General features: G+C 33.4%; 6 protein-coding genes, 1 long non-coding RNA gene, 116 other non-coding genes and 1 pseudogene across 131 annotated transcripts in view; 4 read left to right on the top strand and 120 right to left on the bottom strand.

Annotated features, from left to right (window-relative positions):
• Positions 1-1,337, top strand: part of LOC148628182 (uncharacterized) — a 7,699-nt gene extending 6,362 nt beyond the window's left edge. Inside the window, exon 4 of the mRNA XM_088584301.1 lies at positions 255-1,337. Within this exon, the coding sequence (XP_088440427.1) occupies positions 255-347 (93 nt within the window). The 3' untranslated portion in view covers positions 348-1,337. The remainder of the gene's footprint in view (positions 1-254) is intronic.
• Positions 1,338-10,959: 9,622 nt separating this feature from the next.
• Positions 10,960-41,970, bottom strand: LOC148628181 (uncharacterized). 2 transcript variants are annotated; one of them, XM_088584288.1, is made up of 7 exons: positions 41,806-41,970; positions 29,008-29,118; positions 26,435-26,547; positions 25,014-25,148; positions 23,674-23,796; positions 22,087-22,141; positions 10,960-17,869 (listed from the first exon to the last, which is right to left on the bottom strand). In XM_088584288.1, the coding sequence occupies exons 3-7, from the start codon at positions 26,537-26,539 to the stop codon at positions 15,753-15,755; spliced, it is 2,535 nt and encodes an 844-aa protein (XP_088440414.1). In that variant the 5' UTR covers positions 26,540-26,547; positions 29,008-29,118; positions 41,806-41,970; the 3' UTR covers positions 10,960-15,752. The 2 variants fall into 2 exon arrangements, with proteins under 2 accessions (XP_088440414.1, XP_088440405.1); XM_088584279.1 differs by lacking the exon at positions 29,008-29,118.
• A 4,686-nt stretch (positions 41,971-46,656) lies between these two features.
• LOC148628180 (uncharacterized) lies at positions 46,657-67,551 on the top strand. 4 transcript variants are annotated; one of them, XM_088584236.1, is made up of 6 exons: positions 46,657-46,788; positions 52,299-52,426; positions 53,194-53,343; positions 54,900-55,022; positions 57,451-57,487; positions 58,766-67,551. In XM_088584236.1, the coding sequence occupies exons 2-6, from the start codon at positions 52,343-52,345 to the stop codon at positions 60,838-60,840; spliced, it is 2,469 nt and encodes an 822-aa protein (XP_088440362.1). In that variant the 5' UTR covers positions 46,657-46,788; positions 52,299-52,342; the 3' UTR covers positions 60,841-67,551. The 4 variants fall into 4 exon arrangements, with proteins under 4 accessions (XP_088440362.1, XP_088440392.1, XP_088440372.1 ...); XM_088584266.1 differs by lacking the exon at positions 46,657-46,788 and adding an exon at positions 46,801-46,907; XM_088584246.1 differs by lacking the exon at positions 46,657-46,788 and adding an exon at positions 46,834-46,968.
• A 34,920-nt stretch (positions 67,552-102,471) lies between these two features.
• Trnap-agg (transfer RNA proline (anticodon AGG)) lies at positions 102,472-102,543 on the bottom strand. The gene has a single exon. It is a non-coding gene; the product is annotated as a tRNA-Pro (tRNA).
• Positions 102,544-102,872: 329 nt separating this feature from the next.
• Positions 102,873-102,945, bottom strand: Trnav-cac (transfer RNA valine (anticodon CAC)). Its single transcript has one exon. It is a non-coding gene; the product is annotated as a tRNA-Val (tRNA).
• A 70-nt stretch (positions 102,946-103,015) lies between these two features.
• On the bottom strand, positions 103,016-103,087 carry Trnap-ugg (transfer RNA proline (anticodon UGG)). Its single transcript has one exon. It is a non-coding gene; the product is annotated as a tRNA-Pro (tRNA).
• Positions 103,088-103,637: 550 nt separating this feature from the next.
• Trnap-ugg (transfer RNA proline (anticodon UGG)) lies at positions 103,638-103,709 on the bottom strand. Its single transcript has one exon. It is a non-coding gene; the product is annotated as a tRNA-Pro (tRNA).
• Positions 103,710-110,496: 6,787 nt separating this feature from the next.
• On the bottom strand, positions 110,497-110,569 carry Trnav-cac (transfer RNA valine (anticodon CAC)). Its single transcript has one exon. It is a non-coding gene; the product is annotated as a tRNA-Val (tRNA).
• A 70-nt stretch (positions 110,570-110,639) lies between these two features.
• On the bottom strand, positions 110,640-110,711 carry Trnap-ugg (transfer RNA proline (anticodon UGG)). The gene has a single exon. It is a non-coding gene; the product is annotated as a tRNA-Pro (tRNA).
• A 550-nt stretch (positions 110,712-111,261) lies between these two features.
• Positions 111,262-111,333, bottom strand: Trnap-ugg (transfer RNA proline (anticodon UGG)). The gene has a single exon. It is a non-coding gene; the product is annotated as a tRNA-Pro (tRNA).
• A 522-nt stretch (positions 111,334-111,855) lies between these two features.
• On the bottom strand, positions 111,856-111,927 carry Trnap-agg (transfer RNA proline (anticodon AGG)). Its single transcript has one exon. It is a non-coding gene; the product is annotated as a tRNA-Pro (tRNA).
• A 90-nt stretch (positions 111,928-112,017) lies between these two features.
• LOC148628171 (uncharacterized) lies at positions 112,018-123,424 on the bottom strand (annotated as a pseudogene). The gene is made up of 3 exons (XR_015922371.1): positions 122,436-123,424; positions 120,840-121,901; positions 112,018-116,158 (listed from the first exon to the last, which is right to left on the bottom strand). The product of XR_015922371.1 is annotated as an uncharacterized LOC148628171 (transcript).
• Positions 123,425-123,754: 330 nt separating this feature from the next.
• On the bottom strand, positions 123,755-123,827 carry Trnav-cac (transfer RNA valine (anticodon CAC)). Its single transcript has one exon. It is a non-coding gene; the product is annotated as a tRNA-Val (tRNA).
• Positions 123,828-126,102: 2,275 nt separating this feature from the next.
• Trnap-ugg (transfer RNA proline (anticodon UGG)) lies at positions 126,103-126,174 on the bottom strand. The gene has a single exon. It is a non-coding gene; the product is annotated as a tRNA-Pro (tRNA).
• A 522-nt stretch (positions 126,175-126,696) lies between these two features.
• Trnap-agg (transfer RNA proline (anticodon AGG)) lies at positions 126,697-126,768 on the bottom strand. The gene has a single exon. It is a non-coding gene; the product is annotated as a tRNA-Pro (tRNA).
• Positions 126,769-127,099: 331 nt separating this feature from the next.
• Trnav-cac (transfer RNA valine (anticodon CAC)) lies at positions 127,100-127,172 on the bottom strand. Its single transcript has one exon. It is a non-coding gene; the product is annotated as a tRNA-Val (tRNA).
• Positions 127,173-129,496: 2,324 nt separating this feature from the next.
• On the bottom strand, positions 129,497-129,568 carry Trnap-ugg (transfer RNA proline (anticodon UGG)). The gene has a single exon. It is a non-coding gene; the product is annotated as a tRNA-Pro (tRNA).
• Positions 129,569-130,090: 522 nt separating this feature from the next.
• Positions 130,091-130,162, bottom strand: Trnap-agg (transfer RNA proline (anticodon AGG)). The gene has a single exon. It is a non-coding gene; the product is annotated as a tRNA-Pro (tRNA).
• Positions 130,163-130,493: 331 nt separating this feature from the next.
• Positions 130,494-130,566, bottom strand: Trnav-cac (transfer RNA valine (anticodon CAC)). The gene has a single exon. It is a non-coding gene; the product is annotated as a tRNA-Val (tRNA).
• Positions 130,567-132,890: 2,324 nt separating this feature from the next.
• Trnap-ugg (transfer RNA proline (anticodon UGG)) lies at positions 132,891-132,962 on the bottom strand. Its single transcript has one exon. It is a non-coding gene; the product is annotated as a tRNA-Pro (tRNA).
• Positions 132,963-141,320: 8,358 nt separating this feature from the next.
• On the bottom strand, positions 141,321-141,392 carry Trnap-ugg (transfer RNA proline (anticodon UGG)). The gene has a single exon. It is a non-coding gene; the product is annotated as a tRNA-Pro (tRNA).
• A 550-nt stretch (positions 141,393-141,942) lies between these two features.
• On the bottom strand, positions 141,943-142,014 carry Trnap-ugg (transfer RNA proline (anticodon UGG)). The gene has a single exon. It is a non-coding gene; the product is annotated as a tRNA-Pro (tRNA).
• Positions 142,015-142,536: 522 nt separating this feature from the next.
• On the bottom strand, positions 142,537-142,608 carry Trnap-agg (transfer RNA proline (anticodon AGG)). The gene has a single exon. It is a non-coding gene; the product is annotated as a tRNA-Pro (tRNA).
• A 330-nt stretch (positions 142,609-142,938) lies between these two features.
• Positions 142,939-143,011, bottom strand: Trnav-cac (transfer RNA valine (anticodon CAC)). The gene has a single exon. It is a non-coding gene; the product is annotated as a tRNA-Val (tRNA).
• A 70-nt stretch (positions 143,012-143,081) lies between these two features.
• Trnap-ugg (transfer RNA proline (anticodon UGG)) lies at positions 143,082-143,153 on the bottom strand. Its single transcript has one exon. It is a non-coding gene; the product is annotated as a tRNA-Pro (tRNA).
• A 550-nt stretch (positions 143,154-143,703) lies between these two features.
• Positions 143,704-143,775, bottom strand: Trnap-ugg (transfer RNA proline (anticodon UGG)). The gene has a single exon. It is a non-coding gene; the product is annotated as a tRNA-Pro (tRNA).
• Positions 143,776-144,324: 549 nt separating this feature from the next.
• Trnap-ugg (transfer RNA proline (anticodon UGG)) lies at positions 144,325-144,396 on the bottom strand. The gene has a single exon. It is a non-coding gene; the product is annotated as a tRNA-Pro (tRNA).
• Positions 144,397-144,918: 522 nt separating this feature from the next.
• On the bottom strand, positions 144,919-144,990 carry Trnap-agg (transfer RNA proline (anticodon AGG)). The gene has a single exon. It is a non-coding gene; the product is annotated as a tRNA-Pro (tRNA).
• A 329-nt stretch (positions 144,991-145,319) lies between these two features.
• On the bottom strand, positions 145,320-145,392 carry Trnav-cac (transfer RNA valine (anticodon CAC)). Its single transcript has one exon. It is a non-coding gene; the product is annotated as a tRNA-Val (tRNA).
• A 70-nt stretch (positions 145,393-145,462) lies between these two features.
• On the bottom strand, positions 145,463-145,534 carry Trnap-ugg (transfer RNA proline (anticodon UGG)). The gene has a single exon. It is a non-coding gene; the product is annotated as a tRNA-Pro (tRNA).
• Positions 145,535-146,084: 550 nt separating this feature from the next.
• Positions 146,085-146,156, bottom strand: Trnap-ugg (transfer RNA proline (anticodon UGG)). The gene has a single exon. It is a non-coding gene; the product is annotated as a tRNA-Pro (tRNA).
• A 521-nt stretch (positions 146,157-146,677) lies between these two features.
• Positions 146,678-146,749, bottom strand: Trnap-agg (transfer RNA proline (anticodon AGG)). The gene has a single exon. It is a non-coding gene; the product is annotated as a tRNA-Pro (tRNA).
• A 329-nt stretch (positions 146,750-147,078) lies between these two features.
• On the bottom strand, positions 147,079-147,151 carry Trnav-cac (transfer RNA valine (anticodon CAC)). The gene has a single exon. It is a non-coding gene; the product is annotated as a tRNA-Val (tRNA).
• Positions 147,152-147,221: 70 nt separating this feature from the next.
• Trnap-ugg (transfer RNA proline (anticodon UGG)) lies at positions 147,222-147,293 on the bottom strand. Its single transcript has one exon. It is a non-coding gene; the product is annotated as a tRNA-Pro (tRNA).
• Positions 147,294-147,815: 522 nt separating this feature from the next.
• Trnap-agg (transfer RNA proline (anticodon AGG)) lies at positions 147,816-147,887 on the bottom strand. The gene has a single exon. It is a non-coding gene; the product is annotated as a tRNA-Pro (tRNA).
• A 329-nt stretch (positions 147,888-148,216) lies between these two features.
• Positions 148,217-148,289, bottom strand: Trnav-cac (transfer RNA valine (anticodon CAC)). The gene has a single exon. It is a non-coding gene; the product is annotated as a tRNA-Val (tRNA).
• Positions 148,290-148,359: 70 nt separating this feature from the next.
• On the bottom strand, positions 148,360-148,431 carry Trnap-ugg (transfer RNA proline (anticodon UGG)). Its single transcript has one exon. It is a non-coding gene; the product is annotated as a tRNA-Pro (tRNA).
• Positions 148,432-148,953: 522 nt separating this feature from the next.
• Positions 148,954-149,025, bottom strand: Trnap-agg (transfer RNA proline (anticodon AGG)). Its single transcript has one exon. It is a non-coding gene; the product is annotated as a tRNA-Pro (tRNA).
• A 329-nt stretch (positions 149,026-149,354) lies between these two features.
• On the bottom strand, positions 149,355-149,427 carry Trnav-cac (transfer RNA valine (anticodon CAC)). Its single transcript has one exon. It is a non-coding gene; the product is annotated as a tRNA-Val (tRNA).
• Positions 149,428-150,078: 651 nt separating this feature from the next.
• Trnap-agg (transfer RNA proline (anticodon AGG)) lies at positions 150,079-150,150 on the bottom strand. Its single transcript has one exon. It is a non-coding gene; the product is annotated as a tRNA-Pro (tRNA).
• A 329-nt stretch (positions 150,151-150,479) lies between these two features.
• Positions 150,480-150,552, bottom strand: Trnav-cac (transfer RNA valine (anticodon CAC)). The gene has a single exon. It is a non-coding gene; the product is annotated as a tRNA-Val (tRNA).
• A 70-nt stretch (positions 150,553-150,622) lies between these two features.
• Positions 150,623-150,694, bottom strand: Trnap-ugg (transfer RNA proline (anticodon UGG)). Its single transcript has one exon. It is a non-coding gene; the product is annotated as a tRNA-Pro (tRNA).
• A 552-nt stretch (positions 150,695-151,246) lies between these two features.
• Trnap-ugg (transfer RNA proline (anticodon UGG)) lies at positions 151,247-151,318 on the bottom strand. Its single transcript has one exon. It is a non-coding gene; the product is annotated as a tRNA-Pro (tRNA).
• Positions 151,319-151,840: 522 nt separating this feature from the next.
• Trnap-agg (transfer RNA proline (anticodon AGG)) lies at positions 151,841-151,912 on the bottom strand. The gene has a single exon. It is a non-coding gene; the product is annotated as a tRNA-Pro (tRNA).
• Positions 151,913-152,241: 329 nt separating this feature from the next.
• Trnav-cac (transfer RNA valine (anticodon CAC)) lies at positions 152,242-152,314 on the bottom strand. The gene has a single exon. It is a non-coding gene; the product is annotated as a tRNA-Val (tRNA).
• A 651-nt stretch (positions 152,315-152,965) lies between these two features.
• Positions 152,966-153,037, bottom strand: Trnap-agg (transfer RNA proline (anticodon AGG)). Its single transcript has one exon. It is a non-coding gene; the product is annotated as a tRNA-Pro (tRNA).
• A 329-nt stretch (positions 153,038-153,366) lies between these two features.
• Positions 153,367-153,439, bottom strand: Trnav-cac (transfer RNA valine (anticodon CAC)). Its single transcript has one exon. It is a non-coding gene; the product is annotated as a tRNA-Val (tRNA).
• A 70-nt stretch (positions 153,440-153,509) lies between these two features.
• On the bottom strand, positions 153,510-153,581 carry Trnap-ugg (transfer RNA proline (anticodon UGG)). Its single transcript has one exon. It is a non-coding gene; the product is annotated as a tRNA-Pro (tRNA).
• Positions 153,582-154,103: 522 nt separating this feature from the next.
• Positions 154,104-154,175, bottom strand: Trnap-agg (transfer RNA proline (anticodon AGG)). Its single transcript has one exon. It is a non-coding gene; the product is annotated as a tRNA-Pro (tRNA).
• A 329-nt stretch (positions 154,176-154,504) lies between these two features.
• Trnav-cac (transfer RNA valine (anticodon CAC)) lies at positions 154,505-154,577 on the bottom strand. The gene has a single exon. It is a non-coding gene; the product is annotated as a tRNA-Val (tRNA).
• A 651-nt stretch (positions 154,578-155,228) lies between these two features.
• On the bottom strand, positions 155,229-155,300 carry Trnap-agg (transfer RNA proline (anticodon AGG)). Its single transcript has one exon. It is a non-coding gene; the product is annotated as a tRNA-Pro (tRNA).
• A 329-nt stretch (positions 155,301-155,629) lies between these two features.
• On the bottom strand, positions 155,630-155,702 carry Trnav-cac (transfer RNA valine (anticodon CAC)). Its single transcript has one exon. It is a non-coding gene; the product is annotated as a tRNA-Val (tRNA).
• Positions 155,703-155,772: 70 nt separating this feature from the next.
• Trnap-ugg (transfer RNA proline (anticodon UGG)) lies at positions 155,773-155,844 on the bottom strand. Its single transcript has one exon. It is a non-coding gene; the product is annotated as a tRNA-Pro (tRNA).
• A 552-nt stretch (positions 155,845-156,396) lies between these two features.
• Trnap-ugg (transfer RNA proline (anticodon UGG)) lies at positions 156,397-156,468 on the bottom strand. The gene has a single exon. It is a non-coding gene; the product is annotated as a tRNA-Pro (tRNA).
• Positions 156,469-156,990: 522 nt separating this feature from the next.
• Trnap-agg (transfer RNA proline (anticodon AGG)) lies at positions 156,991-157,062 on the bottom strand. The gene has a single exon. It is a non-coding gene; the product is annotated as a tRNA-Pro (tRNA).
• Positions 157,063-157,391: 329 nt separating this feature from the next.
• On the bottom strand, positions 157,392-157,464 carry Trnav-cac (transfer RNA valine (anticodon CAC)). Its single transcript has one exon. It is a non-coding gene; the product is annotated as a tRNA-Val (tRNA).
• Positions 157,465-158,115: 651 nt separating this feature from the next.
• Trnap-agg (transfer RNA proline (anticodon AGG)) lies at positions 158,116-158,187 on the bottom strand. Its single transcript has one exon. It is a non-coding gene; the product is annotated as a tRNA-Pro (tRNA).
• Positions 158,188-158,516: 329 nt separating this feature from the next.
• Trnav-cac (transfer RNA valine (anticodon CAC)) lies at positions 158,517-158,589 on the bottom strand. Its single transcript has one exon. It is a non-coding gene; the product is annotated as a tRNA-Val (tRNA).
• A 70-nt stretch (positions 158,590-158,659) lies between these two features.
• Trnap-ugg (transfer RNA proline (anticodon UGG)) lies at positions 158,660-158,731 on the bottom strand. Its single transcript has one exon. It is a non-coding gene; the product is annotated as a tRNA-Pro (tRNA).
• A 522-nt stretch (positions 158,732-159,253) lies between these two features.
• On the bottom strand, positions 159,254-159,325 carry Trnap-agg (transfer RNA proline (anticodon AGG)). Its single transcript has one exon. It is a non-coding gene; the product is annotated as a tRNA-Pro (tRNA).
• A 329-nt stretch (positions 159,326-159,654) lies between these two features.
• Positions 159,655-159,727, bottom strand: Trnav-cac (transfer RNA valine (anticodon CAC)). The gene has a single exon. It is a non-coding gene; the product is annotated as a tRNA-Val (tRNA).
• Positions 159,728-160,378: 651 nt separating this feature from the next.
• Trnap-agg (transfer RNA proline (anticodon AGG)) lies at positions 160,379-160,450 on the bottom strand. Its single transcript has one exon. It is a non-coding gene; the product is annotated as a tRNA-Pro (tRNA).
• A 329-nt stretch (positions 160,451-160,779) lies between these two features.
• Positions 160,780-160,852, bottom strand: Trnav-cac (transfer RNA valine (anticodon CAC)). The gene has a single exon. It is a non-coding gene; the product is annotated as a tRNA-Val (tRNA).
• Positions 160,853-161,503: 651 nt separating this feature from the next.
• Trnap-agg (transfer RNA proline (anticodon AGG)) lies at positions 161,504-161,575 on the bottom strand. Its single transcript has one exon. It is a non-coding gene; the product is annotated as a tRNA-Pro (tRNA).
• Positions 161,576-161,904: 329 nt separating this feature from the next.
• On the bottom strand, positions 161,905-161,977 carry Trnav-cac (transfer RNA valine (anticodon CAC)). Its single transcript has one exon. It is a non-coding gene; the product is annotated as a tRNA-Val (tRNA).
• Positions 161,978-162,047: 70 nt separating this feature from the next.
• Positions 162,048-162,119, bottom strand: Trnap-ugg (transfer RNA proline (anticodon UGG)). The gene has a single exon. It is a non-coding gene; the product is annotated as a tRNA-Pro (tRNA).
• Positions 162,120-162,671: 552 nt separating this feature from the next.
• Positions 162,672-162,743, bottom strand: Trnap-ugg (transfer RNA proline (anticodon UGG)). The gene has a single exon. It is a non-coding gene; the product is annotated as a tRNA-Pro (tRNA).
• A 522-nt stretch (positions 162,744-163,265) lies between these two features.
• Trnap-agg (transfer RNA proline (anticodon AGG)) lies at positions 163,266-163,337 on the bottom strand. The gene has a single exon. It is a non-coding gene; the product is annotated as a tRNA-Pro (tRNA).
• Positions 163,338-163,666: 329 nt separating this feature from the next.
• Trnav-cac (transfer RNA valine (anticodon CAC)) lies at positions 163,667-163,739 on the bottom strand. Its single transcript has one exon. It is a non-coding gene; the product is annotated as a tRNA-Val (tRNA).
• A 651-nt stretch (positions 163,740-164,390) lies between these two features.
• On the bottom strand, positions 164,391-164,462 carry Trnap-agg (transfer RNA proline (anticodon AGG)). Its single transcript has one exon. It is a non-coding gene; the product is annotated as a tRNA-Pro (tRNA).
• A 329-nt stretch (positions 164,463-164,791) lies between these two features.
• Positions 164,792-164,864, bottom strand: Trnav-cac (transfer RNA valine (anticodon CAC)). Its single transcript has one exon. It is a non-coding gene; the product is annotated as a tRNA-Val (tRNA).
• A 70-nt stretch (positions 164,865-164,934) lies between these two features.
• On the bottom strand, positions 164,935-165,006 carry Trnap-ugg (transfer RNA proline (anticodon UGG)). The gene has a single exon. It is a non-coding gene; the product is annotated as a tRNA-Pro (tRNA).
• Positions 165,007-165,558: 552 nt separating this feature from the next.
• Positions 165,559-165,630, bottom strand: Trnap-ugg (transfer RNA proline (anticodon UGG)). Its single transcript has one exon. It is a non-coding gene; the product is annotated as a tRNA-Pro (tRNA).
• A 522-nt stretch (positions 165,631-166,152) lies between these two features.
• On the bottom strand, positions 166,153-166,224 carry Trnap-agg (transfer RNA proline (anticodon AGG)). The gene has a single exon. It is a non-coding gene; the product is annotated as a tRNA-Pro (tRNA).
• A 329-nt stretch (positions 166,225-166,553) lies between these two features.
• Positions 166,554-166,626, bottom strand: Trnav-cac (transfer RNA valine (anticodon CAC)). Its single transcript has one exon. It is a non-coding gene; the product is annotated as a tRNA-Val (tRNA).
• Positions 166,627-168,937: 2,311 nt separating this feature from the next.
• Trnap-ugg (transfer RNA proline (anticodon UGG)) lies at positions 168,938-169,009 on the bottom strand. The gene has a single exon. It is a non-coding gene; the product is annotated as a tRNA-Pro (tRNA).
• A 2,524-nt stretch (positions 169,010-171,533) lies between these two features.
• Trnav-cac (transfer RNA valine (anticodon CAC)) lies at positions 171,534-171,606 on the bottom strand. The gene has a single exon. It is a non-coding gene; the product is annotated as a tRNA-Val (tRNA).
• Positions 171,607-171,676: 70 nt separating this feature from the next.
• Positions 171,677-171,748, bottom strand: Trnap-ugg (transfer RNA proline (anticodon UGG)). The gene has a single exon. It is a non-coding gene; the product is annotated as a tRNA-Pro (tRNA).
• A 7,052-nt stretch (positions 171,749-178,800) lies between these two features.
• Trnap-ugg (transfer RNA proline (anticodon UGG)) lies at positions 178,801-178,872 on the bottom strand. Its single transcript has one exon. It is a non-coding gene; the product is annotated as a tRNA-Pro (tRNA).
• A 522-nt stretch (positions 178,873-179,394) lies between these two features.
• Positions 179,395-179,466, bottom strand: Trnap-agg (transfer RNA proline (anticodon AGG)). Its single transcript has one exon. It is a non-coding gene; the product is annotated as a tRNA-Pro (tRNA).
• A 329-nt stretch (positions 179,467-179,795) lies between these two features.
• Positions 179,796-179,868, bottom strand: Trnav-cac (transfer RNA valine (anticodon CAC)). The gene has a single exon. It is a non-coding gene; the product is annotated as a tRNA-Val (tRNA).
• A 70-nt stretch (positions 179,869-179,938) lies between these two features.
• On the bottom strand, positions 179,939-180,010 carry Trnap-ugg (transfer RNA proline (anticodon UGG)). The gene has a single exon. It is a non-coding gene; the product is annotated as a tRNA-Pro (tRNA).
• A 550-nt stretch (positions 180,011-180,560) lies between these two features.
• Trnap-ugg (transfer RNA proline (anticodon UGG)) lies at positions 180,561-180,632 on the bottom strand. The gene has a single exon. It is a non-coding gene; the product is annotated as a tRNA-Pro (tRNA).
• A 522-nt stretch (positions 180,633-181,154) lies between these two features.
• Positions 181,155-181,226, bottom strand: Trnap-agg (transfer RNA proline (anticodon AGG)). The gene has a single exon. It is a non-coding gene; the product is annotated as a tRNA-Pro (tRNA).
• Positions 181,227-181,555: 329 nt separating this feature from the next.
• On the bottom strand, positions 181,556-181,628 carry Trnav-cac (transfer RNA valine (anticodon CAC)). The gene has a single exon. It is a non-coding gene; the product is annotated as a tRNA-Val (tRNA).
• A 6,744-nt stretch (positions 181,629-188,372) lies between these two features.
• Positions 188,373-188,444, bottom strand: Trnap-ugg (transfer RNA proline (anticodon UGG)). The gene has a single exon. It is a non-coding gene; the product is annotated as a tRNA-Pro (tRNA).
• Positions 188,445-188,966: 522 nt separating this feature from the next.
• Positions 188,967-189,038, bottom strand: Trnap-agg (transfer RNA proline (anticodon AGG)). Its single transcript has one exon. It is a non-coding gene; the product is annotated as a tRNA-Pro (tRNA).
• A 329-nt stretch (positions 189,039-189,367) lies between these two features.
• On the bottom strand, positions 189,368-189,440 carry Trnav-cac (transfer RNA valine (anticodon CAC)). Its single transcript has one exon. It is a non-coding gene; the product is annotated as a tRNA-Val (tRNA).
• Positions 189,441-189,510: 70 nt separating this feature from the next.
• Positions 189,511-189,582, bottom strand: Trnap-ugg (transfer RNA proline (anticodon UGG)). Its single transcript has one exon. It is a non-coding gene; the product is annotated as a tRNA-Pro (tRNA).
• A 550-nt stretch (positions 189,583-190,132) lies between these two features.
• Positions 190,133-190,204, bottom strand: Trnap-ugg (transfer RNA proline (anticodon UGG)). Its single transcript has one exon. It is a non-coding gene; the product is annotated as a tRNA-Pro (tRNA).
• Positions 190,205-190,726: 522 nt separating this feature from the next.
• Trnap-agg (transfer RNA proline (anticodon AGG)) lies at positions 190,727-190,798 on the bottom strand. The gene has a single exon. It is a non-coding gene; the product is annotated as a tRNA-Pro (tRNA).
• Positions 190,799-191,127: 329 nt separating this feature from the next.
• Trnav-cac (transfer RNA valine (anticodon CAC)) lies at positions 191,128-191,200 on the bottom strand. Its single transcript has one exon. It is a non-coding gene; the product is annotated as a tRNA-Val (tRNA).
• A 2,311-nt stretch (positions 191,201-193,511) lies between these two features.
• Trnap-ugg (transfer RNA proline (anticodon UGG)) lies at positions 193,512-193,583 on the bottom strand. The gene has a single exon. It is a non-coding gene; the product is annotated as a tRNA-Pro (tRNA).
• Positions 193,584-194,105: 522 nt separating this feature from the next.
• Positions 194,106-194,177, bottom strand: Trnap-agg (transfer RNA proline (anticodon AGG)). The gene has a single exon. It is a non-coding gene; the product is annotated as a tRNA-Pro (tRNA).
• A 329-nt stretch (positions 194,178-194,506) lies between these two features.
• Trnav-cac (transfer RNA valine (anticodon CAC)) lies at positions 194,507-194,579 on the bottom strand. The gene has a single exon. It is a non-coding gene; the product is annotated as a tRNA-Val (tRNA).
• Positions 194,580-194,649: 70 nt separating this feature from the next.
• On the bottom strand, positions 194,650-194,721 carry Trnap-ugg (transfer RNA proline (anticodon UGG)). Its single transcript has one exon. It is a non-coding gene; the product is annotated as a tRNA-Pro (tRNA).
• A 550-nt stretch (positions 194,722-195,271) lies between these two features.
• Trnap-ugg (transfer RNA proline (anticodon UGG)) lies at positions 195,272-195,343 on the bottom strand. The gene has a single exon. It is a non-coding gene; the product is annotated as a tRNA-Pro (tRNA).
• Positions 195,344-198,105: 2,762 nt separating this feature from the next.
• Trnap-ugg (transfer RNA proline (anticodon UGG)) lies at positions 198,106-198,177 on the bottom strand. Its single transcript has one exon. It is a non-coding gene; the product is annotated as a tRNA-Pro (tRNA).
• Positions 198,178-198,726: 549 nt separating this feature from the next.
• Positions 198,727-198,798, bottom strand: Trnap-ugg (transfer RNA proline (anticodon UGG)). Its single transcript has one exon. It is a non-coding gene; the product is annotated as a tRNA-Pro (tRNA).
• Positions 198,799-199,320: 522 nt separating this feature from the next.
• On the bottom strand, positions 199,321-199,392 carry Trnap-agg (transfer RNA proline (anticodon AGG)). Its single transcript has one exon. It is a non-coding gene; the product is annotated as a tRNA-Pro (tRNA).
• A 332-nt stretch (positions 199,393-199,724) lies between these two features.
• On the bottom strand, positions 199,725-199,797 carry Trnav-cac (transfer RNA valine (anticodon CAC)). The gene has a single exon. It is a non-coding gene; the product is annotated as a tRNA-Val (tRNA).
• A 70-nt stretch (positions 199,798-199,867) lies between these two features.
• On the bottom strand, positions 199,868-199,939 carry Trnap-ugg (transfer RNA proline (anticodon UGG)). The gene has a single exon. It is a non-coding gene; the product is annotated as a tRNA-Pro (tRNA).
• A 549-nt stretch (positions 199,940-200,488) lies between these two features.
• On the bottom strand, positions 200,489-200,560 carry Trnap-ugg (transfer RNA proline (anticodon UGG)). Its single transcript has one exon. It is a non-coding gene; the product is annotated as a tRNA-Pro (tRNA).
• A 522-nt stretch (positions 200,561-201,082) lies between these two features.
• Positions 201,083-201,154, bottom strand: Trnap-agg (transfer RNA proline (anticodon AGG)). The gene has a single exon. It is a non-coding gene; the product is annotated as a tRNA-Pro (tRNA).
• A 330-nt stretch (positions 201,155-201,484) lies between these two features.
• On the bottom strand, positions 201,485-201,557 carry Trnav-cac (transfer RNA valine (anticodon CAC)). The gene has a single exon. It is a non-coding gene; the product is annotated as a tRNA-Val (tRNA).
• Positions 201,558-201,627: 70 nt separating this feature from the next.
• On the bottom strand, positions 201,628-201,699 carry Trnap-ugg (transfer RNA proline (anticodon UGG)). Its single transcript has one exon. It is a non-coding gene; the product is annotated as a tRNA-Pro (tRNA).
• A 549-nt stretch (positions 201,700-202,248) lies between these two features.
• Positions 202,249-202,320, bottom strand: Trnap-ugg (transfer RNA proline (anticodon UGG)). Its single transcript has one exon. It is a non-coding gene; the product is annotated as a tRNA-Pro (tRNA).
• Positions 202,321-202,842: 522 nt separating this feature from the next.
• Positions 202,843-202,914, bottom strand: Trnap-agg (transfer RNA proline (anticodon AGG)). Its single transcript has one exon. It is a non-coding gene; the product is annotated as a tRNA-Pro (tRNA).
• A 329-nt stretch (positions 202,915-203,243) lies between these two features.
• Positions 203,244-203,316, bottom strand: Trnav-cac (transfer RNA valine (anticodon CAC)). The gene has a single exon. It is a non-coding gene; the product is annotated as a tRNA-Val (tRNA).
• A 70-nt stretch (positions 203,317-203,386) lies between these two features.
• Trnap-ugg (transfer RNA proline (anticodon UGG)) lies at positions 203,387-203,458 on the bottom strand. The gene has a single exon. It is a non-coding gene; the product is annotated as a tRNA-Pro (tRNA).
• Positions 203,459-204,007: 549 nt separating this feature from the next.
• Positions 204,008-204,079, bottom strand: Trnap-ugg (transfer RNA proline (anticodon UGG)). Its single transcript has one exon. It is a non-coding gene; the product is annotated as a tRNA-Pro (tRNA).
• Positions 204,080-204,601: 522 nt separating this feature from the next.
• Trnap-agg (transfer RNA proline (anticodon AGG)) lies at positions 204,602-204,673 on the bottom strand. Its single transcript has one exon. It is a non-coding gene; the product is annotated as a tRNA-Pro (tRNA).
• A 329-nt stretch (positions 204,674-205,002) lies between these two features.
• Positions 205,003-205,075, bottom strand: Trnav-cac (transfer RNA valine (anticodon CAC)). The gene has a single exon. It is a non-coding gene; the product is annotated as a tRNA-Val (tRNA).
• A 70-nt stretch (positions 205,076-205,145) lies between these two features.
• On the bottom strand, positions 205,146-205,217 carry Trnap-ugg (transfer RNA proline (anticodon UGG)). Its single transcript has one exon. It is a non-coding gene; the product is annotated as a tRNA-Pro (tRNA).
• Positions 205,218-205,766: 549 nt separating this feature from the next.
• On the bottom strand, positions 205,767-205,838 carry Trnap-ugg (transfer RNA proline (anticodon UGG)). The gene has a single exon. It is a non-coding gene; the product is annotated as a tRNA-Pro (tRNA).
• Positions 205,839-206,360: 522 nt separating this feature from the next.
• Trnap-agg (transfer RNA proline (anticodon AGG)) lies at positions 206,361-206,432 on the bottom strand. The gene has a single exon. It is a non-coding gene; the product is annotated as a tRNA-Pro (tRNA).
• Positions 206,433-206,761: 329 nt separating this feature from the next.
• Trnav-cac (transfer RNA valine (anticodon CAC)) lies at positions 206,762-206,834 on the bottom strand. Its single transcript has one exon. It is a non-coding gene; the product is annotated as a tRNA-Val (tRNA).
• Positions 206,835-206,904: 70 nt separating this feature from the next.
• Positions 206,905-206,976, bottom strand: Trnap-ugg (transfer RNA proline (anticodon UGG)). The gene has a single exon. It is a non-coding gene; the product is annotated as a tRNA-Pro (tRNA).
• Positions 206,977-207,525: 549 nt separating this feature from the next.
• Trnap-ugg (transfer RNA proline (anticodon UGG)) lies at positions 207,526-207,597 on the bottom strand. Its single transcript has one exon. It is a non-coding gene; the product is annotated as a tRNA-Pro (tRNA).
• A 522-nt stretch (positions 207,598-208,119) lies between these two features.
• On the bottom strand, positions 208,120-208,191 carry Trnap-agg (transfer RNA proline (anticodon AGG)). The gene has a single exon. It is a non-coding gene; the product is annotated as a tRNA-Pro (tRNA).
• An 11,625-nt stretch (positions 208,192-219,816) lies between these two features.
• On the bottom strand, positions 219,817-260,334 carry LOC148628062 (E3 ubiquitin-protein ligase RNF123-like). 2 transcript variants are annotated; one of them, XM_088584189.1, is made up of 37 exons: positions 260,210-260,334; positions 258,579-258,671; positions 258,003-258,081; positions 257,311-257,393; positions 255,662-255,768; positions 255,177-255,231; positions 254,567-254,652; positions 252,943-253,029; positions 251,995-252,062; positions 250,263-250,388; positions 249,485-249,599; positions 248,803-248,919; positions 248,460-248,576; positions 247,280-247,372; positions 246,365-246,438; positions 245,813-245,906; positions 245,248-245,329; positions 242,558-242,619; positions 241,064-241,135; positions 240,117-240,246; positions 239,388-239,588; positions 238,642-238,745; positions 237,501-237,587; positions 236,825-236,932; positions 235,941-236,118; positions 233,948-234,022; positions 233,135-233,222; positions 230,780-230,870; positions 230,008-230,098; positions 229,502-229,641; positions 227,341-227,529; positions 225,643-225,718; positions 223,835-223,919; positions 223,440-223,537; positions 223,099-223,187; positions 221,110-221,195; positions 219,817-220,473 (listed from the first exon to the last, which is right to left on the bottom strand). In XM_088584189.1, exons 2-37 carry the CDS (start codon positions 258,646-258,648, stop codon positions 220,359-220,361), a joined length of 3,618 nt encoding a protein of 1,205 aa, XP_088440315.1. In that variant the 5' UTR covers positions 258,649-258,671; positions 260,210-260,334; the 3' UTR covers positions 219,817-220,358. The 2 variants fall into 2 exon arrangements, with proteins under 2 accessions (XP_088440315.1, XP_088440325.1); XM_088584199.1 differs by lacking the exons at positions 229,502-229,641; positions 230,008-230,098 and having other exon boundaries at positions 220,221-220,473; positions 260,210-260,332.
• A 182-nt stretch (positions 260,335-260,516) lies between these two features.
• Positions 260,517-271,632, top strand: LOC148628061 (rab GDP dissociation inhibitor alpha-like). Its single transcript, XM_088584213.1, has 11 exons — positions 260,517-260,636; positions 261,630-261,737; positions 262,384-262,480; positions 263,646-263,780; positions 264,843-265,041; positions 265,542-265,673; positions 266,160-266,328; positions 267,585-267,687; positions 267,935-268,079; positions 268,903-268,957; positions 269,831-271,632. The coding sequence occupies exons 1-11, from the start codon at positions 260,592-260,594 to the stop codon at positions 269,969-269,971; spliced, it is 1,329 nt and encodes a 442-aa protein (XP_088440339.1). The 5' UTR covers positions 260,517-260,591; the 3' UTR covers positions 269,972-271,632.
• A 2,366-nt stretch (positions 271,633-273,998) lies between these two features.
• On the top strand, positions 273,999-281,361 carry LOC148628060 (uncharacterized). Of its 3 annotated transcripts, none has more exons than XM_088584172.1 (10): positions 273,999-274,156; positions 274,489-274,617; positions 274,927-274,964; positions 275,961-276,097; positions 276,884-276,960; positions 277,630-277,720; positions 278,533-278,653; positions 279,053-279,120; positions 280,100-280,229; positions 281,081-281,361. In XM_088584172.1, exons 1-10 carry the CDS (start codon positions 274,036-274,038, stop codon positions 281,114-281,116), a joined length of 948 nt encoding a protein of 315 aa, XP_088440298.1. In that variant the 5' UTR covers positions 273,999-274,035; the 3' UTR covers positions 281,117-281,361. The 3 variants fall into 3 exon arrangements, with proteins under 3 accessions (XP_088440298.1, XP_088440293.1, XP_088440303.1); XM_088584167.1 differs by having other exon boundaries at positions 281,062-281,361; XM_088584177.1 differs by lacking the exons at positions 278,533-278,653; positions 279,053-279,120 and having other exon boundaries at positions 281,062-281,361.
• Positions 281,362-282,667: 1,306 nt separating this feature from the next.
• Positions 282,668-286,207, bottom strand: part of LOC148628059 (uncharacterized) — a 4,713-nt gene continuing 1,173 nt past the window's right edge. The window contains exons 2-3 of the long non-coding RNA XR_015922340.1: positions 285,599-285,670; positions 282,668-283,964 (exon numbers count right to left, since the gene is read on the bottom strand). This is a non-coding gene — a long non-coding RNA (uncharacterized LOC148628059). The remainder of the gene's footprint in view (positions 283,965-285,598; positions 285,671-286,207) is intronic.

The raw sequence follows: 286,207 nt of genomic DNA, 5'->3' as shown, positions 1-286,207 counted from the left end.
TAAATAATGCAGACAATTCAAAGGGAGATGCAACATGAAAAAAATTCAATACAAGTGAATTTCAAACAGACAGAAACCTAAGGTTTTAAGGAAAAAAATCTTAACATCAGCATTTCGGATCGACAATTGACATTAATGACATCACCGTGCAAATTTAAGTTATGCAAAATAACCAAAATTGCCAGAAAATAATAAACCAATCAAAACATTTATAGAAATAACAAAATAATAGTGCATTCGATGTCTATTTACAGATTAGTGGTATGCTGGCCACCTACTTTGTTGTACTGTTACAGTTTCGGCAATCAACAGAAGCACACAATATGTCAAATTCTACTATTTACTGACCTAGAGGTTGCATCATCTGCGATATTTTAACGAAAAACTGCTTCAAAGTAAACTTAAGGAGGTAGACCTACGGTAGGGACACAACTCTTGCAAATCATAGGAACGTTTGTAATCAGCATCTTACATCAATATGATATAAGCATCAGTGTAACTTGGACTGATTTCGTTCTGTTTCAAATGAAAGCTTGATGGGCTTTGGTGAAATTGAATATGATACAAGCATATCACTGATTTCAGGAGTTATGTCCCTTACCCTAGGTCTACCTCATTAAACGTACAGCGGTTGCATCATGTTGACGTTTATTTGAAGTAGTAATAACAATATTTGTGACTTCAAAATCAGTCTGAGAAATAGTATCAATTTGTGAACTTCATTAATATTTTTCAGGCATCTGATTGGACGAATATTAAGCAGATATTGAAGAAATTCTCAAGTGCCCAGTTCTATTCTTAAAAAGTTTTGCCCAAGCATTTTCTGATGTTTTTTTTACATTCTTTCTGAACTTATAATACAGCTAAGCTATTCATTAGAGATCGTTGTGATTCATATTCACATTAAAAATAAAAATTAACTCATTTAAATATTATTTTTAGAAATTGTAAAAAAAACCTGAAAATAATTCAAAATAAAAGCAACAAAAATAAGAAAGAGAAAAAAAAAACTTTATATCGTATAACCAGTGATTTGTTTGTAAACTAGGCCAGTAAGCTAGTTCCAGCTATGACGAAATTGATCGACTTTTCAAATATTGGTAAAATACAAATACGCAAGTCATTACTTAAATCTGAAAGCGAATCGTTACATTGAAAGTAAACATCCGTGAGAACTATTCATCAAATAATCGTCCAAAGTGATGTGATCTTTTTTTCTACACCAGCAATATAGTAGCTTTTGTTAGACAAAACACTTGGTACCAATATGAAATGTGGTATTTTATCATTTGGAGTCTTTGTAGTTGTGGATAATAAAAGAATCTCAAAAGTTTGAATTGTGATTTTTTTATCCCAGTGTTTACTTTATTGTAGGACTGTTATATCGACAATTAGTTGTGTTTTTTTGGGACACACCCAAATGTTGCTTGATAAAGATCAGCTTCGTACATATGAACGCAAGAAAAAGGAAAAAAAATAATGTATTGAACACAAATATATCCACTAGTATAAAAAATGTTCTGAAATTGATAAAATTCGATGTATAGTGAACAAAAACATAGCAATAAAGAAATAGAATGTGCAGTTCATAATTAAAAAGTAAAATCAAAGTTTACAGAAATACTATTCTACGTTGTCCAAAAAGAACAGTTTTTGTGAAAAACGCATGCTTTTGATTGATTGTTTGTTTCTCCTGTGTAAGCATATATGGTATTAGATAGCCAATAACTGTCACGACATATAATATTAGCAAAGAAACAAGTAATTGTACATACATTTATTTTAGTATGTTTTTGTCATTATTCAGGTAAACTCATGTCAGTTGTTCATTGCAATATTTTGTTAGAAGAAAACATTGGTTTTTTTTTCGGAGTGACCACTTTATTAAAGCTTTAATTTAACTTTTTTTTAAATTTCTAAATCAGTTTCTGTTTATTTAACCATTATATGCAATTTTTTCTTCGTTGTTAACGGTTATTTTCATATTTTCATATCTTATCACGTCTTATACTGTCCGGTATTTCTATGCTTCAATTTCTTTCTCTTGAGTTTTATCTCTTTTTTCTATTCCCCATACTCAGTTAAAATTCCGACTCGAAAAGATTATACATCGTTGTTTCTCCAAAAAAGATAAAGAGGTACACCTAGATACAAATATATAGTTCTTGGTAGAGATTCTTAGTTATTTGTAAAAAATAACTCCAAGTCATCTTCCAATTATACAGAAGAAGATGTTTTCAAAATGCTGGAATTTTTTTATCGACTTTATCGACAACATATATATATATATTTGTCCATTGTGGTGGAGACGTTTTTTAAAAAAAGGTCGGGATTCCAATGGGAACAAATTGTGCTCCTCTACTTACTGACCTAATCCTTCAATCTTATGAGGCTGACTTTATAGCTGATCTGATCCGAAAGAGAGAACATCGTTTAGCTAGATCCTTTCATCTCAGTTTCCGTTATATAGATGACGTGTTATCGTTAAACAATCCTAGATTCGGGGATTTGATACATCGCATCTACCCCAAAGAACTTGAGATAAAGGGTACTACAGAAACTGTGAAGTCAACCTCATGTCTTGACCTACACTTAGAGATCGATGGTAAGGGAAAACTATTAACCAAATTTTACGACAAACGTCATGACTTTTCATTCAGAATTGTCAACTTTCCTTTCATCTGTGGCAACATCCCTTCACCGACTGCGTACGGAGTTTTTATACCACTACTCATACGTTATGGCAGAGCTTGCGGTAACTACGCAGACTTTTTGTATCGCGCAATATTGAAGTCATCACTACAGAAGTTTTATGGTCGTCTTCATTAACTCATGCATCGTTACGGTGTATCCATCTGCGCCATGAAAACTGATTTGTTCAACGTGTCATAGTTTTCCTTCCCTCTTTCGTCTACCCGGACTTGATTTTTTATGAGCAACTCGGTGGGTGTTTCTAGATAAGCAGAGGACGTTTATCCTACCGGTGCACCTGGTCCATGCTCCCAGTTTTTAGTGGTGTCCGAGTGGCTCATTTACTTGTGTTTCTTTGTATATATCATTTTAGTTACTTTATGTTCTTTGTTGTGTTTGTCTGTTTCCCATGTCTGGTCTTTGTCCCTGGATTACATTCTTTTGATTTCTGCTGTAGTCCTGCATGGTTCCCTTGATTACTCTTTCATTAGCAAAGCTGTACATAGTACAGTGAAACGACATTTATCATTTGTAGTGGTTCGGTTTAAACAGGGTTTTCGGTTATACCAAGATCAAAATATATTTAAATTGATACAAATGGACTTAAAAAGGTTCTGGTAAAGACTGCTTTTCAGGTCATTTAGTATTAGTATCAGTATCAGTCTGTATTTCGTCTTCGCTTTTTTTTTTGAATATATTTTTGGTTGCCTTTATTGTCAATAATAGGACAATTCAGATACATCTAAATCCAAGAACACACCTAAACGTACGTAAAAACTGGAAACAGAACCGATCTACAAATACAACGGTCTTGTTTGGTAATTCGAATCCGCAGTTTGTATGAAGAAGCTATTAACTTTAAGTCAAAGTCATTTGATAGATGTTTTTATTTCGTGTGAACAGATTCAATAAGAAATTAAGATTTTTTCCTATTGTTATTAAAAGTCCATCATTTATGTGCAACTCATTCGTGTTTAAAGTGATCATTTTTTAAAAGGTTCTTCTTCAGTATGAATCATGCTGACGATGTAGCAATACAGTCTCTCCGAATTAACCACGTGTTTTAATGCGCGTAATAAAATAGAAATAACTTGACAAATGTTCCGGACATTTATATGAAAAAAGTATCAATCTACGCTCGTCTTCCGAGTACTTTTCTATGACTACCGCCGACTTGTTTTAATTTTCGTCGTGATCGTGAGTACCAAAAATTGTGAAATGTTATATTGCGCGTTCAATTTGATTAGTTTGTATACAATGTTACTAAATTTTAATTAAAAAAAACATTCAAATAAACGGGTATGTGAATTTTTATGTAACTTTTTGTGATGTTCCTAATTATTCATGAGTCAAATGGATGCACAATCAATTCAAATGCAAAGTTAAAGATAATAAATGAACAACAACTTTCTTTTAATTGAGGAAAAAAACAGGCTGTTGATAGAACATGAAGTAATGATCGAATGAGATATATTGAAAATGTACCTGGAATATAACTCGAATAATTCAAGCCCTTTCCGTCTCCGATTCTCTCCACCCAATGGAGCAATCGTAGATCGGCGGGGAAAAGAGTAGTATTTATTTCCCTGCATTATGTCGACCAATAGTGTACTCTATTCAGATGAAAGGTAGTCGAACTTTGAAAGAACAGATTGGTGTACTGACAAAGTTTGTAATGATGATTTTTCTCTCTCAGATTCTTAAAGGATTAAAGTTTTAAAAAAATTAAGTTGAATTTTTTATCCTTTAAAATGCATAGTGTATGAAATTTTAAAAAGGCTGCATATTAAAATGAGTGCGGAACCAAAAAAATGCAAAACTTCCGGTACCTTCAAACTTTTGGTGGTGATTGAAAAAAAAAAGATGGTCAACCTCTATTCACATGGGGATTTTTTAATCTCTAGATGAAAGTGTTACAACAAAAAATGGTTTTCGAGTCCTAGTTTTAATAAAAACTACTGAAAAACTTGAAAAGGTTAGTATTGTCGGCTATAGGAAAATAAATACTACCGTTATCCCTTTACGACTGATATAATTCGGGTTACCTCGAATAAGATTCTATTGCATCGTGCATGTCAACGGAAAAACACATTTTTAGCTCACCTGGCCAAAGGTCATGTGAGCTATTGCCATTGCTTGGCGTCCGTCGTCGTCGTCGTTAACAATTATCTAAAACTCTTCTCCTCTGAAACTACCTGACAGTAGTTTTTCAGATATATCTCCTAAACCATTAGGTTTAGCTGAATTGAATTCTGACAGAGTAAAAGTGTTCAGCATGATGAGATCTATCTCTGGTCAAATTTTGGTTTTAATCCGTTAAGCCATGTTGGAGTTATTGCCCTTTTTCAACGATTTTTGCTATTTTTAATGTTATTTCTTTCCAAAATCTTCTTCTCTGACACTACTTGACCAATTGAAACCAAACTTAATATGAATGTTCCTTGGGGTATACTGCATAGAACTGATGTGGGGACTTTTGATTCGTCAAAAAACATGGCCTCCATTACTAAAAATAGAACATAAGGGTCGCACAGTAGTTTTTCACATATATCTCCTAAACCATTAGGTTTATCCAAATTCTTGTTTACCCCGGACTTGACTTTTTATGAGCAACTCGGCGGGTGTTTCTAGAAAAGCAGAGGACGCTTATCCTACTGGTGCACCTGGTCCATGCTCCCAGTTTTTAGTGGAGTCCGAGTTGCTCATTTACTTTTGTTACTTTGTATGTATGATTGTAGTTGCTTTGTGTTCTTTGTTGTGTGTGGTCTTTGTCCCTGGATTACATTCTTTTGATTACCGCTATAACCTTGGTTCCCTTGAAAGGGGAAAAATGACTTTTTTTGATAGTTTTCAGTCAATATCTTGAAAACTATGATAGATTAAAAGAAACTTTCAATTGTTGAAAAGATCTTGTGATAGTCGTACCAAAGACTTCTTTATTCAAAATTGTTGGACAACTTCTTGTTTAATTTATTTAAGGCAAAATTCAAGAAGGTGAGCGATTTAGGCTCCTGAGAGCCTGTTGTTTTAATTGGCAGCCCTTTTGGAATGCGTTGGCAGAAAATTTTATATTTCAAGTGTACGATACACGAAAATATTGTAAAATTCTTCTTAAACTAAACATTGAATTACCGTTTTAATATAGAAAAAAAAAACACTACTTTTTTAAATTAGTAATTAAGATAACATTTTTTCTGTTACATTTACAACTACGACATAAATTTTGAAAAGTAATTGTCCCAGTAAGTTCATTAAAATTGAAAACAAAACCCATTTTTTGCCATAGAAAAATGAAGCAACTTTTCATATGATAAAGTGCACCTCAAACTTTACTGCGGTTATGAAAGAGTAATCAAGGGAACCAAGGTTATAGCGGTAATCAAAAGAATGTAATCCAGGGACTAAGACCATACAACAGACATACACAACAAAGAACATAAAGTAACTAAAATCATACATACAAAGTAACAAAAGTAAATGAGCAACTTGGACTCCACTAAAAACTGGGAGCATGGACCAGGTGCACCGGTAGGGTAAGCGTCCTCTGCTTTTCTAGAAACACCGGTCGAGTTGCTCATAAAAAGTCAAGTCCGAGGTAGACAAACGAGGGAACGAACTATGACCCGTTGAATAAATCAGTTTTCATGGTGCTGATGGATACACCATAATGATCCACGAGTTCATGATGACGACCATAAAACTTCTGTATTGATGACTTCAATCTTGTAGCAACATAACCCTGTTCCAGAGGCCTATTTGATAGAGTTCTAGCGCGATACAAAAAGTCTGCGTAGTTTCGGCAAGCTCTGGCATAACGTATGAGTTGTGATATGAACACTCCATACGCAGGAGCCGAAGGGATGTTGCCACAGATGAAAGGAAAGTTGACAATTCTGAATGAAAAGTCATGACGTTTGTCGTAAAGTTTGGTTAATAGTTTTCCTTTACCATCGATTTCTAAGTGTAGGTCAAGATATGAGGCTGACTTCACAGTGTCTATAGTATCCTTTATCTCAAATTCTTTTGGGTAGATGCGATGTATCAAATCCCCAAAATTAGGATTGTTTAAAGATAATACGTCATCGATATAGCGGAAACTGAGATTGAAGGATCTAGCCAAAGGATATTCTTTCTTTCTGATCAGATCGGCTATAAAGTCAGCCTCATAAGCGTGAAGGAATAGGTCAGCAAGTAAAGGAGCACAATTTGTTCCCATTGGAATGCCGACCGTCTGTTGAAAAACACGTCCACCACATTGGACAAATATGCTGTCGATTGAAAATTCCAGCATTTTGTAAACATCTTCCTCTGTATATTTGAAAGATGATTTGGAATTATTTCCTACAAAGTATGAGGAACCTCTACCAAGAACTATATATTTTTATCTAGGTGTACCATCATTTTTTGGAAAAACAGCGATGTATAATGTTTTAAGTCGGGATTTTAACTGAGTATGGGGAATAGAAGTATACAGTGTTGAAAAATCATAGGTTTTAATGCTATTATATTCAAATAATAGTCTTGAACTGATTGTATCCAAAACATCTTTCGAATTTTTCGGGATCCACATTGAATTAATACCACTACGGGAGTAACAAGTGTTGTGGTAGGATTGTAGACCCTCTTTGACAGTTGTGAGTATAGAAGTTAAAAGTAAATCTGAAAAATAGACATTATCTTTAATGTTATGCCGAATTGAAATCTTATTCAGCCTAAACGGTCCATCGTATTCAACAATTTTGCTGCGTAAGATAAAAAGAATATTATTCTGTGCTATGTGTTCATTAGCATTGACTTCTTTCAATGAACTAAACAAAGAATTATTTTCCTTTCGCGGAAAATTTGCCTGTTATATTTTTTTGTAGAAAAAAAAGATTTGCTTCGTATTTTTCAAAACAGTGTTGAAAGTGTTCATAAAATACAACATGATATCATTTTTAAAAGATGAATAGCTTTCATCACTTTCTGAGAATTTCGTTAGAAGTGTGGCCATATATTACCAGCTGTAACATCATTTTTAAATGAATTGCACTTTGGTATAGGGGGTGAGCTAACTAAAGGATGATGCCAGCTTGCAGCGAATAAAGCAATTCAGTTAAATTATCTCCTTCGAGAACCACTCATCAATAATAATCATATTTGTATTCGTATTTACAGATGTTTATATTCGTTTAAAGTTCCATCAAAAGCCGTTGAATAGTTTAGGAGTCAACGTGCTTCCTAGAGACACGAGTAGACAAAGTGATTCAGATATATCTCAAAACTTTGCTGGTGGAGAATGCACCTTATTTGCTCCCTAACCCAGTTGGTTGTAGAATTAAAAAAAACTTAAATTTCTCAGCACAGTGTATATATACAATAATTATCTATTTTCAGAGCAAGTCTAAACTAATCTAACAAAATGAAATGCACTTGAAAATCACATAAACATTAAAACATGTAACTTAGTCAGATCTAAAATTAGACTAGTCTAGTTTCTACTGAAATATAAACAATACAACACAAAGGTTTAAGTCTTAACCCCCAAAAGTAATGTCAAACTAACCATTGTGGTACAGAATATTGTGGAATAAAAACATAGACTGGGAAAATGGACACAACAAAGAAAATGAAATGAAACCAAAAACAAAACAAAACAAAAAACCCTGGACTCAAAGAAAACCTGGGAACATGGTAGGGTAAGCGACCTCTGCTTTAGGATCGTCATAAAGATCACCTTAGTTATATTATGAAAGTTATTGCACCAAAAACAAGTGTCTACGAACGAAAACTGGGGGGGGGGATAATGCCTGCAATCAATCATTACTTCTCGCAACTATAAATCTTATCCTAACTGTAGAGAAAAGACCTGCATCTGGTCCCTTGTACCTAAGCAGTTCAAGTAACTTTATGCGAAATCCCAACTCGGCTTTTATTTGTTAGAACACTTTTATAATGACCTATAAGCACTGCTGCTAAACTACAAAAAAAAATATTGATGGACAGAATTAACAGGCGGTTTAGTTAACAGGCTTTATACACCATGCAAGTCTCGTTGATTAAGGGATGTAACTCAAAATATATGATTTATGGTCCCAGTTTCAATGTTATTACAGGCAATCTGAATGTCGTGAAAGACCATAATTGAAGATATTTCTTCAAAAAGGGCCCAAGTATCGTTCTCAGGCCACTATCAATAGGAATAAATGTCGTAACATCATCCAGGACTCACTCCATTCGTATTATATAGAATGAATAAGACGTGGTATAGGACAGTAAGCATTAGATTCTTTCTTCAAAACATTTAAGAAAATAGTTGACATCCGAATAAAACATTTCAAGGAACATTTTATTCCTAAAAACAACATCAAAACCATATTTACCGAATAAAACACAAATTGAACGAACTCGACAAGGAATTTGTTTTTGTTTATCATGATAAAGCTGCAAATAATATTATAGTCATTTGTCGTAAATTTTATATTGAAATTCTATATTGAATTCACTAACATTCCAACTAAATTTTCAGAAAGTGAAATTGTGAACAAACACAAACTCGTCGCTACCTCTTTATATTAAAGCTGAGTCTATTAGCATGAGCGTTCCTACTATGTACTGACTTCCAAAACTTCACATATCGCCTTAACAATATATATTCATTTCCTTTTCAAGTCATTGCTCTATAACTAGACTTTCTATTTTACTTACTAGTGTGCTCAGTACCATAAAATTCTTATCTTAATTTTTTTTTAAAAAAGCTTATGAAAATAGTGGAATTAACTCGCTTGAAGTGCTTTGATGAATTAGTTGTCTTTATGGGATCTTTCGAATCTGTTCATAGTTTTGATCTTTTAACATTAAACTACACTTTCTGTTAATTGGACTTCATTTGACATGTTTACAGAACCCGAATTCCTGTTGAACAGTATTTTCGTACGTTTTGGCGAAACAATTTATCGTGAAGTAATTGGAATTCCCATGGGGACCAATTGTGCACTACATTTTCCACAATTTATGGCTAGAATAAATAAAGACCCTTCCAAACAATATTAGGTAGAAAAATTGTATGACGCTTTATTTGGACCATGTTTTGGCTCTTAACAACGATGACTTCAATATTTATACTAAAGATATATATCCTGTACCACTGTATAAAGCAAATTTTGGTTATTAAGAATTCCGTTTCTTGCTTGATCTTAATATTTATATCGATAATGGTAAACTTAGTACTAAAATTTACGATAAAAGGGGTAATTTTTCATTCCATATTGTCAACTATCCGTTTTTAGATGGTGACGTTCCCTTGTCACCATCATATGGTGTTAACACATCATATTTGGTTCGATTTGCCCGTTTTTGTAACAATGTTTCGGATTTTAATGAAAAGATTTTGTTTTAAATAACAGAAAAATTAGAACATCAAAATTTTCGATTTCACAAGCTCGTTAAAACATCCACAATTTTTTATCAACCTATACAAGAACTCACTCTCAAATACAGTTGTACTTGTTCATGATTATACTTTCGGGTATCTCTCACCCTTTTTACGGTCATATTCTACTCGAAGCACGGAAAGCTCGATACTCAACAAATAAGTTACCTAAACCTTTGAATAGGCTCACTCTTAACGGATATAGTTAGTATATTGTTGTCTAATCGTTAAGGATAGCATTTTTTTGGGTATTAACATTCATTCGCTCATGGGGTCTTTACAAAGATATTAAATCATTACATTGAAAAGCAATTTTTTGGCATGACGATTGGGACATAATTTTTGTATGTTTAACTGGTCTGAAGCTGGCATTTCAGTAAATTGCTAGAAGTCCTTAGTTTGTACATTTGTGCAATTTATATTCGGCTTCATTTCCGGTGTACCAAGGCACAGACCTTTTTGAACGGACTTTTTATTGTGTTTAATTGTGTAATATTTATTCCATAGTGGCCAGATTTTAAAGGAGTTGTGATCACGCAGAAGTAATTTAACCCTGCCGCATTTTTTGTGCTGTCCCAAGTCAGGAATTTCTGGCCTCTGTATGTCTTGTTTCTTTTTCACCTACAGTAATTTTTTATGTTACTTGAGTATAGAGGGGCAACTCTGTCGCTGGACCTGTGTACAATGATCGTTTTGGAGCCAGCTGCAGCCTGCTCTGTGGTATGAATATTTCCCCCATTGTTTATTGAAGACCAATGGGTGGCCTTGAGCCGATTTTTTCATTCTGGTGGAATGTCTCTTTCACACACACACACACAATGTAATACATATCTAAAATACAAGAAGCTATAAATGGCTACATTTTAGAAACTAAAATTTAATAGCTCAGAATACAAGGTTTTATCATTTTTATTGGTTATCATAAAACAATATACTGCATTGCAATACATGTCATTTGTAAGCTGTCTATTGCTCTTTGATCATTACTTTGTGAAAAAATAAAATGCAGCGGAACAAGACTTAAAGACTAACATTAAAACATTGTTCGTTTCCTTTTATGATTTAAATTCTAAATAGGAAGGAAGTATCTTTGTCAGAGTCTATTAAATTCAGGAGTGAAAAAATAAAAAAAATTCAAAATACTGGTGGGCAGTAAACATTTTGACAAGGTGAAAAAGATACTAAAAAATATTTTTTTCAATGTTAATACTTTGATAGCAAAAATTTAACACCACAGTAATTGAGATAATTATTTTGAGAATGAAGTAGTTTAGCTAACATTCAGAATTTTCAAAAATGGCATATTCTTTAACATTCCTTACTTTTTTTTACTTCAATAAGATCCTTTCACAATGAATTATACAAGTGGCATATAAGACTACTCTAACCCATATCATTTCCGGTAAGTACAAATATAGGAAAGATGGGAGACAAACAATATTTTAACTTTTGGCCACGGTTTAAAAAAAAAAATAACATGGCATTAACATAGCACCAATCCAGTTGATCAACTAACAGATCCTTAAGAAGTCTATTCTGATTTAATACCATCAACATCACAGAAATCAAATTATGACAAAACATAACAAAGATACCAGTATAAGGGAATGATATTATGACTATCTTTGTAATAAAAAACATTTCTACAGCAAAAAATGGCTGATAAACTTTTTTTTTGAAGACCATTGATTAAAAAAACTAAAATGAAACTTCAATCTCCTACTAAATATATTTTTCTATTGAAATTTCAGGTAGCTTTGTCATTTCAAACTTTGTGCATTTAATAACAAGTTGTTCTTGAACAAATAAGACAAAACAGAAAGACTAGGGCTTTTCCCGTTTTCAGGAGATACATGCATAACCTAAAAAAAAAAAAAAAAAACTTTGAACATGCAATAGCAATGACAGGTTCCATTTCCTATACCTAATAAAAATTAAATACAAAACAAGACATATTCTTAAATCATTTGAAGTATATTAATCTTTCACCTTAAGAAGATAATTAGCCAAGTTCTTTATTCTCTTCACTACGACATTTCGGAAGACAAAATGCAGTTTCAAAGGAAACATTTGCTAAAAGATAGGAATTCACTAAAAGGTTAAGAACTGACTCCTTCACCGTACTAAGACAAAGAGTTGAAAATGTAATTGAAACATTTATAACATTGCAAATAACTTCAAAAATCTTGACGCTGTTTCACAAATAGGACAAAATCACTTTTAACAGATAGCAGAGCGTTTCTGAGAAGTGTTGGTTTTGACAGTCAGACCATTAACTTGACAGTCTCCAACTAACTCACATTCCAAAAATAGTATCAGTACATCACTTTCAGTCGTATCTATAATACATGTATACCAAATATATGCAGCCACATAAAAAAGAATTATAAAGATTTTTAATAAGACTAACATTAGGAATGTTTACAACTTAAATTTCACTTTTAAAAGTAGTTTTTTTTTTTAAATAATAATTTTTTTTTCTTCAAATTTTCTGACTTGGCCTTCTCCATCAAAATTTAATTTTAAATAACTGCTTTTATTCTTGTTTCATTGTGCTGACCTATCTGAATATATTCATTTAGAAACTGAAGGGGTAAAAAGGCCTTTCATTAAGAGGCAGTACCAGGTACTTTTACCCTTCTAAACTGCTGAAAGGTACCTCCAGAAATTTAAAATTTCATACATTTTTTATTAAACAAAATGATGAAAAGTACCTCCTACAAAACCAAAGGTACCTGCATTGCAAAAAAAATAATGAAAACCCTGGGTGAAATCACTTATTATGGTACATGTATCTCATTTTTAAATTTCCAATGAAATTACAGACATTGTACCATTCCAAGGCTGTTTTTGCTCGTAAGTCATGCAGTTTAATTACAATAGTGAATACTGCTAACATTAAAAACTACATAAAAAAACACAATAGTTGAGTTTTCAACTAGAAAATTAAAAATTTGAACACATAATGGAATATCAACTACCAATGTATGTACATGCATCAATTATCAAATGAAAAATATATTCACAGGTACAGATTGTCTTTGGAGATTAATATAAACAGATACATATAAACTGAAGACGTCTATCTCATTCGAGTAAAAATTAATACCATTATGACCCATTTAAAAAAACTGTACATAGTACGAAAGATTTATAGAATGAAAGCATTAATCTTAACCATTAGTTGTTTGTTAATGTACATTAGCATCCACCATTTCTGACTTAAACTGTGAAAAAGGCTACCACTTCTTTCATACAATCCTCTAAAAACATATAAAGCCTTTAATATCTGCAATTGTTTTTTTGTTTTAGTGTAACCTCTGGTGGCCTGTAGTTTATATACATCTACATAAAATTAGAAGAACGCTAGCTTTGCTTTACAGTTTTACCTAAAACTAAAAAGGCAAAAGGAAAGCCCAAATCAAAGTGATCAAAAGTTGAGGTGGGTAAAATTTGCAATATCTGTTGTATTATGACTAATAACTATAACAGAAAACATACATAAAAGTCCTAAATTGTCAAAACCAACTTATTATTTAACGCACAAGTAGAAAATCCATTTCATAATAAACTCATCTGGAAAGAGGTTTGAGTAGTGCTTTAAGTGAAGTAAGATTCATTACTTAAAATGATTTTAAAGCTAAAGGTAATGTGTACATATATATGCTTCCTTACAATAAAGAACACTTTAGTATACCCTGAACTAAACATAATCAACAGACATGTTTACTATATACAAGGCAAAAATCAACACAAGACAATTAAAAAAAAAACTCCTTAAGCAAAAACTTATCACAGACAGTAACTGTACACATTTAACAGTTTAAGGATTTAACATGGCCATAAGATATGACCAGAAACAAGAAAAAAGAACTGATAAAAAAAGACAAGGAAAAGAAGCAAGATAGTGAAATGGTTGACAAAATTTTCTAAAAAATATAAAATACTGGCTTTTTGATTACCTGAAATATCAGGCTTAAAACTGATTTAGAAAAGTTTCATAGGTCATTTTATATCTTTCACAACACATAACATAGAAGTTATCTAGATGAGGCCAAACTTAAAATTACTTAAGTTTGCTGTAGCCCAACGTACCTGTCAAAAATCTTCCAACTAGTCAGTTTTTATTGGTGGAATATTGTTTAGTTATCTTTTATTTCTCTCGTTTTTTTTCTTCAGATTTCTGTTTTTTTTTAATTGTTAAATTTTCTGTCACCCCAAGAGATGTTTTGATCTTATTGATGCATGTAGGTGTTACAATATAAAAACAAAATTATTAGTAATGGCAGTTTCATTGTAGTATCCTCACCTTTACATTTATCTTTCGAAAATTAAGACTTTCAAACGGAATGATTTGGTAGAAAAAATTTACCTACATGTACACTTTGTATCTTCCACCTCAACTTTTTCATTTTGGCACTTGGACTACAGCAAACAGAAAAATATTCAAGTCTGGCCAGACCAAACAAAAATATCAAATATAACTAATCTACTGCATCTATACCCAACAAAAAAACATAAATTGAAATAAACAGCAAGTGGATATAACTCAAATCATGTCTATTTAATAGAGATTTAAGTTGACAGTCAACATTTTAATGTACAATGTATCTACATTTGTACAGTATGTACATCACAGCACTATAAACATTATTCCTGGAGAAAATATCAACCTCGGAAAAAAAAAATACAACCTACTCTGGAATTCATGAACATACATGTAGACCCCAAAAAAGAATAGGTCAATTTCCTGCGACCTTTTCTACTCTTTTTTTGTGCCTTCTTCTTTCTGGCAATTTTGGCCCAAGCACATTTTAAATCTAGATAGTTTTCTCATTAAGTCGAGGTAAACTATTTTAGGAAAATAAAATTATTTCCCTACCTATCCTATTTTTTGTTCTTACTTGAAGCAGGAAACGAGACTATTATTTGTTTGCCTTATTTAATCATACATTCTAACCAATCTTTCATACACTAACATAAAAATACAAGAATCTGTCTATAAAAAACAAAAAAGAGAACTGGGTAGATTGAACAATTGATATCTGATAGCATAATGTAGAAAATACTGGTGATAATTGCACACTGCAGGTTTCAATAACAGCTAAGAATTTGAAAAAAAAAAAAAAAAAATCAGCTTGTGCAGTTGTACATACAGTTCTTGAGAAGTGTTGGTTTTGCTACTGAGCTAATAAAAATGCCTAGACTGAACTAAAAATTACAAGCGAATAAGTGTTTTTTTTTTTGGTTTTTTGTTTTTTTGTTTTTTTTTAAAACAAATCAATATACAGACAAAATATTCAAATTAATCCATATTTCACAGTTTCTGGTGTTAGTGATAAAGTAACTAGTTAAGGTACAATATACAGTGTAGGTCTACAGTATTCCATGCAAAATGAAATTAATAATTTCAACAGTAACTGAGCAAAATATCATTGATCATAATCATAAATCACTTTGCGCAAGTTAAAAAAAAACATTACCATTCTCTCTTCAAGATCAATGCTGTGCATCTTTTTAACAAGAAAATAAACAAAACAGAAAACTATGACTGTATATAGTAAATACAATCTACACCAAACTAGTGTTTTCAGACACAAAATGAATATTGTAACTGCACCAAATTATAGCCATAATGTGTTTCACTTAATCATCTTGTTTCAAGTTTACGAAGTTTTGCAGGGCTGCCACTACAAGTCGCAGAGGGGGATCGTATCCTTTTAGACCTTCGGAGAAGACTCAGATTTGGTTCAGATGCAGGTGATACTAACAGTGATTTACCTGAATTTAGAGATTGCACCTTTGTTGGCTTTTCCATTACTTTGTCATTGACCTGATCACAGTGATTATTTATACGTTCCCCAAGAGCAGTAGTGTGCATCTTTTTTTTGAAATACATTTCGAAATCAGGATAGGATTTCCTAGGAGAGGACATTCTAAGTTTATATGGAGATGACCTATTATTTGCTAAAGTATTTTCCAAATCAGTACAATGTCCATCACTGCCAGAGTCTGAACACTGAGATCCTGGGGATTTTTTCTGCTCTGATGGTGGAGGTGATGGGATGGAAGCTAAAATGTCTCCATTTTTTATACTAGGAGAAGAAGAACAATTGCAATTAAACTTCCTTTGTGGAGATACCATATTTGGAGAGAGGAAAGATTGAGATTTCAAGTTCTGTGTGTCACACCCATCTCCACTGTTGAATAATGGGCTACTGTCAATTTTAACAGTCACTGGTTTGTCAACTGGTACAGATGGAGAGACAGACTGGGGTGAACACATGAACTCTTTTTTCCTCCGACACTCTGTACAACATCCTGATATATATGATTCGTCATCTGATGTAGATAGAGATAAGATAGAAATATTGTCATCATTTCTTCTTACAGAGAAATCTTCTATTTTTGAAGGTGACACCTTGTCACTCATCCTTTCATTTAAAATTTTCGATAACCTCCTCTCCACTACAGCTTGAGCGAGAGCGGTTTCACATTTCAGCCATGGAGTTTCTCCTTCATTACCTTTGGCTTTAAATTGTTTATATTTACTTGAACTCCATTTTGGTTTTAATCTATCTCCCTCTTTTAACTTTTGAGAACTACCTGCAAGATCATCTAATTCAGATAGAAGACACTTGTAAACAGTCAATTTCTGTTTAGAGACCTCTGCATTGTCATCCTCTGAGACAAAGTTTGTGAGAGACAAGTGATTTGCCTTGTTCAAGCTGTTCAACGACCTTTTCTTTAAGCCCAACAATTTATCACATTCCTTTGAATGTAAGATTGGTACTTTTGGGAACAGACTGTTATTGTTTTCATCAAAGAAGATTTCCTCGGTAACTTTTTTCACATCTGCTTTTGGCAACCACTTTTTGAGGTCTCCTTTGGTAAGTTTATCCATTACAACTCGACAATCAGGAAGAGAATATTCTTTCTTTTTCTTAGTCTTCAGAGGTTTCTTTTGGGGAATTCTGAGCAATGGTTTCCTTTTCTGTTTTTTATTGAACTTGTACAAATGAGAATACAGAAGATCAAAACCTTTCCTTGGCCTGTAGAATACTGGATACTGATTTGATCTATTCCTTAGCTTGTCATAGTACTCATTTTTATCAGGTGTCCTGCAAAATGATTCAGAATCTCTAATGATCACCAAGTTAGTTTCATCCTTCATGTACTTAGCTATGCGTTGACCAAGTAGAGAAGACACATCAATGTTCAACAGAGACTTGTTTACATGTGAAGGCCTCTCTTCATCATTGCTCCCAGCACTGGCAATACTTTCCTTATCATTTAAACTGTCATCATGAGAGTAACTTAGCCTCTTTCTTGATGAGGAGAAACTGTCATCTTTGCTAAGCTGAGATATAAGTGATTTGGGTGTTCTTGGTGTAGGAGGGGAGATTGGAGTCTCTGGCTGCTCAAAATCTAGATTACAATCTATGTCCATACTACTACACCTATTTTTGGCTATAATTTTGGCTACTTTCTGTTTCTGAACCAAATTAAGATTTCTGATAAATCTGTCTTTTGTCAAACGGACAATAGTTTCCACAGAAGGCATCTTTACAGGACTCATCTGAGGAGGTAAATTGCCTTCCTTGGGACTTAATTCCCTGGGTGGAGATGATATAGCATGTAAATCAGGTGGTCTGTCTTCACAAATTATTTGATGAGCTCTCATTTCTAATTTATTAGCAAACTCCTTTTCACAGAAGAAACACACAAATATCTCTGAATATCTCCTTTGAGTTTTTTTTTTCACATCTGCAAGGAAACAAATGGAGTAATAATTAGATACAATGGATTATCAAGTCAGTCAGGGTTTGACACTAACAGTAGTCTGGTAGTCCTGTGCCTACCTAATTTTAGAAAGGACTACCATAACATTTTAATTGGCCACCTACATTAGTTTTTTAAAAATTAATTACCGTATTTTGGTGTGTATAATACGGGGTTGCTCTGGCTTCAAAAATTCTGTCACAAAAAAAAAAACAACAAAAAATAAAAAAAAAAACCAACCATTCCCTTTTTTTGTCGCCAATTTTCAGAAATTAGAGCCAAAGGACTTTATATAACTATTCTAATATAGTCCCTGATTTTAAAACATGTTCACCAGTGTCCTTTATGGTCCAATTTATCTTACAATATAATTTGATTTTTTTCATTCGAGAAATATACCATAGAATGGGGATTCCCAAAACCTAATTAAATCCTTAAATCTAATTAAGGAAATACTATTCAGATATCAAGATAATTAAACAGGGACACAGTTAATGGTCCATGGTACAAACTGTACTAATTTTTATCACGAAAAAGAGTTTTTTAAAAATAAAAATAAAAAAAATCATATTGTAAGATAAATTGGACCATAAAGGGCACAGGTGAACATGTTTTAAAATCAGGGACTATATGAGAATAGTAATATAAAGTCATTGATAGAAATAAAATACCTGTTTCTGCAGGGTTTATTCCTCTAATGCCAACATCGTTTGATATACTGACAATTTACCAGTAAAACTTTGTTGGTATAGGAATAGGTGTTAGTGGTTATGCACAAAAGTGCATGCTTATCAAAACATCCATACTAATTAACAGATAGTTATTCCAGTTGTTAAAATTTATTTTCTTTTTGACTGTTTCTACTTAAGCATTTCTTCACAAAATCAGACATGTACATGTATAGCACAATAGACTTTTGAATTAGTTTTGTAGTCCAATAACTTGGATGTTTCAATCTATCATTCTACTTTATGTAGGAATACTAGTACTAAGCAATAGTAGTAGTTACTAAGTATGGTGTGTTTGTTCAATTTAATAAAATATTAGTAATTGCTATACAATAAATATATTCGTATTAATTAGTTGAAATGTTAGAATGATAAAGAATGAAATAAATCATCGTCTTCAATATTAAAGTTCAGAGGTTGAAATAATGTTTATTGATGTTAAATTTCTGAATTTCTTTAATATTTTGGTATATAATTTATACATTTCTTTAAATAAAAGTAAAAAAAAAAATGTTACAATTTTATTATATTTTTTTAACAAATTTTTAATAATTCAATTTTATCATAATCTTACAAATTTTTAAAAATCTGTTTTTTTTTTTCCAATAAAAAAGGAATAAAATGTTCCATTTACCAACCTCACTAATTAATCTCAACAGTTAAATACTTATAAACATTTTAATTGTTATAAAAACTCCTATTGTTATAACATAAACATCTATTGAAATGTTTTTGTTGGCATTTAAGGAATAGGTAAATATAAAATGTTGGCATTCGAGGAAGACACCCATTCTATTTGTTTACCAATTTTCCCACCAAAAAAAGTCACATGGCATTAGTGTAAACAAATGTCATCCATTTTCTTTTATTAATTCTTTCATTTCGAAGTGTTTAGACATACTGATGGGATAATCATTGTTAATTGGATTAATTTATTCTGTTATTAGGTAAGTCTGTTTCTGAATGTATCACATAGTTAAACAGGGCTATGAAACTTGTATGTTGTCACCTGCACATGGCCATAATTGTGTTTACCTTTGACCAAAAGCATTTGATAAGGAGGGTTTGACAAAAAAGAACTTCGTTCCTTTTTGGTTTTAAGTTGTTTCATTTTAATCTCTAACCGAAGAACTCAGTCAGAGTATGTCCTACTAGCAGCTGGGCTGCTGTGTTGAAGCTCTGGTCTACTCCCAGACCCCACGTGTGTCCGATACGTGTGCCCAAAGGTCATTTATGGCATCCTACAAGGTAATAAGCTAAACAAATAGCAGTAAACACACTATGGTCTGTTGATCACTGCATGACCGCACAAGTGTCTAAAGCCAATCATAATTATGACATTGCCGACAAAATTCTTAATCAGTTACCCCACCAGGATACAAATTAATTTTAAGGAAGGTGTCAATCAGATACAAATATCTATGTACTGAACCAATCAAAACTTGATTGCAGTCAAAGGTAACTCAACCCTGACCAAAAGCATGTGGCTATTTATAAATGCAAGGAGGCTTGGTAAGGTTGAATGTTGCACAATCACAGGATGTTTTCAAGGTTTAGAAACTGATTTACCTTGTGAAAGAAGGAATTTTAATTCTTATACATTATTTATTCAATCAGATACTTCAACTTTATTCTTTAAAAATAAAAAGGAAATGGCCAGCCTTTGCTTACATTGCCATGTTGTTGTGTATTATCCACATGAATTTGGTGGGAAATTCAGTTACCAAATAGATAGTAAAATTCCCCAAGTCTAAAAATAGAACCACAGGTGTGATAAAAGTTCTGTCATGAATAAACTTCATTTTAACATAATAGTATTTAAAAAAACAAAAACAAAACAACTAGTGTCAACCTTAAATAACAAGAATAAGATTTATGTTTTTGACTTCCTGAACTTTTTTTGTATTTTAAGACCAGAGTAGTATAGTACATGTACCAGTAAGACAATATAAATGTGATGAAAATTGAAAATACTACAAAAAGAGTTTAACAAAGAATGCTCTTAATCCAGTGAATATCTCATTCATAAAAGACCTCCAAAAAAGAATAGAAAATTGTAATTTTCAATGTGTCTGCCGTCAGTAAAAAAATTGCAGGTAAAACATCAATGAAGAACCCTGGGTGTGTATGAATAAGGGGTAATATTTATGGAGATTACTTATATTTGTGTAAAACATAAAAAATAAAAATAAACTAGAAGACCTGTTTATCACAGGAGCCCCTGCCTCATTTGCTAGTAGTGATTTTTTTAATTTCATTCACAAATCAAATGTGTCTGTAAGACACTAATAATGCCCCCGCTAGCTAGATTTGCCAAATTAGGAACATGTTTATTTTTGTATGAAGACGTGGCTAGCAGATTCAGAAATCCTTCCAAGGCTTGTATTACTCATGGAATCAATTTGGGGATCAGATATTCCCAAATATATGCATATCTACATATTGTATCCTGGCCACATAGTGTCATGAAATTCTGTTTGGTAGCGTCAGACTAGTTGTGATGAGAAAAAGGGGATTGATGGACATATTAATGGACACTTAAAAATGTTAATACCCCCATAATAAATCCCTAACTTTGTTGCTTGGGATATATTACTGACAAAAATAAAAAAAGTCTAACTATCACCCTGTTCCGTAATATTTCATGAAAATCAAGATCCTTTGACCCTGCACACCTTCTATTGTGTAGAAATATCCTGTAAAATATTTTAGATGTAGTTCAAAAACTGTACGAGGAGATTGCCGTACAAGCTATATATCCCTATTCCTGAGTAAAATGACTAAGTGTAACTATCACCAATTTCTATAATATTTCACAAAAATCAAAATCCTTTGGCCCTGCACACCTTCATCATGTGTAGAAATATCCTGTAAAATATTTTAGATGTACAAGAAAGCCGGACAAGCCATGATCCATATATTTCTGAGTAAAATGACGAAGTGTAACTATCACCAATTTCCGTAATATTTCACAAGCTATGATCATGCATAATCCGGATGGAGGGACGGACAGGGGTAAATAAATATGCCCCCCAACAGATTGTTGAGGGGGGCATAAAAAACTGTATGAAAGTTATAATTTCTGCAATGGTAAAATATTAACCTATGAATAATTTATTTAAAATCAACAGCAAAGTACATTTTGAATATACAGATCAATTTTAAAATAACACATAAAATATGAAGTGGCACTTTAAGACAAGGGACCTATTAATATTGTGTCACGCACGCTGAATACAGCACTGTCCAAAAATCCTGGGGAGAACACTGTTCCAGTTTGTTTGTTTACACTATGCAATGTCTTTTCTCATACCAAAATCTTTTATTTTGCGGCCAGTTCTTATATATTAATGCATAATATGCACCCCAAAGGTATCAAAACATGAATCTAACTTTTATATTGACAATAAAAATTCATCAGGAATTAAATTAATAAAAGCAATATGTAAATTAGTCTATAGGGGGATCTCATACCTGCTAATACTGTATTCTGCTGTAAACAAGCCAGCAATGTTGGGGACACTGATGTCTGAAGAAGAGGAAAGCATTTTTTTTTACAAAAAGAAAAGATTCATCCAAGCAAAAGCAGTTAAAAACACAATCAACAAAGTAAAACAATTTTGAAAGAATGAAATATTATTAAGTAAATTATTAAGTAGCATTCCACATAAGAATCATGCAAAATGTGATTCATGGTTGGGAAGCGTACATATTTTTATTTTGGATATTTCATTTAAAATGTCATAGTAAACAGAAAGTAACATGTGACTTTTTATATTACCCTTGTTCATAGGAGATAAAAATTATTTAGAATGTACTATAGAGTTCCAAATTAAGGGAGACAACTCTAAATGACACTAAAATATATAGAAACTCTTGGATTATCTCCTAAGAGCAGACAGATTGGAATAAATACTTCTACATTTCATCATATAGACCTAAAAAGCAACTTAATAACAAAAATAAAAATATGTAGCCTTTTTTAAGGTGTATCACATTTTACAAAATTTGCATGATTCTTACAAAGACTGCTACTTAACAATTTAGAATGTCATGTACAACTACATTGTATACCCTTATAGAGTGTAAACATTTGTTGTTGTTGTTGCTGTATGTGAGGTAATACTTTTGCAATTGTCAGATTAATATTACATCTCGCACTACATCATAAATAAATCGATTATTTGTGACTGAAATCATAATTAAAATCAGGGGTCAAGATTAACTCTGTGAGGCCAGTAGCCACCTGGGCTTCTTAACTATAAAATCAATTAGCCCAGAAAAAAAGTTGATAGCCAAGACTTTTTCAGACAAAATGTAAAAATACTTATTTGTGGGTATGAACCAGAAATAAATTTCCACATTTTATGAAATACCGGATGCAGAAATTAATAAGCAATTCTAAATAAGAAACCAACTTCAGTTATGAAAGATTTCCGCATCATTAAAACTTGTTACCAATAAAATTTATTTAGGGATGCTGTTTCCGATCGACTGATTGATTGATTGTTGGGGTTTAACCTCCGAGCAAAATGGTAATATGTTAAAACTCTGACAGCAACTTTTGTTTACAAGAACTTTTTTGTAAATCACCGGCTGGGTTACTAAAATGGAAAAAATGGTCACCCAGGCACATTTCTGGTCGCCACTGGCAAGTGGCGACCGTTAATCTTTTCCCCTGATAATGGTCTTTTTCATAATAATGTCAATTTTTAAATACTCTATTTTAAAACCTAGCAATTGAGAGGTCTGTAATACTTGAAGATAAATGTAAGACCTGGTGTTTGATTTTGAAATTCATTGTACAATTTTGGCAAAAAACCTGCATTTTACTGTGAAATGACCATTACAAAATACAATTATCTTAATTCAAAATATGGAATTATAAAAGTTGGTCAACTATTTTAAACTGATTCTTGTTGCCATCAAACTGAAGTCACATTGAATCATGAGTGCACTGATAAATTTTCTCATTAATTGAAAGAAATAACTAAGGAACAATCATATTTTCAGACAGTTTATGAGTGGATGCCATTCGCTTGTACAAGTCAATTAACTTACAGGCAATGTAGAATTGTAACATGTTTTTATCTTGTCCTTAGGGCTTTCCTGCAAAAGTTTCTCTTGACCAAGATGTCTATAACAACACCTGACAACATTTCTCAATGTATCTTCCCAGGATGCCTACAAAAAAGAACACAAATATATGTATTAATGATAGATTTTTGCTTAAATTAAAATAGTCAGAAATCATTCATACAATTTTAACTAATTGAATAATTAAACCATGGATCCGGAAAGGGTAAAAAATGCCGGTCATTGAACGACAAATTTTGCAAATGACCGACAACAATTTTCCAATATCTGAGATAAAAAATTGTCAACCCTCATAAATTAGTCTGCATAGTTTTATTAGTGTATAAACATCCTGTCTACAAGTCTCATAATTGTTTATTGGAAATTAATTGACAGGTGTGTGTCAATTTTAGCCGCATGGAGCCACCAGTAACTGTGATTTACCTGTAAATGATTAGCTGATTGCATAATTGAATTAACAGTACACATGCAGCCCCATTGCCTATATGAATTAATTGAAGTAACTTGAAGAATCTTCATACATTAGTTGATTAATTAAGAAAAAAGATTGACAAGTCCACCATTTTCCCGCTGATCTTTCAGAGGTAACGAAAACACATGGAACTGAAACTATGAATCAGTCGTAGTTTGTAATTAATAATTCATCGATTGAATCTTTTTAACACAGAAGTCAACAGACCATTTAAATCAATATACAAAATGTGTTCGCATTTTCTTTTATAAATAATCAACATTTTTTTCATCACTTGGATGTTTTTGGCTGCTTGCCTATGTGATGAAAAAATGTCCGAGAGATATAATGTTTTGTTTACATGTTAGAGCGTCCACATGTGGTCAAAACCAAACTCGTTCACTTGCTCTGATATTTTGTAAGACAGAGTATGTGATGAAATAACACACTTTCCAATATTTATCTTAATATAACTACATACAAACATTTTTTTAAAGTTTATTTTTGATCTGAGCGTGTAAAAGACTGACAAAAACGTCTGCTGAAGTTTGATAAAATGTCCGGCATGGGCTGTCAAAATTTCCGGACCCTTGAGTTAAACATAATTTAAGTCCTTTTAAGACAAGTTAGAAATTTATTACATAAAAAGTTCTCAGACATAAAATTTAAACAGAAGACAGGGTTTATTTTCTCAAACATCAACCACACATTTTGATTTGCCTGCAATTAACTTGAAAAAAAAAAATTGTTGGAATTCAAGGAAAATTACCATTTTAGATATTGGCTATCAAAAAATATGCAAAAGACAGCTATCATTACTTCCTGCAATACCTAGATTTTGAATTTTACTAACCTGTTGATATTTAACATGGGTCTGTGTATCGGACCAGGGTAAGTCATCAGGCCACCAGTCTGGTTTGGCAGTTTTATCCTCCATTTTGCTTTTGACCATTGCCAACAGCTTAGGAATAAAATCTCTTAACTGTCCCTAAGGATTGAAGATGTTCTAATTTCAGAGATAACATTGAGTAAATTACATTATGGTGATACATATAGCACTGCGTGATCAACAAGGCATACATGTGTTACAAATGAAATTGGCTCATGAGATTTTTCATTAAAATTTAAAGAATTAACACTTACATGTAGATAATTGAGAAGAAACTGTCATATACAGGTATACAATAAATGAAAATACATTTGTACAAAATTGATATTATAACTGTTAAGTAATCCTTAATTAACATTACATAACACATTGTTAAATGATATTCATTGTATAAACACAAGTATTGTATGTTAATCAATCAATGGACTAATCTACAAAAAAATGTAAGTAAAATTACCTTTGATCACATTACAATTGAATTTTGAAATAATGAAATAGAACTAATTTTGCTCATAAACCACCAAAAAATATGAGTTGATGTGCTATAATTGGTCACTTCATCATTAGCATAAGTCACTGAATATCATTTATTCAGGTGAATCTTGAAGTTATGTTACTCTATATATAGTCATTATTGTGTCATAAGTTATTATGTCATTTTTATTTTTGAAACATAAAGGAAAGGAGATGGGATAATAGAGGGTCTTATTAGCCAAAAATTAAACACAGTGTTGAATGATTTAATTGTGTATTTGGAGACTTGAAATCCGTACAAATGAGAAGACATTAAGACTTTTGATATTTCATGCATTGAAAGGACAGAAACACTGCCTGATATTTACCAATATTCATATATTGTCAAATTTTGTACTTTTTGCTCACTTTCTGGTCATATTTTTGGCAAGGAAATGGTATTCACACCCACGAAACAACTTCACATTAAGTGAATACATTCATTATTACCATGTTCATCATATGTAAAAATATTATGTAGTTTCTTGGGTGTGGACATAAATTTTCTGGGAGTAGATATATCCAAATACAAAAAAAACCAGAATGATCAATTCTCAGCAACTTCTGCTAAATGGTGTAAAATTGTGGCACCATTATGACATCATTACAATGAATTAATGCCACAAAATATTATTTTCCCTTATATTTATATATTTTGCTATGTTATGAACAACTTATATGTTATTACAACAAAGTTGATATTTTCAAGCAATATTCATAGCTTAATGACCCGACACCTTTCTGCTTCTACACTGTACATGTTGATATTTTTGTTTGGTCAGTTTAAATTACATTAGTACTTGCAATTAATTCACATTTTTGAAATTACTTCCAAGTTTACAATAACATTGAGGGTCAATATCTGGTTTTACCTCCGACATAGAATTTATGGACAAAATAGGAAGCTGCATTTTATCATCTGTATCTTGGAGAACTGATGTCTGTGCAATTGCTTTTCCATATTTAGTTTTGGTCATTTCAGTTTCTACAAGAAAAATAGCAAAATTTATGTGCTGGTTTTACTGAGTGTCTGGGCTGCCTGGAAAAAGAAGCATTCACACGTAACAGTCACTAACTGATAAAATCTTGAGTAATTTTAGGATACCAAATTTCTCTCTATTACATGTATGTTCACAAGATGTAGTTTCTGTGACATACATTTTGCACATGTGTTTTCAGATATAAAAATGGGAGACACTTACATGTACATGTCATAGATGCGACTGAGTAAAAATGACTACTGGTCTTAAGACTTTTTAACCCTTTAATAAAGTTTTAAATGGTTGAGGTTAAAATTTGTTCAGTTTAACAAAAACAACTCATACAATATTTAACTTGACAGACAGACAATACCCAAATGACAGTATTTCATTAGCTTTGCAATAATGTAAAAATAAATACGGCTCAATTGGAGAATATAATACCTTTTACAAAAAAAAAAAAAAAAAAAAAAAAAAAAAAACCACTTCATACATGAAAGTGCAATTTTCAGGTCAATAAACATGCAGAAAAATTCGAATTATCTTATTTAACTCCAATACTTAAAAACCCTTTGGTAAATTAATTCAAAACTTTTGTACTTGCCACACAAATCGGAATACTGAATTTTCACTAAATCATGAAAGATAACTTCACCTCACAAGTTTTGCTTGCCCTGGGTGATGGGAATCATTGAATATTTTCTATAATGAGAATAGATATGGTGGATATGTCTTCTTTAATTTGTTCTGCATAAAATATTTACTGTTGTGTAAGGACAACATCACAAAAATCGCATTTAACTTTCCCTTTCGTATTTGAAGACTTTTCAAATCTCCTTCAACCAGAGTTAAACGGATTCACTTTAATGGATATCCGAATTAGATTCCTTGTCTCATTTTTGAGTTCACCATTTTCTGTTTGCATTCTATGACTGTCTAATCAGCAAACTTTACAGCTATTTTTTTTTTTGGCAAACACAACTAGGAATTTAAAAAGCCGTTTTGGGAAAATAATTACACTACACTCAACGACTTTTGTTTCTCTAACACTCAAGTCAGAGATTTAAATCTGTGTTAGTTCGTAACATAGTGTCAGTTGGATTTTTTCAGTGAAATGCGAGTGTTACACCCCCCATCTGGGACACTGTATATTCTCGTAGTTAATTGTGTACAGAGAATCACTGACCTGGAGGTGAAATTCACCCAACATGGTGAAGTTAAATTCACTGATCTCCACTGAAAATATGGACATTAGTACCCGACCTCCCAGGTGACAAACCTGCAAAATCCATTGGGGATTCTGGGGGACTTGTGAAAAAAAAATCTTAATCCAATCACTGAAATCTATACTAGTAACACGAGTCATTAATTGATTTGTCCACCTTTAATCCAAGCTATCAGAACAATAAAACAGTGGTTGAGACAATAAGCATGTGGTATTAACGACTGACAGATATACATGTAACATGAAAATCATAAAAAAAGACATTTATTGTTGATACATACTTCTTAGCTGTCCTGTATTGTTTGTTTGTTTGTTTGTTGAGGTTTAATGCCCGAGCAGCAATATTTCAGCTATATTCAGGCGATGAACATGAAATGATGATGAAATGAAAAATGGGATGGGACACATGGATAATGGGGTCGACAATTTTGATTGCCACTGAAAATAGGGAGAGGTAGGTAGGGTCGGGCAATTTAGCCTCCTGTGGCGGAGCCCTGTGGTTCCTACTCCGGGAGAATACTAGAATACAGTAGGGTTTTTTAACATGCGAGGAACGTGGCATCTTTTCCAACACGGTGCACCACTATGGTTTGCGGTCAGGTTTTCCGTATTATAGCCTGACAACCCCAGCATGTAACATGCAAAGGGTACCCCATTCCACCACCTTGGGCACACAACCCAGTTGCTCTGTGGGCAGAGCGCCCTAGCCCCTGGCTAGAGTTCTGAGCACTATTTAGTTGCCTTTTACGTCAAGCTTAGCGCTGCTGCAGGCCTATTCTTTTGACACCCGGACCTGCACAGGTATTGAATTATAAATAATTGCAGTCCATCTGATGACCAGACACAAATCAGAGACATTGTAAACAATGTGTTCATTTAAAATTTCTAGAAATAGTCAACATATATGTGCGAGGTTTGTCAAGGGATTATTTTTATATCGATACGGGAGTAAACATCGGTTGGCATCAATGAAAGTTCAAAATCGTTGAACAAAACTTATAATTAAAATAAAGACATATGCAGGTTATATTGGGAACATACTTTAAATTAGAAATGTCTCTGAGTTAACTTGAAGCATTTGAAGCGGTCGAAAATGACTAGCTGAGGTCGCTGTCTCGTCAACATTTGGACAACAAATTGTAACCTATAATTATTACTGACTATGTTTACAATCCTGATTGAGGACTTCTACATTACAATTCTTATACAGGTGACTTGGGACCTGTAATTAGTTTCTTACATTTCTAGAAAAGCAGGGTTTCACTCATTCCATTTGTTCTGTGGTCAACAGGACTACTTCAAAGGTAAAACAGGTAGTCAGCAGATTGTAATGGCCATTCTGGTCTTGAATCTTATGGAAAAAAAAGGCAAAATTTAGATAGCCCATAGAACTACCATGAAAATTTTTCAGGTAGTCCTCTCAAAAATTAGGGTGGCACAGGACTACCAGACCACTGTTAGTGTAGTTCCCTGAAAAGCCGTTTAATTATTAAAACCATCAGAGACTAAAAAAACCACCAACTGTTGTCACTTGAATCAAATTACAACAATCAATACTTTCTAAGTGTTTTATTTATAATTATTAAGTAGCTGTCTTTGTAAGAATCATGCAAAACCTGAAAAATGTGATATACCCCAAATAAGGCTACATATTTTTATTTTTGTAATTAAGTTGTTTCATGGGTCAATACAATGAAATGTGTAATTATTCATTGAAATCTGCCCGCTCTTAGGATATAATCCACATTGAAAATCCAGTAGATTCTATTGTATTTGAGCGCCATTTACAGTGTTATCTCCCTTAATTTTGAAATCTACAGTGCATTCTACACAATTTTTATCTCCTAAGAGCACGGGTTATATGAAAAACCACGTGTTAATTTCTGCTTACTATGACATTTCAAACAAAACATCAAAAATAAAAATATGTAGGCTTTTTACCCATGAATCACATTTTGCATGATCCTTAGCTGGAGTGCTACTTAATATTAATTTTCAAAAGCGCAATATTATAATATCAAAAAAGACTGCATTATTACTTGATAAAATACAAAGTAATATTTCTTCGTGATATCTCCCACTAATTGGACGTAGCTGTAAATGGGTGATAAAAAAAATGAAGCCTTTTAATATTTGGTGAATAATTTTTCCAACAATAAATGAAGGAGCATCGTTGTTGGTCTAAAAAAAAAAACAAGCAGGTTAACATCAATAAACATGCAGAATTTCGTAAAGATATCTGTGACAGTTTAAAATTTATCCATAAATAATGTGTCAAAATAGTCAGGAGTGTGACGCTTTTAGTGTGACGAAATTTATCAAGGCCTTTTTTTGTTTCAGGAATTAAAGCATTTATGATATTTCTACTGCCTTTATTTGGCTTACTGCATGAATTTAGATTATTTTTCTTTCAGACCTATCTATTCCCACTATTATATGAATTCCATAGCAGTTCTTCCAGCCATTTGAAAAAAGGATAACGAATAAAAAATACATGAAAATTTACTGATGTTTGAAATGAAAGTTCCATGAAAAAAATGGTGACTTTAAAAGATAATTAATATGGTTACATTATGATGGTTAAATGTCAAAGGAATGTCTTCCTAATAAATTAGAGTTATACCTACCATATAAATTGAAGATATCTTGGCTCTTATAAGAAGCTCCAAAATGTCAGCAATGTGACAAAGGTTTTATTTTTGTCAGAAAAATTACATTTATATGTTAATTTATTTTTTCATTGTATTTTTCGGGCAAACCTGTCCAAAATTAAGAAGAAAATGTGATAGCGCCTTGATAGAACCAATATCATAGCTGTAAAATCCAAATAATATATGTCAGGAGTGTGACACTTTTTTTCCTTTCCCTTTTTGACCTTAAAATGATTGCATACCATTGATTAAGGGCATAAAGTAAACAGTGTCTTGTTTCTATAGACACACAAAAAAAAAATGTAATTGTAATAGTTGTTCAGAGTACTTAGCCTATTATATTAATTGACACATTTTTACCTTATTACATAAAATGCTTTGAATAAAGATTTATTTTGAAACAATTAATGATGTACAAGCATGAAATAATTCATAGACATTATTTTGTATTTTTTTCTATCACAGAATAAATTATTTAATGATTAAACACTTATATTTTAGTTTTGTTCCAATAATAAGATCAAATGTCACACTCCTGACATTAACAAGCCAGTTTTTTGCAGTGACTGTATGAGAAGATTGGTTGTTAAATTCCCAGCATTCAGACAGTCAAAAAAGGCTAAAACAAAATGTTGAAGCTAAATCTTCAATAAATAGGACCTCCAAGGAACGCAGTAAAGACTATTCAATTTTGTTTGTTTGTTTGTTTTTTTTTCAGAAAAATACCATGTGACATCCAGGATAAGTCTTAATCTTTATTATTTTTTTTCTTCAGAAAGATGAACTTAAACATGTATGCATGAGAGAATGTATACAGTGCAACAAATATTAACTTTGTAGACCTTTATTATCACATATACATGGATCTAGAAACGGTCAAAAATGCTGGTCATTGACCGACAACCATTTTCCAATATTGGACATAAAAAATTGTCAACCCTTATAAATTACAGTATGTATGTATGGTTTTATTAGTGTATAAACATCCTGTCTACCAGTCTCCTAATTGTTTATTGGAAATTAATTGTAAGGGGTGTGTCAATTTTAGCCGATGTGGAGTCACCCGTGACTATGATTTACCTGTAACTGATTAGTTGATTGCATAATTAAAATTACGGTACATGTGCAGCCCCACTGCGGATACGAATTAATTGAATTAACTTGGAGAATTTTCATACATTTATTAGTTGATTAATTAAGAAAAAAGATCGACAAGTCCATCATTTTCCCGCCAATCTTTCAGAGGTAATGAAAGCACATGGAACTACAAATCAGTCATAGTTTGTAATTATTAATTCGTCGATTGAATTGTTTTAACACAGAAGTCAACAGACCATTTAAGTCAACATACAAAATGTGTTCGCGAGTTTCTTTTATAAATAATCCACATTTTTTCATCACTCGGAAGGTTTAGGCTGTTTGACTGTGATGAAAAAGTCAGAGATATACGATGGTTTGTTTACATGTTAGGACGTTCCATGTGTAGTCGAAACCAAACTCATTCACTTGCTCAGATATTTTGTAAAGGACAGAGTATGAGATTAAATAACACACTTTCCAATATTTACCGGAAAATAACTTCATACAAATGTTTTTTTTAAGTTTATTTTCGATCTGAGCATGTAAAAGACTGACAAAAATGTTTGCTGAAGTTTGATAAAATGTCCGCATGGGCTGTCAAAATTTCTGGACCCTTGCACATGTACACTGAATACTATACTACTTCATCACATTACAGCTTCATGGCATTTTATTCGGTCAGTTTTGTTTTAAGGGATACTGAACTGTGCAACTCAGGATGTTTTGGTACTTCACATTTTCCAACATACCAAAAATGTTTAAAGGTAAATTAAGTTTGAAACTTAATGACAGAAGACCCCAAGGTGTTATCAAAATAAGCAAACAAAATTATCCATATTAGAGCTAATTTCAATTTTAAAATTATCATTTTTATTTTAATTTTATTATTTTCAAACACTAAGAAAGTAATTGCTTTCATTCAATACCAATTCTGTCATCTTTACTGATAGTGATAATGCATGTTCGTATAATATAGATTAGAATGTATCAGCCATGAATAATCATAGTCAAATTTAATGGTTTAAATATCTATTTAAATAATAAGAGAACATGAAATTGCTTTTCAATGTCCCTGATTTTAACTACAATGCTTCCTAGACTTATATCAAGAATTTCTCTTTTTTTCAAGTAATACATTTTTTTTTCAATTTTCTTCCTTTCAGGTTTTGGAATTTGATGAGGAAGTTCACTTACGACATTTGAAAAGGGATCCTTTTGGCAATAACATTTATTTATAGCCTAAAGATCCAGATTGTAGCTGGCAGCCAGTTACAGACATTATTTCCTCATTGTCCTCTCCTGAAAATGATTCCAGGGAGGGAAATTGTTATTAAGATTAGAGCAGATAACATTAAACACAGTGTTGATAAACTATGAATTAAGTCTCAGGGATCACTGACTTTTGCCCTATTGTACAGAAGTTTAATTGCTTATTATATTATTTGATAAAGATATGAATGTGACAAATTTTCCATCACTTTTTTCACTTCCTCAACATCACTTTTATTTTGATAGAATGTTTTGTTCAGATAATGGTAATTTCACGTAGGTTTAGTTTGAAAATATCATTCCAAAACGATATTATCATGCATTTATATAAAAGTAAATCTCTGATACATATTACAAATCAAACAGAAATTACATGTAGGTGGAAATATTGAAGGTCTATTTATGACAGAGATGCACTCAAGTAGATATTGAAGCTACAATTTTGTCATAAGAGAAATTTTCATATGGTCAAATTAAGGTTTTGAAAGGGTCTGTCAGGAGTGTGACAGATCTTAATCAAGTCTTTAATGAATGAAAACTAAACATTTGATTATGTTTGTTGATATCATAAAACTTCAGATATTGAAATATTGTATTGTTCTTAGATTATGTTATTGTTTACATCTATATATACATATAAATGTTGACTTGAGCAAATTGTTTATCATTTGCATACTAATTTGTTTTTAAAAGTAATCATATAAATTTACCAATGCAATGAAATTAAGAAAAAAAAAGTTTTGATTGCACACATAAATCACCAATCATCAAGAATTTCTTCAGTAACTTATATTTCAATTTAACTATAGTCGGCGTCACATAAATAACATACTGTTAAAATTTGAATAAAAATATTTTCTACGACTTTATTGACACCTACCGTCGTTTAAATTGTCTTAAATGACTTGCTCATTCGTTTAGCCAAACGGCTTCTCCCTAAACATTGAATCGTTAAATTCCGGTCAGATTTTAATTCTAGGTGGCAATATTTACATTGTAAAAAGTCGGCCATGTTTACAGTGATCGGGTTGCTAGGAGATGTTGTTTACGTTTAAATGGTCTGTCCAAAAACCGAAGAACCCAGAATGCAATTCGGCGTTATTTCGGATATCTCGGATTTATTTTACGCGAACAACGTATAATACCGAGAAGTTGATCAAGCAGACGATTGTCACCGGAGTTCGACGGGAACTTACGCACTTCGTTTGTAAACAAATCGTCCCGTAAAAACCAACATGGCGGATATTAGTATGGGATTTTCCCGTAAGGATTTGTTACGCATGATTTAAGCTAATAAGCGACTTGTTTTTGAGAAGCTGTTTGGCTAAACGAATGAGCAAGTCATTTAAGACAATTTAAATGACGGTTGGTGTCAATAAAGTCGTAGAAAATATTTTTATTCAAATTTTAACAGTATGTTATTTATGTGACGCCGAGTATAAATCTAACCTACAGATGTCAGGAGTGTGACACTTTTCTTTAAAATCTATTTTGTTGCATTCATATACTATTTTGGTTCAATAGAATTGAACTTAACTTTTATAGGTGTGTCTGAAGTTGTATCAATCAATTATTATATATTACCAACTTACAAGAATTTGATGCTTTGTTCTAACAAAATAGTAAAAAAGAATAATTTCTCTAAATTACTCTAAAGGCTAATTTTGGATGCATATTTTCAAAAAGGCATGTTAAACTCTTATTTAAACAGGATAATCTTATATAGATTAAACATATAAAACTGATCAATTTCAACGTTTGCTTTTTTGTTTAATTTGTCAGGAGTGTTGACAAAATTTACTAAAAACATGTATACTTTCAGTGCTCATATTTAGAAAATAGGAAAAAAAAATATCAACTTAATTTTTTTTTAAGTTATAAAACCATAACCAGGCTGTAAAAAAAAGAGAATTTTGACTTATTTATAAAAATATTTTCATCTTATGAACAAAACTTTTTGATCTCCTCTCAAGTAAATATATGACAAAAAAAAAACAATGTTTTAGTTGTTTTTAGGAAAAAAATGCAACACATCTTGCTGAATTTAGGTGTCAAAATGTTACATGTTCATTACGTAACAAATTAAGAAAGATAAAGAGAAATGTTAATTAATTATGTTTCAATGATGAAGCAATATTTGTATTATGTTTGATGTTATTAAAAATTGAAATTATTCAAAACAACTTTGCATTTTACTTTTGCCCTTAAAAAATTAAGAATTATAACCTATGACAAATATCTTGGAGCAAAAAATACTCCAATAAAATATATTTTAAATCTGACCCATCTCATCACACTTTTGCTTCATTTTTTTAAATCACCCAAATAAAAAAATAACACTTCAACAAATGATAAACATGTACAAAATACAAAAAAAAGAAATATACATGTACATATTGCCGAATTTTTCATGACATGACTAAATTTTCATTTTAACCCATTCATACAGAATGATCTTTTTAGCACCCTCGTCCCAAGGACGAAATTATCAGTGTTCTAGGATTTTTCAGAAATTGAGGTTTCCTCGTGAAAAATCCACATAAATCAACTTTCCCACAGTCAATGACTGCTTTCCTAACAAAACAAATCCTTACAGCATATGAAGTTTTCATCTTGCCACGAAAAGTGTAACTACAGTAAGTACCTAACTTTCCCTGACAAACATTTCACTTGCCCCGGGTAACTAGAAATAGGAATCTTAGAACACTAAATTATCCTTAAGGATACATGAATTTCTATTTTTATACATCGTTTTTTGACATACAAATACGTACATTAAAATAATTCAAAATGTCCAAAATAAATGACTGACATATGAGGATTATCATGCCGATTTAATCATAAACTGTTTTTTGTTATAAATGAAGCCTATCAGATTGTTTTTTTAACTAAATAAATGAGGAATTTCATTTGAACTTTTCACAAAATAGCGGTCGATATCTGTTTGACCATTAAACAATTTGTTTCATTAAATTGCCAAATGTAAATTGGCAAAACAATGGCAAATTATATGTATTTAATGGTTGGAAATCCAGTCGTCTGATTTTTCTTCACTAAATGGGCTTTCCTTTGTGAAGACGACGAAATACATTCGTACAATCTTCGAGACAGGTGCCCGTTTTGTCCGCTTTCCATCTGGAAGTATTCGGTATAGTTTCATTGTATAAAATAGTTCCATTCGACACAAACGAATATAATAACAATACAGAGAATGAGAACTGTATGCGCAGTTGTTGAAGAAGAAATATTACTATAGATGAGACAATGATTCCATTTAAAGGTAGACTGCAATTTCCACAATATATGCCTCACAAATGGGGAGTAAAAGCCTGGGTTTTAGCAGAGTCAACAACTTCCTATGTGCAATATATTGACATTTATCCAGGTAGAAATGGATATCCACAAGAAAACCTTGGGTCAAACGTAATAAAAAGGTGCCTTCAGAATTCTAATTTGACGAACAGGGGTTATCATGTTTATACTGATAATTTTTTCAATAGCCCTGAACTTTTCTCAGATTTGTATGAAAATTTCCGAACATCAGCTTGTGGCACAGTGAGATACAATAGAAGAGGTCTACCTAAAGACATTATGTGCAAAAAACCAGTTGGCATCAATGAACGGGGTGACATGAAATTTCGGCAAAAGGGATGTCTTGTTGCCTCTGTATGGTAAGACAAGAAGAATGTCTACGTGTTGTCCACTATACATGACCATGGAACATCAGAGGTTCAAAGAGTTGTCAACCAGGATGGAAATTTCTCCAGAGAACCATTTCTATGTCCCAAGTCTGTCAAAGACTATTCAATTTACATGGGAGAAGTAGACACGGCAGATCAATATATCCAGTACTACTGCTTTAAATACAAGACCAACTAATGGAGTAAACATGTCTTCTTTATGCTGATTGAAATTGCCAAACTTGATGCTTTTAAGATATTTCAGTTGAACACAAACTCTTGCATGACATTTCTGGATTTTTCTGTGATGATTTCTAAGAGTTTGGTGAATGGATTTACTTCCACCACCAAGAGGGGAAGACCAACCTTGACACCAGTGAAAAGCTGTCTCACTCCGCGCCACATTTGAAAAGAAGTCAAAATGCCATCTCTGCTAGAGAAGACATATGAATGATGAGGCCATCCCAATGAAACAAACTAAATTTGGATGTGCTCACTGTGGAAAACACTTGTGTCTGCCAGAGTGTTTCACTAAATTTCACACTAAAACAGATTGCTATAATTAAGAGATTGAAAGTTCAATTCACATTGTTACTTACATTAATTAATCAGTTACTAAGACTTTATTATTTCTTAACTTAATTAGGAATAATCTTTGTAAATCAAAACAAATTCTTAATAAAACCACTCTGGAAGCACAGTGTTCACAACGTCAGTCTCTTAGCTGCTATGGATAGAAATAGCCCTACTGAGAATTACAATGTGGTAAGTTCAAAGGCAGATTTAAAAATTCAAAATAGACAATTCAGCGCGTTTTTTTAGTTACAGAGTGCACTTGTGGTGATCTAATCCAATTTGTCACTTAATTTAATTAAGTCATCTCTCTTTGATTGATAACCTTGAATCTTCAATATAAACAAATATGGTGGCAAACAAGTCGCGAAATAAATTTGTTTAAAATGGTGGTTCCTTGGAGAAAACACCACCAGATAAGTGAACCACTTGATTTTAAAAGTTTGTAGATAATTAACCATCCTTTTCTTGGCATGCTTTGTAATAATAATGGATAAAATTTAAAGTTTAATCACGGATGCCGAATACCAACTTAAACTTTAAATAATATCACTGATACTTGTTCTTTTTTCTCTGTTAACATTAATTGCATTAAGTGTAAAATGGTTTTATTTGTGGCGTGCAATGATTAACTCCGCACTGAAAGTTCATGAAAAATATTAATTCAGGGTTGAAAGTTGTAACTGTAGTGCTCCGTATTGCCTGAGTACCAGAAACTGAATACATCATATCATACAATGAATTCCTCATTATGCCTCATTGAATTTTACGACTTTTACAATATACAAACAGTCGGTGTTGGCTAGGTGGAAGCTGGGTGTTTAACACTCAATATGTCAGTGTAACACCAAGTTTCACTCAGATCAACCTTAAGCGTTAAAGAACCATTCCACATATGCAGTGTTCTTCCCAGGCCCTAAAAGTGCTGCATTTTACAGCACCATGGAGTTTGAGCGCTGCACTATTGACCTCAGTCCTGTGCCTTCTTGCCACAAGCACTGTGCTATAAATTTTAATATGAGGAAGGATCAAAAATCAATAATGACACGAAATGTGTGTGCCCTGAGGTCATCCTGCAAGTTACAGTGCTTTCATTAAGAGCCGGTACCCGGTACTTTTACCCGGCTACAGTAGCGTCTGGTACTGGCAGAATAGAATAAAGACAAAAAAATCATAAGGAACATCTAGTAAATAGATATCTAAGATCGTTCCGTCTGTAGGCTATGTCTCCAAAATCTCTAGTGCTTATTATTGTTTTTATGAGTGTCTTCGTTGAGGTCCACATCTGAATCTAATCAGTAAAGCGCTTTAACCTACAATGATTTAACGTACAGTGTCCATTTATAGCAAAAATGTGGTGACTTCACAATGTCACCAAGGGGTATTCACAATCACCGATTATTTTGTGCTGAACAAAAAAGCTGAACACAGGTGAAGATTCTATGAAAACGTATCAAAAAAATGCTGTTCGTATTTGGAATTACTCCATACCCACCATTTTCCTCGATATTTGTTGTGATTTGTGCAGACAAGTTCAGGAATTTTTAGTGTTGACAACAAGTCAACACGTGAAACAAACTTTTACAGAATATGATTTGTGGGACGACCATTTAATTCAGCGGGGAGGGGGAGTTTTGGTAAAAATATTCTGGCAACCCCAAGTTTGAAAAGAACACGTCTGGCCTTTGTTCACAAGAATATTAAAAAAATATTGGATCCAAGATTCAACACTGCTATAGATAATAATAGAAAATAAATACATTGCAGTGTCCTAGCCAGGGCAAAATGGAGAGGCGCCGCCCCCCGTCCCTTTCATGCCTGCGCCCCTCTGCCCATATTGAGTATCCCCTTAGTGCCCATTTACAATTAACTGAACACTCAAGTTTATAAATTATCGGCACCCCAAGCCAATTATGAAGTGTCACCTTCATTACCTACATCCTGTCCTAATTAACCCTCAGGTAATTATCCATCAATGTTTGACAAGTAGAAAATGGGTCCTGATTGGACCTATCACCATTTTATGGGCAGCCAATCATTGGTTAATGATTAATTTCTACTTCACAATTAATTTGACATTTCAAGTTAACAAGTCCAAACTTTGTAGAACCATGGTCATAAACAATTGCAAGTTGCACATGTTTGTTTATTCAAAATGTCAGTTACCTCCCTTATAATTTCAATATTTTAAAAACATTATTATATCTTCAACAGTACAAGACATTTTCCAAAAGTTCTGATTGGAGTAGTTATAGGAAATAATAATTCACTTAATTAAAATAAATTTGAAATTTATATCAAATATTTGCTATATTTCATGCAACATTTCACCTTATAGTGTGTCATAGATACAATCACCAGCACTTAATCAGCTGAAACATATTGATAAAATGCTGCACATCTCTTTGAACAATTATCAAGATTGTCTACATGTCATTCTCTAAAAATGAGGATTGTGTATGATCATAACTATTTAATGGAGGGTAACTTTGAGCTTTAATAATTCAATTCAGGGTAATATTTTTCTACAAATACATATTTTCACAAGGCATTAGGTCAATTGAGAAAGGTTATATAATACAATAAGGGTGCCATGCATATATTAATGCAGTAAACCATATTCAGTTTGCAAAATATGATGCAACATTGTCCATTCACACAATGTTCCACCTTCATTTTCAAAAGTTGGTACGTATGTAATAAGAATACAAACATACAAGAAAAGAAAAATATGAAGGAAGACATTTCTGACTTAATGCAAACATACATCTTAAAAAAAAAACTAAGAACAACGTGCCTTTTTGGTTGGAAAAAAAAAAAAAAACATGCTACGCATTAAAGTACCCTCCTCCCTGCGCCCCTCAAATTCTAGCTAGAACACTGCATTGTAATGTTTAAAAAATTGCCTGTCTGTCTAAAAGTCAACCAGACTAAAACTGCCAGCCTTGTTCTTTTTCGGAAGCAAAGAATTTCTGATCTGACTACGATTTTTAGACCAACATTTCACAATAAGACACACGTAATTGCTCAACATGTCACAGTAATAATTAGGCAATAAACAACAACAAAGTTTTATTATGAAAATTATTTGATCAGCATTAGGAGCCACCACATGTTATGGAATTTCATTTAATAAATGTTTAGTTTTGTTTCTATGCTTTTATTTGCATGTATTAGTGTTCAAATTTTGTATCAAGTAAATAAAAGTCTAAGAACAAAATGACATTTATCAAAATTTCATATAAAATGGCATAGTATTAAACAGTCAACAAAGTTTATCAGCATTAGTCTGGAAATAGATCTGGTGGGAATCACGGGGAGCTCCAGGATTTCAGGGTTTTTAGACTAAATCATTTATGATTCAGCATATACAAATGTATTCATATATTTTAAACAAAAACTGAAGCAAAAATTGCTGACATAATCCCATATTTCAAGTCAAAATTTAAATCTCAAAATGGCTAACAACCACGGTGTTCTATGATTCCTATTTCCCGTTACCCTGGGCAAGTGAAATTTGGGTCAGGGAAAGTTAGGTACTTAGTTACACTTTCCTGTGGCAAGTTGAAAACTTCATATGCTGTAAGGATTTGTTCTGTTAGAAAAGCAGTCATCGACTGTGGGGAAGTTGATTTTATATGGATTTTTCCCAAGGAAACCTCAATTTCTGAAAAGTTCTAGAACACTGATCCAGGAACAAAACGATAATTGTACATGTACACAAAAATTAAGTTCTTCTGACAGATTACAGTAAAGTCAATAGCTTCGAGTTTAATGCTGCTTGAGAGAGGTTATTCCCAAAAATATGAATATACATATAAATATATGTACAACATAACAAATTACAGTCAATGATAACATCTTGGTAATATTAACATTTCAGAACTACGACAAAGTGTTACTTCATTAGAGTGAGAGTTGAGAGAATCCCCTTCATTTATAAAAACACCTCTCTTGTTGCTCTATGAAAAAAAAACCCTGCCTGCCTGGTCATATATTTTCTCCCATGTTAGGGGAATTCTTGGCCTTACCATTTGTTGGACCTGAAACAAACCTTCATAATGCTACCTTTGTAACTAATAATAGGTTTTGAATGACCCATTAGAGTTTAATAAAAAAGTTTTTTTTTGTTTTTAAATAATTTCCTAACTGTTAAAAAAACCTCAAATACATGTATCTGATTGTTTACTAAGTACATACAAGAGAACAACTCATATTAAAATTGTCATTGTTATTCCCATCATTTAAGTTAAATAAGAGATCATTCCTGTAGCTTAACAGTGTATGTTAGTCTTCTGTGTAAGTTTTATTTTTATTAATATTGTTACTTTATCAGTGTGAATCATTGTCACTACTAATTTTATTATTAGTCATTCATAAAAAATGTTGAACTCAGTCACATAATATTATCCACATTTCCTAAGTTTAAACAAAAACCTTGGTACCAGTCAGTTATTAAGCTAATAATTTTAGTCAATAAATGCGTTAATCACGCCACTACGTCATTTAATATGACAAACCGTCATTTCGATCATCGAACAGTTGACGGCTGCAAAAATCAATGACAAGCGCTATCACCGCTGCTTGATGAAACTTTCATCACATCATCGTACACAGATAAATATTTGTAATCAATTTGACCGTACCTCAAAAAGAATATCGTATCATTTTTTTATTCGATCTTTCTTCGTCACTTGACGTCGGGAGTCAGCAACCGAACCGATGGCCAACGACCTCGCACGTAACCGACATATCAGTTTACCTGCGTATTATAAACAAACTTACCACACTACAGAATCTTGCAATTATTGGTCAATAAAGCAAAATAGCAATCATCACACTAAAAAAAATGCTGTTTTACGGTTGACATGGCTTCAAGGCTTCGCCTTGCAATACAAAAATGGCGTCTATCTGTTTCCAGTTTCTGGCGGACATCCGGGGAGTTTGCTGATTTTCCGAGCCAAATCGATTATCTCCCTTTGACCGATAAACGAACAAAAAAATGGAAAGAACAAATACAAGCGCACACTAATTCCATTTATTTACTAATATATGTATGCGTTTTTTTCATTTCGATTTAAAATGGAATAGTTCTTTTTAACAAGAATATTTTAAACATTAAGAACTGAAAAAAAAATGTAAATCATTTCTCATGCTCAAGAATGTTAACTACATTCAATTGGACAGGTATTTTTTCGCCACGGGAAAAGAGATTATATGAAACTATTTAACTTTAATGATCTTTAATACAAAAAATAACTCTGCCACATTCTGTAACTAACAACATATTAAAAATAATATGTGAATTTTCACCCAAAGAATAAACATCAGTTTGCATGATTTTAAGTGGACAGCTACAGTGTATTTAAAAAAGCTTTCGTATAACTGACCTAGACTTTTAAAATGGAACGCACATACATGTTCTAGGACTCTTAAAAAAATATACTTACTTAATGTTGTAATGGAGTTAGCTAGGTTTCTACGTGTCAAGCTGCTGACGAATGCATTGCGTGTCAGAGTTATAACAGTTATCATTTTCCTTTCCAACTATTAGTATATCGATTATTTTTTTTTCAGTTCCAAATACCAAGGATTTTAATCAGATTGCTAGGATTTCTAACGCTTTTCTTGCATATATAACTTGTTATTTGAGGACATTACTTTAGAGTTAAAGTTTTTAGCTTAAGAGAAAGCTCTTTTAGTCTAGTTGATTTTTGTGTTGTGGTCTGACTTCAAGAGTTGCGACGCATCATACATGGACATTCCTCTTAAATATTTATTGAAAGTTCTAAAATCTTAACAAAGAAAAAGGTTTGATGTTTAAGATGAAGACAATTTTTAAGGTTTTATCAAGATGAAAATTCGACCAAGTTGACAGATTTCATATATGACTTTTCACCATCGTTATTTTATGCTAGATATTTTTACAGGCTTTTTTAAATAATATATAATCTGAAAAAAATATGAACAGAAACTTCTCTTCAAAAATATTATACACCTCCCTATCTCAAATTACTTACCGACGACACAGTACATGTATTTTACAAGCAACACAATGAAATACTCACACACCGATTTAGCCTTAGAGTATTTTAACAAAGGTGGAAAAATAGAAAACAATGTAAAACTGAATTTTTCAGGTTATTCTGAAATTCAATTTAACGATAAGTGAGTGTATTTTATGGGAGGATTAGAGAAAATAGAATTGTTCATTAATCTCGGCCCGGATCACTTATCAATGACCAAATCAAGATTTTAAAGATTCAATGTTTTATTAACCATGCACAAAAATGTACACATATAAACATTGTGTTGGATGGTAGTGTCAATTAAGTCTCTTATCATTATTTTTGTAATTTTTTTATTAAGTTTAAAAGTTACAAACAAAATTTTATTTCTTTTAAGAAAGATAAAAAATTCAGGTGCACTCAGGCTGGTCACTGTTAGGGGACAACATACCTTTCTTATATTTTAGCAAATTAGTTACACATTTCTATCATAAATTGGCATATACATACTTTCACATTGATTTTATTACATCATTTTGACCTATATATTAAGAAATCACAGAACTCCCCTTGTTTTTGTATTACATGAATACCATATCAAATATCATGAACAATTCATACCATGTACAATGTAATTAAGGACAATAAAAGCAATCGGACTACAATTGCATATTATCATGATCTATATTATGTTTTTTTGTACCTTCAACCAATAGAAAAATGTATTAAGATAATCTTATTCATTATTGTTACGATTATGTCTTATCACTTCCATTTTAATACACTTGCGTGACTTGTCGGTGTTTAAATCATTGAGTATTTTCATGTCATATGTAACTTTTCTTTGAAATTGGTTTGTTTGTTTGTTGGGGTTTAACGTCCGAGCAGCAATATTTCAGCTATATTCAGACGATGAACATGAAATTGATGATAAAATGAACATGAAATGGTGATGAAATGAAAAAGGGATGGGACACAAGGACAATGGGGTCAACAAATTTTGATTGCCACTGGAAATAGGGAGAGGTAGGTAGGGTCGGGCAATTTAGCCTCCTGTGGCGGAGCCCTATGGTTCCTACTCCGGGAGAATACCACAGTAGGGTTCTTTAACGTGCGAGGAACGTGGCATCTTTCCCAACACGGTGCACCACTATGGTTTGCGGTCAGGTTTTCCGTATTATAGCCTGACAACCCCAGCATGTAACACGCCAGGGGTACCCCATTCAACCACCTGGGGCACAAATCTCAGTTGCTCTGTGGGCAGAGCGCCCTAGCCCCCGGCTAGGGTTCTGAGCACTATTTAGTCGCCTTTTACGACAAGCTTAGCGCTGCTACAGGCCTATTCTTTTAACACCCGGGCCTGCACGGGGCTCTTTGAAATAGGAAGCGCTATCACTAGAACTTGACAATAATATGGTACATGTATGAACTGTTTAACATATGTACATTTCTTTTTTTTTATAATTTCATTACGGCACGTTTGTTAGATTACCCCCCCCCCAACGGAGATTTGCAGAATGCATATATTGAACATTTACGATATTATCTCATACACACATCTGATTAATTTTACCTCTTAATATACATGCATAAGGCCAAATAAAATTATACCTCTGTTTCATGTTACCTTGACCCCCACTGACTTATATTCAAGACAAACAACAAAAAATTTCAGCAACCGAACCGACATTTTACAGATGGTAGTCAAGTTTAGGTTTCCACAAAGTCCGGGTAGTTAATAAGATGCTTTTTTTAAAGTTGTTTTCTGTATGAAATTTGGGAGAAAAAGTAAAATAAAATAAAATAAAATTCCGACCTACCAACCCTTTTTTTCTGACATGTAACAGGAAACAGAGGTATACATTTAATTTTATTCGGCCTAATCGATTTCGAGGTTCGGGAGGAGGTCGATGTCGTAAAGGATTTCCCCTTACATGTACCTATCACAAGTAAAAAACATTCCGGGAAAATGCTAATGTAAGTACACCGTATATTTTTTTTTAACTTTATTGTATTTTAATTAGGTGGTCATTTTTAATAAAATTTCATTCTATTTTTTTTTGGCAATAAATAAATGTATAAACATACAAATTAAAAATATATACATGTAAAACATTAAATATCAAACAGAAAAATAAACAGAAATTTAATCAGTATATGAAAAAAATAAACAGAAAAAGATTAACGTATTATAAAAAAAGAAAGAAAAAGAAAAAAAATGACAATTTTTAAAAACGAAAATGAAACAAAAAAGCAAATAAGTTATTTTTACATGTCCCTTAATAAATAATTTAATAAATTTACCATATAAATAGACAAGGAAAAAGTAGGGATTGAGTCCATACAGAATGCAACAAGATTTTTGTCAATTGTGTTAACAAACATGTGTACAGACTTATTCTAAGCATAAATTATGGCAAGCCAAAATGGACAAAAATAAGTGTTTTCTAATATTAAAAAATGATTTTTTAATAGTACAAATTCATTTTTTAATATAACAAATTTGATTTCTAATATTACAAAACCCCCTTTTAATATTAAAAAAAATCCTTTTTTTGATATTAAACTCAATTGAATTTCTAATATTAGAAAAATGATTTTTTAATATTAGAAATTGATTTTATAATATTAGAAATTGATTTTCTAATATTAAAAAATGGATTAGTCGTATTCAATTACGATTTTTTAATATTAGAAAATCATTTTGTAATATTAAAAAATGTGACTGACATTGCAATATTGCAAAGTGATTTTCTAATATTACAAATTCATTTTCTAATATTTAATATTACAAATTCATTTTCTAATATTACAAATTCAATTTGTAATATTACAAAATGTCTGATATTTTATAATATTACTAAATCAGGAATTTGTAATATTAGAAAATGAATTAGTAATGTTAGAAAATAAGTGTTTTCTAATATTAAAAAATGATTTTTTTAATATTACACATTCATTTGCTAATATTACAAATAAGATTTCTAATATCACAAAACACTTTTTTTAATATTAAAAATTCAATTGAATTTCTAACATTGAAAAATGATTTTTTTAATATAAGAAATTGATTTTCTAATATTAGTAAGTGGATCTGTAGTATTCAATTACGATCTTTTAATATTAGAAAATCAATTTGTAATTTTGAAAAATGTGACTGCTTTTGCAGTATTGCAAAGCGACTTTTTAATATCATAAATTCATTTTCTAATATTACAAAATATTGATTTTTGTCAATTTTGGCTTGTCATAATAAATACATGATTTAGTAATACTTATTTTTCATTTTTTCCCGTCCCATCACACTAGAAAGGAGATATTTTTTGAAAATCGTAATACCAATTATGTAATCAATAAAGGATTTTTTAATGAAGCCAGAATTCATACAAACAAAAGAAACACATCACCAACAAAAAATACCCCGAATCAAACGGGCCAGCCATAGGTCTTGCCTTTTAAAATTCTGTCAACAATGGTTATTAATTATTCCTCTATCTAGATTTTTGATGCTGGTCTGCCAAAGAAAATCACGAATAAAAATTTTTTTTGACATTTTAATATGTCACGAAGAGCTCGATTATGTCGTATTTTCGACTAGATTGTGACGTCATCAAAATATGACAATTTTGCGAGCACCGACTCTATGTCCGCCATATTTGTTGTTGTAGACATACAAACATGGCTATTCAGTCGTATAGTATTCACTCAATTTGAAATTTGTCGATTCCGTTGTTGAGAATTGAAAATTGAATTTGAAAAGGTAAGGAAAGGTCGTTAGTTACAATGCAAAACATTAATTTCCCGCTGACGATGTTGGAAGGGAAGTGGTCGCGCGGCCATTGATCTCGCTTTTGTTTGGATTCATTTACTCGATTAGTGGTAAACACTTCACATATGATGTGAAAAACAAAACACTTTATCCATATTTACTTTGTTGTTGGTACGATATTTATATAATTAGTGTCCACTTCTTGTTAGATTGAGTTTGAAGCGACGTTTCACGTTACGCCAAATTAAAGGTGACATAACACACGTCAACATTGACGTTTTATTTAAATATATATCTACGCGGTTTGAAGCACTTAATGTTTCTATTTATTTAAAAGTGATTACTCATAATGAAAAAAAGAAGCATTTCAATATATTATTGTTTGTCTCAGAAAATATTGGAAGTTTCAGTAATAGGGAGTGTCCTATTTTTTAACTTCTTTTTAAGAGCATACAAATGTAGATATTTAATATATACTGCAAAGTCAGAGATTTGGAAATGGTAAGCAATCCCAAAATCATACTGCCAGACATTTTTTTGTCAAATTTTAATGCACAAATTTGACAAAAAAGAATCGCTTCTATTTTCCTTTTCTCTATTTTGAATATCCAGGCACATAAAATTATAGGCCAAGTGGATGTAGCATGGCGGTGCTTCATATGTGCCTTTAGTTTATATTAACTTACAGGAAACTCCAAAAGCTGATTGAAATCTGTTGCAGCTATCTTCTTTATTTACAAAAAATCTTCTTTAAACAATCTTTGGAGTAGGTAATCTATGCCATTTTGAAAATTAATTTACGATTAATTATCATAATCATTGTCACATATGGACTTAGTAGTTCTGAATGGCTTCCAGTCTATTTTAATTCCCTCATTTAACCAACCAGATTTAAGTAGGATGTCACACAGGACACAGAAAATGAGATGTAGAACTGATTCTATTTCGAGACTGTTCCAAACTTGGCTTTATGAAAGAATCAAAGAAAATTAAATGAAAACATGTTATTGACCCAAGAACACAAACTGAAAGCTTTTAAAGCACACACAACATTTTTTAAATGCCTACAAATCAACAAACCTTTCTGAAGCAAATGAAAAATATTCCGAAAGCTAACAAAGTTGGTGCTTCATAACGATGAAGTCAAACTCAGACTGGCAAGGAAAAAAATAAGGAAATCTCGCACTCCAGGTTACTTGAACTCATTTGAATGGTTCCTTATGGTTTGAGGTACTGGGGTTATAGATAATGTACCCTTTGTATTTAACTTGTGGACTTCGGTAAATAAATTTAGGATAGGGAGGAACATTCTTCAGCGTGATGATTTGGACCTATGCCGAAATTGGCAGGAAAATCTGTAGACAGATGAATAAGTTATGGGTCCTGAAATGGATTTTTTTCCTTAATTTTACATTTCCAACTTTGAAAATCTGCTCTGAGACTACTAGTAGGATGGAATGTAACTCAACATGGCATGAATGTTTGTTAGGATAACCTTAACAATCTGTGTGGAGATTTTTTGTGGTCAAAAACATGGCCACAAATGAGTTCAGCCAAATCTGAACAGGGTAAAATTTACCTACATGGTGAGGCAGACCTATTGAGTGATTCAGGCTTTCTAGAGTCTTTAGTTTAATGCATGGATCCAGAAACGGTATAAAATGCCCGTCATTGACCGATGACCATTTTCCAATATCGGACATAAAAAAGTGTCAACCCTTATGAATTACAGTTTGCATGGATTTATTAGCATATAAACATCCTGTCCACCAGTTTCCTAATTGTTTATTTGAAATTAATTGACAAGTGTGTGTCAATTTTAGCCAATGTGCAGCCACCTGTGACTGTGATTTACCTGCAACTGATTAATTGATTGCATAATTGAATTAACGGTACACGTTCAGCCCCATTGCGTAAACGAATTAATTGAAGTAACTCGGAGAATCTTCATACATTTATTCGTTGATTAATTAAGAAAAAAGATTGACAAGTCCACCATTTTCCCAGCGATCTTTCAGAGGTAATGAAGGCACATGAAACTGAAACTTTAAATCAGTCGTAGTTGTTTATTATTAATTTATCGATTGAATTCTTTTAACACAGAAGTCAACAGACCATTTAAATCATATACAAAATGTGTTAACGATTTTGTTTTACAAGTAATAAACATTTTTTCATCATTCGGAAGTTTTCGGCTGTTTGCCTGTGTGATGAAAAAGTCAGAGTAATATGATGTTATGTTTACGTTAGAATGTCCATGTGTGGTCGAAACTGAATTCGTTCACTCACACTGATATTTTTTAAAACACAGAGTATGGGATGGAATAACACACTTTCCAATATTTATCTTAAAATAACTATATAGTAAAGTTTTTTTAAGTTAATTTTCGATCTGAGCATGTAAAATACTGACAAAAACGTCTGCTGAAATTTGATGAAATATCCGGCATGGGCTGTCAAAATATCTGGACCCGTGGTTGTATGTATAAAAAAAGGTTGAAAGCATATTGTGCTGAATGCTGTATACATACATTTGTTTATGTATCATTTTTATTAAATATACTTTCTTGCAAAAATACATTTGATACAGTGATTAAATACTAGTGATTTAATCTTTAGGAAATAGACAGTCCATTTTACACAATGTAAAAATAAATTTATTAAAAGTCCAAGTAAATTTAAGATCTGATTATCCACAAGTAAAATTTTGTTGCCAATTACAATTGTACATTACATAACTGTGTATGATTATTTTGTTTAATGGGTTGTTAAAAGATACTCATGAAAGGTTATATACATGTAATTATAATAAATTAGAATATATCTATAGTACAAGACAGCCTCAGTTCCATGATCATGATAATTCCTGTAATCTCAATTTATGTGGTGGTATTTTTATACGTCAAGAAAATTATAGCAGATGTAATTATTTTTTGCTGTTATTGTTGATAATTTTTTCATCTCTGTATGAAAACTTAAGTTGTAGTAAACAATATGTCACAAAATTTTGATATATTGTTACTTGCTCTGAAAAAAGGAGTGAAATAGGTGTTGATTTAAATATTTCATTCAATTTTAATAATTCTTTTTTTTATTTGGTTCTTAAATTCTGTTTTAAGAAAATTTACCAGATTTTGAATAGCCTTTATCATTTTCAGTTTATGAAAGGCCAAAGTAGCTTATAAATCAATTGAGAACTTTTCTCTTTCTGGTCTGATTATGAAAAAAAAATCTATTAGATTTTTCTTGGAAATCTCAGCCATCAATTTTTAGCTCACCTGGCCATAGGCCAAGTCAGCTGTTGCCATCACTGGGTGTCCATCGTCACCGTCTGTCATTGTCATTAAAAAACATGGCCACTGTTACTATAAATAGAACATAGGAGTCAGACAGCAGATTTTTGCATATATCTTCAATACTGTTACATTTAGCTAAATTCTGACAGAGGCAAAAGTATTCAGCATGATGAGTTCTATCTATGGTCAAATTTTGGTGTAAATCTGTTGACCCATGTTGGAGTTATTGCCCTTTTTTGGACGTTTTTTGCTAGTTTTGATGTTATTACTTTCAAAAATCATCTTCTCAGAAACTACTGTACAGAATTCAATGAAAGTTGGTATTTCTGCTTTTTAGGGTATCCTTAACAAAATGATGGTTTAGATTTTTGATTGGTTAAAAAACATTGCCGCCTTTACTAAAATAGAACATAGGAGTCATATAGTAGTTTTTTGCATATATCTCCAAAACCGTTAGGTTTGGCAAATATCTTTCAATTGCAGAAATATCCTTATTATAAGGCCTACCAAAGTCTGTAGGGATCAAAGTTGTCAGACAACTTTGTGTAAGAGTTATTGCCCTTGAGAGATGAAAAATGACATTTTTTTTTACAGTTTTCAACCTATATCTTGAAAAACTATGATAGATAGAATGAAACTTTCAATTACTGAAATGATTCTTATTATTAGGCCTACAAAAGTCTTCAGGGATCAAAGTTGTCAGATGACTCCATGTAAAAATTATTGCCCTTGAAAGGCAAAAAATTACGCTTTTGCAGTTTTCAGTCAATATCTTGAAAACTGTAATAGATTGAATGAAACTTCTGATTGATGAAATGATCCTCATGATAAGTCCTACCAAAGTTTTCATGGGATCAAAATTGTCGGACAACTTCTTATTAAGAGTTATTGCCCTTGAAAGGCAAAAATTTACACAGGTGAGTGATTCAGGCTCCTGAGAGTCTCTTGTTTACATGCCTGTCAATTTTGACAGGACATATCATGGTATTGATAAAAGAAAGCTCCCTTTAATTTTACATTAATTTTAAACTTTTAGTTCTTGAGTTATACGTGAAAGATTTTTTTGCATTTAGAAAAGAAGATGGGGGAAGGGTTTATGTTTTCGTGCTTTAATTAAACAAAACCCAACTTTTTTAGCAAGACAGCAAATGCCATGAAACTTAAAGATACTCTTTGTATCCATGGTCATATGCTACCTTTTGTTTTCTATAAAATTTTGATTTTACTTTTTCAATTTTTGGTACTTTTTCATAGAAAGACAGGGTGGTTTTTCCCATTTCGTGCTATAACTGAAAAAAGGCTTCCAGGACACCCAAAAGTCTGCAATAAAGTGTCATTCGAATGGGTTAAAGGTCCATGACCTAGGTTAATGCATACGTTATGCAGACTTTGTATCGCACTAGAACTCTTAACAAATAGGCTTCTGGAACAGGGTTATATAGCTACAAGATTGAAGTCATCACTACAGAAGTTTTATGGTTGTCATCATGATCTCGTGGATGGTTATGGTGTATCCATCTGCACCGTGAAAACTGATTTATTCAACGGGTCATGATTGATTGATTGTTGGAGTTTATCGTGAGAGCAGTTTTCCTTTCCTCGTTTGTCTACACTGGACTTGACTTTTTATGAGCAACTTGGTGGGTGTTTCTAAAAAAACAGAGGACGCTTACCCTACTGGTACAACTGGTTCATGCTCCCAGTTTTTTGTGGAGTCCGAGTTGCTCATTTGCTTTTGTTACTTTGTATGTATGATTTTAGTTACTTTATGTTCTTTGTTGTGTATGTCTATTTACCATGTCTGGTCTTTGTCCCAGGATTACATTCTTTTGATTACCGCTATAACCTTGGTTCCCTTGATTAGTCTTTGCTAAAGGTCCTGGTTTAGAAACTGAGAAACCCAAACCTTGGACCACCACTAATTGGAACCCCTGATCATGAATGTTTTGTCTTTATCAGACATGATTTTCTTATGTTTTTTAGCGGATTTCCGTTATTTCGAATCTGGATTTTACCATTACTATTCTTTTCTATTGTATATTTACTTTCAATTTTGCCAATTTATGCTTTGTTTGTTGACCGCATAAAATCATTTCTGCTTTATACATATATGCAGTCATTATTATAATTCCAAAATGTTTCTTGCCAAATTTTTGTAATTATATTGTTTTTAGTTTTAAAGAAGCATATTATCAATTTATTCAGATCATCATTGTTCAAGAGTAGGATGGAGATCACATGTCCTAAAAATGATAGTTGAAGCGGAATCAACACACATGAACACAGACATGGGGTCAGAGTTACCTCCCTTGTCTGTTGACACCATGTCCCAGGTGAGTTTGATTTGGTTTTAAATCTCATGCTTTCTAAGTTAGATCAAGTGAGGTAATCTATTTTTTTTTTAAATTGGTACGTATGCATCAACATTGTATATAGACAGGCAAAAAGATATCATTCTTCATACAACCAAATCAACAGGCAGATTGATATTTCAAGAATTTATAAGAATAAGTAAATTTGTACCCAATTTACAATGGTTGATATGCCATCCCCCATGTGCATGTGTGTTATATTTGAACTTGGTTACTTGTCATACCTCTACAAACACAGTTTTAGTGTTTGTAGGAATCACTCTATATGTCTGCGTGTCTGTTCACATATATCTTTTCAGCACAATACCTGTCAATCTGCTGAAAGGATTTTAACAAATTCAATTAAAAAATTGGGCATTGTAATGTATGTGAATGTGTATGTCGGAAGAAACTCCTAACTGGGGGGTTTTTCACGTGAAAACCTTGTAACCATAATTTTTTTGAAACCACTCCACAGATTTTTTTGAAAATTTATGGGATGGTGAATATCATGCAGGTGTGCATTAAAAATGATTTATGTCTAGTCAATGGAATGGAAGATTATCACGTTTAAGGGTTTATTAACATGATGTAAATCCACTTAAAATGGGTATTCTCTTCATGAGTTTGTTCACAGTATTTAAAGTGTAAATAAAAAAAAGTTGTATGGTACATGTATATATATTCATGTATACAATAGTGAATTCTTTTTTGTGTACATGAATGAATTTTATGTCTTCTATATTTAGGTACAGCTTAAAGAATTTATTCCTCAGCTGGTGTGTATGGTAACAGGAAGAAAAAGTCCTCACTTTGGAAAAAAACAGTTCAAACCTGAGTGGTGGCCTGAAAGTGTTGCATGGAGAAGTCCTGAGTCAGATAATTCTTTGAGATTACCGGTACAATAACAGCATTAGGGCTTTCGCAGTGAAACAGTGAATTATTTCCCTCTCTAATACTTTTTATATGACCCTGAAGAAATTGTGGTTGTTTAATGTTGTGGTGCATTCAACATCATCCATTTTATGGTCTCTAGACACTTGGTTGTTGTGAAATAAATTGAATGTTAGTTCTTTCATCTTTATAAAATTTTATATCAAGGTTCCGAACTACAGCAGAAAGGTTGATAATGATTTGTGGGATTATTGCCCAAAAGGTTTCGGAATAAGAGACCAAAAACTAGCATTTCATAGAATTTTACTAAATAATTCCAGTAAAAGTATATAGATATATGATATTGCTTCACAATTTTCTTTGCCACAAAGGTCAGGCTGGGATTGGTTTCGGGAATTAAACTTGAACATTTTAGAAGTAAAAGGTGAGAAGCAACTATTTTTCTGATGTCCAGACAATGACATACAACCAAAGGAAGACTGGAATTGATTTTGGGGTTTTGACTTTTATTTAGTGGTCAAATTGGACAAGAAAAGAGTATTTTCCCATGTCAGAACAGTAAAAATGAATGTATCTAGTTTGAATTTTAACTACAAGGTGCAATACAACAAAAGAAAAATTGTGATTGATTGTGGGGATTGTGACTTCAGCCAAGTAAGAATAAGTAGCCATAAATTAGCCAGAAACATTTTTTTTCTAATTTCTGGATAATAGCTTAAGTTAAAGGGAATGGATCACTTCGAAATTGTACAGCAAGATGCCAAACCCACAAACTGCCCAAAAGAAGGCTATGATTGATTTTGGATGTTTTGAATGGAACCATTTAAGAATAAGGGGCCAAAATGAAGCACTTGGATTGTATACAAATGTCTTTACTTGCCCCTACTGTTCAGGGTTTGTAGTTGTATCAAGTTGCTCCCAGTAAAGCGTTTTTATATCTTTTCAGAAAACATTTTTGCACTATTTTTTTAGTTGAACATTTTGTTTAAAAAACTTGAAATCTTAAATGATAGCAACCTTAACATCATCACATTCCCAATACAAACAAAGGTTGGGATTTTGTAGGAATCACAATTGCCTTCACTAAACCTAAACTGTTCAATAATAGAATTCAATATAATTTAATATGGTTGTTTGGCACTATATAAAGATGTCCATGATGATGAAAGACATGTAAGGTATTGCAAGGGGAGTTAATCTGACTGAAAGATTTTCATGATTACAGTTCGAGTGGGAGCAGGAGCAAACTTTAGTGTGCATACCATTACTCACTGTGTTTCTTGGTGATAACAAAATTTTTCAGGTTGGATGTAGCAACCATGACAAATTTGGAAAGGCTAGAAACAAATGTCAAATGGAAGTTCTGTTTTCCTGGTGGAGATGATCTACTACAGTATATATCTTTCCTAAAGTCATGAAATATAAAAAAAACAAAAATATTTATTAGCAAGAATCTATGTTGTTGAGCACTTAAATGATTATTGACAAAAATGTCTAATTATGATATTAAACATTTTGATTTCACAAAGTCAAGGTACAAGCTGGTAACTTCACATTCCAGATAAAAGAACAGTTGTTAAGAGATATAGTGAAGAGTTGTTACAAACACTTAGGACAAGAGAGCTTGCTGACCTCTGACACTGCTCCAGAGATAGCAATTCCAGGTGTTCCTGTTGCAGTACATGTAAGTATTTTGGGGCAGTCAAAAGCTGGGATATGGGTTTAAGTGGTTTAAAATAATTTGTTAATAACTTTTACTTAATTTGTTAATTAGCTCACCTGGCCCTCGATTTCAATTGATAAAATGGTCTTTATGAGAAGGTTTACAAAAGTCTCCAATGGCTTGAAGTTCCATAATGTTCATTTTTTTTTATGCAATATTTAGACAACTCCCAGAAATCTATAATAGACAGTGTTCTCCCCAAGCCCTTAAAGTGCTGCGCTATCGAGTTTTGTACTGTGCTATTTTGCTACCAGCGCTGTGCTATAAACTTTAATTTGAGGATTAAAAATCAATTACAACAGGAAACGTGTGTGCCCTGAGGTCATTTACAGCATCCTACAAGGTAATTAGCAGTGAACACGCTATGGTCAGTTGATCACCGTGTGACCACACAGGTATCTGAAGCCAATAAAAGTTATTACATTGGCCGACATCACCCCACTTGGCCACAAATTAATTCTAATGAAGGTGTAAATCAGATATTAAGTAGCTGTCTTTGTTTTCATATGACGTAACAAATGAATTATAGTCCAATATAGGAAAATCTATTCAGTTGAAGAATAGGTAACAATAACAGCAAAACTTAAAATCAGAAAAATAAAATTACTAAAGGCTTTTGCCCCAAGTCTCATAAAAATTGTGCCCCCGTGCAGATCCGGGTGTCAAAAGAGTAGGCCTGCAGCAGCGCTAAGCATGTCGTAAAAGGCGACTAAATAGTGCTCAGAAACCTAGCTGGGTGCTAGGCGCTCTGCCCACAGATCAACTTGGATGTGTGCCCAGGTGGTGGAATGGGGTACCCCTGGTGTGTTACATGCTGGGGTTGTCAGGCTATAATATGGAAAACTGACTGCAAACCATAGTGGTGCACCGTGTTGGGAAAGATGCCACGTTCCTCACATGTTAAAGAACACTGCTGTGGTATTCCATAGAAGTAGGAACCTTGGCCCTCCGCCACAGGAGGCTAAATTGCCCGACCCTACACATCCCTCCCTGTTCTAGGGGCAATCTAAATTTGTCAGCCCTGTTGCCCTTGTGTCCCATCCCTTATTTATTTCATCATTTCATGTTCATTTTATAATCCACTTCATGTTCATCGCTGAAATATTGCTCTTGGGCATTAAACCCCAATGAACAAACACACAAACAAACATAAAAATGTGGGGAAATGTTTTTTAAGGAGGAAGAAAGGAATATAATTATTGTCGGAGGAATGCAAGGGGTGAATCAAACTTCAGGGGTTTTACATCATGTACATGTTGTGCTTCTTCACCAGTCTTTCATATACAAAGATTTGGAGTGACTTAATGGATTTCTGTCACTGGATAATTTTTTTTTTTAACTGAGTCTGATAAATAATAATTAATGCTACTGGTTTATGACTCACTGATTGTTAAATAGTAAACAACAGACCTATTAATCCAAGTTAATGTCATTTTATATTAATTTTGTACATTATACTTTCCACATTAACAATAAAATAAATATAGAATATGTTCACGTTATTAGTGTCTCCATCGCAATCTTTGAGATGATCTAAATTTAAACATCATGTGATGTCGTCATCTCAAAACTGAAAATTTAAATTAAGTTGAGGATATTTTGATGCAAAATCATATGTGGCAAAGCAACAAGTAAAAAGTCCTTTGCAAGTTGGAGATAATTTGTAGGAAAATGAACTTTATATCAAGATTGATGAGGTATTTTCTTGAATTGAAAATTATGTTCGTCAGAAATCATCTGAGAAAAATTAAAATATTTATTGATCAAAATTACTAGGTATATAATAGGAAAAGTAACACATATGATAAAATGCAACAAATGCACCATCATTTAACCTTTATGAAAAATAGTAAATACAAAGATCACCAAAAGGTCTTCATCAAGTGTAAACACAGCTTTAAGTTAGCTCTGAAAGGCCCCGACAACAAAACATAAAATCTACTGTAACAGAACAGCGACACTTCTTCAAAATACACCAAGAAGTCAAATGACGACAGTTGTACACATTAATGACCAACATTTTCTACACTGTTTACAGGTACATGTCTGTGGTGGTGTTAAATTAGATTTATAAGGCCTTAACTATTCCTCTTTTATGTGAGGTAAAAAAAATTAACTGAAACAACAAATGAGCACACCTTAAAATTCACTCAGAAATACATCCAATACCTCAATATACATTGTACACCATATAGACAAAAGTCACTCCAAGCTAGTTCAGAACATATTAAAGAATGACAACACCATCAAAATTAACAGCATTAGAATTAATGGGTCATTACAATTCCAGTAATGATCTACTTTAGTAGGACATAAACATAAAATTTATTAGTGTACACTCTGGTGTTTGTACCAGTTTAATTATAAATGTACCATTGTTATTTTTTAGGGAAAAGTCATGGAATCTAGTCAAGAAGCAAAAGGAGGTGAGAACTTAAATGAAAGAAGATTGCACTGTTGACATCAGCAACATGCCAGCAGTAAAAGTAAAGTGTGATAGCTTTAATTTGATCAGGCATAAGATCATAAAACGATTTTCGTTCGTCACAACACATCGTGAGAGGACATGGAAATGCCGAGCATCCATCTGTCCGTATGTCTGCATTTTCTGCCCTTTTTTTTTAAATGCTTTTACCTAATAAGCTTGGTTTTGGTATTTGGCCATATTATGAAGAGTTACAGATTAACTTTGACTTTGGTTATGGTTGAATGTTTTTTACGGTAGTTATGGCCCCTGGAAATTTCAGTGAATTTACAGTTTTCCACACTTTTTTTTGTAATGCTTTTACCAATTGATTTTAAATTTCGTATGTATCTTACTATGAAACGTTACAGATTAAATTTGACTTGGGTTACTGTTGAATGATTTTTACGGAAGTTATGGCCCTAGGACTTAGAAAATGTAATGAATTTAGTTTACTGCTTTTTTTTGTAATGCTTTTACCAATTGATTTTATATTTTATGATGTCTTACTATGAGAAGTTACAGATTAAATTTGACTTTGGTTATGGTTGATTGATTTATGGAAGTTATGGCCCTTGGACTTAGAAAATTTCAGTGAATTTAAAGTTTTTCACACTGTTTTTTTTGTGGGGAACATTGGAATGCTGTTCTTTTATTTAATCTGAGAATACTCTTAGTTTTGTGACAGGACTGGCTACATGTATTAAAGTTGGTAGAAGGTTTAAATTTCTATTTAATTGGTTTGGCTTAAGGATGAATTTTTGAGCCAAAAAGGTTTGCCACTGGCTTGTCACCAAGGAGCCCAGGATTTCATCCTCAGTGGTGAAATGTATAATTTTGTTTAATCATTATGCTCTCCCATCACATTTCTATATTAACTCAAATCAGAATTGTCAGATTTTATGACATCACTAATGTCAGTCTCGGGTAGTTTTTTGGTGTCAGAGCCAGACTTATTCAAACAGTTGTAGTGAAACATGCTTCCACCTATACCCTGTAATATGCGAGAAAATACACACAAAACTACACATGTGATTAATGTGCAAAAATATATGATCAATTATTTATAGAAGTGCACTTTAAAGCAACCCTGCTTCTATAGGTTTTCCTGCATCACCCATCAGTGGAAGAAAGCATTGTGGTCATTCTACTATGTCCATTAGTCCATCATGCTGATAGGTATGACTGATTAAATGATTAAATTATATGTAATGTTTCAGTGTTTTCCTTACTGTTTCAGCTTGTAGTCAGGAGAGTGTGGATGATCCAATATGGATTTGTTTTCTATGTGCCAAACAGTTTCCTAACCAGGATGATTTAATGACTCACCAAGATTTATGTGAACAAGAAGAGGAGGAGTCTGAAATTTCTCCTCCTCCTCCTCCTCCTCTTCCTCAACCTATAGTGCTGGCCTCTCATGTACTTCTTCCCCGGCCTCCATCACACATCACCATTCAGCCTCGTAAAGTGACGACTCCACCTCGACCAGTAACATTATTGTACCGCCGTAGAAAAAAATTTAAACAGGAACCATATCTTCCTCCTCCTAAGGAAGACTTTATAAAAGCCTTGTGCTTGTCAGATAAACCAAAGGAGCCACTTCGTAGTGCATCACCTGTAACTGATATTGACAGTGATTGTGAAATTATTGATGTGACGTACGATGAAAGTGCTGCCAAAACACCAAGGACTCCTAAGTCACTAATGTCACAATTAAGTAGGGATGTAGAACATGCTGGTCGTAGAAGACATTTTAGTTTCTCACAAACAATTGATCTTCCAGAAGAATATAGCACAGAAGATTCTGACAGTGAAGCTGAATATGGTGCTAGGAGAAAAACAAGTACACCTTTCGGAACATTACTAGTTGGCATTGATTTAACTTCACCTCTGGGACAAAGGGTGAAAAAACATTGGAAAATCAACACAAATTATTCCATAGTTTCTGGAGATAAAATTGAAGGTTTCTGTTCAGGTCCAATGAACAATGACTTTGTTGAGAAGTTAAGGCATCGTGGTGAATCTTCTTACCCAACTGTATTCAATAAGAAAAATAGAAAGCATATGGCTAAGCATAAGCATCAGTATAAGTTTACTTCAGGTCAGAGAAAGGAATTCATGCTACGATTAAAAACGGGGCTTACAAAGAAAAGTCGAAAACTTTTGAAAGAAATGGTAAAATGCAATGTGAAACTTGAAAGGTTAAAACCTGGAGTTATAAAGAAATGGATGAAGTCTAAACCACCTCCACCATACCCTTATGCCTACATTCGTAGAATGTTTGAACAGGAACATCCTATTATTAAGAAAATAGTTCCAAAGTTTTCAGCTGGACCCAAGTATTTTAAACTTAGACAAATAAGTGATGGCCTTCGAAACTTAAACAGACCTCACAACTTACTTCCAAATCAACGTATGGTCACACAAGTAGTTCATAATTCTGATGGTACTAAAGGAATGAGGATAGTGCCATCAAATGTACCATCTTCATCTGCCAGGCAGCAAGTCGGCAATACTGGTACAAACAGAAGAAAACAGGCATTTGATAAAACATCAGTTCGACAAAGTGATATTGAAATTATAGAACTTTCATCTTCTGATGACTCTGATGAAGAAATTGGCAAGAGCACGAAGCAACACAAACCTACTGGATCTCAAGGACAAACAATGACTCATTTCAAAAACATGAGTAGAGTTCAACAAGCACAACAAGGTTTGAGGGTACCAATGCCAAACCAGCAAAGATTTTCAGTGCCCGGGCAAATGCAGAGGTTTCCTGGCAATGTTTTGCCAAAAGTTAATTTTCAGTCAAGGCCAGACATTAGAACAAGAACAGCTAGTCCAAATAATACTAGGACCAGAATATTTCAAGGTGTAAAGGGCATTTTGAGTCCATCATCCTTACAGAATACTATACAACATTCCTCCCCTCCTGCTGGCAGCACATGTAGGGAAGACTCAAAACCTGTATCAGGTTTGGTTAATAGAGCAATATTTAAAGATTCTATGCCACAAATTTTGAGAAACTCACAGAGCAGTCCTCAAAAGATGAAACCTGTGCTACAAACATCTACTTTTCCTGGATTTATTCCTATTCAAACAACAGTAGCAGTTCATACACCTTCAGCAACTGTTCCTCCTCACTCTCAAACAAATGGATCTGTAATTTTAAACACTGCTGTGCAGAAAAGTGTTCCTCCTAGACCCTCCATCATCACTAAGTCTATGTCTGGGTCACCAAAACCTGTGGTATCACAAAACAAACCCAGAGATGCCGTTTTTGAATCAGAAGTTATTGTGATTGATGATGATTAGTTCTGTGTATTTTGTTAGACCAAAAAATAATATGTCAATTTCCTTTGACCCTACCTACCATATTTTTTCGTGCTTACCTTAAACATTTTATGGACATTTTTGCTTACCGGGTAAGCACTGTTAACGTCTAGATTATTTCTCCATTAATCATTGTAAAATGTTTTTAAAATATAAAATAATTTCCCGACCAGTACCCACCTACCCTTTTTATTTTTTTTTATTTAAGGAAACAAGACTAGTATTTTTTTTTGGCGTATTTCATTTTCATTTATTTTAAATTGAAGGTGTATTACATTTTCTGGTTACTTTAATTTTGTGATTTAAGTTTACAATGACCAAGTATCCTTAAGATCAATTCGATAAGGACATGCTCTTTTTACACCATTTTTGGGTTATGTTTGTCCATTTTTAAACTATACATTGTACATGTAACAAAATAAATAAATAGCTTTAACATGTTAAAAAAAAACACTTCCATGAACCTAAATTTTAATTTGTCCACTCTTCACTGTGGAGTCACCATTTTTCTCTTTTGTGTCTCAGCTTATTAAAAACCGAGGTAAATTTGATTCATTTCCAATACTTTTAATTTGATTTTCTGTAAACTGAAATACTATTAAACTTCAAAAATCATTACATTAATTTTGTTATGTAAGCAGAGTAAGTGAACTACAAGCATATTTTGAAGTGGTGACACCACTGTGTTGGGTGGAGATACTGTGACTCCACTCACATTATTTCCCCTATATAGATAACATCAGGGTATAGACTTGGTCTTTCCTTGATTGAATCAGTGTCTGGTAGAAAGTTTAAAATTCATTGTCAATTATCCAGTTGAATACTAGTGCCATAGACATTTATCAGATAACAATCATTTGACCAACTCTGTTTCCTGAAGTTAACTACATGTATATTTTGCTGAAATTTTTCCATTTGTATGGAGTCCAAATTGTAAATCAGGTAAAACAGGTAAAACAGGTAAAGCCAACATGCAATTTTTCAAATTTGTGGCTTTATTGTCCTTTATCAAACAAATTTGTGACAATAAAATGTCACAAATTTGTTTGATAAAGGACAATAAAGCCACAAATTTGAAAAATTGCATGTTGGCTTTACCCAATCATTGTTTACCTGTAATTTCAATGTATTTAGAACTTCTAGCAAATGTGGTGCAGGGATAACCCAATTTGATAAGCAAACAGATAAATAATTCCAATTTGTGTATTTCTGAAGGGCAAACAAGCATTTATGTTTGTTGCATATTGATTAAATAGAAGATGAAATTACTGATCAATTGGCAAAATGATGTAAGCATATCTGAAGTTTATGTATATTTAATGGGAAAGTTCATTGTATGAATCATTTGAATTTTCATAGTAGCAATCTCATCTGATGTCTACAACTTGCAAGCAGTTTCAAGTCTGTTCAGAAGTAGAATTTACAAATATGACAGACAACTCTTGTCACCAAGAAACAAATATCATCTTTACAACAATTATTACTGTCAAGTCATTTATTTTATTTATTTTCTTCAAAAATGGCTTGCAGGGAAATTTTGTGTTCAAATAAGTCAGTTTACGGGATACATGTGTAAGTCAGCTTTAAGTAGATTTAATAAATAAGTATGACTAAAACCATTTGATGTAAATTCAGAATTATTGTGTTCACAGGTACATGTATAAGTACATTTTATCATTAACAGTTATTTATCAATAGTTTTGTGACAAGAAAAATCAACTTGAGCATTGTTAAAATGTACATAATGTTAGTTTTAAATAATTGCTATTGTAAAACAATAAGGTCATATTGATGTCTGAATTTATAATTTTTTTTTGTTGGGTTTCATTTCAAAATCAATACATGCTTCTTGTAGAGCTTAATTTCCTGCATTAATTTAATATCAACAGCTCATCTTTTTTAAATATAGACTGTCAATTTGTGTTGTTGGGTTTGAATATTGCTCTACATAAAAATGCAATGATATGAATGTGTAAAGTTTAATAGTGGCATATTATATTGCATTGGTTTGTTAGTATTTATGTGTAAGATTGTAATATCTTATTTATTTTTTGATTCCTTGGTTCAAGGGTATATCTAAATTACTTAATTGTTGTGCATATATCTTAAATGAATTTAAATTTGAGAGAATACATGAACTCGGTTATTTTATGTACAGTCAAACCTTGTGAAGGGGGTAGACCTAGGGTAAGTGACATAACTCTTGAAATCAGTGATACGTTTATCATTTTCAGTTTCACAAAAGCCTATGAAGCTTTCCTTTGAAACAGAATGAAATCAGTCCAAGTCACTTAGATGCTTACATGAGATTGATGTAAAATGCTGAATACAAACGTTCCAATGATTGCAAGAGTAAGTGTCCCTTACCCTAGTTCTGAAGTCGAAGGGACCTGGCAAAAATGTTTATCATTTGAGTCATCCAAGGTCAAGTATTATCAGGAAATATATTGATCTTGTTTCCTTTCTGCTTTTTATATGACTTGCGCACATTATATTGCTTGTACATGTACATGTACTTTACTTAATTAGGGCTACTTGGAGATGTCCTGCAATTGTATCAGGAGATAATTTTTTTTGTGTCATATTTCAGTTTTGTTATAAATGCTGTGAAACATCAAATATTTTAGGGAAAATTCTTTTTTGTCTTTTTTCCTAAATTGAAAACATTTTTTGGTACATACATGTAACATGTTGCTTTGAATAACTCAATATCGGGAGCATCATCAAATCCTGGACACTACATTACAAAGATAAAATTTTAGATTCACTAGTGAAACAAATGTAGTCTTATAAATACACCAGTTACTATCATCTGTTTTGTGTGTAAAAAAAACTTCATCAGTTTTTAGCTCACCTGGCCATAGGCCAGCTGAGCTATTGCCATTACTTGATGTCCATTTTAAACAATTTTTCAAAACTCTTCTTATCTGAAACTACAAGGCCAAACTGAACCAAACTTGGTATGAATGTTCCTTACGGTATTCTGCATAGAACTTATGGGGGATTTTTGATCCCTTGAAAAACATGGCCACCGAATAGAACATAGGGGTCAGACAGAAGTTTTTCAGGTACATCTTCAGATACCATTAGTTTTAGCCAAATTCTGATAAGGTAAAAGTGTTTAGCATGATGAGATTTATTGCTGTTTTATCTTCTTCTTTGAAATCATTTGACCAATCAGAACTTGGTATGAATGTTCCGTAGTGTGTTCTGCATAGAACTGATGTGAGGATTCCAGGTCCGTCAAAAACATGGCCACTGTTACTAAATTAGGACATAAGGTCAGACAGAAGTTTTTCTCATATCTCCAAATCATTAGTTTTTGCCAGTTCTGACCTTGGTTAAAGTGTTCAGCATGATGAGATCTATCTATGGTCAAATTTTTGTTTTAATCTGTTCAGCCATGTTAGAGTTATTGCCCTTGCTGAAGTTTTGTCCCTATTTTTAATGTTATTTCTTTCAAAAGTATTCTGGTTTGAAACTATTAGACCAATCAGACCCAATCTTGGTATGAATGTTCCTTAGTTTGTTCTGCATAGAACTGATTTGGGGAGTTTTTATCTGTCAAAAAACATGGCCGCTGTTACTAAAATAGAACATAGGGTCTGACAAAAGTTTTTCACATATGTCTCGTAATGTGTTAAGCCATGTTGAAGTTATTGCCCTTTTTCAATGTTTTCTTTTTAGACGGATGTTTTTCACATATATCTCCAAAATCGATAGTAGGTTTAGCTGAATTCTTTCAGTTCTCAAAATGATCCTCCTCAGAAAGCCTACAAAAGTCTGCATTGAGTCAAAATTGTCAGATGACTCCATGTTAGAGTTATTGACCGTGAAAGGTGAACAATGTTGTTTGTTTTTTTTAGTTTTCAGTAAATATCTTGAAAACTGTGATAGAGAGAATCTTTCTATTGCTGAAATGATCCATATGACACATGCAAGTCCTACCAAAGTCTTCTTTTAGTCAAAATTGTTGGACAACTTCTTGTGAAGAGTTATTGCCCTTGAAAGGCAAAACTTTTAGCAGGTGAGAGATTCAGGCCCACTTTTTTTATATTATTAAGTATCTAATGTCATTGTTAATGTGAATTCAAAACTATGGTTATTCAAATTTGTTTCTTTTTATTACACAAGCTATTTTGTTTAACAAATACACAGATCAAGTCATAAAGGCGTTGGTGAGTAATTACATTTGCCTCTTTAAAACAAACTTCAATCATGGTTTTACTAAAGCAATCAGATTTCCCACTAATTACTTCAAATTTAGGAATCTTAGTTACTTAACCTTGAAGTCATATTCAGTTGTAAAACTGTATTCGAGTAAGGGGAGTTTTGCCAGGACTGTCAATTAGTTCGGGTTATCCAATATTTCAACTGTATTGAGTTTGACATATCAAGGTTTGACTGTAAATTGATGATTTATTTATAAGTGTTGCATAAGAGCAGTGATTAACTTTCAAAAGCATGCAAAATGTGACATTTATTCTCAATATTTATGAACCTTTAAAACATGCCAATAAGGTGTTTTTCTTGAAAGAGAAATTCATACTCCTCATTGATGTTAAAGGTTCTTCACTTTTAAGATTAGCTTAGCTCTAAAACCTGCAATTTTTTAACCATGAAGTGAACCGTGCTTATTCAGTACTTGTCAATTTCATTTTGTTAAAAATTGAAAAAAAAACAGTTGTTGAATTTCTTGCATTTTGAAGCTTATCACAGAAAAAGTGAACATTTTGTTGCAAAGAACAGTATTATGATAAGTCCATCATTATGTAAATGTATGTTTTTTCCTTAATTATTATTTTATATAATTGGGCATTAGGTGTGTTGTTTTACTAACTTGCTAAAAAATCAACAAAAAGATTTTTTTTTATTTTCCATGCATCAACTTTGATCATTTTTTCTATGTTATACATTTAATAATTAAGGTACATTTTGTGGTTTCTGAGACAAAAAATGTCAATGTTTTGTCCACATGCCGTCCATTAAAATAGATGAATTACTCTATTTAATAGGCCTTGTAAATATTCTTTTAATTTTATATTAATCTTATAGAAATTGTTCCCTTCATATACATTATAGACCTAATATCATGATGTTCTTAACATTTGTGATAGTCAAGTCATGATAGATCATAGAACATACAATGAATGCTGTTTCTATTTCCAGTAAATAATGCTTTAACTAATAAATGCGTCCATAAAGTATATGTGGGTTGTTCAACCTGACAATATTTTCCCACACACTCCTTAAGCTCCTATGTTGCCCGAATCTATTCACTTACAGTAAGTCTTTTGATGCTGCTGTATTAAGTGCTGGAATCTGTAAGCATTAGGCAAAATTGAAAAAAACATTGAATCATGCTCAGAAAACATGCACAAATTTTACAATTGGGCACATTTGGTCTATTTATTCAACGGGTCATAGTTTTCCTTCCCTCGTTTGTCTACCCCGGACTTGACTTTTTATGAGCAACTCGGCGGGTGTTTCTAGAAAAGCAGAGGACGCTTACCCTACCGGTGCACATGGTCCATGCTCCCAGTTTTTAGTGGAGTCCAAGTTGCTCATTTACTTTTGTTACTTTGTATGTATGATTTTAGTTACTGTATGTTCTTTGTTGTGTATGTCTGTTTTCCATGTCTGGTCTTTGCCCCTAGATTGCATTCTTTTGATTACCGCTATAACCTTGGTTCCCTTGATTACTCTTGAAGACAAATCGACAGTTTGGTTTACAGAGAATAACACTTAATATGACTCCAAAAATGATGTAGTCATACATGTAAAATGGTGTAGTGATATGGTCATTCATAGACTCATCATTATTACTCTTTAAATATAGTTTTTTTATTAAGATCTTCCTATATATAATGGTTCTGATGATAATTTACTCCTTGAAACTCCTGTACAGCATATCGAAAATTGAAATATATATTATTGTTATTTTTGTATATACAATGGATCTTAATGAAACTTTTAACACAAGGTTCCATCCCCCTCCCCCCTCCCCAATAAAAAAGTAAAGTTTGTGGCCGCAACTAAAAATGAATGTACTTTTGGTCTAATACTGAAGTTAACTCAAGTGTTTGGCTCTGTTAGTCTTTCATTCTAAATTGTACAACTTTTATTTATTTCCAAGGTTAAATAGTCATGACCTTTGAACTTAGTCAATCTTTGTAAGTTTTAGGCTAAGACCTTTTAGAATAGGAGATCCAGAATTATGTCTCTTCAGATAGTATGATATAGATTCGATCCTCTATTTTTTGTGTCAATAGAAGACATTATGTGTTGCTAGATGTAACACTTTTAGAATCTTGATTTTTTTTTGTAATTTTGCTGTTTCTCATACAAGAAAAGTGAATTTTTATTTATTGTACATTTGTAAATTTCTGCCATTAATTTAAATCATGTAGTGTTTCGTACTCTCCTAATGAACACAGCCATTGTTAATTTTCGTACTTTAACAGATGTTTATATGTAATTTTGTGCTATGAATTTGAACCATGCAGAGGTTCCTACTGTAAATTACTGTACATGTACATATGTTTATGTAAGAATGAGAGCTTACTCATTGTTCGGATTTTTGTGAGATTTTCCGTTTGAATGATGAACATTAATTGATTATGAGTCACATGATTAAAGGTATGCCTTTATTGTAGAAGGCTTAAAGAAATAAATGCATACATGAGAACTCTTTATGATTTTGTTGGTTTAGCTGAAAAGGAATTATTTAAATTTTTGCAGCCTAGTTGTTTTAAAGATGCCCTTGCCACAAAAAAGACCCGATAGTCATCAGTCTGTCTATCTTGTTTGTCCTTCCATCCATGTGTACTAAGTGTGTCTAGGCTGTAGTTATTTGGTCCTGGTATAGAATTTTGACATTCGGCATGAAGGTAGATCAGCTGATCAGAAGAACGAACGCCATAGTTTTCGACCTTTGACCTTGAAGGTCGACCTAAAGGTCAAATTAATGATTTTGCATGACAGGTTTATGTCCGAGATTTATTTTGGGAGTTATGACTTTAACTGTTTAGAATTTAAGGAACATAAAACGGCGGGGAAAATCATGTTTGCGATACCCGGACAGCAGCTTAATTATAAATTAATAAACGTCAATGATATTGTACCACAAGGTGGCATACTGCGAAAGGACAGTTGATACTGATTTTTGGGTTGTTATTTGAACCTTGCAGGAATTAGGTGTCCGAATGGGCCCACAACCAACAAGCATTTTCATGATAACCTGAAAATACTATAATGTAAGTGAATGGATCTATGAAATTATATCTTCAGGTACCAAAAACACATTGTAGGCTGGGAAAAATTTGGGGGGTTATAACGGGAGTAACTCATTATGAATAAAGGACCAAAAGGGGGTCACCTTGATTATAGTTAAGTCTTCTTATGTCAAATGTTTAATTTGAATTAAAATTCAGAGCTGCATCAAACTTGAATGGTGTGTACATGTAGACTTGCCGAAACTGTTCAGGGTTCGACAACTGCAGTCGTATCATGCTGCGCTCTGGGAGGGATTTATTTGTGTAGGCCTTTGATAATGGGCATAAAAATGATGAAGATGCTGTTTTGCATGCCATGATGTGACTTTTGACCTTGAGATTTGACTGCAAGGTCGAATTAACGATTTCATGCATGGCCGATGCTCAGCATTTGTATTACAGCGGAGTCCGGTGTTTTTATTTCACTGATATATAGGTTGGGTATTGAAGGATCTCCTGGTAGTGCATCTGATGCATAGTGATAGCTTATTTGAAACCCAAAACGTACACATATAGTTTATTGGTTTCTTTGCATTAGATATGTATAGTTTTATACGACCGAAAGTGGTATGGCGTTGTCGTCTTAGCCGTCCGTAGACTCTTGGTATTCGTGCGGTAACTTGAGTATAGGTTGTTCTTTATAAGATTTTACAACACTATTCCAAACTACAATAGTATATATATATAATTTTTACTACATGATGTCATACCACAAAAAGAAGACGGGTTGTTTTTTGGGGCAGTGACTAAGTAAGAATATGAGGCCGCAAAGGGATCAGAAACAAGTATTTTTTTCTGATTTCTGGCGTGAAAGGAAATGGATTGCTTTTAAATAACCACAAGGTAGTTTGGAATATAATAACATTATATAAAAGTGACCACTTCGGTTCTTCGTCAAATTTTATCCTGTGTCAAATTGATACCTTTATTTCACTGTATTTACACACACTTTGAAATTAATCTTAAAAGCAAAAAATAATAATATTAGCCTAAATGCCTAAATAATGGATTTTTTTGCTATTGCCATCACTTGGCGTCCGTCGTCGTCTGTCATTGTTGTCGTGGCTTTAACAATGTTTCAAAACTTTTATTTTCTGACTCAATTAGAACCAAACTTCGTATGGTTGTTCCTTAGGGTTTTATGCCTAGAACTGGTGTGATGATTTTTTTTTCAAACATGACCACCATTACTAAAATAGAACTTAAGGGTCGGGACAGCATTTATTTTCACACATATTGCCTAACCTGTTAGGCTAATCCGAATTCTGACTGGGTAAACCGGTTCAGCAAAATGAGATCATTTATGTTGAAAATTAGCAAACGCATGTTGGTGCTATTTTCCCTTTGGACGTATTTCTGCTATTTTTAAAATTATTCTTAAAAAAGTTATCCTCTGACACTACTGGACAAATTAAAGCAAAACTTGGTATGGATGTTCCTTTGGGTATTCTGCCTTGAAACGATGTGGAGATTTTTTATCCATAGACAAACATGACCGTCGTTACTGAAATATCTAACATAGGGGTCCGACAGCAGTTTTTTTGCATATATCTCCTAAATCGTTAGGTTTAGCTACATTCTGACCTGGTTAAAGTGTTCAGCATGATGAGATCTATCTCTGGTTAAATTTTTGTTTTAATATGTTAAGCCATGTTGGAGTTATTGGCCTTTCTCGTCGTTTTTTCCCTTTTTTAATGTTATTTCTTTCAAAAACTTTCTCCTCTGAAACTACTAGACCAATCAGAACCAAACTTGGTATGCATGTTTCTTTGTGTATTCTGCATAGAATTATAATTGAGGATTTTTGATTCTTTCGGGTCCAAATGTGCAAAAAACAAAGATAGGTTACATATTTTTATTTTTGAAATGTTTCAGTGGAGAGGTCCTGCTAGACATCCATGCGTACATTTATAAAATATCTCTTTTCTAGTCTTGGCAAAACGGGTCCGAACATAGCCTATTTTCGTATATTTCAAAATGTCAAAAATTAAGAATTTTGGTTGCTATGGTAACCAGATCTAAACTTATCAGATTGCTTTATACTTTATTTTAAATTGTCTTCCTTAAGACACACTTCTTTAATATAATTATGTAGTTTGACAAATTTCCACCATTAAATAAATAAAATTACATTTAAATTACGACATTTTTGTGATTATTAGACCCTAATTTGGTGGTTGCTAAGGAGTGGTTGTTGCTATGGTAACGGTGAAAATGTTTTTCATTTTTTTCATTATATTTCTTGTTTTTTTTTTCTCAATATATCCAACTGATTTAAAGTCAATTTGGATAAAATATCCGACATCAATAAATCACTGACATTGAAAATTGCATGTTTCTTAGGCGGACTGGTACTTAATACTCCCATATATTTAGTGTGCACCACGTGATTGACATTATTTGTTCAGTTACCGAAAACAGGGGCGTTTACTACCGTTACGCAAGTACACGGACGCGTCCACATCGAATTCGTCCGCCCTCGCTTCAAAAAAGAAAAAAAAAAGGAGAGCGGAAGAAAGTCTTTCTCGTCTCACCGGCAAAACTGGTCTCAGTTTCAGAGTACAGAGTAGTCTGTTGTCTAACTGTTTGTTTCCCCTGTATATCTTGCCCTTAATTTTCGCCTGCAACGGAACATTCAGCATTTCTTTGCCCGTAAAATGTTGAGTCCGACCTGCCCACCACAGAAACTCATGAAGTTTCAAGCCTGGTTTCACAAATTATGGAAGAGCCTGAAATTTCACAGTCTCTTGCTCAATCAGTCAGTTCCAAGTAAGCCGAAACTAGTTCATACCCTCTGATATTGGTGCCCTGTCAATAGAAGATTTGAGATGATATTAAACTGGAGCTATTAACATGAAAGTGGAATGACCCCAAAATCAAGTTTTCAAAAAGGTATTATTCTATAGTCCCCTCTTTCCAGTGCATATTAAACGACTGTCGATCAAAGAAACGAAACAAAGAAATATCAAGGACCAATCCGTAACTCTTACATTATACATTATATTATTTAAATTAATATATACACATGTAGCCTACAGGCACGGACCACAGATTTTCGGGGGTGGGCTTGGAAAATTCAAGATGTGCATCTACTTCTTTGAAAGCGTTTCGTTAATTTTTACAGATCTTACAGACATTTTAGGCATTTTTAGGGAATGAAATTCGACTTTTTTCTTTAACCTGGCCATTAGTTTTCTAATGAAAATAATTTTGTCAGATTTTGTTTTCTAAATCCAAGCTCCAAAGCACCTAGCTACCCCACATCCGAAAACCTAGTGGTCCGTGCCAAATTAACTTCTCAAGTTTGGATCTATGAACAGGAGGTATTTCTGGGTTACATCCCAATTTTTTAACCCGTTTTTGCGCCTGTCCCAGGTCAGTAGTATCTGGTCTAGAGGCTCATTTATACTTTGTTGATTTTCTCCCTCCATTGTTTAAAAAAATCAGCAAGAAATTGTTGTTCTTTATAAAATGTTACCAACATAACTGTACTTAAACTGTTGATTTTTCCGTCGGCGATGTCGCGCGATAGTCGCTGTGGAAATAAAAATGAACCTTCAGATTGTCTTGTTCCTTTGTCCCTTTTAATAGTTTTAAAATGTTGTGTCAAGGTCAGGCAGCTGGCTGCAGCCTGTCCTGTGGTGTCAGTGAGTCCGCATTAATCATTGAAGACCCATAGACAGCCTTAGCCTGTTGATTTTTTTCTCTGATTGGATGGTTGTCTCTTTGACGTATTCACTATTTCCTCTCTTATTATTTTCAAAACAAAAATATATTTTACAATTGTATAATGGCACATTTCTGTTTTTTTTTGGGTTTTTTTTTTGTGAAATGTAACTTGTTAAAGATACGTCCCTAAGGTCCACGTCGTATCCTAGAAATACCCCCTTTATCTGTAATCTACCGCCGTACGAAATGGAGGAAAGTAGTCATGTTTTGTTCGTCTGTCCGTCCGTGGGTCCGAAACTTTCAAACACAACTCCTCCAATTTTTATTAATGCTCGAACTTCTATGGAATTTTGCACAGCACGAGCTCAAACGTAACATACTTCAAGCTGTGTATATTGAATTCCCTCAATATATATGTTAATAATTATGTAATTTCATATTGGCCCTGTTATAGGTTTGAGGTCTGTCATATTGTTCGAGGCGGTCGTATTGGCTGTCAAGGCCAATATGATTGACCATTACCATTTTGTTCAAAATGAAGGGCTATCAAATTGCATTGATTTGCCATCAAAATGTACATATATGTTTTGGCACCATTTTGTTCAAAATGAGGGTCTATCAAATTGCATTTTTAAAGATGTCATTTAAGTTTGTGATATGTGGTTTTGTTCTTATTTTACAGTTTGTTCATTTACAGGCTAAAGAAGGTAGGTACATTTATAAATTATTATACCCCTACTTAACGAGTTACCATGTCCGCGTTTCCCTAAATATTTTCGACACTAAAAATCATGACTCCAAATGGACAGATTGATTTCAGTGGTTCTTTATTCAGGTGGTCATATACATTATAAGCGATTTTGGTGTCTGTCCGATGTCAACTTCCAGTTTCGTTGGACTTTCCCATTTTTCACTATAAAATTATCGTCACAAAAAATCACAGCTCCTACTGGGCGAGTAGATTTAAAATATTGTTTTGCTTTACATAAATGAGACATGTGTTGTTCGCGAGTTTGTTGCCAGATATCAACTTCCTGCTCTAGTGGGATTATATCTCGTACGACAACGCGTGCAACTTCGTCTTTTATTATATTTCTAAGCATTCATAAATCATTTAAAACTGATACAGACTGACGTATAAATATACAAATTCATTAAATCTTTTTTTTCAATAAATTGTAGTTTTAAAAGGTAAAAAGAAGGAAATCGAATACCAAGGTCAGCGTTGATGATATAATGGTAAGATTATTTATGCAAATGGGTTCCAGCAAACTGGTTGTTTTCAGTTGGAACGAATTCCCATTTTTTTTTAATACTTTTACTGTAGTAAAATGTGTCATTAACGAATTTTACCAAAATGTAAAATGAAGTTCATATGTGATAAAAACCCACATGATAATATTTAAAAGACAACTGCAAAGTTTATCATTTATCAAAATTATCATTCTCAAATTTCTTAAATTGAATGGTCTAAACAATAATCGGAACATACCTGCTAAACTAAAGTGACATCATCTAATCACGGAATGAGATTTTTTAAAAGAAAACAATACGAACTACTTTTGTTTTAAAAAATATATAAACCTTATAACAGAAATCGTAATGACATTTTTACAGTAGTAATATAATGATATTAATAATGGTACATCACTAGAGTATATATATTTTGTTATGCTAATGTTATTTATTTTTTCTCACATTTATTATGCATATTTTGTAGGAACTTGTCATAAGAATAACCTTAAAATGACACTGAAAGAACTGCTTAAAGACACACAATCAATCCTAAAGGCCTGTATATTCGTATTTGTGTACATTGATTGTAGTGTACAAGTATTAATTTGAAGCGCTTAGATATTAGAATGAAGTATTATTGAAAACACAGCTTCTCATTATTGACCAACAAGACAGTATGTGTTTTGATTTTACATCGGTTATTCGCCAATCACTATGTTAATACCGACAATCTAAAGGAACGATCTTATCTTTTCCTTCAATTCCTGCACGAAAACGAGATCAATTGAATTTTTATTAATTTTCAAATAAATAATCGGATCGATAAAACTTTTTGATTTTGGAAAAAAAAATCTTGAAAAATGCCTTTCTGATGCTCCCAAATGAATAAGAAAAGTGTTAAAATTAATGTTAGATTGTTCGTTGTACTTTTTATTTCATATTAAAATATCGTTCCTTTTTTTTTGTTTCCACCCGTAATCTCATTGCCTGAAGAAGAATTTTTCAATCAAGTGTGGGTAATTTTCTGGAAAATATTTAAGACAGTCAACTTACTCTCAAGAAGGATTGAATATGTACTTAATATGATAAAATTGGTTTGATATTTATGCTGCCCGATATATGTATATTGATGATATTAATCTTATTTTCTTCTCATTTTTTCTCTCTCATGTTTTTGTTTGAAAAGTTTGATGCATTGTCTATTCATTGAAAAATACAATTATACTCTATGCATTGAAAAATACAATTATATCCGTTTCATATATTGGAGTATACAGAGATATTGTAGAAACAAACAAGAAACTTAAGAGAGAGATTGGATGTATAGTTTCTGGTAGTAAATTTAGTTTTGTAATTTTCTTTTTAAAAGTTCGGATATCTCAATTATGATCTTCATTCAATATTTTTTTTATATTTTAAATATTTTGTATGTTGTTAATTAACTCGAGAATGAAAAGGAAAGGGACCCATTGGACTATTGCTGACGATTTATGATAAGCGTGAGCATGCTGTGAGATTTTGTTTCTAAATATCAAATACAGATGGTTTTTTAAAATTTCAATTCATGTTTAAATAAAGTCGTAAAAATCTACCCGCGACACAAGGGAAAATAAACAAGTAAAAGTAGTTTAAAATAAATGAAAACATCTAAGTTTTGACTGAATCCTTTTCGTATTACGAAAAGGCGGCAGACTTTAAAACGTTTTCATAGATGCAAGATCTACAACTTATTTAACAATTTAATTTTGATCAAATAGAGGGTAGAAGCCGAAAAGAAGTTACAAGAATAATACAACTGCTGAACAGAGACATGGCAAGTACGTTTATTATTCTATTATTTTGAAACAAGATATATTTTGTTTGTGCATGTTACAGAATTCGAATGGATTAGTATGACTATGAACACTACAGTTCGATTGAAATTGATCACTTGTAAATTATTGAGATTCTGCGTTGTAATCTTATTTAAACATGTAAAGACGTTTCCTGACTCTCTTCATCTTAAAAAAATGGGCCCATCAAAATATCCTTATTAACCATGTGCATTTGTTTCCCTTAAGATGCTTGTCGAAGAGCACGCAAAACGGGTGTAAAAGACTGCTCAAAACTGAACAAAAAGAAATCTGGCGTTTATACCCTGAAATCAGACTGGGGAAAGATTTTCTATCATATTGTAATATGGATGTAGACGGTGGTGGATGGACAGTAAGTATAGACCTACTTGCTACTCATCCCCTTCTTTCTACCAACTTTGAATGCTTCAGGAACTTTTTGTTGATAATTCCTGTATGATTAAACCGCCCAACAGTACCGTTACATCATATTTCACTCATAGCAAGCAACCCTTTTTTAAAGAAGCATGTCTAAAAATGAAATAAATTAATAAAATATCAGAACGGGACGTGTAGCAAGTTTTTTTGGTCTGGAAAACAAGAGATTTAATTGCTTTAATCACTCCATTAGTTTATTCGTACTTCCATTGTATTCAATAGAGGTCATTCACAAAAAAAAAACAAAAAAAAAAAAAACGGATCAACTAACTTTCAGCGTAGACGAATTTGGAGATTTATATGGCGAATTCTGGTGAGGTCAGAAGAGTAGCACGTCAATTAGAACTTGTAATTGATTTATCCAAAAGTGTTTTTCTCGTGTCACAGAACTCTTTCTTATCAATCGTTATGTATTTAGTGATTAAATTTTTAATACCGCCAATGCTTACTATTGTTTGTTTACTAGTATCTTACTCGAATATTATGATTCCGAACGATAGCAATTCAACCATATTTGTTTCAAAGCGGCATATTGTTGTCAAATATTAATCGATTAATTTCTTCACTTTCTGCTAACAAATGTGTGACTACCCGTGAATTTGACAATAATAAAAAAAATTGTTAGCAACGACAACCTACAGAAATATCCTTAGATAAGTTGTGTGGTAGATTAGGTTTGAAATCAAATCACTAATAACTGACGATTGCATTGGTTACATCAGTCATGTCGTCATTCACCAGAGTGTCACCGATGGTGTATGAGCTATCTTGAAATCTATATGCATTTAGTCATATAAAAGAATTAGATGATCCATATTATAATTTGAATTGCTTATGTATATCTTTTTTTATTAGAAAAAAAAAATAAGTGAACGACAAATAAAGGAAAACTGCTGTTCTTACATTATTTAGCAATAGTCAATTTAAACGTGGACAGAGGTCGAGAAAGTAGTTGCTGATTTTGAATCATTTCAGAATTTATATAGCCCTGACAGATATATCCTGTTTTTAACAATTAACTTTTTTTGTTATAATAGCAGATTCATTGATTGGACATAGTTCTGCAAATTTTTCTACAAACGACCAAGATAATGACACTTACTCATCAGGTAGCTGCTCAGTTTTACTTGGAGGTGCAGCATGGTGGTACACTGGCTGTTTCTCATCAAGCCTAAATGGTATCTACGGAAAAGGAGGATAGAAAAAGGATGTAGTATGTAACAGCATAAAGAAAGATTAGACATCCACGAAATCCTCCCGAATGATGATTCGTCCTAACTAATAGGTCACATTAAACGAGTGTCAAATAAACTTGACTGCAAAAACTGGTTGCGTTATGTTTTTGATATATTTTGTAAGCTCAAATTAACAGAATGTATAGAAATGTATCTAAAATGAAAAAAAGTTGATACTAAAAATAATAACAAATTAAAATTTTAAAGTGTATCTGATATATACAAACACTAATATGTTGCATTACAAATCTGCCAAACAATCTAATTTGTTTATTACTTTTGAATATTCTTAACATTTCGTCTCCACCCCCCACCCCCCCCCAAAAAAAACAAACCAAAAAACAAAAACAAAAACAACAACAAAACAATAAAACACAAACACAAACATAAAAACAAAACCAAAAAAAAAGCAAAAACAAAACATAACACCGACCAAAATCACCAATAAAAAATAAAAAGAACCGTTACCAAAGACCTGTTATATCTACGTAAATACAGAAGTTGAGGTTGAAATTAGGTTTAAAATAGTTGTATATCTAAATCACTCACATTCATCAATTCGCAAAGGGTTTAAACCAAACTTGCTTTAAAGAACATTTTGACAAACATCGTGTACTATCTGACTATTTCTAAGGGTAATATTTTAACCAAAACTATCGGTTTATCATCATATGAATATCATGATTTTCGGAGGACTCCAAAGAGAGATTTCCCACATAAGTGTTAGTTATGCAAAGTTAAAAAAGGTTCATATAAAAGACCAAAAAAAACTTGAAACTCAAAATTATCAGAATAAAATTCCTTTTTTTGAAAAAAGTTCATTTATTTAAAATTATTGTCAACTTTTTTGTATAAGGGCATGCTAAACGGACTACTTTGTACCTTGGTGTAGGACTTTTTTTTGCGTACATTCCAAATCGATGATGCAATTGGTGGTCTGTAACCTAAAGAGATGTTTTCTTACTTTCAAAAATTAAAACATTCATTCTGTTCAACCGTTATATATTTTGAACATATTTACAACTTTCAGACAGTTTAAATGAGTATTTTTTTGAAAAAAATGTGGTTTTTATAGAAGGGTATCAGAGTTGCGGGGCAATAAAAACTGCAAACACTTAATACTCACGTAACATTAAATTCCTTACAAAACAACACTACTTACACCCAAACAATGCTATGATATCAAAACTATCTCAAATTTTATCAATTTTTATAAAAATAAAAGCCAAGGCGCCTCCTCCCTTTTAACCATCTATACCAATACCCATAAATTTTCTATATTGTTATTGAAAGACTTGTTTTGGGTGACTTTCTGGTTACATTCCTGTTTTCGCACTAAAATATTCCCAAGAAAGTGCTTCATAAGTAAGAATTTTTAGAAATTTGAATTCTTATACTTCACATGGGAGCTGGACAAACATTCTTATCCGCATACATAAAATATAATTTTTTTTTCAAATATCCCCTCCTTGTACTTGCAATATTCTTTCATAACTTGCTTAAACTAATAGATAAACAGATATTACTACAAACAATTAAAAAGAACCATTAGATATTCAAAAACTACTTTCTAATTGAAAAAGTTAATTTCTTAACCCATCAGGCCTTAAAATTGGTCAAAATCACATATTTGACTGATTATCAAAGAAAATTGTAAAAGTAATCAAGGGAACCAAGATTATAGCGGTAATCAAAAGAAGGCAATCCAGTGACAAAGATCAGACAAGGAAAACAGACATACACAACAAAGAACATAAAGTAACTAAAATCATACATACAAAGTAACAAAAGTAAATGAGCAACTCGGACTCCACTAAAAACTTGGAGAATGGACCAAGTGCACCAGTAGGGTAAGCGTCCTCTGCTTTTCTAGAAACATCCGCCGAGTTGCTCATAAAAAGTCAAGTCCGGGTAGACAAACGAGGAAAGGAAAACTATGACCCGTTGAATGAATCAATTTTCATGGTGCAGATAGAAACACCATAACGATTCACGAGTTCATGATGACGACCATGAAACTTCTGTAGTGATGACTTCAATCTTGTAGCAACATAACCCTGTTCCAGTAGCCTATTTGTTAGAGTTCTAAAGTTTGGTAAAGTTTGGTCAATAGTTTTTCTTTACCATCGATTTTTAAGTGTAGGTCAAGATATGAGGGTGACCTTACAGTGTCTGTAGTATCCTTTATCTCAAGTTCTTTTGGGTAGATGCGATGTATCAAATCCCCGAAATTGGGATTGTTTAAACATAATACGACATCTATATAGCGGAAACTGAGATTAAAGGATCTAGCAAAACGATATTCTTTCTTTCGGATCAAATCAGCTATAAAGTCAGCCTCATAAGAGTGAAGGAATAGGTCAGCAAGTAAAGGAGTACAATTTGTTCCCATTGGAATGCCGACCGTTTGTTGAAAAACACGTCCACCATAATGGACAAATATGTTGTCGATTAAAAATTCTATCATTTTGTAAACATCATCCTCTGTATATTTGGAAGATGATTTGGAATTATTTCTTACAAAGTATGAGGACTCTCTACCAAGAACTATATATTGGTATCTAGGTGTACCATCTCTTTTGGAAAAACAACGATATATAATGTTTTTAAGTCGGGATTTTAACTGAGTATAGGGAATAAAAGTGTACAGCGTTGAAAAGTCATGAGTTTTAATGCTATTATATTCAGATAACGGTCTTGACCTGATTGTCTCCAAAAGATCTTTCGAATTTTTCAGGATCCACACTGAATTAATACCACTACGGGAGTAACAAGTGTTGTGGTAGGACTGCAGACCCTCTTTGACAGTTGTGAGTATAGAAGTTAAAAGTTTTGAAAGAGGTTTGGTGGTACATTTTGCAGATCCGGCTATGAAACGTTGTTTGTATGGATTTTTGTTGAGTTTAGGAATCCAGTACATAGACGGTAAATCACAATCATCGTCCTTGGTAGAGAGACCAAAAGAGGATAGCACAGATTTACAGTTTTTCAGAATCTTTTCTTTGGAGAGTGTGGTAGCACAATAGGTCACTGCTTTTATTTTCTACGTCTACCTCTGATAATAAACATTTGATGTAAAACGTTTTGCAGACAAAACCAATGTTGTTTTGGGTTTTGTCTGCTGGCACGACAACATATTTGTCATGTATAGTAGACAATGTTTTGCTACATCGGGGTCTTTTGAAACTGATGTAGTTTTCGCTCTCATTGGCCTACTTAAAACTTTCATTCGTTTCAAAATTAAAGACCTCAAGGCCTTTAACCACTCTGACAGGGAATCAATTACTTTTGAGAGAAAGAATATTTTGCCATGCATTTCAGTTAAGTCTACAAACCACTAATTCAGATTCCCATTACTCTCTATGTTAATTTGCTCATTTTCAGGGGATCCTCAAAAGTTTACCTTAAGTTTAAACTAACCAAAACCATACATCACCTGAAACATACACATGTACTGCTATGTCACTCAAAATTTCACAAGGGGTTTACTACCTTGCAGTGCAGCAATGACACTCGGAACTCATCTACCCTAAAAATAGCCTGCGGAATCCTGACAATTCTTTATACAGACCATCTCTATTTACACTTCCTTCAAATTAGTTTATTTAAGTTTGAGACAGCATACTTTGGGTTCAAAATTATCAAAATAAAATTCCCTTTTTGACAAAAGTTCATTCATTTAAAAATACTGTCAACTTTTTTATAATGGCATGATAAAGGGACTATTTTGTACCTTGGTTTAGGACTTTGTTTTTGCGTACGTTCCGTATCGATGATGCAATTGGTGGTCTGTAACCTTTTTTTGTATATTTATTAATAATACATATATTTTAAACCCATCATATATGTGTTCGCTTCCCCACTCTTTCTTATGTCCTTACTTCCAGTATGAAGTTGTACATTTCATCACTATCTAATTGTTCATATGAACAAAACGTTCCTGCAGTTATAAAGAAAATGAAGGCATTTCTGATTATTTAAATACTTCTCTGTCTAAGAATCAGGCATAATGTTTGAAAGGTGTGGCACATGAACACACGAAAACGCAACGTTTAATCAAGGGAACCAATGTTATAACGGTGATCAAAAGATTAATACAGGGACAAAGACCAGACATGGAAAACAGACATACTCAACAAAGAACATAAAGTAACTAAAATCACACATACAAAGTAAGAAAAGCAAATGCGCAACTCGGACTAAAAACTTGGAGCATGGGCCAGGTGCACCGGTAGGGTAAGCGTCCTCTGCTTTTCTAGAAACACGTTGCTCATAAAAAGTCAAGTCCGGGGTAGACGAAAGAGGAAAGAAAAACTATGACACTTGAACAATCAAATCAGTTTCCATGGCGCAGATGGATACACCATAACGATCCACGAGTTCATGATGATGACCATAAAACTTTTGTAGTGATGACTTCTATCTTGTAGGAACATAAACTTGTTCCAGAAATCTATTTGTTAGAATTCTAGCGCGATACAAAAAGTCTGCGTAGTATCGGCAAGCTCTGGCATAACGTATGAGTTGTGATATGAACACTCCATACGCAGGTGTTGAAGGGATGTTGCCACAAATGAAGAGAAAGTTGACAATTCTGAATGAAAAGTCAGCACGTTTGTGATGAAAATTCGTATATTTTTGGCGGTGTCTTGTTTACTTATCTTCAGGTTTACATTTTATTGTATTATATTTTGTTCGCTACATGGTATATGCAAATTATCATTGTTGTTTTCACGCTTATGCCATGTACTATTATTATTAAGTAACTGAATTTTCCCAATATTGACGCATTGGTATTTTTCATGATAATCAGGCTACTCTTTATTTCACAAAAATGACCGGATTTTTATTGAAAATTTTGTCGGTTTTATTCAAAAATCTAACAATAATGCACATGTTGCATGTTGTTTGTGTGAAAAGTCAAGATGAAGAAAAACGATCATTTCTTCCACTACCGTTTGTCAACAAAGGTACTGATGCAATTAATTTGGCTAACATCCTCCATCACAAAAAAGTTACCGACAAAATTTCACCATATTTCAAAGACAAATCCATACCAATTATTTCATATTCCTCATACTTTGTAGAAAATAATTCTAAATTATCTTCCAAAAATACAGAAGAGGATGTTCACAAAATGCTGGAATTTATAATCGACAACATATTTATCGATTGTGGTGGACGCATTTTTCAACAAACGGTCGGCATTCCAATGGGAACAAATTGTGCTCCTCTACTTGCTGACTCATCCCTTCACTCTTATGAGGCTGACTTTATAGCTTATCTGATCCGAAAGAAAGAATATCATTTTGCTAGATCCTTTAATCTCAGTTTCCGCTATATAGATGACGTATTATCTTTAAACAATCCCAATTTCGGGGATTTGATACATCGCATCTACCCAAAAGAACTTGAGATAAAGGATACTAAAGACATTTTGAGGTCAGTCTCATATCTTGACCTACACTTAGAAATCGATGGTAAAGAAAAACTATTGACCAAACTTTACCAAACTTTAGAACTCTAACAAATAGGCTACTGGAACAGGGTTATGTTGCTACAAGATTGAAGTCATCACTACAGAAGTTTCATGGTCGTCATCATGAACTCGTGAATCGTTATGGTGTTTCTATCTGCACCATGAAAATTGATTCATTCAACGGGTCATAGTTTTCCTTTCCTCGTTTGTCTACCCGGACTTGACTTTTTATGAGCAACTCGGCGGGTGTTTCTAGAAAAGCAGAGGACGCTTACCCTACCAGTGCACCTGGTCCATGTCCCAGTTTTTAGTGGAGTCTGAGTTGCTCATTTGCTTTTCTTACTTTGCATGTGTGATTTTAGTTACTTTATGTTCTTTGTTGTGCATGTCTGTTTTCAATATGTGTTTTTTCCCTGGATTACATTCTTTTGATTACCATTATAACCTTGGTTCCCTTGGTTACTTTTACATCACTTCATGAACTAATTACTTTTTTTCCATTTACATCGCTATGGAGTGATTCCCACGACAGGATGATTTGAAAAATATATCAATACCTAAACAATGAACTCTGAATCATCGTTTTGCTACGTATTCGTCAAAAAAATATCGACTATCAATATTAGCAAACCGAATAACTATTGAACTATTGATATTATAGTTGTGTCCAGAAGGTACTTCTTTCAAATCACTGACAGTCAACGTTCAACTACCTCATTTATGATTCATTGACCTCTTGTACACCTTGGCTCGTGTCTGAGGATAAAAATCTATTTGTTGTTGTTGTACATGTATGTTTGAGAGGCTTCTTTTATCTTACTTTAAATTTAAGAAAATAAAACAAATTTCAATATTGTTTAAAAGTTTTGACTGTATACATCGTTGATTATCAAATATTTCGACTAAGGCAAAAAAGGTAATAAAGTTAAAGGACTATTTTGTTTTATGAATTTTGCACGTAAAAGAAAAAAAAGCTAATCGATAAAAATCTGGATTTTATTCTGTAGAGTACATCTTCTTCTATGTGGTATGAAATTTAATACCCTTATCTCGCTTAAACAACGCGTCGGTACCATGTCTAATCTAGTTTAAAGAAATTGGAGTTAAAAGATAATAATTTATTTTCAGTTGTTATAAGCCCTTCGATACGTTATTTTCCAACCGCGATTCAAATAATTCTATAACGATAAAGGAATAAATCAGAATTTTTACTGGAATCGATCAGAAGTTGAAGGGATTGGTGTTAATGTTTAACCAAGTTATATATAACCAACTTTGGGACAGTTGACGCTAATTACAATCCTGAATTAACTTTGAATTGCTCACTTCCCGAAAAAAGTGTGCTCTTTTCTTAATTCCCTCCGGCTAAAAATATGATTCTTGTTTTGTTGTGAATATTTAAATATAACAGTTTGGATTGTTTTCCAATTCTTATAGTGATAAGTGAACATTAAATTTAAATTATTAGTAATGTATAATCCCAAGTATTTTTTGTGCCTGATTCTGAGAGTTATATAAAAAAAGAAAGGTTAATATTCAATGGAGTTGTCTAACATCAATTCATACTAAGCATTTTTTATACTTTTTTCCGAAACTGGTATTTTGTTAGATTGATGAGTTTTCTGACCTTGTTAATTAAGAAAAAAAGGTGAATGTAGAAACGAACATTGACATTAACCTTGAAGGAGTCGCGACCGTTCTCAAATACTGTAAGGAATCATACACTTCAAGCTCCAATTTGTATTAGTACATTCCATTTGTTTTGCTATAACTTTCGCATATGATGTCTTGTTTATGTGGAACCATCCAAAAAATATCAGCCAATGACCTTGCAACATGTCGAAAATACATTGATATAAGCGCGAGAACTTGTACTTGTACATCTCCCAAAAGCTCTGTTGTTCGTAATACCAGTTATCTGATTCAAACTCCGTCATATTTAATGGCAGTTGCTTATTTACAGGTACAGTTTAATTATTACAGCTTGAATAATCGTATGTTTATTTTCAGTTAATTTGTTTTTTGCAAATCCTTGTTTGTTTCGTTTTCGCAGTATGTTTTTGTAAAATGTTTAGTACATTAAATTGAAGTTTAATATATAAGAATTTGTAGCAAAGTTTTGAATTGACATAAACAGCTAAACAAATAAAAACTGTTTGATTTTTTTGTAAATTAATATTGAAACTAAAGTACAATACATGAATTAATCGATGTAATTCATTAATCGTCTTTCTTATTGGAAAATACAGAACATCCCTCAACTTATATATATGTTTACCATAGAAAAAAAATAATAAAATGTGCAAGCTTGATTTCAAATTAGATGTTCAAATTACATTTCCTGAATATATTAATTCATGGGGCTTCAAAGTAACTAATAAAACTGGTAAATGACCTAAAAAAACTTCGGAGACTTTCCCTTTAATTTCATAACGCGTTGTTAATATTATATGATTTTCTGTTCTCTTCGCGAATAATTTTAAGCCGGGACCTTTTTGCTAAATAAAAAAAAATATCAAAAGAGACTCTCTGAAAAGGCATTAAAACCAAAATGATGTGACAATCGGCTATATATGGGATAAATAACTGTTTCATTTTAGTTCGCAAGTTGTGACCTCGAATACCTGAAACAAACTCTTTAAGATAGAAGAACCAATCAACATGGTACTAATCTGAAATATATATTTAAAAATCCAACCATGTGACAATACTATGTTACTGATAGATGTGTTCTCTAGTAGAAATGATCACTATGCTATCTCTTTATCAATGGATATGCTTCAACATTTTTCATTAGAACGTTAGAAAACTAAGCCTTTCTATAGAACTATTCGCCCCTAAAATGTTCGTTTGAAATGTATTTTAATGACATAGTTTCTTTTGACCTTAAACAAAAGTTAAATAATACCCTTATTCTATTATTCTGATAGTATTCATAGTCCAATTATACATCGAAATAGTGGGTATTCAACCACTATCTGATTTTAAAAAAAATTGTTTGGATGTAAAAAAAAACCCTGACAATTTAATCATCAACATTTCGTTTAAAATATTTACCATGAAATCTTGTCATATCTTTTCCAATAAATTCTCTTGTGAATATATGGCTCAAGTTTAAGGCCAAGGAATTGCAAAAGTTTTTTTTAATACATCCCTGACATCAATTGCTATCACGGGAAAAATTTGTCAACAGTTTTTAACTGTGATGTGTGTACAATGTAAATTAATTATTCTAGATCATAAAAATATCATGTACATTGATTATTAGAAGATGCACTAAAAATTAAAACGGAATGGAAAGTTAAGCTAAATATTCTGATGTATCACGGTGTTTAGGGACTTTTCCAGTTCTACAAATAGTAGAAAATCACATTTGCATTTAATTGGTTTTTAGACAATCAAAAACACTTGAAGAGGTTTTTCTTTGTAAAAACATGTAGCGTCAAGAAATAATCTGTCCTTCTTAGCCATAGTTCATTCATCAAGGTTTAAAGTTCATTACCATGTGTCATCTGCAGGTCTTATAGAAATAGTAACTCCACTTCATGTTCAATGCCCGGGCAGGTTATTTAGAGTTCAACTCTGTAGTCTGCGACACCGAGGAAGTTGTATAAAAAGTACTATACTTGATCTGGAAATAGGACTATTTACCGAAAGACACCTTGATATAATTTCTAACAACAAAATTTGCTTTGAAATATTTTTTTTAAATTGTTGATGCTATTGATTGTTTTTTGTTCTCTTGTACATTTTCTTGTAAATAAAATGGTTTAATTTTAAACACACGGGTATTTTCTTTTCATTTTTGTTTTCAATACAATAATGAATGTTTTATGTTGGCAGTGCAGTTTTTTTTAAATGGATACTTTGATAACCCATTCTTACTTATTCTGTATTTCGCAATAGATTATTACTCTGCTTTATGGTACTCATGTTAACAGTCTATTTTTTCTAAAACAGTTGAAAGTTAAGTTGATGGAAAATGCATTTTAAAATAACAAATTGAATTCTAATAATGTCCGGTTTTTGTCCACAGAATTTAACCATAGTCCTTTATGTATAAAGATGTGTATTTTTGAGAAAATCATTCAGTCGGCTCCTTCTGGAAAAAAGAGAAAAAATGATTAATCACTAGTTTTATGATTAATCGTTAAAGAAATAATCATAAATGCAGTAAGAAAAACAGGTTATGTGTTCCAAAAATGAAATTTTGTGGATTTTTCACAAGCATTTATCATCGTATGTCTGCCTCTTATAAAGACTGTTACTCGTGTTCCGCTTGATCTCATCCCCAATTAGACAGTTATATATTTCCTTTTCTATAGTTAAATCTATTGAGTTATTTAGCTATAGATAGTAAAGTGCTGTTTGGGACTTCCTTTTTTATATAAATTTGAATACATTTTGTTCTAATTATCAAGGCTTTTGTAGTTTGACTAGTAGGTTCATGATTTTAAAGAAAGTTGACAAAAGATAAAAAAAACCACATTGTTTTTACCATAGAAACATTTGTTTTGAATACCACGAATCGAACATGTTACGTTATTAAATAGATCTAATTGATGGTGACATCAAGAGATAAAATTGTGACTTCCGAAACTCAGGACTGTGTAACCAAAGACAATTTGTAGTTTAGTCCCAAAAGAAATGAAAATCCGTCATAGAAACTGTACAAATAAGTTGTTTTTGCTATGACTAACTTCTACATGAGCCGCAAGGAATTTCTTGTGTAACACATTGCCGCAATGAGTATCCTTTTATATTTTAAATATACCCAAAATATTTGATTGCACCTGGTTCATGTTGCCAGTGTTTAGTGGAGTCCAAGTTACTCATTTACTTTTTTAATTTTGTATGTTATTATTTTGATTATTTTATGCTCTTTGTTGTGTGTGTCTGTATTCCGTGTCTGGTCTTTGATTTCCGTTAGAATATTGTTCCCTTGATCACTCTTTTAGTGCTGTTTACCTTCCAAACAAATTTATATACGTTTTTATTAATGCTCTTTGGCTGTACCATTTGGTTTTTCTGTGTTTTTGGTTTGTTTTTTTATAGAAGTTTCTCTCGTTTTCATGCTACTTTCTCATGTTTCGATAAATGGAGGGTCCACAAAAGGTCACTGTAAAACTTAGGTTAAAGTACTTTATGGTTGATTTCTGCGACCTTGACTGAATCAAAGCTCAATATAGTCAAGTGGTATTTGTAACTTGTAATATAGACATAATATTTGTAAATGTGCACAATTTCATTTAATAGTCTTTCTTTAATAAGACGGAAGTAAAAACGAAAAAAGTATAATAATATAACGAAAATAGGTATGGTGTTGATGTCACTGTATGACTTAAATTAGGTTAAAGTAATTTACAATTGATTTCTGCAACCATGACTGAATCCCAAAGCCAGATATTTGTAACTTGTAATATAGACATAATATTTGTAATTTCATGAACAAGTCTTTCCTTAATAAGACGCAACTAGAAACGAAAAAAAAATGTATAATGATAATAGGTATGGTGTATATGTCAAAGAGACAACAAATCCACCGGAATAAAAATGTCCGGCCAAGGCCACCCATTGGTCTTCAATGAACGACATGAAACCCTCATATCACAGGACAGGCTGCAGCTGGCTCCAAAGCATCACTATACACAGGTACAGCAAAAGAGTTGCTCCTATATTCTCAAGTAACATAAAAATAAACTAAAAGTGAAAACAAAACAATACATACAGAGGACAGAAATTCCTGCACTTAGGACAGGCGCAAAAATGCAGCGGAGTTAAAGTACTTTGGCATAATTACATTTTACTCTTTAAAATCTAGCCACTGTGGAAAAAATATTACACAATTATAAATACACATATCAAAAAAGTTTATTCTTGTTTGCATATATACGCCTTTAAAACTGTCATTAACAAATACTCTGCAGGCCAAATTGTGTGTTTTCATAGTTTGATTGAGTTTAAATTTTCTTTTTCTTAACAAATTTAGCTATTACAGGAAACATGATGCTTAATCGAATGAACGAAGCTCTGCTGGGTACGTAAAACTTACATAGGTATATATGATGTTTGTATGTAATAATAGTTGTCAATAAAATAATAATATGACTTTACAAAGGGTACATAGTTACCCTTGAAACGAAACGTTACAAACATGAGTCAAAATAACTTCTTGAGGCACTGACCTACTCCGGGCCAGCAAATGTCCATGGTAGCGGAAATTAAGTAATGCGACACCTACTAGAAATGCTGGTACTAAAGTACAAGAAGATCACCCTTTTTTTTAAATCAAAGGAAAAGTTCTCACAAAGAAAACTTAACACTTAAAGTCCACGAATAATTGAAATAAAGATGGATTTTTTTGAGTGGCTAATTCCTGTTTCGCGCACTACGCCTAAATGTTATTTACATCAAGTTAACTTCCAGTAGATACAACTTCGTTATTGGTCTGCTTGTACGGACCATCACAACTCTCACAAGTCCATCATTTCCAGTAATGACGTCCTGTATGACTCCAACTCTCCAAAATACTCGCTTTCCTTTATCATGAATTTGAACGATATCTCTTTTTTGGATTCTGCGCATGTTGACTCCATTCCTGTGATTATAGTCTTGAAGTGACAGTAAATATTCTCCTTTCCATCTTGATCTGAAATTGTCAAGCAGCTCTCTTTGTTTCGATGCATGCTTTGTAAGGTTATCATGTGACTGGAGATCAATTGGACTTTGGTTGGGTAGTTTTCATCTAAAAAAATACGGTACTTACCTAAATCTACGTCCATATAGAAGGTGGGAAGGCGTGAGTGGTTCTGGATCTCGACTGTCGGTAACAAGGTGTATGATCGGTCTGTCATTAAATGTTGATTCGATTCGGTTAGAATGGGTTACTCGATTCCTAGCAATTATTTATTTCGCACTTGGTTAACTTTTTGGTTGTACGTAGGCGCATGCTCCGTACGCTTTGGTTGATTTACATCGGTAAATACATCAAGAATCAGTTTATCTTAACTGGCAATATTTAGACTCTTGTCGAAACTTGTTTTCAAAACTTCGGTTAGATCCATCTCGATTTTTCTCCATTCGGTTTCAATATCAGCTGAAAGTAATTGATCCCATTTGAAATTATGTTTCCATAGCGATCGGATGAAGATTTTAGCTTTCACTGTAACCGGGCTAAGTAGACCTAATGGATTAAAAATCGTTGAAGACTATCTTAGGATGTAACGTTTGGTTAAACCTTTTTGTTGAATCTTGTCTTGATTTTGTTGAAACATGAGTTTGTAACTATTCGTGTTCCATCTCAATCCGATTACATTACTTCGTTCGTCGGTGTCTAATGTGATCTCACTTTGTTCTATGTCTCGTAGCTTCATGCTGTTTGAATTCCACGTGCGTAAGTTAAATCCATCTTTGCTCAAGAAATTTCGAGATTCATGGTAATACGTTACTACGGCACCTTCATAGTCGAAACTCGTCAAAATGTTATCTACGTACAATTCATTTGCTTTGTATGTATGATTTTAGTTACTTTATGTTCTTTGTTGTGTATGTCTGTTTTCCATGCCTGGCATTTATCCCTTGATTACACTCTTTTGATTACTGCTATAACCTTGGTTCCCTTGATTACTCTTACAATTCTGATGTGTGTCCCGATTGTCTTTGAAGTGTTTAAGAAGTGTGGTAGTCAAAATGAAAGTTGAGCAAGTAGCTCCGAGTAAGACTGACTTAAAACAATAAGTCGTGAATGCGTTTGTCATATCTGCTGGGTCGTTGAGCCAGGGGAATCTGGTAGCATCTCGGTCCTTTACATGTAACTTAACATATAGGCATGCTTTCTCCAAATCTGCAATAGTTGCGAATTTGTTAACTCTAAAGCGGATCTAAATTCATGTGATGTTATTTATTACTGGTGTGTGTGATTCTAGTCAATCGTGTAAACTTGGATTCCCAGTGCCATCTTTGCAACTACAATCATTAGCGATGCGGATGGGTATTGATGATAAGTTTTTCGGAATATAGTGTACGGGCCTATCAGTCGAAAATTTGGACTATTCTACTTTCTCAATTAAACCTCGCCTCTCATGGTCTCTGATGATGTTTTCATACATCTCAAGTAGTTTCTTGTTGCTTTCTAACCTCCAATAACACTTTCTGTTCTGCGTTTGACTACTTCTAATTTGTGCGGTAAGGTACGGCAATCACGTTTCCATGGTAATTAAGCACTGTATTGATAATTTTCAAATTTACTACCTTCGTTTTCATATGCATATTCTCGGATTACGTCGGCCTGGTTACTCCGAGTAATTTTAGATTCAAGAATTTATCACATCTCACAGCTTCTTAGTTAATTGAAATGTTCATCATTGATGGGAAGTCTGAGTTTGCTCTATGTTTTGTCATTAGCGGTCCGGATAACAACTATCCCAGCTTTGAAGTTACTGAAGTCGGTTCCTATAGAATCTTTTTCGGCAGATATTGGATGCGCTAGTTGTAATCCTTTAAGGTACGATAAGGACGCAATTTCTCTATGCGATTTCATCTGAATCGGGGCTGCGATCTTCGGTACAATTACTACTTCCATTGATATTCTTTTGTTTTCTGTCGACTCAGTGTTTACCATTGCTTTGTTGAGATAACGGATAATGATCTTCTTCTTCCCGAATCCAGATATTTTCAACAACGTTACACTCTCTCAGTCGGTTCACTTTCCAGTTTGCGGGCGAAGTCCTTTGTAATAAATGAGTTTTGCGCTCCCTCGTCAAGTAAAATATTTCTCATCAGGCATCTATCATCATACGAAATAGACGGCAGTTTTGAGTAAGACTTCTGATAGTGCGCCCCCGTTAAGTGTCATAATGTTGTTGGTTCAATTGAGTCTTCTCTTCCACGTTTGAATGAAAACTTTTTTTTTGTTGAGGTTTCTCATTTGATTTTGGTTCTGTTTGACATATATGCTTGTATTGTTTACATGTAAAGTCTGATTTACAATCGGGTTCTCGGTGACTACCAAAGCAATTGAAGCGTACTTTTTTTCTATTTCACGTTTTTCAATGTCTGTTACGTTCCCACATGTATTTTAGTGGTGATTTACTTTGGAAAATAAACATTTTCCCGATCGATAGTGGTTGAGTGGCGTTGTGTTTTTTCTCCTAGCATTGTGTGAGCCTGTTAGAAATGATGCGGTTAGCATGACATTAAACTTGTCTTGACTGTGCAATAAATGGAAGTCCCAATCGTCGTTACATCTGCCTTTGGTTATATTGTTTCTTACATCGGGTGGAAATGTGTTGTAAAGTATAGGTGTAAGGACTGTGGCAAGTGTACTCTCATGTTTACATAACGATTCAAGACCACGAATACTGCACACTTTTCTGTCGGAATAGTTTCTCAGGTAAGTTTATGAAACTCTGAATGTAAGCATTTTTATTTGGTGTTTCTGACAAAATTTCTCTTGTAGTATAGCCACTGCTTGGTAGTAGTTAGGGCTTGTTAATGGAAATCCTGCTATGTATTGTGCGATGTCTTGGAGTTGGTTTTGTAAATATGATAGTTTTCTGTTAAGAATGGATTGTCTTCAATAGAAGATTGAAAGGCATCCCAGAATGGTTGCCATTTCAATTGATTCTCGTCAAAATACAGTAGGTTTGGTTTTAGTAACTTGTGAAATGCACTGGCGTGTGATGGGTGGTATGTCATTTGATGATTGAGGATAAACTGATTCTGTTGACTTGGTACATGTATGTTTGGTTTACTGTTGTTATTGTGTGTCTGACTAAATGTGTTTTTGACTTAAATAAGAATACGACCTAGACAAGATCATACCTGTCAGCTTCTTCTATCTTCGTCTCTATTGAATCGTCCTCAGTTTCCGCAAGGATTTCATTATCTAAATTAGAAAGAAAATCTCACACAAACTTTCAATTACTCGCCGTTGTTCCGTTGGATTCTTTAGTTCGTCATGAAATTTTTATATCAACTTTGTGGCGTGTTCTCTATGTCCTGCTCCAATTGAATTCTTCTCCGTCATTTTCGTCAGCGGTTTCGTCACGGCACCAATGTCGCGGATATATTATCTGTGCAAAACTTCGTAGGAATAGCAAAGACGTATATATAGATCTCTAAATTCGTGTATTGAACTAAAAAAGTTATGTATACATGACGTTACTAAGGGTACATAGTTACGGGGCGCCTTGAAACGTTACAAAAATGAGTATAATCAACTCACTGAAAATAGTTACACAAAGAAACACACAAAACTGCTGTGGCCGTCACAACCTTGTAACACCATTTGCTAGTTTGTTTTTGCTAGTTTTGTTTTTATTTTTCAAGTGACGTTGGCTGTTGTTACAGTGGGAATAATATTAACACGATTGAATGAAAATAGAATCAACAATCGCCAAAATACAGGTAAGTTATTCTTAATGTAATATTGTCTCAGGATAAAACTCCTCCTGACAATGATAACATTATACTTGTCATTACGTTCAGATCATCAGAAAAGATTTGCGTTAAATTTTGCGTTAGATTGGTTGGTTGATTGATCGTGGTGTAACGTCCAATGACAGATATGGCAGAACAGTTAACCCATCGAACAGATTCTGTTTTTTTTTCGTTCGACACATTGAGCTGGATCTTTCTTGTGCACAGAAGCAACAACCCGCAGTTTGGCATGTCACCTAACTTTGACACATTACTCCAACTCCAAGCCAACTAATCATCACTCTATCACATCAATAGAACCTGCTTTGCAGAAAATTACTGACTACAAATTTTAGAATCTAAAGTGTGATTTGGCCGGAGATGGAATCCACTACCCAACAAAATAGAGGCGAGCACCCTATGTAAAAACAGACAACGTGGTTATAATACAGAAATATATACTTGATATATTAAAACAGGCATAGTTCAAAGAAAATGGTTTAACCGGCTGCAAATTACCAATTATAATTTAAACTGCGATCATCTGATTAAATATTGACAAAAATATCGAAGTGTCAACAATGGGACAGTTTAAACGCGTAAAAATCCAAGAGCATGACCTGAACATGAAAACATGAAACGAAGACGATTTACATGCACAATCTATCAAACCTAATAAAATAGATAACATATAAAAACTGTAGATAAGGGACACGAGACGTAACGCACTCAACTAAAGCACTACCAAATGGACTTTAGGTGAAAAAGAAAGAGTCCTAGCACGAAAGCGGCACCCGTCATATTGCAAATGAGCGTAATCCGGTAATTATCTATCAACAATAATGCAGTTCCAAGACGTAAGTCACAAAGGATCCATCATAAAATATTCCCATATTGGCAAATTATTCAATCAGGCAATCTATCATGATGTACATAAAGTTAATTATGTGGAAATGTCATCTGCAATAGCCAAATTTAATTAGGATAATCAAAACTTACAATGAAAGATGGTGCAAGAAAAACACAATATGGAAAAACGCCGTAACATTTAATCTTGGCATGATATAAAACAGCAATAAATCGTGCAAAAAAACTGACATCGTGTTAAGAAATTTACTTAAATATTTCAAAATGAAAGAAATCAATCCCTGTGAAATTACAACACCCCCATATGGTGTTAGTTTGATTTATAACTGTAATTGAGAAAAACAGCAATAACTCATATGATTTAGTTTGTTTACATGTTTGAGTTTACATATAATTATTGCATGATTATCATATGTTTGAGTTTACATATAAGTATTGCATGATTATCATATGTTTGAGTTTACATATAATTATTGCATGATTATCATATAAATCGAGCACAATTTGTTCATCATTTGTGGCCATTTTAGTCGTCTAATGGATGGTTGTCATTCATTGGCTGGATCACAACATGGGAAAAAAAGAAATTTAAAAATGTTCCCGTAATTGATGTTTTCATGATTTTCAAAATTCAACCTGTTGCCTAAAGCCTATTGATGCAAAACCGTCTGATTTTAAACGAGCAATGTATCTATACATCTTATATACTAGTAATAAAGGGACCTGGGAAGTATTTTAACTAAAAAGAAACTGTGTCTTTTTACATAAAACGGTTTTAAATCCTTATTATTTTTTTTGAAGTATTGATTTGCGTTACAAATATACTAATGATTATAATTTGATTATAAGTCCTCCAACTAGTGTAATAAGGAAATAGCAAAATACTGAAATACAAAAATATGTTATTCCTAAATTAATTTACAGAACTTTCATAATGCATCGACAAGTTCATTCACACTAACTTAATAGGCTTTAAAAGGAGAAAAAATATTTTATCAGGAATAGACAAATTCAAGACATCATTCGCCTAGTTAGAGAGATACGTGAGGAATGTACGGTAATAAATCGCATTTCTAGATCATCAAAAAGCTTTTGATTGAATGGAGCGAGAGTGGCTAAACTATGTATTAGAAAAAAAAATAGGGAAAATTTCGTGCTAGTATTCAAAAATTGTTTAATATTTAAATTCATGGCTATATGTGGTTTCCATATACGGTACGATTAAGGAGGTAGACCTAGGGTAAGGGACACAACCCTTCCAAATCATCGGAACGTTTGTATTCAGCATTTTATATCAATGTCATGTAAGTATCAAAGTAATTTAATCAATTTCATTCTGTGTCAAATGAAAGCTTGATAGCCTTTGGTGAAATTGAATATGATACAAGCATATCACTGACTTCATGAGTTATATTCCTTACCCTAGGTCTACCTCCTTAACTTGAATCACAGATTCGTGTTTCATTATTGGTTAATACCCAGCGGTTCGTCTCAGACGATGAACCAGACGAACAGAAAGCAGAATAAGAAATAGTAGGTTCGTACCAGTTAATAAAAAAAAATAGACCAGTCGAACTCAATCATTTAAATCAGATAAATCTTCAAAAAAAGATGAAACGTAAAGATCTTTTGAAATTTAATCTGCAAAATAAAATGAAGAAAGCTTCGTCAAATGCTCATTACAAGATTACCGAAGGGTTGAAAAGCCGCCTATGAGACGGAGTCATTTCATCAAAATCTTGTGGCCGTCAAACAATGTTATTTTATATATATATAAAATTAAGCATTGTTTATTAATTACTATTTATTTCCCATAGGCGACCATAGTAAACTGACTTTTTTCCAGTAATATCTTCATTTCCCTAACTACAATGGCGATCAAAGTCATAGCAAAACCGTCTCGATTCTTTGGTATTTTAAGCAGATTATGTTTGGGGTCAAAGTTCCCCCTTTTTCTGCGAATGGCACATAAATTTTAAAAATTCATAATATTTAAAATGGTTTTCAAAAAATATAAGGCAATGTTTTAAAAGTATAATAATGTTAGAGCCTGGAATTAATAAAACATTTTGGGTATCAGCACAATTTGTCCAATCACAATGTCCGGAAGTATTTACTTAAGTAGGGCACACAAAAGGCCAATCTAAAATAATGAGAAATAGTACCGTTCTACCTATAGCATTGCTAGTACAAAGTTGTGCTTCTCGGAGATGGGAAAACAAAATTTTGTTGCATGTTTGGTAAAACCCTCGTTGTCAAGAACTTTTTTAAAATCTGGAACATTTATAGTACAGTTCAATAACATACTGATGCATTGTTGTCAATAGTTTTAAATTGCTTAAGTTCTGAATATAAAATTGAAGTAATCATAATCAAAATATAATTTCGAAGGCTTCAGGCTCCGTCGTTTCTTTTTAGGGTGCCTCATTGTCATTTTTTAAATCAATATACTAAATAAAAGCAAATTTCCTCGTCACATGTTCTGTCTATTTTTATGATTATTAAAAAAGTTAGGAATATCTCCTTCCTCGTAAGTTTTTTTTATGACAAATGCTTGCTTGAGATTCGACCAATTAGCTTTAAAAGATTAAATTTATTCTAAATTTATGATGGTTATTATGACTTATAATGAAGTCCCAAACGAAATTATAGTGTGACTAACTGTTTGCAATATTATGAGATGAGTGAAAAAGTTTATCAAATAGAATTCCTCTGTAGAAACTTAATTACGAGCAAAATATTAACACCGAATAGAATTGGCAAAGTACAGAAAATATTTACCTAGATTTTATCATTGTAAAAAAGGGAATAGGTAATTTCTTAAATTTGCAAGATACAACAACATTTGAGAAATAATTCATGATGACTCCATTTTATCATTGTTTTAAGATGAGTTGGATATTTATGTTGCCTTACTTTATCACAAGCGATGCACTTGGTAAAACATGATAATGACATAAATGCAAAGCAAGACAATGCCTTTATAAAATATCCCAAACAAATTAATTATGAATTCAGTAGAATGCTTTTATTGTGCTGGTTTGATCCCTTCAAGGTTAAAGAGAAAGTGAAGAAAACTGATTACGAACGAAGGACTGAATAAATGAGTGATGTGTCTAGATTGTTTCAGGTCTCACTGGACAAGTACCTGCCTCTGGTGTTAACAGATTGTCAATATCCGAACAAAGTGGATCTCCAACATCAATTGTGACAGATGCAAATGAACCGGCACCTATTCCACCTAATTCGCCTGTTCCACCTGTTCAATCCATTCCAAGTAAGTAAATAATAATAATAATAATAATGATATACTCTACCCACGGCATCTTCAAACATTCCTCGGTTTTGATTGATGATTTTGTGTTTGGTAAATTATTTTGCTACTAGACATAACAGTTGATCTTATATAGATATGACAGTTAATCTTATCATCTTAAGAATGTATTACTTAAAAAGAAAAGTTAATTCAAAAGCTATATTTTCAATGTCTCTTTCAAACATTCTTGAAATGATTCATGTTCATATTTCTGTTCAATTTGTTCCTTGCAAGTAAATTCATTTTCTAACGACAGTTTACCTCAATGTAAATGAACTTTTTCGAACACAAAATATGTGAATTTCTTATATGGCCTGGTTAACAGGTGAGAAATGGAGGTCCTAGAGTGCATTTTTCAACTGTAACCAGTAACTTTAAACTTTTTGACTCAATTAAAATTCAATTAAATATCAAGACGTATAAATCTTTTACACAATATTTTCAAAAGTTGTGTATAAACTATTTCTTGCCATAAACCGCATTTCTTTTATGTGGCAAAGTAAGCTGTTGAGAGGTTACTCCATGAAACACGTCATTTCGATATTTACAATATATATGATTGTATTTGTATTTAATATTTGACAATGTATTATAAAACTAAACACTTTATAATTCATCTGATGAATTTGCTGTTTCGGTTTTCGTTCAAGTAAGACATTAACACCACTTACATAGAATCAAAAGTTTGTTCGATCGGAAATTGAAGTCATAGCAAATTTTTAAAAAATGCCCTTAACAAAACACATATGTGGACTATATTAAGCGTGAAAGGTCTTATTGGTCTTATTGAAAATTTGTTCTTTATTGCTATTTTTACAGACTGTATCACTTCCTGTGCAAATTTGCAAGACGGTAACTATGCCTCATGTCAAGCCTGTAAGTTCTTTGCAACGTGTTCCAATTCTATTCTAACTGATAGAAGACCATGCCCGGCAAACTTACTTTGGAATGATGGTATTAAATCATGTGACCAACCAAATAATGTGAACTGCGGAAGTAGCTAAATAAATTATGGCATATACTCAGGGTATCAAGGACGTTAGTTACTTCATCTGTTCCTTAGTAGGTATGATTGACGTATCCTCAATATGGATATTGATTCAAATTTACCTTGACTTTAAACAATCTTTTTGATTCGTTGGTTCTCTTTAAGCAAAGCAGGTTTTTTTTGTATATCTTGGCTTGGTGCTGCGACATTACAACGTCGATTGGTCCGTTTCAAATAATCCACAACAAAATAACATTTTGATTGTGAATAAATTCTTTATATTTGGACAAAAATTCATTAGAAATGTTTCTATTTTTAACAGGTAATACAAAATAACATAGTTCAATTCAGTTTACATCTTTTATAAACTGATCCTTTTTTAAAAATAATATGCTGTTTTCAAGCATGTTTATGAACTATTCTTACATCTAAACAACTCTAACAAATAGGCCTCTGGAACAGGGTTATGTTGCTACAAGATTGAAGTCATCACTAAAGAAGTTTTATGGTCATCATCATGAACTCGTGGATCGTTATGGTGTATCCATCAGCACCATGAAAACTGATTTATTCAACAGGTCATAGTTTTCCTTTCCTCGTTTGTCTACCCCGGACTTGACTTTTTATGAGAAACTCGGCGAGTGTTTCTAGGAAAGCTGACGATGCTTACCCTACCGGTGCACCTGGTCCATGCTCCCAGTTTTTAGTGGAGTTCGAGTTGCTCATTAACTTTTGTTACTTTGTATGTATGATTTTAGTTACTTCATGTTCTTTGTTGTGTATGTCTGTTTTCCATGTCTGGTCTTTGTCCCTGGATTACATTCTTTTGATTACCGCTATAACCTTGGTTCCCTTGATTACTCTCTCATTTGGAGTAGATGCGATGGATCAATTCCCCGAAATTAGGATTGTTTAAAGACAATACGTCAAAAACATCAAATGAAAGTCGATATTCCTTATGTTTTTTTTAAATACAGAGTCATGTATAGTTCTTAGATTTTGATACACATCTATATAATAGATAGATAACTTGCAAACAGTTAAAATACTACATGTATTGAATAAGGTAAACGAGACTTAAGGAATGAAATTCGAATGGCCAATTACGGAAGTAGATCTAGGGTAGGGGGCCCAAATCTTACAAATCATTCGAACGTTTGTAATCAGCATTTTTCATCAATCTCATGTAAGCATTAAAGCAACTTAGACTGATTTCATCTGTTTTAAATGGAAGCTTGATAAGATTTGGTGTAATATGATACTAACATATCACTGATATCAAGAGTAATGTCCCTTACCCTAGGTCTACCTTCTTATGACCAAATGACCAAAGAATTATTACAATACTTTGACCGATCGATTTTACCGGATATATATTGACCGAAACCTCGAAACTAGTAAACAATTGGATCATAATAGCACTTGTATACATAAAATAATATATGTACATATATTTCTAAGGTCTCACTAACCACTTCTAACGTTTCCATTACTTTACATGTTAAAAAAGTAATTTTCAAAGTCTCACTGTGAATTCCCAGGACAAATGACATCTTAAAGCTGCATACCGTTGCGAAGCTTGGAAAATAAGGCTTCCAAAATCATTATGCTAATGGTACGATCATAGTAGAAATTCTTCACAAAATTTACTTGAATAAATAATACTGAAAATCCACATTTTTACCTGTTCTGCTAACTGACAGCATGGAGGCAAATTACTCACACATGTAAACAATATTCATACACTTTTGTAGTTAATTACATATATGATTTTAAAGTACACATTCTCAGCTTTATTTTGACTACTTTTAATCATAATACACACAAATAATGCACTTACAATGCATATGTCTAGGTTCAGTGTGTTTTTGGTACTACATAGGGGGATGGCCATTTGACCTGGAAGTGGTTAGTGAGACCTTAAAAACATTTTATGAGTTTTTATGTTTTTCTTTTTTTACATTTTATGAAAGCTTGTGGTATTGTGAGTCTAATAAGACCAAAACTATCAAAATCAGACATAGGACTACAAAGAAATGGTCATTTTTATATCATGCCCCTCAGTGATATTTTCCCTAAATTACTAAAAAATTACAATTTTAACTAACTTGTCACACCAAATTGATACCTATGATAATTCAAGAAGTTGTAATAGTAAATATCATTTATCATTATGAAAAAATAACAGATTTCAACAATTTATATGATACCTATTTCATTACTGTGTGATTCTTAGTCTGTGCTGTGTGACTATTTGAGTACTTTGAATATCCCAAGCAGTGACGTTGTGTATTTCATGGATGACGTCAAGTTATGAGTCACTGTTACTGATAAAAATCTTGTTGCTATGTTGTTTTTTAAAATACCTTGCACAATGCACCTCTTAAAATATAGCCAGATTACCAATATCACAATACTGATTTTATGGGGAAATGGAAATAATGACCAGGAAAGGCAATTTTCCTCAAATTATGCATTTCTCTGAAATATGCCATAATTTAATTTATGGTCTCACTAACCACTTCTAACGTTTCCATTACTTTACATGTTAAAAAAGTAATTTTCAAAGTCTCACTGTGAATTCCCAGGACAAATGACATCTTAAAGCTGCATACCGTTGCGAAGCTTGGAAAATAAGGCTTCCAAAATCATTATGCTAATGGTACGATCATAGTAGAAATTCTTCACAAAATTTACTTGAATAAATAATACTGAAAATCCACATTTTTACCTGTTCTGCTAACTGACAGCATGGAGGCAAATTACTCACACATGTAAACAATATTCATACACTTTTGTAGTTAATTACATATATGATTTTAAAGTACACATTCTCAGCTTTATTTTGACTACTTTTAATCATAATACACACAAATAATGCACTTACAATGCATATGTCTAGGTTCAGTGTGTTTTTGGTACTACATAGGGGGATGGCCATTTGACCTGGAAGTGGTTAGTGAGACCTAAATAGATAGAGCCAGTTTATATTGTTATCGGCCCTGTTAAATAATGAAAAAAAAAAATAAGTCAATCAATCCATTTTCTATTGTGCTTAAATGCAGGGTGATATGTTGTAGTTCATTCGTATATCAGTATTTAACGGATGCTGTTATTGTATTATAATATCCAGAAAAATGACGGTTCGGCAAAATCGAATCAAATGAACCAAAATCTGGCGGATATTGTTGAAATTTTGTATTATTGGCCTCATTGTTCAAACAAAATAAATTTTATAGTATTTGAAGCACAGTAACAATAGAGTAAAATCAGTGTAAAGTCAAGTTATTCGTGGCATGCGGCAAACTTCAAAAATAAAGATAATAATACGCCATGTGTCCAGAATCAACGTTCTTGATGGTCTTCTGAACGTTTCAATGTAGACCTTTAATAATAATAATACATATAGCAATATTAAGGACTCAAATCCACTTCAAATTATTAGCACTGTACCTAAGATATGGTTCAGGTTAAAAAGGAATTATAAAATAAACCGAGTACGATATAAGCCATTTAAATATTCGCGCATGATGCAACAGACATTTAGACTATATATCTATTGAGTGTTTCATATGCAAGATGTTAAAACACGTATAATTTCCACAGCTGTGGTAAGATGGCAATCAATATAAAAAAGGAGAGAGTCAGCGATAACCCAACAAGAAAATACGTAGAATAGAGGAAAAAATTTCAGACCGATAAAAGCTCTTCCAATCGATTTTAGAAAAGATCATACATTACATTTGTACAAATGTATATGAAACAGAGACAAATAACAAGGGATCGTCCGGGATTCGATCTGGTTTCCCGTTCCAAAAACCAAAGAGGGAATCATACTTCTAGACCAACAAGCCGCTTAAATATTATTGTTAGAATTTAAGTATTTAATAATGTAAGAGAGAAGCCGATTACAACAAAAATGCGACAAAACTGTACAAATTAAAAATCAAATCAAGATAACAGTACAAAACATGTAAACCATCAACGGCATACGTGTGCATCAAAAGCCTTTCTAATAGTGTCATAACCGCGGTAAATTGAAGAAAATGATGATAAGGTATCACGAGACCAATACATACATACATGCATACATACATACATACATACATACATACATACAAGCGAAATATTCAATACTTTAAACAATGAAATCGAAAATATGATATTTAAAATTATGAGGAGTACTTGAAGGATGTTATACCAACAACCTTTGGATGGGAATATACGCCAAAATATTTGCGGGTTGTATCGAATAAGTTCAATTTTAGTCATGAACGAAATAAAAATCGTTGCATACATGTTAAAAGAATACAAACATTTTAAGTGACACGTATTGCCATTTTTTCAAATGTACTGATGTCGGTATTTGGGCTCGACATTCCCTCGTAAATATCAAACTGAATTATTTAACTAGTACAATTCTGCAAACGATTCCAAGTATAACAGTTCAAAACATACAAACCACCAACGGCATACTAGTGCATCAAGAACTTCCTAATATCTGTCATTACCGCGGTAAATTGAAGAACAAGATGACTACCGCGAGACCAACACATACATACATACTTACATACATATAGTATTTTAAACGCGAAATATTCGATACTTTAAACAATGGAATCAAAAATAGGATACATATGAATATACTAGAAAGATGCTATACCAACACCATTTGGCTGGAATATTGAATAACACTCTCCATTGTCAAAGTCAGCGTCGGAATATCAAATTTGCGCGTTGTATCGTATACGTTTAATATTACTTCATGAACAAAATAAAAATCGTCGCAAACATATATTATTACAAACATTCGAAGTGGTACGTGACGCCATTTTGTGGAATGTACCGTTGTCAAAAATTGGGCTCGTCCGGGATTCGAACCCGGGACCTCTCGCACCCTAAGCGAGAATCATACCCCTAGACCAACGAGCCGTTATGCTTAACCCAGATTAACTTTTGGCTTATAAAATGAAGGCTCGAGAATTCAAACAATAAACTACATGTTTGTTGTACACAACACCTATGACTTGTAACATTCAATTCCAAGAAGCAAGCACGATTAAAATTTAACTGTGTTCACCTTTCTGTCGTATCAAAGTTAGTTATTTAAAAAAAAATGTACAATTCCACAAACGCTTCAATAACTCAGTACATTTTTAATAAATAAGTTTGCAACATATATGCTCAACATGTGATAAGAGTAATTGATTGTCTACGAACCGTGTCACTTTGGCAGCACATAACGGAGATCAAAAATATAATGTTTCCGCTGGGGCTCGAACCCAGGACCTTCCGCGTGTGAAGCGGACGTGATTACCACTACACTACGGAAACAGTTACCCGATTCACGGGATTATAAATACTTATGGGTCCATAAACAGCGCTTTCAAACGGTAAAAAGTACGGGCTCGTCCGGGATTCGAACCCGGGACCTCTCGCACCCAAAGCGAGAATCATACCCCTAGACCAACGAGCCGCTTGATTGTACCAATGGAAATTTTTAGTGATGAACGTTTGTATACATCCAATAATATATGGACTTGAAAGACCATTTTAATACACGCGCACGACACAATCGACATCTGAAATGTATATTTTGCTAAAGTATATTAAATGCAAGATGTAAAAACACGTATAATATTCAACAGAAGAGGGAGACAAGAGATATCCGAACAAAAGAATACGTAGTCGATCCCAAATATGAATAATAAATAAATAAATATATATATAGGCAGTTTCAAACTTTCGTTTGGATGAGAAATTCGAAATCACAAAAATAACTTAAATGTTACTTTTTTATCGGCCATGCAAACGTATATAACGACACTCGTGAAATTTGTGCACAGTCTAAGATTCGGCAAAGAGGCAACACCAACAAGAAAGGAGGTATCTGAATGCTGTTTTGGAGAGGTTCTTCCGAATAGAGGAATAGTTTACGTATCAATAAAATTTCGTCCGTTCGATTGTATAAAGATCACACATTCCATTTGTCTATGAAACAGAAGTATTCAGGAAAAAAATAGTAAGGGCTCGTCCGGGATTCGAACCCGGGACCTCTCGCACCCAAAGCGAGAATCATACCCCTAGACCAACGAGCCGCTTATATATTAGTGGTAGATTTAATCTATTTAACAATGTGGAAGAGAAACCGATTACAACGTAAACGTGGCAAAGCTGTACAAATTCAAAATCAATCAAGATAATAGTACAAAACATGCCAACCACTAACGGCATACTAGTGCATCAAGAACTTCCTAATATCTGTCATTACCGCGGTAAATTGAAGAACAAGATGACTACCGCGAGACCAACACATACATACATACTTACATACATATAGTATTTTAAACGCGAAATATTCGATACTTTAAACAATGGAATCAAAAATAGGATACATATGAATATACTAGAAAGATGCTATACCAACACCATTTGGCTGGAATATTGAATAACACTCTCCATTGTCAAAGTCAGCGTCGGAATATCAAATTTGCGCGTTGTATCGTATACGTTTAATATTACTTCATGAACAAAATAAAAATCGTCGCAAACATATATTATTACAAACATTCGAAGTGGTACGTGACGCCATTTTGTGGAATGTACCGTTGTCAAAAATTGGGCTCGTCCGGGATTCGAACCCGGGACCTCTCGCACCCTAAGCGAGAATCATTTTTTTTCTCTTGATAAAATTTTATTCACATAAATACATTCATAAAAGAACCATTGGGCTAGTCTCCCAATAATTCACAATATCACAGTATTAGTTAGAATTGTAACAAATGTTAACAAACAATTATATGTCAATTAAAAGTCAATATGTACTTCATCATTACTTATTCTTAATACAGGATTTTTGTTTAAATAATACTTTTCAAATAAATACATGTACTTCTTCTGTTTATAATACAAGTATGCATAATTCACATGTTTTTGCAGAACATTTTTAAAATATGGCACTATGTCCATCAATTTGTCATCCTTCATAGAGATATTTCTCCTCTTTATAACACAAAATCTTCTAGCATATAAAACTGTATTTACAAAGTATAAGTTTATATTTTTATCCTTCTTGAATAGACCAAAGTAACACATATAATTGAAATCTAGTGTATTGACAAAGTTTGCAGAACTATTACACAATATGTTATGTAAAAAATCTTTTAAAAAGTCATTGAACTGAGTCAAACATCTACACACAATAATCAAATGCTCCAAGTCCTCATGTACATCTTCGCAAACTGGGCACATAGAATCAGCAGTAATATGACATCTCATCAGTTTCTCCTTAGTAAAGAAAACTCTATGGAAAATTTTAAATGATGACTCAATCCAATCACTCTGTAAAAATGAAAAGTTCAAAACTTTTTGAACTTTTTGAACATCAAAATCTGAAAATAATTCACTCCAGTATTTTACAGAATTAGGCTCCCGTGTTAATGTCTTTAACAGTATATCATAAAATGATCTTGTTGTATTAGGCAAAGCACACTTTCTACCATTTACACTGTAAATAATATTTAAAACAGGTAGTTTACAAGTGATGGCATTTTCTTCAACTAAAACCATATAATCTTGTGGCATACAATTCATAATACATTTCACTACTTTAATAATTTTATCAACGGAAACGTCAGGGAACTTTTGAGATACAATATCTTGAATATATGTTTCCTTCATAAAACCTTTCTTGCATTCATATGCTAAGTCCTTAATCTTGATAATACCTGCATCAATAAATGTTCTCAGATATAACATACTACCACCATTTACAATCATTGGATTACAGAAAAGGGGAACATCAAAAACGTTATTCACATTTATTTCTATTTCCATACTATGACGTATCTTCCCCCATGAATACAACATACTTTTATAAAAATCAGGCAAACATCCTAATTGTCTATGAGTGAAATCACAAAACAATATTTCAACACCAAGATTCATTTCTTGTACTTTAGAAAAGAAATAAAGACATGTAATTTTCCAAACAGCATTATAATCCACATCTAATAGCCTACTTAAAAACTTTAGTCTAAATGCATACATTTTATGAAAAATGTCTGGAAAATTTAAACCACCATCTAACACCTTATTAGTTATTACATCATATGCAACTAGAGATGGTTTATCATTCCATAAAAAATTAATACATATCTTCTTAATTTCTAAATAATGTTTTTCTGGTATATTTACAACCATAAGAGTATACCAAAGTTTGCTCATCAATAAAGTATTTATTAGAGTTAATCTACCATGTATTGATAAGTGTCTCATTTTCCAAAAATTCAGTAACTTCAAAATAGATTGTACTTTGCAATCCCAATTCAAACTATCACAAAGAGATTTATCCTTGCCAATCCATATGCCTAAAATCTGTAAAACCCCATCACACTCTCTAATACTCCAAGCATCTAATTCATTTTTTGAAATAGTTCCAGTCCCCAATGCCAAAATTTCTGATTTATCTTTATTTAATTTTGCCCCAGATGCTTGTTCATACAAATGTAAAACTTTAAAGGCTTCATTTACTGAATTTTTGTCAGATAATATTAAAGTGGTGTCATCAGCATGTGAAAAAATCTTTTCTTCAACATTTGTATTAGGAATATTCAAACCTCTAATACTACTATTCTTTTTAATCATTGTACTCAATGGTTCAGCTACTAATACATATAATAAAGCTGATATAGGACATCCTTGTTTTACAGAGTTCTTTAATTGAAAATATTTGGATAAGAACCCATTACACTTGACAGTGCTGAAAATGTCTGTATAAAATATTTTAATCCAAGAAATAAATTTCTCCCCAAATCCAAATTTCTGCAAGACAGAAAATAAATATTCATGTCCAACCCTGTCAAATGCTTTTTCCTGGTCAAGTTTCAACAAATAACATTCTAAATTATCCATTTCAACCAAATCAATAATATCTCTAACACTTGCAGTAGTGTCAGAAATATCTTTACCTATAATACAACAACTTTGAGTAGGTGATATAATTTTTGGTAATACAAACTTAAACCTGTTAGCCATTACTCTTGCTAAGATTTTATAATCAACATTTAATAAAGTTATAGGTCTAAAATTTTTCAACATAGACTTGTCACCTCTATTCTTATATATCAAATTTATCATACCATATCTCATAGATCTAGATAAAACTTTATTTTCTTCAATACTATCATAAATATATTTCAATACAGGCGTCAGTTCATCTAGAAAATAAAGATAAAATTCAATAGTTAATCCATCAGAGCCAGGCGTTTTGCCCTTTTTCATTCCTTTTAATGATTGTACAATCTCATCAATACATATATCATCATCACATTTAGTAATATCAATATCATCAACTTTAACATCAACACAATCTAACATGTCATTAATTGCATCATTGTCAGTATTTACACATGAAAACAATTTTTCATAAAAGTCATGTACAACATTTAATAATTCCACAGTACTATTAACAGCATTTCCATCACAATTTTTCAAAGTACATATTAAATTCTTATTCTGTTTATACCTTTCTAAACTTAAAAAATAAGCAGTATTTTTGTCACTTTCTAAGGCATGTTGACATTTAGATCTTAATATAGCACCATTACATCTATGTTTTTCTATAGTCTCAAGTTCACTCTTTAATTCTAAGTACTTTACATGGTCAATTTTTATACCACAAGCAGACTTCACAGACAGTTCTTGTAATTTATTTTGCAATTTGAAGTATTGTCTGTTAATCTCTTTTTGTTTTTCTTTACCATATATTTGACTTATTCTCTTGATACTAAATTTCAAATTGTCCCACCAAATGAGTGGATTTGAATTATAAAAATCTGTACCTATTTCATCTTCTAACAATTTTCTGATCCGAGCAACATACTCTTCATCAGCTAATAAGGAGTGATTAAAAATCCAGATCCCTGGTCCTCTTTCAACCTCAGAAAAATCTAACTTCATACTCACAATACAATGATCACTAAAACAGGTATCTCTATAAAATATATTTTTGATACAAGACTTAATATTACTAGAAACTAAAAAATAGTCAATTCTACTCTGTGTTAAAAAACCTTGAACAACTTGTTTTCGTGAAAACATTTTAACACCTATATTTCTATCTCTCCAGACATCAAACAAACATTTTTCATTCATTATACTAGTAAGATGCTTCACAGACCTATCTGCATAAAAAGCAGTTTTTCCACTTTTATCTAAAGGAGACAGAGTAGTATTAAAATCACCAGCCACTATAACATAGCCATCTCCTTCAATTTTACTTTTACAAACTTCAAAAAAAAGACATTTCTCACTTACACTATTAGGAGCATATACATTAAAAATATCAACCGTTCTATCATTAATTATACCTTGAATATGGATAAATCTACCAGGTAAACATTCACAAACTTTAAATACATTTTTAAGACTTTTACTAACAAGAATAGCAACACCTTGTCTATTACAATTACTATTACTTGCAAAAATATCACCACTCCATAAAATCTTATCCTTCTTTAAATCTTCAAATGTATCATTATTCCAAAAAGTTTCTTGTAAACATACAATATCATATTTCCTTTCACTACATAATGAAAAAATACAATCTCTTTTATTTCTATCACAAAGACCATTGCAGTTAAGGCTTATAAAATTATAAGTAGCCATCACAAAAAGTAATATAATAATATTAACAATAGGACTCTCCATTTTTATTTACCAAATTTTTTTTGTACATTTGATAATTTTGCTGCCTTTATATTAGGCGTAACCTTAAGCTTACTCCTTCTTTTGATACCTAAATACTTCTTTTTCTTTTCAACGACAGTAAAATCATCTCCACTTGCCCCTAGACATTCATTAGTCAAAGGAAAAGTGTCCATACTAATCTCATCTAGAGAATCATATGAATATCTGACTCCCTCCTGGCTGCTTTTATCTTGTTCCAGGGAGGAGACAATACCATCTACAACTAATCTATCCGATTTAACATCATCTTTTAAAATATTTTCAGCAGAAAATTCAACACTTGATTTAACAAATTCAATTGATTGAGTATTACAATTGTTCAAGACTACATTATCCTGTTTTGTACTTGTATCTGCCTTTACTTTTTCGTCACATTCACAGTCATCAATCACATCATCTTCCATCTCAAAACATTCATCATCTATGTCATCCCCACTACCATCATCACCAAGTTCAACAGTGCTAAGGTTAGCAACACCTAGAGCACTTCCTCTCGAAACAACTTTACCAGCATCTTCAGAATAATGACTAGCATCGTCATTCACCTTTGCATTTCCATTTTGATCTACAGGTGTACTTTCATTTTGATCAGTCATATCATCAACATTCGTACAGCTATTTTCCTTTACATTGCAATTCTCATCAATATAATCAATATTCTCGTCACACTCCTTGCTATCTTTCACATCTCCCTTCTTTGCAATGTTATCTCTAGACATTGTCTCCTGTAAACTTTCCATCTGAGATAATGGTGAGTATGTATTGTCAATGTGCAATTCCTTTCTAACACCACAGTTACATTTGTCTTTCTTATGAAAACAAAACGAACACTTGTTTTTCAAACATTTCCTACTTATGTGGCCCTGTTCACCACATTCAAAACATATAAATTCAGGGCAGTCTTTGTGCATATGTTCTGGGCTAAAGCATCCAGAGCAGACCTTGACTTGTTGGTTATGTATAACCCTGTAATAAGCTGTTTCTTTTTCATTTACAGAAAATTTCATGGAGTATGGTATTGCTACCATATTAGGCGGAAGTTTAGCTTTGAAAATACGAGTGCCATCATATACATTAATTTTGGACTTCATTCTATGCTTCTTTATTGGAGAAACAACCTCTACACCAATTTTAGAAAATCTGTCAATAATCTCTTCATCTGAAACATACATACTAAGATTCAATATCGAAACATATTTGAACTTTGCCTCCAGTTCGTTCACATTACAGATTTTGCCATCAAGGTTTAATTCACCAAGAATTGGTTCCATCAATTGTCTCTCTCTAAACACCACTTCAAAGCCAACTCCATTTTTCATCACACATGCCACAACGCTACCTATACCACATTTACTTTCAATTTCATCAATTAGTTTTTCAGCCTTAACTGCACCAAAACCATCAATTACACAGCTTACTAACACCGTTTTCTCTTTAGAAAATTTGTCTTTAGAATTGAACCAATTCCGTTGGGACCTTTCTGCCCCGTTGCTGTCAAAGTTCGCCATTGGGGTTTACTTAGATCAGCAAACAACAAATCAAACACACCTTTCCTCCCCCTTTTTCCTGCAACGAAAACGCAGGAAAAGGGGATACTAAACGAATATTAGTCTGTAATATATATCACATACAGTCATATAATACAAAATAAACTTCAACAACTGTTTATAAACACATATGTGGCGAATAACTCACCAAATTCAGAATAATTTCCGGACGACACTTTGTTTACATGTTGAACATGGTACATCCAAAAACCCCAAAAGCACGCACCCAAAGCGAGAATCATACCCCTAGACCAACGAGCCGTTATGCTTAACCCAGATTAACTTTTGGCTTATAAAATGAAGGCTCGAGAATTCAAACAATAAACTACATGTTTGTTGTACACAACACCTATGACTTGTAACATTCAATTCCAAGAAGCAAGCACGATTAAAATTTAACTGTGTTCACCTTTCTGTCGTATCAAAGTTAGTTATTTAAAAAAAATGTACAATTCCACAAACGCTTCAATAACTCAGTACATTTTTAATAAATAAGTTTGCAACATATATGCTCAACATGTGATAAGAGTAATTGATTGTCTACGAACCGTGTCACTTTGGCAGCACATAACGGAGATCAAAAATATAATGTTTCCGCTGGGGCTCGAACCCAGGACCTTCCGCGTGTGAAGCGGACGTGATTACCACTACACTACGGAAACAGTTACCCGATTCACGGGATTATAAATACTTATGGGTCCATAAACAGCGCTTTCAAACGGTAAAAAGTACGGGCTCGTCCGGGATTCGAACCCGGGACCTCTCGCACCCAAAGCGAGAATCATACCCCTAGACCAACGAGCCGCTTGATTGTACCAATGGAAATTTTTAGTGATGAACGTTTGTATACATCCAATAATATATGGACTTGAAAGACCATTTTAATACACGCGCACGACACAATCGACATCTGAACTGTATATTTTGCTAAAGTATATTAAATGCAAGATGTAAAAACACGTATAATATTCAACAGAAGAGGGAGACAAGAGATATCCGAACAAAAGAATACGTAGTCGATCCCAAATATGAATAATAAATAAATAAATATATATGTAGGCAGTTTCAAACTTTCGTTTGGATGAGAAATTCGAAATCACAAAAATAACTTAAATGTTACTTTTTTATCGGCCATGCAAACGTATATAACGACACTCGTGAAATTTGTGCACAGTCTAAGATTCGGCAAAGAGGCAACACCAACAAGAAAGGAGGTATCTGAATGCTGTTTTGGAGAGGTTCTTCCGAATAGAGGAATAGTTTACGTATCAATAAAATTTCGTCCGTTCGATTGTATAAAGATCACACATTCCATTTGTCTATGAAACAGAAGTATTCAGGAAAAAAATAGTAAGGGCTCGTCCGGGATTCGAACCCGGGACCTCTCGCACCCAAAGCGAGAATCATACCCCTAGACCAACGAGCCGCTTAAATATTAGTGGTAGATTTAATCTATTTAACAATGTGGAAGAGAAACCGATTACAACGTAAACGTGGCAAAGCTGTACAAATTCAAAATCAATCAAGATAATAGTACAAAACATGCCAACCACTAACGGCATACTAGTGCATCAAGAACTTCCTAATATCTGTCATTACCGCGGTAAATTGAAGAACAAGATGACTACCGCGAGACCAACACATACATACATACTTACATACATATAGTATTTTAAACGCGAAATATTCGATACTTTAAACAATGGAATCAAAAATAGGATACATATGAATATACTAGAAAGATGCTATACCAACACCATTTGGCTGGAATATTGAATAACACTCTCCATTGTCAAAGTCAGCGTCGGAATATCAAATTTGCGCGTTGTATCGTATACGTTTAATATTACTTCATGAACAAAATAAAAATCGTCGCAAACATATATTATTACAAACATTCGAAGTGGTACGTGACGCCATTTTGTGGAATGTACCGTTGTCAAAAATTGGGCTCGTCCGGGATTCGAACCCGGGACCTCTCGCACCCTAAGCGAGAATCATACCCCTAGACCAACGAGCCGTTATGCTTATGTGATCTTGGGTTTAGGAGTAAGATCACGTGATGTTCTGTTTTTATGGTGTGACGTAATAGGCTGGAATGAAAACCAAGTTAACACAATATAACTTTATTAAAATAGATGTTTCTTGTATGGCGGCCGTTGTCCAAGTGGCCCGAATAATATAATCAAAACAATATGATAATGCCTTAGAATAGGTTAATAGCTAACATTTATGCATAAATTAAACAATGGGGAATTTAACTCATATTTTGATAAAGTGGGGGAATTTAGCTCATATAATGTTATTAGACAGTGCCAAACAAATATTGTGAATTATGAAAACATGGGGCTTCTTTTACTTAAATGTAACTACATGGTTGCCATAGAAACCAAAATGTAAACAATAATGATTGACATATCTAGATAAAGATTAAATTGAAACTGTCACTAAATTGACCTAATAACTACTAAAAACATATATACAACGCGCTGTGATCTAAAGAAAAAGTTAGTAAATGAAATGGAAAGCGTGCAGCATAATTGAAATTCAAGTTACGCTTAATAGCTATGTTGGTATTGAGCTGCTAAAAAGTATTACATAAGTACAGCTCATTTGTTTAATTTTACCTTTAAATGCCTATTTACGGCTGAATTCATAGCTATAAATGAAATGTAACTTTGCCGCTGTTTACAAAATAAAGTTTCAAGTGGAGATAACTCCTACAATATATCTTAAAACCAAAGCTTGAACTTGTTGCCAATAAATGCGCATGAACCATAGTAAGTATTGCAAAGTAAGTAATTGAGACAATGATTCAGTAGATTATTATAGAACTACATACACATAAGTAAATGTTAAAATGTACACACACATATATGAACACAAATAACAACTGATTGTCATGTGCTAATAAAGATATTCTATTCAGATAAAGTGCGCTAATTACTGCAAGTTAAAACACTTAAAAATAAGTATCAAAATGTAATTTATACTAAGACATAAATATCTCATATTAACTATTAAACATTCAAATTGTAATATAAAAATTTACTACTTACCTGGAATGAAAACCAAGTTAACACAATATAACTTTATTAAAATAGATGTTTCTTGTATGGCGGCCGTTGTCCAAGTGGCCGAGTTTACCAAACATAAAGTTATGTTTTCACTCCAGGCGAGGCCCATTGAAGGAAAATAGCTATATACACAAAGAGCAAATATATTAAAACCCCTTATTGAACCTCTATGAAAAAATATGTGAAAAGCCATTTCATGTCACCTAATCCACCTATGTTAAGTGCTAGGACGCAGTCCTTAATCCGGATATGCTATAATCTTATCCCTGATTTTGTATAGCCTTAATTATACAGTTAATTATCAAGTCTTGGTATCTATTTAGTCTTACGTAAGATATTTACATACTTAAAACATGTTGGCACTACAGCATTATGTTTCTTTTTAAATATATGTTTATTAAAATACTTGTGAAACAATATTAAGTTTAGGTGACTGGCTTGGACATTACAATGTACAAACATGAAAAATATCAAATGAAACAATAAAGAAAAATATATGCATATTATGTACAAGAAGGGATGATGGCTTGTTTTCCCTATCACAAATACTCCCCTCATTAAGGTTTCTTTGTCCTCAAAGAACAAAGCTAATTGTCAAATAAATAGTAAAATGACTGATCAAAACAACATTCACATCCGATACCATCAGATGGCAAGTCACACGAAGAGGCAGAAGACCATGCCCAACGCATACAATGTTTATATATTGAGAACTTTAGCCAAAGAGGTACGTCTGTAAAAGATCTCCCTAGCTATGTGGTTGGTTTGTAAATTTTTTTTTTTTTTTTTTATTTGACTACTTGGAAAAAGTTGTTATGCACTATCAATATATAACAAGTAAATGGTGACTTGAACATGTGTTTTAAGCATCTTGCTTTGATGGGATTTATTGAAATTAGATCAGGTACATGTAAGGTGTGTTTAGTGTGTGTATTTATAATGTTGAGGCCTGACAATTGAATGTGTAATCTGGTGAAGATGGTGCCGGAGATTCTCATGTTAGAAATATTGTGTGGATTTGATATTTCCCAGTCTTGTGGACATAAAGGTAGATCTATAAGTGGAACAGTTATACAGTGTATACCATTACTGATCTCTAACAAAACTTTGGTACAATGTTTGGTGCAAAATTGTTTGTAAAAATAGTGAATAACACCAAAAAATGCAATAATGGTGAAAGCTGACATCGTGATGGAAGACCATTGATAGATGTGTGGTGTGAATGAAATTTGAATGCTTTCTGTGGTTGTCAGTGGTGAAAACTTGTAATGAAATGTTGGTGGTGTTTGAGGAGTAACAAAAGCATGTGTTGATGGTACTTTTTGCAGTAAGACTAATGCAGCTGTTAGTGCTCTAACCTTGTTAAACAGAATGACACAGCTAACACTTACTAAAAGTGATAAGCCTAGAGCAGCAATTGAAAAAATGCCATCTAGACTTGGCCATGAGTCATTAACATCTATGTCACCTTCCAGCAGAGGCTCTGACAAAGATGTAAATACTTTTCTATCTTGCTTTACTGCTGTGGCAATTCTTTTTAAACTTAAATGCAATTTACTGTCTTGTGCCAGCATGGATGAAAATGAGTGGTTGTATAACTGAATGTTTGGAAGTGAGATGTCTACTGGCTGTGTAAAAGTTGTATCTCCTAAAATGGAGTTGTAAGTGTCTGATGAAAAGAAGTGTTGTATTAACGCAAGGTTTACAGGGTGTACAATAGTTATTTTATCTGTGTGATTCTGACATTTTCCAATTTTAGCAGGAATAAACAATAAATCAGTTTTGACAGAGCATAAACATGGAACCTGTACAAGGCAAAATGCACATCCCTTGTTTATTTGGTGTCCTGAGGGACAATCGAATGAAATAGTTTTTGTTTGATAAACTAACAACATGTCAGAGGTTAATTCTTGTACCTCAGGTTGTATTGTATTTGTAATGAATCTGAAGTCGCATTCTGAATGTACTTTTTGTTTGTCATTGTACAGTAATGCAATTGAACAAGTGGGTGCAACCGAAGATAAAAGTGGAAATGAATTTTTGCAAAGTAATGTTTCTGATCCTTCACATGATTTAACATAGCTGTTTGTGAGCTCTGCAAATTGTCTGTTGTCTGATGAAATTATCAAGTATTCTGGAAGATTTAAAAGCTGTGTGGCATGATTGCTTGAAGTGTTTATAGGTACAGGGTATGTATGTATTTTGTATAATGTAAGAGGTGTTAAAAAGGTTGATATATAGGAAATTTGATACTGATGAATAAAAAGTTGTGATGTTGTGCATATAGGATGTTCGCATGTGCATAGTAAAAAGATGGATCTGTGCTTGCTAGAAAAAATCCCTTGTACTTAGAATTCAAAATATTTTGAATATGTTGTAAGGTCATCTTTAGAATATGTGGTTTTAACAAAAATGGTGACAATTTTCCCTTAATTAATTCGTGTATTGCCAACTTGAGTTCTTCTAAATATTTGTTAATTTCTGTTGTTTCATTCATTTGCTTAATCAGAAAGTTTGACAGTTTCATGTTAATTCGTTCGAAATGGGCAACGAATTTAGCTGTTTCTTTTGTAATATTCTTAATACCTTCATAGTTGTTTTCAATACCTTTGATTACATTGTCAAACCTATCATTTGTTTTTTCCATGAATGAGGACAATAATTCATCATGATGTATAAGGTCTTTTGCAAAAGCATTGTTCTTATGGATCAAAATGTTTATGTGTTTAGCCAATCGGTTGACATCATCTACGGTTGCTGTGCCGAATAGAGATTTTGAAATGGATCCTATAAAATCAAACAATCCACGGCGAGTTCTAGATTCAGTGTCAGATTTAATTGTCACATCTGTATGCTTTAACATGTTATGCACCATGTCCACTGTTTGGTTTAAATTTGTCGATACTTGTGTCCTTATCGCTGATAACTGTGACACTACTTGATTTAAGATGAAACAATTGCTATGTATAATATCACACTGTTTAAATACTTCATGTCCTTGTTTTCTTGGTAAGGGTATTTTAAAAGTATGAGTCCAATATTCACAGCTGGGTAGTAGTTTAGCTTGTTTGGTAAAGAACACTCCATAGTTAATACGTTGTAAGCTCTCTCTGTCTGTTGACATACCCTCGACCATACTTATTATCATGAGAAGGCAGACAAATCTTAGTACTCCTATTGAAAACAAAGATGAAGAAATTTTAAGACGGCAGTGTTTATCGTTTAAGGGAGGATCCATTCCCTAATAGCACTATGTAACATGAGAACGAGCTCATAATTTTGACAAACACTACACTAGAAATCATAGAAGAGAAAAATGTAAGAAGAGTACATAGGAAGTGCCTTACAATCTCACATCTAACTTGTAGATCAAATCAGGCATAGATGAGCAATCAAAAATGAAGTGAAGTTGTTTGCAATTGTTAAATGCAAAATGCTTTAATGTAAAATGAAAACACTTGAAAGTGAAATGCAAAACACTGTAGTGTGAATTGTAAAATGCTTCTATGTTAACTATAACAATAGACATGTAAAATGAAAAATGATTATCCAGTAAAAATGTGTAATGTAAAAATAAATTGTATTCCTATAAATGGCAATGTGAAGTTTTCACTATTCCATTTATTTTGCCTTGTGTGTAAGACTCATTTTCTGAAGCAGGGATTTCTATGTGGACGTTTTCGTTTCCTACCCTGTTGTGTTTTTGTTGCATGGTAATGGGTAATGGTATCCTCTGACAAGTTTTCTGCAGGTTGCCATGATGAACCCGTATAACCTTTCCATTTGATGAGGTACTCCTTTTTACCATTGACCGTTTTTGAACGAAGGATTTTTTCTATGGGATATTCCCTGTCATCTATTTGAACCGCTGGCTCATTGTTTGTGTTTTCATTTTTGTCTATGTTTTCATTATTGTGTTGTTGCTGTGGTATGTTTGGTTGTACTGGTCTGGGTAATTCTGGACGTGGGACGTCTGGTCCTGGTGCATTTAAATTTTGTCTGTGATCTGGATCATGGTAATGTTTGAGTCTATTTGCATTGATTAAACTCTTGATTTCTTTGTTTGTACCACACCTTCGAAGTTTGTAAGTGTAGTTTGGACCCTTGTCAACAATGTAAAATGGTCCATCTTGTTTTTTGTACAGTTTGGATGAGTACCCTACTGGAACTCTTGGAGTGTAAAGAAGCACTCTGTCATTGATTTTAAAGTCTGGAACTCCTGTGTTTTTGTCATAATGTTGTTTCTGTTGTTGTTGTGCAATGGCTAAGTTTTCAGTTGCAATTGTTTTGGCAATTTTCAAATTGTTGAGAATGTTGTCAATGTGTTTTTTCAAATTTTTGTTTAGATCTTCTCGTGGAATGAGATTTGCATCAAAAAATATGTTCATCTCTTTTCCAAAAACAAGATGATATGGTGAAAATTGTGATGATGCTGATGGTGTCATACGAAATGCCATGAGTACTCCTGGTAATAACTCAGGCCAGTTGGATTGTGACTCATCTACTACAGTTCGTAAGCATTGTATGATGGTTTTGTTTGTGCGTTCTGCTATGGAGTTTGTTTGTGGATGGTATGAACTTGTGAAACTATGTTTGACATTGAAAATGTGGTTAACTGCTGCCACAAGTTTGCTCATGAAACCTTGTCCTCTATCAGTGCAGATAGAGTGTGGACTTCCATAGCGTGTAAAAATTTCTTTGTACATGACTGTAGCAATTTCTTCAGCAGTTTCAGATCTAACAGGATGAGCTTCAACCCATTTACTGAAAGAATCTACTATGATCAATATAAAGCGATAACCTTGTTTTGTTTCTTTTTTGAATGGACCAATCAAGTCCATGTGCCATCTTGAAAAGGTGTCTGTGATTGGCATTGGTGTCATTGGAACTCTTTTTGAGTGTGGTGGGTACTTTGCTTTTTGACATGGATCACAAGCTTTACAGTAATCTGCTACAGCTTGATACATGCCTGGGAAGAAGTATTTTTGCTGTATTGACCTGTATGTGCGATCAAATCCAAAGTGTCCTTGATCATGGTATGCTTTCATAAGATCATTTCGAAGTGTGCGTGGTAATGCAAGTTGTTTAATGAATCTGTCATGTTTTTGTTTTCCCTTGTACCTTGGTTCATATTGGTGGTACAGGACTCCATCTTGCATGATGTACTGATTTGCTTCAATTGTGATTTTGCGTGCCATTTTTTCATCATCTGGTAAGTCTTGTGATTTAAGGTATGTGTACAAATGACAAAAGTCTGTACATTCACTTTGTAGTTTGCCTATGTCAACTGGTATAATGTCTGAAACTGTGACTTCCGCAATTGTTGGTGGTTTTGTTACTGTTGGTTCATTGTAAAGAAATGTCACTTCAAGTGCATCATTGTCTGTACTGTTCATGGAGTTGACAGTGGGTATGCTATCCTCTGGCTCAGTGACATCAACCTCCCGTGTCTCAGGATAGCTACGCCTTGAGAGACAGTCAGCAACTACATTGCTTTTGCCCTCTCTGTACAAAATCTCCATATCATACCCTTGTAACAGAACTGACCATCTAGCCAAACGACCAGAACTTTGTTTGATGTTGTTAAGAAATTTGAGTGCTCTGTGATCAGTGTAAACTTGGAAATGTTTGCATGCTAAATATACATGGTAGTGTTTTATTCCTTCTAGGATTGCTAAACATTCATGTTCACTAGCTGACCATTTTCTTTCAGCTTCTGTCATACTTCTACCACCATAAGCTATGACTTTTTCTTGTTTGTTTTCATGTAACTGTGAAAGGTAATAGCCGATAGCTGTGCCGCTTGCATCTGTGGTGAGAATGAAGTCTTTGGACATGTCTGGGTATGCTAGTATTGGTGCTGATGTAAGTGCATGTTTTAATGTGTCAAATGCCGATTGACATTGCTCTGTCCATTGAAATGTAACACTTTCTTTTGTTAAGTTTGTAAGTGGACTTGCAATTTTGCTGAAACCTTTGACAAACCGCCTGTAATACCCACATAAACACAGAAAGCTTTTTATGTCCTTTTCATTTTTTGGGACTGGAAAAGATTTTACTGCTTCAATTTTTTCATGATCAACTTCAACACCTTGTTTTGATATTTTGTGGCCCAAGTAAATGACATTTTTGCGAGCGAACTGACATTTGCTTGGATTGAGTGTAAGGTTTGCTGCTATCAATCTATCAAAAACCAGTTGTAAATGTTTTAAATGTTCCTCAAATGTTTTACTGAACAGCAAAATGTCATCAACATAGACTAGTGCAATTTGGTAGTTCAGACGATGTAGCACTTGTGTCAGCAGGTGTTGAAATGATGAAGGTGCTGCTGCTAAACCAAATGGTAGACGTTTCCATTGGTATACCCCACTAGGTGTAACAAAGGCTGATTTTTGTGCAGTAGCTGGATCTAATGGACATTGCCAATAGCCTGACAACAGATCCAGTGTGCTGAATATCTGAGCCTGGGAACGCCCTAGGGAGTCTAGCACATCTTCAATGCGTGGCAGTGGAAAAAATTTTGGCTTTGTAACTTTGTTCAGTGCACGAAAATCACAGCAAAATCTAAGTTCACCATTTTTCTTTTTGCACATTACCACTGGAGCTGCCCACTCACTGTTTGACTCTTCAATTATGTCATGTTTTAGCATTTTTTCTAGCTGTTTGTTCATTGTATCTAAGACTGTTGGTGATTGTCTGTAAAATCTTTTTCTGATTGGTGTTGCATCTCCTGTATCTATTGTGTGTTTGTATAGATCAGTTAAACCTAATTCACTTAGATCTCTTGCAAATGCTTTTCTGTTTTTGTGTAAAAATGCTAAAAGCAATGTTTTTTGTTCTTCTGTTAAGTCTGAGTGGCTCAAGTCAAAATCTAAACATGGTTGATCTTCGGTATGATTCATGGTACATGTAGTGTGTTGGTTTTCATCATTTGGTGGGTCTTGTAATGGTGTGATTGAATTGGATTCAACTTGACAGACTGATGCAACAACTACATTTGCTGGTAAATGTATGTTTTTCTTTGTTGGGTTCATGATCCTGATGCATGAGTCACCCGTTTCATCTAGTTTGACTAAGCATTTTGCGCCTGCGAGTGATTGTGTTGGTAGGTTTTGTAAAGGTTCTAGAAGTGCAATGGTATTCTTGAGATGTGACACTTTAATTGGTATATCAACTTGATGCATTGGTTTGATTTTCATGTGTCTTTTTGTTCTAGCTAAGCCACTGTCTAATGCAATAGAGTGTGTGATTGGAATTTCTTCACTGTCTGGTTCTGGGATGTGTAAAGTATGTGTTGGACAATCAATGTTTGCTCTGTGTTTTGTTAAAAAGTCAAATCCAAGAATCAGACTCTGTTGCATTTTTGGAAAAACATGAAACTTGTATATGAAGGACATGTGTCCTATGTTGAAAGACAAAAGTATGAGACCTATGATTGAATGATGTTCACCTCCTACACCTACAGCATCTTGAACGTGGCATTTTTGTATTTGTGAGAGGTCAAAATTTAAAGATTTGAGAAGGTTGAGGGAACAACAACTGATGGTCGCTCCTGTGTCAACTAATGCCTTAACATTTTGACCTTTGACAGTGATGTGTACTGAATTGCCCCTTAATGCTGAGATTTGTAAAACATGATTTGAATTTGAGATGATTTCTTTGTTCAAAGATTTTGTAATGTTAGTCTGTTTTGTGATTTGCCTTTTTCTGACTAGTCAATTTTGGTTTTGTTGATTTTGTTGTTGTTCTCGTTCTCTTTGCCAGCATACTTCTTTGTAATGACCTAATTTTTCACAATGACGACATTTAACATTGAATGCAGGACACTTTCTCCTATCCCTTACATGTGACTTACCACAGTAGATGCACTTTGATTGTGACTGCTGTCCTGACCTGTCTTGACCCCTTGACCGGTACTGTCCCTTTTTTTCATGTGAAAATGCCATCACCTCTTCTTTAAATGCAGATCGAATACCTTCTACAATGGAAGAACATAAATCATTAATAGAAGTAGCATTGGAAGTATTGTTCGTACATGTATTTTGTGCTGCTTGATGCTGAACGGTCATATTTACTGGTACAGGTGTTGCTGGTGAACACTCTGCCACACTTGTTGCTAACTGTATAGCTTGTCTAAGCTGGTTCATGGTTTTGGGATCTTTTCCCACAACAAACGGTTTAATATTGTGCTGCAATCCATGAACTGTTAAACCTATAATTGTTTCTTCACTCATATTTTGCACTCCATTTTGTAAGTTTTGGACACGTGTTAAGTATTGTATCCCAGTCTCATGTGGATATTGCTGCAACCTATACAGCTCAGTGTTGGTATTTCTTTGTTTAAATCTCTCTAGAAAGGAGGCTTTTAAAAGATCAATGTCCTTTTTCGTTCCCTCAGGCAACGAATGGTACCAGGTTAATGCCTGACCCTGAATGTGAAATGGAAAAGAGGCTGCTGCAGCCGGTTTATCATGACCATTTATTTGTATATAATTTTCAAACATGGTCCACCACAGTGATGGGACTTGGGTGGTCTCGTCATGAAAATGTTGTAGAATTATATGCGCCATATTTCGCCTTCTTAAATTATTAATGACTTGGATATTAGAATTTGTGTTACTGATACCACTTGATTCTGACTCTACAGGAGTAGGTTGACTAATCTGTCTAGACTGTTGCTGTTGGTCCAGTGAATCTGTAATTTCTTCGAGTAATTGGTCAACTGGATCCTGGGTCTCCTGGGCTGTTTGACTTCTGGTTTTGATGAAGTTAGTTGGTGTGGCCCCCTGTTTAGCACTGCCTTGATTTCTTGACATGTAGAGCGTCGTACAGGAATCACTTGTTCTCTACCATTTGTGATCTTGGGTTTAGGAGTAAGATCACGTGATGTTCTGTTTTTATGGTGTGACGTAATAGGCTGGAATGAAAACCAAGTTAACACAATATAACTTTATTAAAATAGATGTTTCTTGTATGGCGGCCGTTGTCCAAGTGGCCCGAATAATATAATCAAAACAATATGATAATGCCTTAGAATAGGTTAATAGCTAACATTTATGCATAAATTAAACAATGGGGAATTTAACTCATATTTTGATAAAGTGGGGGAATTTAGCTCATATAATGTTATTAGACAGTGCCAAACAAATATTGTGAATTATGAAAACATGGGGCTTCTTTTACTTAAATGTAACTACATGGTTGCCATAGAAACCAAAATGTAAACAATAATGATTGACATATCTAGATAAAGATTAAATTGAAACTGTCACTAAATTGACCTAATAACTACTAAAAACATATATACAACGCGCTGTGATCTAAAGAAAAAGTTAGTAAATGAAATGCAAAGCGTGCAGCATAATTGAAATTCAAGTTACGCTTAATAACTATGTTGGTATTGAGCTGCTAAAAAGTATTACATAAGTACAGCTCATTTGTTTAATTTTACCTTTAAATGCCTATTTACGGTTGAATTCATAGCTATAAATGAAATGTAACTTTGCCGCTGTTTACAAAATAAAGTTTCAAGTGGAGATAACTCCTACAATATATCTTAAAACCAAAGCTTGAACTTGTTGCCAATAAATGCGCATGAACCATAGTAAGTATTGCAAAGTAAGTAATTGAGACAATGATTCAGTAGATTATTATAGAACTACATACACATAAGTAAATGTTAAAATGTACACACACATATATGAACACAAATAACAACTGATTGTCATGTGCTAATAAAGATATTCTATTCAGATAAAGTGCGCTAATTACTGCAAGTTAAAACACTTAAAAATAAGTATCAAAATGTAATTTATACTAAGACATAAATATCTCATATTAACTATTAAACATTCAAATTGTAATATAAAAATTTACTACTTACCTGGAATGAAAACCAAGTTAACACAATATAACTTTATTAAAATAGATGTTTCTTGTATGGCGGCCGTTGTCCAAGTGGCCGAGTTTACCAAACATAAAGTTATGTTTTCACTCCAGGCGAGGCCCATTGAAGGAAAATAGCTATATACACAAAGAGCAAATATATTAAAACCCCTTATTGAACCTCTATGAAAAAATATGTGAAAAGCCATTTCATGTCACCTAATCCACCTATGTTAAGTGCTAGGACGCAGTCCTTAATCCGGATATGCTATAATCTTATCCCTGATTTTGTATAGCCTTAATTATACAGTTAATTATCAAGTCTTGGTATCTATTTAGTCTTACGTAAGATATTTACATACTTAAAACATGTTGGCACTACAGCATTATGTTTCTTTTTAAATATATGTTTATTAAAATACTTGTGAAACAATATTAAGTTTAGGTGACTGGCTTGGACATTACAATGTACAAACATGAAAAATATCAAATGAAACAATAAAGAAAAATATATGCATATTATGTACAAGAAGGGATGATGGCTTGTTTTCCCTATCACACTTAACCCAGATTAACTTTTGGCTTATAAAATGAAGGCTCGAGAATTCAAACAATAAACTACATGTTTGTTGTACACAACACCTATGACTTGTAACATTCAATTCCAAGAAGCAAGCACGATTAAAATTTAACTGTGTTCACCTTTCTGTCGTATCAAAGTTAGTTATTTAAAAAAAAATGTACAATTCCACAAACGCTTCAATAACTCAGTACACATTTTTAATAAATAAGTTTGCAACATATATGCTCAACATGTGATAAGAGTAATTGATTGTCTACGAACCGTGTCACTTTGGCAGCACATAACGGAGATCAAAAATATAATGTTTCCGCTGGGGCTCGAACCCAGGACCTTCCGCGTGTGAAGCGGACGTGATTACCACTACACTACGGAAACAGTTACCCGATTTACGGGATTATAAATACTTATGGGTCCATAAACAGCGCTTTCAAACGGTAAAAAGTGAGAATCTTTTTTTTTTATCTTGATAAAATTTTATTAACAGAAAAACATTTACAAATCAAAGAGATATTGTTATTAATATTCTCATAGACATACTATTATCATATTGATTAGTTATATCATATATGTCAATTACATACGCATAGAAAACAAAGTCACCACAATTGTCCATTTTCGCAATACCTACAAAATTTTTATATTCATACATTTAATATATTTTTATTCACAATCATGTACGCACAAGCGATATCACAGTTGTACACTTTCACTGTATTCATGCACATTTTTATTTTATTTTTTTTTTAATTTTAGGTAAAATGTGAAAACAAGTGAAAAGGTAATTGAAATACATTACACAATTTCATATCCAAATATTAAAGATTCCGGCTGGCTATCCATTCCAGACTGCTTTAAAACATTGGCATGCAAAAAATGTAAAAAAAAATATTTCAAAACATTTTCCATACATTCAAACTTTATCATACATTTTAAAAATCAAATCAGACCTAGTTTAACCATGTCTCTATTTTCCTGCGGGCAACAATTTCCATTTTCTCAATTGCACTAGCTATATCACTATTCATGTATTTAGTTTTCCTAACATCATCAAAATCGTTTTCAATATTGTGCAAAGCGTACGTGTACCGCTTTGTTCCTGGACCGAAATAATGAATGTCCTCTTCCTTTCCCAATGAGTAGGACATGATTAAATTAATCATTGGGATCAACGTTAATAGTGTTGCGCTACACATACTCAACGAAGTTTTGATAACAATTTTATCTAGAACTGGTGTCTGTCGAGATTTTGATTTCTCTTCAGTGTTCGAAATATTTTCTGTATTCACAACGTCATGAGATTTAGTTAACATATTCTGTGTATTCGAATGTTCACTTATACATATTTTCCCTGCGGCATTTAAATTTCCGTTAACATGTTTCACACTCTCGGTTCGCAATTGGTTATTCTCTTCACTTGACTGCTTTCCTTTGTTAGTATTTACCGTCAATGAGGCGCTACACGGAACACTGTCGATCACGTCCATTAACGCATCGGTGGGTTCAGATGGAATATCACTTTCTGTATCACTTTCAATAAACGATTCATCTTCGCTTTCAGATGTTTTATTTTCTGAATTTTTCTTTTCTACAAATTGCTTCAGTCGTTTCCGGTCACGTTTTCTAGATGCATTAGATTTCCGTTTCGTTGATTTATCACCATTTGTCCACAATAAAGATATTTTCATTCTTCCATTTTGCTCAGTACATGTCCAGCTAAAATCAGTATATTGTTCATTTACAATTTTCAACAAAGAAGTTAATGTTTTCGGTAGACAATCCATTTTCACATAAATTAATCTCTCAACATTGAATTCATAAATAAATTTTCCACAAGACCCTCAAATCAAAAACGGCAGAAGCTATCACGATAATGTCAATTGTATATAAATACGTATTTTGTCAACTGAAACTTACTACTTGTGTAACTATGCCCATCATCCATCATATCACTATATTTCGGTTGGAAAATCCATTCCAAAACTGATAATCTAACTAATTCCACAAACATTAAGAACACTGTAACAAAACACGTCTGACATCTTGGGTGCCAAAAAATCTGATGCTCCCAAAGCGAGAATCATACCCCTAGACCAACGAGCCGCTTGATTGTACCAATGGAAATTTTTAGTGATGAACGTTTGTATACATCCAATAATATATGGACTTGAAAGACCATTTTAATACACGCGCACGACACAATCGACATCTGAACTGTATATTTTGCTAAAGTATATTAAATGCAAGATGTAAAAACACGTATAATATTCAACAGAAGAGGGAGACAAGAGATATCCGAACAAAAGAATACGTAGTCGATCCCAAATATGAATAATAAATAAATAAATATATATATAGGCAGTTTCAAACTTTCGTTTGGATGAGAAATTCGAAATCACAAAAATAACTTAAATGTTACTTTTTTATCGGCCATGCAAACGTATATAACGACACTCGTGAAATTTGTGCACAGTCTAAGATTCGGCAAAGAGGCAACACCAACAAGAAAGGAGGTATCTGAATGCTGTTTTGGAGAGGTTCTTCCGAATAGAGGAATAGTTTACGTATCAATAAAATTTCGTCCGTTCGATTGTATAAAGATCACACATTCCATTTGTCTATGAAACAGAAGTATTCAGGAAAAAAATAGTAAGGGCTCGTCCGGGATTCGAACCCGGGACCTCTCGCACCCAAAGCGAGAATCATACCCCTAGACCAACGAGCCGCTTAAATATTAGTGGTAGATTTAATCTATTTAACAATGTGGAAGAGAAACCGATTACAACGTAAACGTGGCAAAGCTGTACAAATTCAAAATCAATCAAGATAATAGTACAAAACATGCCAACCACTAACGGCATACTAGTGCATCAAGAACTTCCTAATATCTGTCATTACCGCGGTAAATTGAAGAACAAGATGACTACCGCGAGACCAACACATACATACATACTTACATACATATAGTATTTTAAACGCGAAATATTCGATACTTTAAACAATGGAATCAAAAATAGGATACATATGAATATACTAGAAAGATGCTATACCAACACCATTTGGCTGGAATATTGAATAACACTCTCCATTGTCAAAGTCAGCGTCGGAATATCAAATTTGCGCGTTGTATCGTATACGTTTAATATTACTTCATGAACAAAATAAAAATCGTCGCAAACATATATTATTACAAACATTCGAAGTGGTACGTGACGCCATTTTGTGGAATGTACCGTTGTCAAAAATTGGGCTCGTCCGGGATTCGAACCCGGGACCTCTCGCACCCTAAGCGAGAATCATACCCCTAGACCAACGAGCCGTTATGCTTAACCCAGATTAACTTTTGGCTTATAAAATGAAGGCTCGAGAATTCAAACAATAAACTACATGTTTGTTGTACACAACACCTATGACTTGTAACATTCAATTCCAAGAAGCAAGCACGATTAAAATTTAACTGTGTTCACCTTTCTGTCGTATCAAAGTTAGTTATTTAAAAAAAAATGTACAATTCCACAAACGCTTCAATAACTCAGTACACATTTTTAATAAATAAGTTTGCAACATATATGCTCAACATGTGATAAGAGTAATTGATTGTCTACGAACCGTGTCACTTTGGCAGCACATAACGGAGATCAAAAATATAATGTTTCCGCTGGGGCTCGAACCCAGGACCTTCCGCGTGTGAAGCGGACGTGATTACCACTACACTACGGAAACAGTTACCCGATTTACGGGATTATAAATACTTATGGGTCCATAAACAGCGCTTTCAAACGGTAAAAAGTACGGGCTCGTCCGGGATTCGAACCCGGGACCTCTCGCACCCAAAGCGAGAATCTTTTTTTTTTATCTTGATAAAATTTTATTAACAGAAAAACATTTACAAATCAAAGAGATATTGTTATTAATATTCTCATAGACATACTATTATCATATTGATTAGTTATATCATATATGTCAATTACATACGCATAGAAAACAAAGTCACCACAATTGTCCATTTTCGCAATACCTACAAAATTTTTATATTCATACATTTAATATATTTTTATTCACAATCATGTACGCACAAGCGATATCACAGTTGTACACTTTCACTGTATTCATGCACATTTTTATTTTATTATTTTTTTTTAATTTTAGGTAAAATGTGAAAACAAGTGAAAAGGTAATTGAAATACATTACACAATTTCATATCCAAATATTAAAGATTCCGGCTGGCTATCCATTCCAGACTGCTTTAAAACATTGGCATGCAAAAAATGTAAAAAAAAAATATTTCAAAACATTTTCCATACATTCAAACTTTATCATACATTTTAAAAATCAAATCAGACCTAGTTTAACCATGTCTCTATTTTCCTGCGGGCAACAATTTCCATTTTCTCAATTGCACTAGCTATATCACTATTCATGTATTTAGTTTTCCTAACATCATCAAAATCGTTTTCAATATTGTGCAAAGCGTACGTGTACCGCTTTGTTCCTGGACCGAAATAATGAATGTCCTCTTCCTTTCCCAATGAGTAGGACATGATTAAATTAATCATTGGGATCAACGTTAATAGTGTTGCGCTACACATACTCAACGAAGTTTTGATAACAATTTTATCTAGAACTGGTGTCTGTCGAGATTTTGATTTCTCTTCAGTGTTCGAAATATTTTCTGTATTCACAACGTCATGAGATTTAGTTAACATATTCTGTGTATTCGAATGTTCACTTATACATATTTTCCCTGCGGCATTTAAATTTCCGTTAACATGTTTCACACTCTTGGTTCGCAATTGGTTATTCTCTTCACTTGACTGCTTTCCTTTGTTAGTATTTACCGTCAATGAGGCGCTACACGGAACACTGTCGATCACGTCCATTAACGCATCGGTGGGTTCAGATGGAATATCACTTTCTGTATCACTTTCAATAAACGATTCATCTTCGCTTTCAGATGTTTTATTTTCTGAATTTTTCTTTTCTACAAATTGCTTCAGTCGTTTCCGGTCACGTTTTCTAGATGCATTAGATTTCCGTTTCGTTGATTTATCACCATTTGTCCACAATAAAGATATTTTCATTCTTCCATTTTGCTCAGTACATGTCCAGCTAAAATCAGTATATTGTTCATTTACAATTTTCAACAAAGAAGTTAATGTTTTCGGTAGACAATCCATTTTCACATAAATTAATCTCTCAACATTGAATTCATAAATAAATTTTCCACAAGACCCTCAAATCAAAAACGGCAGAAGCTATCACGATAATGTCAATTGTATATAAATACGTATTTTGTCAACTGAAACTTACTACTTGTGTAACTATGCCCATCATCCATCATATCACTATATTTCGGTTGGAAAATCCATTCCAAAACTGATAATCTAACTAATTCCACAAACATTAAGAACACTGTAACAAAACACGTCTGACATCTTGGGTGCCAAAAAATCTGATGCTCCCAAAGCGAGAATCATACCCCTAGACCAACGAGCCGCTTGATTGTACCAATGGAAATTTTTAGTGATGAACGTTTGTATACATCCAATAATATATGGACTTGAAAGACCATTTTAATACACGCGCACGACACAATCGACATCTGAACTGTATATTTTGCTAAAGTATATTAAATGCAAGATGTAAAAACACGTATAATATTCAACAGAAGAGGGAGACAAGAGATATCCGAACAAAAGAATACGTAGTCGATCCCAAATATGAATAATAAATAAATAAATATATATATAGGCAGTTTCAAACTTTCGTTTGGATGAGAAATTCGAAATCACAAAAATAACTTAAATGTTACTTTTTTATCGGCCATGCAAACGTATATAACGACACTCGTGAAATTTGTGCACAGTCTAAGATTCGGCAAAGAGGCAACACCAACAAGAAAGGAGGTATCTGAATGCTGTTTTGGAGAGGTTCTTCCGAATAGAGGAATAGTTTACGTATCAATAAAATTTCGTCCGTTCGATTGTATAAAGATCACACATTCCATTTGTCTATGAAACAGAAGTATTCAGGAAAAAAATAGTAAGGGCTCGTCCGGGATTCGAACCCGGGACCTCTCGCACCCAAAGCGAGAATCATACCCCTAGACCAACGAGCCGCTTAAATATTAGTGGTAGATTTAATCTATTTAACAATGTGGAAGAGAAACCGATTACAACGTAAACGTGGCAAAGCTGTACAAATTCAAAATCAATCAAGATAATAGTACAAAACATGCCAACCACTAACGGCATACTAGTGCATCAAGAACTTCCTAATATCTGTCATTACCGCGGTAAATTGAAGAACAAGATGACTACCGCGAGACCAACACATACATACATACTTACATACATATAGTATTTTAAACGCGAAATATTCGATACTTTAAACAATGGAATCAAAAATAGGATACATATGAATATACTAGAAAGATGCTACACCAACACCATTTGGCTGGAATATTGAATAACACTCTCCATTGTCAAAGTCAGCGTCGGAATATCAAATTTGCGCGTTGTATCGTATACGTTTAATATTACTTCATGAACAAAATAAAAATCGTCGCAAACATATATTATTACAAACATTCGAAGTGGTACGTGACGCCATTTTGTGGAATGTACCGTTGTCAAAAATTGGGCTCGTCCGGGATTCGAACCCGGGACCTCTCGCACCCTAAGCGAGAATCATACCCCTAGACCAACGAGCCGTTATGCTTAACCCAGATTAACTTTTGGCTTATAAAATGAAGGCTCGAGAATTCAAACAATAAACTACATGTTTGTTGTACACAACACCTATGACTTGTAACATTCAATTCCAAGAAGCAAGCACGATTAAAATTTAACTGTGTTCACCTTTCTGTCGTATCAAAGTTAGTTATTTAAAAAAAAATGTACAATTCCACAAACGCTTCAATAACTCAGTACACATTTTTAATAAATAAGTTTGCAACATATATGCTCAACATGTGATAAGAGTAATTGATTGTCTACGAACCGTGTCACTTTGGCAGCACATAACGGAGATCAAAAATATAATGTTTCCGCTGGGGCTCGAACCCAGGACCTTCCGCGTGTGAAGCGGACGTGATTACCACTACACTACGGAAACAGTTACCCGATTTACGGGATTATAAATACTTATGGGTCCATAAACAGCGCTTTCAAACGGTAAAAAGTACGGGCTCGTCCGGGATTCGAACCCGGGACCTCTCGCACCCAAAGCGAGAATCTTTTTTTTTTATCTTGATAAAATTTTATTAACAGAAAAACATTTACAAATCAAAGAGATATTGTTATTAATATTCTCATAGACATACTATTATCATATTGATTAGTTATATCATATATGTCAATTACATACGCATAGAAAACAAAGTCACCACAATTGTCCATTTTCGCAATACCTACAAAATTTTTATATTCATACATTTAATATATTTTTATTCACAATCATGTACGCACAAGCGATATCACAGTTGTACACTTTCACTGTATTCATGCACATTTTTATTTTATTTTTTTTTTTTAATTTTAGGTAAAATGTGAAAACAAGTGAAAAGGTAATTGAAATACATTACACAATTTCATATCCAAATATTAAAGATTCCGGCTGGCTATCCATTCCAGACTGCTTTAAAACATTGGCATGCAAAAAATGTAAAAAAAAAATATTTCAAAACATTTTCCATACATTCAAACTTTATCATACATTTTAAAAATCAAATCAGACCTAGTTTAACCATGTCTCTATTTTCCTGCGGGCAACAATTTCCATTTTCTCAATTGCACTAGCTATATCACTATTCATGTATTTAGTTTTCCTAACATCATCAAAATCGTTTTCAATATTGTGCAAAGCGTACGTGTACCGCTTTGTTCCTGGACCGAAATAATGAATGTCCTCTTCCTTTCCCAATGAGTAGGACATGATTAAATTAATCATTGGGATCAACGTTAATAGTGTTGCGCTACACATACTCAACGAAGTTTTGATAACAATTTTATCTAGAACTGGTGTCTGTCGAGATTTTGATTTCTCTTCAGTGTTCGAAATATTTTCTGTATTCACAACGTCATGAGATTTAGTTAACATATTCTGTGTATTCGAATGTTCACTTATACATATTTTCCCTGCGGCATTTAAATTTCCGTTAACATGTTTCACACTCTCGGTTCGCAATTGGTTATTCTCTTCACTTGACTGCTTTCCTTTGTTAGTATTTACCGTCAATGAGGCGCTACACGGAACACTGTCGATCACGTCCATTAACGCATCGGTGGGTTCAGATGGAATATCACTTTCTGTATCACTTTCAATAAACGATTCATCTTCGCTTTCAGATGTTTTATTTTCTGAATTTTTCTTTTCTACAAATTGCTTCAGTCGTTTCCGGTCACGTTTTCTAGATGCATTAGATTTCCGTTTCGTTGATTTATCACCATTTGTCCACAATAAAGATATTTTCATTCTTCCATTTTGCTCAGTACATGTCCAGCTAAAATCAGTATATTGTTCATTTACAATTTTCAACAAAGAAGTTAATGTTTTCGGTAGACAATCCATTTTCACATAAATTAATCTCTCAACATTGAATTCATAAATAAATTTTCCACAAGACCCTCAAATCAAAAACGGCAGAAGCTATCACGATAATGTCAATTGTATATAAATACGTATTTTGTCAACTGAAACTTACTACTTGTGTAACTATGCCCATCATCCATCATATCACTATATTTCGGTTGGAAAATCCATTCCAAAACTGATAATCTAACTAATTCCACAAACATTAAGAACACTGTAACAAAACACGTCTGACATCTTGGGTGCCAAAAAATCTGATGCTCCCAAAGCGAGAATCATACCCCTAGACCAACGAGCCGCTTGATTGTACCAATGGAAATTTTTAGTGATGAACGTTTGTATACATCCAATAATATATGGACTTGAAAGACCATTTTAATACACGCGCACGACACAATCGACATCTGAACTGTATATTTTGCTAAAGTATATTAAATGCAAGATGTAAAAACACGTATAATATTCAACAGAAGAGGGAGACAAGAGATATCCGAACAAAAGAATACGTAGTCGATCCCAAATATGAATAATAAATAAATAAATATATATATAGGCAGTTTCAAACTTTCGTTTGGATGAGAAATTCGAAATCACAAAAATAACTTAAATGTTACTTTTTTATCGGCCATGCAAACGTATATAACGACACTCGTGAAATTTGTGCACAGTCTAAGATTCGGCAAAGAGGCAACACCAACAAGAAAGGAGGTATCTGAATGCTGTTTTGGAGAGGTTCTTCCGAATAGAGGAATAGTTTACGTATCAATAAAATTTCGTCCGTTCGATTGTATAAAGATCACACATTCCATTTGTCTATGAAACAGAAGTATTCAGGAAAAAAATAGTAAGGGCTCGTCCGGGATTCGAACCCGGGACCTCTCGCACCCAAAGCGAGAATCATACCCCTAGACCAACGAGCCGCTTAAATATTAGTGGTAGATTTAATCTATTTAACAATGTGGAAGAGAAACCGATTACAACGTAAACGTGGCAAAGCTGTACAAATTCAAAATCAATCAAGATAATAGTACAAAACATGCCAACCACTAACGGCATACTAGTGCATCAAGAACTTCCTAATATCTGTCATTACCGCGGTAAATTGAAGAACAAGATGACTACCGCGAGACCAACACATACATACATACTTACATACATATAGTATTTTAAACGCGAAATATTCGATACTTTAAACAATGGAATCAAAAATAGGATACATATGAATATACTAGAAAGATGCTATACCAACACCATTTGGCTGGAATATTGAATAACACTCTCCATTGTCAAAGTCAGCGTCGGAATATCAAATTTGCGCGTTGTATCGTATACGTTTAATATTACTTCATGAACAAAATAAAAATCGTCGCAAACATATATTATTACAAACATTCGAAGTGGTACGTGACGCCATTTTGTGGAATGTACCGTTGTCAAAAATTGGGCTCGTCCGGGATTCGAACCCGGGACCTCTCGCACCCTAAGCGAGAATCATTTTTTTTATCATTTATTAAAATTATAATACATACAATACAATAAAAACGGAATCGGACAATCCCCGAAATCCGCTATCACAGTGCTAAATATTAAATACTATAATGTGGAGCTTATCTTGTACATCTGTGAGGGATTCCATCATTGATGTAATTAATCCAATGTCTTTATTTACTTGTATAGTATTGAGTGTTGGGTGCAGAAGTTATCAGTGCCGTCTATTGGTTTCTTTGTATATAAAAAAATAATCCGGAACCAATAGAAGACCCTGTCCATATGCATGCACTATCCAGGGGAGATCACAACTGTGGTCTCATTAAAGTCATAATTACTTAAGTTATTCTTCTTTGTATACTGAACCATAGCAGCGGGCAATTTTGACTTGTACTGTCACCCTGATTCTAAGAAGTTTTGGGGTGTTATCATTAGTCACCTTTTTTAATATGTATATATGACTAAAACCCTTTAGAATTCTGTCAGGTGTTATTATTAGTCACCCTCATAAAGTTACATATGGTACCGTTACATTTTACTCGTAAATGTAATGTGCATACACGGCTAACTTAAATACTCTTTAATATATTTAAGGGTGTTATCATTAGTCACCCTGGTGCAAATGTAAATAATAGATGGAAAACCTCATTTGTACTGTGTTTAAAATATCACAACACACCATTGAAAATATTTCATATGTTCTAAATAACATCGAAATTAATAGTTTTGAAGCCCACTCTTAATATGTATTAACCACAAAGGAGGTACACAACACTGCAAGCCAAACCAACAAAAGTCATTTTCACATGTTATAGCCCGAAATAAACTACAGATAGAATTTTCGATGTTTTCACAGCCTTATGTAATCATTCGTGACCACATTTGCGTAAGTATCATTGCATTCATTCAATTGGTTAGAGGGAAAATAGATATAACCTACAGTCCCAGAGTAACTATTAACGTCATTTCTATGTGTTCATACTATTCATGTACGTGTATGTGTAAATTGTAAAGTTATCCATTTTGTTTACTGTACACTGTGTAGATAAAAGACAACGACTACCAATCTACTAAATGCAACAAAGTATATCACCATCGGCCCGCACCAGACTTAGTCGAACCTAACGATAGGTGGCAAGCGCCTCTCTACCGACCAGTAAATAAGCAAATTCCGTGCAGGGCAATGACTAATGTACCAACTAAAATTTAAATAATTAGAACCCAAAAACTGCCAGACTGAAGTCTACCTCCCCAGTAGCTACAGAAATAAAACTACCTTATCATTCTGTATTTTCAATAGTGTGTTGTTTCGTAAAAAATATTTTTCAAAAAACCACATTTGATTTTTCATCTTATAAAATGAATATGCGTACTCTACATACTTCTGCATTGTGTACTTAAATAAACGTAAAGTATCCAAGTTTTTACCTTTAAAAACGAGAATATTCCTAACTTTAAAAATGCACAATCTAGCAATACTTAATAAAAAGTTCAAAAAATGAACATTTACTATGTTGGAAGACCTCAAATAGCCAAAATATATCAGTTCGTCATAGTTGATCATGTTTACAATATCAGGTGGGACATTAATAAATATGTTATGTAATAAATCTTTCAGGTAATCATGTACTGATTTTAATTTCGTACAAAAAATAAACAGGTGTGCTAAATCCTCAGTACAATACCCGCACGCTTTACATGTATTGGTATCTACCTGACTAAATTTAGACAGTTTATCAAGTGTGAAAATTGCTCTATTAACCAGCCTATAATTCAAACAATGAAGATCTGGACAAAGTCCCACCTGATTGGCTACTGAGTACACTTGTCTAAAATTGATCGATGGAAATTTCTCCGCCCACTTTAACTCAGAGGTCGGTTTTTCAAAGAAAGTAGACATGAAGAGTTTGTATATTTGTTTTGTTACAGCCGTTAATAATGGAATTTCTGCATTATTTTCAAAGCAAAGCATTATTTGTGGGACGCAATTAGCATTGACCGGATTGTTATGTCGGAGCAATATTTTCCATTCGTCAGGAATACAACGCAATATCTTGTTAAAAGCGGATTCGATTGTGTATGGTTTTTCGTCCGGAAATCTACGATGAATAATTTCTACTATCGCATCAGAAGTGAAAAATCCAGGAATGAATTCATAACACACATCCTTAATTTGAATCAAACCGGCTTGTGCAAAGTCGTCAAAAAGAAGCATCTTACCGTTGTGTGTTATTTTCGGGTTACAAAATATCGGATTACTGTAGGCATGTTGAACTTCAATTTGAAATTTCAACTTGGATTTTATTCTGTAAAAAGCTGCAAACATCTCCTGATAATAAAGAGGCAACCTTTTCAGCTGAGCAGAATTCAAAAATGTGTACACAATATTCTGCTTAAGATTCATGTGATCAATTTTGAAAATAAAATAATCTAGTGTTACTTTCCAAATGGATGTACAATCAGGATCTAAATATTTCCGGAGAAATTTTATCCGGAATGCTTGCATCTTTATAAAAATATCAGGAATATTTAACCCACCGGAAAGTTTTTCACCAACTATAGTTTGATATTTCACTAAATGCGCTTTGTTTTGCCACAGAAACTTCATGACGGCTACTCGAAGTTCATTTTTTACATATTCCGGTAGCGGACAAACTGTGAGAGTATAGTAAAACCGTGATATAATTAACGATGTCAAAACCGTGGCTCGACCGGGTAATGTTAAATCTCGTTTTAGCCAGAAAAATAAAATAGTTTTTATTTTCTTAAGCTTGTCTCTCCACTTGAGGTCGTCACACGCATTTCGGTTTTTACCAACGTAAATGCCTAGCACTTTTGTAACATCTTCACATCTTTGTATTTCTAATTTATTTAGCTCGTTATCAGATAATGTTCCGGACCCGAGACACATAATTTCTGATTTTTGCTTGTTGATTTTCGCACCGGACGCATCACTATAAAGTTTCAAAACATTGAAAACTTCATCTATCGAGTTTTTGTCACTTGTGAAAATATTCGTGTCATCTGCGTGTTGAAATATTCGCGCTTCTCTTTCAGATTTCGGAATTGTTACTCCTCGTATAGTTTGATTTTTTGCTATGGCTTGTCCTAGTGGTTCTGCGGCGATAACGTACAATAACGCGGAAAGCGGACATCCTTGTTTTATAGAATTTTTAAGCTTAACATACTTGGTCAAGAAGCCATTGCATTTGACACTACTGTTAACATTTTTGTAAAATATTTTAATCCACTCTATAAATTTTGGACCAAAGCCAAATTTCTGTAAAACAAGAAAAAGGTAATCATGATCAACTTTATCAAAGGCTTTCTCTTGGTCTACTTTGATCAGATATGCTTCTAAATTATCGTTTTCAATTATTTCTATCAGATCTCGAATACTCGAAGTCGTATCAGCAATATCACGACCTAAAATACAACACGTTTGGCTATTCGATATTAATTTAGGCAGAACGAATTTTAGTCGGTTCGACATGATGCGAGCCATTATTTTGTAATCAACGCATAATAAAGAAATCGGTCTGAAATTCTTTAATGAATTTTTATCACCTCTGTTTTTATAGATTAAGGTTATAACCCCATGTCTCATTGATCTAGTCATAATCTGCTCTTCTTGAATAATACTAAATATTTTCATAAAAATATTTTCAAACAAATGATAAAACCTGCAAAAAAATTCCGCAGTTAAACCATCCGGACCCGGCGATTTATTTTTTGTCATACTAAATAGTGCCGTTTTAATTTCGTCGCAAGTAAAATCAGCTTCTAAATTTTCCATATCATTTTCCGGAACTTTTTTGGTAATAAAATCTAAAATCTCATGTGCGCTATTCTTGTTAATGTGCGTACAGGAATACAACTCCTCATAAAAGGACCTCACTTCTTCTAAAATTTGTTCAGTTGTATTTACAATGATACCTTCTTTTGTTTTCAACTCTTTGATAGCATTACTTTTTTGCTTATATTTTTCAAGCTCTAAAAAATACTTAGAATTTTTATCACCTTCAATAGCCCAGTGAGCTTTAGAGCGTAATATAGCTCCTTTGCAAATTATGTCCTCGTGACTTTTAAGTTTTAATTTAATTTCTTCAAATTTATTTATATCAACCTCTTCATCATTTGCCACAGCAAGAGAGAACTTTTCGAATTCTTTTTGAATTTTAAAATATTCCGATCTTTCGGCACGCTTTTTATCTTTTGAAACTACTTTAGATAGTTGTTTAATCTTAAATTTTAAATTATCATACCAAATCAGTGGCTCGTCATCATATAGTCTACACTGTTTTTCAGTTTCTATTAATTTCTCAATTTTTAAAACAAACTCTTCATCATTTAACAGTGTGTTATTAAACACCCATACTCCTGGACCTCTCTCAACTTCACAAAATTCTATATTTAAAACTACTAAAGAATGATCACTGAAAGTGCTGTGCTTATGATAAATATTTTTGACAAAAACAGAAAAAGATTTTGGAATAAAGATGAAGTCAATCCTACTCTGAATGAGAATATTTTGAACCACTCGGCGCCAAGAGTACACTCGAGCATTTGGATTCCTTGAGCGCCATACATCATAAAGGTTGAAATTGTCACAAAATTTACTAATAGATTTATAAGCTTTGTCTTCAGTGTGTTGTGATCTGCCACACCTATCAAGTGTTGACATAGATGTATTCAAATCCCCCAACAGAATGACATTTTCGGGGTCAGATAACTTATCTAATATGCTGTCAAAAAACTTGCTCCTCTCAAGGACTAAATTAGGAGCATAACAATTAACAATATCAAAAACTTTGTCATCCTGGTGAAGCTGTATTTGAATACACCTACCATCGAAACCCTGTATATATTTTACTTCATTTTCTATTTTTTTGCTTATTAAAAAGGCCACACCTTGTCTGTGAATATCACTACATGAATGAAATATTTGACCACTCCAGAACTTAGACAAATTCTCAATTAAATCTTCTGACCAAAAAGTTTCTTGTAACCCTACAACATCATAATAATTTTCAGAACAGTAAGTACATAACTGCTGAAATTTTGACAAGTCTCGAAGACCATTTACATTGAAAGAAACAATACTTATCATCTGAAAGATAGTAATAAATTGAAAAAGATTTACTTGGATGAATTTGATTCTGTTAATTTGTTTCTGGGATCCATTCTTATCTTTTTCAATTCATCTTTCGAAAACTTTGGACCATTCACCAATCTTTTGCGGCGAATTTTCACCATATTCACAGCCAACTCCTCATCAGTCATCTCAGTGTCACTATTTATACCAGAGGGGGCAGAATTAGTGTGATGAGGAGGGGATTGTGAAGTAGAGGGGGGAGGGCTAGTTGATTTTTCATTACTTTTTTTAACAGGTAAATCAACAAAAGAGTTATTGTCTAATTGTTCCGTCTGATTTCCACCAGAGGCCATCAGGTTTAGTTCCTCGTCAGATTGTCCATTATCATCACCATTTTCTCCAGATTTATGTGTATCATCATGATTGTTATCATTTATGCTCTCATCATGTTCATTTGTAACAGGATCATCATCTTTTTCTCTACCATTAGCAACATCAACATCATCATCTTTGATATCATCATACTCATCATCACTGCCTATCTCATCTTTTTCGACATTCTCATCAGTGTCGATCTCCTCATTATCATCGTTTTGGGACTCATGTGTGTCATCGGGCCAACTGGGGCACTTACATCTCGTCACATGTAGATTACACTTACTACATGGAGGAGTGTTACAAAATCGCGCTAAGTGCCCAAGCCTTAAACACTTGAAACATCTGTTTTCTGGACATTTCGAAAACACATGATCGGTTTCAAAGCATTTGGTACAAACTTTCCTCTGATTATCGTGTGTCACACGAATATACTCAAACGAGTTAACACCTGTTGGTAATTTCATCGTGTAAGGGAGGCTTTTAATTTCATTGTTAAATTTCACCACAACATACCTCGTGCCATTTTCCACTTGAGTGCCTGGGTGAACGTTTCGTTTCATCGATGACTTCACTTCAAGGCCAAGATTAACTAATTTATCTGTTATTTCCGAGTCTGCAACGTAGTGCGAAACATTGAAGAAACTAACAACTTTTTGCTCGGAAAAAATCTGTTTGGGTTTAAAAGATTTACTTTCAACCTTAAAACCAGTATCAACCAGATAAGTTCCACAGCATCAGTTTGTTTGAGTGTTATTTCAAAGAAATTACCGCTTTTTGGTACACACGCTTCCACCATTCCCTCCCCAACTTCCTTTTCAATACTTGCAATGACATCAGCTGCCTTTATACGTTTATTATCACCAACATCAACTGACACTGTGTGTTCCTTCAGTTTTCGGGTTTTGGAACGGGGCTCCCCCCTTTCACCCGACATGGTGAGGGGAGGGCTAAACTGTCACAAAATGTCAAAATATGGACAAATAAAGGTTCTATACTTCACCAATAATGACACTAAATCAATACATGGACCAACCATCAACTGATGGCTGGTTTTAAACAGCAAAAACTTCGGATTTTCTCTCAGCTAAATCAGGTACGTCCGCTCACCTTGAAAGCTTCATTATCAGTGCCGTCTATTGGTTTCTTTGTATATAAAAAGTAATACGGAACCAATAGAAGAACCTGTCCATATGCATGCACTATCCAGGGGAGATCACAACTGTGGTCTCATTAAAGTCATAATTACTTAAGTTATTCTTCTGTGTATACTCATACTGAACCATAGCAGCTAGCAATTTTAACTTGTACTGTCACCCTGATTCTAAGAAGTTTTGGGGTATTATCATTAGTCACCTTTTTTAATATGTATATAGGACTAAAACCCCTTAGAAGTCTTTCAGGTGTTATTATTAGTCACCCTCATAAAGTTACATATGGTACCGTTACATTTTACTCGTAAATTTAATGTGTATATACGGCTAACTTAAATACTCTTTAATATATTTAAGGGTGTTATCATTAGTCACCCTGGTGCAAATGTAAATAATAGATGGAAAACCTCATTTGTACTGTGTTTAAAATATCACAACACACCATTGAAAATATTTCATATGTTCTAAATAACATCGAAATTAATAGTTTTGAAGCCCACTCTTAATATGTATTAACCACAAAGGAGGTACACAACACCGCAAGCCAAACCAACAAAAGTCATTTTCACATGTTATGGCCCGAAATAAACTACAGATAGAATTTTCGATGTTTTCACATCCTTATGTAATCATTCGTGACCACATTTGCATAAGTATCATTGCATTCATTCAATTGGTTAGAGGGAAAATAGATATAATCTACAGTCCCAAAGTAACAATTAACGTCATTTCTATGTGTTCATACTATTCATGTACGTGTATGTGTAAATTGTAAAGTTATCCATTTTGTTTACTGTACACTGTGTAGATAAAAGACAACGACTACCAATCTACTAAATGCAACAAAGTATATCACCATCGGCCCGCACCAGACTTAGTCGAACCTAACGATAGGTGGCAAGCGCCTCTCTACCGAACAGTAAATAAGCAAATTTCGTGCAGGGCAATGACTAATGTACCAACTAAAATTTAAATAATTAGAACCCAAAAACTGCCAGACTGAAGTCTACCTCCCCAGTAGCTACAGAAATTAAACTACCTTACCCAGGACCTTCCGCGTGTGAAGCGGACGTGATTACCACTACACTACGGAAACAGTTACCCGATTCACGGGATTATAAATACTTATGGGTCCATAAACAGCGCTTTCAAACGGTAAAAAGTACGGGCTCGTCCGGGATTCGAACCCGGGACCTCTCGCACCCAAAGCGAGAATCATACCCCTAGACCAACGAGCCGCTTGATTGTACCAATGGAAATTTTTAGTGATGAACATTTGTATACATCCAATAATATATGGACTTGAAAGACCATTTTAATACACGCGCACGACACAATCGACATCTGAACTGTATATTTTGCTAAAGTATATTAAATGCAAGATGTAAAAACACGTATAATATTCAACAGAAGAGGGAGACAGAGATATCCGAACAAAAGAATACGTAGTCGATCCCAAATATGAATAATAAATAAATGAATATATATATAGGCAGTTTCAAACTTTCGTTTGGATGAGAAATTCGAAATCACAAAAATAACTTAAATGTTACTTTTTTATCGGCCATGCAAACGTATATAACGACACTCGTGAAATTTGTGCACAGTCTAAGATTCGGCAAAGAGGCAACACCAACAAGAAAGGAGGTATCTGAATGCTGTTTTGGAGAGGTTCTTCCGAATAGAGGAATAGTTTACGTATCAATAAAATTTCGTCCGTTCGATTGTATAAAGATCACACATTCCATTTGTCTATGAAACAGAAGTATTCAGGAAAAAAAATAGTAAGGGCTCGTCCGGGATTCGAACCCGGGACCTCTCGCACCCAAAGCGAGAATCGTACCCCTAGACCAACGAGCCGCTTAAATATTAATGGTAGATTTAATCTATTTAACAATGTGGAAGAGAAACCGATTACAACGTAAACGTGGCAAAGCTGTACAAATTCAAAATCAATCAAGATAATAGTACAAAACATGCCAACCACTAACGGCATACTAGTGCATCAAGAACTTCCTAATATTTGTCATTACCGCGGTAAATTGAAGAACAATATGACTACCGCGAGACCAACACATACATACATACTTACATACATATAGTATTTTAAACGCGAAATATTCGATACTTTAAACAATGGAATCAAAAATAGGATACATATGAATATACTAGAAAGATGCTATACCAACACCATTTGGCTGGAATATTGAATAACACTCTCCATTGTCAAAGTCAGCGTCGGAATATCAAATTTGCGCGTTGTATCGTATACGTTTAATATTACTTCATGAACAAAATAAAAATCGTCGCAAACATATATTATTACAAACATTCGAAGTGGTACGTGACGCCATTTTGTGGAATGTACCGTTGTCAAAAATTGGGCTCATCCGGGATTCGAACCCGGGACCTCTCGCACCCTAAGCGAGAATCATACCCCTAGACCAACGAGCCGTTATGCTTAACCCAGATTAACTTTTGGCTTATAAAATGAAGGCTCAAGAATTCAAACAATAAACTACATGTTTGTTGTACACAACACCTATGACATGTAACATTCAATTCCAAGAAGCAAGCACGATTAAAATTTAACTGTGTTCACCTTTCTGTCGTATCAAAGTTAGTTATTTAAAAAAAAAATGTACAATTCCACAAACGCTTCAATAACTCAGTCCATTTTTAATAAATAAGTTTGCAACATATATGCTCAACATGTGATAAGAGTAATTGATTGTCTACGAACCGTGTCACTTTGGCAGCACATAACGGAGATCAAAAATATAATGTTTCCGCTGGGGCTCGAACCCAGGACCTTCCGCGTGTGAAGCGGACGTGATTACCACTACACTACGGAAACAGCTACCCGATTCACGGGATTATAAATACTTATGGGTCCATAAACAGCGCTTTCAAACGGTAAAAAGTACGGGCTCGTCCGGGATTCGAACCCGGGACCTCTCGCACCCAAAGCGAGAATCATACCCCTAGACCAACGAGCCGCTTGATTGTACCAATGGAAATTTTTAGTGATGAACGTTTGTATACATCCAATAATATATGGACTTGAAAGACCATTTTAATACACGCGCACGACACAATCGACATCTGAACTGTATATTTTGCTAAAGTATATTAAATGCAAGATGTAAAAACACGTATAATATTCAACAGAAGAGGGAGACAGAGATATCCGAACAAAAGAATACGTAGTCGATCCCAAATATGAATAATAAATAAATGAATATATATATAGGCAGTTTCAAACTTTCGTTTGGATGAGAAATTCGAAATCACAAAAATAACTTAAATGTTACTTTTTTATCGGCCATGCAAACGTATATAACGACACTCGTGAAATTTGTGCACAGTCTAAGATTCGGCAAAGAGGCAACACCAACAAGAAAGGAGGTATCTGAATGCTGTTTTGGAGAGGTTCTTCCGAATAGAGGAATAGTTTACGTATCAATAAAATTTCGTCCGTTCGATTGTATAAAGATCACACATTCCATTTGTCTATGAAACAGAAGTATTCAGGAAAAAAAATAGTAAGGGCTCGTCCGGGATTCGAACCCGGGACCTCTCGCACCCAAAGCGAGAATCATACCCCTAGACCAACGAGCCGCTTGATTGTACCAATGGAAATTTTTAGTGATGAACGTTTGTATACATCCAATAATATATGGACTTGAAAGACCATTTTAATACACGCGCACGACACAATCGACATCTGAACTGTATATTTTGCTAAAGTATATTAAATGCAAGATGTAAAAACACGTATAATATTCAACAGAAGAGGGAGACAGAGATATCCGAACAAAAGAATACGTAGTCGATCCCAAATATGAATAATAAATAAATAAATATATATATAGGCAGTTTCAAACTTTCGTTTGGATGAGAAATTCGAAATCACAAAAATAACTTAAATGTTACTTTTTTATCGGCCATGCAAACGTATATAACGACACTCGTGAAATTTGTGCACAGTCTAAGATTCGGCAAAGAGGCAACACCAACAAGAAAGGAGGTATCTGAATGCTGTTTTGGAGAGGTTCTTCCGAATAGAGGAATAGTTTACGTATCAATAAAATTTCGTCCGTTCGATTGTATAAAGATCACACATTCCATTTGTCTATGAAACAGAAGTATTCAGGAAAAAAATAGTAAGGGCTCGTCCGGGATTCGAACCCGGGACCTCTCGCACCCAAAGCGAGAATCATACCCCTAGACCAACGAGCCGCTTAAATATTAGTGGTAGATTTAATCTATTTAACAATGTGGAAGAGAAACCGATTACAACGTAAACGTGGCAAAGCTGTACAAATTCAAAATCAATCAAGATAATAGTACAAAACATGCCAACCACTAACGGCATACTAGTGCATCAAGAACTTCCTAATATCTGTCATTACCGCGGTAAATTGAAGAACAAGATGACTACCGCGAGACCAACACATACATACATACTTACATACATATAGTATTTTAAACGCGAAATATTCGATACTTTAAACAATGGAATCAAAAATAGGATACATATGAATATACTAGAAAGATGCTATACCAACACCATTTGGCTGGAATATTGAATAACACTCTCCATTGTCAAAGTCAGCGTCGGAATATCAAATTTGCGCGTTGTATCGTATACGTTTAATATTACTTCATGAACAAAATAAAAATCGTCGCAAACATATATTATTACAAACATTCGAAGTGGTACGTGACGCCATTTTGTGGAATGTACCGTTGTCAAAAATTGGGCTCGTCCGGGATTCGAACCCGGGACCTCTCGCACCCTAAGCGAGAATCATACCCCTAGACCAACGAGCCGTTATGCTTAACCCAGATTAACTTTTGGCTTATAAAATGAAGGCTCAAGAATTCAAACAATAAACTACATGTTTGTTGTACACAACACCTATGACATGTAACATTCAATTCCAAGAAGCAAGCACGATTAAAATTTAACTGTGTTCACCTTTCTGTCGTATCAAAGTTAGTTATTTAAAAAAAAATGTACAATTCCACAAACGCTTCAATAACTCAGTCCATTTTTAATAAATAAGTTTGCAACATATATGCTCAACATGTGATAAGAGTAATTGATTGTCTACGAACCGTGTCACTTTGGCAGCACATAACGGAGATCAAAAATATAATGTTTCCGCTGGGGCTCGAACCCAGGACCTTCCGCGTGTGAAGCGGACGTGATTACCACTACACTACGGAAACAGCTACCCGATTCACGGGATTATAAATACTTATGGGTCCATAAACAGCGCTTTCAAACGGTAAAAAGTACGGGCTCGTCCGGGATTCGAACCCGGGACCTCTCGCACCCAAAGCGAGAATCATACCCCTAGACCAACGAGCCGCTTGATTGTACCAATGGAAATTTTTAGTGATGAACGTTTGTATACATCCAATAATATATGGACTTGAAAGACCATTTTAATACATGCGCACGACACAATCGACATCTGAACTGTATATTTTGCTAAAGTATATTAAATGCAAGATGTAAAAACACGTATAATATTCAACAGAAGAGGGAGACAGAGATATCCGAACAAAAGAATACGTAGTCGATCCCAAATATGAATAATAAATAAATGAATATATATATAGGCAGTTTCAAACTTTCGTTTGGATGAGAAATTCGAAATCACAAAAATAACTTAAATGTTACTTTTTTATCGGCCATGCAAACGTATATAACGACACTCGTGAAATTTGTGCACAGTCTAAGATTCGGCAAAGAGGCAACACCAACAAGAAAGGAGGTATCTGAATGCTGTTTTGGAGAGGTTCTTCCGAATAGAGGAATAGTTTACGTATCAATAAAATTTCGTCCGTTCGATTGTATAAAGATCACACATTCCATTTGTCTATGAAACAGAAGTATTCAGGAAAAAAAATAGTAAGGGCTCGTCCGGGATTCGAACCCGGGACCTCTCGCACCCAAAGCGAGAATCATACCCCTAGACCAACGAGCCGCTTAAATATTAGTGGTAGATTTAATCTATTTAACAATGTGGAAGAGAACCGATTACAACGTAAACGTGGCAAAGCTGTACAAATTCAAAATCAATCAAGATAATAGTACAAAACATGCCAACCACTAACGGCATACTAGTGCATCAAGAACTTCCTAATATCTGTCATTACCGCGGTAAATTGAAGAACAAGATGACTACCGCGAGACCAACACATACATACATACTTACATACATATAGTATTTTAAACGCGAAATATTCGATACTTTAAACAATGGAATCAAAAATAGGATACATATGAATATACTAGAAAGATGCTATACCAACACCATTTGGCTGGAATATTGAATAACACTCTCCATTGTCAAAGTCAGCGTCGGAATATCAAATTTGCGCGTTGTATCGTATACGTTTAATATTACTTCATGAACAAAATAAAAATCGTCGCAAACATATATTATTACAAACATTCGAAGTGGTACGTGACGCCATTTTGTGGAATGTACCGTTGTCAAAAATTGGGCTCGTCCGGGATTCGAACCCGGGACCTCTCGCACCCTAAGCGAGAATCATACCCCTAGACCAACGAGCCGTTATGCTTAACCCAGATTAACTTTTGGCTTATAAAATGAAGGCTCAAGAATTCAAACAATAAACTACATGTTTGTTGTACACAACACCTATGACTTGTAACATTCAATTCCAAGAAGCAAGCACGATTAAAATTTAACTGTGTTCACCTTTCTGTCGTATCAAAGTTAGTTATTTAAAAAAAAATGTACAATTCCACAAACGCTTCAATAACTCAGTACATTTTTAATAAATAAGTTTGCAACATATATGCTCAACATGTGATAAGAGTAATTGATTGTCTACGAACCGTGTCACTTTGGCAGCACATAACGGAGATCAAAAATATAATGTTTCCGCTGGGGCTCGAACCCAGGACCTTCCGCGTGTGAAGCGGACGTGATTACCACTACACTACGGAAACAGTTACCCGATTCACGGGATTATAAATACTTATGGGTCCATAAACAGCGCTTTCAAACGGTAAAAAGTACGGGCTCGTCCGGGATTCGAACCCGGGACCTCTCGCACCCAAAGCGAGAATCATACCCCTAGACCAACGAGCCGCTTAAATATTAGTAGTAGATTTAATCTATTTAACAATGTGGAAGAGAAACCGATTACAACGTAAACGTGGCAAAGCTGTACAAATTCAAAATCAATCAAGATAATAGTACAAAACATGCCAACCACTAACGGCATACTAGTGCATCAAGAACTTCCTAATATCTGTCATTACCGCGGTAAATTGAAGAACAAGATGACTACCGCGAGACCAACACATACATACATACTTACATACATATAGTATTTTAAACGCGAAATATTCGATACTTTAAACAATGGAATCAAAAATAGGATACATATGAATATACTAGAAAGATGCTATACCAACACCATTTGGCTGGAATATTGAATAACACTCTCCATTGTCAAAGTCAGCGTCGGAATATCAAATTTGCGCGTTGTATCGTATACGTTTAATATTACTTCATGAACAAAATAAAAATCGTCGCAAACATATATTATTACAAACATTCGAAGTGGTACGTGACGCCATTTTGTGGAATGTACCGTTGTCAAAAATTGGGCTCGTCCGGGATTCGAACCCGGGACCTCTCGCACCCTAAGCGAGAATCATACCCCTAGACCAACGAGCCGTTATGCTTAACCCAGATTAACTTTTGGCTTATAAAATGAAGGCTCAAGAATTCAAACAATAAACTACATGTTTGTTGTACACAACACCTATGACTTGTAACATTCAATTCCAAGAAGCAAGCACGATTAAAATTTAACTGTGTTCACCTTTCTGTCGTATCAAAGTTAGTTATTTAAAAAAAAATGTACAATTCCACAAACGCTTCAATAACTCAGTACATTTTTAATAAATAAGTTTGCAACATATATGCTCAACATGTGATAAGAGTAATTGATTGTCTACGAACCGTGTCACTTTGGCAGCACATAACGGAGATCAAAAATATAATGTTTCCGCTGGGGCTCGAACCCAGGACCTTCCGCGTGTGAAGCGGACGTGATTACCACTACACTACGGAAACAGTTACCCGATTCACGGGATTATAAATACTTATGGGTCCATAAACAGCGCTTTCAAACGGTAAAAAGTACGGGCTCGTCCGGGATTCGAACCCGGGACCTCTCGCACCCAAAGCGAGAATCATACCCCTAGACCAACGAGCCGCTTAAATATTAGTAGTAGATTTAATCTATTTAACAATGTGGAAGAGAAACCGATTACAACGTAAACGTGGCAAAGCTGTACAAATTCAAAATCAATCAAGATAATAGTACAAAACATGCCAACCACTAACGGCATACTAGTGCATCAAGAACTTCCTAATATCTGTCATTACCGCGGTAAATTGAAGAACAAGATGACTACCGCGAGACCAACACATACATACATACTTACATACATATAGTATTTTAAACGCGAAATATTCGATACTTTAAACAATGGAATCAAAAATAGGATACATATGAATATACTAGAAAGATGCTATACCAACACCATTTGGCTGGAATATTGAATAACACTCTCCATTGTCAAAGTCAGCGTCGGAATATCAAATTTGCGCGTTGTATCGTATACGTTTAATATTACTTCATGAACAAAATAAAAATCGTCGCAAACATATATTATTACAAACATTCGAAGTGGTACGTGACGCCATTTTGTGGAATGTACCGTTGTCAAAAATTGGGCTCGTCCGGGATTCGAACCCGGGACCTCTCGCACCCTAAGCGAGAATCATACCCCTAGACCAACGAGCCGTTATGCTTAACCCAGATTAACTTTTGGCTTATAAAATGAAGGCTCAAGAATTCAAACAATAAACTACATGTTTGTTGTACACAACACCTATGACTTGTAACATTCAATTCCAAGAAGCAAGCACGATTAAAATTTAACTGTGTTCACCTTTCTGTCGTATCAAAGTTAGTTATTTAAAAAAAAATGTACAATTCCACAAACGCTTCAATAACTCAGTACATTTTTAATAAATAAGTTTGCAACATATATGCTCAACATGTGATAAGAGTAATTGATTGTCTACGAACCGTGTCACTTTGGCAGCACATAACGGAGATCAAAAATATAATGTTTCCGCTGGGGCTCGAACCCAGGACCTTCCGCGTGTGAAGCGGACGTGATTACCACTACACTACGGAAACAGTTACCCGATTCACGGGATTATAAATACTTATGGGTCCATAAACAGCGTTTTCAAACGGTAAAAAGTACGGGCTCGTCCGGGATCTCTCGCACCCAAAGCGAGAATCATACCCCTAGACCAACGAGCCGCTTAAATATTAGTAGTAGATTTAATCTATTTAACAATGTGGAAGAGAAACCGATTACAACGTAAACGTGGCAAAGCTGTACAAATTCAAAATCAATCAAGATAATAGTACAAAACATGCCAACCACTAACGGCATACTAGTGCATCAAGAACTTCCTAATATCTGTCATTACCGCGGTAAATTGAAGAACAAGATGACTACCGCGAGACCAACACATACATACATACTTACATACATATAGTATTTTAAACGCGAAATATTCGATACTTTAAACAATGGAATCAAAAATAGGATACATATGAATATACTAGAAAGATGCTATACCAACACCATTTGGCTGGAATATTGAATAACACTCTCCATTGTCAAAGTCAGCGTCGGAATATCAAATTTGCGCGTTGTATCGTATACGTTTAATATTACTTCATGAACAAAATAAAAATCGTCGCAAACATATATTATTACAAACATTCGAAGTGGTACGTGACGCCATTTTGTGGAATGTACCGTTGTCAAAAATTGGGCTCGTCCGGGATTCGAACCCGGGACCTCTCGCACCCTAAGCGAGAATCATACCCCTAGACCAACGAGCCGTTATGCTTAACCCAGATTAACTTTTGGCTTATAAAATGAAGGCTCAAGAATTCAAACAATAAACTACATGTTTGTTGTACACAACACCTATGACTTGTAACATTCAATTCCAAGAAGCAAGCACGATTAAAATTTAACTGTGTTCACCTTTCTGTCGTATCAAAGTTAGTTATTTAAAAAAAAATGTACAATTCCACAAACGCTTCAATAACTCAGTCCATTTTTAATAAATAAGTTTGCAACATATATGCTCAACATGTGATAAGAGTAATTGATTGTCTACGAACCGTGTCACTTTGGCAGCACATAACGGAGATCAAAAATATAATGTTTCCGCTGGGGCTCGAACCCAGGACCTTCCGCGTGTGAAGCGGACGTGATTACCACTACACTACGGAAACAGTTACCCGATTCACGGGATTATAAATACTTATGGGTCCATAAACAGCGCTTTCAAACGGTAAAAAGTACGGGCTCGTCCGGGATTCGAACCCGGGACCTCTCGCACCCAAAGCGAGAATCATACCCCTAGACCAACGAGCCGCTTGATTGTACCAATGGAAATTTTTAGTGATGAACGTTTGTATACATCCAATAATATATGGACTTGAAAGACCATTTTAATACACGCGCACGACACAATCGACATCTGAACTGTATATTTTGCTAAAGTATATTAAATGCAAGATGTAAAAACACGTATAATATTCAACAGAAGAGGGAGACAGAGATATCCGAACAAAAGAATACGTAGTCGATCCCAAATATGAATAATAAATAAATAAATATATATATATAGGCAGTTTCAAACTTTCGTTTGGATGAGAAATTCGAAATCACAAAAATAACTTAAATGTTACTTTTTTATCGGCCATGCAAACGTATATAACGACACTCGTGAAATTTGTGCACAGTCTAAGATTCGGCAAAGAGGCAACACCAACAAGAAAGGAGGTATCTGAATGCTGTTTTGGAGAGGTTCTTCCGAATAGAGGAATAGTTTACGTATCAATAAAATTTCGTCCGTTCGATTGTATAAAGATCACACATTCCATTTGTCTATGAAACAGAAGTATTCAGGAAAAAAAATAGTAAGGGCTCGTCCGGGATTCGAACCCGGGACCTCTCGCACCCAAAGCGAGAATCATACCCCTAGACCAACGAGCCGCTTAAATATTAGTAGTAGATTTAATCTATTTAACAATGTGGAAGAGAAACCGATTACAACGTAAACGTGGCAAAGCTGTACAAATTCAAAATCAATCAAGATAATAGTACAAAACATGCCAACCACTAACGGCATACTAGTGCATCAAGAACTTCCTAATATCTGTCACTACCGCGGTAAATTGAAGAACAAGATGACTACCGCGAGACCAACACATACATACATACTTACATACATATAGTATTTTAAACGCGAAATATTCGATACTTTAAACAATGGAATCAAAAATAGGATACATATGAATATACTAGAAAGATGCTATACCAACACCATTTGGCTGGAATATTGAATAACACTCTCCATTGTCAAAGTCAGCGTCGGAATATCAAATTTGCGCGTTGTATCGTATACGTTTAATATTACTTCATGAACAAAATAAAAATCGTCGCAAACATATATTATTACAAACATTCGAAGTGGTACGTGACGCCATTTTGTGGAATGTACCGTTGTCAAAAATTGGGCTCGTCCGGGATTCGAACCCGGGACCTCTCGCACCCTAAGCGAGAATCATACCCCTAGACCAACGAGCCGTTATGCTTAACCCAGATTAACTTTTGGCTTATAAAATGAAGGCTCAAGAATTCAAACAATAAACTACATGTTTGTTGTACACAACACCTATGACTTGTAACATTCAATTCCAAGAAGCAAGCACGATTAAAATTTAACTGTGTTCACCTTTCTGTCGTATCAAAGTTAGTTATTTAAAAAAAAATGTACCATTCCACAAACGCTTCAATAACTCAGTACATTTTTAATAAATAAGTTTGCAACATATATGCTCAACATGTGATAAGAGTAATTGATTGTCTACGAACCGTGTCACTTTGGCAGCACATAACGGAGATCAAAAATATAATGTTTCCGCTGGGGCTCGAACCCAGGACCTTCCGCGTGTGAAGCGGACGTGATTACCACTACACTACGGAAACAGTTACCCGATTCACGGGATTATAAATACTTATGGGTCCATAAACAGCGTTTTCAAACGGTAAAAAGTACGGGCTCGTCCGGGATCTCTCGCACCCAAAGCGAGAATCATACCCCTAGACCAACGAGCCGCTTAAATATTAGTAGTAGATTTAATCTATTTAACAATGTGGAAGAGAAACCGATTACAACGTAAACGTGGCAAAGCTGTACAAATTCAAAATCAATCAAGATAATAGTACAAAACATGCCAACCACTAACGGCATACTAGTGCATCAAGAACTTCCTAATATCTGTCATTACCGCGGTAAATTGAAGAACAAGATGACTACCGCGAGACCAACACATACATACATACTTACATACATATAGTATTTTAAACGCGAAATATTCGATACTTTAAACAATGGAATCAAAAATAGGATACATATGAATATACTAGAAAGATGCTATACCAACACCATTTGGCTGGAATATTGAATAACACTCTCCATTGTCAAAGTCAGCGTCGGAATATCAAATTTGCGCGTTGTATCGTATACGTTTAATATTACTTCATGAACAAAATAAAAATCGTCGCAAACATATATTATTACAAACATTCGAAGTGGTACGTGACGCCATTTTGTGGAATGTACCGTTGTCAAAAATTGGGCTCGTCCGGGATTCGAACCCGGGACCTCTCGCACCCTAAGCGAGAATCATACCCCTAGACCAACGAGCCGTTATGCTTAACCCAGATTAACTTTTGGCTTATAAAATGAAGGCTCAAGAATTCAAACAATAAACTACATGTTTGTTGTACACAACACCTATGACTTGTAACATTCAATTCCAAGAAGCAAGCACGATTAAAATTTAACTGTGTTCACCTTTCTGTCGTATCAAAGTTAGTTATTTAAAAAAAAATGTACAATTCCACAAACGCTTCAATAACTCAGTCCATTTTTAATAAATAAGTTTGCAACATATATGCTCAACATGTGATAAGAGTAATTGATTGTCTACGAACCGTGTCACTTTGGCAGCACATAACGGAGATCAAAAATATAATGTTTCCGCTGGGGCTCGAACCCAGGACCTTCCGCGTGTGAAGCGGACGTGATTACCACTACACTACGGAAACAGTTACCCGATTCACGGGATTATAAATACTTATGGGTCCATAAACAGCGCTTTCAAACGGTAAAAAGTACGGGCTCGTCCGGGATTCGAACCCGGGACCTCTCGCACCCAAAGCGAGAATCATACCCCTAGACCAACGAGCCGCTTAAATATTAGTAGTAGATTTAATCTATTTAACAATGTGGAAGAGAAACCGATTACAACGTAAACGTGGCAAAGCTGTACAAATTCAAAATCAATCAAGATAATAGTACAAAACATGCCAACCACTAACGGCATACTAGTGCATCAAGAACTTCCTAATATCTGTCATTACCGCGGTAAATTGAAGAACAAGATGACTACCGCGAGACCAACACATACATACATACTTACATACATATAGTATTTTAAACGCGAAATATTCGATACTTTAAACAATGGAATCAAAAATAGGATACATATGAATATACTAGAAAGATGCTATACCAACACCATTTGGCTGGAATATTGAATAACACTCTCCATTGTCAAAGTCAGCGTCGGAATATCAAATTTGCGCGTTGTATCGTATACGTTTAATATTACTTCATGAACAAAATAAAAATCGTCGCAAACATATATTATTACAAACATTCGAAGTGGTACGTGACGCCATTTTGTGGAATGTACCGTTGTCAAAAATTGGGCTCGTCCGGGATTCGAACCCGGGACCTCTCGCACCCTAAGCGAGAATCATACCCCTAGACCAACGAGCCGTTATGCTTAACCCAGATTAACTTTTGGCTTATAAAATGAAGGCTCAAGAATTCAAACAATAAACTACATGTTTGTTGTACACAACACCTATGACTTGTAACATTCAATTCCAAGAAGCAAGCACGATTAAAATTTAACTGTGTTCACCTTTCTGTCGTATCAAAGTTAGTTATTTAAAAAAAAATGTACAATTCCACAAACGCTTCAATAACTCAGTACATTTTTAATAAATAAGTTTGCAACATATATGCTCAACATGTGATAAGAGTAATTGATTGTCTACGAACCGTGTCACTTTGGCAGCACATAACGGAGATCAAAAATATAATGTTTCCGCTGGGGCTCGAACCCAGGACCTTCCGCGTGTGAAGCGGACGTGATTACCACTACACTACGGAAACAGTTACCCGATTCACGGGATTATAAATACTTATGGGTCCATAAACAGCGTTTTCAAACGGTAAAAAGTACGGGCTCGTCCGGGATCTCTCGCACCCAAAGCGAGAATCATACCCCTAGACCAACGAGCCGCTTAAATATTAGTAGTAGATTTAATCTATTTAACAATGTGGAAGAGAAACCGATTACAACGTAAACGTGGCAAAGCTGTACAAATTCAAAATCAATCAAGATAATAGTACAAAACATGCCAACCACTAACGGCATACTAGTGCATCAAGAACTTCCTAATATCTGTCATTACCGCGGTAAATTGAAGAACAAGATGACTACCGCGAGACCAACACATACATACATACTTACATACATATAGTATTTTAAACGCGAAATATTCGATACTTTAAACAATGGAATCAAAAATAGGATACATATGAATATACTAGAAAGATGCTATACCAACACCATTTGGCTGGAATATTGAATAACACTCTCCATTGTCAAAGTCAGCGTCGGAATATCAAATTTGCGCGTTGTATCGTATACGTTTAATATTACTTCATGAACAAAATAAAAATCGTCGCAAACATATATTATTACAAACATTCGAAGTGGTACGTGACGCCATTTTGTGGAATGTACCGTTGTCAAAAATTGGGCTCGTCCGGGATTCGAACCCGGGACCTCTCGCACCCTAAGCGAGAATCATACCCCTAGACCAACGAGCCGTTATGCTTAACCCAGATTAACTTTTGGCTTATAAAATGAAGGCTCAAGAATTCAAACAATAAACTACATGTTTGTTGTACACAACACCTATGACTTGTAACATTCAATTCCAAGAAGCAAGCACGATTAAAATTTAACTGTGTTCACCTTTCTGTCGTATCAAAGTTAGTTATTTAAAAAAAAATGTACAATTCCACAAACGCTTCAATAACTCAGTCCATTTTTAATAAATAAGTTTGCAACATATATGCTCAACATGTGATAAGAGTAATTGATTGTCTACGAACCGTGTCACTTTGGCAGCACATAACGGAGATCAAAAATATAATGTTTCCGCTGGGGCTCGAACCCAGGACCTTCCGCGTGTGAAGCGGACGTGATTACCACTACACTACGGAAACAGTTACCCGATTCACGGGATTATAAATACTTATGGGTCCATAAACAGCGCTTTCAAACGGTAAAAAGTACGGGCTCGTCCGGGATTCGAACCCGGGACCTCTCGCACCCAAAGCGAGAATCATACCCCTAGACCAACGAGCCGCTTGATTGTACCAATGGAAATTTTTAGTGATGAACGTTTGTATACATCCAATAATATATGGACTTGAAAGACCATTTTAATACACGCGCACGACACAATCGACATCTGAACTGTATATTTTGCTAAAGTATATTAAATGCAAGATGTAAAAACACGTATAATATTCAACAGAAGAGGGAGACAGAGATATCCGAACAAAAGAATACGTAGTCGATCCCAAATATGAATAATAAATAAATAAATATATATATATAGGCAGTTTCAAACTTTCGTTTGGATGAGAAATTCGAAATCACAAAAATAACTTAAATGTTACTTTTTTATCGGCCATGCAAACGTATATAACGACACTCGTGAAATTTGTGCACAGTCTAAGATTCGGCAAAGAGGCAACACCAACAAGAAAGGAGGTATCTGAATGCTGTTTTGGAGAGGTTCTTCCGAATAGAGGAATAGTTTACGTATCAATAAAATTTCGTCCGTTCGATTGTATAAAGATCACACATTCCATTTGTCTATGAAACAGAAGTATTCAGGAAAAAAAATAGTAAGGGCTCGTCCGGGATTCGAACCCGGGACCTCTCGCACCCAAAGCGAGAATCATACCCCTAGACCAACGAGCCGCTTAAATATTAGTAGTAGATTTAATCTATTTAACAATGTGGAAGAGAAACCGATTACAACGTAAACGTGGCAAAGCTGTACAAATTCAAAATCAATCAAGATAATAGTACAAAACATGCCAACCACTAACGGCATACTAGTGCATCAAGAACTTCCTAATATCTGTCACTACCGCGGTAAATTGAAGAACAAGATGACTACCGCGAGACCAACACATACATACATACTTACATACATATAGTATTTTAAACGCGAAATATTCGATACTTTAAACAATGGAATCAAAAATAGGATACATATGAATATACTAGAAAGATGCTATACCAACACCATTTGGCTGGAATATTGAATAACACTCTCCATTGTCAAAGTCAGCGTCGGAATATCAAATTTGCGCGTTGTATCGTATACGTTTAATATTACTTCATGAACAAAATAAAAATCGTCGCAAACATATATTATTACAAACATTCGAAGTGGTACGTGACGCCATTTTGTGGAATGTACCGTTGTCAAAAATTGGGCTCGTCCGGGATTCGAACCCGGGACCTCTCGCACCCTAAGCGAGAATCATACCCCTAGACCAACGAGCCGTTATGCTTAACCCAGATTAACTTTTGGCTTATAAAATGAAGGCTCAAGAATTCAAACAATAAACTACATGTTTGTTGTACACAACACCTATGACTTGTAACATTCAATTCCAAGAAGCAAGCACGATTAAAATTTAACTGTGTTCACCTTTCTGTCGTATCAAAGTTAGTTATTTAAAAAAAAATGTACCATTCCACAAACGCTTCAATAACTCAGTACATTTTTAATAAATAAGTTTGCAACATATATGCTCAACATGTGATAAGAGTAATTGATTGTCTACGAACCGTGTCACTTTGGCAGCACATAACGGAGATCAAAAATATAATGTTTCCGCTGGGGCTCGAACCCAGGACCTTCCGCGTGTGAAGCGGACGTGATTACCACTACACTACGGAAACAGTTACCCGATTCACGGGATTATAAATACTTATGGGTCCATAAACAGCGTTTTCAAACGGTAAAAAGTACGGGCTCGTCCGGGATCTCTCGCACCCAAAGCGAGAATCATACCCCTAGACCAACGAGCCGCTTAAATATTAGTAGTAGATTTAATCTATTTAACAATGTGGAAGAGAAACCGATTACAACGTAAACGTGGCAAAGCTGTACAAATTCAAAATCAATCAAGATAATAGTACAAAACATGCCAACCACTAACGGCATACTAGTGCATCAAGAACTTCCTAATATCTGTCATTACCGCGGTAAATTGAAGAACAAGATGACTACCGCGAGACCAACACATACATACATACTTACATACATATAGTATTTTAAACGCGAAATATTCGATACTTTAAACAATGGAATCAAAAATAGGATACATATGAATATACTAGAAAGATGCTATACCAACACCATTTGGCTGGAATATTGAATAACACTCTCCATTGTCAAAGTCAGCGTCGGAATATCAAATTTGCGCGTTGTATCGTATACGTTTAATATTACTTCATGAACAAAATAAAAATCGTCGCAAACATATATTATTACAAACATTCGAAGTGGTACGTGACGCCATTTTGTGGAATGTACCGTTGTCAAAAATTGGGCTCGTCCGGGATTCGAACCCGGGACCTCTCGCACCCTAAGCGAGAATCATACCCCTAGACCAACGAGCCGTTATGCTTAACCCAGATTAACTTTTGGCTTATAAAATGAAGGCTCAAGAATTCAAACAATAAACTACATGTTTGTTGTACACAACACCTATGACTTGTAACATTCAATTCCAAGAAGCAAGCACGATTAAAATTTAACTGTGTTCACCTTTCTGTCGTATCAAAGTTAGTTATTTAAAAAAAAATGTACAATTCCACAAACGCTTCAATAACTCAGTCCATTTTTAATAAATAAGTTTGCAACATATATGCTCAACATGTGATAAGAGTAATTGATTGTCTACGAACCGTGTCACTTTGGCAGCACATAACGGAGATCAAAAATATAATGTTTCCGCTGGGGCTCGAACCCAGGACCTTCCGCGTGTGAAGCGGACGTGATTACCACTACACTACGGAAACAGTTACCCGATTCACGGGATTATAAATACTTATGGGTCCATAAACAGCGCTTTCAAACGGTAAAAAGTACGGGCTCGTCCGGGATTCGAACCCGGGACCTCTCGCACCCAAAGCGAGAATCATACCCCTAGACCAACGAGCCGCTTAAATATTAGTAGTAGATTTAATCTATTTAACAATGTGGAAGAGAAACCGATTACAACGTAAACGTGGCAAAGCTGTACAAATTCAAAATCAATCAAGATAATAGTACAAAACATGCCAACCACTAACGGCATACTAGTGCATCAAGAACTTCCTAATATCTGTCATTACCGCGGTAAATTGAAGAACAAGATGACTACCGCGAGACCAACACATACATACATACTTACATACATATAGTATTTTAAACGCGAAATATTCGATACTTTAAACAATGGAATCAAAAATAGGATACATATGAATATACTAGAAAGATGCTATACCAACACCATTTGGCTGGAATATTGAATAACACTCTCCATTGTCAAAGTCAGCGTCGGAATATCAAATTTGCGCGTTGTATCGTATACGTTTAATATTACTTCATGAACAAAATAAAAATCGTCGCAAACATATATTATTACAAACATTCGAAGTGGTACGTGACGCCATTTTGTGGAATGTACCGTTGTCAAAAATTGGGCTCGTCCGGGATTCGAACCCGGGACCTCTCGCACCCTAAGCGAGAATCATACCCCTAGACCAACGAGCCGTTATGCTTAACCCAGATTAACTTTTGGCTTATAAAATGAAGGCTCAAGAATTCAAACAATAAACTACATGTTTGTTGTACACAACACCTATGACTTGTAACATTCAATTCCAAGAAGCAAGCACGATTAAAATTTAACTGTGTTCACCTTTCTGTCGTATCAAAGTTAGTTATTTAAAAAAAAATGTACAATTCCACAAACGCTTCAATAACTCAGTACATTTTTAATAAATAAGTTTGCAACATATATGCTCAACATGTGATAAGAGTAATTGATTGTCTACGAACCGTGTCACTTTGGCAGCACATAACGGAGATCAAAAATATAATGTTTCCGCTGGGGCTCGAACCCAGGACCTTCCGCGTGTGAAGCGGACGTGATTACCACTACACTACGGAAACAGTTACCCGATTCACGGGATTATAAATACTTATGGGTCCATAAACAGCGTTTTCAAACGGTAAAAAGTACGGGCTCGTCCGGGATCTCTCGCACCCAAAGCGAGAATCATACCCCTAGACCAACGAGCCGCTTAAATATTAGTAGTAGATTTAATCTATTTAACAATGTGGAAGAGAAACCGATTACAACGTAAACGTGGCAAAGCTGTACAAATTCAAAATCAATCAAGATAATAGTACAAAACATGCCAACCACTAACGGCATACTAGTGCATCAAGAACTTCCTAATATCTGTCATTACCGCGGTAAATTGAAGAACAAGATGACTACCGCGAGACCAACACATACATACATACTTACATACATATAGTATTTTAAACGCGAAATATTCGATACTTTAAACAATGGAATCAAAAATAGGATACATATGAATATACTAGAAAGATGCTATACCAACACCATTTGGCTGGAATATTGAATAACACTCTCCATTGTCAAAGTCAGCGTCGGAATATCAAATTTGCGCGTTGTATCGTATACGTTTAATATTACTTCATGAACAAAATAAAAATCGTCGCAAACATATATTATTACAAACATTCGAAGTGGTACGTGACGCCATTTTGTGGAATGTACCGTTGTCAAAAATTGGGCTCGTCCGGGATTCGAACCCGGGACCTCTCGCACCCTAAGCGAGAATCATACCCCTAGACCAACGAGCCGTTATGCTTAACCCAGATTAACTTTTGGCTTATAAAATGAAGGCTCAAGAATTCAAACAATAAACTACATGTTTGTTGTACACAACACCTATGACTTGTAACATTCAATTCCAAGAAGCAAGCACGATTAAAATTTAACTGTGTTCACCTTTCTGTCGTATCAAAGTTAGTTATTTAAAAAAAAATGTACAATTCCACAAACGCTTCAATAACTCAGTACATTTTTAATAAATAAGTTTGCAACATATATGCTCAACATGTGATAAGAGTAATTGATTGTCTACGAACCGTGTCACTTTGGCAGCACATAACGGAGATCAAAAATATAATGTTTCCGCTGGGGCTCGAACCCAGGACCTTCCGCGTGTGAAGCGGACGTGATTACCACTACACTACGGAAACAGTTACCCGATTCACGGGATTATAAATACTTATGGGTCCATAAACAGCGTTTTCAAACGGTAAAAAGTACGGGCTCGTCCGGGATCTCTCGCACCCAAAGCGAGAATCATACCCCTAGACCAACGAGCCGCTTAAATATTAGTAGTAGATTTAATCTATTTAACAATGTGGAAGAGAAACCGATTACAACGTAAACGTGGCAAAGCTGTACAAATTCAAAATCAATCAAGATAATAGTACAAAACATGCCAACCACTAACGGCATACTAGTGCATCAAGAACTTCCTAATATCTGTCATTACCGCGGTAAATTGAAGAACAAGATGACTACCGCGAGACCAACACATACATACATACTTACATACATATAGTATTTTAAACGCGAAATATTCGATACTTTAAACAATGGAATCAAAAATAGGATACATATGAATATACTAGAAAGATGCTATACCAACACCATTTGGCTGGAATATTGAATAACACTCTCCATTGTCAAAGTCAGCGTCGGAATATCAAATTTGCGCGTTGTATCGTATACGTTTAATATTACTTCATGAACAAAATAAAAATCGTCGCAAACATATATTATTACAAACATTCGAAGTGGTACGTGACGCCATTTTGTGGAATGTACCGTTGTCAAAAATTGGGCTCGTCCGGGATTCGAACCCGGGACCTCTCGCACCCTAAGCGAGAATCATACCCCTAGACCAACGAGCCGTTATGCTTAACCCAGATTAACTTTTGGCTTATAAAATGAAGGCTCAAGAATTCAAACAATAAACTACATGTTTGTTGTACACAACACCTATGACTTGTAACATTCAATTCCAAGAAGCAAGCACGATTAAAATTTAACTGTGTTCACCTTTCTGTCGTATCAAAGTTAGTTATTTAAAAAAAAATGTACAATTCCACAAACGCTTCAATAACTCAGTCCATTTTTAATAAATAAGTTTGCAACATATATGCTCAACATGTGATAAGAGTAATTGATTGTCTACGAACCGTGTCACTTTGGCAGCACATAACGGAGATCAAAAATATAATGTTTCCGCTGGGGCTCGAACCCAGGACCTTCCGCGTGTGAAGCGGACGTGATTACCACTACACTACGGAAACAGTTACCCGATTCACGGGATTATAAATACTTATGGGTCCATAAACAGCGCTTTCAAACGGTAAAAAGTACGGGCTCGTCCGGGATTCGAACCCGGGACCTCTCGCACCCAAAGCGAGAATCATACCCCTAGACCAACGAGCCGCTTGATTGTACCAATGGAAATTTTTAGTGATGAACGTTTGTATACATCCAATAATATATGGACTTGAAAGACCATTTTAATACACGCGCACGACACAATCGACATCTGAACTGTATATTTTGCTAAAGTATATTAAATGCAAGATGTAAAAACACGTATAATATTCAACAGAAGAGGGAGACAGAGATATCCGAACAAAAGAATACGTAGTCGATCCCAAATATGAATAATAAATAAATAAATATATATATATAGGCAGTTTCAAACTTTCGTTTGGATGAGAAATTCGAAATCACAAAAATAACTTAAATGTTACTTTTTTATCGGCCATGCAAACGTATATAACGACACTCGTGAAATTTGTGCACAGTCTAAGATTCGGCAAAGAGGCAACACCAACAAGAAAGGAGGTATCTGAATGCTGTTTTGGAGAGGTTCTTCCGAATAGAGGAATAGTTTACGTATCAATAAAATTTCGTCCGTTCGATTGTATAAAGATCACACATTCCATTTGTCTATGAAACAGAAGTATTCAGGAAAAAAAATAGTAAGGGCTCGTCCGGGATTCGAACCCGGGACCTCTCGCACCCAAAGCGAGAATCATACCCCTAGACCAACGAGCCGCTTAAATATTAGTAGTAGATTTAATCTATTTAACAATGTGGAAGAGAAACCGATTACAACGTAAACGTGGCAAAGCTGTACAAATTCAAAATCAATCAAGATAATAGTACAAAACATGCCAACCACTAACGGCATACTAGTGCATCAAGAACTTCCTAATATCTGTCACTACCGCGGTAAATTGAAGAACAAGATGACTACCGCGAGACCAACACATACATACATACTTACATACATATAGTATTTTAAACGCGAAATATTCGATACTTTAAACAATGGAATCAAAAATAGGATACATATGAATATACTAGAAAGATGCTATACCAACACCATTTGGCTGGAATATTGAATAACACTCTCCATTGTCAAAGTCAGCGTCGGAATATCAAATTTGCGCGTTGTATCGTATACGTTTAATATTACTTCATGAACAAAATAAAAATCGTCGCAAACATATATTATTACAAACATTCGAAGTGGTACGTGACGCCATTTTGTGGAATGTACCGTTGTCAAAAATTGGGCTCGTCCGGGATTCGAACCCGGGACCTCTCGCACCCTAAGCGAGAATCATACCCCTAGACCAACGAGCCGTTATGCTTAACCCAGATTAACTTTTGGCTTATAAAATGAAGGCTCAAGAATTCAAACAATAAACTACATGTTTGTTGTACACAACACCTATGACTTGTAACATTCAATTCCAAGAAGCAAGCACGATTAAAATTTAACTGTGTTCACCTTTCTGTCGTATCAAAGTTAGTTATTTAAAAAAAAATGTACCATTCCACAAACGCTTCAATAACTCAGTACATTTTTAATAAATAAGTTTGCAACATATATGCTCAACATGTGATAAGAGTAATTGATTGTCTACGAACCGTGTCACTTTGGCAGCACATAACGGAGATCAAAAATATAATGTTTCCGCTGGGGCTCGAACCCAGGACCTTCCGCGTGTGAAGCGGACGTGATTACCACTACACTACGGAAACAGTTACCCGATTCACGGGATTATAAATACTTATGGGTCCATAAACAGCGTTTTCAAACGGTAAAAAGTACGGGCTCGTCCGGGATCTCTCGCACCCAAAGCGAGAATCATACCCCTAGACCAACGAGCCGCTTAAATATTAGTAGTAGATTTAATCTATTTAACAATGTGGAAGAGAAACCGATTACAACGTAAACGTGGCAAAGCTGTACAAATTCAAAATCAATCAAGATAATAGTACAAAACATGCCAACCACTAACGGCATACTAGTGCATCAAGAACTTCCTAATATCTGTCATTACCGCGGTAAATTGAAGAACAAGATGACTACCGCGAGACCAACACATACATACATACTTACATACATATAGTATTTTAAACGCGAAATATTCGATACTTTAAACAATGGAATCAAAAATAGGATACATATGAATATACTAGAAAGATGCTATACCAACACCATTTGGCTGGAATATTGAATAACACTCTCCATTGTCAAAGTCAGCGTCGGAATATCAAATTTGCGCGTTGTATCGTATACGTTTAATATTACTTCATGAACAAAATAAAAATCGTCGCAAACATATATTATTACAAACATTCGAAGTGGTACGTGACGCCATTTTGTGGAATGTACCGTTGTCAAAAATTGGGCTCGTCCGGGATTCGAACCCGGGACCTCTCGCACCCTAAGCGAGAATCATACCCCTAGACCAACGAGCCGTTATGCTTAACCCAGATTAACTTTTGGCTTATAAAATGAAGGCTCAAGAATTCAAACAATAAACTACATGTTTGTTGTACACAACACCTATGACTTGTAACATTCAATTCCAAGAAGCAAGCACGATTAAAATTTAACTGTGTTCACCTTTCTGTCGTATCAAAGTTAGTTATTTAAAAAAAAATGTACAATTCCACAAACGCTTCAATAACTCAGTCCATTTTTAATAAATAAGTTTGCAACATATATGCTCAACATGTGATAAGAGTAATTGATTGTCTACGAACCGTGTCACTTTGGCAGCACATAACGGAGATCAAAAATATAATGTTTCCGCTGGGGCTCGAACCCAGGACCTTCCGCGTGTGAAGCGGACGTGATTACCACTACACTACGGAAACAGTTACCCGATTCACGGGATTATAAATACTTATGGGTCCATAAACAGCGTTTTCAAACGGTAAAAAGTACGGGCTCGTCCGGGATTCGAACCCGGGACCTCTCGCACCCAAAGCGAGAATCATACCCCTAGACCAACGAGCCGCTTGATTGTACCAATGGAAATTTTTAGTGATGAACGTTTGTATACATCCAATAATATATGGACTTGAAAGACCATTTTAATACACGCGCACGACACAATCGACATCTGAACTGTATATTTTGCTAAAGTATATTAAATGCAAGATGTAAAAACACGTATAATATTCAACAGAAGAGGGAGACAGAGATATCCGAACAAAAGAATACGTAGTCGATCCCAAATATGAATAATAAATAAATAAATATATATATATAGGCAGTTTCAAACTTTCGTTTGGATGAGAAATTCGAAATCACAAAAATAACTTAAATGTTACTTTTTTATCGGCCATGCAAACGTATATAACGACACTCGTGAAATTTGTGCACAGTCTAAGATTCGGCAAAGAGGCAACACCAACAAGAAAGGAGGTATCTGAATGCTGTTTTGGAGAGGTTCTTCCGAATAGAGGAATAGTTTACGTATCAATAAAATTTCGTCCGTTCGATTGTATAAAGATCACACATTCCATTTGTCTATGAAACAGAAGTATTCAGGAAAAAAAATAGTAAGGGCTCGTCCGGGATTCGAACCCGGGACCTCTCGCACCCAAAGCGAGAATCATACCCCTAGACCAACGAGCCGCTTAAATATTAGTAGTAGATTTAATCTATTTAACAATGTGGAAGAGAAACCGATTACAACGTAAACGTGGCAAAGCTGTACAAATTCAAAATCAATCAAGATAATAGTACAAAACATGCCAACCACTAACGGCATACTAGTGCATCAAGAACTTCCTAATATCTGTCACTACCGCGGTAAATTGAAGAACAAGATGACTACCGCGAGACCAACACATACATACATACTTACATACATATAGTATTTTAAACGCGAAATATTCGATACTTTAAACAATGGAATCAAAAATAGGATACATATGAATATACTAGAAAGATGCTATACCAACACCATTTGGCTGGAATATTGAATAACACTCTCCATTGTCAAAGTCAGCGTCGGAATATCAAATTTGCGCGTTGTATCGTATACGTTTAATATTACTTCATGAACAAAATAAAAATCGTCGCAAACATATATTATTACAAACATTCGAAGTGGTACGTGACGCCATTTTGTGGAATGTACCGTTGTCAAAAATTGGGCTCGTCCGGGATTCGAACCCGAGACCTCTCGCACCCTAAGCGAGAATCATACCCCTAGACCAACGAGCCGTTATGCTTAACCCAGATTAACTTTTGGCTTATAAAATGAAGGCTCAAGAATTCAAACAATAAACTACATGTTTGTTGTACACAACACCTATGACTTGTAACATTCAATTCCAAGAAGCAAGCACGATTAAAATTTAACTGTGTTCACCTTTCTGTCGTATCAAAGTTAGTTATTTAAAAAAAAATGTACAATTCCACAAACGCTTCAATAACTCAGTACATTTTTAATAAATAAGTTTGCAACATATATGCTCAACATGTGATAAGAGTAATTGATTGTCTACGAACCGTGTCACTTTGGCAGCACATAACGGAGATCAAAAATATAATGTTTCCGCTGGGGCTCGAACCCAGGACCTTCCGCGTGTGAAGCGGACGTGATTACCACTACACTACGGAAACAGCTACCCGATTCACGGGATTATAAATACTTATGGGTCCATAAACAGCGCTTTCAAACGGTAAAAAGTACGGGCTCGTCCGGGATTCGAACCCGGGACCTCTCGCACCCAAAGCGAGAATCTTTTTTTTTATCTTGATAAAATTTTATTAACAGAAAAACATTTACAAATCAAAGAGATATTGTTATTAATATTCTCATAGACATACTATTATCATATTGATTAGTTATATCATATATGTCAATTACATACGCATAGAAAACAAAGTCACCACAATTGTCCATTTTCGCAATACCTACAAAATTTTTATATTCATACATTTAATATATTTTTATTCACAATCATGTACGCACAAGAGATATCACAGTTGTACTCTTTCACTGTATTCATGCACATTTTTATTTTCTTTTTTTTTAATTTTAGGTAAAATGTAAAAACAAGTGAAAAGGTAATTGAAATACAATACACAATTTCATATCCAAATATTAAAGATTCCGGCTGGCTATCCATTCCAGACTGCTTTAAAACATTGGCATGCAAAAAATGTAAAAAAAAAATATTTCAAAACATTTTCCATACATTCAAACTTTATCATACATTTTAAAAATCAAATCAGACCTAGTTTAACCATGCCTCTATTTTCCTGCGGGCAACAATTTCCATTTTCTCAATTGCACTAGCTATATCACTATTCATATATTTAGTTTTCCTAACATCATCAAAATCGTTTTCAATATTGTGCAAAGCGTACGTGTACCGCTTTGTTCCTGGACCGAAATAATGAATGTCCTCTTCCTTTCCCAATGAGTAGGACATGATTAAATTAATCATTGGGATCAACGTTAATAGTGTTGCGCTACACATACTCAACGAAGTTTTGATAACAATTTTATCTAGAACTGGTGTCTGTCGAGATTTTGATTTCTCTTCAGTGTTCGAAATATTTTCTGTATTCACAACGTCATGAGATTTAGTTAACATATTCTGTGTATTCGAATGTTCACTTGTACATATTTTCCCTGCGGCATTTAAATTTCCGTTAACATGTTTCACACTCTCGGTTCGCAATTGGTTATTCTCTTCACTTGACTGCTTTCCTTTGTTAGTATTTACCGTCAATGAGGCGCTACACGGAACACTGTCGATCACGTCCATTAACGCATCGGTGGGTTCAGATGGAATATCACTTTCTGTATCACTTTCAATAAACGATTCATCTTCGCTTTCAGATGTTTTATTTTCTGAATTTTTCTTTTCTACAAATTGCTTCAGTCGTTTCCGGTCACGTTTTCTAGATGCATTAGATTTCCGTTTCGTTGATTTATCACCATTTGTCCACAATAAAGATATTTTCATTCTTCCATTTTGTTCAGTAGATGTCCAGCTAAAATCAGTATATTGTTCATTTACAATTTTCAACAAAGAAGTTAATGTTTTCGGTAGACAATCCATTTTCACATAAATTAATCTCTCAACATTGAATTCATAAATCAATTTTCCACAAGACCCTCAAATCAAAAACGGCAGAAGCTATCACGATAATGTCAATTGTATATAAATACGTATTTTGTCAACTGAAACTTACTACTTGTGTAACTATGTCCATCATATCACTATATTTCGGCTGGAAAATCCATTCCAAAACTGATAATCTAACTAATTCCACAAACATTAAGAACACTGTAACAAAACACGTCTGACATCTCGGGTGCGTTCGACTCCTCTCCCAAAGCGAGAATCATACCCCTAGACCAACGAGCCGCTTGATTGTACCAATGGAAATTTTTAGTGATGAACGTTTGTATACATCCAATAATATATGGACTTGAAAGACCATTTTAATACACGCGCACGACACAATCGACATCTGAACTGTATATTTTGCTAAAGTATATTAAATGCAAGATGTAAAAACACGTATAATATTCAACAGAAGAGGGAGACAGAGATATCCGAACAAAAGAATACGTAGTCGATCCCAAATATGAATAATAAATAAATAAATATATATATATAGGCAGTTTCAAACTTTCGTTTGGATGAGAAATTCGAAATCACAAAAATAACTTAAATGTTACTTTTTTATCGGCCATGCAAACGTATATAACGACACTCGTGAAATTTGTGCACAGTCTAAGATTCGGCAAAGAGGCAACACCAACAAGAAAGGAGGTATCTGAATGCTGTTTTGGAGAGGTTCTTCCGAATAGAGGAATAGTTTACGTATCAATAAAATTTCGTCCGTTCGATTGTATAAAGATCACACATTCCATTTGTCTATGAAACAGAAGTATTCAGGAAAAAAATAGTAAGGGCTCGTCCGGGATTCGAACCCGGGACCTCTCGCACCCAAAGCGAGAATCATACCCCTAGACCAACGAGCCGCTTAAATATTAGTGGTAGATTTAATCTATTTAATAATGTGGAAGAGAAACCGATTACAACGTAAACGTGGCAAAGCTGTACAAATTCAAAATCAATCAAGATAATAGTACAAAACATGCCAACCACTAACGGCATACTAGTGCATCAAGAACTTCCTAATATCTGTCACTACCGCGGTAAATTGAAGAACAAGATGACTACCGCGAGACCGACACATACATACATACTTACATACATATAGTATTTTAAACGCGAAATATTCGATACTTTAAACAATGGAATCAAAAATAGGATACATATGAATATACTAGAAAGATGCTATACCAACACCATTTGGCTGGAATATTGAATAACACTCTCCATTGTCAAAGTCAGCGTCGGAATATCAAATTTGCGCGTTGTATCGTATACGTTTAATATTACTTCATGAACAAAATAAAAATCGTCGCAAACATATATTATTACAAACATTCGAAGTGGTACGTGACGCCATTTTGTGGAATGTACCGTTGTCAAAAATTGGGCTCGTCCGGGATTCGAACCCGGGACCTCTCGCACCCTAAGCGAGAATCTTTTTTTTTTTTTTTATCTTGATAAAATTTTATTAACAGAAAAACATTTACAAATCAAAGAGATATTGTTATTAATATTCTCATAGACATACTATTATCATATTGATTAGTTATATCATATATGTCAATTACATACGCATAGAAAACAAAGTCACCACAATTGTCCATTTTCGCAATACCTACAAAATTTTTATATTCATACATTTAATATATTTTTATTCACAATCATGTACGCACAAGAGATATCACAGTTGTACTCTTTCACTGTATTCATGCACATTTTTATTTTCTTTTTTTTTAATTTTAGGTAAAATATAAAAACAAGTGAAAAGGTAATTGAAATACATTACACAATTTCATATCCAAATATTAAAGATTCCGGCTGGCTATCCATTCCAGACTGCTTTAAAACATTGGCATGCAAAAAATGTAAAAAAAAAAATATTTCAAAACATTTTCCATACATTCAAACTTTATCATACATTTTAAAAATCAAATAAGACCTAGTTTAACCATGCCTCTATTTTCCTGCGGGCAACAATTTCCATTTTCTCAATTGCACTAGCTATATCACTATTCATATATTTAGTTTTCCTAACATCATCAAAATCGTTTTCAATATTGTGCAAAGCGTACGTGTACCGCTTTGTTCCTGGACCGAATAATGAATGTCCTCTTCCTTTCCCAATGAGTAGGACATGATTAAATTAATCATTGGGATCAACGTTAATAGTGTTGCGCTACACATACTCAACGAAGTTTTGATAACAATTTTATCTAGAACTGGTGTCTGTCGAGATTTTGATTTCTCTTCAGTGTTCGAAATATTTTCTGTATTCACAACGTCATGAGATTTAGTTAACATATTCTGTGTATTCGAATGTTCACTTATACATATTTTCCCTGCGGCATTTAAATTTCCGTTAACATGTTTCACACTCTCGGTTCGCAATTGGTTATTCTCTTCACTTGACTGCTTTCCTTTGTTAGTATTTACCGTCAATGAGGCGCTACACGGAACACTGTCGATCACGTCCATTAACGCATCGGTGGGTTCAGATGGAATATCACTTTCTGTATCACTTTCAATAAACGATTCATCTTCGCTTTCAGATGTTTTATTTTCTGAATTTTTCTTTTCTACAAATTGCTTCAGTCGTTTCCGGTCACGTTTTCTAGATGCATTAGATTTCCGTTTCGTTGATTTATCACCATTTGTCCACAATAAAGATATTTTCATTCTTCCATTTTGCTCAGTAGATGTCCAGCTAAAATCAGTATATTGTTCATTTACAATTTTCAACAAAGAAGTTAATGTTTTCGGTAGACAATCCATTTTCACATAAATTAATCTCTCAACATTGAATTCATAAATCAATTTTCCACAAGACCCTCAAATCAAAAACGGCAGAAGCTATCACGATAATGTCAATTGTATATAAATACGTATTTTGTCAACTGAAACTTACTACTTGTGTAACTATGTCCATCATGTCATTATATTTCGGCTGGAAAATCCATTCCAAAACTGATAATCTAACTAATTCCACAAACATTAAGAACACTGTAACAAAACACGTCTGACATCTTGGGTGCGTTCGACTCCTCCAGACCAACGAGCCGTTATGCTTAACCCAGATTAACTTTTGGCTTATAAAATGAAGGCTCAAGAATTCAAACAATAAACTACATGTTTGTTGTACACAACACCTATGACTTGTAACATTCAATTCCAAGAAGCAAGCACGATTAAAATTTAACTGTGTTCACCTTTCTGTCGTATCAAAGTTAGTTATTTAAAAAAAAATGTACAATTCCACAAACGCTTCAATAACTCAGTCCATTTTTAATAAATAAGTTTGCAACATATATGCTCAACATGTGATAAGAGTAATTGATTGTCTACGAACCGTGTCACTTTGGCAGCACATAACGGAGATCAAAAATATAATGTTTCCGCTGGGGCTCGAACCCAGGACCTTCCGCGTGTGAAGCGGACGTGATTACCACTACACTACGGAAACAGTTACCCGATTCACGGGATTATAAATACTTATGGGTCCATAAACAGCGCTTTCAAACGGTAAAAAGTACGGGCTCGTCCGGGATTCGAACCCGGGACCTCTCGCACCCAAAGCGAGAATCATACCCCTAGACCAACGAGCCGCTTGATTGTACCAATGGAAATTTTTAGTGATGAACGTTTGTATACATCCAATAATATATGGACTTGAAAGACCATTTTAATACATGCGCACGACACAATCGACATCTGAACTGTATATTTTGCTAAAGTATATTAAATGCAAGATGTAAAAACACGTATAATATTCAACAGAAGAGGGAGACAGAGATATCCGAACAAAAGAATACGTAGTCGATCCCAAATATGAATAATAAATAAATAAATATATATATAGGCAGTTTCAAACTTTCGTTTGGATGAGAAATTCGAAATCACAAAAATAACTTAAATGTTACTTTTTTATCGGCCATGCAAACGTATATAACGACACTCGTGAAATTTGTGCACAGTCTAAGATTCGGCAAAGAGGCAACACCAACAAGAAAGGAGGTATCTGAATGCTGTTTTGGAGAGGTTCTTCCGAATAGAGGAATAGTTTACGTATCAATAAAATTTCGTCCGTTCGATTGTATAAAGATCACACATTCCATTTGTCTATGAAACAGAAGTATTCAGGAAAAAAAATAGTAAGGGCTCGTCCGGGATTCGAACCCGGGACCTCTCGCACCCAAAGCGAGAATCTTTTTTTTTTATTTTGATAAAATTTTATTCAAATAAATACATTCATAAAAGAATTATTGGGCTAGTCTCCCATTAATTCATATTATCACAGTGTTGGTTAGAATTGTAACAATTATTAACAACAGATCTCAATTAAAACTCAATATGTACTTCATCATTACTTATCCTTAATACAGGATTTTTGTTTAAATAATACTTTTCAAATAAATACATGCACTTCTTCTGTTTATAATACAAGTATGCATAACTCACATGTTTTTGCAGAACATTTTTAAAATATGGCACTATGTCTATCAAATGATCATCCTTCATAGAGATATTTCTCCTCTTTACTACACAGAATCTTCTAGCACATAAAACTGTATTTACAAAGTATAAGTTTATATTTTTATCCTTCTTGATTAGACCAAAGTAACATATATAATTGAAATCTAGAGTATTGACAAAGCTAGTAGAACTATTACACATAATGTTATGTAGGAAATCTTTAAAAAAGTCATTGAACTGAGTCAAACATCTACACACAATGATCAAGTGCTCCAAGTCTTCATGCACATCTTTGCAAACTGGACAAATAGAATCAACAGTAATTTGGCATTTCATCAGTCTCTCCTTAGTGAAGAAAACTCTATGGAAAATTTTGAATGATGACTCAATCCAATCACTTTGTAAAAATGAAAATTTCAAAACTTTTTGTACTTTTTGAACATCAAAATCTGGAAATATTTCACACCAGTATTTTATAGAATTAGGATCTCTTGTTAATGTCTTTAACAGTATATCATAAAATGATCTTGTTGTATTAGGTAAAGCATACTTTCTACCATTAACGCTGTAAATTATATTTAAAACAGTTGCTTTACAAGTGTTTGCATTTTCTTCAACTAAAACTACATAATCTTGTGGAATACATTGCTTAATACATTTCACTACTTTAATAATTTTATCAACGGAAACATCAGGGAACTTTTGAGATACAATATCTTGAATATAAGTGTCCTTCATAAAACCTTTCTTGCATTCATAAGCTAAGTCCTTAATCTTGACAATACCTGCTTCTATAAATGTTCTCATATATAACATACTATCACCATTCACAATCATTGGATTACAGAAGAGGGGAATATCAAAAACGTTAGTCACATTAATTTCTATTTCCATACAATGACGTATCTTCCCCCATGCATACAACATACATTTATAAAAATCAGGCAAACATCCTAATTGTCTATGAGTAAAATCGCAATGCAATATTTCAACACCAAGATTCATTCCTTGTACTTTAGAAAAGAAATAAAGACATGTAACTTTCCAAACAGCATTATAATCCATATCTAATAGCCTACTTAAAAACTTTAGTCTAAATGCATACATTTTATGAAAAATGTCAGGAAAATTTAAACCACCATCTAACACCTTATTAGTTATTACATCATATGCAACTAGAGATGGTTTATCATTCCACAAAAAATCAATACATATCTTCTTAATTTCTAAATAATGTTTTTCTGGTATATTAACAACCATAAGAGTATACCAAAGTTTACTCATCAATAAAGTATTTATTACAGTTAATCTACCATGTATTGATAAGTGTCTCATTTTCCAAAAATTCAATAGCTTCAAAATAGATTGTACTTTGCAATCCCAATTCAAACTATCACAAAGAGATTTATCCTTACCAATCCATATGCCTAAAAGCTGTAAAACCCCATCACACTCTCTAATACTCCAAGCATCTAATTCATGTTTTGAAATAGTTCCAGTTCCCAATGCCAAAATTTCCGATTTATCCTTATTTAATTTTGCCCCAGATGCTTGTTCATACAAATGTAAAACTCTAAAGGCTTCATCTACTGAATTTTTGTCAGACAAAATTAAAGTAGTGTCATCAGCATGTGAAAAAATCTTTTCTTCAACGTTTGTATTAGGAATATTCAAACCTCTAATACTACTATTCTTTTTAATCATTGTACTCAATGGTTCAGCTACTAATACATATAATAAAGCTGATATAGGACAACCTTGCTTTACAGAGTTCTTTAATTGAAAGTATTTGGACAGGAACCCATTACACTTGACAGTGCTGAAAATGTCAGTATAAAATATTTTTATCCAAGAAATAAATTTCTCCCCAAATCCAAATTTCTGCAAGACAGAAAATAAATATTCATGTCCAACCCTGTCAAATGCTTTTTCCTGATCAAGTTTCAACAAGTAACATTCTAAATCATCCATTTCAACCAAATCAATAATATCTCTAACACTTGCAGTAGTGTCAGAAATGTCATTACCTATAATACAGCAACTTTGAGTAGGTGATATAATTTTTGGTAATACAAACTTAAACCTGTTAGCCATTACTCTTGCTAGTATTTTATAATCCACATTTAATAAAGTTATAGGTCTGAAATTTTTAAGTTCAGATTTGTCACCTCTATTCTTATATATCAAATTAATCATGCCATATCTCATAGACCTAGATAAAACTTTATTTTCTTCAATACTATCATAAATATATTTCAATACAGGTTTCAATTCATTTAAAAAATAAAGATAGAATTCAACAGTCAATCCATCAGAGCCAGGCGTTTTGCCTTTTTTCATTCCTTTCAATGATTGTTCAATCTCATCAATACATATATCATCATCACATTTAGTAATATCAATATCATCAACTTTAACATCAACACAATCTAACATGTCATTGATTGCATCATTGTCAGTATTTACACATGAAAACAATTTTTTATAAAAATTATGCACAACATCTAATAATTCCACAGTACTACTAACAGCATTACCATCACAATTTCTCAAAGTACTTATCAAATTCTTATTTTGTTTATATTTTTCCAGACTTAAGAAATAAGCAGTATTCTTGTCACTTTCTAAGGCATGTTGACATTTAGACCTTAATATAGCACCATTACATCTATGTTTTTCTATAGCTTCAAGTTCATCTTTTAATTCTAAATATTTTACATAATCAATTTCTATACCACATGCAGACTTCACTGACAATTCTTGTAACTTATTTTGCAATTTAAAATATTCTTTGCTTCTCTCTTTCTGATTTTCTTTGCCATAGATTTGACTTATTCTCTTAATACTAAATTTCAAATTATCCCACCAAATGAGAGGGTTTGAATAATAAAAATCTGAACATATTTCATCTTCTAATAACTTTCTGATTCTTGTTACATATTCTTCATTATCTAATAAGGAATAGTTAAAAATCCAGATACCTGGTCCTCTTTCAACCTCTGTAAAATCTAATTTCATGCTAACAATACAGTGATCACTAAAACAAGTATCTCTATAAAAAATATTTTTAATACAGGGCTTAACATTACTAGAAACTAAAAAATAGTCAATTCTACTTTGTGTCAAAAAACCTTGTACAACTTGTTTTCGTGAAAACATTTTGACACCTGCATTTCTGTCTCTCCAGACATCAAACAAACAATTATCGTGCATCATAGTATTAAGATATTTCACAGACCTATCTGCATAAAAAGCAGTTTTCCCACTTTTATCTAAAGGAGACAGTGCAGTATTAAAATCGCCTGCTACTATAACATATCCGTCTCCTTTAATTTTACTTTTACAATCTTCAAAAAATTCACATTTTTCACTTACACTATTAGGAACATACAAATTAAAAATATCTACAATTTTATCATTGATTTTACCTTGAATATGAATAAATCTACCAGGTACACATTCACAAACTTTAAATACATTTTTAAGGTTTTTACTGACAAGAATTGCAACACCCTGTCTATTACAGTTACTATTACTTGCAAAAATATCACCATTCCATAATGTCTTATCATTCTTTATATCTTCAAAAATAATATTATTCCAAAATGTTTCCTGTAAGCATACCATATCATACTTTCTTTCATTACATAATGAAAAAATACAATCCTTTTTACTTTGGTTACATAGACCATTACAATTAAAACTTATGAAGTTATAAGTAGCCATCACAAAAATAATTCTAATAATATACAACATTAAACACTCCATTATTAACTATTCAAATGTTTTTGTAAATTTGACAACCTTGCTGCTTTAATATTAGGCTTGATATTAAGCATACTTCTCCTTTTAATACCCAAGTAATTTCTCTTCTTCCCTACAACAGTGAAAGTATCTCCACTTTCCTCTTGGTCTTCACTGACCACGGGAAAAGTGTCCATAGTAATCTCATCCAGAGAATCACATGAACTTCTGACTTCCCCCTGGCTACTGTCATTTTGTTCAAGGGGGGAGACAGCACTTTCAACACTAAAACCATCAGACATTTTATCAATTCTATTTTCACCAGACAATTCAACATTTGATTTAGTAAGCAAAACTGGTTCAATATTACAATTATTCAAACAAATATTGTTTAATTCTTTATCTGTACCTTTCTTGACTTTATCATCTCTGACACATTCCGCACTGTCATCACCAACACCATCATCCATCTCAAAACACTCCTCCTCATCAATGTAAATACCATCTCCATTCCAATCACCGTCACCCTCATCATCAGTGCAAAGGCTAGCACCACCTTTAGCACTTTCACCAAAACCCACTTCATCTACATCCTCAGTGTAATGACTAGCATCGCCATTTACACTCACGATTCCATCTTCCATACTATCTCCTACATCTGTACCTTCACGAGAATCAACATTCTCCTGCACACTTGTACAACCCTCCTTCTCCTTACAATTTTTATCCATATATCCAACTTTCACATCTGTGGTTTTCATAGCCTCCTCATCTGCTTCTTTTATCAACTCCCGACATGACATTTCCTGCAAATTCTCAGAAGAAAATTGTGGAAAATGATTCACAATTTGCAATTCTTCTCTGGCTTTGCAATTACAATAGTCTTTCTTTCGAAAACAAAACGCACACTTGTTTTTTAAACATTTTCTACTAATGTGCCCCTGCTGACCACATTCAAAACATTTAAATTCTGGACAGTCTTTGTATATATGTTCTGAGCTAAAGCACCCAGAGCACACCTTGACTTGTTGGTTATGAATAACCCGGTAGTAAGCCGTCTCCTTTTCATTAACTGAAAACTTCATTGAATACGGTATTGAAGCCATGTTCGGCGGAAGTTTAACTTTGAAAATACGAGTTCCGTCAAAGACATTATTCTTTGACTTCATCCTATGCTTCTTTATCGGAGAAACAATCTCCACTCCAATCTTGGAAAATCTATCAATAATTTCTCGATCTGAGACATACATACTTAAATTTAGAATTGAAACGTACTTAAAACTTGCCTCTAATTCATTAACAGCGCACTTTTTACCATTTAAAGATAGTTCACCAATAACGGATTCTATCATTTTTCTCTCTCTTAGTACCACCTCATAACCAACTCCATTTTTCGGTACGCATGCAACGACACTTCCAACACCACATTTCGTCTCAATTTCATCAATAATCATTTCAGCCTCCACGGCACCAAAACCATCTACGGGGCAACCAACTAAAACGGTTTTCTCCTTTGAGAACTGTTCATTTGAAAAATTCATGTTTTTTCGGGAACTTTCTCCCCCACTATTATTAAAGTTTGCCATCAGTCTTTAGTCAAACCACTGAATACAAATCGAACACACCTTCCCTCCCCCTTTTCCCTGTAACGAAAACACAGGAAAAGGGGCTATTCAACAAATATTATGCGATAATATATGTCACATTCAATCACATAATACACATTAAACTTCAGGAAATGTTTACAGTTACAAATATGGCGAAGAACTCACCAAAATCAGAATAATTTCCGGACAACACTTTGTTTACATGTTAAACATGGTACATCCAAAAACCAGCCCCTCACCTCTCGCACCCAAAGCGAGAATCATACCCCTAGACCAACGAGCCGCTTGATTGTACCAATGGAAATTTTTAGTGATGAACGTTTGTATACATCAAATAATATATGGACTTGAAAGACCATTTTAATACACGCGCACGACACAATCGACATCTGAACTGTATATTTTGCTAAAGTATATTAAATGCAAGATGTAAAAACACGTATAATATTCAACAGAAGAGGGAGACAGAGATATCCGAACAAAAGAATACGTAGTCGATCCCAAATATGAATAATAAATAAATAAATATATATATAGGCAGTTTCAAACTTTCGTTTGGATGAGAAATTCGAAATCACAAAAATAACTTAAATGTTACTTTTTTATCGGCCATGCAAACGTATATAACGACACTCGTGAAATTTGTGCACAGTCTAAGATTCGGCAAAGAGGCAACACCAACAAGAAAGGAGGTATCTGAATGCTGTTTTGGAGAGGTTCTTCCGAATAGAGGAATAGTTTACGTATCAATAAAATTTCGTCCGTTCGATTGTATAAAGATCACACATTCCATTTGTCTATGAAACAGAAGTATTCAGGAAAAAAAATAGTAAGGGCTCGTCCGGGATTCGAACCCGGGACCTCTCGCACCCAAAGCGAGAATCATACCCCTAGACCAACGAGCCGCTTAAATATTAGTAGTAGATTTAATCTATTTAACAATGTGGAAGAGAAACCGATTACAACGTAAACGTGGCAAAGCTGTACAAATTCAAAATCAATCAAGATAATAGTACAAAACATGCCAACCACTAACGGCATACTAGTGCATCAAGAACTTCCTAATATCTGTCACTACCGCGGTAAATTGAAGAACAAGATGACTACCGCGAGACCAACACATACATACATACTTACATACATATAGTATTTTAAACGCGAAATATTCGATACTTTAAACAATGGAATCAAAAATAGGATACATATGAATATACTAGAAAGATGCTATACCAACACCATTTGGCTGGAATATTGAATAACACTCTCCATTGTCAAAGTCAGCGTCGGAATATCAAATTTGCGCGTTGTATCGTATACGTTTAATATTACTTCATGAACAAAATAAAAATCGTCGCAAACATATATTATTACAAACATTCGAAGTGGTACGTGACGCCATTTTGTGGAATGTACCGTTGTCAAAAATTGGGCTCGTCCGGGATTCGAACCCGGGACCTCTCGCACCCTAAGCGAGAATCATACCCCTAGACCAAAGAGCCGTTATGCTTAACCCAGATTAACTTTTGGCTTATAAAATGAAGGCTCAAGAATTCAAACAATAAACTACATGTTTGTTGTACACAACACCTATGACTTGTAACATTCAATTCCAAGAAGCAAGCACGATTAAAATTTAACTGTGTTCACCTTTCTGTCGTATCAAAGTTAGTTATTTAAAAAAAAATGTACAATTCCACAAACGCTTCAATAACTCAGTCCATTTTTAATAAATAAGTTTGCAACATATATGCTCAACATGTGATAAGAGTAATTGATTGTCTACGAACCGTGTCACTTTGGCAGCACATAACGGAGATCAAAAATATAATGTTTCCGCTGGGGCTCGAACCCAGGACCTTCCGCGTGTGAAGTGGACGTGATTACCACTACACTACGGAAACAGTTACCCGATTCACGGGATTATAAATACTTATGGGTCCATAAACAGCGCTTTCAAACGGTAAAAAGTACGGGCTCGTCCGGGATTCGAACCCGGGACCTCTCGCACCCAAAGCGAGAATCATACCCCTAGACCAACGAGCCGCTTGATTGTACCAATGGAAATTTTTAGTGATGAACGTTTGTATACATCCAATAATATATGGACTTGAAAGACCATTTTAATACACGCGCACGACACAATCGACATCTGAACTGTATATTTTGCTAAAGTATATTAAATGCAAGATGTAAAAACACGTATAATATTCAACAGAAGAGGGAGACAGAGATATCCGAACAAAAGAATACGTAGTCGATCCCAAATATGAATAATAAATAAATAAATATATATATAGGCAGTTTCAAACTTTCGTTTGGATGAGAAATTCGAAATCACAAAAATAACTTAAATGTTACTTTTTTATCGGCCATGCAAACGTATATAACGACACTCGTGAAATTTGTGCACAGTCTAAGATTCGGCAAAGAGGCAACACCAACAAGAAAGGAGGTATCTGAATGCTGTTTTGGAGAGGTTCTTCCGAATAGAGGAATAGTTTACGTATCAATAAAATTTCGTCCGTTCGATTGTATAAAGATCACACATTCCATTTGTCTATGAAACAGAAGTATTCAGGAAAAAAAATAGTAAGGGCTCGTCCGGGATTCGAACCCGGGACCTCTCGCACCCAAAGCGAGAATCATACCCCTAGACCAACGAGCCGCTTAAATATTAGTAGTAGATTTAATCTATTTAACAATGTGGAAGAGAAACCGATTACAACGTAAACGTGGCAAAGCTGTACAAATTCAAAATCAATCAAGATAATAGTACAAAACATGCCAACCACTAACGGCATACTAGTGCATCAAGAACTTCCTAATATCTGTCACTACCGCGGTAAATTGAAGAACAAGATGACTACCGCGAGACCAACACATACATACATACTTACATACATATAGTATTTTAAACGCGAAATATTCGATACTTTAAACAATGGAATCAAAAATAGGATACATATGAATATACTAGAAAGATGCTATACCAACACCATTTGGCTGGAATATTGAATAACACTCTCCATTGTCAAAGTCAGCGTCGGAATATCAAATTTGCGCGTTGTATCGTATACGTTTAATATTACTTCATGAACAAAATAAAAATCGTCGCAAACATATATTATTACAAACATTCGAAGTGGTACGTGACGCCATTTTGTGGAATGTACCGTTGTCAAAAATTGGGCTCGTCCGGGATTCGAACCCGGGACCTCTCGCACCCTAAGCGAGAATCATACCCCTAGACCAACGAGCCGTTATGCTTAACCCAGATTAACTTTTGGCTTATAAAATGAAGGCTCAAGAATTCAAACAATAAACTACATGTTTGTTGTACACAACACCTATGACTTGTAACATTCAATTCCAAGAAGCAAGCACGATTAAAATTTAACTGTGTTCACCTTTCTGTCGTATCAAAGTTAGTTATTTAAAAAAAAATGTACAATTCCACAAACGCTTCAATAACTCAGTACATTTTTAATAAATAAGTTTGCAACATATATGCTCAACATGTGATAAGAGTAATTGATTGTCTACGAACCGTGTCACTTTGGCAGCACATAACGGAGATCAAAAATATAATGTTTCCGCTGGGGCTCGAACCCAGGACCTTCCGCGTGTGAAGCGGACGTGATTACCACTACACTACGGAAACAGTTACCCGATTCACGGGATTATAAATACTTATGGGTCCATAAACAGCGCTTTCAAACGGTAAAAAGTACGGGCTCGTCCGGGATTCGAACCCGGGACCTCTCGCACCCAAAGCGAGAATTTTTTTTTTTTTTTTTTTTTATCTTTATTGAATAAAACAATACTAAATAACAATGCAAATCAGAATGTCTATAAAATCAGAATATTACACAATTTAAGAATATACAATTTATCACAGTTTGAATAACAACACATCTTCTTCTAATATTACAATGGGATTGTCTCTCAAGAACTTTTTATGAAAGACTGAAAGTCTGTTTGTAGATTTACAATACATATAAAAATAACAAATGTAATGTCTCAGTGTGTATTTGAAATATTGAATTAGGTTAATACTTCGTGTACCATTTTTGAACATTTGTCTTTGTTTCATTATACACAGTCTTCCAATAGACAGCAAAAAATTAACAAAGTGAACATTTACACCCTTTACACTGGTTGATACACCCAACAAAAATAACGTCATATAAGTATATTCCTGTATTAAGTTCACCTCTGATTGTACAAATAGTGTCTCTAAAATATCAAATACGAAATCATGAAAGTTAACAAGTATGTCACATGTTATAAATATATGAAATAAAGTTTCCTCTTCACAGTCACAGTTTTGACACACATTGCTGTCTATTATTCCTATTTTACATAGTTTAACATTAGTAAAAATCTTATTGTGACATAACTTGAAATCTAGATCAATACATTCAGATGGTTTCCAGAAACTATGTATCTGTTTCCAAACAAAACAGAAATCACTTTCATGAATATCACATTGTTCACACCAAAATTCATAACATTTAGGTTTAATAAAACACTTTTGTAACAGTAACGTATAAAATCTTTTTGTTTTACACAACGACATGTCACATACTTTATTGTCAAACTGAACATAGAATTGAGACAGTTCATCATTTTTCACATTACATTTTGTCAAAACAACTTCTTTCCACTCGACAGGAATGTGATTCAATAATAACATATACAATTTTCTGACAATGTTAAAAGTAACATCTATTTCTTTTTCTCTCATCATATCAAAAATTGCATGAACTGGCAAAAATCCAGGTATAGCTTCATATGAAATATCTTTAATTTGAACAATACCAGCTTTTATAAAATATTCCCATTGTTTACCAGACACAAACTTAGAACTATTATAAAACAGTGGTTGATTATAAACATCAGAGTCTCCTATATTAAAAGTTATATCTTTTCTAATACACTGCCATGCTTCCAACATTTCTCTGTACACATGCGGTAAACATAATAAATCCTTTTTGTTTAAAAACAAAAATAGAACAGACCTCGAAAGATTCATACAATGCACTCTTCTCAAAAAATAGCTAAAGGTACTTTTCCAAATACAATTGCAATCAGGATTTAAAAATCTCCCTAAAAATTTTAATCTAAATGATAACATTTTTAAATATATATCTTGAAAATTCAAGCCACCATCTTGTTTCATACCAGTAATAGTTGCATATTGTACTAAATGAGATTTAGAATCCCACAAAAAATCAATACATATTTGTTTCAAATCTGTCAACACATTTTCAGGTATTGGAGAAACAGCTAATAAATACCAAATTCTAGATACCAATAAAGAAGAAATTACAACATTCCTTCCAGATAAAGTCAAACGTCTTTGTTTCCACATATTAACAATACATCTTATTTTTCTTATCTTATCCTTCCAATTCATATCATTACATACATCAATATCTACACCAACATAAACACCAAGAACTTGAATACATTTTTCACAAACTCTTAATCCAAGTACAGTCTTATCATCATCAGTCAAATTTCCTTTTCCAATACATAAAATTTCAGACTTACTTCTGTTAATCTTAGAACCTGATGCTCTACTATATAAATCAAATACATCAAAAGTATATTTAATAGATTTTTTATCACTCAAACATAATGTAGTATCATCTGCATGTTGAAACAAAACTGCAGTTTCATTACTATAAGGTATACGTATACCATTAATATTACAGTCTTTCTTTATTGTCATTGACAGTGGTTCTGCTGATAAAACATACAATAAAGCACTAATAGGGCATCCTTGCCTAATACCATTTCTAACTTTAAAATATTTTGTTAAAAAACCATTACACTTGACAGTACTTTGAATATCAGTATAAAAAATCCTAATCCAATTAATAAATTTACATCCAAAACCAAAACCTTCTAATACTCTAATGAGATAATCATGACTCACTCTGTCAAAAGCTTTCTCTTGATCAAATTTTAAAATATACCCTTCTACATCATCATTATCAACCATATTTATTACATCACGTACACTGGCTATTGTATCTGCAATATCTCTACCAGGTATACAACATGACTGGCTATTTGATATTATTTTACAAAGTACTGACTTAAATCTATTTGACATGACACGTGCTAATATCTTATAATCAACTTGTAACAATGAAATCGGCCTATAATTCTTCAAATCCCTTCTATCACCTTTCTTCTTATAAATAAGAGAAAGTACACCATTTCTCATTGACCTTGATAACGTGTTACGATTTTCTATTGCCTTAAACACCTTCAGTAAAATATCCTTTAAAACATGATAAAATTTACAATAAAACTCAACTGTTAGTCCATCAGATCCTGGACTCTTATTTTTGGACATTTTATGTAATGCAACAAAGATCTCTTTTGCAGTAATATCATTATCACATATTTCTTGATCATGATCATCAACTTTTACATCTATATTTTGCAAAAAATCATCCATAGCATTTTTGTCTGTTTCCACACATGAATACAACTTATCATAAAACTTATACTGTAAGTTTAACAAACCTTCAGTATCAGACACAACAGTTTTACCATCATAATCAGTAAGTTCTTTAATACAGTTACTTTCTTGCTTGTACTTTTCTAAATTCAAAAAATACCTTGTACATTTATCGTTTTCTGTAGCCCAAAAAGCTTTTGATCTCAAAATAGCACCTTTACATTTTTCTTCTTCTAATAAACTTAATTCTAACTTTAAGTTTTCATATCTTTCTACATCTATAATTTCTCCTGCAGCAATCCTCATACATAACCTTTGAATCTTATTTTGTAAACAATAATATTCAGCATTTTTCTCTTTTGCAATTCTCTTACTAAAAACTTGAGAGAATTTCTTAATTCTATATTTTAAATTATCCCACCAAATCAATACATCATCATCAAAAAGAGTACATTTCTTATTGTCCTCAATCATATTCGTAATATTTAATACATATTCTTCATTATCTAATAAAGTATTATTCAAAATCCATATACCTGGACCTCTTTCTACATTATCAAAAACAACTCTCATTTCTACAAAAGAATGATCACTTAATGTGGTATCTTTGTAATTTACATATTGTACAAAACTTGACAAATTTCTAGAAATTAAAAAATAATCCAACCTTGATTGTTGTAAATAGGATTCACTAACACGTTTCCATGAAAAAGTTCGAACACCAGGATTTCTAGCTCTCCATATATCATATAGATTGTTATCAGTCATAAAATTACACAATGACTTAAAACTCATATCATCTCTATGAATTGATTTACCAGACCTATCAAGGTTTGACAAAGTTGTATTCCAATCACCAGATAGTATTATATTATCATATGAATTCATATAATGACAAAGAAAAGAAAACAGTTCACATTTTTCCTTAATAGAATTATAAGCATATACATTCAGTATGTTGTAAATACATCCTTCATGTTGAAGTTGAACATGTAAAAATCTACCTTCTTCATCCTTAAAAATTTCTTTTACATTGTTTTTAAATTTTTTATTTACAAGTATAGCAACACCTTGTCTTTTAGTCTTACTATTAGAGTATAAGACACATCCATCATACATCCTATCAATATTCAACATAAAATCATCATCCCAGAAAGTTTCTTGCAGTAACAAAAAATCAATCTTACTATTATCTATAATGGCTACATACTTCTTAAATTTATCACAATCTCTCAAACCATTACAATTGTTACTTACAAAAAGCACCATTGCAAAAGTAAAAATCAGATAAAATAAATTAAACATCTCCATTATTAACATTCTTTTGGTTGAGTTTGTCTTTCTGAACACTATTGATATTAGGATAAAATTTCATCCTGTTCCTTCTTTTTTTCCCTTCAGGTGGACCTAAGTCCACAGTACTTGTACCACTGCTCTGGGAACAAGACAAATTATCTTTTGCATCATTTGCGACATCAACTCCAGTGTTACAATCACTGGAGGAGATGTCAGTTTCCATATCATCACTATCAAAACTATTTTCTTTAATGTCATTTTGTGTTACAATATGCTTGTTAATAATCACAATTTCATCATCAGAGTCACATGCTCTCGAAATCTCATTTCTCTGTCTTTTCTGTCCTTTAGTCTTTTCTATCATTGATTCATCTTCTACCAAATCTCCAGTGCATTGTTTATCAACACTTTTGTTACCTTCGGTCCCGAAGACCTTATCCCGGTTATCTGAGGCCCCGAAGACCACATTTTTATCATTCATGCTCTTTTTGAGCTTTCCATCATTTGCATTGGCCCCGAAGACCTTAGTTCTCTCTTCTGTAGTCCCGAAGACCACATCCCGTTTCTTGGCAGTGGTCCCGAAGACCATATCATCATTTTCTACAGTGGCCCCGAAGACCACATCTGTTGTCTCATTACGTATATTTACCGAAACTTCACCTTCAAGAGACTGCTTGTCATCACACTTATTATCTCGCTTGTTTTCTATCTGAACTGAGTCACCTCCATTTTCGTCCTCGTCAGAGTATGTACCTTCCAAATCCTCCCTATCGCCATTCTCACGTGATATTTGATCACTGTCATGACTTTCTTCTTCCTTCTCTTTACCCCTAAATTCTCTACCTCTACCAGTATATCCCTTTCTACATGCACATCGCGCAGTTACTATTCCACATTCTCTGCACTTACATCTGCATTCTTCTTTAGATTGGTCACAAGTAAAACAAGGACATTCACAAATTTCTTTGTTACAATATTGGCATTTTGTTTCCTTGCACTCACAATGTCTCAATCTTTTTTTGCACCTCTGGCACGGTGGAATTTTACATTCATTTTCTTTATGTCCATGTTTATCACAATTATAGCAAACTAATTGTAGACATTGTCTATATTTATGGCCAGGAGATCCACAATAGTTGCATAATTGCCTCTGGTGATCATGTTTAACACGGAAATTTCGTGTTCCTAATCCAGTATCAAATTTTATTGACCATGGAAGAGAAATTAGGCCAGGCGGAAACTGTACTCTCACATATCTTGTTCCATCAGCAACCTCAGTTCCTGGATGAACATGCCTAAATACCTGGGACAGAGGCTTACAATTCTTTTCTCTCAATACGTCAAGAATAAGCTCATCACTAAGATGAGCAGGCAAATGAATGAATGAAACTATAACTGAATTATCAAACAAAAATAGGCAATCATAGTTTTTACTTTCAATATTAACACCCCTGGTTAATTTGTCAGCATTTTGTTCACTATCCATCGTAATACAGTACGAATCCTCCATATCATCAGGGACAACTGCTAACACAGTGTTTACTCCACAAACATCCTCCACTGCTTTAATTATTTTTGATGGAGTCTCAGATGTTTTCCCAATTTTAACAATCTTAACGGTACACTCTTTTTTATATTCCCTTTTTGAACTCGTGTATTTTCGGGTTCTTTCACCTTTTCTACCACTATCATACCTTTTCGCACCAATATTGCGATTTCCAGAACTTTCCGGTGCTTTGTTCTCCATAACTAAATTTGGTGATTGGTTGTATCAGTAAAACCGAATCAAACGCAACTTTCCTCCCCCCTCTTTCCTGCAGTGAAATGCAGGAAAAGGGGAAATAAACGAACAAAATAGACAAGTGGTCTTATCACTTTAAGTCAAATAAACAATGCTCTACAAAACGAAATGTATCTGAACACAGAAATAAAGCTGAACTCACCAAAACGGCACATTCAACCGGAGCGGCAATATGTAAACACCATCCTATGATATGTCCAATAACCGATCACGTCTGACATCTTGGGTGCGTTCGACTCCTCTCCCAAAGCGAGAATCATACCCCTAGACCAACGAGCCGCTTGATTGTACCAATGGAAATTTTTAGTGATGAACGTTTGTATACATCCAATAATATATGGACTTGAAAGACCATTTTAATACACGCGCACGACACAATCGACATCTGAACTGTATATTTTGCTAAAGTATATTAAATGCAAGATGTAAAAACACGTATAATATTCAACAGAAGAGGGAGACAGAGATATCCGAACAAAAGAATACGTAGTCGATCCCAAATATGAATAATAAATAAATAAATATATATATAGGCAGTTTCAAACTTTCGTTTGGATGAGAAATTCGAAATCACAAAAATAACTTAAATGTTACTTTTTTATCGGCCATGCAAACGTATATAACGACACTCGTGAAATTTGTGCACAGTCTAAGATTCGGCAAAGAGGCAACACCAACAAGAAAGGAGGTATCTGAATGCTGTTTTGGAGAGGTTCTTCCGAATAGAGGAATAGTTTACGTATCAATAAAATTTCGTCCGTTCGATTGTATAAAGATCACACATTCCATTTGTCTATGAAACAGAAGTATTCAGGAAAAAAAAATAGTAAGGGCTCGTCCGGGATTCGAACCCGGGACCTCTCGCACCCAAAGCGAGAATCATACCCCTAGACCAACGAGCCGCTTAAATATTAGTGGTAGATTTAATCTATTTAACAATGTGGAAGAGAAACCGATTACAACGTAAACGTGGCAAAGCTGTACAAATTCAAAATCAATCAAGATAATAGTACAAAACATGCCAACCACTAACGGCATACTAGTGCATCAAGAACTTCCTAATATCTGTCACTACCGCGGTAAATTGAAGAACAAGATGACTACCGCGAGACCAACACATACATACATACTTACATACATATAGTATTTTAAACGCGAAATATTCGATACTTTAAACAATGGAATCAAAAATAGGATACATATGAATATACTAGAAAGATGCTATACCAACACCATTTGGCTGGAATATTGAATAACACTCTCCATTGTCAAAGTCAGCGTCGGAATATCAAATTTGCGCGTTGTATCGTATACGTTTAATATTACTTCATGAACAAAATAAAAATCGTCGCAAACATATATTATTACAAACATTCGAAGTGGTACGTGACGCCATTTTGTGGAATGTACCGTTGTCAAAAATTGGGCTCGTCCGGGATTCGAACCCGGGACCTCTCGCACCCTAAGCGAGAATCATACCCCTAGACCAACGAGCCGTTATGCTTAACCCAGATTAACTTTTGGCTTATAAAATGAAGGCTCAAGAATTCAAACAATAAACTACATGTTTGTTGTACACAACACCTATGACTTGTAACATTCAATTCCAAGAAGCAAGCACGATTAAAATTTAACTGTGTTCACCTTTCTGTCGTATCAAAGTTAGTTATTTAAAAAAAAATGTACAATTCCACAAACGCTTCAATAACTCAGTACATTTTTAATAAATAAGTTTGCAACATATATGCTCAACATGTGATAAGAGTAATTGATTGTCTACGAACCGTGTCACTTTGGCAGCACATAACGGAGATCAAAAATATAATGTTTCCGCTGGGGCTCGAACCCAGGACCTTCCGCGTGTGAAGCGGACGTGATTACCACTACACTACGGAAACAGTTACCCGATTCACGGGATAATAAATACTTATGGGTCCATAAACAGCGCTTTCAAACGGTAAAAAGTACGGGCTCGTCCGGGATTCGAACCCGGGACCTCTCGCACCCAAAGCGAGAATCATACCCCTAGACCAACGAGCCGCTTGATTGTACCAATGGAAATTTTTAGTGATGAACGTTTGTATACATCCAATAATATATGGACTTGAAAGACCATTTTAATACACGCGCACGACACAATCGACATCTGAACTGTATATTTTGCTAAAGTATATTAAATGCAAGATGTAAAAACACGTATAATATTCAACAGAAGAGGGAGACAGAGATATCCGAACAAAAGAATACGTAGTCGATCCCAAATATGAATAATAAATAAATAAATATATATATAGGCAGTTTCAAACTTTCGTTTGGATGAGAAATTCGAAATCACAAAAATAACTTAAATGTTACTTTTTTATCGGCCATGCAAACGTATATAACGACACTCGTGAAATTTGTGCACAGTCTAAGATTCGGCAAAGAGGCAACACCAACAAGAAAGGAGGTATCTGAATGCTGTTTTGGAGAGGTTCTTCCGAATAGAGGAATAGTTTACGTATCAATAAAATTTCGTCCGTTCGATTGTATAAAGATCACACATTCCATTTGTCTATGAAACAGAAGTATTCAGGAAAAAAAATAGTAAGGGCTCGTCCGGGATTCGAACCCGGGACCTCTCGCACCCAAAGCGAGAATCATACCCCTAGACCAACGAGCCGCTTAAATATTAGTGGTAGATTTAATCTATTTAACAATGTGGAAGAGAAACCGATTACAACGTAAACGTGGCAAAGCTGTACAAATTCAAAATCAATCAAGATAATAGTACAAAACATGCCAACTACTAACGGCATACTAGTGCATCAAGAACTTCCTAATATCTGTCATTACCGCGGTAAATTGAAGAACAAGATGACTACCGCGAGACCAACACATACATACATACTTACATACATATAGTATTTTAAACGCGAAATATTCGATACTTTAAACAATGGAATCAAAAATAGGATACATATGAATATACTAGAAAGATGCTATACCAACACCATTTGGCTGGAATATTGAATAACACTCTCCATTGTCAAAGTCAGCGTCGGAATATCAAATTTGCGCGTTGTATCGTATACGTTTAATATTACTTCATGAACAAAATAAAAATCGTCGCAAACATATATTATTACAAACATTCGAAGTGGTACGTGACGCCATTTTGTGGAATGTACCGTTGTCAAAAATTGGGCTCGTCCGGGATTCGAACCCGGGACCTCTCGCACCCTAAGCGAGAATCATACCCCTAGACCAACGAGCCGTTATGCTTAACCCAGATTAACTTTTGGCTTATAAAATGAAGGCTCAAGAATTCAAACAATAAACTACATGTTTGTTGTACACAACACCTATGACTTGTAACATTCAATTCCAAGAAGCAAGCACGATTAAAATTTAACTGTGTTCACCTTTCTGTCGTATCAAAGTTAGTTATTTAAAAAAAAATGTACAATTCCACAAACGCTTCAATAACTCAGTACATTTTTAATAAATAAGTTTGCAACATATATGCTCAACATGTGATAAGAGTAATTGATTGTCTACGAACCGTGTCACTTTGGCAGCACATAACGGAGATCAAAAATATAATGTTTCCGCTGGGGCTCGAACCCAGGACCTTCCGCGTGTGAAGCGGACGTGATTACCACTACACTACGGAAACAGCTACCCGATTCACGGGATTATAAATACTTATGGGTCCATAAACAGCGCTTTCAAACGGTAAAAAGTACGGGCTCGTCCGGGATTCGAACCCGGGACCTCTCGCACCCAAAGCGAGAATCTTTTTTTTTATCTTGATAAAATTTTATTAACAGAAAAACATTTACAAATCAAAGAGATATTGTTATTAATATTCTCATAGACATACTATTATCATATTGATTAGTTATATCATATATGTCAATTACATACGCATAGAAAACAAAGTCACCACAATTGTCCATTTTCGCAATACCTACAAAATTTTTATATTCATACATTTAATATATTTTTATTCACAATCATGTACGCACAAGAGATATCACAGTTGTACTCTTTCACTGTATTCATGCACATTTTTATTTTCTTTTTTTTTTAATTTTAGGTAAAATGTAAAAACAAGTGAAAAGGTAATTGAAATACAATACACAATTTCATATCCAAATATTAAAGATTCCGGCTGGCTATCCATTCCAGACTGCTTTAAAACATTGGCATGCAAAAAATGTAAAAAAAAAATATTTCAAAACATTTTCCATACATTCAAACTTTATCATACATTTTAAAAATCAAATCAGACCTAGTTTAACCATGTCTCTATTTTCCTGCGGGCAACAATTTCCATTTTCTCAATTGCACTAGCTATATCACTATTCATATATTTAGTTTTCCTAACATCATCAAAATCGTTTTCAATATTGTGCAAAGCGTACGTGTACCGCTTTGTTCCTGGACCGAAATAATGAATGTCCTCTTCCTTTCCCAATGAGTAGGACATGATTAAATTAATCATTGGGATCAACGTTAATAGTGTTGCGCTACACATACTCAACGAAGTTTTGATAACAATTTTATCTAGAACTGGTGTCTGTCGAGATTTTGATTTCTCTTCAGTGTTCGAAATACTTTCTGTATTCACAACGTCATGAGATTTAGTTAACATATTCTGTGTATTCGAATGTTCACTTATACATATTTTCCCTGTGGCATTTAAATTTCCGTTAACATGTTTCACACTCTCGGTTCGCAATTGGTTATTCTCTTCACTTGACTGCTTTCCTTTGTTAGTATTTACCGTCAATGAGGCGCTACACGGAACACTGTCGATCACGTCCATTAACGCATCGGTGGGTTCAGATGGAATATCACTTTCTGTATCACTTTCAATAAACGATTCATCTTCGCTTTCAGATGTTTTATTTTCTGAATTTTTCTTTTCTACAAATTGCTTCAGTCGTTTCCGGTCACGTTTTCTAGATGCATTAGATTTCCGTTTCGTTGATTTATCACCATTTGTCCACAATAAAGATATTTTCATTCTTCCATTTTGTTCAGTAGATGTCCAGCTAAAATCAGTATATTGTTCATTTACAATTTTCAACAAAGAAGTTAATGTTTTCGGTAGACAATCCATTTTCACATAAATTAATCTCTCAACATTGAATTCATAAATCAATTTTCCACAAGACCCTCAAATCAAAAACGGCAGAAGCTATCACGATAATGTCAATTGTATATAAATACGTATTTTGTCAACTGAAACTTACTACTTGTGTAACTATGTCCATCATATCACTATATTTCGGCTGGAAAATCCATTCCAAAACTGATAATCTAACTAATTCCACAAACATTAAGAACACTGTAACAAAACACGTCTGACATCTTGGGTGCGTTCGACTCCTCTCCCAAAGCGAGAATCATACCCCTAGACCAACCAGCCGCTTGATTGTACCAATGGAAATTTTTAGTGATGAACGTTTGTATACATCCAATAATATATGGACTTGAAAGACCATTTTAATACACGCGCACGACACAATCGACATCTGAACTGTATATTTTGCTAAAGTATATTAAATGCAAGATGTAAAAACACGTATAATATTCAACAGAAGAGGGAGACAGAGATATCCGAACAAAAGAATACGTAGTCGATCCCAAATATGAATAATAAATAAATAAATATATATATAGGCAGTTTCAAACTTTCGTTTGGATGAGAAATTCGAAATCACAAAAATAACTTAAATGTTACTTTTTTATCGGCCATGCAAACGTATATAATGACACTCGTGAAATTTGTGCACAGTCTAAGATTCGGCAAAGAGGCAACACCAACAAGAAAGGAGGTATCTGAATGCTGTTTTGGAGAGGTTCTTCCGAATAGAGGAATAGTTTACGTATCAATAAAATTTCGTCCGTTCGATTGTATAAAGATCACACATTCCATTTGTCTATGAAACAGAAGTATTCAGGGAAAAAAATAGTAAGGGCTCGTCCGGGATTCGAACCCGGGACCTCTCGCACCCAAAGCGAGAATCATACCCCTAGACCAACGAGCCGCTTAAATATTAGTAGTAGATTTAATCTATTTAACAATGTGGAAGAGAAACCGATTACAACGTAAACGTGGCAAAGCTGTACAAATTCAAAATCAATCAAGATAATAGTACAAAACATGCCAACCACTAACGGCATACTAGTGCATCAAGAACTTCCTAATATCTGTCACTACCGCGGTAAATTGAAGAACAAGATGACTACCGCGAGACCAACACATACATACATACTTACATACATATAGTATTTTAAACGCGAAATATTCGATACTTTAAACAATGGAATCAAAAATAGGATACATATGAATATACTAGAAAGATGCTATACCAACACCATTTGGCTGGAATATTGAATAACACTCTCCATTGTCAAAGTCAGCGTCGGAATATCAAATTTGCGCGTTGTATCGTATACGTTTAATATTACTTCATGAACAAAATAAAAATCGTCGCAAACATATATTATTACAAACATTCGAAGTGGTACGTGACGCCATTTTGTGGAATGTACCGTTGTCAAAAATTGGGCTCGTCCGGGATTCGAACCCGGGACCTCTCGCACCCTAAGCGAGAATCATACCCCTAGACCAACGAGCCGTTATGCTTAACCCAGATTAACTTTTGGCTTATAAAATGAAGGCTCAAGAATTCAAACAATAAACTACATGTTTGTTGTACACAACACCTATGACTTGTAACATTCAATTCCAAGAAGCAAGCACGATTAAAATTTAACTGTGTTCACCTTTCTGTCGTATCAAAGTTAGTTATTTAAAAAAAAATGTACAATTCCACAAACGCTTCAATAACTCAGTACATTTTTAATAAATAAGTTTGCAACATATATGCTCAACATGTGATAAGAGTAATTGATTGTCTACGAACCGTGTCACTTTGGCAGCACATAACGGAGATCAAAAATATAATGTTTCCGCTGGGGCTCGAACCCAGGACCTTCCGCGTGTGAAGCGGACGTGATTACCACTACACTACGGAAACAGTTACCCGATTCACGGGATAATAAATACTTATGGGTCCATAAACAGCGCTTTCAAACGGTAAAAAGTACGGGCTCGTCCGGGATTCGAACCCGGGACCTCTCGCACCCAAAGCGAGAATCATACCCCTAGACCAACGAGCCGCTTGATTGTACCAATGGAAATTTTTAGTGATGAACGTTTGTATACATCCAATAATATATGGACTTGAAAGACCATTTTAATACACGCGCACGACACAATCGACATCTGAACTGTATATTTTGCTAAAGTATATTAAATGCAAGATGTAAAAACACGTATAATATTCAACAGAAGAGGGAGACAGAGATATCCGAACAAAAGAATACGTAGTCGATCCCAAATATGAATAATAAATAAATAAATATATATATAGGCAGTTTCAAACTTTCGTTTGGATGAGAAATTCGAAATCACAAAAATAACTTAAATGTTACTTTTTTATCGGCCATGCAAACGTATATAACGACACTCGTGAAATTTGTGCACAGTCTAAGATTCGGCAAAGAGGCAACACCAACAAGAAAGGAGGTATCTGAATGCTGTTTTGGAGAGGTTCTTCCGAATAGAGGAATAGTTTACGTATCAATAAAATTTCGTCCGTTCGATTGTATAAAGATCACACATTCCATTTGTCTATGAAACAGAAGTATTCAGGGAAAAAAATAGTAAGGGCTCGTCCGGGATTCGAACCCGGGACCTCTCGCACCCAAAGCGAGAATCATACCCCTAGACCAACGAGCCGCTTAAATATTAGTGGTAGATTTAATCTATTTAATAATGTGGAAGAGAAACCGATTACAACGTAAACGTGGCAAAGCTGTACAAATTCAAAATCAATCAAGATAATAGTACAAAACATGCCAACCACTAACGGCATACTAGTGCATCAAGAACTTCCTAATATCTGTCACTACCGCGGTAAATTGAAGAACAAGATGACTACCGCGAGACCAACACATACATACATACTTACATACATATAGTATTTTAAACGCGAAATATTCGATACTTTAAACAATGGAATCAAAAATAGGATACATATGAATATACTAGAAAGATGCTATACCAACACCATTTGGCTGGAATATTGAATAACACTCTCCATTGTCAAAGTCAGCGTCGGAATATCAAATTTGCGCGTTGTATCGTATACGTTTAATATTACTTCATGAACAAAATAAAAATCGTCGCAAACATATATTATTACAAACATTCGAAGTAGTACGTGACGCCATTTTGTGGAATGTACCGTTGTCAAAAATTGGGCTCGTCCGGGATTCGAACCCGGGACCTCTCGCACCCAAAGCGAGAATCTTTTTTTTTATCTTGATAAAATTTTATTAACAGAAAAACATTTACAAATCAAAGAGATATTGTTATTAATATTCTCATAGACATACTATTATCATATTGATTAGTTATATCATATATGTCAATTACATACGCATAGAAAACAAAGTCACCACAATTGTCCATTTTCGCAATACCTACAAAATTTTTATATTCATACATTTAATATATTTTTATTCACAATCATGTACGCACAAGAGATATCACAGTTGTACTCTTTCACTGTATTCATGCACATTTTTATTTTCTTTTTTTTTAATTTTAGGTAAAATGTAAAAACAAGTGAAAAGGTAATTGAAATACAATACACAATTTCATATCCAAATATTAAAGATTCCGGCTGGCTATCCATTCCAGACTGCTTTAAAACATTGGCATGCAAAAAATGTAAAAAAAAAATATTTCAAAACATTTTCCATACATTCAAACTTTATCATACATTTTAAAAATCAAATCAGACCTAGTTTAACCATGTCTCTATTTTCCTGCGGGCAACAATTTCCATTTTCTCAATTGCACTAGCTATATCACTATTCATATATTTAGTTTTCCTAACATCATCAAAATCGTTTTCAATATTGTGCAAAGCGTACGTGTACCGCTTTGTTCCTGGACCGAAATAATGAATGTCCTCTTCCTTTCCCAATGAGTAGGACATGATTAAATTAATCATTGGGATCAACGTTAATAGTGTTGCGCTACACATACTCAACGAAGTTTTGATAACAATTTTATCTAGAACTGGTGTCTGTCGAGATTTTGATTTCTCTTCAGTGTTCGAAATATTTTCTGTATTCACAACGTCATGAGATTTAGTTAACATATTCTGTGTATTCGAATGTTCACTTATACATATTTTCCCTGTGGCATTTAAATTTCCGTTAACATGTTTCACACTCTCGGTTCGCAATTGGTTATTCTCTTCACTTGACTGCTTTCCTTTGTTAGTATTTACCGTCAATGAGGCGCTACACGGAACACTGTCGATCACGTCCATTAACGCATCGGTGGGTTCAGATGGAATATCACTTTCTGTATCACTTTCAATAAACGATTCATCTTCGCTTTCAGATGTTTTATTTTCTGAATTTTTCTTTTCTACAAATTGCTTCAGTCGTTTCCGGTCACGTTTTCTAGATGCATTAGATTTCCGTTTCGTTGATTTATCACCATTTGTCCACAATAAAGATATTTTCATTCTTCCATTTTGTTCAGTAGATGTCCAGCTAAAATCAGTATATTGTTCATTTACAATTTTCAACAAAGAAGTTAATGTTTTCGGTAGACAATCCATTTTCACATAAATTAATCTCTCAACATTGAATTCATAAATCAATTTTCCACAAGACCCTCAAATCAAAAACGGCAGAAGCTATCACGATAATGTCAATTGTATATAAATACGTATTTTGTCAACTGAAACTTACTACTTGTGTAACTATGTCCATCATATCACTATATTTCGGCTGGAAAATTCATTCCAAAACTGATAATCTAACTAATTCCACAAACATTAAGAACACTGTAACAAAACACGTCTGACATCTTGGGTGCGTTCGACTCCTCTCCCAAAGCGAGAATCATACCCCTAGACCAACGAGCCGCTTGATTGTACCAATGGAAATTTTTAGTGATGAACGTTTGTATACATCCAATAATATATGGACTTGAAAGACCATTTTAATACACGCGCACGACACAATCGACATCTGAACTGTATATTTTGCTAAAGTATATTAAATGCAAGATGTAAAAACACGTATAATATTCAACAGAAGAGGGAGACAGAGATATCCGAACAAAAGAATACGTAGTCGATCCCAAATATGAATAATAAATAAATAAATATATATATAGGCAGTTTCAAACTTTCGTTTGGATGAGAAATTCGAAATCACAAAAATAACTTAAATGTTACTTTTTTATCGGCCATGCAAACGTATATAACGACACTCGTGAAATTTGTGCACAGTCTAAGATTCGGCAAAGAGGCAACACCAACAAGAAAGGAGGTATCTGAATGCTGTTTTGGAGAGGTTCTTCCGAATAGAGGAATAGTTTACGTATCAATAAAATTTCGTCCGTTCGATTGTATAAAGATCACACATTCCATTTGTCTATGAAACAGAAGTATTCAGGGAAAAAAATAGTAAGGGCTCGTCCGGGATTCGAACCCGGGACCTCTCGCACCCAAAGCGAGAATCATACCCCTAGACCAACGAGCCGCTTGATTGTACCAATGGAAATTTTTAGTGATGAACGTTTGTATACATCCAATAATATATGGACTTGAAAGACCATTTTAATACACGCGCACGACACAATCGACATCTGAACTGTATATTTTGCTAAAGTATATTAAATGCAAGATGTAAAAACACGTATAATATTCAACAGAAGAGGGAGACAGAGATATCCGAACAAAAGAATACGTAGTCGATCCCAAATATGAATACTAAATAAATAAATATATATATAGGCAGTTTCAAACTTTCGTTTGGATGAGAAATTCGAAATCACAAAAATAACTTAAATGTTACTTTTTTATCGGCCATGCAAACGTATATAACGACACTCGTGAAATTTGTGCACAGTCTAAGATTCGGCAAAGAGGCAACACCAACAAGAAAGGAGGTATCTGAATGCTGTTTTGGAGAGGTTCTTCCGAATAGAGGAATAGTTTACGTATCAATAAAATTTCGTCCGTTCGATTGTATAAAGATCACACATTCCATTTGTCTATGAAACAGAAGTATTCAGGAAAAAAATAGTAAGGGCTCGTACGGGATTCGAACCCGGGACCTCTCGCACCCAAAGCGAGAATCATACCCCTAGACCAACGAGCCGCTTAAATATTAGTGGTAGATTTAATCTATTTAACAATGTGGAAGAGAAACCGATTACAACGTAAACGTGGCAAAGCTGTACAAATTCAAAATCAATCAAGATAATAGTACAAAACATGCCAACCACTAACGGCATACTAGTGCATCAAGAACTTCCTAATATCTGTCATTACCGCGGTAAATTGAAGAACAAGATGACTACCGCGAGACCAACACATACATACATACTTACATTCATATAGTATTTTAAACGCGAAATATTCGATACTTTAAACAATGGAATCAAAAATAGGATACATATGAATATACTAGAAAGATGCTATACCAACACCATTTGGCTGGAATATTGAATAACACTCTCCATTGTCAAAGTCAGCGTCGGAATATCAAATTTGCGCGTTGTATCGTATACGTTTAATATTACTTCATGAACAAAATAAAAATCGTCGCAAACATATATTATTACAAACATTCGAAGTGGTACGTGACGCCATTTTGTGGAATGTACCGTTGTCAAAAATTGGGCTCGTCCGGGATTCGAACCCGGGACCTCTCGCACCCTAAGCGAGAATCATACCCCTAGACCAACGAGCCGTTATGCTTAACCCAGATTAACTTTTGGCTTATAAAATGAAGGCTCAAGAATTCAAACAATAAACTACATGTTTGTTGTACACAACACCTATGACTTGTAACATTCAATTCCAAGAAGCAAGCACGATTAAAATTTAACTGTGTTCACCTTTCTGTCGTATCAAAGTTAGTTATTTAAAAAAAAAAAATGTACAATTCCACAAACGCTTCAATAACTCAGTACATTTTTAATAAATAAGTTTGCAACATATATGCTCAACATGTGATAAGAGTAATTGATTGTCTACGAACCGTGTCACTTTGGCAGCACATAACGGAGATCAAAAATATAATGTTTCCGCTGGGGCTCGAACCCAGGACCTTCCGCGTGTGAAGCGGACGTGATTACCACTACACTACGGAAACAGTTACCCGATTCACGGGATTATAAATACTTATGGGTCCATAAACAGCGCTTTCAAACGGTAAAAAGTACGGGCTCGTCCGGGATTCGAACCCGGGACCTCTCGCACCCAAAGCGAGAATCATACCCCTAGACCAACGAGCCGCTTGATTGTACCAATGGAAATTTTTAGTGATGAACGTTTGTATACATCCAATAATATATGGACTTGAAAGACCATTTTAATACACGCGCACGACACAATCGACATCTGAACTGTATATTTTGCTAAAGTATATTAAATGCAAGATGTGAAAACACGTATAATATTCAACAGAAGAGGGAGACAGAGATATCCGAACAAAAGAATACGTAGTCGATCCCAAATATGAATACTAAATAAATAAATATATATATAGGCAGTTTCAAACTTTCGTTTGGATGAGAAATTCGAAATCACAAAAATAACTTAAATGTTACTTTTTTATCGGCCATGCAAACGTATATAACGACACTCGTGAAATTTGTGCACAGTCTAAGATTCGGCAAAGAGGCAACACCAACAAGAAAGGAGGTATCTGAATGCTGTTTTGGAGAGGTTCTTCCGAATAGAGGAATAGTTTACGTATCAATAAAATTTCGTCCGTTCGATTGTATAAAGATCACACATTCCATTTGTCTATGAAACAGAAGTATTCAGGAAAAAAATAGTAAGGGCTCGTCCGGGATTCGAACCCGGGACCTCTCGCACCCAAAGCGAGAATCATACCCCTAGACCAACGAGCCGCTTAAATATTAGTGGTAGATTTAATCTATTTAACAATGTGGAAGAGAAACCGATTACAACGTAAACGTGGCAAAGCTGTACAAATTCAAAATCAATCAAGATAATAGTACAAAACATGCCAACCACTAACGGCATACTAGTGCATCAAGAACTTCCTAATATCTGTCATTACCGCGGTAAATTGAAGAACAAGATGACTACCGCGAGACCAACACATACATACATACTTACATTCATATAGTATTTTAAACGCGAAATATTCGATACTTTAAACAATGGAATCAAAAATAGGATACATATGAATATACTAGAAAGATGCTATACCAACACCATTTGGCTGGAATATTGAATAACACTCTCCATTGTCAAAGTCAGCGTCGGAATATCAAATTTGCGCGTTGTATCGTATACGTTTAATATTACTTCATGAACAAAATAAAAATCGTCGCAAACATATATTATTACAAACATTCGAAGTGGTACGTGACGCCATTTTGTGGAATGTACCGTTGTCAAAAATTGGGCTCGTCCGGGATTCGAACCCGGGACCTCTCGCACCCTAAGCGAGAATCATACCCCTAGACCAACGAGCCGTTATGCTTAACCCAGATTAACTTTTGGCTTATAAAATGAAGGCTCGAGAATTCAAACAATAAACTACATGTTTGTTGTACACAACACCTATGACTTGTAACATTCAATTCCAAGAAGCAAGCACGATTAAAATTTAACTGTGTTCACCTTTCTGTCGTATCAAAGTTAGTTATTTAAAAAAAAAATGTACAATTTCACAAACGCTTCAGTAACTCAGTACATTTTTAATAAATAAGTTTGCAACATATATGCTCAACATGTGATAAGAGTAATTGATTGTCTACGAACCGTGTCACTTTGGCAGCACATAACGGAGATCAAAAATATAATGTTTCCGCTGGGGCTCGAACCCAGGACCTTCCGCGTGTGAAGCGGACGTGATTACCACTACACTACGGAAACAGTTACCCGATTCACGGGATTATAAATACTTATGGGTCCATAAACAGCACTTTCAAACGGTAAAAAGTACGGGCTCGTCCGGGATTCGAACCCGGGACCTCTCGCACCCAAAGCGAGAATCATACCCCTAGACCAACGAGCCGCTTGATTGTACCAATGGAAATTTTTAGTGATGAACGTTTGTATACATCCAATAATATATGGACTTGAAAGACCATTTTAATACACGCGCACGACACAATCGACATCTGAACTGTATATTTTGCTAAAGTATATTAAATGCAAGATGTAAAAACACGTATAATATTCAACAGAAGAGGGAGACAGAGATATCCGAACAAAAGAATACGTAGTCGATCCCAAATATGAATACTAAATAAATAAATATATATATAGGCAGTTTCAAACTTTCGTTTGGATGAGAAATTCGAAATCACAAAAATAACTTAAATGTTACTTTTTTATCGGCCATGCAAACGTATATAACGACACTCGTGAAATTTGTGCACAGTCTAAGATTCGGCAAAGAGGCAACACCAACAAGAAAGGAGGTATCTGAATGCTGTTTTGGAGAGGTTCTTCCGAATAGAGGAATAGTTTACGTATCAATAAAATTTCGTCCGTTCGATTGTATAAAGATCACACATTCCATTTGTCTATGAAACAGAAGTATTCAGGAAAAAAATAGTAAGGGCTCGTCCGGGATTCGAACCCGAGACCTCTCGCACCCAAAGCGAGAATCATACCCCTAGACCAACGAGCCGCTTAAATATTAGTGGTAGATTTAATCTATTTAACAATGTGGAAGAGAAACCGATTACAACGTAAACGTGGCAAAGCTGTACAAATTCAAAATCAATCAAGATAATAGTACAAAACATGCCAACCACTAACGGCATACTAGTGCATCAAGAACTTCCTAATATCTGTCATTACCGCGGTAAATTGAAGAACAAGATGACTACCGCGAGACCAACACATACATACATACTTACATTCATATAGTATTTTAAACGCGAAATATTCGATACTTTAAACAATGGAATCAAAAATAGGATACATATGAATATACTAGAAAGATGCTATACCAACACCATTTGGCTGGAATATTGAATAACACTCTCCATTGTCAAAGTCAGCGTCGGAATATCAAATTTGCGCGTTGTATCGTATACGTTTAATATTACTTCATGAACAAAATAAAAATCGTCGCAAACATATATTATTACAAACATTCGAAGTGGTACGTGACGCCATTTTGTGGAATGTACCGTTGTCAAAAATTGGGCTCGTCCGGGATTCGAACCCGGGACCTCTCGCACCCTAAGCGAGAATCATACCCCTAGACCAACGAGCCGTTATGCTTAACCCAGATTAACTTTTGGCTTATAAAATGAAGGCTCGAGAATTCAAACAATAAACTACATGTTTGTTGTACACAACACCTATGACTTGTAACATTCAATTCCAAGAAGCAAGCACGATTAAAATTTAACTGTGTTCACCTTTCTGTCGTATCAAAGTTAGTTATTTAAAAAAAAATGTACAATTCCACAAACGCTTCAATAACTCAGTCCATTTTTAATAAATAAGTTTGCAACATATATGCTCAACATGTGATAAGAGTAATTGATTGTCTACGAACCGTGTCACTTTGGCAGCACATAACGGAGATCAAAAATATAATGTTTCCGCTGGGGCTCGAACCCAGGACCTTCCGCGTGTGAAGCGGACGTGATTACCACTACACTACGGAAACAGTTACCCGATTCACGGGATTATAAATACTTATGGGTCCATAAACAGCACTTTCAAACGGTAAAAAGTACGGGCTCGTCCGGGATTCGAACCCGGGACCTCTCGCACCCAAAGCGAGAATCATACCCCTAGACCAACGAGCCGCTTGATTGTACCAATGGAAATTTTTAGTGATGAACGTTTGTATACATCCAATAATATATGGACTTGAAAGACCATTTTAATACACGCGCACGACACAATCGACATCTGAACTGTATATTTTGCTAAAGTATATTAAATGCAAGATGTAAAAACACGTATAATATTCAACAGAAGAGGGAGACAGAGATATCCGAACAAAAGAATACGTAGTCGATCCCAAATATGAATACTAAATAAATAAATATATATATAGGCAGTTTCAAACTTTCGTTTGGATGAGAAATTCGAAATCACAAAAATAACTTAAATGTTACTTTTTTATCGGCCATGCAAACGTATATAACGACACTCGTGAAATTTGTGCACAGTCTAAGATTCGGCAAAGAGGCAACACCAACAAGAAAGGAGGTATCTGAATGCTGTTTTGGAGAGGTTCTTCCGAATAGAGGAATAGTTTACGTATCAATAAAATTTCGTCCGTTCGATTGTATAAAGATCACACATTCCATTTGTCTATGAAACAGAAGTATTCAGGAAAAAAATAGTAAGGGCTCGTACGGGATTCGAACCCGGGACCTCTCGCACCCAAAGCGAGAATCATACCCCTAGACCAACGAGCCGCTTAAATATTAGTGGTAGATTTAATCTATTTAACAATGTGGAAGAGAAACCGATTACAACGTAAACGTGGCAAAGCTGTACAAATTCAAAATCAATCAAGATAATAGTACAAAACATGCCAACCACTAACGGCATACTAGTGCATCAAGAACTTCCTAATATCTGTCATTACCGCGGTAAATTGAAGAACAAGATGACTACCGCGAGACCAACACATACATACATACTTACATTCATATAGTATTTTAAACGCGAAATATTCGATACTTTAAACAATGGAATCAAAAATAGGATACATATGAATATACTAGAAAGATGCTATACCAACACCATTTGGCTGGAATATTGAATAACACTCTCCATTGTCAAAGTCAGCGTCGGAATATCAAATTTGCGCGTTGTATCGTATACGTTTAATATTACTTCATGAACAAAATAAAAATCGTCGCAAACATATATTATTACAAACATTCGAAGTGGTACGTGACGCCATTTTGTGGAATGTACCGTTGTCAAAAATTGGGCTCGTCCGGGATTCGAACCCGGGACCTCTCGCACCCTAAGCGAGAATCATACCCCTAGACCAACGAGCCGTTATGCTTAACCCAGATTAACTTTTGGCTTATAAAATGAAGGCTCGAGAATTCAAACAATAAACTACATGTTTGTTGTACACAACACCTATGACTTGTAACATTCAATTCCAAGAAGCAAGCACGATTAAAATTTAACTGTGTTCACCTTTCTGTCGTATCAAAGTTAGTTATTTAAAAAAAAATGTACAATTTCACAAACGCTTCAATAACTCAGTACATTTTTAATAAATAAGTTTGCAACATATATGCTCAACATGTGATAAGAGTAATTGATTGTCTACGAACCGTGTCACTTTGGCAGCACATAACGGAGATCAAAAATATAATGTTTCCGCTGGGGCTCGAACCCAGGACCTTCCGCGTGTGAAGCGGACGTGATTACCACTACACTACGGAAACAGTTACCCGATTCACGGGATTATAAATACTTATGGGTCCATAAACAGCACTTTCAAACGGTAAAAAGTACGGGCTCGTCCGGGATTCGAACCCGGGACCTCTCGCACCCAAAGCGAGAATCATACCCCTAGACCAACGAGCCGCTTGATTGTACCAATGGAAATTTTTAGTGATGAACGTTTGTATACATCCAATAATATATGGACTTGAAAGACCATTTTAATACACGCGCACGACACAATCGACATCTGAACTGTATATTTTGCTAAAGTATATTAAATGCAAGATGTAAAAACACGTATAATATTCAACAGAAGAGGGAGACAGAGATATCCGAACAAAAGAATACGTAGTCGATCCCAAATATGAATACTAAATAAATAAATATATATATAGGCAGTTTCAAACTTTCGTTTGGATGAGAAATTCGAAATCACAAAAATAACTTAAATGTTACTTTTTTATCGGCCATGCAAACGTATATAACGACACTCGTGAAATTTGTGCACAGTCTAAGATTCGGCAAAGAGGCAACACCAACAAGAAAGGAGGTATCTGAATGCTGTTTTGGAGAGGTTCTTCCGAATAGAGGAATAGTTTACGTATCAATAAAATTTCGTCCGTTCGATTGTATAAAGATCACACATTCCATTTGTCTATGAAACAGAAGTATTCAGGAAAAAAATAGTAAGGGCTCGTACGGGATTCGAACCCGGGACCTCTCGCACCCAAAGCGAGAATCATACCCCTAGACCAACGAGCCGCTTAAATATTAGTGGTAGATTTAATCTATTTAACAATGTGGAAGAGAAACCGATTACAACGTAAACGTGGCAAAGCTGTACAAATTCAAAATCAATCAAGATAATAGTACAAAACATGCCAACCACTAACGGCATACTAGTGCATCAAGAACTTCCTAATATCTGTCATTACCGCGGTAAATTGAAGAACAAGATGACTACCGCGAGACCAACACATACATACATACTTACATTCATATAGTATTTTAAACGCGAAATATTCGATACTTTAAACAATGGAATCAAAAATAGGATACATATGAATATACTAGAAAGATGCTATACCAACACCATTTGGCTGGAATATTGAATAACACTCTCCATTGTCAAAGTCAGCGTCGGAATATCAAATTTGCGCGTTGTATCGTATACGTTTAATATTACTTCATGAACAAAATAAAAATCGTCGCAAACATATATTATTACAAACATTCGAAGTGGTACGTGACGCCATTTTGTGGAATGTACCGTTGTCAAAAATTGGGCTCGTCCGGGATTCGAACCCGGGACCTCTCGCACCCTAAGCGAGAATCATACCCCTAGACCAACGAGCCGTTATGCTTAACCCAGATTAACTTTTGGCTTATAAAATGAAGGCTCGAGAATTCAAACAATAAACTACATGTTTGTTGTACACAACACCTATGACTTGTAACATTCAATTCCAAGAAGCAAGCACGATTAAAATTTAACTGTGTTCACCTTTCTGTCGTATCAAAGTTAGTTATTTAAAAAAAAATGTACAATTTCACAAACGCTTCAATAACTCAGTACATTTTTAATAAATAAGTTTGCAACATATATGCTCAACATGTGATAAGAGTAATTGATTGTCTACGAACCGTGTCACTTTGGCAGCACATAACGGAGATCAAAAATATAATGTTTCCGCTGGGGCTCGAACCCAGGACCTTCCGCGTGTGAAGCGGACGTGATTACCACTACACTACGGAAACAGTTACCCGATTCACGGGATTATAAATACTTATGGGTCCATAAACAGCACTTTCAAACGGTAAAAAGTACGGGCTCGTCCGGGATTCGAACCCGGGACCTCTCGCACCCAAAGCGAGAATCATACCCCTAGACCAACGAGCCGCTTGATTGTACCAATGGAAATTTTTAGTGATGAACGTTTGTATACATCCAATAATATATGGACTTGAAAGACCATTTTAATACACGCGCACGACACAATCGACATCTGAACTGTATATTTTGCTAAAGTATATTAAATGCAAGATGTAAAAACACGTATAATATTCAACAGAAGAGGGAGACAGAGATATCCGAACAAAAGAATACGTAGTCGATCCCAAATATGAATACTAAATAAATAAATATATATATAGGCAGTTTCAAACTTTCGTTTGGATGAGAAATTCGAAATCACAAAAATAACTTAAATGTTACTTTTTTATCGGCCATGCAAACGTATATAACGACACTCGTGAAATTTGTGCACAGTCTAAGATTCGGCAAAGAGGCAACACCAACAAGAAAGGAGGTATCTGAATGCTGTTTTGGAGAGGTTCTTCCGAATAGAGGAATAGTTTACGTATCAATAAAATTTCGTCCGTTCGATTGTATAAAGATCACACATTCCATTTGTCTATGAAACAGAAGTATTCAGGAAAAAAATAGTAAGGGCTCGTACGGGATTCGAACCCGGGACCTCTCGCACCCAAAGCGAGAATCATACCCCTAGACCAACGAGCCGCTTAAATATTAGTGGTAGATTTAATCTATTTAACAATGTGGAAGAGAAACCGATTACAACGTAAACGTGGCAAAGCTGTACAAATTCAAAATCAATCAAGATAATAGTACAAAACATGCCAACCACTAACGGCATACTAGTGCATCAAGAACTTCCTAATATCTGTCATTACCGCGGTAAATTGAAGAACAAGATGACTACCGCGAGACCAACACATACATACATACTTACATTCATATAGTATTTTAAACGCGAAATATTCGATACTTTAAACAATGGAATCAAAAATAGGATACATATGAATATACTAGAAAGATGCTATACCAACACCATTTGGCTGGAATATTGAATAACACTCTCCATTGTCAAAGTCAGCGTCGGAATATCAAATTTGCGCGTTGTATCGTATACGTTTAATATTACTTCATGAACAAAATAAAAATCGTCGCAAACATATATTATTACAAACATTCGAAGTGGTACGTGACGCCATTTTGTGGAATGTACCGTTGTCAAAAATTGGGCTCGTCCGGGATTCGAACCCGGGACCTCTCGCACCCTAAGCGAGAATCATACCCCTAGACCAACGAGCCGTTATGCTTAACCCAGATTAACTTTTGGCTTATAAAATGAAGGCTCAAGAATTCAAACAATAAACTACATGTTTGTTGTACACAACACCTATGACTTGTAACATTCAATTCCAAGAAGCAAGCACGATTAAAATTTAACTGTGTTCACCTTTCTGTCGTATCAAAGTTAGTTATTTAAAAAAAAAATGTACAATTCCACAAACGCTTCAATAACTCAGTACATTTTTAATAAATAAGTTTGCAACATATATGCTCAACATGTGATAAGAGTAATTGATTGTCTACGAACCGTGTCACTTTGGCAGCACATAACGGAGATCAAAAATATAATGTTTCCGCAGGAGATTCACTAAGCTTTTGAATTGTTTGGACTATTTCTCGTTATTCCGAACTACTTTTTTGTATGTGCAGAAGACTGGTACCCAAATTAATATATATATAACACTCTACTAAAGATTGCATTAAGTTGCACTCTTCCGTATAGGACCGGGCGGGGATCCACGGTCAGGCTTGATGGGCGAACGCCCCCGCCCCTCCCCCCCCAAAAAAAATGAGAAAACAATGGCATGAAATCTTGATTTTTTATGCACAAATCCAACGTCCCCTATACTTCAACTGGTGACCTGGTAATTTCACTTTTGGTAAAAAATGAACTTCCTGAAAAGTGATTGGAGGTAGCATTCATAGTCGGTGCAATAATTGTAAGTTTGATGATGTGTAAAATGCATGTTTTATATATAACCTATCCGGATTGATTCAGGGCTCTTTGCAAGATTAATTGGTTCATACGCGTCTGGAGATTGAAGATCAGGCTATTTTTCAGGTGAAAAATAGCCTGTTCTAATTCAATTTAAGCTGGTTTAAAAAACCTCAATTCAATGTCTTTGTTTCTTTAGGCAATATTAAGCTGATCAGTTCATTTAAATTTTAAAATAAATCCTCCTTTTTTATAACTAATTTAAGGTAAAAATGCAATTTTCATCAACTGTTTAATCATGTACCTTCAAATCTTTCAAAATTAACAGTTAACTGTGAAAATACATAACTATTTTAAAGGTATATTATTTGCATTCAATATCTGTTTATGGGTGGTTAATAACAATATTTAAATAAACAGTTATAAAGCTTCAAGTTATTTTATATATAAAGATACAATAAAACAATGCTCCAGTCCGTGCGAGACCCGACAGTGTAGTCAATGATGTTAAAAACCCCCTTAGTAGTATACAATGCCTCTATTTAGCGGATGTGATTTGCAGAACAGGATACAACGCCCTGGCGCATCGTGCAAAGTCGTAAGTTTGTAATTAAGTCCCTGGTGTGGATGGTATAAGCTCGCAAACTTGGCCTGCTGCAAATCAAACTTGCTCATCATATTTCATTTTGGGATAGGATTATAAAAAAATAGAAGGGTAAAGAGTTGCATTGTTTTTTTTATTGTGCTTCTTATTCTTGCATGCTTTTTAGAAAAAGTGATTTGTAAATTTTGTATTTCGGTATGTTGAAATACTATCACCAGATTTCTTGACGGTAGACAAAATCCTTCCTGTTTTCTTCCAGTAGACAACATTGGATTTAAAACAGCTTTTTATCTAGTTCAAAGGTACCACTGCTAATTTCATGAAAAGAGTGGTTTAGAAGTTTAAAATTTCGACTATTGGTATCAATTTGGTTCATTTCTTTTGGTTTTGTCTCATGTCCATACATTTTATTTTTTTTATGACTTCTTGTGTTGTTTACGTTATTTGTGCATGCCACTGACTGTTCTATTTTACATACAAAATCATTTAGTAAACTATACATTCCCAAATGATATTTTGTAATTAATAAAAATCCAGTAAATAATTATTTTTAATCAATATAAAATTGACTAAATTAAGCAGAAACTGATTTGCAGAACAGGATACAACCCTCTAGTGCACCGTGAAAAGTCGTAAGGTTGTAAGTCCCTAGCTTGGATGGAATAAGGTCGCAAACCTGGCTTACTGTAAATCAAACTTGCTGAAAGCTTTTTGTTTTTTTGGAAAATTTATTGAGCATGTTTTGCCTCGAAAAACTGAGAAGTAAAACATTTTTTTATCAAATTTCATTTGTGAATGTATGCTGCAGGCATTGTACGTATTATTTTCCTGATATTGTATATTTCTGCAAATTCAGAAATTATTGCCATAATGGAAAAAAAGCGACTGCAATAATTAAGTTTGAATTTTTGACAGTTGAACAAAAAACACATACATTGGCAGAGCCTATCAAATTCGTAATGTTGAATAACAACATTACTAATCCAAAGCTCTTTTTTTTTATCGATACCGCATTTTTCACTAAATTGACAAATCGCAATATTTAACTACTGCATACGGGGCGCCGAATGGGACTTGATTTTTTTGTAATAAAAATCAATTTTGTGTACACAAAATTTAATTCTGTCATAACAAAATCATTTTTGTCGTACAGACTTGTTTTATGATCACTTCAATTTTGTAATGACAAAATTCAATTTTGTCAAACAGGTATGCAAAGACATTAAATATTTTGCATATAACATTGACTTTTGTTACCTGATATGGAAATTAAATAACAATAGTCAATATGTGAGACAAAAGTCAAATTTGTGTCACATAAGTCAATTTTGCGTCGCAAAAGTCAATTTTGTATGCTAATTAGTTTACAGTTAGTATGTCCCATAATAAACCTTCTTACAAAATCGTGATGAGAGAATTCATTTGCATATTCAAAGGATTCTGTAAACTTATTTGCATACAAAATTGACTTTTGTGACACAAAAGTGAATATTGTGTAAAATTGCATGCAAAAGTGATTTTGTTATGACAGAATTCAATTTTGTAAAAGCAAAATTGAATTTTGTGAATTTAATTTTGTCATAATATTTCTCTGTCTTGTATGCAAATTAGTTCACAGAATCCAAACTAAACTAATTTGTATACAAAATTCACTTTTGTTACCGAATATTCAAATTAGGTAACAAAAGTTAAGTCTGTGATACAAAAAAGAATTGTGTGCAAGTTTCTCAGTGTAAATTACCAGTTAACACTTTAAAATCTAGGACAACAATACCAATCTTACCATAAGTAGTGTTATATTTCTTTTAATAAATGATGGTAAGTGTTTGAATGTTCGCTGATTAATTTGCTTGTCTAGATTTACATGTCAATAACTACTACCTATGACCAAATCTCATACAGTACACCCCGTGCACTCGTGCACTGCACTCTGTCATTAAACAGAGTGAATAAGAACTACATGTGGAAAAACACAGTTTATTTAACAAAGTACAAAGTCACGGGAAACAATGATGCATAACGCTTATAAATGCATAACGTCTATGGGTGAATTAACCAGTTTAGCTAGTTAACTGGCGGTGACTGGCCTTAACTTAAATACCTAAACATCGCTCACGGGAAAGCGCGGGATTTAAAATCCTACCTGTTGACCAACGTTAATTACTAATTTACATTTTAACACGGCTCGACGGTCGACAGAAAACCAACAGGTATAAATGTTTTAGTGTATAAAAAAGCCTGAATATCCAAATCATTCTCTAAATCAATAAACCAAAAATTTCTCAAGCGTTCTCGGCAAAACCGTAAATAGGTCAGAAACAAAGAACGTACAGACTGTAACAGTCTTAAAGTATCGAAACGGTGTGCTACATACCTAAACTGGCTATCTGTAGAAGAAGCGATAAACCGACTAACTATGGGGTTTTTTAACGTCCTTGACTACCCTTTCGGGTCTCGTACGCACAGTGCGCCGCACACTCGCTTAAATACTCAGTTAAAAATGAATCAACCAATCAGAGCAAGGATATCAACTCAAATGTTATGGACTCGATTTGGGTAAAACTCGTTTTGAAATAAACTGAACTTATGTAAAATACTGAGACTCGAACATTTAACGTAAAACACCGAGGCAAGCTCAAAATGAAAATTACGACTATAGGGAATGTAGGTCTCGTTCTAGTTTCATTTTCTTTACCGGAATTTCGATGTAGAACGTATTGAAAACCGAAGACCGATCTGTATTTTTTTGTTTACTTCCGAGTACTCGAAACGCTGTATAACAATGCAAAATCTTCTAGTTTATGTTTTTTCTTACTATGTTTATTATGTTGAAATAGTTATTTGTCGTTTTTATCGGTATTTTTTACACAGAAAGATTTTTGCCCTTAACACTGAATTCAACGCACTCTAAATGACCTATCTCTGTGCTTTTGAATGGTAGACTAGGACCCATCATCGTGAAATCACGAGGTCACATGACGAAACTTACATACCTTATTTACACCGGTAACAGTGTCACATGACCAAAACAAAATCACGTGAACAGTTTGATAAGTAAACAATATTATTAAAATATCAACTAGCTACAGTCACCTCCGTTACATATAGAAAATCAGAGACTGAAGTCTTCGAAGTCGCTAATAGTCAAATATTCACAGTCACTAATTTTGGCTTACTTTCAACATCCAAAATTGTACAAATACAATTGTACCGATATGCTCTAAAATCGGGTGACTTCCGCTAAAATCCTGATTCCCTTGATATGATTGCTTACTCTTTCGTACATATAACTGTGATGACACGAATATTTTTAATTACCAGGAACCAGATTAAACAACTGGTAATGGCTATATATGTGTATATAGATATCTGTGTCCAGATAATATATCTTACCTTTATATAATCAATTGTAAGGAACGCCTGTGTTTGAATCGGAAACTGGGTAATATAACATAAAGTAAATGCTAACCGATCATTTTATTTATAATGTAAACTTCCCGTTCTAATGCAAGCAAAAACACGCATAGACATGTGTATGATATGTTTTAAAAAGTACGTTGTAGCGTATGATATCGACCAGGGAACCATTTTAGGAACCAGATTTTCTGTTTTATTTGGGTTAAAGTCCATTAATCATGTTTTTCGTTGGACAAATGGTCAAAAACAAGGTTAATGGATTTAACCCAAATAAAACAGAAATTATAATGTTTTCAAAAGTCGATCTTCCAAACATACATTTCAGTCTGAACAGAAAAGACATTCCGCTTAACAAAACTCATAAACATTTGGGAGTTACTTTTAGTGACGACGCAAAATGGAGCGATCACATAGAAAACCTAGCTACCTCGATTAGAAAGCATCTTAGTATTCTCCGAAAATTAAAATTTAAATTTTCTCGGAATCACTTATAAAAACTATTCACAGTGTATATCCGACCTTTATTTGAATATGCCTCAAGAGTCTGGGATAATTGTGGGACAGTAAACATTCAAAAGCTAGAAACTTTACAACTCGAAGCTGCTAGAATAATAACTGGCTTACCGATATTCACCAAACTGGAGCAAGTATATCGAGAAATTGGATGGGAAAAACTAGAAGATTGACGAAAACGTAACAATTTAAATTGATTTCATAAAATATATAATAAAATGGCTCCGGATTATTTACAAGATCCAATGCCACCGAAGATTCAAACTACTACAGTATATCCGCTTCGGAATGGTGAAGATATCATTGTTCCCTTTTGTAGGCTGTCGGTGACTCGTGATCTTCAGCATTATGTGGCGTATAACTACATATTCATGCAAATGGTATGCATATGATAAGAACTGAAATTACGAGTGCAAGAAGTCGCTAACAATATTAGCGACTTAAAAAGTGTTTGAAAATTTTTCCGCCATTTTTCCATAGCGCATTTCAACTGCGGTACATTGGCCCCCTTATTTTCTTGAAAAATAATGATGTTTAAGTCATGACAGCAAATTTTATCTTGCTGAACTTAAGTGCTAAACTAAATATTAATTGTCTACGTATATAATTTGTCTGTACTGCACATATTTAAGTCAATCATTGCTCGGAATTGCTGATTGTCTTAAATTTTACAAAACAAGGAAGTAATTACCCATTCTACGTGAAATACACGTGGCTGTGTCAATGTAGACCCATGTGATATTTTGATATTTTGATATTCTGAAGCATTTTTGTCAATTTTATCAATATTCCTGAAGATTTGGTGGGTTTACTTTGGCGTAGCCATAACAAATTTAAAAAAAATTATCAACTTGTACCAAATTTTAGCTATTTTTGCAAGTACTTGAGTTCTTAACTACGTTTGACTTGTCATCAGTGAACAAGACATAAAATATTCGAATATTGTAATCTTCTACTACATCAAGTCCTTTCCAAAAATGCTGATTGGCAACACTCTACATTATCATGTTTAGAAATTCAGCCTGGAAGGGGCAAAGTGTACATAAGTGAACCTAGTCCGAACTATCAATATCTTTAAAAAGGCCAAATTTACAAACAGTTTGATGGTCATTTCTGGAGGTTATGAAGTATAAATACTCGGATAATGCAAACAAATCTCTTTAAGATTTTTCCTTCAAATGCTACACCTTATTCATATTTTGCCTCATTCTTAGACAGAGAAGTACATGAAAGAGTAATCAAGGGAGCCAAGGTTATAGTGGTAATCAAAAGAATGTAATCCAAGGACAAAGACCAGACATGGAAAACAGACATACACAACAAAGAACATAAAGTAACTAAAATCATACATACAAAGTAACGAAAGTAAATGAGCAACTCGGACTCCACTAAAAACTGGGAGCATGGACCAGGTGCACCGGTAGGGTAAGCGTCCTCTGCTTTTCTAGAAACACCCGCCGAGTTGCTCATAAAAAGTCAAGTCCGAGGTAGACAAATGAGGAAAGGAAAACTATGACCCGTTGAATACATCAATTTTCATGGTGCTGATGGATACACCATAACGAGTTCATGATGACGACCATAAAACTTCTGTAGTGATGACTTCAATCTTGTAACAACATAACCCTGTTCCAGAAACCTATTTGTTAGAGTTCTAGCGCGATACAAAAAGTCTGCGTAGTTTCGGCAAGCTCTGGCATAACGTATAAGTTGTGATAAGAACACTCCATACGCAGGAGCCGAAGGGATGTTGCCACAGATGAAAGGAAAGTTAACAATTCTGAATGAAAAGTCATCACGTTTGTCGTAAAGTTTGGTCAATAGTTTTCCTTTACCATCGATTTCTAAGTGTAGGTCAAGATATGAGGCTGACTTCACAGTGTCTGTAGTATCCTTTATCTCAAGTTATTTTGGGTAGATGCGATGTATCAAATCCCCGAAATTAGGATTGTTTAAAGATAATACGTCATCTATTATATAGAACTATATATTTGTATCTAGGTGTACCATCTTTTTTGGAAAAACAACGATGTGTAATGTTTTTAAGTCGGGATTTTAACTGAGTATGGGGAATAGAAGTATACAGTGTTGACAAATCATAGGTTTTAATGCTATTATATTCAGATAATAGTCTTGAACTGATTGTCTCCAAAAGATCTTTCGAATTTTTCAGGATCCACATTGAATTAATACCACTACAGGAGTAACAAGTGTTGTGGTAGGACTGTAGACCCTCTTTGACAGTTGTGAGTATAGAAGTTAAAAGTTTTGAAAGAGATTTGGTGGTACATTTTGCAGATCCAGCTATGAAACGTTGTTTGTATGAATTCTTGTGAAGTTTAGGAATCCAGTACATAGACGGTAAATCACAATCCTCGTCCTTGGTAGAGAGACCAAAAGAGATAGAACAGATTTATGGTTTTCCACAATCTCTTCTTTGGAGAGAGTGGTAGCAGTGTAGGTCCTATCACTGCTATTATTTTCTACGTTTACCTCTGATAATAAACATTGGATATAAAACGGTTTGCAGACAAAAACAATGTTGTTTTGGGCTTTGTCTGCTTGTACGACAACATACTTGTCATGTATAGTAGACAGTGTTTTTGCTACATGGGGGTCTTTGAAAACTGATGTAGCCTTGGCACTCATTGACCTACTTAAAACTTTCATTCGTTTCAAAATTAAAGACCTCACGGCCTTTAACCACTCTGACAGAGAATCAATGTCTTCTTGTTCTCGTTTTATCCATTTTCTTGCATAGTCCTCGACGGCATTCATAAGAACTTTAAAGTTATAATTCCAATTTATGGAGCGTGGTTCACGGTACTTGGGACCTTTAGAAAGGATATTACGCAGAGATTCGTTTTCGATAATGGTTAAATCTCCCGTAACGACGTGACCAGAAGGACCATATTTGAATGGAGAGGTTTTGCAAGAACAGTCAGGTGGTTTAGCCTTGAAGTCCTCAATCTCGAGGTTCTGCAATAGCCTTTTATAATTGAAAATTTTGGATGCGATGGGTGAAGTATAGGAATATGAAATAATTGGTATGGATTTGTCTTTGAAATATGGGGGAATTTTGTTGGTAACGTTTTTGTGATGGAGGATGTTAGCCAAATTAATTGCATCTATACCTTTGTTGACAAACGGTAGTGATCGTTTTTCTTCATCTTGACTTTTCACACAAACTGGTTTAAAGAGTCTGTGGAAACCAAAAGGATGGCAACAAGTCTGTATAATGATGACGTGGGGTCAGAAACAGGAATGTCAAGACTTGTTTTGTAAAGGGAGTGTAGTAGAGTGAGAGGTATAGAATAAAGTTTGGTTCTAATGTGATGAAGTCCAAGAGGTTTTTGTATGAAAGGAAGGAGACCATTTACGGAGACATCATGTAACTTAGGTGAATAATCTTCTGAATAATCAGAACACAATTGATGACAAAAACCTGTCCACAAAATATTAGCTGTTATAAACTCTAAACCTTAATGAGTGCTGATTCACAGATAAAGATTTTTGATAAAATAAGCCTGCTTGTTCTATACTTTCAGGGAGTACATGTACTTTCATTTTGTCTACTATTAACCTGTTTATGTATTATTGTTAATGTTTTCATTTTTTGTTGATTTTTACTGTTTGTTATGCAAGGTTTTAACTGTTACATCACTTAATGATTTACTGAAAATATATCTTTATGAGTGACAATTTCAGGATATTAAATTATGAAAACACTCTTACAATGTAACAAACATTTCATTTTTAACATTGCTATATGTATTTTTTAATTTTGAAAAAAAAATAGCAGAACGTGATTTACAGAACTGGATACAACCCTTTGGCGCACCATGAAAAGTCGTTAAGTTGTAAGTCCCTGGCGTAGATGAAATAAGCTCGTAAACTTGGCCTGCTGTAAAATCAAACTTGCTTTTAGTATTTGCGTTTTGAGAATTTCTTTTAAAAGGAAGTAAACATGAATTTAGTTTGTTAAATTCTTGTAATTTGTGAAGGTACACCAGATATTTATTTTACCTGATGTAGACTATACTTAGTGTCTTTGTCGCACACACGTGAAACCAGACTATTAAGTGATTCTGATATAATTAAGAATGTGTCTATCTGAAATCTTGCACATGATGATTCGTTACCGTTCAAATAGCCTAGACATATTTCACAGACCTGTTTATCAATGACTCTAAGGTGAAACTGTACCTAGACTCATCATGAAAACAGATCAAATCTATTTCATAAATCTGACTGCAAGGCATCTAGGAGAAAATTGACCAGAAAATCTGTCATAAGATTGAACAACCCAGGCGTCGGTTTCGCAAAAAGTCGCAAGTGTAAAGTTGATCGTAAGTAATGACGTCACAACCTAAATAGCATTGTGACGTCATAATTTACGATCGATTTCATACCTACGACTTTTTGTGAAATCGACGCCAGGTCAGTAAATATGAGGGATCAATTTCAGTGTGTTCACTATCAGGCATTGTACGTGCCTGTACATTTATTTTCTTTATACTTATAACGACTAGCTTCCGTTTAGATCTGTAGGTTTAAGATCTAACACCGCTGAGAGAACGAGACTTGTCACAAAATTAATTTCCAAAGATATAAAGATAGACAAGGAAATACCAGACACACGCAATGGTACTTGTAAGATTTTTAATGTATCTATCTTGTGAGCACCAAGAATAGGGTAGGTGGAATTAAGACAAAAGTTATCCCCTACATATTGCAATTTGTTTTTAATACCTGTGCTCTCTTGGTCAATTTTACATTATTTATTTGATTCGTGGCAAGCTATCTGATTGGTTATTTCTCTTTGAGCAAACCAGGTTATTTTGTATAACCTGGCTTGGTTACAGTGTCGATTGGTCCCCATTCTGTGATTAAAATAATCCACATCAAAGTAACAAATACCAATATTTGGACTGTCATTCATTAGAAATTAAGTAATTAACTTTTGAACAGGTTATAGTAAATTACCTGGTTTGAGCCTTAATCTTGAAATGATAATAAGAATTACACTTTTCTGATCACGATTAAAGAGCGTATGTGGTGCCCTCTTTATCAACACCTTAATTTAGCTATTTATTGATATCAATAAATGATTTAATAACATGTTAATAAATTATTAACATGTCAATAAATTGAACAATTTATTGATATCAATAATTAATTATCAACATGTTGATAAATCATTTATTGATATTAATATATATTTATTAACAGGTTAATAAATATGTAAGGTTTATTGATATCAATAAATGCCAATTTATTGATATCAATAATTAATCCTTTTAGGAATTTGACAATAACATTGGATATTACCAGCATGCAAGTGTTCTGGAACTAGATTTAATAGCATGTAATAATTAGTTGTATTTATTGACATTAATAAATGATTTATCAACATGTTAATAATTCAACTATTTATTGATATTAATAAATCATTTATGCACATGTTGATAAATATTTATTAACATGTTATTAAATATTTATTAATATCAATAAATGGGCAATAAATTCCACAACGGCTTGCCATAGGTTTGGGCCAGTCTAAACTTTTTATAAACCACGTTTTTAAACTTGCTAAAAAATTACAAACATCCCTTTCATAAATTTCTGTTAATGCTCTCGCCGAAACAGCATTAAAAAATAACAATCAATCAATCACAAATTTCTTAAATCAACTGAAATCTTTCGTACCTAAGATACTACATTGTTCTATGAGCCATATTGTAGCCAGGGTATAAATTAAATGTGGCTTCTTTTTTTTCACAAATTATAATAATGTCATGTAACAATAAAGACTCTCGCTGAGCACAGCATGTTGAACTCTGTTCACATGGCGCAAGCGTAGACACAATACGAGTTTGACACTTGAACATAGGGACTTTATAATTTATTATGGACCCAACAAATGGTTGAACACAATATAGCACAAAATTTGAAATCCAATAAAAAATGTTTGAAATAGGATAAAATCATAAAAAAGTTGATTTTATTTGGCAAACCCTCTTTGGCCACTTATACCTCGAAAAACACATTTCATAAGGAATTCAATAAAAAAAGATATTTCAAAATCGGACCAAAAAATAAAAAAGGAGATTTTTTTGGGGTGTGAAAAAAGATGGAAAAAAGTAGTTGCAAAATTGTCCTCAACTTATCGAGTATAGGAGAAACTTGATTGTAATAGTAATTGTTAATTTCCATTTAATTTCTGTTTTAAGAGAGACAACTCTAATGAGCTCTTCAGTAAGGTGTCACCTTTGTTATAAGTGTAATTAATCAAGGACATTAAAGTCTAATGTAAACAAACTTAAGGTGTTCAGTGTATTAACAGTAATCACTTAATGCCATGGAATTACAAAGGAAAAGTAAAGAATTGAAATGAATTTTAAATATATGTATTTATTTCAACTTTCATGGTTTTATTCAAATTTCAATATTGCCTGATAACTAAAAACAACAAGCTGGTATTGTACAGAGCAATAGCACCATCAAATTGTCATATAAATAGCATATATACTTTCTACATTTTTTTTTTATCAAGATGTAACAAAACAACCCAGTTGATGACTAGATCAAAAATATAGATATGTAAAATTATCTTAATCTCTTTCATGGTGAAGTGTTCAACTTAAAAACACAAATCAAATAATAAATTTCCAACACAGTGAAATTCTGTTACAGTTTTTTTTTTTTTTTTTTTTTTATATACTTATCCACAGAATAAACCTCACTGTTCTGAATTAGACAGCCATTAGAAGCATCACAGTGCATTTCCTTGACGTTTCATATCACAGTAAGAATAAAATGGACAACACGGGGTTGATACAGATGATTTAGCATAATAATCACTGTTTTTTGTGTCGATTATCATCACATGACAACCATGCGACAAGTCATGTGATGCTTAATTTTGCCCTGACTTCACTTGGGTGATTTAGGTATAATGGATGCACCTTTGAAGTCCTTGACATCTGTAACCTCTGCTTTACAGAAGAAACACTCCTTTTTACTCATCATTTGGTGGCTGATACAATTCCTGCAAGATAGTTATATCTCATAATAAGTTCTTGTCTCTTAAGGAGATAGACCTAGGGTAAGGGACGTAACTCCTGAAATCAGTAATATGTTTGTATAATATTCAATTTCAACAAAGCCTATCAAGCTTTCCTTTGAAACAGAATAAAATCAGTTAAAGTTACTTTTATGCTTACATTATATTGATGTAAAATGCTGAATACAAACATTTTTATGATTTGTAAGAGTTGTGTCCCTTACCCTAGATCTACGTCCTTGACTTTGTCTTATTCGGTCAGATAAATGAAAAAAAAAAAAAACTCTCTCTTCATCAGCATTGAAATGACGCAGAGTGGTGACAAGTTTAGCAACATTATGAATAATATGGGTTCTTCATTTAAAGAGAAAAAAGACGCTTTGATAAAGGCAACCTGTAGGTCAAAACTTTGCTAGAAAACAATAATTATCAGGATGCTTGAGAGTTTGCATGAGAATGTGAGATAATGGTCAAATGTGTGAGTCTCACACCTAATGCTTGAGAGTTGGCTCCATCCAGATGAAAAAAAAGACAGACTCGAAATTGTTTACCTTGCTAAAAGGAGTTGATGGTATATCTATTTATATCTATATCTATATGAAAGTTCTTTAGTTTTCCTACCTGCATGATTTGTGTCCACAAGGCACAAACACAGCTGTCATTTGATCCGAATAACATATGGTACACAGATCATCTTCCTTTACAGTCTGTAAGATAAAGCAAAAAATAATTGGAACAGGATAAACAAGAAATCTGTGAGCAACAGTTAGCCGCCTAGTGATACCCCTGCTTTCAATCTCAATAAATATAAGGAGAATTCAAGTTTTTTGGCAAATAGGAAGTAGATGTCATATGAGTATGAAAACAAACCCCGTGATACAAACTAAAGGCAGCTTAGTATAATATATCAGCATTGTGATTAATGGTAGTTCAGCAAAATGTGACAAAATTTTGTTTATTACCATTGTATCAGGACAAATCAAAGTTTTTTTTGCCAAACAGGAAGTATATGTAGATACAAAATGAGTATGAAAATGTATACTACTATACGTTATACTCATATGAAGCGTTATACAGAGCGGGGGTATAATTGATTTTCTGTGAAGCAGAGTATTTTCTTTGCTTAAGAAGTGTGACCATTTGTTGTGCCTACTTTTACTGCCACTATTGTGTGTTTTACAAACTGCTGTACAAATTGTACATGATGTACAGTTATTCAGACTTTCTATTGGAACAGACAGGCTATCTGTTTTTAGTTTAAGAAGTCTGATAAATGCACTAAGAAGAACCAAATTGTTTTGCATTTGTGTTTTAATTGTATCTATTTTTACATGTAAATAAGGATTGTGATTTTATAGAGATCCCTAGATATTTTTTTTAATCTAACACTGCTGAGAGCGCAAGACAAAGATACATCACACAACCAATGGTTAGAGGCTCTGCGCAGTTAAGTCGCTGTCTTTGTAGGAATCATGCAAAACCTGAAAAATGTGATACACCCCAAAAAAGGCTACATATTTTTTATTTTTGTAATTAAGTTGTTTTATGGGTCTATACTATGAAATGTGTAATTATTCATTCAAATCTGCCTGCTCTTAGGAGATAATCAACACTGAAAATCCAGTAGATTCATTGTATTTCAGTGTCATTTACAAAGCTATCTCCCTTAATTTCGAAATCTACAGTGCATTCTATATAATTTTTATCTCCTATGGTTATATGAAAAACCACATATTAATTTCTGTTTACTATGACATTTCAAACAAAATATCAAAAATAAAAATATGTAGGCTTTTTACCATTGAATCACATTTTGTATGATCCTTAGCTGGAGTGCTACTTAAAGAACATTGAAATCTTCCCAGAGGGCTAACGAGTTTTCCTAGTCTTGCATTTTCTAGCAGTGTTTGATTCTTTTTATCACTTTTGAAATTGATTTTGCAATTAGTACACCAATTCAGAATGCCCTACTTGCAAAAATTCCTTTAACATTTGCATTTACATTATAAAAAGACATCCCAAACATCATGTGTTTATCTCAACCATGGCTAAAAGTATGAATAAACTTGTCTCTTTAGTGAGAAAAATATGTCTTTGAACAAGGGGTAGCAAAAATCCACCTTATGCTTAATGAATGATTTTTAATTTGACTTTAAGAATTGTAAGCTAAATTTTCAGCCACAAAGCTCTAATTACAAACATCACTAAGTTTTGATTAAATTTGTTCCTCAACTCTCTATGGTAAATTTTCAATTTTAAGAAGCTTGCTAAAGCTTATTTGTTAAAATTGAAATTTTACTATCTTTAGAAGACGTATGATTTAAACTAATGTCACTCATATTGTCAGTCAATTTACAACTGGTAGTACTTTTAATATCATGACATTTGAACAAGAATTAGCCTAGCGGTCAAAACAAATCACAATGCTAGAACTGTCAATTTTTTTATATCTAAATATGGTGTCAAATTTATCATAAAAAATTGTGTGGAATAATAGTCATTCAAAAACTAAGACTGAATGACAATTTTAACTCATGGCATTCATCTAAAGCAGAGTTATAAAAAGTATGTATCATTTGGCTGTACAGACATATCAAATTTCTTACAAACCTGCTGTGTGAAAACAGTTCCTTCATGCCGTTTTAATAATCTCATTAAATCTTCTAGCTGTGTCTTTTCTTCAGGCAGTATATCTTTATCTGAGTGTAATGAAAAGTTGCACAGTGAAAATTTATTGACTTAAAGAAAAAAAATAAAATGCTCAATGGGACCAAGCTTGATACTTGTGGGTATCAGGGGTACCAGTAGATGGAACAACCCCTCCCACATTTGTAAAATTTTGTCCATTGCTAAAACATCCATTGGACATTTTGATTAGTCCAAGAGGGATATGGGGACAGCTTAAATTTGATAAAACCTGAGAAACAAGCTGTAAATACAACAGTACATACCTATATTTGTATCTGTTTTAAGCTTTCCTACAAGGTACTCCAAGGACGGCACTGTAAAACCAGGATCTGATAGGAGATGACGGAGTACAACCTGTTGTCTAAAATGCATACAGATTCAAAAGCTTGTACGGTAATTCATCAGGCCAAATAAGATTATACATATGTTTTTTGTTGCATGTAAAACTTATTTAAAAAAACAAGAAATTATTGAGAAAATCTTTATAATAAATAGAATAACCGATTAGTTGTTGTGAATAATCAAAATATAATCACTTGTACTGGCAAAGTTTGGACACTTAGTAAACTTTGTTTTGTTTGAGTATTACAGATCAGTATGGAACATTCAGAAAATAATGTTTGATCCCCATTTTTAACACTAGCATATGCTAGCATACCTGTCCTCTTTTGATTTAACAACCAGCTGTATCAATATGCCTATCATTGCTGTAGCAATGGGGAAATATGACACACTCTCTAATCCTGAAAAAAAAATGGATTGAATAAATTATAGTGTGCATATAACAAGCAATAACACTGTTCTGCATGCATATTTAATAAAGGCATTGTTTTCTGTATGTAATCTGCCCCTAAGGCAATAACGCTTTATGATGACAATTTCTTCTCATACTGATTTCACTTCCACACAACTATTCAAAACGTTTTTCGTTCATCGGTGATGTCACAGTCAATTTGATATAAGTTGCAGATCACACACTTTATACGCTAGTCTTTTATGTTTTGTTTTTCTTTTTTAAAAGGAAAATTTGGTAAATGATTCATTACAGGTATAAAAATATGTGATAAACAGATTAATACATAGCCTTTCCCTTGTTATCAGCCCTCAATTGTTATTGTTCCTCTGGCTTAACCCCTCAGGCTGATATCAAAGGCAATATTAAAAAGGCCATGTATTAATCTTTAATTACTGGCAAAAATCAAAGGCTATTACTGTCAAAAATTATCTGAAAAAATAACTAAATAATAAAGCCAATATTTTAGACCACTTCCAATAAAGTCTTGCAAATTAAAGAAAAATCCACAAAAAAAGGAAGTGTTTCAAAGGACCATAACTCTGTCAAATTTTATCAAATCAAACAGAAATTCAAACTTGATCAGTTACTCATCTATAGAGACAAAATGAAACATTTCAAGTCAAAACCTCAACAACTGGGCAACAAAACATTATGTGGAATGATTTGACAAACTGATAGGTTCAAAATCTAGTTTGTTTTGGCTTATTCCATTAGGAGATCAATAAAACATTCTAGTTAACTAATATGTGGCCAAAGAAACTAAGAGCTTCGCAGCATGCAGCATGATACAACTGCAGCTTGTCAACCTCTGTTCACTTGGGGCAAGTGTAGACATCATACTAGTTTTTGACACACTTAAGCAAAGGGAATTAAGTTCATTGTGGATTGGACACAATATAGCACAAAATTTGAAATTTTATTAAAATTTTTCGAAATTGGACCAAATATTATGTGTATAATAAAGTCAATTTTTTGGGGTGTGGCCCCTTTGGTGCCATATTACTCAAAAATCATAAAATCTGAAATCTGATTGAATAATGCAGGCAAAAAAAAAATACTTGATTTTTTTTGGATCATGGTCCAATTTTGCACCCCTTTAACCCCCCCCCCCCAAAAAAAAAAAACCCCAAAAAAAGCGGTTAAAGAAAAGCCTATCCTGTAAAATAAGTTTTGAAACAGAACTTCAAAAGGAACAGATTGATAGCTTTATCATAAAAATCAGATCAACAATAAACTTTTCCTATCAATTCTAATGATAACACCCATTCCCCCCTTGTAGCCTCTTATAATCTTAAGGGGTTTGGGAAAAACTATAGGGCCCTCTGCAATGTCCATGGGAACTATGTGTTGAAACTTCAAAAGATCAGAAAAGTTTTACTCTAGCTATCATAAATAAACTGAAGTAAATGGATGCAAACGAATAAAACAAGGACAGGGTAATACCAGTATTCGACTGAAAAACATTTTTATGGTTGCATAAAAATTTATAATAATGGTCAATAATAAGTTAATTAAATCTTGTTTACTGGTAGGTTGGATAATGGATTATAAAAAAGATGTTACATGGCATCTAAAATAAAATACATTGGGAGTGCCCATACATAATTACAAGCAAGATTATTAGGATACACTGTATGTGGAGGATAAGTTGCAATATCATAAAATCTTACCTTGGATAAAAAGAGAAACTACTCCTTCAAATATTCCACTTCTGGCTGTAATCCTATTTAAAATTTGGCACATTACCTTAAAAATAAAGGTAACATTTACAATTTTGGTTTCCCAATTGTAACTAAAAAGACCACAACATTTTCCATCTTATTCAGGTAAAAAATTCCTCTAACTTACAAAACATAAGACCAAAAATATAAAAAAAAAATCCTCTTAACTGCATAAAACCCAACTAACCTTAGTGAAATCCCCAAAACTTTAAGAAATTATTTTGGAACAACATTTTCTCTTTTCTTTATTTAAATGCTAAGGAAGGAGTCTATTAAGACATAAAAAATATAAAATCTACATAATAGTGAGTCTACAAGGATAGTAAGTTGATTATGGAATTTTCTCACATAACATAAAATAAATTTCCATGAGACATGAGAAATTTCATAATCGATGAGCTAAAGTTGTAGATTCTGTTTCTTTTAATTTTTCAAAACAAAAACTTTGAAAAGTGTCATTCAGCATCTGTGTCTAGGTGTAAATTCTACCTCTCGTCTGGCTATGATATCAACAGTTAATATGTGAGAACAACATTTGAAATGTCATATTGTAGCATTAAACTAATGAAATTTTATTTAAAATGCGAATCACAAACTGCCCCTTTCCATTTTGGCCCATCAGCGTCCCATAACTCAAATCTCTCTAGAGACAAGAAATATTTTTCAATGATGGACGAAACCCATGCCATAGAGGAAGCTATAAAAGATCCAAAAATAAATGAAGTGAAAATATTCATTACAGACACAAATCCACCTAATCTACAGAAACAGGATTTCTCTGCATAGCCATATGTCCCCCACCATTGACAAAAAAGTTCTAGTGCAAAAGATCCATAGTTTCAGTAAATTTTGAAATTTGTCAAAACAAAATGGGGGCATGATACTATCAACAACATATGCAGGTGACAAACAATCCTACAAAATTTGAAGGAAATCAGTCAAGCAGTTTGTGAGAAGTCTTCCTATTGTGTCAATGTACAAAAATTGTTAAGGTCCAATGACTCCCATAAAATTGTCCAAAGCAAAATGGCAGTGCCATATGATCAACTACATAATGTATGTAAAAATGCTACAAATTTTAAAGAAAACCCGTCCAGTCACAAGTCAATGTTAAAAAAACGGTCACGTCAAAGAACTCCTACAGACAGAAATGCTAAATGCAATTTTATAAATGATAAATATTCTTAGCACAGAACATTACAAGAAACAAATTAAAGAAAAGGATTATCAAAATTGATTGGGAAATAAATCTTCTACACCAATTTAAAATTAACACCTGTAATACCCCTTTCGGTCCTTTTTGCAGAAGGGTAGGGGCCAGTGACCCCATTTTAAATTGCAGGCTTCCTTTAACAGTAAGTAATAATGAAACAAAATTTCATGACATTTGGTTCACTACAATTTAAATCATCACACGGAAATGAACAAATTAACAATGATGACAATGCAGACAGCAACATAGCATAACATATCCACTATTTCCGTGCTAGTATAAAAATTAGGAAAAAGAATATTATTATATCCATTTAAGCACTGAAAACATCAATAATTTTTCCTCAATACAATAATTCCTGTTTTTTCTCTGACAAATAGAATATGAAAATAACAGGAATCCTATGTACTATTTTTTTTTACATGATTTGTTACCTGAATGAGTCGTTTGAGCAACAACTCAGAAGAAGGCATAGATGGATCTAGGAACACTACAGGTGTTATAGTCACGATCATTTCTAAAACTCTCATTAAACAAACTGCAATCTCAAAACATGTGGCACAAATCTTTAATTGGCGTCCTTCCAGAATTCTAATCTCAGGAGAAGTCACTTTCTGCTGTATCTAGAAAAGAACAATCTCAACAGCTGCAAAAAAGCTAATTCTCACATGTATCTTCATGTACCAATTGTGGGAGCAACATATGATTTAATTCATGGAAAAGGGAGTTTTATAATAATTTACTTTTATTAATTCAATTTTTTTCTTTTCCCATCAATAATTTGTTGCAACTATGGCTAGCAAAGTAAAGATCATCATTTTTTTTTTCATTTTGCAGTAAGATTGATGAAAATATGAAATGCCCTGAAAAAATCCTCCCTGAAAAAAATAAACAAAAATGCAAACAGAAAGAAAAACAAAACAAACTAATTTCAGAGGAGGAACATATTTCTCATAAATCCAGGCCCAACCTCATCAGTACTTACATGTGCATGTACATAACAAATACAAAGACAAATTTAAAGCTCTCTTTTTGATAAAAAAAACAAGTTTATGTAAAGTTTAAAGAGACATCAAAGAATACAAGTGGAATATATTCCCACCAAAAAAATGTAAATAATTTTGCAATTAATGTATATACAGTGTGCATAAATAAACAGTCTATGAGATATGGCTCACAGCAGATACTCCCACTTTCAATCACAAAATTAGGAACATAACCAAAGTCCTTGGTAAACAGAAAGTAGTGGTTGAATTTTTCCGTAAATGAATCCCACCATATAATACCTCTAGGAAGTACATGTTAAAATTTCAAGCCACAGTGAGGAGTAGTTATGTGAAGAATTTCAACTTGCAAAAAATTTAGAGAAAAAAATTAACAAAGTCCTTGGTAAACAGGAAGTTGTTGTTTAATTTCCCAAATAGATATACCATTACATGGCATACCTACAGAAGAATGTATTAAAATTTCAAGCTGCTGTGATGAGTAGTTATGCTGAGAAAACAATGACAAAAAAAAAAACCAGACACATGGAAACAAAGACAAGGGTAAAACAGTATACACCCCTCCTTCAGATCTGTGTATAATAATACAAAGCACAAGCAGGACATCTATCAAAATTTTCTGAAAAATCTTGTCAACCTTTTAATGAGATCTCCCTCTTTTCAGCTTTTCTAAGTGGAAGATTTAGCATAGTGATTTTTTTGTCAAAATATAAAAAGATAATTTGTCTAGAAATCCATTTCTCTTTAATTTTCTAAGGCTTTCTAATCAAAATTTGAGTAATTAATACAACAAAAGGATAAATAATCAGTTGATTGTTTTTCAATGATTATCATGTTACATAAACATTGTATTTAAATCAATTAAATAAGCCATTTGGAACATAATTTATGCAATATTTCTGCTAAAAGGGAGATTCTATTTGAGGGGGGAAGAAATTTGTGAAAGAGGGAGATTTGTGATTCCAACATGGGAGACTTTCTCAAAGAGGGAGATTGACCCAGAAAGAAGGAGAGTCAACAGGTAATAAATTGCTGCAATTCTGAAGTCACAAGATCATAGTTGAAAACATTCTGGTATTGTACTTAAGTGCAAGTCCATATAATATTCAGACACTGCCCATATCAAAGTGATTCATGCATAAGGAAAACCCATCAAACAAAAAATTATTTTTCATCTACATATAGTATGTTTCTAGGTAACAATTAGCCTTTCCATATCCAGTCCTGTACTTATAAGAAAATCACACCTTTATCTCCCAATAAAATCAACCAAACCAAACAAAATCAAGAACAATAACTCTACAATTTTTTTTTCAAAAGCGCAACGATGAAATGAAAAACTAATACTGGTTATGTGATAAGTAAGTATTTCTGAACCATAAATAAAATTGAATTTGTTGGATTTTTGAAATGTGTGAAATACCTCCTGTCTGATTTAAAAAAAATTCTACTTAAGTGTTCAAATTTAAACTTGAAACACAAGTACAGCATATACAAATTTGCATTATGTATATGATGGTAGACTTGTATATACAATACTTAGAAGATTTTGGCAAACCTACAGAAATGATGATGCTTCTTTCAACCTTACCTCTTGCATAAGACCAATAAATTCAGAAAAGGACCAGTTAAGCTGATTCAGTATCATGTCCAAAAATTTGGAAGCTCTTTCTGTGTCCAGTAATAAATGTTTTCTAATTAATTCTTGCAGTCTAAATGATGGCAAAGGTTCTAACAAAAGAAATTTTCATATTAATAAGCATTCCTGTGTAACAAAAGTACATGTATACAAAAACAATGTTATTTAAAAATGACAAGAAAAACAAAACAAAAAACAAATAACCTCATAAAAAACATAATAATAAATTTTAAACAAACAAGAAAAATAACTTTTCAAATGAGTACAGCTGAACTTTGTCGTTAATTCCATTAGCAGTCAAAACAAAAAAAAATGTTGAGTTTTTAAAAGAAAAAAAATGTCAAATCTTCCATCATACATTTATCGATTGACCTTAAAAATAAAAAATAAAGGATAATAAGTTTTCAAATAAATCAAGCAAAAAACAGAAGAAAACCTCGCCAAACTGAAAAACTCACTTTGAAGCATGGCAAAGCCAAACTGAGTTGGTTGAATTTTTGAAGGCACTGAGTGAGGAAGGTGAGTGTATCTGAACCTGTAACCACATCCCTACAAAATGGAAATAACAGAACTTAAAGATTAAATTTTAAGATAATCCAATCATGGTCCCTCAGGAGGCATTAAGATTCAACCTTCCCTTCTACAAAAACTTGGCTAACATTCATAATCTGAATTGTTTATTCTCTACAAATCTTGACAATCGTTTTAACCGGAATTGTTTCTTTTCTACAAAACTTGGTTATCATCTGTGACCTGGTATGATTCTTTTCTATAAAACTTGGCTACCTAGCTACCACCTTTACTGTGACTGACAGAGAGCCTGGGTTGCTACTAGACCTGCTCTCATGACAACCAATTCATCATCCTATTCATTACTATAAACGTATGAATTTTCTTGGATTCTGTCAAGTGAACATATTCAAGGGGATCAATTTCGTTGATTTAAAAAAAATGGTAAGCATTTTATTGTGTTAAAAACCAATTTTTTGGGTACTATTTTTTGCGCTTTTCCAATGTGAAAATTAATACTTTTACAGTACAAAGATTTTCTCCATAATTTATAACTATTTTCAACATAATTTTTTAAATTTTATTATGTGACTTTTAGGCATAAGAAGTCCAAGAGTGAAATTACTGAATATATTTCACAGTGTGAATTATTGATTTTTTTACAAAGTGAACAATCTATAAATCTCAGCTACCTATATATATTAAGTAACACTTCATTACCTTCCATATTCTGACTAGAATCCAATTACATTGAGACAAAGAACGGCTTTCATTTGGAGTAATCAAGGCTTTGACCATACCCTGAACAGTGCTGTAAAATAAAAATGATATTCACCTTGCAAAAATGTCACAGATAGCAAAATATATGTATGTATATTAAGCTAAATTATGATTTTAGGTAATTTTTGACAAAAAGTCATCAGGGTATCATTAGTTGAAAGTTATATGGTCATTATAAATAATAACATTGTGACGTTATATATTTCAACCAATTTTACACTAATGGCTATATTGGTGAAATCAAAAACTTTTTCATGATAATTTGATGTCGACCTTCAATCTAAAATATTATACCCAAGGTCATCTGCAGGCTTGTTCTTAGATAAAGCCTTCAGCAAATTTTCTCCTAATGTATTTGTATGTTCAAACTATTTGATTTTTTCCCTCCGTAAATTTAAAATAATACTATAATCTTAAACTTGAATATTCAACAAAACATTCTGACACTAAAACAATTACATTTGCACTATTTTTCAACAGTCAGTTAATATACATTTTATCTATATATATTTTAATTTGATGAGAATCCTGCCATTTGATTGGTTTGTTGACAAAAATCAACATTGATTCAATTGTATAAACTAACTTGCTATTTAGGCCATGCCCACCTTTTACGGAACTACTTTTTGTTTGTCAACATTGTAATGTTGAAACGTTTTTGTGACAATGAATTATTAACTAACTTTATGTCTGCCGGATTTATGTAAAAAATTCCTGATTTAATAACTGTGTCTTCAATTTTGGAAAATAACTGAACATTTCCCAGTGATAAAATGACAGCGTCTTGGCGCTGATTTTAAAATGGCGGCCAATTTGTTTACTAGAATTACTACACGGTGGGAAAATTAAAGTTGCTGTTTACTCAGTGTTAATAAAGGTGATGGATATATCACTTTTTTTAATTTTTAATTAGAATATAATGAATGTATTCAATTTCTGATTAGTTTATACGCTTTAACCTAATTTGGGTCCATTTATGCTGAATAATCTGCGAAGCGTATTATGTTTCAGCGTAAACGGACCCAAATTAGGTTATAGCGTATAAACTAATCAGAAATTGAATACATTCATTCAGTAACTTAAAACTGAAAATGATAAATGATTTAAACAATATAAAGATGTACACAAGTACTTAATTAGGTTTCTATGAACTGTTTATGCGGTACATCAATTCAAACTGAATGAATGGTTGTACGATAATTTTGGGGCCATCTACATATTTTGGAAAAAAGGAGTGGGGAGAGTCAGCCCAGAAAGGTGCAATCCAAGGTGGTGGAAGACTTTTGAAAAATGAAACAATTATGGGTAGTTCTATTGTTTTCTGAACTAGGTTTTATAGGATTGATATTTCATAAGTGCACATGGTCCATGCTCCCAGTTTTTAGTGGAGTCTGAGTTGCGCATTTGCTTTTGTTACTTTGTATAATTTTAGTTACTTTATGTTCTTTGTTGTGTATGTCTGTTTTCCATGTCTGGTTTTTGTTCCTGGATTACATTCTCTTGATTACTCTTACAATAAAATGCTTCTCAGCATGCAGCTTGATAAAACCCCAAAGGTTAAACCAAGAAAAGTTGGGGCAAGTATGGACAGACCATTCAAGCTTGATACAGCACTGAATTTTGATTGCAATTAAATATTTGACACAGGAAAAGAATTTGACTTATATGGCAGTGGCCCCTTTTTCAACCATTATTCCTCAAAAAGCACATCCCCAAATTCAATTCTAACCTTCCCTTGGTGGTATGGCACCTTTTTGTACAATTTAGAAGAGATCCATTCACTTTCACTCAAGTTATCATCTGTACATCAGGAAAATACTTGTTTCTGCCCCTCATTCCTTTATTATCAGTTCAAGTCACAACACCCATTATCAATCCCAGCAATTTTTTTGTGGTATGATATTTTGCGGTACAATTTCAGAGAGATCCATTCACAGTTACTCAAGTAATTGTCTGGACATCATGAAAATGCTTGTTACCTTACAGGTTCAGGTCATTATCCCCAAAAGTCAATCCCAGGCTTCCTTCTGTGTTATAGCACATTGTGGTATAATTTCATAAAAGATATATATATACTTATACTCAAGTTACTGATTGGAAGTGAAGTGTTTATGGTTGAAGATGATGACGACAACAACAGTGTGGCTGTATAAAAAGGGGGTGGAATTGCAACACCACACATTCTCTGTTCAAACATGAGCCACGAGCTTCATGTTCAGGGATACTACAAATGCATGTATCACATTTAAGTGTACTCCAACTATTACATATTTGTCAGCATGGTTTTTAACATACCTTTCTTCAGGAATATCTTCTAGCACTTCAAGAGTTTCTGGATAACAAATAAAACAAGCAAAAGCCTGTATCACATCTTCTCTTAAATCTGAAAAATTATTCTTTTAAAATCACACATAAACCTTAAAAAAAAAGGGAGGCGTGCTTATAGTCTACAAAAACAATGTATTGTATATGTAGCATATATATATATATAGACTCAATATTTACAACAGAATTGAGATATTTATTCATGTACATTGAAAAATTCTGTAATTAACTATGCTACATGTATACATGTATGCATAAACAAGAGTAAACACATGAATTAAAATGGTGAATTCAGTATCACAGGTATAATATCTGTAGGCTGTTTTTTTATTGGCATATTTTAGTGATCTGTCCTAGAACACGAAAAAAAATTCAACAAAATATTTACTCCGGGCTTAAGTACTAAGTGCACAACTAAGTAGCCACCAAAAATAGAAACACAATAATTTTTCGTATACCTATTTGCCTAAAAGCCACAAAATTTTACACCTACCAAAATTACCTGTCATACGGTTTTATCTTCAAAGAACATTATAATACAACATAAGGAATGATCTCAAATTCAAAACTCCTTGATTGACTGGAGAAACAGCAAAAAAAGAAAAAAGAATGCATAAACATTTCCAGTTTACAGTATACATAACAACTTTTATTACATCAAAAAGAACAGTTTGTCTTCCTATAAGTTAACACATGTTTGGCTCAAGTTTTAAACCTAATATTATAATAATATATTCCAAATTTATACAATCCAATCCACTATAACGAATAATTTTTCTATACCTGGATTAAGAATTCTATGGTCAGAAAAATGGCGAATTATAAATAAAGCATAGTCGTAGACAACTTTGTTATAGCCTGCAAATAAAGAAAAAGTTTATAGAAAATGAAAATATTGATAATACTATTATGCTATGACAGAATCTAGAATTTCTTAACAGCAAACATCAATTTGTACTTGCTGAATAACAGCCTGACAGTACTAAAGTCCATACCAATAAATTTCTTAATTTATTTTGGGAATGTTCATTTCCGTGTATGTATTGTATATATTTATCAAGCTAGATTTTATACTCCAGTTTAATAAGCTGTACGGTATGTTAATTCTGACTGCTAGTCTTGCTGTTAGCAAGAAGATAGATTTTTCCAATGATAACTAGAAACAACATGCTTCTTAGGGTGCAGCTTGATACAACTGCTGAGGTCAAACCATGAACCATATGGACATCATTCAAGTGTGACACAGTTCTGAATTTTAATTCTGAAAAAATATAGGACACTGGATAAGAATTTGACCAGAATCAAAATGGTTCCTTAGTCATAAATGGTTCCAGTCACAACCCTTAAATCAATCCCAGTCTTCTTTTTGTGACATGGTAACTTGTGGTGCAATTTCAAAGATATCCATCCACTTATAGTCAAGTTATCGTCTGGAAAATGGGAATGCTTGTTTCTAGTCATCATTTGAACCCTAATTCTTTAACATTTCAAGTTACAATCCCCAAAATCAATTCCAGCATTCCCTTTGTGGAATAATTTCAAAGAGATCTCTATACTTAAACTAAAGCTATTGTTTGGAAATGAAATGGCTGCAGACTGTGAGATGATGACAGAATGATACCATTATACGATGGTAGTTTTTTTATGTAACCATCAAAAATACAAAAATCAGTAAAAAAATTAAAAAAAACACCTCTGTGATACTAAAAAAGATTCAAGAAACTGAAACCAATCTAGAATCTATAATCCAAGAGAGGTAATAAAGGGGAGATAACTTAAGGCAGTCATGACTGATCTAATCTTTACATCTTTAAACTTGAGCCCAGCTGACAGATGACAAAATCAATTAAACACATTGCATATAACTTTTTGTCATTTACGGAATATTTCTAATTTTTAACAGGTTATACAAAATGACCTGTTAAAAAAATAGAAACTTCACTTACAATTCATTTTCTGATGGATTTAAACCCAAAAATTATGAATTGGTTTGTTATCAAAAAGCAACTTAGTTCGGAAAAAATTAAATCATGGAGTGTGAACTGATCAATGCTTACAATGTCACCCTACCAAAACAAGTTATACAAAATAACTTAGTTTGCTCAAAGACAACCAACCAATCAGAAAGCTTGTTACAATTCAAAATAAAACAATTTTATATCTGAAACAATATGAGACACAAACATCACATATTGTTAGCTCAAATGTAACATCATCTCTGATATTTTTATGATAAAATTGGTAGCTCAACTTTGACAAAAATACACTTCAAGTTATTCCTTGGACCAGGGGTACCCAAGTTGAAATAAGTTTTTCAAAAATGAAATTTATCTTTTTACACATGATTTTCTTTCTTGTCTGAGACACACCCTCTAGCAGAGGTGAATAATCATGGCAGGTTTCACCAATAAACTCCAAAAAGTGTATTTTAGTCATAGAATGGGCATAAATTGTGGTCAACTGAACCAGGGGGTACCAATTTTTGCCTTTCTTGTGCATTAAACACCTTAAGCTTCTAGTAGTGATTAAAATTATACCAAGTTTTATTGATGAACTCTGAAATGTTACAGAGCAGATGCAAATATAGGGCTCCTGTTTATAGTCAACTGAGCACCTAATTAAGCCTTAGCCAAATATCAGTAAACATGCATTGTCCTGTTCATAAATGAAAAACCTTGGATTTGTTAATCATGGGATATGAACAAATCCATGATACATGTTTATGCAATATTTATTTTTTGCATACTCAAAAACATCTAACAGCGATTCCACTTACGATCAAGTGATTTGAAAGGCACAGTAGGGTGGAAGAAGTTGAACAAAGCATTGAATCCATTAATAGCTGTCATAATGTAATACTCAGGAACATACTGGAACAACACTTTAAAGAAACTGGCATGTGAAAGTGTCTTTATCACTACCAAGAACAACCATTCAATGTCTGCTCTTTTATTCTGAAAAGAAAAATATATGTTTATTTAGAAGTCTTCTGAAACCCTTCTCTTCATAATGACACTTTTGACACCTTTCCCTCAATCACCACTAACTTTGCACATCCATGGCAGTTAAAAACTTGTTTTTCTTTGATACAGTTCTGGAAAAACATACTTTTTACACTGTTTGGGACCAGATATCTTGATAGGGGTTCCAAGACGGGGGTGTGCCATTTCATCAAAGCCAAAGGCATATTTTTGGCACACAGAGACCCAAATTGTTGTTTTTTTTTTGTAACTAGATTTTTGTCTTATGTCATTTCTAGAATCAACAAAATAACTACTGATTTAAAAAAAAATTCAAAGCTAAATTTGGAGATCAAACAGTCAAAAAAAAGCCTTGTTTTTTGCACCTATATATAACAATCCAGCACAATCACACTAAGTAAAGAAATGTCCTATAAATAAATCTCAGCATTTTAATGAACTGGTGCATATTCTTAATTTTGTTTAAAAGATTTTTATCTCATTTTTTTTTATGCAAATTACTTTCACCCCTTAAAATAGAGTGGGGTTTAAATGATTCTGGTCTGGGAATTTAGAATATGCATAAGTTGGTTTTATATATAAGTGCGTTCATTATAATTGAATTTTACTGAAGAACATTTTGTTAATGGGTCTACTGATATACCACAAACATTTACGATGACATATGATATATACTAACTTTAGAATAAATAACTGAGATAACCCATGCCATCTGTCTAGCCTGTTCCTCTATCTTATTGGTAAAAACTTCTCTAGCTTTAGTCAGCTCATTTCTTACACCAGTCTCCTAAAAGTGTAAGTAGGCAGTAAGAATATCTTGTCTCAGATTGCTCACATTACTGTAGGGCTTTTTCTTTGGAAAGGGAGGATGTGCACCATTCCTGTGGACTTTGGGGGTGTAGGCCATTCCTGTGGACTGTAGGGAATATGGGTAATTTCTGTGGACGGTGGGGGATGTGGGGCATTCCAGTGGACAAAAAGGAGACGATCACTTTATACCTCCCACAAAACAGGGATGGATACCATAAACACTGTATACCTCCCACAAAGCGGAGAAATACCATGGTCACTTTACACCTCTTGCAAATGGGAGATTGACACCATGATCACAATATACCTTCCACAAAGGAGGTATTTAAAAACTGTAAATAGAATTGTCTCATCTTCTATATGTTCCCCAGTTCACGATAATTCCAGTGAGTACAAAGAAATTTGAACAAATACTTCATACCTATAATATACCTAAGAAAAATATAATATAACTAATACCTATAATATAACACAACTGTACCTATAATACTGTATTTCATTTTCACTGATTTAAGTTTTATAACATATCATTAACTACACCTTACCTCATATATAGGGCATCTTCTTAGCTTTGCTTCTGTGTCTTGTAAAGATTCTACAAATTCTTTCATACTGTCCCTCAGATTACACACCTACATGTATACACAAATTTGGATATAAATGATTAAAATAACACACTGCCGAAAAGATTATCTAATCAACATCAACCATTTAAGAGGTTGTCCATGTTCGAAATATCTGGCAGATGGCACAATATAATTTATTTCCCACTGAGATTTATGTTCTGATATAATGTATACATCATACAAAAGGTGTGCATGTTAAATTTTTTTTAATGACAATGAATGGCTCAGAAAATGATTTTAAAGTTCCCTATCAAAACGAACCAAATTTTGAAACAAATTAAAGAGAAGATTTATTTCCCTTCTCCAGTGAATTTCAATGTTTTCTACATTATTTTTTTACTTTAACCATTGCAGTTGATAAAAAACTAACATAAACTGTGAGAAAGGATGCATTTCATACCCATAGTTAGGGGGGTTTGAAGGGTTCAGACAATCCCCCCTTGGAAATCAACAAGCACTATTAAACTGTTTTGGCATTTAGATTGAAGTCTGACTATTAAAGTTGAGATTCGCAAGTCAATGTAACCACCCCCCCCCCACCCCCCCCAGCAACCAAAATCAAAACATTTGCTCCATCTTTATAAAGCTTCATACCCCATTTACAATCACTATTTCCCCTGGAAGCTAAGATTTTCATATAGTAAATAAAGGAGTAGTCAAATGAAACAGGAAATTGATATTGAAAGAAATACTGAAATCACTTACAATGTAGGCCCCATTTATACAAAGCCAGATACCAAATTAGAGGTCAATATATCCAATGGGAGTTATGATAAAATACAATTCAGAGAAATGGAATGAGGGACAAAGTGATTCCAATAAACTACCCACTTATCAAGTAGGGGTATACTAATAATAAAAATGTCCCTTTAAAAGCAGAATTTCTATAAAGAAAAGGTAAATTTATATTCCAATTTCTAAACATATGGCAGTAACACGAGATAATGTTATCATTTTTGTTTTGCACTGTTTGCTGGTTAACAATTCAGAAGTGATACAAATGACAATCATGTAAGATATAAATGGTTTTTATTTATCCTTTTATTACAGAACCATTCACCTTTCCCAGTTGTTTATGGGCAGCTATATGGTACATCATCACTAAATCATCCAGTAATTCCATCAAACTGTTACCACTGGGCATCACAATTGCTGGATAACCACCTACAAATACCATAAATGAAAACTGTCAATTTAGTCAATCTTCTGAAGGATTGCAAAACAAAAGACAGACAAAAGGAAATTTATTAAGTAGCACTCCAGATAAGAATCATGCAAAATGTGATTCATGGGTGAAAACCTTACATTTTTTTTTGATATTTTGTCTGAATTGCCATGGTAAACAGAAATTATCATTCTGTTTTTCATATAACCATGTTCTTAGGAGATAAAAAATATATAAAATGCACTGTAGATTTCAAAATTAAAGAAGATAACTCTGAAAATGACACTCAACTACAATAGAATCTATTGGATTTTCAATGTTGATGATCTTCTCAGAGCAGATTGGAATGAAAAATTACACGAATCACAATACAGACCAATTAAACAACCTACTGGTAATTACAAAAATAAAATTATGTAGCCTTTTTTGGGGTGTATCACATTTTTCAGATTTTGCATGATTATTACAAAGACTACTACTTAATTACTGTGAGGTTTCCTGCTTTAAGCATAAGAAATGTCTCTAAAGCTATGTTGAAAAGGTATCAAACATTGGACTTCATTAACAAATTAAAAGTAAACAGTCCTCAATTAAATAAATATCACAATACTAAAAAACTATGATTTTAAAAGCTAAATTACCATTTCCAGCACTGCATGGTGTAAAAGCAGATGTTGAAAGGAGGTTGGATGGTGACCTTTGACCTGCACTATCTAAACCTTGTGCTTTGTTCACTTCACTCCCTAACATCCTGTTGACATGAGAAATAAGTCCACCACATCGTTGGAACTCAAAGTAATCAATCATATCAGACCAAAACTGCTGAATAGGTACATATGCATCTGGAATAATAAACATTATGTACAAATTTAGAAAAAATTCTAAAAGATTTTCATTATTTAATAATAACAAGAATTTCAAAGTGACATCTTGTGAGATCTTTCATACTAAAAAAATGTAAGAAGAAAAAAAATAGATGGGTCAAGTGTACTTGTTTGTGAGATATAAGCATTTGAGGTTTTGTCAAGACAAGATTTCTCTTAATTTTCCAATAGGTTTTGTCTAAGATTCATCTATTAGAACCATGGAAGAAATAACAAAGGTGTCACAAAGACTTCCCCAATAATATTTTAAGGTGTGTTTAATGAAATTTTGAAGAGAAAAGTGTGGGTCAACTAGGAAAATATATTAATGCTATAAAATGGATAAAACCAGAGAGAAATAAATCAGGCAAAATGTGATATTTTTAGTCTTGACTTCAAAACAACCCTTCTTCTGTATATAACTTGAAATTTGGTCCTTTAGAATCTAGCTCTGAAAAACAGGAAACATAAAATGTTACTACATGAGAATCAAAAATCAAAACTTACCTTCACTTGGAGTGTAAGATGATAAAGGATTTTGTTTATAGAATTCGTCCCAGCTATACCTAACAGCATGCACCATCCTATGAAACATACACAGGATAACAGTGCTCGGACATAAACTGGCATGTTGTATCTACAATAAAAACAAAACAATAAACAAGAAATCTGTGAGTGACACCCTTGCTTTCCACCACAATATCAGGAAAATTCATGTTTTTTTCGGCAAACAGGAAGTAGATGTCATATGAGTACAAAAATGCATTTCAGCATACGACATCACTATATGAAGCTTAGTACAATATATCAGAAATCTGTGATTAATAGTACAAAAATGTAATGAAAATTTGTATATTACCATTGAATAAGGAAAATTTCATGTTTTCTTTGGCAAATAGAAAGTAGATCATTTTTGTTGTAGATGCTATAGGAGTACGAAAATGCATCCCGCAATACAGTATACTCATATGAATCTCTGTATAAAACATCAAAAACCTGTGATTTAAAGCAGAATTTTGTTGAATAAAAAATGTACAACGGAATGTCAGACACAGACAAAACAGTATACCCCACTCCAAAGGATCAGGGGTATAAGAAATGTCAATTTCTGGCCCATAATTATAAAAAAAATATTAATAAAGTCACAATCCCAAAAATAAAAAATCCAAATTCCTTTGTGGAATGGCACTTTGTGGTATGATTTCATATAGATCCATATTTTTGTACTCAAGCTATTGTCATAAAATTCAATGAAATCTGAGAAATGCTGAATAATAATGCAGGTGTATAATTGCGGATTGATGTAAATGTTGTAAAGTTTTGTGACGTTTTTGCAAAAGAAAATTTGAGAGTGAAATTACCCAATTTATTTCACAGTGGAATTATTGAAAAAATTTCACACAGGGAACATTCAATAAATCACTGCTATCTATATAATAATATAGTATACATACTCTTCCAAGACCACTGTTGTCATGTAGAAACTTCCTGCATTTTTCCATGAATATCATTCTAGTAGTCCTTTGCTAAAAATAAATATTCATGTTCATGACATAAGTAAAAAATGATATGGTTAACAGCCTATCATAAAAAGAAAAAGGTCTCAGTGCAACAACACTTTAAATCTGAGAAAATTCTTAACTGTTTGTGAAGTCATCAATTTCAAAGACTTTAATTAGAGTTATCACGGAAGTGCATGTAATGAATATTCTCAGACTTAAGTATTGTTTAAGTTTTGTGGTGCTCAGGCCAGGACCTGGTTGCACAAAAAGATAATAGTCAATTACCTGGTAAACATAGTTTACATGAGATCTACATATATAAATAAACAATTAAATATTTGATAGTCAATTTTAATGACCTTGAGATTAGTATGAGGAAGTCAACAAGGTCTAATGTTCAAGGTTGTCCTATTGCTAGGAACAGGTGAAAGAACTATTCAGACAAGTGGAAGTCAAATAACACAGGTCTGAAGGATAACTAACCAAATTTAATGGGTTTTTTTTCAAAATTAATTAATTTAAGGGGGTAGACCAATGGTAAGGGACATAACTCTTGTAATCAGTGATATGTTTGTATCATATTCAATTTCACCAAAGCCATCAAACTTTCATTTGAACAGAATGAAATCAGTCTAAGTTACTCTGGTGCTTACATGAGATTGAAGTAAAATGCTGAATACAAATGTTCCAATGAATTGTGCCCCTTACCCTAGGTTTACCTCTTTAAGGACGACCTAGTTTTCAATTCATGTAAGTAGAATATTTCAATCAACTTGACTAATGGGACAAGATTCACAAAATGTTAACGTCATACCTGGTCATGGTGTTGAAATTTTACTTCATTTTCTTATATTATTACATATGCCATATTTCATATATTAAAAGGGAAAAGAACTTTTAATAACAGACTCAAAGATAGAAACAATTCTCTATAAGAACTGCAATACATATCACAAAGAGTCCACTAATCTACATACACATGCATGTATAAAAATTTTGAAAAATCAGAAAAAATTGAGGAACGTTTATTGAACTTCACAATCTGTGAAAGAACATGCAGTTTTCATTATCAAAATGTGCCTTCAAACACTATCACTATCACTACCACTATCACTAGCACTAGGCCATATACAGTGAAATCTATCAAAAATGAACTCCTTTTGGACTTTGAAACTGGTTCACTTTAGACAAGTGTACAGATTACAAGGGTTTAAAACATATTTAAATTGATAAAAGGGACTTTGAAAATTTAAGTGTCTGATTTAATCAAGTGTTGGATTTTTCAGGGTTCAGTTTCAGCAGATTATAATGTACTAGTAACTGGGGAAAATGACTGAACTTTGTACATACATGTATGTAGACAAATATCAAACATTAAAAAATCTCAAGTTTTGACTAAAAGCTAATGAAAAGTTTTGGCACAGACTGAAGTTTTAAATAGAGTACCTCTTCTACATCTACATGAATCATCAAGGCTTTTATAATATCTATCTGTATACTCTCTACCTCTGTAAAAAACAATTTCCTAAGTAATAACTACATGTACATGGAAGTTACAGATGAATGGATAAAATAATTTTATTTGTTTCTACTTAAGGTAGTAGACCTGGGGTAAGGGAAGTAATCCAAATTGAAAGGATTTAAGTCACTAGAGCATTTGAATGACTCCTAGTATGCAAGCTTCAAAGTGATACTGACGTTAACTCCAAGAAAGGGTTCAGGTCTCACTAACTACTTCTAACGTTTCCATTACTTTACATGTTAAAAATGTAATTTTCAAAGCTTCACTGTGAATTCCCAGGACAAATGACATTTTAAAGTTGCATACCGTTGCGAAGTTTGGAAAATAAGGCTTCCAAAATCATTATGCTAATGGTACGATGATTGTAGAAATTCTTCACAAAATTTTCTTGAATAAATAATACTGAATATCCACATTTTTACCTTTTCTGCTAACTGACAGTGTGGAGGCAAATTACTCACACATGTAAACAATATTCATACACTTTTGTAGTTAATTACATATATGATTTTAAATTACACATTCACAGCTTTATTTTGACTACTTTTAATCATAATACACACAAATAATGCACTTACAATGCACATGTCTAGGTTCAGTGTGTTTTTGGTACTACATATTGGGGTGGCCATTTGACCCGGAAGTGGTTAGTGAGACCTCAACTTCTAAAACAAAGATGCCAGCCCCAGTAACTCGGCACTTTTGAAGTATTGATTAAATGTTTCAAATGGGTACATTGAGGAAAATTTTTTGTAAGGTGGGAAAACGTTTGAAATGATACCTTTTACGGCAAACCAAGATTCCTCTTCATATAATATTAAAATTGAAATATGAAATGATCTCTGTTATGAGACAATACGGCTAACCAATAACATTGCCAGTTTTTATAACTCCTTAACCTTTTAGAGTTAAACGAAATATACATTTTCTTTAATTCCTTATAAGACTTTATGCATTCTGTTTTCATTTTGTTGCTTTGTTCAGCATATGACTGTATCCAGCATTGAACTAAATTTAGCATATAAGTTTGTCCCTTCGTCCAAAAGTATAGATATTTGTGTGACATTAATTTGCAACAGTAGTTGACTCAAGCTGTGCCTGGTAATGCTCTTTCATCAATATAAGTCATCATAATTTGATATTTGGTAACGTTATTGAATATTAATATGATTTTAGCTATAATGATTAACAAAAAAAATATTTCAATGCCTTACCTTACTATCATTAAAACATTAAAAAAATTACACGGTGAATTCTGAAAAAAATGTGTTTATTGATTCACATATGAATAGTCCATATACTATCAGTTTTGTACGAAAATTGAATTATGAACTTTTGGCAAAATAGAGATTTTTATACCAGCCAATCCCTGAAAATTACCCCCTTTTTTATTTTGGTAAATTAAAACCCTAATACCTCTTCTACAAAATGGAAAGAATAGAAATGGATATTAAATCTGATATATTAATTTTTTTAAAGTGTACTTGACTTAATATTCAGTTATTTATTTAAACATATTGTCAAACTGACCCTAAAATACCAGATATGGTTCAATTTGGCCAATGATTCAGATTAAAAAAAAATATTTTAGTCTTCATTGTTCAAAATCTGCACGGTGAATTTTCTTAATAAATTTGACAAATGATGCGCCACAGTAAGTGTAAAATCATGTACAAATTTGAAGAAAATTGAATTATGGGAAAATTTTGGGGGTACCCCAGATCTACTACCTTAACCTTGACAAAACAAAAATAGTTCACAAGATTTCCAATACATGTTAATTAACTTTGTACTGTATTCCTTAAAAAATACAAATTACAAATTTATCTCTTATAAAAACTGACCCTTCCTTTACCGTAAATTTCCAGCAGTTTTCCTAATGTTTTGTGATATTAAAAATGTCAAACGTTAGCAAATTTAATGTTTTATTTGTTGCAAGCCCTATAACTACTTATGAAACATTATCACAAACCATACATCTATCCTGGTAGCAGGAGAGGTTTTTATTCGGTTGGGAAAGTGTTTGGTAGATGAAAGTAGATAAAAAATGAATAGACACAGAAATAAAGGGACATAACTTTATAATTCATGCATCAGGTACATCTAGGGTTTTTATCATACTGGTTTATTTAGAATTTGCATTAGATCTATGTTGGGTTCTACAGGTAAAGATTAGACAAATGTCTGGTAAATACTGTATACAATAATTTAGCAGGTAAATTTTGTCATGTGCTAATTTTGGCATATTTTGGCGGTCTGTCAAAAAAAAAGTCAAAATAAATAAATAAACGTCAAAATATTAACTCTTGGCTTAAGTACAGAGTGCCTAACTTAGCATTTGCCAAAATAAGAACCGCCAAATTTTTTTGTTTACATTATTGCCTCAAAATTGCCTAATTTTACACGCACCATACGGTGTAGTACGTGCTATGATTAGATGTCTTAATAATCAGGGATAGGATTAGACAAATGCCTGGTTTATTAAGGAACAAAATGGGACAGTCATATGGTTTATTCAGGAATAAGATTTATCTGAAGTGTGGATTATTCAAAACTAAGGTTTATCAAATGTGTGGATAATTCAGGGATAAAATCAATACATGTTTCAAAGTACCTTCAACTGCTTTCTGCATCTGGTCACATGACTTCATATATCGCATTTTTTTCATGTCATCGTCCTTCCCAATATCACTTTCCTGTCAAATAAAGTAGTGTTATTTAAACCAACGTTCATCATTCTATAAGCTTATTTACATGATCTTCAATTAGCATGTAATTTCAAGAATTTCTATCAATCAATTTCTGCAGTATGCAACTTCTAAATACTACAATACATGTTACTTGTTTGTTTGAAAAAAGATATTATACAATATCTCAGTTCAAAAGGTTGAAAACTGGAAATAAAGTATGACATATAAACACTTCATTTAATCTATCAGTTTTAGATGTCACTTACAGAACTGTTAACTGTTGTATGCCAAATGTCACACACAGTACAGCCAATGTTACCAAAAAATATTTACAATATATGTAAATGTAAATTCATAGACAACTGAAATTGTACTCCCAGGGCCTCCTATTTAAAGAACAAATATGACCAAAGACATAAGAAAAGGCACCATTTAGAAGGGGACCAAATATATTCCACTGCTTGCCGTACACAATAATCCAGTACATACCTTTTCATACCAAACTTCAGGAATAAATTCAGACAATCCTTTATCGTCTGGGGATTTAATGTGCATAAACATAGCAAACTTAATCTTATCGAATCTATAACACTGTTAAGGCTTCAAAGGCAAAGAAAATAGTGGATGTGAAAAATTTACAAAGGTAATATCAGGATGACAAATAAACAGAAATTCTAAAGTGTGTTTTACATGGAGTCCACACGAACTAAGACCATGCTTGTCCATGATGTAAAATTTGTCTACAACTTTGAGTAGCAACTAATTATAAGTTTTAAGCATTATAACCATACTTTTCAGGGAGGTAGGTAAAAAAATAAAAGTATACAAAAAATTTTGTTTTAATTTGTTGATTTATTCAAAAGTGCTATACAAGACTTATCCTAAAAACTCTGTAACATAAACCCTGCTCACTGATGATAAACAAAGTAACAAGTATACAGTCAATTCCACTTCATAGCATGTTAGCTATTTTTAAAAATTCTCATAAATGTACCAACACATAAATAGCATAACCACCAATTGATTAACAGGAAAGGATACAACACATTAGACAATAAATATCTTCTTGTATGTTGATGGTGAAGAATAGATAATAGAAGAGTTAAGTAGTCTTTCTGAAAAAAAAGGCAATACATTAATACATTAAGTACAATTCTGTGTAAGAATCAGGCAATGTGTGGCACATCATATTTCTCAATATGGTCTTTTTTGCCTCAAATACATTCAACACATCTAGAAAACAGCTGAATAGCTATTTAAATTTATCCTAAAGCATCGGTGATGTAGATATTTTTTGACTGCTTATATAAGGAAAAAGTTTGGGAAAATTTTCCCGCCATTTTTCCATAGTGCATTTCAACTTAATTTGACCAACCAATGTCTTTAAAAAGGCAAACTTTTCAAACACTTTGACATTAATATCTTGAGGTTATGAGGTATAAATACTTGGATTATGCAATAACATGTCTGTGTATTTTTTCTTCATGTGCCACACATTTTGCCTGATTCTTGGACAGAGAGTACTTAAAAACAACCAATTACATCAAAATGATATAAAACAATTATACATAAACAATAACAAAATTTAAACAAAATGTCATTCAAATAAAATTTCTTGGTGCTTTTACCATTTTTCATGAAATCAAATGAGGAAGGGACACATTTCTTGTTACTTTTTTACTGCTCCAAAAAGTGCTTTCGTCAGAAAACATAATGAGGTAGGTGTTCTTTTTCTTTATTTTCATTTGATTGATTAGGTAATAAAAATGGGTAATGAGGCATCCTCAAAGGATAAACGGACAGGACTTATATATTTTTGGTTAAAAGAAAAATATGAACCTAAATTGTATTTCCCTTAGTGTACGTTCTAAATATATCATAATCCATTAGGACTGGTTATTGTGTCATCTGGTCAACAGTCATATGTACCTTGAGTACAGTGCTGGAGTAACTTACATGATATTTGAAGTCCGAAGTTGCTGGAGAAAACCTGTACAAGGAAAGCAAAGAAACCGCTAAACATTCCATACAGGACTTTATTTCAAAATCCTGTAATAAAAACATTACATTTCTTTTTTTGTTCATAAATAAGTTTAGTTCTTATGAAATATAAATTTTCAAAAAATGTTGCTGTCTTATGTTATTTCTTATATTGAAGCCTAATTGTTATTATTTAATTACTACTAATGCTCCTTAAATCCATTATCTGTAAGCATAAGAATTCCATCGATAGTCATCTCTGCATAAAACAATTTAATATTAAAATAAAACTTGAAAAAAAAAAACTGCGAGCAACGCTCACTAAATCTATACCCACTGCTCCCCCAAAAATTACCATATACACAGAAATCTTAATTGCAAGCTAGGTACAGAACCGAAAAAAAAAGGATACTTTTGGGGATTAAAAGTATCAATGAAATTCTGATACTTTTTAACCCTAATTAGGTCATTGTCTCCTTGACATATTGTCAAAATCCATTCTTGCTATATTTAAAAGTGCTATGTACATGTAAACATTGAAGTGTTTATAGTTGAATGAATGTCCTTAGTGGCTTCTTGGCAGAAATTTTAAATAAATTAAATAATATGTTATATAAAGCTATAATATGTATATAGTCAATATATCACTATATCATCTAATACTTCCTTCCAATGGGTGCTGAGAAATCTGTGACAGAAATATTTGTTACCGACAGAATGACAGACTGACACCCCCATCACTATACGCCACTTTTCAAGCAGGAGTATATTGAATAAATTAAGGAAAAAAAATAATGTGTTAAACTATATACCTATTTAAAGAAGTAGTGCAGATTTCATTGAAATTTCAAGGCAATTTTTCTTTTTAAAGTTGGTCAAGGACAGAAATAGCCAGGTTGCCATAAAGTACTGTTTGTAGCATAATCTGGTTCAATCATTTATTTTGGTGATGATTTTAATTTGATTGAAAGAAAAGTTGGTAAACAGGAAGTCCTGAATACTAAGGAATCTAGTGGTTGTGTTCTTAGTAGCTCAGAAGATGTTAAGAAAAAATATTTCACTGCCTGCCGCCTCTTACTGCCCACCCGCCAGATGGACATTCACAGGCCTTTAAGCCAATCTGCAGAAGTGCAACCCTTCCAAATCCCACAATTACCTGCATTAGAGACCACAATAAATCAAACATGCTGATCAACTGTTCATTTTCAGTCTGGCCTCTATTTATCCTCAGTAGAAATTTAATCAAACAATGCTCCACAATATAAGGATTTTTCTGAAAATAAACAAAAGAATAATTCACAAATCCAAATACAAATATTGTCACCTGAGCTTATTATTCTTATCAAAATATATTTTGATGCATCAACCATTAAAAACATTTTAGCATTACTTTGTTATACATAGCATTATTGGCCAATTGTGTACACCATAGAAAATAATTATAGAGGCATTGGAAAGTCAAAGGCAATAAGTGAAATTTTAATCTAAAATTTACATACAAGTAACGGTGCCAGCTGATCAAACAGATGAGCAGCAACAAGTGTTGTTGTACAGGTTTTACTGGGATGACGGCTTAGGGGTAAATCGTCCGATTTTAACAATGAGTCCTCTGATGCCTGAAATAAATAAATTCTATAATTTTAAAAATATTTATATAAAAATTAAAATTAAAATTAGATTGGGGCATTTGCAATCCAAAATATTGCAATATTTTTAATTCAATGTCAAACTGTTCTCAATATTTCAATTAAAGAAATCTTTGGTCGTTGTATTTAACATTTAACATGATAAGATAATATTAAGTGACTAAGTTTTCCTGTATGATATTTAGAAACTGATGCAAATACAAAAATACCAATCATTTGTATTGCAAATTAAGATATGCTGTACAAAAATCAAATATATAGTTTAGATCTAAATCCAAAAATTAACTGAATACAAGAAGTATTCAAAACCAAAACTATGGAAATAGGAAGCTATATCCATCACCGAGAGGTTCTACTATGTGCAATACACGGAATGAAGCCTTCAAAGAATTACATTTCTTTATAAATTATTTCTTTTCTTTCAATGATAGAACTCATTCATATCAAATTTTTCTCCATAGATATATTTAGCTCTAATTTTTTTTTGTAAATAACATCAAATTCAAATTAAAAATAAGAAAAAAAAACTGGTTACCTGGCTAGATTTTACATAAGGCAACAGATTCTCCAAATAATCCAGTAGATACCAAGCTTTACCTATCTCATCTACAGGTGGGTCTTGCAGAGGCTTGTAACCCTCCAAAGGATATGTATGTTGTGTTAAGGAAAAATTTCATTCTTAAATGTTTAAAATGACAATTACTCAAAAAATTAAAATATTCCGGTAAAAAGTAATAAAAAACTGATGTATATCTATTGGTACAACTGTACATCATGTATATTTTGTCAGCATATCCTTACAATTTTAGTAAAAACAATAAATTAAGATTAATGGGAAAATTAAAAGCAAGTGGTTTTAAGAAGGTAGAAACATAAGGGCCACAACTCTTATAAATCACTGGAACGTTTGTATTCAGCATTTTCCACAGGAGTGATTTTACGAGGTCTATGAACAAAGTGGAAATTGACAAAATCTGAAGAAAATATACAGTAAAAATGTATAGTAATGGTAAAATCTGGACTTGAAATACATGTAGTGGAATTCTGCTAAAAAGCAGAAAAAAACATCCCTGTTTACATCAATATCATGTAAGCATCAAAATTACTTTGACTGATTTCATTCTGTTTCAAAGGAAAGCTTGAAAGGCTTTGGTGAAATTGAATATGATACAAACATATCACTGATTTCAAGAAATATGTCCCTTACCCTAGGTCTACCTTCTGAAGTACCAGTTGCAAATAAAGAAGAAATCGGATAAATAAAGCTAGATTATAATGTCATAAAAATTTGTTCAGCATATGTTTCAGGATATCTCAGAGGTGTAGCACCAAAATTTGCCCTTAGATTTTCTGATGCTGCCAAACTAACAGCTGGGAAATATGCATATCCTGGTCCAAGGTTAATATTTGAAAATGCTTTTCCCATATTTTTACCATTTCTACAATAGAAAATACTTATCATTTTTTTATGTTATTAAAACACATTAAATAGGTTGATGTTTAACTAAATAATACTCAAGAAATGTGAAATGAAGTATCCATGAAAAACAATAAAGATCATTACATATTCTCTACTCTAAACCCATTTATTTTCGTGGATACTTAGTTCTGCCTTTCAAACTAGCAATTCAATTTCACTGATATCTACGACTCTCACTCTAATAACATCTATTCCATAATGACAAGAATTATTCACACTAATTTAGTATTGCCCATGTTTCTTGCATGAAGTATTATTTGTGCACAACAATAAGTTGGTATGTACATTATTTCACTATGATACTTTCCTCTAAGTTTATCACTGTAAACACATGTAATCATGACTTCTTTGAGCATAACTGCAAGCATTCTTAAAGTGGATATCTCATTTTGTCAATATGGTGTATGTTGATTTATTTCAGGAAGAGAATTGGATGTATTATTGAGCATGTTTTAGGGTGTGTTTGTTTTTTCAGTTAATTTTTTCCCTCATTTTAAAGGGGGATGGTTAAGGACTAGTTAAACCCCACCACAGATTTTATGTACCTGTCCACAGTCAAGAAATGTTGACCATTAATGTGTTTTTTTTCTGTCATGATAACTTTAAGTTTGATTTTGAAGAGTTCTGTTTTCTGTGGATTTTATTACTTTTGTAGTCGAAGCCTTTCAGAGATTATTTAAAGGTGTATGTTTACACTTGTTAAAAACCTTTTGGTAATCTCTGAATGTATTACTAATTTGAATTAATGTTATTATACTGGTGAATTTGTTCCATTACACAATATCAGTTCTTTTCATCTAACATAACACTTGCTTCTAGGGATCGTTACATTTGAAAATAAAACAAAAAAAGTACACCTTTTGACAAAAAAATATTTAATTTTTCTGAACTACATGATTGTTGTCCTCAGAACTCATCTACATTGAACTTTCCCATATGTATACATGTATATGTACAATGCATGTTTACGCAATTTGACTAGAAATTTCAATTCATCAATTACTAATTTGTGAGATTCACATATGTTTGTTTGTTGGGGTTTAATGTCCAAGCAGCAATATTTCACCTATATTCAGACGATGAACATGAAATAAAAAAAGAAAAGGATGGGACATAAGGATAATAGGGTCGACAAATTTGGATTGCCACTAGAAAAAGGGGGGATGGGTAATGTCAGGCAATTTAGCCTCCTGTGGCGGAGCGCAAAGGTTCCTACTCCTATCGAATACCACAGCAGGGTTCTTTAACGTGCGAGGAACATGACATCTTTCCCAACACGGTGCACCACTGTGGTTTGCGGTCAGGTTTTCCATATTATAGCCTGACAACCCCAGCATGTAACATGCCAGGGGTACCCCATTCCACCACCTGGGGCACACATCCCAGTTGCTCTGTGGGCAGAGCACCTAGCCCCCGGCTAGGTTTCTGAGCACTATTTAGTCGCCTTTTACGACAAGCTTAGCCCTGCTGCAGGCCTATTCTTTTAACACCCGGACCTGCACAGGGTAATTTACTTATGTGAACAGGTGTATACACTGTATAGTATATACATAGAAGCCCTGTACCTGTAAAATGTCACTGTTCCCTCATCACAGTCTATCGCACAGCTAATAATATCACCGGTTGTCCATGCCTGTAATTACATTATTACTTCCCAGAAATATTCTATTTACTAATATACAGTGCTGGAAGGCACATTTAAGGAGGTAGACCTAGGGTAAGGAACATAGCTCTTGAAATCAGATATGTATGTATTATAATCAATTTCACCAAAGCCTTTCAAGCTTTCTTTGGAAACAGAGTGAAATCAGTCCAAGTTACTTTGATGATTACATAAGACTGATGTAAAATGCTGAATACAAACGTTCCAATGATTTGTAAGAGTTGTGTCCCTTATCCAAGGTCTACCCTCTTAAAGATCCATTAAATGAGTGCATGTATGTATTTTTATTTGTTCTCTTGAAAAGCTATTTAAGGAATGATTATTCCTTTTTTTCGGTCTATGAAGAAAAAACCTCTGTCATGTGGTGACACTATATAACCCATGTAGCAGGTTATTTTTAAGTGAGCACCACTAGCATTGAGGTTATTTCAAATTTCAAAGAAAAAATATAACAGTCATTCCTTATAATTTAATTTTAGTATCAAAACTTAACAAGTAAATCATCAAAAAAGTGTGATTATGTCACAGTCAAATAACAAAATTTTGGTCTCTGAGATGACGGCTATGATTTTTTCATCCAAGCAGAGATCATGTTACATCTAAAATTAAATTATATAAGGAAGACAGACATACAAACAGAACTTACAATTTAAAGGGTTTACAAAAATATATACATGTAAGTTTAATGTTAAGTTGAATCACTTGGTATCATTAAATACAAGTGGGATGATGAAGAGTATACATTGTACACAGTACTAAACATTAACACTATCAACTCCTTGGAAAAAAAATTCATATTTGATTTTGTTAATTCTGATAATTCATGGATTTAATGCTAATAAAACCATACCTCTCCATATCTCTGAGTTGTTTTATTCCATTTTCTAACTCTGTTGCCATCAAATGCATAAGAATCTATGGTATCACCTACACCTTCCTGAATCAAAAATAATCCAAGTCAATATTTATTAAATTTTTTGAATAATTAATTAGAAAAATACCAGACACAATACCCAATTCGCTTGATGTTACTACCAGTGAATTCACTACCTAGAAATAAACTTTCAATAAGGATGACTGGTACATGTACCATATAGTTATCAACTGACTCACAGGGGACAAATGGGCAAAGTGTACTAATTTTGAAGTATTGCAATCCAAAATTTCAAAATTGGTCATGCATCACAGTTCCACTGTTAAAGTTAATGTCCTAAAGATAGAGCCAGTTAAAACAAAATTGTCTTAAAGCATTCTTATAAACAGTCTTGTGGTCTGAAGGTAGCATGCTAGATTCCATCCCTGAACAATGACTGTTAAAGGAAAAGGGGGTGATAACGACTTCCATTGGCCTAAAATACAATAGAAAATTAATCATAAAGTATTAAAAGATTTAATTGAACATTTGGAGACTTGAATTCATCACAAATGAATAAACAAACTTCTGTTTATTCTTGCATTAAAAGGACAAAGGAATTGCTCGAAGTTTAACCAAAATAAGATATTCTGAAAATTTTGTACTTTTTTGTCACTTTCTGATCATATTTTGGACAAGAAAATGGTGTCCACACCCAAGGAACAACTTCATATTTAGTACATACATTCATTAATTCATAGGTTATCTTATCTAAAAGTATAAAGTTGTTTCTTTGGTGTAGACATAGTTTTCTGGATGAAAATATGTAAGAAAAAAACAACAAAATTTACAACTCTCAAAAGTTTTTGTTAAATGACATAAAATTGTGGCAGCAAACATTCTTTTCTCTATATTCATGTAGTTTACTATGTCATGAACAATTTTTATGTTATAAAACAGAGTTGATTTTTTTCTTGCAAAATTCATAGTCTTAAGTCCCTACACCTTAGTTATCACTATCTCTCTGCTAAGGATGCAGAATATAGAAGATATAGTAATGACATTCTTGCTCTGAGTCAGAACAATGTGTCCAAGTTGGATGATATGCCTACATGACGGCTGTTGCTTCTGTTAGCTAGAAAATTTGCACAATGTTTTGTACTACTTCAAAACAGGGTTGATTGATTTAAAGTTTTACATGTATGAATATAATTGCAAATGGGTAATAAACCATGATTAATCAAGCATCGGTCATACCCTTTGATGTTTACGACTTATATATCTTTTCTGATTTGTTCGTAACATGTCATAGTTTTCCTTTCTTCGTTGGTCTACTCTGGACTTGACTTTTTATAAGCAACTCTGCAGGTGTTTCTAGAAAAGCAGAGACTGCTTACCCTACTGGTGCACCAGGTCCATGCTCCAAGTTATAAGTGGAGTCCAAATTGCTCATTTACTTTTGTTATTTTGTATGTATTATTTCGTTTATTTATGTTCTTTGTTGTGTGTGTCTGTTTTCCATGTCTGGTCTTTGTTCCTAGATTACACTTTTTTTTATTTCTGCTAGAATCTTGGTTACCTTGGTTACTCATTCTACCACCTATGATTCTGAGTATCTCACCTCATGGAAAAATTTGCATCCTATTGTACACCATCCAATCTGCATCATACCCTGTGATCCTAGCATTACTTCATACACCCATTTTCCTGTAAAAAGAAATAAGGGCAAACTATCAATGTGTAGTTTCATGCTTATAATACTGATGAATATAAGTAACAGTATAATTGAATTTCTGTTTGCTAAAGTAAAAAAAATATATCATAAATAAAGAAAAGAATATATTCATTGTAAACTCCAAAAGGAAAAATAAGGCATTAATGGAACATGAAGTAATACCCCGCCACATAAAGGTTAATGGTCAAATATTCAGAATGGCCATACTCAAAACTACATTTTGGATTTTGCTGAAAATTGAAATTATCTTGTATTTTATGGTACTGAATAACTGTGCAAAGTTTAAAAAAAATCACAGATCAGCACTCAAGTAATCATCTGAACACCATCGAGGGACAGACAGGTGGAAAGATGGATGGTGAGACACACAACTTTTCGAAAGTTATAATGTAATACCCACCATTTTGTAATGTGGGTATAAAAATATTGTCTTCATGCTTCCTTCTATGTATTTTTACTAAAAAGTTTGAATAAGATATTAATTAAATAATGGTACCTTTAAATACACAACAATTTGCTCTGATGGTGCTGAAGTTACTGCAACTTGTCACCTTCAATGAACAAAGTATAAGGGTTAACAAAAGAAATAATCTTGTGCTGAAATGCTATATAAAATAACTGAAGCAAATATGCTAAAAATAAACCCAATAGTTACAAATACAGCAAAACTTGTCTAAACCGAACCCCTTTAGGACTGTAGAATTTATTTGATTTATAAGGTTTATTCAGGGCTTTAGACAGGTTTCACTGTATATATAATAAAATAAATAGGTAAGGAAAATACAAAGTGCATAAAATATATATTACAAGGTTTGTCCAAGACGTCTTTAACACATACAGCTTATATCAATGTAGTATACAATGGACAGAAAAATGTTATGAATTCTTTAATCCCACTCAGATAAAACTAATAAAGTAAATAAAACAATACAGGTAAAGTTGGTGATTTAGCCTAAAAATCTATGTAGAAATATACAATACCTCCAATCTATGTGACTCTACAGATACTATTCCACTACCTCCATTTGATCTGAAGTCAAACACTACCTCTGCTGGACCTATCCTCCCAGATGTGGTCTCTTTTGTACCTGGAATGATTTTAAAAACCATATAAGGATCTTCATTATTTGACATCAAACAGAGCTTCTGTTGGACCTATCATTTGAAGGTAGTCTCTTTTTTACATAGAAATAATAAATAACACATGGATGAATCTTTACTATTTGACATACAACCTCTGCTGAACCTATCATTGCTATGGTGGTCTCTAGAAAAAATTTAATATAACAGCAAATCACTTATTTTTGTAAAATTAAAAAATGAATATAAAGATTTTCAGTATTAGATGTATTTATTCAAATTTGTATGATCTTTGTACCATTCAATAGACTTTAAATCATTTTGAAAAACATGATGTACTTTATTTTCCATGCTTTGCATTGGAATACCCCCTATGAGAAATATTCACAGTGAATTTTTTAAAATAGCTACACTATTTTATAATGTAATAGAACTGACAGAAGTAGTATGTAAGTCATGTAATCTCAGCTTTCCAGCTTTTGAAACCAATTAGCTTTATTCATGCAGACCTTCACATGATACCCACTTTATAGTTTCATTTAATAAAATTGAGCAGTTCAGGAGGAGTTGCACTTATAAGCTGTGACCACAGATCTCATTAACCACTTCTGGGTCAAATGGCCACCCCACTATGTAGTACCAAAAACACACTGAACCTAGATCTATGCATTGTGAGTGCATTATTTGTGTGTATTCTGATCAAAAGTAGTCTAAATAAAGGTGAGAAAGTGTAGTTTAATATCATATTTGTAAGTTACTACAAAAGTGTATGAATATTGTTTACAAGTGAGAGTAACTTGCCTCCATGCTGTCAGTTAGCAGAGAAGGTAAAATGTGGATTTCCAGTATTAGTTATTCAAGTAAATTTTGTGATGAATTTCTACGATCATCATACCATTAGCATAGTGATTTTGAAAGTCCTATTTCCAAACTTTAAGATGTCATTTGTCCTGGGAATTCACAGTAAAACTTTTAAAATTAATTGTTTAATATGTAAAGTAATGGAAACGTTAGAAGTGGTCAGTGAGACCACATTAAACTGCTCAAGTTGGATTATCTCCCCTTGGCCCTTTCAGGCAAACAACAATACTTATCTAATATGGGAAAATAATTTTTATGATTAATGATTCATTGAAAGCAAAACCTTTAAAAAAAATCTAGAACACTGACATCTGCATAGCATATATGGCTTTATTAAAATCCATTGTCAAGTTTGGAGGGGTTTTGTTAACAAGGTACCAGTATTTGGAAACACATACAGACAAGCAGATGGATAGACAGACAAATGGACAGACAGAAATATGACCGACACACAGAAAATGGTCAAGTTGGTTCCTATATACTCATTCCAAAACTTGAAGGAGTATGACCATGCAACCTGAAATAAATAATTCAGCAAGGTATTTTGTCTGAAAATTAAATTTCAATAAAATTTGATACTTCAAACTCAACATGTATGTATAATAAATCAAATAAGACTATAACATTTTACTATGAGTCATTCAAAGCATATTTCTTTTTGAAAGTATCTTCTTTTGAGCAATTAATACCTTTCCTAACTTTGCTGTCAGATTTTGGAGCATCTAGGACATAACCAAGAAAGTGCTGTAAATGCATCAGATCTTTGGGCTTACTGTAATTAGAGGTTACAACATATACAACACAATGTATAAACCTAGTTTTTTAGGGTGAATAATTAAAGAATGTTTTGTAGGTTTGACAGGCTTTTGGTGAAATAAAAAGGGAAAGATGACAATACAAGTTGTTTAACAGAAATCTAAAATTAGACAGAAAGCATGGCTGAACAAGAGTAATGCAAACATTTAAAATTCACAACAGATGGTTTTAAAAACTACAGTAAAGTTCATACAATAAAAGTAATTGTTTTTTGAGTTACAGATATGCATCGCATGTTTTTCTATCATTTCTATCAACATCAATCATCAAATGTATAGAATTTTTTTTATGCAACTTATTTTTATTATGTTGCGTTATTTCAAATTAAAAACAATCTATTGAAAATAATTTTGAGTCATAGAATTTACAGGATTTGTCATACTTTATGCATGTAGTCAAGAACTAGATAAGGCCCAGCTTGTTGGCCCTAAACCATTCATGTACAGTCCAAATACCATATAATGAAGAACAAAGCAATCCTCTTACGGTAATAAATAGTCTAATGGTAACAAAGCATCTTCATTTTCTATATCAAGAACTAAATTCATAGTATGTAATTCGTTACCTGGTCTCATACACAGCTGCAGAGGCCCCTTCCTCTCTGTGATGAAAAACGACATCTAAAATCTCTTGAAGAAAGGTATCTACAAATGAAAAAAAATTACTGTGTAATGCTATGAACATGATCTAATAGAAAGCTACAGCTGAGAAAAAAAAATCCATGAAAAGTTCATGTAGCCAGGTGCACATTATGATCAACATCTAAAAAATATAATATAATTTACCCAAGTTCATCAAAATGCTGTTTAATTTCCAAGCTAATTTAAATATAGTTCATTAGAAATTTTGTACTTTCGATGGAGTTAAAGATGTAGTAAATTATAAGATTTTTTTTAGGAAATACATGTACATGTAAGTGTAGGTGTATAAGTACAAATGTATATTACAGCATTATACATGTATTACAAAATTGCTTACACTCTGATTAATTACGTAGAATACATAAAACTAAATATACAATTTTAACTTTTAACAAATCAAGTACATATAAATAAAACACAAGTTGTTTCCACCAAGTTGTACTGCAATCAATCACAGTGGACTGGTCGCATAACTGTCAAAGTAGAAGCAATATATTTACCTTCAGCACAGGGGTCATGATCTTGTTCTGATCTAACATAAATACCCTTGCTGTATGCTGCTTCAGCCATGACTGACCAGTATTATTGAGGTGCTACAAACAGATAATTTTAGTTAAACTTAAATATGTATCACATTTAATATTTTTTGTTCTTGGTTATTTAGTAATGCTGTTTTGAAAACTCAAACACTTTGATACAAATATAAAATAGACAGATGTGAAATGACAAAATTCACATTTGCCATTTACCTTGGACTTACTGGAAACTGGTATATAAGCTGTATACTACTGAACTTTGGAGTTCATGAGTAAAAGACCAGTTAAAGTATATTAGAAAGGTGCATCCAAACGTGAAAAACATACTCAAAGCTTAAATATTTGTCTTTCAAAAGTTCTTAGAAATAATAAATTTGAGTTTCTGGTTTGCTTCCAATCTTAAGCCAGTAAATACTTGCTAAATTAGTGTGCAATTTGTTTATAATACCACATGTTATAGCCTTGGCATGTTTCTTATGAAATACTTCCATGTCCAATATGTTCATAGTGCATATAAACACTATGTTGTAGATAGTATGTGTAACACTGTCATAAACACTATAATTTTTGTATTTATGATATTCTTGTATGAATTGGTAATTGATAGAATATTATACTTTTATTTACAAAATTTTATTCCTGGTGTATGTGAACATTATTATGTGCAGTGTAATTGTTGAGGAGGACCTTTAGCTATGATGACTTGTGCATTTTGTGTTAAATTTATTTGCTGAATTTAAGCAATAAAATATATTTGATCTAATCTTTTAAAATATGTCAAGCCTCTAATTGTTCAAACATCTTTTTGACTCTTTTAGATATGCTGGAGCCACACTCTGAAATTAATTGCCAGGCAAACTTAAGCCAGTTTAAAAGTCTGTCAATAACAAGGAAGGCAACTGATGCAAATGTGGCTCCTGCAGATCTTAAGCCACTTTTCATGTTTTTATTTTATCAGTGCTTGTTTAATAGTGCCAGTTTTTATATACATTTGTATCGTATACGTTTTGTATGCAGGCTTGCTTTTGCTTAGTGTCTTTGTGCTTTAACAATCTCAATTATTATAATTCTATTTTGATTTCCTTTGTGGTTGCATGCTTCATGTACCTTAAATGTTTTTTAAGTTCATCCTCCTGTTTTTTTTTTACATATTATATGTGTATGTCTTGTGTTTGCAATGTGTTTTTGTTATTTATTTCAGTAAAAACCTCTACAAGGCTTGTGTTTGTATTTATTTGCCACCATCTTTAAATAAAGTTTCTGTCTGTCTGCACAGTACATACTAAGAGATTGCATGCAAATGACATATTTGCTGTAAGTATAAAATTCAAATTCTTTCATCAGTCTCCAATAATTTAATTTTTCTATGGTGGTGACACGATTTATGATTTAAATAATGTAAGCTCCTTGCATACTGTCTCTGCCTTTCGATTACCGTATTAATAATAATAGGGATAGGTAAGTAGAGGTCGTCTGCTAACTTCAACAGCTTTTCACTGTTAAACTTATTAAAGGTTGGTGTTGATGACGTAAAATTAAATGTTATAACGTGATATTTGGATTGTGGTCATGGAAATCGGTGTAAAAATGCTAACAGAGGAATTTGTCCCTGTGTTCACTTATGGTAAAAATATATTGGCGAAACACATCATGAAAAGGCTTTGTTTTGGTACGTTTGACCAATTATTTTAACCAGGAAGTGCCGAACAACACCCAAGATAAACCGGATATTATTGCGAACTATTTAATGCAATAAATGTATGCTCTCTCCTTTGTTCCCAGAGATGGAAGGTGGAAAGAGTAACGTGTTTTTTTTATTTTTACATTGTTTAAATCTGAAATTATAAAAAATATAGCGTTGAATAGGATATGTTATTAAAAATGATAATGTAATCTATATTCATACGCGTGGGTGGCCATTTCGCCGGTGTGTTGTACAACTCTTCAAAATCAGACTCTTAACAGGAAGAATTTACGATGGATGAAGAATATGATGTTATTGTCCTTGGTACAGGACTAAAGGTATATGTATATATCTCTTTACAGTGTGGAGCATTCTTGTTAAAATTTGATGATTAACTAGGTAGACGGATTTTTAATCAGTTATGATGTCTGATCCGATGATTCGTGATGTCATCACTGTAAATATCACATTCCTATGTATGTACAGATTTCTAAAAGTTCAACATTTCTTCTGTTACCATGAAGTTCATATCAGAAAGTGTTAAGTTTTCGATTCATATGTTTGAACCCTTTAAAAATTGTCTCTACTAATGGCTGCTGATGCTGATTGGCCGACATGACTATTGATTTTCTTAACTGCTCCATAATGTGCATGTAATTCACTAAAAACCTTTTAAAGGCTTCAGTTTGGTACATTTACTGTAGCCCTAAATATAGTCTTAAATGTTTGTTAAAACTTTTTGTGTGTGTTATATGGTGTTGACACACCCCTTTTTTTTGTTCCATTAGACTATCTTCTTGTCAGTACTGTATAAGTCATTGATCAATAAATTCCTTTGACACTAGTCAACATCTTTCCACTTAGATAACATACTTTATAAAATGGCCCAGAAACATGTGGAACAGCTGACACAAGTTGCAATATGCTAGCAAAACCATTGTACAAAAAAATAGAACTAGCGAAGGCATAACCACTAATAAGCATTGAAAATAAGGACATTTAATGAATGTATGCTGCTGGAATCAGCTTGAAACTGATTAAATAAAGCAGAGTAATATGGGACTGCAGAAAGGTGTAACATGATATGTCTATATTTTTTTTGAGAACATAACCATTAATGTAGGATGTTTGGTATGTAATGAGCCATAGCTTCTAATGTGAGTGGTGTGATGCGCAGAGTGCAATGTCTGGAGAAAAAATTTCCACATGAATAGTCAGAACAAAACACATTTAAAGAATAATACAGAGTTTGGTGGCCCTTATCTTAAAGTCAGTAAAGAAATGATAACTTGTACAGAGAGTTTTAAATACCCAAACCCTTTTCTTTTAAGGAATGTATCATAAGTGGAATGATGTCAGTTATGGGAAAGAAAGTTCTTCATATTGACAGAAACACTTACTATGGTGGTGAAAGTGCATCAATCACACCATTAGAAGAGGTGAGTTAATAAACAGAAGAAATAGAGTAAGCACTGGTTGATCTGGGAATTGATCAGATTTACTGACTCTAAAATACAATTACATATTTTTTTATGAAGATTGAAAAATCAAATGGACATAAATTTATATTGACATCACACACAAATTTACATGATTTGAGGAAAAGATTTACTTGCTTGTAATACCAAGTGAATGAAAGAAGCAAAAAGACACAACTGGTGTTTACTTCTGTCTATGATAACTATTAACCTGTTCAACCAGTAGTCGTAAAAATATTTTTTTTGTCTTTTAATAGTAAAACACTTCTTAAACTAAAATTTTTGAAATTTTTAAAACTTTGACCTTACAAACACTTGAAAAATCAGGGGTAAAACTTGGAATTTTCAAGCTGGTAGCCCAGCTCACTTTTCTGTTAAATAATCTCTATACATTCAACAAAATTCTTTCCAAAAGTTGAGTAGCCCATTTCAAAATCTTAATGTGGTTGCCATGGGATGCTGGGTGACTGCTAATGTTTACCCAAAATACTAAGCATCAGTTTGTTTCAACCATGATGCAAAATTACTACAAATTTAATTTAACTGTAGAAATAGAGTGTTAGAAGTTCAGATTGATACTTTACATAATACAAATGGAAATTTGTAGATGTACAAGAAATTTGGTTTGGGAGCACCATCAGAGAAACTAGGAAGAGGAAGAGACTGGAACATTGACTTGATTCCTAAATTTTTGATGGCTAATGGTAAGGAGACATAATAAAAGTCTGATGCAACTTTAACCACTTCTGAAGAAACTTACATTAGTATGTCCATACTCCCGATTAGTCTTGGAGCAGCTTTGTCAACTAGAATTTTAGTTGAAAGTTTCGCATTTATTATCGACTTGTGACATCTCAAATGCAGGATTTTGAGTAAATTCATCTCCTTGAAACCCCTTTTCCGCCATCTAGCATGGTAGTATCTTAGGTAATCTAAGATCTGTAATTTACATTTATCATTTTTGGACTTCTTCCTTTGGGAACATTCAAAACACATTGACAAGTTGTATCTTCTTATTAGTAAGTGCTGCGCTGTGTATTTTTTTTAAAACCCTGGTAAGCTGTGCTATATCAAAACTCTTCAGTGAAAACATAAGGCAGGAAAGTGAAAAAAATGTACATGAAAAATATGATCTTAGCTGTTGAACTATTACTCTTATGAAATACATTGTACTTTGTTTATGGTATGCAGGGCCTAATCTAGACATCAACCTTAATGAGAAGTTGAAGTAAATTGTGTTTGAAAAGTAACAATAAGGACATTTTTGTCTATTTAAACTATTACCAAAACTTCTCCCTATAGATTAGGCCCTGGTATGTCATAGAAAGATCTCTCAAGTGTATTGTACTTGAGCGTAAAATTGAAAAATGATGACCTTATCAATTATAGTTACACATAATTTGTGATGTTATTAGGTTTTAATATATTTTACCCTGATTTGTCATATGTATTGTGCAGTGTCTGATATTTTTTTCCATTTCTTTTGTTTTTGGTCATAAGAGACTTGAATACTGTATTTTTGGTATAAAATTTCGGCATTTTGAGGCAAAATCATATACCAAACATTTTGGCATTTCTGATTTTGCCTGATGTTAAGTTGTGTGCTAAGTACTTCAGCTCAGAATAAATATTAGCAGAAATTATTAAGACGTTTTTAGACAGACCATTGAAATAAGCATTCTCCCTAATTTACATTTTTCATCATTTTTCATTTTAACCCTCAAGTATAATACACTTGAGAGATCTTTTTATGACATACCAGGACCTAATCTATAGGGAGAAGTTTTGGTATTCTCTTACCTGTGTCAAATGATTTTCTATGTTTGGAAACTTCAGCTTCATTTCATTTAAAATGATATTTATTTTTAGGTCAACTTGTCAAGCTTCTAATTGGAACTGGTGTTACAAGGTACCTTGAATTTAAATGTGTTGAGGGTAGCTATGTGTACAAAGGTGGTAAAATCTACAAGGTACCTGCTGATGAGAAAGAAGCATTAGCTACTTGTAAGTTTTGTGTTTTATATATTCACATTTATAGTATTGATAAGATCATACAGTTCAGGAAAAACTGCTTCACCTTTGTAAAATGTTACAAGGATTGCAAGTTCATGAATCAACATTAGGAGTAAAGCATTTGAAACTAGATTGTAATGGTGACTCTGTCTGAAATGGCATCTTATCCATCAATGTTATAAGATCAGTCAGACATGAATGGCAAATATAAGGTATAATTGAATTTGGTCCAGATAAAAGTACTGTTAAGTGTAGTCATGTAGGGGTCCTATTTTTGTGGTTTATTTTAATTACTAGTAGTCTAACTACAGATATGTCTTTTCCTGAACCACTAAAAGAGATACTAAGTGCCAACAAATACATTTTTTGTACCTTTTTGATACAGTTCATTTTTCTAGGATTTTTTCTTAAATTTTATGTTTTCACATGAAAACTCAAAAATGATGATTAAGTTTCTCACAATTTAAGTCTACCTTCTGAACTTAACAAATCCTTTCAGAAATTCAAGTTTTCTACTTGGCAAGGGGAAAGTTGAACATGAGCAACTTTCCCGCACTAAACGTGCACTGGCCCCTGTTTCCACCCATTTTTGCGAAACTTTTGGAAATACATATAGTTTATTACAAGTAATGTTAGCCCTGTGTTCAATTTTATGAATTTCTGATTTTCCATTTCGAGTTTTTGGACTTTATTCATAAAAAAGGAAGGATTTCCCATAAATGCAAAATTCATTCAATTTTCATGAAACTTTGTTCAATTTTTGTTTGTTTGCTTTTATTTATTTATTTTTTTTTTATTTGAAACCTAAGCATATTTTTGCTTTTTATATACTGTGTCTAATATTTAATCACAAACATATTCAGAGCTGTATCAAGATCGAATTTTGTGTTTTTATTTGTCCAATCTGTTATGGGTTTGACCTTTGCGGGTATATCTAACAGTGCTCCTCAAGTAATTTTATCCATCATGTCTTTAAGCTAAATTAAGCAACAAACTGAGCCTACATGTAGTACTTTAAAACAAGCTGAAACAGTTTACTTCTTACATTTCCAGCCCTTATGGGTCTTTTCGAGAAGAGAAGGTTTAGAAAGTTTTTGATCTATGTCATGGAGTTCAACCTTGATGACCCTAAGACATGGCAGAACATAGATCCTAAGACGAAGACAGCTCGTGACTTGTATGCTAAGTTTGGCTTGGATAGTAACACTGCTGATGTGACTGGACATGCCTTAGCTGTTCATCTCAATGATGAGTAAGTTTTACTTAGCAGTAGGGACAGTTGAAATTCACATTGCCTACTGATTCCCCATTCTACTAAAATTAGATTGGCATTAATGCTAAACAGCTTGAATATTGACCATTTATTTATTTTTTATGGAAAATTATTGAAAGTACCCTTTTCTTTGTTCTTGGATTGAAAAAGGCTTTGGTTCATAATTTTGACAATTTATATTCATAGATTTATCATGTACAAATGAATGTCTTGGTTTAAGACATAGCAATTAAAATCTATAGTTTGTCATAATTATTATTTTGTAAAAGTATTATTTTTCTAATTTACTAATTTTTGTGGTGGAAAATCGTACCCACAAAATTGATTGTTTACACTATAGAACGCTAATTTTTTTTTTTTAATCGAAAAAATACCTGCCAATTTGTTCACTAGACAGATTAAGCGAAAAATTAAAATGCATACAGTATTGATAACAGTAGTACTACTCTAGTACTGATGTTTTTTTTTTTTTTATTCAGATACATTGACAAACCTTGTTTAGACTTGATCAACAGAGTAAAACTGTACTATGAATCCCTGTCCAGATATCTGAAGTCACCATACTTGTATCCCCTATATGGTCTTGGAGAGTTACCTCAGGGTTTCGCTAGGTAAGTCAGATACTCAGTGATGGGGAAAGGCAGGGGGGCATGGACCTTTTGCCTATTGAAGATGAAAGTGGCCCACTGAAATTACAGGATTTTACTTAGAATGTTATTAAATGGCCCATTTACATATTGAATACTTGTAATAAATGCTGAAAATGACCCACTTGACTCTTGCTTTTCTGTTAGGATGTTTTATTGTTTATGCTTGTGTCAGTTTTATTTAATTACAGCTGTTCATGGCCTAATCTAGACATTGATGACAAGGAGAAGTTTTAGTCATTTCTGTTCGAAAAATAACAGTATTGACATTTTTGTCTATGTAAGCCATTACAAAAACTTCTCCCTTAAAATTAGGCCCTTTATTTTTTCCTTCATGAATCTGTGATTTTTCATTTACCATACTGAAAAAAAATATTGTTTAAGAAAGTTTGGCTTTATATTAAGAATATTACATTATTCGTAACACAATCTTCCATCGTGTTTTCTTAGATTGAGTGCAATATATGGAGGAACATACATGTTGGACAGACCAGATGCTGAAATAGTTTATGAGGATGGAAAAGTTGTTGGGGTCAAGGCCCAGGGAGAGGTTGCTAAATGTAAATTAGTAGTATGTGATCCGTCTTATGCTCCAGATAAATGTAAAAGTATTGGAAAGGTAAATGTTTGATTAGTAATAGTAGGCCTCTACTTTTTAGAAATGTTATTATTTTCAATTTCATTTTAATATTTTTACTTCAAGAAAAAAACATGTACTAAGAAAATATTTGATAAAAGATAATGTAGTTAAATGATATATTCAATACTCAATAAAACATATAGGAAACCAAGTTATGGTAGAATATTACAAATGCTTAGATTCACATGTTGTGTATTGTCTTTTTTCTGTATATTTAAAATAGTATGAACATAACAAACTTTTAACTGTATAGCTATCATTCTTAAAGTAAGCCCAGATAATTGAGGAAGAAAAACAAAATTCCCTCCCTCATCAAACTTGCGGACTTTGTGCAATGTCAAAAGCTGCCTCATTAAATATTTGGGCAATAAGGCAATAAAATAAATCACCTTTCTTCCAGAAACAAGCATTTTATCCCCTTATGTCTAGACAATAACTTAAAATGGTCCTCTCTTGAATTTTACTAACATCAGGGTGCCTTGTCTGTAAAATAAGACTGGTATTATGACGTGAGCGAAGTAAGGTCTGATAGATTTGGAAGGTTTTGACTTGAACCATTTAGGGAGAAGTGGCCACAAACTGGTCACTTTGATTATGGTCAAATTTCTATCCTGTGTCAAATAAATTGCTATCAAGTTTGAATGGTGTGGCCATACTTGTCCCAACTGTTCAGAGTTTGACCTCTGCAGTCATATCCAGGTGCACACTGTGAAGCTTTTTATACCTAAATATGATGGTCATTGAGCCAACAGTCTGTGGAAAGCTTTGTCTGCAATAAAGAATTTGCAGAAAGTTCCTGTTTTTTTGGTTTTTTTTGGCATGTCTGTGGGTTAATCCTCTTTTTTCATTACAACTACCGATCAGAATTCTACAAAACTTATTATGTAGTATGGACAAAATAATGCTGTGGTGCATATACTCCATCAAATTTTGTTTGAGTTTAACTTACAGCCCAACAAAAAAAAAAGTGGCCTGAGAACCAAGGAATTCACTTTGTATGGTCTGACAGATCCAGGTTAAATTGAAGCTGAGATTTTTTTATGCTGTCTCCTTCGGCTGTTTATGAAATTGCTTTGAGTAAACAATAATGCTTTATATGTTATTAAAGAGATTTTGAAGTGGACTTCAAATAAATTTCTGAAAATTTTCTTGTTAATCTCTGTAGGTCTTAAGTTGTTGATTGTAATTTTGAAATGTAATATATACAAGGTACAAGGTAACTTTGTCATTTGTAGGTTATTAGGGCTATATGTATATTGGACCATCCCATTAAAGACACAAAAGATTCATTATCAACACAGATTATTATTCCACAGAACCAAGTCAACAGACATAATGGTAAATTAAAACAATGCATTTAAAATAAAAATATGTTATAGAAATAAATCATGGAAACTCCATTTTATCAGTGAATTACCACAGACTAACCATTTGGTTAGGTTTCTAATACTTTTCTTTACAGCTGGACAAGCTTGAAATTAATAAGGGAAATAAAAGGTTGGAAGACTCATTTACTAATGTTTTTTTTATGTGTATGTCTGAAAATGAATGTCTTTATTTGACTGTTGTGTTGTATTTATTTCAGATATCTACATTAGTATGATATCATATACTCATTTCGTCGCAAGCAAAGGTCACTACTTGGCAATTATTAGTACAACCATAGAAACAGCCAATCCAGAAGAGGAAATCAGGGTTGCATTAGATCTTATTTCTCCCATAGAACAGAAGTGAGTTGTTATTCTTTTTCAAAGTCTATAGTTCTTTGTTATCTATGCCTAAAGGTGCTAGTTTAAACCCAGAGACAAGATGAAGTTGGCTTTAGAGTGGTGAAGTTCATTGAAATCAAAAGCTTCAAAAGCTGGTAAATTTTTGTGAAACTTTCATATGTTTTTGGTTACCTGTTCAGACTTTTCTGTTAATATGACTTTTCTACATGCAATACAACTTAAACCAAAGCAGATATGTGGATCTATAATTACAGAGTTTTCTATGGTCAATGATAATTATAGTAGGAGTTACTTTTTTTGAATTGTTCAACTTGATATTTGAACAAATGATTAAAAACTATATTGCAACCTACTAATGGTGAAACATTGTAAATTGGCTTTATGTAATATGCAGATGCGTTACTTTGAAGATATTTTTGCCTCATCGTTTATTCATAGTAATTTGATTGAAAGTTTGCTAAAGTTAAACATTGATCCTTTTGCAAGTTTGACACTGTTTCTTCCAGAAGTTTGTTTATTTTTTTTTAATCTTGAAGTTACATAATTGTCTTCAGAATCCTGAACAAAATGGGCTCTGTTCATAATAGTTTGCAATAGCTTAAAACAAGGTCTTGATGGATTTACCAGGATCTTTTATAGATATCGTAACTTCAGTAGAGACTTAATTACTCAAGTAAAGTATCCAATGGTATGCCAAAGCAGTGATGCTAATCCTTTGTAAAAACTCAACAACCACATAAATCAGTAGTTTGTAACCTGTTTAAGATGTTTGATAGTATAATGTATCGCTCATGCTTTATTGTTTTTTTTTTTTATTTTACAGATTTGTATCTATTAGTGACTTACAAGAGCCAACTGATGACGGATCAAATTCAAATGTAAGACTCTATTATCTGTTATTGTATCCGTGTGATGCCCTTAAGGATGTTTTTTTTCTGCTCTATTTAAAAATTATGATTTCATAGGGTTGTGAAATCTTTTAAGATCTTTCATGCTAGAACAAAATAAGAAGAAATGTAGATGGGTCAGCGTCAGAGCTGTTTACCTGGACAGATTATCCGTATTTTACACAGATTTTTAAATAAAATTACGCAATATGGATTTGTCATTAAAAAGTACAGATTTTCTACCAATCCTAAAAAAATATTGTAATCGCTTCTGGTTCTGGCAGTCGGTGTATTAAAGGCACTTTTTTAATGGGAAACCCACTGCTTAAATTGCAAAGATGATAGCTATCAAATTTATCTAATTGTAGAGCATGGATCAGAATGTCGGCGTCTGAAAAATGTTTATGATTTTACCATGTGTACAAATGTGTATGCTAACTTGTGAAGATATCCCATTATTTTATTTTATTTTTTTTCTATTCAACAATGTTTCTTAGCTGTCTCTTCTCTGTTAAAACTGAAATAACACACTTTTGTGAACATTATACAAGAGAAAGTAGGTATGCGTTAAATTATGATGGACATTGGAGATTACTGATAAATAACCAAAATTACTGAAACATTCCATTAGCAGTCCTATTCACAATAAGTCGTAAGAGTAAAATTAGTCGTAGATTGTGATGTCACAATACTTAACTCTATTATGACATCATAACTTACGACTAATTTTACACTTACGATTTTTTGTGAAAAGGACCGCAGATTGTCAGCCAAGAATCATGATATGTTTTGAATTGTGGCCAAGGAATAGTAGCAAGCTACTAAATCATCACATATCTATAGTTGTTTTATTTTTTTTTTCAGGTATTTATTACGAAGTCATATGATGCAACATCACACTTCGAAACAACTTGTACAGATGTGATTAAAGTTTTTGAAAGAGCTTATGGTGGACCTTTTGACTATAACAAAGTTCAAAATGTTGATCAAGATGTATGCTCATAGAGATTGTATATAACAAATAACACTGAATTTTAACTCAATCTGTTGTGATAAAGGGAAGCAATTCATTGCAAAGACTGATGCATTTTTGTCAAGAACTAAACTTCATCTTATTTATTTGGCATCATTAAAAGATGCTATACCGAATAGGGTATTTTCCATTATTCTTTGCGTTTTAGCTGTCCTGACATTAATATACAGTTCATTATTTGTTTTCAAACAAATAATGCTCTGACAGAAGAACAAATTTGAATATAATATTATAGCAGTTCTGAATGGCCGAAAGTTCCATTCCGTTAGCTGTAATTAAGAAAATATGTATGGGTAGTATAATGGAAAATATCCGAATAGTATAATGGAAAAAAATGTACAGTTTATTTGCCTATTATTATGTCAGTATTTTATAGTGCTTGTGAAAATTTAAATTTAATGGGAGAAAACACCTTATAGTGATTAAAATATATGTAAATTATTGGAAAAAAATCTAAAATCTATCATTGCATGTGCTTGAATGTTTTATTTTGCCAGACTTTAATGTATTACTATTCCGACCTGGTTGCACTAGAGAAATTTAAATCTCTTCTAGCTGTCTCTATCTATGGTGCTTTGTAGATAGTAATTATTTTCTGTGACATTGTGTTAACCTTCTGCAGTGAGTATTCTCTACAATTTACTATGAAACAAATGTTTTACTAAATGCTGATGAAAATATTTCATTCTTATAATTGACCATCTTTATTCAATTGTCTTTATCATTCGGCACAATTGCATTTATATGATGTTCATGTTTTAATGTGACCCTGTTTGCTGCATTGATTTATATGTATTCATAGATCACAACAGCTCTCCATTTTTCAGAAGACCATTTATAATTTTAATTTAGTAATCTTGAGGATTGAGCATGAAAAATTCCAGTGTGAAGGTTTCAGTTAAAAACAATATTGCTGGATCTTAATGCAATGAAATCTTACATTGACAATAAAAACATACACTGCAGCTCTTTTCACTGTCGGATTTTCCATGGTGGAAGGTGGCATGATGAACAAAATGTTCAAGAGGCCCAGTTATTCACAATAGTCTTACTGGTATTAGTTATTATTTCCCTTTAGAGGACTAATGTTACCAAAAGTATTGTAGTTTCTACAAACTGCGCTATATTGAGTGAGAAAAGTATAAGGGCTGTAGTGTATTCGTTGTTATGTTGATGGTTATTATCTTGTAGATAAAAATTGTTTTATTTATTAATGTGCAATTCTTACCTTTTTTCTGAAATTAGTGGTCTTAAGTAATGTATTTGAGGAAATAGATTGCACATTATTGCGATCATTTAAACATTGCTAACTTAAATCAGGAACAATCCGATCCATACCAGTTAAAGTTTAGAGTGTTTCATTTGTACATTGTGTATGTATATGATTACTTAATAGAAAGTATTGTCACAAAATTTATTAAATTATTAGAAATTTCTAAGATGAAATTTGAAGAATCATGAGAAAATAGCATAGTTTGATTTAAATTCCCATTTGAATTGTGAAAAAAATATCAAGTGTTATTGTTATGTTAAGTAAAAATTAAGCATCTGTGCTGTTATTTGTAAGAAATTGTGCTTTCTCACATTATACATTGTCATAAATAAAAATGAATAAAAAAACTACTATACACAACTGGATTTACTTGATATATTAATATTAAGGTGAATAATATCTATCTGTATAAATATATCAAAGATTGTATATGTATAATGGTATGGGGCTGCAGATATCTGTAGACATGCACTAACTTTATTAGTGGATTGATCTTAATGAAATTTAATAAGTCCAAAACCACAAAAGGAAAGGTGGTATTGATTTTGGGGGTTAAGGAGCCAAAAGCAAGCATTTTATAGAATTTAACCATCGACCTCAAGTAAAAGCATATGGATGTCTATGATATTGTGTAACAATGGTCAGACTGGGATAGACTTGAAACATTTAGAAATTAGGGACCTCAAACATGCATTTTCCTGATGTCAAGTCAATAACTTAACAATCGGTGAATAGATCTCTTAGGAATTGTATTGAAAGGGGCCACACCACCAAAAGGAGACTGGGATTGATTTTGGATATAAAGACCTGAACCTTTCAGGAATCAGGTACCAGAAACAAGCATTTTCCTTATACCCAGACAACAACTTTACATGGATCTTTCTTAAATTTTACAAGATGACTTGGCACTAAAGAAAGACGGCATAGGGTTGTGACTTGCGCCAAGTAGGAATAAGGGGTCAGAGACAAGTATTCTTTTATTTCTTGAAGAAAACTTGAATAAAAGTGAATGGATCATACCACAAGGTGCCATACCCCGTACAGAAGGGCTGGTTGATTTTGGAGGTTATGACTTGAACCATTTAGGAACAAGTGGCCACAAACTGGTCACTTTGATTTTGGTCAAATTTGAATGGTCCGTCCATACTTTCCCCAACTGTTCAGGGTTCTACCTCTGCGGAGATATCAAGCTGCACCCTGTGAAGCTTTTTATACCTAAATATGATCTTTGACCCTATTTTCGATTAATGCTAGCGCGAAATAAAAATGCACAAGAAAGGTTTATTACTCGGGTATTAGTAAAAAGGTAACACTTCTCGTGTATAACCCCATTTAATTTCTACAAGGCATTCGGTATAGTGCTATACATAGGCACTCTGCTTCTCCTATATGTCAAATTAACACCAGATCTACTTTTCCTCCTGATTTTTAGCATGGCTTTTCTGGTGTTCTGGTAATGTTAATTAAGTCCTTATTTGTGTTTTATTTTATTTATTTTTTTTTTAAATGCAGCTTCTTGTCTATTGCTTAAACATACAATTTGCATGCGTTTTTCAACAAACGGTCAGCATTCCAATGGGAACAAATTGTGCTTCTCTACTTGCTGACCTTTTCCTTCACTCTTATGAGGCTAATCCGAAAGGAAGATAATAGTTTAGCTAGATCCTTTAATCTCAGTTTTCGCTATATAGATGACGTATTACATGTATTGTTAAACAATCCTAGTTTCGAGGATTTGATACATCGCATCTACACCCAAGAATTCAAGATAAAGGATACTACAGACGCTGAAGTCCTAACAAAAGTTAAACCCATCATCCACGCCTTGCCTCCCTACAACTCTACTGCTATTTGAGTGGTTTTGATTACATTATTTGCATTCTGATCATAATTTATTGTTTGCATCAATCCTACACTAATCTAGTGTTTCGGCCGTAATTTATGACTGCTTCTATTTAGGTCATTCACATCAATTAATTCAATGGGCATATATGACCGCCATCATGAGTATTTTTGTTGATGTTAGCAGATCTGCTAATTCTTGTGCCTTTTTTAAGCTGTCATTGGCTTATCTTTGAATACGTTTTTGCAAACCATATCATCGCCAATAAGGTGCCAATATTTTGATACAGTTTTGTGCAACTTCTTTATACTAGGATTGTATTTGGTTACCATCACCAAAGGAATTTCCTTCAACTTTTATCTCTCTATTGTTTTTATAAGAGAGTCTCTATTCCTTATTCGAACATCAGAAAAACATTTTTCAATTTCCGATTTCTTGTAACCCTTCTTCACATGCACCATCGTATAACCCCTTGAAAATAGTAAATACCTACATAGACTAGGAAAGGTCTTTAATAAGTGTAAACACACCCTCAAGTAAGCTCTGAAAGGCAACAAAAGTAAAATAAAATGCATAGAAACAGAACGATGGCACATCTTCATAATTATTAAACTAAAAAGTCAACGACACGACAACACATCGACTGTGGACAGGCGCATGTCTGCGGTTTTATACAAGGCCTTAACCGTCCCCTTTAATGTAAGGTCAAAAAATGAACTGAAACAACAAATAAACGTACTATAAAATTCGCTCAGTATAAAAAAAACATGCAAGTGTTATTATATTTTTTGTATCAAACTTTTTTAACGGTGAAAAAACTTAGTAAAATTAAATGTTTTTTTTTTTCACTTCAATGGACGGACATTTTTAGCGGCGAGCTAGGTAAAAAAAATAGGTCTTCAATTTCACTGATCACAAAGATGGCTAGCTGTCCGCGTGCTCCAGTCGTGTGTATCATTAGTTCGATTAAAGAGCTTGCTGCTTCTACTAAAAAATGTCTACCAAATGCAAGAATTGTAGATATACAGCCATCTAAACCAGGTAATGTGTTAACTTTCATTTTCACCGCCACTTGAAGTCATAATCAATTTGCGGTTCTGGTACAAAAAGTATCCAGCTATTTTATTCCGGGTAGATTTTACGAATCTGTATTAAAATCATCATTAAGAATATGCATATCAGGTCCTATACATGTTTTACATGAGATATTTGATATGCAAAATATTTTATTTCTATGACTCATTTACTCGTGAAAATTATTGACTTTTAACTAGCAAATTGCATTTCAAATAGGGCATGCTTATGGTTGATTTACTAATATATAATTATATGCTAATACCTAACATTACTTTTAGATATTTTTAATTTTAAAGGAGAATTATCACAGAAAGATGAAACCGAAGTTTTAAGTTCCGCGGAAATTCTCTTTGCTGATCTGCCGTTTATTGCCAAATACATTTATTCAGCAGAAAAGCTTAAATGGGCGCATAGTACATGGGCAGGTAATCATAACTGTTGTGAAACTTTTTTTTAATATAAAATATTATATAATCATATCAGTTTTGCATGTTATGAAACGCCGAACTCAAAATGATTAGTATTTAATTAAAATTCATGAAGCATTGACTGACATTTGACAGTATTCCAGAATATATTCCTACTCAATAGGTCCCTCCTTATATAGTAATAGCAACACATTCGGAAACAGCTGGACAATCAAACTCTATTTCTAGATTATGCAGGATACCGTACATATACTAATTTTTTTGACAAGTTGACATTTTTTTACAATTTTTTCAACAATTTTTCAGGAGTTGAAACGATAATGCGACACGTTGACGTTGAGAAGGTAAGTGAAGCTTTGAATGCTTATATACTTAGAAATTTACTCTTTCTTTACACCTCGTTGCTGTTTTAAAGGTTACTACTACAAAATCAAATTAAAATGAGAACTACTTCTATATATAGAGAAAGTGGTAATGGATAGTGTGTTTTAAAGAGACAAAACCCCTATATAAAAAACCGAAGAAAAAGCTAGCCTATTAGGGTCATCATTGAACGATGAGAAATATCTGCCTTCGACTGTCAGAAACGGTAGATAATAAGTGAACCGATTCTAATCAGCAAATTGGAAATCAGTCTTCACCTTAACCATTTAAACACACAAGATCAAAAATGGCTAGCGGATCCGCGCTTGGGACATGCGCAAAAGATACCTAGTACGTGGTTTCGGTCCATAGTAAAATTAGGGAAAACAATTGAACAAACAAAGCACAAACAAAATTTTACCAGTTACCTATCTCGCGGAAATACAAACTGAGCCCGAATAGAAAATTAACACGAAAAAGTCTATTGTGCCAAATGGAAGTCTATTTCTGTCATCGTGATAAATAAAAGTCGCGAAAAATTATCTCGAAAAGTCGTGATAATTTGGGTATTTTGTCGACGTAAATGACAATTTTATCTAAAAAAAAGTCTCGATAATTTTTCTTTAGCACACGTTATCATCATTTCCTCAACATGGTTTTCTACTATGTTTTATTTAAGAAAGAAAAGTGAGTATTGATAGGCTTTATATGATTCGTTATTTGTAAGGTTTAAATGTAAAATTAATATTTTTCTTGGCACTTTTCAAAATTCACTGTTTTTTTTTTCTATCACATTCAGTTGTATGACCCGTTACTTTTTTTTAAGTTTGAATGTAAAAATACTTTTGTTGGCGCTTCCTAAATTCCACTGTATTTTTTTTCACACTGATTTTGTATTTTGTTAAAGATAGTTTACATAAAATTAACGTATTTTGGTGTGTAAAACAAGGTGATAAAATTGCTGTTGAATGTTGTAGCCACCAAATGTTGTTCTGAGCCGGGCAGGAACATCATATACGGATTTAATGGCAGAATATGTACTTGGTTATATCCTTGCGAGAGAGAAAAATATGTTTGGAATGTTTAGAGATCAGCAAAATAAGGTGTGGAGTCCGTAAGTATAGCATTTTCGATAAATTCCAGGATAGAGATCAACGATTTATGCGCTGTTTCAAATTTTGAAAACTGTAGTTCTGTGATTCTTATGCAGCGCAAAACAGCTTAGGCACCGACCATTTTTATCCTGAAGTGTGTGTGTGTGTTGGGGGGGGGGGAGGGGTGCTGCGATTTGCATGATGTCTTGATGTCGGATAAGAATTTTTTAGCCGGTGGGGGAGGGGTGCTGCGATTTGCATGATGTCTTGATGTCGGATAAGAATTTTTTAGCCGTTAAACATTACCAACCAAAAACATTTTGAACCGTTTAAGCAAATTTTTTATTTCAATTTTTTGACTTGTTAAGTAGTAGGGAAAATATAGAATGATCATTTTTTTTTCAATGAACGAAAAAAAATTTTATCTCCAAGATTTGGAACTTTAAAAAAAAAAGGATCCCAGCCCCATTTTGCTAATAAAATGGTCGGTGCCTTACAAGTTCGTATGTAAGGTGTAAACGAATGTCTTTTGTTTAAATTTATAACATACTCTTTCTATCAGGAAATCATTGGCCTATCCAGGGGTTTGTGGGGTTGGAACTTCCGTCTTTTACAAAATTTGGACACAAAATGAGCAAATAATACCCTGGAACCCCTTTAAAAATCTCTGGATCCGCCCCTTGGTTGGTAAGGTTTGACGGATAACATGATTACGGAGTTTGATTTTCTGCTTCTGTATTTAGGTTGTTCATTCATATTTGTGATCGACGAAGATGGAAATGACATGTCATTTATCTTAATTATAGCGATCAGTACAGAAGCCCAAGGTTGTTATCTGATCTCCGACTTGGAGTGCTAGGAGCAGGACGAATCGGCACAAGAAGTTCGTATCATGCTCTCTCTTTATTTTGTTTTTTTTATTTTGTTTCTTTTTTGTTGTTGATAATATTCACATCTTGCATGGCCTTTTGGGATTTTCTGATTTTCATATCAGAATTCCAATATTAATTGCTTTCTTCCTAAAACATTTTGAACCGTTCCAAGTTCCCCACACTTTAATCAAAACTGCCCCAAGCATCTACCTGCGATGTTACAAAGCTGTGATTATATTTGTAATGTTTTACCATCAACGCCAGATACTAAGAACATTTTATCCAGGGATGTTTTAAGACCCTATAAAAAAGGGAATGGAATGAGTAAATTAGGATTTGAAATGGGGTAATATGTAATTTGTTGGGCATGCCACAAGGTTGGTACTTATTCTCTATAATTTTCTAGTCAGAATTTTTGTAAACTACCACTCATATTTAATTTGAATTTTCTTTTTCAATTGATCACCCATCGTTTGGCTTAATTATGTCGAGAAACTTTTTTCTTCAACTCGATTGATGATCACAAACATTTTTTTTAAAAATCATTAAAAACGTAGTGCCTTCTCTTCCTTTTAACCAAAATTGTACTTGCCTCCACCCCACTTATACATTCTTGTAGTTTTACCCTCTTTTCATGTCTCTCTGAAAATCATTCTTAAAATTTATTTGTCTAATTGTAGTTGGAACTATGTGCAAAGCTGTTGGTATGAATGTATGGGGCATGATAAGGAAGCCCAGAGATACCACTGACTTACCCCTTGACACATACAAGTAAGACAACTTTTCATATACGTGCTAAGGAATTATATTGACAAAAGAACGGATATGATGAAACAAAACAAATTCACCAACGTATAAGCTTAGTCCAAATTAGTAAATATGCCCAAAGATCACCAACAAGGCAACAAGTGTAACTACACCTTTAAGTAAGCTCTAAAAGTTTCGGACAACGGTAGTATAAAACATGATGAAATATCTCCAGAAAGTCTACTTAGGGTAGCATTTCGTCCTACAGAAATTGAGAACCCCCTCCTTATGATTTATTTCTACATGAATTGGACAGTTTTCACATTGAATGGTCATATAACCATTTCGTGTTATAAATGCCGTACAGTTGATGAGCATGTTTAAGATACACTTCCGGGAGGTAGAGCTTGTGGTAGAACAAAAAACTTTCCTTCCAGAAATGTATATTGAGCATGCTCATCAACTACCCCACAGTTAATACGAAAAGTTTACACATGTGATTGAAGCTATTCATTTTGAAGTATTTGATACCTAGAAATGGTAGGATGAGGATAAATTAGCTCACATAAATAAGTTACTAATATTTATAACTAAATGTATGATATTCGTTTTGTAACATTGGTATATCATCATTATACAATGGTGTTATACACAAATCTTTTAAAGCAAGTGACATATTTTGTTTTCTACATAGTCCAACTCGTTTATCCTTTGAATCATTTTTAAGATAGCCGATTACCGAAACACGCTAATTAACGAGACTCACCAACCCGCGACACACCATTTTCAAATCATACTCAATAATAACAGTTGCCCTGAAACATTTTTTTTGGCAGGACTACAGAGGATCTGCCTGATATATTACAAAGCTGTGATTATATTTGTAATGTTTTACCATCAACACAAGATACTAAGAACCTTCTATCTGGGGATGTACTAAAACATTGTAGGGAAAGGGTAATGGCATGAATACATTACGGGTTGAAATGATATGTAATTTTTGTCATGCAACAAGATCGGTACTTATTCTCTGTAATTTTTAAGTCAGAGTTTCCGTAACTTAACACTAATATTTAATTTAAACTTTCATTTTCAATTATCACACACCTGTTGGCGCCATTTTATGTAGAAAGTTTCTTTCAACAATTTTGATTGATATTCATGAATATCAAAAAATATGCAGGATAGGGCATGAGTGCTATAATATTTGTTTATTCGAATTTTCGTTCGATAACTCAAGTTTAAGAATATAACAGGAACACCATTAAAGTTAAGCCGGTTATCCTTTTTTATTTGTTCTTATAATCCGCATATATTTTTTCGGATATCACCTTCAGGTTTTACCACACTTTTCAGAAACCTGTTTTCATAAATGTTGGAAGAGGTAATGTCATTGACGACGAAAGTCTCATACACGCTTTGAGGTAAAACAAATCACATTTAAAGAGAAGGTTGTAATGTTTTTTTTATTTGTATACTTGTATGTTAGGCCAAGAAAAAAATATTTCTGTTTAAGGTTACCCTACTTACCCTAATTTTCTGCCTATCCTAGCACGTTTTATTTGACTTTTAATATGAAATCCTGATAAACTATCATTTTTCAGTTGAACATTATTGAAGTAAATGATTTTACCAAACTACCTACCTACCTACATATTCTTTTTTTTTATTCCATGTAACCTTAAACAGTCGTATTTTTTCTAGTCCTTATTATAGTTAGCTGCGGCTTTTAGTTCAGTTAATATTCTGCAGACTTGGAAATAATCTACGTTCATCTTGTTTGTCAAAAAAGAAAAGAAATTTGGTCCACCATGTTGTGTTTACGGGATTTGTGTTTATGTGACAATATTTTTCTGTTTATGTTAACATTGTTAATGGTGTCTTATATTTTAATTACTAGAGACGTGGTTATATTCATTGAAAGTTTATTTGAGACTCGTATGCTTTTTTCACATCCATCTAGGCACCTTAATTTCACATACATCTGTTCACAATACACATAGGAATCGAATTTTCACATACATCTATGCATTTCATGTTCACATACATCTAGGCACCTAATGTTCACATATATCTAGGCATCTTATGTTCTAATACAAGGCACCTCATGTTCACATACACCAATATACCTTGTATTCACATCCACCTAGGCGCCTTATGTTTACATTCATTTAGGCACCTAATGTTCACATACATCTAGTCACCTTATTTTCACATGCACCTAGGCACATTATTAAATAATATTTCATCCCCGTTTTCCAGAACATAAGAAACCGTACTGTTTTTCTAGCAACACCTTCAATTTTGGTGCCCTTCTTCTCTGTTTTGAAATAAAATAATATTACCCAAATTCTACATGAACAGCTGTACTTGTTATGTTAATGTTGCTTTATGTTTTTTAAGTAATGAGTGGATTGGTTGTGCTGTATTAGATGTTTTCAACACAGAACCACTGCCAAATGATAGTCCCTTGTGGGCGTTACCTAATGTTGTCATTACACCTCATATTTCTGGACCCTCTCAGACAAACCTTGTAAGTTTTATACTGTAATATTATTGTACATTAAGTTAATGAGCTTTTTTTATAATTATTAATGGAAGTTTGATATTCATGGAATCATTCATAACTAAGTTGTTAAATTGTTTTAACTCGAAAGGAAGTGAAATGTTTTGTCAACACTTTTCTTATTTACTAGGAAAAGTATGAAAGAATGGCATATTGCATCTAGCTAAATTTTTGATTTATCGAAAGAAGAAAAGGTCAATTGTTGTTCTTAAATTAAAAAAAAAAAAACAAAAAAACAAAAAAAAACACATAACTTGGCTTTGAGGAAGAGCATGATTTTACTAGTAACCGTCTTGCACCCATTAACTTGAACATTCCCCATCTATTTAATGCTGCTACGAAGTCAAACCGGTACAAACCCAAGTCTAATTAAATAAGAAAAATGTCTAAACCAGACAATAAACAAAGTTCCCATATGTCAGTTTCAATGCATTTTAACATGCGTAACAGAACACCTGTCTAAACGGTACAAAACCTTTAATTCAAACAAGATTTCGTTTTGGCAGATTTCACAGTACTTGAATATCTCCGGTTTATTGTAATATATAAAAGTTCTTGAGTGGTCTTGATATGTCATGTGTATACACATTCACACTCATACAAATCCTTTCTGAAGGTGCATTTTGGACTATTAAATTAGTTCTTTCTGAGATTCCCTTTTTTAGTGATTTATCACATTCTGTTTAATTGAATACAAGTTTTCGACTCTTACAAAGTGTGGGGTTCCGTTTCCCCGAAAGTTAAAAAGTAGCTTGCCCGGCAATACTCGAGTTAAAAGTTTTTATGTTTATTATTTCAGGTGTTGAAATCTTTTGTAGACAATTACCATAAATTCACGAGCAACCAATCTCTGACTGATATAGTTGAATGGGAAAGAGGCTACTGATATTTCGGTTATCAATATGAAACATGTGCAATAAATACATTTGTTTCCAACGATATAGAACGTATATTCCAATCGTTCAATGGTAGCAAATTTTCAACTTTAAAAATCCATTCAGATGAGTACATATGCTCCGATAGCTTTTAAGACATACCGTTATAGACATTCATAGAAAAATACAGTACTATAAACTAATAAAAATAATTATGAGATAAAGCGAGTTCCGTTTTATTCTTTTATAACATTTGAGAATTTTCGATATACACCAATAATAGTGTATTTGAATCCGTCAGTGAAAGTTCACATGTACGTCTGCAGATTGTGCCTTACATTTTTGTACTTATGGTATGGTATCTTTACATTAGATTTCATACTCTCTGTCTATGATATAGCTTTAATCAAAGTCTGAAAACGTTTTTTTTTATATATATATATATTGTGCACCTGTTCTGTACTCCAAGTTTTTACTGAAGTCCAGGTTGCTCAATCAATTTTGTTTATGTTTTGGTTATTCCAGGTATGTATCTATTTTCCTTGTCTAGTCGTTTTCCTGGGACTTATTTTTTTTCAATTACCCGTCGTTTCCTGGTTTCCTTGATTCCCCTTTCACATTTTTGTCTTGTAAGTCAAGTTTAAGGAAAATATGAAAAAAGTTGCATTTTATTGACAGATAGTATTATTAGTAAGAACATATCATAATTCGATAAAATTTCATAGAATAATAACTTTTTTTCGCTGTATATCCATTTAGACTTAAGTTATAACAGGCTTTATACCGCTATCCTCCCTCTCCATATTTCACAGAGCAATTGTTTGACCATGTATCATTACCCTGGTCTTTTGTTAAAAACCTTGCGGAATTATGCTGAACCAATGAATCTCCTATAATAAAAGTTATTCATTAGCTACTTTAGATAAATATCATTTTGAAAAAAAGACAAGGGTTTGGCTTCTGAACATTAAATTTTAATTTGCCTTTCTATGCAAATGGAAAAATACCCATTAGTTTCATTTATTATAATTGGAAATACCATATTAATTTTCTTCTACCGTGGCCAGAGCATTAAAGACTGTATACCACATGTATGACAGTGTCAGAAAACTGACAAGATTTTTATTATTTTTACTTTACAAGTATAAACCTACCTGTTGTTCCAATATACCCTCCCACAGTCTGTTGATATTTTAAAGATTAAGTTATATTTATAGCATAGTATTCCGAGTTAGACAAATAAACTTTCGAACGCGCAGCTTGAGAAGTTTATTTGGCTAACGAGGAAGGCGTTGAAGAATATTAGATTGTCGCAAATTCATCAAAATATTGAACCATTTTATGACATGAGTGTTTCGCAAGCCGTGGATTATTACCACTTGGGCACGTTTGGGCTTGGAGATTTCTTACTAACCGACTTCAAAGATGAGAATGTCGAACCGGAGCGTTTCATCGCACCCGTTTCAGATGAGGATATAGAAAAGCTGATATCGTCTCAAACGAACGCAAACACCAAAAAGAACACAAAGAGATTTAAAGATTTGTATTTTATTATATGAAACCTAATAAAATTGACATTTGTATGTGTGCTTTTTTGTAGGCGTAATCTTTTCCCAAAGAGGCGGAGCTTACCCATGCAATATTGGTTTTAGTGTTTTGGTTATTTCATGGCTGTTTCCTCATTGCATTATATAGGCCCATGTGACCTTTCATGCAATATTATTTGGTTGCTTCAATTTAGAGCATACATTTTGGTACATGCTTGTCGTCTCTATGTTATTCCATAAAAAGATCAAAGGAAAAAAGAAGATTCATGTTACAACCACCGAGTTTAATTGACTTGTGAACGGCATGCCATGATTTTCCTTCGCAATCTGCCAAGTCGATACGTAATTCATACTTTCCACTAGTAAGTTGATGGATTTTTTTCGTTACCTATAAACATAAAAAACACAGTAATGTTTTGTTTTTACTCGTAGGAATTAGCTGTATTTGGACAAAAATGGATTTTATTATTCTATATTAAGGGAGCAACCATTTGATTTTTGAGAGAAGTGCTAGGATTAAATTTTCTAACCTGCTTTTAATCTTGAGAAACTTCAGGTCCTGCCTTTTTTCCGCGAAATTGTTTTTACATATAAACAAAAAAATTAGGGCAATAATAGATTCTGCCTTTATACTTTTTTCTTCTGACCCGTTTTTCAAAAATTCCATTCCTGCCTTTTTTCAAATTTGATCTTAGCGTCGTCAATAAAAATAAAATGGTAGTTCCCTAACTTGTTCTGAGCTTTTTTGTCTTTGTCTTATTTTTGTATCGACAATAACACTGTGCTGACTGGAACTAAAAAATACAGTAAACGTTTTAATTTTCGCGGTGGAGAGAAAAAGACTAACACCCGTGAATTTGACCTTTAAACTACAAAACGTTTCGAAAAAATTCTTTTTTGAAACCGCGAAAGTTGATACTCGCGAATATGTTCATTTCACACACTCACGAAAATTAATACATTAACAATATACAGAGACTGGCGAATTTTGGATTACTACAATTATAATGTTTGCATATATAAACAATGTATTACATCCATTAAATGTTGTTACTTTATGTAATTACATTATAAAAATGCTTCAGTGATCAAATGCTCAACCATCGTTAAGTGCAGCGCTTTTTGTGGATAAAGAAAGTTTAACTTTACATTGTCTTGGAATTGGAAAAAAATGCATCCTCATCCAGCCGGAATTCTCCTTTCAAATCTCCAAATCCGTCTTTATACTCCTGCCAAGTTCTTCCTAAGTTAGTAGAGCCGTCTCTTTTCAACTGTATGACCTTCATTGATTGTACCAATAGGATACAATATGGTATATTTAACATGTATTGTGAAAAAGGGTTTATAAAACTTAAAAGAATAGTTTCTTTTTAAAAAAAATTATACGGTATATTCCTATCTTTTCTGCATCTGCAATTAAGTATAAAATATATCACATACAGCCTTATAACTAATTTTCAAATAGATAAAATCCTTATTTAATAATTACTTATTAAAGATTTGATTGTATCTAAATTACTTTAAAAAATATGATTATTTATTATGAGGTTGTTTCCCATCCTGAAAAAAAGGTTACTTATGTTGAGTTGCAGAGTGAAAGTTGCACTTCCACACTCAAAATGTCATTTTGTTACTAGAAACTTGTGGTACACGCTGAATGTCCCTCAAATATGGTAACCGTTACATTCCTTTTACGTATTTCATGTTTACATTTATATGACGGAGTGCAGAAAAAAGTAACTTATAATGCTAATAATAAATAACAACTATTTTAAGTCTTTTTTTAATCAAATGTTTTGTTAATTTCTCCTTAAAAAACAAAGTAATTGTGCTGTACATTAATAACGTGAACATCAAAATAATAAAAATCTCATTGTCCATCCTCCACCATCTACATCCATATTACAATATGTTTTGAAAATCTTGCCATTGTCTGATTTCAAGTCATAAACACCAGATCAAATTGATACAGAGAAGATATATAAACGTATAGAAACGTCGGAAAAATTCCCAAGGATGTTAGAACTGTCAAATTTGCGCTGCAAATTTGTGGTCGTTCTCTCAGCTCGTACCGCTGTGACATCTGTGGCAACACCGCCTGCACAAAGTCCAGCGCCGTAGACCACTCGGCCAGCTAGGCTATATAGTTCTAACATCGTTGGGAGTTTTTCAGACCTTTCTATATATATATAATACAGCAAATCCCCCAACACCAACGAATTGAAAAAGTGTATACAGAATCAAGTATCGCATACTATTACCTCCCCTCAAAATTAAATCTTTTCGTTAAAACCTTATTGTATTCATTTTGAATTGTAATCACTTTTCTATAGGGCAATTAATTAACAAAAGATTCTTTCAAAATAAGTTTGCTCTGATTACAAACTTCAAGCAATAAAACAGGACGTACCTCCCATATCTCGTTTTAGTAACTGCACAACTATTGTTTCCTCTTTTCGGCTTTACTTTTTAAATTAGATAAATAAAATCATGCATGTTACTTACGTTGTCACGTATAGTTTGAACGAATGACTCAAATAATCGATAGCCATTCTTTCTTATTCAATATTTATCTTCGTTCATATACATTTGACAGGAATATCAAAAAGACGTATTTGAACACAAAGAAGTAATGAAAAACATATTTCCTTCATATTCTATTCTAGTTATTTTGCAAAAAATAGAACGTTTTGGAGGAACTTGGTTAGAAATAACCAGAAAATGACTCCTATAATTTTTCTTTAATGTATAACAAATTATTGGATATTCGATTTATTCTTCGAAAATTAGCTCAATGGACTTTCGTACATTAATTATAATACAGGTTTTATTTTTTTCAAAAACGATTTTGTTTCGTTAGTTATACTTATGGTGTAAAATTCTAAAACGTGTAATTTTTTAAAATGTTACTTACCAGAAACTATCCATTTTAATTCTTCCCTCAACTTTTTTCTTGTCTTCACAATCTCTTTATACACACCACTATCTGGTTTTAAATACAAGTTTAGTTCTATTGGTTAAAGTCGTTAAAAACGAATTATTGCTGTAAATTATATGTTACTCCCAGTTAAATACTTAACTTTATACTTTGTTTGGCTAGATCCTTCAATCTCCGCTATATAGATGACGTATTATCTTTAAACAATCCTAATTTCGGGGATTTGATACATCGCATCTACCCAAAAGAACTTGAGATAAAGGATACTACAGACACTGTGAAGTCAGCCTCATATCTTGACCTTCAGTTAGAAATCGATGATAAAGGAAAACTATTGACCAAACTTTACGACCAACGTGATGACTTTTCGTTCAGAATTGTCAACTTTCCTTTCATCTGTGGCAACATCCCTTCGGCTCCTGCGTATGGAGAGTTCATATCACAACTCATACGTTATGCCAGAGCTTGCCGAAACTACGCAGACTTTTTGTATCGCGCTAGAACTTTAACAAATAGGCTTCTGGAACAGGGTTATGTTGCTACAAGATTGAAGTCATCACTACAGAAGTTTTATGGTCGTCATCA

The sequence above is a fragment of the Perna viridis genome, chromosome 1 (genome assembly GCF_037379345.1).
Source record: "Perna viridis isolate PV_CMFRI_1.1 ecotype Kerala chromosome 1, ASM3737934v1, whole genome shotgun sequence".
Classification (NCBI taxonomy): Eukaryota; Metazoa; Mollusca; class Bivalvia; order Mytilida; family Mytilidae; genus Perna; species Perna viridis.
Note: the sequence above shows the minus strand (reverse complement) of the source record. Positions and strands in the feature narration are given on the sequence as shown.

Coding starts and splice junctions, on each gene's coding strand:
- LOC148628181 (XM_088584288.1), bottom strand. CDS start 26,539: ATGACCAAAACTAAATATGGAAAAGCAATTGCACAGACATCAGTTCTC. Junction 23,797..25,013: donor CCCATGTTAAATATCAACAG/GTTAGTAAAATT, acceptor TCTTTTTTGTAG/GCATCCTGGGAAGATACATT. Junction 22,142..23,673: donor GTTACAATTCTACATTGCCT/GTAAGTTAATTG, acceptor CCTCTTCTTCAG/ACATCAGTGTCCCCAACATT.
- LOC148628180 (XM_088584236.1), top strand. CDS start 52,343: ATGATAGTTGAAGCGGAATCAACACACATGAACACAGACATGGGGTCA. Junction 52,427..53,193: donor CTGTTGACACCATGTCCCAG/GTGAGTTTGATT, acceptor TTCTATATTTAG/GTACAGCTTAAAGAATTTAT. Junction 55,023..57,450: donor GTGTTCCTGTTGCAGTACAT/GTAAGTATTTTG, acceptor GTTATTTTTTAG/GGAAAAGTCATGGAATCTAG.
- LOC148628062 (XM_088584189.1), bottom strand. CDS start 258,648: ATGGCTGAAGCAGCATACAGCAAGGGTATTTATGTTAGATCAGAACAA. Junction 257,394..258,002: donor GCAGCTGTGTATGAGACCAG/GTAACGAATTAC, acceptor CTCTAATTACAG/TAAGCCCAAAGATCTGATGC. Junction 238,746..239,387: donor ACCATGCAGTGCTGGAAATG/GTAATTTAGCTT, acceptor TGGTATTTGTAG/GTGGTTATCCAGCAATTGTG.
- LOC148628061 (XM_088584213.1), top strand. CDS start 260,592: ATGGATGAAGAATATGATGTTATTGTCCTTGGTACAGGACTAAAG. Junction 265,674..266,159: donor TTACCTCAGGGTTTCGCTAG/GTAAGTCAGATA, acceptor GTGTTTTCTTAG/ATTGAGTGCAATATATGGAG. Junction 266,329..267,584: donor AATGTAAAAGTATTGGAAAG/GTAAATGTTTGA, acceptor TGTCATTTGTAG/GTTATTAGGGCTATATGTAT.
- LOC148628060 (XM_088584167.1), top strand. CDS start 274,036: ATGGCTAGCTGTCCGCGTGCTCCAGTCGTGTGTATCATTAGTTCGATT. Junction 276,098..276,883: donor CAAAATAAGGTGTGGAGTCC/GTAAGTATAGCA, acceptor TCTTAATTATAG/CGATCAGTACAGAAGCCCAA. Junction 279,121..280,099: donor AGTCTCATACACGCTTTGAG/GTAAAACAAATC, acceptor ATGTTTTTTAAG/TAATGAGTGGATTGGTTGTG.